This window comes from Alligator mississippiensis, chromosome 2 (assembly GCF_030867095.1).
Source record: "Alligator mississippiensis isolate rAllMis1 chromosome 2, rAllMis1, whole genome shotgun sequence".
In the NCBI taxonomy this organism is placed as follows: Eukaryota; Metazoa; Chordata; order Crocodylia; family Alligatoridae; genus Alligator; species Alligator mississippiensis.
Window position 1 is genome coordinate 6,659,572 of NC_081825.1, and position 267,227 is coordinate 6,926,798.

Here is a 267,227-nt window from a genome sequence, read left to right on the forward strand (position 1 = left end):
ACAGCACGCAGGGGGGCCGCAGCTGCTGTCCCCATGCGCAGCCCCGATGGGCGAGCCTGGAGCCGCGTGGGGCCAAGGCTGGCAGTGGGGCCGGGTTACAAGGTGGTGCTGAGTGCGGTGCGGGGGAAAGTGGCCCCTCACCCACCCTGTGATCACCGCCTTGCACTGCAGCCGCTTGCAGCCCGCCTGGGGCTGCCTGTGCCTGCTCCAGACAACCCCGCACAGGCTGAGAGTGGCTGCAGCAGGGAGTGCCGGACACAGGGCGGGGAAGGGCCGCTTTCCTCCATGCTGGGAAGGAGCCCAGGGAAAAGCTGAGCACCGGGGAAAAGCCCCTGCTGGGGCTTCCAGCTGGGGAGGCAGAGCTGGGCAGGCCCTGCTGTTGTGGGAGCCCACTGGGGCTTCCCCTGGGTCCTACTGCCCTTGGTTCCTGTAATTTTTGACAGGAAGCAAGGGCAGAGAAATATTAATTTTCTAAATTTTTTAGGAGCCCCACAGGCTGGATAGAAAGGCCTCGCAGGCTGGATCTGGCCCGTGGGCCGTATTTTGCCCACCCCTGCCTTAGACCAAGACGGCTACCTACACCCCAGAGAACCATTATGCACACAAATAAAAACAGCCCATGCCCAGAAGAACTTCACCCTTTAGGATTGCAATGAGGTGCACAGCTTTTGTCACTTGCATTCAGGAAAGATGAAGTCAAACTGGGATGTATGAAGAAGGCTGCTCGGATGATCAGGGAAGCAGAGGACCTGTCTTATGAAACAAGATGGAGGGAGATGGGCTTCTTTAGGTTAGCTGCTTTAGAAGCAGCGTAGCAAACCCTTGAGTCCTGCTGGCTGTGACCATGGATTACACAGGGTTGTTCCCCTTGTTACACACGCACATACAATCCCAATGCACACAATGCATTACATTGCACAACGCACGTGTTACAGCAGCATCCTTATATTACTGGGTCAGACCACAGGGCCATCGGCACTGAACCTGGCCTCCCAGTGCTTCCACCTCTTGGGGCTCTTCATCCCCCAGGCCACATAAGGCCACTCATCCCTCCTGGATGGACAGACAAGCCCCTTTCCCGCCCATGGATCCCCAATGGACCTGTGGTTAATTAGCACGTGTTGGAGCAGACTCAATCAATCAAGTCTGCTGGAGCTTGCTAATTAGCGCCCCAGCAGAATCCGCGTCACGTTTGTTCGGCGTCCCCATGTTTCATAATGGCGGCAGGGGTGTTTTAATTAAAGCTCATCGAACGAGCTTTAGTTAAAGCGCCCATGTGGCCATTTTGAAGCGTGGGGTGCTGAATACACGTGACACTGCAGGTGATTTAATTAAAGCAGCTCTCAAAGCCACTCTAATTAAAGCACCCCCCTCCTCCGGAGCATGTGTATAGACACCCTTTAGTTTCTTCTCATGTGGAAGCCCCTCCATGCAACTAATCATCCTTTTGTTGCCCGTCTCTGGACTTTCTTTAGTTCTTCTATATCCTTTTTGAGGTGTGAGGGCCAGAACTGGGCACGGTATTCAAGGTGTAGACGCACCACCGATTCATAAGGTGGAATAATGATACTTTCCATTTAATTTACAATCCCCTTCTTAATAATCCCTAACGGCTCAGGTCTCTACTCATTATCTGTTGTTAGCGCTTTGCAGGTATCAGAGTGAAGGCAAGTCTTTAAAGCACGATTTGAAGGAGAATAAAGTTGTACATTTTACCATGTATAGCCAGTTTTTCACACCCGAAACTAGGGACGAAGCAGGGTCACGAGCAGTGAAGCTGGGTGCAATGCAAATCTGACATGACGCTGAAGGTTAAAGCTGCTTGAGAAGTAGAGGACATAGGTTACTGATGATGCATCTTAAAGAAAAGAAACTTTTCTTCGATGCAGGGGTGAAGGAATACATCGCATTTCTCCTTTGTGCATCTGAACGGCACGTTCCCAGGCACCGGGCTGCACGTTTGTGGCACTTGCATGGTCTGGATCCTAGTCCCACTTTTGGCAGAATACCCGATTCACTCACCTACCTTCCTCACCTGCTTCCCTGCAACTGGCAATGCAGAACTGGGGCGGGTGTCTTAAGGCAGGAAATGGATTCAGAACAATTTGGTTGAAAGAAATCCCCCCCTTTTTTTTTTTTTTTACCAATAGCCTCAGGGTTAGGAGATTTGCTAAGGACAGCGGTTCACAACGGCTTTAAACTTGAGGTTCTCCTTGCTGGACGCGAGGCCCCGCTCTGCAAATGCCAGCTCTTTGCTTTCACTGCAGGAAAATATTAGAGCAATTTATTGCAAAGGCTTTGACAGTTTGCAGCCGTGTTCAAAAGGTTGGGTTTACCTTGCGCACCCCTGGGGCTGGGGGGGATGCACCATGGGGGGGAGGTGGGAAATACCATTGTGGGGATGGGGGGCAGTGTGGGCTGTACCATGGGGAGGTGGGGGGGAGTGGGGAGATGTACCATGGTGGGGGGTGACAGGGAGGTGGGGGGGGGGCAGTGTGGGAAGTACCATTGTGGGGATGGGGGGCAGTGTGGGCTGTACCATGGGGGGGGGGCAGAGTGGTGTAGGGGGGAGCAGCGTGGGCTGGACCACGGCAGGGAGACAATGGGGAGGACCAATGTGGGGTGCACCGCGGTGGGATGTGGGGGTGCGCAGCAGGACTGACTGTTCCACGGCGTATCGAGGAGGTGGGGGGGTCTGGGTGGGGTCGGGCTGTACCACGACGTGCTGCGAGGGGGTCCGATCCCTGTTGGCAGTGGTGTCGCCGAGGCGACCTGCTCAGCTGTTGCTGCCGGGCGGTACCACTGAGCGGGGGGGAGGACGCGGTTCCACCGCAGCGGCCCCAGTAGCGTGGCGGGCCGCCCCCCCCCTTGCAGCGTGCGGTGGTGCAGTCCGCGGCCCCGCCCCCTTCCCAGCCGGACGCTCCCGGTTGAGGCGGCGGCGACGGAGCAGCACCGCGCACCCCGCACCGCGCCATGGCCCTGCCGCCCCCCGCCCGCGGGCCCCGACACCGGCACGGACACCCCCGCAACGGGCCCGACCCTGTCGTGAGGTACCGCGCGTTACAGCCCCGGGGGAGGTGTGTGTGCGTGCGTGCGTGCGTGCAGTTGTGGCACCTGACGGGGGTGTCTTTGTGTGTGTGTGTGTGTTGTCTGTGAAGGGCGGGGGTGTGCGTGTGATTGTGCCCCTGGAGGGGGGTGTCCGTGTGTGTGCAACTGGCGGGGGGGAGGGGAGGGTGTGATCATTTGTGTGTGTGTGTGTGTGTGTGTATGATTTCAGTTGGGGCAGGAGCGTGTGCATGTGTGCGTGTGTGGCTTTTAAAGAGGGTTGTGTGTGTCTGTGTGTAACTGGCTGTTAGTTGTGTGTGTGTGTGTGTGATTGTGGCTTTTTGAGGAGGGTGCGCATGTGTGTGTGGTTGGGGTAGGGGGTGTGTGTGAATACACGTGTGTGATGGTGGTTTTTGGGGAGGGCGTGCGGGTGCGTGTGTGGCATTCTTAAGGACAGGGGATGTGTGTGACTTGTTCTTGATTAGTGTATGTGTGTGTGTGTGCACATGTGAGCAGTTGTGGCAGGGTGTGTGCGTGTGACTGGCTGTGTGGGGCAGGGGGTGGTGTGATGCAGCCTCTTAAGGACAGGGACGTGTGCGACTGCAAGTTGTGGAGGAGGAGGCCGTGCGTGTGCACATGTGCGGTTGTGTCCGGGGTGGGGGCGACGCGTGCGTGTGCAATTGCAGTTGTGGAAGAGGAGGCCGTGTGTGTGGACATGTGCGGTTGTGTCCGGGGTGGGGGCGACGCGTGCGTGTGCAATTGCAGTTGTGGAGGAGGCCGTGTGTGTGGACATGTGCGGTTGTGTCCGGGGTGGGGGCGACGCGTGCGTGTGCAATTGCAGTTGTGGAGGAGGCCGTGTGTGTGGACATGTGCGGTTGTGTCCGGGGTGGGGGCGACGCGTGCGTGTGCAATTGCAGTTGTGGAAGAGGAGGCCGTGTGTGTGCACATGTGCGGTTGTGTCCGGGGTGGGGGCGACGCGTGCGTGTGCAGTTGCAGTTGAGGAGGAGGCCGTGCGTGTGCACATGTGCGGTTGTGTCCAGGGTGGGGGCGACGCGTGCGTGTGCAATTGCAGTTGTGGAGGAGGCCGTGTGTGTGCACATGTGCGGTTGTGTCCGGGGTGGGGGCGACGCGTGCGTGTGCAATTGCAGTTGTGGAGGAGGAGGCCGTGCGTGTGCACATGTGCGGTTGTGTCCGGGGTGGGGGCGACGCGTGCGTGTGCAATTGCAGTTGTGGAGGAGGCCGTGTGTGTGCACATGTGCGGTTGTGTCCGGGGTGGGGGTGGCGTGTGTGCGTGTTGGTCCCTGGCAGGGGCGGGGGGGCGTGGACATTTCTGTGCCTTTGCGGGGTTTGAACGCTGGAGGGGAAGGTTCAGTTCCTGCTGCTGCCGTTTGAAATCGAACGGGTCACATGAGCAGGAGGAGGAGGAGGATGAGGAGGAGGAGGAGGAAGGGGAAGGGGATCCTCCCGCCGGCAAACGGCTGATCGGATCGTCTTGGACATTGCCCTGGTTTTCTCCCTGAAGCAGCCTTTCCCTGCATGGGTTCATAAGCATGTGTCATCTTAAAACAATGCCGTGCTGGGGTTTTTGGAGAGGGGAGGAGGGGTATTTCTTTCTTTCTTTCTTTTTTTGCTTTTCTTTTCTCTTTTTTTTTTGTGCCAGGCAGTTTTATTTTTTGCGCTTTGTTTGCGAAGGGAGAAAATGGTTTCCATTAAAGCCTCCCTGCTTGGGAAAGCCGGTGACCTTGGCAGCTCCGATCCTGTTACAGGGCTGCCTGGAGAATTTGGCATCTTTAGAAACATCTGCATGCCCGGCGCGCTCCGAGCAGATCCAGCTTGCATCTGTATTGCCTCCCACTAACGTACCAGATGTCAGCGGCTCATTTTTTTCTGTTCGGTCATCTCATTACACGCATCCTCTGCGCAGCTGGCGGGGGTGGTTTCTGTTTGCAGTTAATGTTTTTAGACTGCAAATATCTGCCACGGTGTTTAATGCATATCCCTCTCTTTTTTTCTGTTTAAAAGGACAGCAGCCCCCTTCCTTTCTTCCCTCCCACTCGCCCACAGCTGCCAAGACAGTTCTGTGGGTAAATGTGATCTCTTTTATTAGACCAACTAAATAGTTGGGGGAAAAAATGTTCTTTGCAAGCTTTCGGGCTTGCAATAAATAATATTTATAATAAAATAAGAGATCACATTTACCCAAACAACCTGGTCCATCTACACGGTTACAACCAGCACCCCCCAAAACAAAGAGAGACTGCTTAGACTGTATAAAATGGAGAAACATCCAGAGATAAATAACTATTCTGGGTCTCTTCCATGTACTGCAGGATTTGAGGGCTGCTCTTTGGGGATTTGACATCCGCAAAGTGGGGGAGAGAAGCAAACAAAACAACCCCCCCCCCCCCAAATACAAATGGGCACTTTTTTCAACAAAAGGGGGCACAGGGTCTTAGTTCCTTGAATTCAAAATTACTGAATCCTCAGCAGCTAAAAAGGTTTTTAAAAAAAACTCACTATATTGTTCTTTCCCTAATGTGACTGTTTCAAAGAAGACTTTAAGTAGTTTCAGTTAAAAAAAATAACAAAAAAACCCATGTATTTGCAAGCAAAAAAAATATCTTATATTAAAAAAATGATTGGTTTAAGAATCTGAACAATCCAAGTTAAATTTGTCTTGCGGGAAAAGATATAACTAGGTGCCCACTTTTTGCAGAACCCTAACAGATGTCTTATGAATGAGGTTATCTTTGGTGGTTTGTAATATAATACAGGTTCACTTTTTGGGGAGGGGTATGAAAGGAAATACGAAGTGACTGCTTAATATAGTATTTTCATTTTGATCTTTACTAAACTCTGTCACTTTGTTCCACTGGCCATAACATAAACATCTTCAAAAATGGAGTACAGGCAACTGCTGCTTAGCACTCTTAATCGTTTCCTGAAAATATCAAGCGTTAAGCAAAACTAGCATTAAGTGAAACCGGATATTTTTGACGACCCACGATGGTGACCTCAAGCATTTTTAATGACCCAAGATGGCGACCATGAGCATTATAATGAAACTCACTGAGCGCTAAGTGGAATCAGGTATCAATTTAAAATGAGCGTTATAGTGAAATAGCGCTCAGCGAAACAGCATTAAGTGGGGTTGCCTGTATTTGAACTAAGAGTTAGAGGCTCTATTAAAGCAGAAAACTTTTCAAGTAACACAGATAGGTCTCTTGTATGGGGACCTTGACCATGCATTAAATGAAAATCAGCGTTCACCATGCCATTTGTAATGCATACCCAGGCGTACCCTATACATTTTACATTTCCTCATGATGTGTTTAAATGTTTAGCTACACGTCAGTCATTCTGTTGATTTGCGTAGGATGGAGAGAGATCGTTCTGAGGGTGTTCTTTGGGGCCGGGGTTATAATGTCTTTCAGATGAGAGTATATTCTTATTGAAGAATTACACTGTGCAGTGATATATTTGGATTAGTGCACGCTCTGATCCCACTTTGACATGTACACGACTTTCTGTTATATAGGCCCCATTTTAACTACAGATGAAAAGGAAGGTGCGTTTCTTTGAAGAGTTTCATAATGCGGTTCTCTTGCCAGACTATCTGAAACCTCTATCCTATGAACAAGAGACTTGAATTCAATGATTAGATTAACTAAAACTAGTTAATTGTTTGTCCTTTCCTTTCTGGATTAGTTGAGATTGGTGGCCTAACTGCATTTTTTCTTCTCCTGAGAACTGAAGTCTGTTCTGCGTGTAGACTTATATTGGTCCAACTCTTCCAGGAATTTGATACAGGTGAAATAATTAATTCAGTAGAACCCAGAGTTGGGATGAAGTTTTGCTGGTGTGAATGTGTGTTATACTGGTGATTTCCATGCTGTTGGTGAATAACCTGCATTGGTGTAAACCCATAACTGTAAGTAGCTATGCTACTGTAACTATATCGATGTAGCTAAAGCAATACAACACTTGTGTGCACACCCAGCCAAGCATGAAGGAAAGCTTAAAGAAGGCAGGGCAGGGTAGAGATGCACTTTATAGACTAACTGAATTGGAAAATCAGCTCTTGCTCATGAAAGCTGGTGTCTCTCCACTTTCATTAGCCTATAAGATGCATCCCTACCCTGCCTTCAGACCACTGTGGCTGTCTCTGCTCTGCCCTGGCTCTGGACAGTGCTGTCGGCACTGCAGGATCCCAGCCCTGGAGCAGCTCCCTGCCCTGCCAGTACTTCTGGGACCAGTCTCCATGGAAACCTGGGTCCCATGCTGTCACAGTGCCACTGCTGCTGGGGTCTCCATGGAAATTGGCCTCAGCGATGTGGGCAGAGGCAGCTGGGAAATGGAGTCCACTGCAGGCTCATTCTGGTCCATAGTCCACACTTTTCTTACCTTGGTCCAACTCCATCCTCTTTGGAGCCACCCTGCAGGGAGTTGATAGCTGCTATTCAATCCCCCTGAGTCTTTTCTGCAGACTAAATCAGCCCAGTTCTCTCAGCCTCTCCTCACAAATCATGTCCCCCAATCCCCCAGCCATTTTTGTTGCCCTTTGCCGGACTCTCTCCAGTTTGTCCACATCCTTTCTGTAGTGAGGGAGGGGAGGGGCAAAACTGGACCACAGGACTCTAGATGAGAGGTAGGTTCAGTTTTCTGCCATGCTAACAACTGTGCATGTATGGCCTTGGGGTAAGTCATTTAGTGCATAGACCTGGATGCAATGGACATTAAAATCCTTGCACATGCAGCTTGTGAACTGAGAATAAATGTGTCAGAATATGAGGAACTCAATGTATTAATAGCTTCAGTTACAGCAGCAGTAAGCAAGTGACAGACCGTTCAAAGAAACATTGAGTTTTTGGAAGAGTAAATAAGTGTCACTATAAACCTAAAGAACAAAAAGATTACTTGTCCCTGATGCCTTCCTCATTTATCCCCATTTATAAGATTCTAGGAACAGTCTTAAACTGGCCCTTGAGGGTGATTTCGAATTTGTTCTAAACATAGTTTGAACTGTTTCTGGTGGTTTTCCCCACTCTGCATCTGTCAGAGCTAAATTATATTTAAGTGGGGTTACTTGGACCAGTTTTAAATTAGCCCTGCTCTTGTCTGTGACTTTAAATGTCAGCGGAAATGAATTGGACACTGTCTGTTAGGCTGACTTTTTATTAATTCCCCATTTATATTTGAGCTAAAGAAAACTAACCAAGCTCCCAGTTAGCTACATGTTTCCATTAAATTGAAGACTACACACAACAAACGTATTAGACTCTTGAGAGCAAGAGATGAATTGATGACTCTTTCTCAAGGGTTGCTCCCAGTTGGGTGTGGGCAGAATCACTGTGCCCCACATTCATTTTTCCCTTTTGTGAATTAGAAGTGTGACTTGTATACTGTGGTTTCTGTGGTTGGGCATGCATCGTCTTCTCCCTTTAGCTGGCAATCCTGTGATGAAGTGACCTAAACATTATTCAGCTTTGCATCTGCACTCCTGTAAAGTCTTTGTGTTGTACTTCCCATAGGCCAATACTGCTTGTATAAACAGGAAATAGCATGTGAGTAATTGTAGCCTGACATCTGCACAGAGCAGCCATGCTTGAGCTAACCTCTGCGAAGGGTCAGTCGTTCCCTTGAGCGGAGGCCAGTTTCAGGGCCTCTGCTTTGCAAGAGGTTGCAAACTCTGGTCAGGTTCTCATTAACGCTGATTAGTCCCAGAGAGAGAAACTTGCATCTAGAGAAATGCAGTGCTGGGAGAAGACCAAATACACCACAATAATTATAGCTCCAGGGCAGTAAAAATCATTTAGTTATAAATTATACCTAATTCTGGTGTGCACAACGTCTTGCTAGCCTTTCTCAGTACTCTGATTCCTAACCATCAGTCTATTGTGATAGCAAAGCCAGTAGGCACTCATCCGATTTCTTTTTGATATCAGAGATGGGGAATTGGGTTTCCCCACTAGGCTGACAAATAGAGGACCTGTGTTGAGGATCCTCTGACATGGAAGGTGGTGGAGTTTGGTTTATTAATCTCTGCAAAGATGATCTGTTGGCTGCTTCCATAATAACATCCCTGCCTCTTGTGGAAACTGAAAGGGTATCGCTGCTTCTGCCACTGGAGAGCACATTAAAAAAATCCCTGTTTGTTCATTTAGGACTTGTCTATAGAAAAACAAACTAAACCTTCCTAATAAACTGAACAAAAAGGCACTTTCATTCCAGAAAGATCTGCACCCAAGAAGTTACACTGGTACACTGATAAAACAGGAATATAATTATGCTAGTAAATGTCTCTGTGTAGATAAGTCCTTGTTTGAATGAGGTAGAACAAATAATTAACAGTTGAGCAGTTTATTCTGTTGAGCTGTATATAACCGTTCAGTGGTGCAGGCAAGAATAAACAGTGGTGCAGCGAACATTGAATTGGAAGAGTCTTTCGGAGCCATCAAGTTCAGTCCCCTGCTATGACAGAGGACATAATACAGTCCCCCTTTCACAAACCGATCAAGCGACAGTTCTTTCTTTCTTTAAACTCCCATGTCCCCACTATTCCTGTTGGAAAGCTGCTCAGAAAAAGCTGTCTCTCTGGACAAACAGAATTGATGCAGGATGATCTGCATGTCTTTGGTTTTGTCTTATTACAAATAATCAGGTATTTTTTGTGTAAATTCTTCTGCTTTTGGCCAAATGAAATATAATGTTTTAGTAATTAATATGTTTACTGTCTAGACAGCCTTGGGCTTGATGATAAATGCCAATCGCAATCCGCTGGGTAGCAGTTGATGGTGGGAGGAAGGTTCATGACAAGGGTCTGCCAGATCTTAGTAAGAGTTTATAATATGATTCTAAATATTAGGAGTCAGAAAACGTAGCATGCCGTGTTGAAAACTAGCTCCTAGAGTCTCATTTAGAATTGACAAGGCATCCCAATATGCATGTCATGCACATGAATACTACAAAACAGATTCTTTCAGAAGTGAAAATGTTTTCATTGTGCTTTTAAGAAGAATTGGAGACAAGTTTTTCTGCTTATATCTTGTCACATCTGAGCATCTTTGATATAATCCCTCAGGAGTACATAAAAGTTACCATCTTCTCTTTTGCATCCTCCGGTGACTTTTGAAGGGGGAACAGGAAGAGACCTGGAAACCTGCTCTCTGCACAAGATGAAGGAGGAAAAAGACAGCTCCCTGCCTCAGGCCCCAGAGGCTGGAGATACAGAATGAAAGGTTCCTTGAATACTTAATGTATAGGAAAACTAGACTGGAACTTGAAACCTAGGCTTTAATTGTCCAGTATATGCTAGGCAGACTTGTAGCTACATTAGGAAATAAGGACCTGCAACTGGGAATAATCTAATCAACCAGCAGTTGTTTGCCTGAGTGGTGAGTTTTCTGACATGCACATTGGTTTTTCAGTTCTTCTAATAGTTGTTGTCCTTCCACAGACACAGCTTTCTCCTCTTCTCCCCTTGCACATATGTTTCAGCGTCAGTATCTCTTCAGGTATAGCTTTTCGGTTTCAGACAAATTAAAAAAAAACCAAGTTTTGCTTTCTGTGGAAAAAGTGCACATTCAGGAAGCAATGTATGTAGTTGCCCTTATGTAGGTGATTGTTTGATATATATGTTTGGATGGTGGTTTTTGCTTTCAAATCTGTACATATGCATTCAAATTCTCCCCCCGGCTTCATCAAGTAGGACCCCCTTGTGCTCTGTCTTGGAATAACAAATGAAACAACACGGTCCAAGAGCTAAGACGGGTTGTCCACCATGTGTCAGTTCTGTGCTGAGTCTAGTGGCACGGTCCTGGTGTGGCCACTGCATGTGGCATGGTGCCAGAGTGGGACTGTGTCTCAGGCACTGTCCACTTCAGCCATTCCAGGGCATGCACTGGATCTGGCCTGTGGACCAGCCCCCTGCCAGGAGTTTGATACCTGTTTTAAGGAATTGTTTGGATTCTGGTTCTGTGCCTCCTCCTTTTCCATCCCTTCTCTCAACCAGATGGGACAGACCTTTGGTTTTGGGTGGGCTGAAGTCAACCCATACCAGGACTTCTAAAATGTATGTTAACCTGGAGAGAGACAGAGCACTCGCTTTGTGCTCGCAGCATCGCTGATTTACGCACAACAATAATGCTGGCTTGTTAAAGGATGCTATCGCTTGTGAACTTTGCCTGTTCATAGGTCTAGGTCAGAGCCCAAGCTGTAGTAGTAACTGTGACTTACTGTGTTTCAAGTAACATCTACGCTACCCTTTCAGCCTCCAGAAAGACAATTCTGCCATTTGACTTTTGTGGACTTGGCAGGTAGACACAGCCAGCTTGTCTCAGTAATCAGTGACTGATTTAATTGCCCAAGGAAACTAGAGAGGCCGGGGTCACGCCGTTGCTTCAGGAACAATCTACTGCTGTTGTTTTGTGTGCACTGTGTGTGAGAGAGAGAATAATACTGTATGCCTTTCAACTGTCCTGGTACAAGCTATTTTAAAAGACATATTTTGTCCAGCCAGCAGAAGCTAATGTTTATAAATTGGTTTCTGTAGTCTCTCAAGGCGAGTATCGAAGCAGAACAAACTTTCCGCTTGTGATGCTTGCCAGCATCACTCAGTATATGTCTGTCCATGATCTCTTCACCATCTGTCACTTCTTTGCACCCAAGAAAAGCTTCATTTGGGCTTCATACCTTTCAGTAGAAGTCTGACAGATTTTAATAGTAAGAGAGAGATCAGGTTTGGCACCTTAGGCTGCTTATACATATGCTTGGAGGTGGGGGTGGGGGCGGCTTTTAATTAGACCAGCTGCCTGGAAACCGTTCTAATTAAAACGCCACGATGTCACATGTATTGAGCCCCCGCGCGTCTAAAAATGGACACAGGATACTTTATCTAAACCTCATTCAATGAGGTTTAGTTAATGCACTCCATGGCCATTTAAAAATGCATGGGGATTTAATGCATGCAACATTGCAGCGGTCTAATTCAAACATGGAGCAGACTTGATTTATCGAGCCTGCTCCCACAAGTTCTGATTACAGCACCAGCGAGCACATGTATGGGCAGTCTGATAGGCTCTCTCCAGGGCTGCCCAACTTCTGCGGGAGGAGAGGGAATGCCTTGCCAGGGTAGGAGGAGGAAGCTGGAGTAGGGGGCAAGGAGCCTGCAGACCTGTGTAGCAGCTGGAGAGCATGGGAGCCACGCCAAGGATGCAAGTTCAGGAACCCTAAGTTAACCCCTCAGGGGCTGGATGTGACCTGCAGGATCCCAGTTGGACACCCCTGAACTAACTTCTTCAGAGAGGCATGAGCTTTTGTAGACTACAGCCTAGTATGTCCATAGCATCTGATGAGATAGACTGTAGCCTACAAAAGCTTATGCCTCTCTGAACAATTTATTCTGTGAGTTGCTCCCCTGCCCTGCCTTCTGCCTAATTTCAGACTGACACGGCTAGCTACCTCTGACTTCTCAATAGGATCCTGGTGGAACATGCCTATGTGAATCAAATTGCCTGTACCACAGACTTGCTGGACAGCTGGATTTGATAGGTGGCCTCCCTTTATGGAACTGTTTTCATAGATCCATAAATATTAGGGGCTGGAAGGGACCTCATGAAATTGAGTCCAGCCCCCTTGCCATAGGCAGGAAGTCTGCTGGGATCAAATGATCCCAGCAAGATAAGCATTCAAACACCTTTTGAATGAGTCCAGAGTAGGTGCCTGCACCACCTCTGGGGCGAGTCTGTTCCAGACCTTGGACACTCGGATGGTAAAGAAAGTTTTTCCTTATGTCCAGTCTAAATCGGCCTTCCAGAAACTCGTGGCCATTACATCTTGTTATCCCTTGGGGTGCCCTGGTGAACAGCTGTTTTACCAGATCGTGGTGTATCCCTCCCCCCCACCCATATACTTATAGGCTGCTACCAAGCGCCCCCTGAGCCTTCTCTTCTCCAGGCTGAAGAGTCTCATGTCCCTTGGCCTCTTCTTGTATGGCTTGTTCTCTTGGTCTTTGATCATGAGGGTGGCTCTCCTTTAGACTCTCTCAAGCTTATCCACATCCCTTCTGAAGTGGGGGGCCCAAAACTGGATGCAGTACTCCAGCTACAGCCTTGGTGGATTAATGTCAGCGTTTGGTTCGCTTTGCCAGTTACAGCATCACATTGGTGGCTCATGTTCATCTTGTGGTCAATCGAGACCCCCAAGTTGTCCTAGCCTTCTGCGGAGGGTTCGGGAATGAGAGTGTGGTCGGGAGTAAAAAGGTAAGAAAGGTTTATTGACTTAACAAAAACACAACTACATGTAGTAATAATAAGACAGACAATGACAGACAATAATAACTTGTGTCGGCAACTTATTGGCAGTCCCCTCTGATGCCTGATGTTCGGCAAGTTTTTCTTTCCACAAGGCTCAGCAAAGTCGGATGTCCCTGATCAGCGCTGTCCGAAGGGTACCAGGAAGGACCCTGGTATTCAGTCCTTGGGCTCCTTGAGATCCACGGGCCCACTGAATCCAGGCCAGCAGCTAATCTTAAATTAGGAGCTTCTTTTACAGAGCTGCATCTTCCTTTTAAATGATTTCTGGATGTGCCAGCCAATTTATAACTTCTGAGTTATACTGGTAACTTACAGCCATTCAGATTTTCTTTACTTCAGCTATGCTTACACTGACCAATAGCAGTACAAGCCTTGCATTCTTCTGATAAGGTTCATTTTAACTACGCTACAGGGCCTACCATTACTTCTAAAAGGCTTTGCTAAATTTACTAGGCCTTACTTTATACAAGGCCTTACTATATCTTAGACTTTAATTAGGCTCTTAGCAACAACATATAGTTTAATATCTGAACAAATGACAGAAAAACACTTGGTCTAATTTTCATGGAGCCTTCAGCAAGCACCTTTATCACACAGACATAATTTTCAGCTGTCACACAAGTCTCTTTCAGTTGTGGTGCAAGTAAGTGTAGCACCGCTGAGCCTGTAAATATGAATGATGCTGGTTTTTCCTCCCACAGTGGAGTCCACCCTGCACTTCTCTGCATTAAATGCCATTAAGTTTTGGTCTGCCCACCTTGCAGACGTGTTCAGGTCAGCCTGTCTCCCCAGCCTGTCCTCCAGTATGATAGCCTTCCCCCATAGTTTAGCGTTATCCATGAACTTTGCCAGTCCACATCTGGCACCCGACTCCAGATCATTAATGACGATGTTGAAGAGTACTGGCCTGAGTACTGAGCCCTAAGGGACTCCACTGATCACCTTGTGCCATGTGGGTGGGAACAAATCAACTGGCTTGCAGCAACTGCAGACTACAACTGTAATGTTGGAAAGTGAAAGGAGTAACTCTGGCACCTCTCATCACTCGGGTCTGCTGGTCAGCCACTGCCTAGGGATGTGCTGGATGGGTCTGGACCAAATGTTGCCTTTCACCTTGCATTAGGAGGAAGAGTGGCTGGGCCCTTTTCCTCTGCCTTTCAGTATTGGATGTTCTTTGATACCAGAGCTGGTAAACACATTTCTGTGGAGGCATTCATTTTGTCTTCAACTCTCGTTAGGGAATTGTGCGACTGCCAGACCGATTCTTTGAATCCTTTTTATGATAGGGTGGCACTGTTGGAAAACTTTGTGAAGTCTCTGCTCATGCTGTTGATGCTGTAGCTTTGTACATATACAACAGACTAATTCATCACTAACACAGCTTTATTGATGGTATTAAAGATGATAAAATGTTAGTGTAGACAGGCTCAAAAATACTTTTCCTCAGATTGTACTAGTTTGACTGTTGAAGATGCTCTGGTGTTGCATCTACAACTCAGACATGGTTAGAAACTTATAATACGTGTAATTCATGTCTTTATCCAAACAGTGCTGGTTAGGATGTCTTACTCTTTAAGAATGTGATTAACTTCAGGTTTTTTCCTGTGAATGAGAAGTAGAAAAATAGAGTAGGTCAGGATTATTTTTTTTTAAGGCGGGCAGGTTGTCTGGAGCCTGCGGCTATAACGCAAACAAAAGAAGACAATTGAGCAACTGAGAAGTGGCTTTTTCCTTTGAAAGTTCATGCAAGGTGAACGTTTTGGCCACAGCTTCTTAAAACAGTTATTTTGTAGTTTCTCCATAATCAAACACTTCACATTCCCAAACCAGTTTCCCAAACTGGCCGCAAAGGTTTATTTAAAATAAACCCTTGAAGGTGCACCATTCAGTAGCTTGAAGGCAAGTGAAATCGGACTGGAGGCTGCCATGGCTGTTGGGGCACCTCAGGTACTGTAACAACCCTCCTCCGCTCCGGCGAGGTTAGTTTTGTTGCTTTGCACCATTGGTGGTTCTTTGGGCAGAGCGACCTGGTGATGCCCATCTCCTCTCCAGGCATGAAGGGAGCTCATCCACCCCTTGTTTTTAGTCCTGCTGGGTGTCCACACACCCTCATCACCCAGGCTAGCCCAGGTGTGGGTGCCAATGTAGTCGCCAGCAACCCGACCGTGGAACAGCCTGTACTGGTTTACATGGTACCAGATAGCCTACCACGAGAGGCTTGGCCTGACATGGGAGTAGCTTGAAGTTTTTACATAATTCTTCAAGTGAGGATATAGCTGAGGTTGTCCACGGAATATGTGAACAGCTTGATGTATCTGGTAATACCTTTACTGAATCAACTCTATACAGGGGAGAGATTCAGCAACTTTTCAGATTTACAGTGCCCTTCATTATATATGTTTCTTCCTTAAGCCTAAGGAAAGGCATTTTGTGTGGGAGCTTGTCTAGCATCACTCCCAACTATAACAGTAGTGCGATGAAAGATCCCACCAAATGTGTCTTGTTCTGAGAGTATATTATCTTTCCTCTCCCTCCTCCCACGCCTTCACTTCAGCATAGGGAAGCCTTTGTGTGTGTGTGTGTGTGTGTGTGTGTGTGTATGTGTTTAAAACTGCCTAACATTTAATTAAGGAATACAGCATTTGCCAATCTAAAACCAAACCTATGCAAAGCAATCCTTCGTTTGGCGATAGAATTACGTTTGCAACATCTACTGGATGATGCAACTAAATCTCTCGCTGCAATTGTGTGTATAGCTTGGGCATATGGCAAACCAGGCTAGAAGGCTCAATAAGGATTCGGGTTTAAAAGTACTTTCTTTCTGCCCTTCTCATCAGCAGTGTTGGATGTGAAACAATGGGGGCAGCTTGCACATAGTGCATGTGAATAAATTGGATGCAGGAGTAGAGTGCAGCCAAGAATAACAAGCAGGGTGGCTTTTTCCATAATGTGGAAAAAAATGCCCATGAAGGAGTAATGGGATGAAATGATGCTATGACATTTATTTTGCAAGCAAATTTTTTCCTTATGTTGGAAAAGGCATACGTTCTCTTAAATGAGAAGCTTGCTTTTCTGTGAGGAACATATTAAACATATTAATCATTATTAGTTAATTGGACCTACAGTTCTTTTAATATTTGCCTTTATAAGCCAACCTACTAGATTTCCCCCCTCCCCCCCCCCCCCCCCCCCCAGCATCATGCCTGTTACTAAGTTGCGATTAGACTAAATCAATCAAACATGTAATCTGTGGCAAGTTGGGGCTGGACAGGTAATGAAATATTCCTAAAGGCTGATGATCCTAAATTCAGTTGCCCATCTCTCTTCTGTTGATTTAAGCCTAGGCCCAGTAAAGGACTTAAGTGCCTCAGTCCAAAGTTTGAATTAAAAATCTTTGGTTGGTTGTGGCCTAAACGCTGTAGGTTCCTTGCTTTTTGGACCTCAGAGTTTACCTGTCAACTGGAGTTGTACCTCTGAGCGTGTCTGTAACAGCCTCAGTCTGCTCTGACCTGTAGCTCCTACCCGCCTCCGGTTGGGATCCAAGACCCAGGTGTTCCTCTGTCTCGGTCCCCTGGGTGGTTTGATCAAGACGCTATTTTTGGAGCACACCTCCACATCCTCACCAGCTCCATCTAAATCCTTTCAGAATGCAGCCTTGGGGACTTTCTTCAGCAAAAGGAAGAGAAGGTGCTGCCCATTGCACTTAAGTAGCCTGCTGCTTATAGCAGTTTCTGGGGCAGTAGGAGTCCCTGGCATATTTTCCTTCTTAGCCTGAGTGGGCTCAAACCCATGTTTTCCATCTTCCAGGAGAGTGCCTGTTAGGTTGTCATACTATTCTGAATTTGGGCCACCTTCAGCCGTCCTAGGGTTGGTATGCCACTGTACAGAAAATAATTCAAAATGAAGTGACCCAGAGCGAGGGGCCTGACTCTAGACTGATGTTGAGGGCTGTTGTATAGGAGTGAAGAGTCCTAATTTGGGGTTGCTAATTCCAGGGCTGTGTACACATCTTCCTTTAGACAGTATTGGATCATGAAAAAAATGGAAATAATCCTTGGAGCAGAGACTGGAACTCAGACCTCCCCCTCCCCTTCCACTTCTCCTCTAACCATTAGATCTCTCCCTTCCCCTCCCCTAACCAAGAGTCATGATCCCTCTTGTGATGGCACTATCTCAGCCCAAGAATTTTACATTACTTTGGGCATAGTGACCCCGAGTAGATGGAAGAGGTGGCCTTGCTGGTAATCTCTTCGTTTGGATACTCTTCCTGGCAAGGTGGAGAGATCCTCAGAGTCTGAGCCTCTTCCACAATGCCATTCTTTAGCCTCTTAGGCTATTATATAATGAGAAGGGTGCCACCTCTCTTATTTCTCCCTTAATCTCAATTTTAATAAGAACTGAACAAGGCTGTTTCCTTTGAAGGGATAATTGTAGGCACAAAGCCCTCAGGGTCTTAATCCTAAGCAGAGGAAGTTAGCTCCACGCCTCTGTGAGTTGGCATCTGAGCTCTTGAGCAGGGCTGAAGATCGGGCATGCCTGTTTAACATTTTCTGGTGGTGAGCTCACAACAACTTACTGCTTGCATGGAGGTGTTTTGGATTGCCCGGCTGCGATACTTCACTGTCCACATGATAGGGAGTCTAGGTGTCTAATTTAGTAACATGAATTTTTGGTGGGAGGACAGGTCCCTAACAATTATGCATTACAGTATATAAATCCTTTATTGGATCTAGGCTAGTCCTAAAAGACCACATCAAAATATAGCCTGTGACTTTTATTTTCCTCCCACCATTCCTCCTTATAACCAATTATTTTGGAAACTTGAAACTGTTTCCTTATCCACAAAAATAACCTAGGAAGTGCCTGGGTACTAGGGTAGGCTTGTTGTTGTGTGAAACATGAGCTTTATAAGTACTTGAAAGACAAGAGGGGAGCTTCCTAGTATGACATGCCACTGGCTAATATATTTAAGAAAAAGGTAAACCAATCCTTGCATCTGTCACTCTTGAATCCTCTTGATTATTGTTTCTAAAGATTTTTTTGTTTGTTTTTTCCTGCAGTTGCAGTCGCCTTCGACAGATTCAGAGCATCCTGATGCAAAGCAGCAAATCTCAACCTGATGGAATCCTCTGCATTTTAGGTATTTATGTAATTATTTAATCAAGTAAGCAATAACACGTTAACAAAATACATGGACTAAACCAAGGGTGGCCTCTGTAGGTAGGAAGTAGTTGGAGCAGCAGGTTAAGGCAGAGGAAAAAGATAGCAGTGGCAGTTAAAGAGAGTGAAGAACTAATTTGTGGCACACCTGACAAGATAAGTTGTCCCCCACTGGACTAAACTGTATTTTTTATGTGTCAGAACAGTTGAGGTTAGTAAAGTAACAAGGAAGGATGTAGTCACATGAAGGCCTGAAAAATCATTAGCTGAAAAATCCAGAGTGAGATACAGCAGAGGTAAGAATAATAGTGTCTTCCATATCCCATATCTACTGATAAAATTTGGTAGGAAGATCTCTTTCTGACATTGTCCCCATTTCAGCAGTTTTTTTCTATTGTTTTCCCTTCATTTTGAGGGTGGGGAAATAATGCAAAGTGCACTTCAGTGAAAAAAAAACAAACAACCCATCTGGAGATGCTCCTGTCTGAAATATTATATTTCGCTCCAGGTACCTGATTTCTAGCAAGATGTTGATGAATTGCAAGGAAGTGATGAGTGACTAGGATAGCAGGGGCTTACTTTATGAAACAAGATTGAAAATGAAGCATAACTTGACTAAGCTTTGACAAAGGAGGGACATAATATACAAAGTTTTTAAGGAGCTGAAGTGCAAAGAAATTAGTGCAACGTAAGAGTAGCTAGGAGTAATGGGCTTGAATTAGAAAATGTTTGCTTAGGAAAAATCACTGACCATATGGCTTATTGGGTTTAAAATTATCTCCAAGGCCAACTATTGGAATCCCATTTCTTGGCTGGCACATTGCAAACTAGTATGGATAGACGTGTAATTCAGGGATCTTCTGAATTCTGTTGGAAGAAGTGGAAGCAACTTTCTTTTCCTAGAAGCTTTGTGCTTGTAGGTAGTTGCCAATAATTTTGTTTTTCAGTGATTCTGGGCGGGGGGTGGGGGGAGGAATGTCACTCACATTAGAGACAAAGGTTGCACTAGACGCAAAGATTAAAGAAAGCTGCTAGATGATAAAATGATAAAATACCTGGTAAGGTAATGAAGTATATCATCAAAGAATAGATTTATAAGCTCAGGAAAATAACGTAAGAATTGTCCTTTGCTGAGAATTGCTGTTTACTGGGTCAGAGCATAGCTGCGTCTTGCCCAGTATCCTGTCATATGGTCATAGTAAACAGCCAACTTGGATTTGTCGAGAGCAGCTTGCTCTTTACTAGTCTGACTTCTTTTTGTGACACTATGATGAGCTTTGGAGATGGGGTGGGGGTGGGGCAGATACAATACACTGACTTCAGTAAGGCTTTTCATAGATTTCATAGACCTTCGGGCTGGAAGGGACCCCACAGGATCATTGAGCCCAGCCCCCTGCCACATGGGCAGGAAGTCAGCAGGGATCATAGGATCCCAGCAAGATAAGCATCCAAATGTGTCTTGAAGGCATTCAAAGTGGATGCTTGAACCGCCTCTGGCAGCAGTCTATTCCAGACCTTGGGGGCTCGGACAGTAAAGAAGTTCTTCCTTATGTCCAGCCTGAATTGATCACAGCGGAGTTTGTGACTGTTTGATCTTGTCATCCCTTGGGGCGCTCTGGTGAACAGACATTCCCCCAGATCCTGATGAGTACCCCTAGTAAACTTACAGGTGGTTACCAGGTCCCTCCTGAGGCTGTGCTTTTCCAGGCTGAAGAGTCCCATGGCTCTCAGCCTCTCATCATAAGGTCTGTTTCCCTGACCTCTGATCATGCGCGTGGCTCTCCTCTGCACTCACTCAAGCTTCTCTATATCCTCTTTGAATTGTGGAGCCCAAAACTGGACGCAGTACTCCAGCTGTGGCCTCGCCAAGGCCGAGCACAATGGGAGAACGATGTCCCGGGATTTGCTTGAGAAGCATCTATGGGTGCAAGCCAGCGTTTTGCTCGCTTTACTAGCTGCAGCATCACATTGAAGGCTCATGTTCATCTTGTGGTCAATCATGACCCCCACGTCCCTTTCATCTGTGGTGCTAACCAGCGTAGCACTGCCGAGCTTATAAGCAGGCTGCAGGTTTTTCCTCCCATGGTGGAGAACCTTGCATTTTTCGGTGTTGAACACCATCAGGTTTTAGTCCGCCCATTTCATGAGCCTGTCAAGATCTGCCTGGATCGCCGTCCTGTCCTCAGGTGCGGATGCTTTACCCCCGAGTTTGGTGTTGTCGGCAAACTTGGCCAGCCGGCTTCTGACACCAATGTCCGCATCATTGATGAAGATGTTAAACAGTATAGGCCCTAGGACAGAGCCTTGAGGGACCTCACTGGTGACTGCACACTAAGATGATTGGCTTCTGTCAACCACCACCCTCTGGGTCCCACTGCAGAGCCAATTCCTCAGCCAGCGGATCGTGGTGAGTTCAAGGCCGCAGTTAGCCAGTTTTGCGAAGAGGTGATCATGGGATTTCAGATAGAAGGCTTTTTTGAAGTCCAGATATGACAGCAATCTCTTCCCCCTTGTCCAGGTGATAGGTCACCTGGTCGTAAAAGGAAATGAGATTGGTCAAGCAAGACCTACCCGCAATAAACCCATGCTGGGTACCCTTCAGGATATTGCCGTCAGCTAGTCTGTTAAGAATGGCCTCTTTGATAATCTTTTCCAAGACCTTCCCCAGGATAGAGGCCAGGCTGATGGGCCTGTAGTTTTCCAGATCTACTTTCCTCGCTTTCTTGAAGATAGGCACCACGTTGGCCTTCTTCCAATCTTTGGGCACTTCACCAGAGCACCAGGAGTTCTCAAAGATCTGTGCCAGGGGCTGAGCTATGATGCTTGCCAGGTCCTTGAGTACCCTGGGGTGTAAACCGTCAGGCCTGGCTCACTTAAAGGTATCCAGCCTCTCAAGGTGTTTCTTCATGAGGTCAGCTTGGATGCAGGGCAAGGAGTCTCCCTCACCTAAGCCTCCCTGACCCACAGTGGGTGTCCCATGGGACTGGTGAAAGACCGACACAAAGTACCCATTAAGCAAGTTTGCTTTTTCCTGGGCATCGGTTGTCAGTTGTCCCATCTAGTTTAGCAGGGGTCCAGTGTTGCCCTAGCTTTTCCTCCGGCTCCCCACATATCTAAAAAAGAACTTTTTATTGTCCTTGATATTTGTAGCTAACTGGAGTTCCATCGCAGCCTTGGCTTTCCTGGTTTGCTCTCTGCAGGTCCGGACCAGAGCAGAGTATTCCTCCTTGGTGGTGGATCCTGTCCTCCATCCTTTGTAGGTCTTCCTTCTTAAGACGCAGGATGTCCGCCAGTTCCCTGGAGAGCCAAGGGAGCTGCTCTGCCCTTTTTGCTGACTTTCCTCCGAGACGGGATGGACTTTGCTTGCGCATCCAGGACTGCACCCTTGAGGAGCGACCACTCGTCCTGAACTCCCCTCCCCTTTGGGTTGTGGCCCTTGAGGGCCTCACTGATGAGCCTCCTTAGTTTATCGAAGTCAGCTATCCTGAAGTCAAGGACTTCTGTATTACTGACTGACTTGCCAGCTTTACAGCGGATGGTGAAGGTGATCAGCTTGTGGTCGCTGTCACCCAGCTTCCCTTCAATCGTTAGGTCACTGATTAGGTCGACCCGCTTGCCAGTACAAGATTGAGCAGAGTCTTACCTCTCGTTGGCCCGTAGACTTCCTGCATCAGATAAAGGTCATCTGCACATGAGAGAGAGTTTTGCGACTGCTCGGATTTGGCTGAGCACTCCTCCCATGAGATGTCTGGGAAGTTAAAGTTTCCCATGACAATCACGCACCGGGGGCACGTGGCCTCAGCTAATTCCCTGGCAAACTCCTGGTCACGGTCTTGACCCTGGGTAGGGGGTCTATAGTAGACTCCCACCATAGTTCCCCACGGCTTTTAATCCAGAGGGTCTCAAGTCGCCCACTGTGGGTGCCAGTGTCAGCTTGTAGGAATGCGCAGCTTTCCTTGACAGAGAGAGCTATGCCCCCACCCCTTTTGTCCACTCAGTCCCTCCTGTACAGGGTATAGCCATCTATACCCATGGTCCAGTCATGGGTGGAGTCCCACCAGGTCTCCGTTATCCCTATGACATCATAGTTATTTGCATTGAGCAGGAGGACAAGTTCCTCCTGTTTATTCCCCAAGCTCCTGGCATTTGTGTATAGGCATGCAAGTGTCCCCTTGGGGGCCCTTGCCTTGCCCACAGATTGTTCCAGGGCTGGGGCAGGGGTGGGATCCCTTAAATGCCTTGACCTGCTGTATTTGCAAGGGTTGCTCAGTGGTAGTAGTCCCCCCATCCACCAGCAGGCTTAGTTTAAAGCCCGGTGGAGCGGGTCAGCCAGTCTGGCTGAGAAGAGCCTCCTCTCCACACTGTCTCTAATGATACTCTCACCAGCTAAAGCAGAGGCTCCCAACCCCTGGGCCATGGCCCAATGCCAGACCATGAAAGATTGGCTGCTGGTCCATAGGAGGGTTGGCTGCCAGACTGGAAGTCCAGAAGTGACGGGCATGCTGCGGAGCGGCAGCCAGCCCTTCTTTACACTGAGTATAAAAAAGGGTTGGCTGCTGCTTTGCAGTATGCTGATCACTTCCAGACTACAGTTTGGTGGTCCGTGGACTGGTTCGTAGTCACTTCCGGTCCGCGGTTTGCCAGGCCATGATCTAAAAGTGTTGGGAACCCCTGACCTAAAGAAATACAGTCCAAATGACAGTATTGTCAAGTGAGCATCTACCTAGTTGGGCAGTCCTGCTCAGAGTAGTCAAGAGTGTTTCAACGTGAAACAGAGAAGCAAGAAAAACAGGCTAGGCAGGAAAGCACCTGGGAGTTGTACTGGCTTGCAACCTGAGTCAACTATGTAACCCTTTTTTGCACCATTAATAGCACACTGGGACATGTTAATATAAGTCTAGCATGCAAATCGCAGGAAGTGAGTCTTCCACACACTATACAGCATGGCGAGACTTTACCTGGAGTATCATGTTTAGTATTAGGCATCCTACTTCAATGAAAGATGTGGACAGCTGAGAAAGAGACCAAAGCAACAAAAGATGGTTAGTGGTCTAGAAACTGTGACACGAGGAATGGTAGGACTGGTGGTTATTAGTTTAGAGAAGGGAGGCTGCACGGGTGGTGTTAAATGTTCAGTACAAAAAATGTTATTGTAAAGCAGATGCTGATCAGTTGATATCCTGTCCCTTTGGGACAAAGAAAAAACACTGGACTTAAATTTCAAGTCTTGAGGTTTAGCTTGTGTATTGGGACGAACTTTCTAATTACGAACAGATTACCTAGAAAGGTTATGGAATTGCAATCATTTGGAAATAGTTGTGTGTAAATATTTGGGATGGTTTTTAGAGAAAGATGAGCGGGGAGTTGGACAAGATGGTCTCATGAGGTCCCTTTCAGCCTTGTTTTTCTGTGCTTCCTGAACTGGCACAGCCACCTTCTGGTGGCATCATAGTGTTGTTCCTTGACATCTGTTGTTTTCACCTTTGACTGCTGCTGCTGCTCTTACTTCTGAAGTAGCAACAGGAGGCAAGAAAGAAGTAGCTTTAAGGAACTACTGCATCTGCTACTAAAAGCACATTGTTTTGTTCTGGCATAATAACAGTGGTTTCACTGACGAGAATCAGTCAGAATAGGGGAATCCTGATGATTATACCTTGGTCTTCTGCAAAGGGTTTGCAACCAACCAAAAATCATAGCCAATATAATGTATAATAAGGTCTTCTATATGGGATTTTTCTCATTTACCATTGGATACAAAACATCAACATCATGATTCCACTTTAATTGCTTGGTTTGACCTCCTACATAACACAGGTCAGAGAGAATTTCACTCAGGAATTTCTGAAATGTCTGATTTCTGGTTGAACAGGAATGTCTCCTAGAAAGGTGTAGAATTTCCACTTCAGGAAGAAGCCATCCTTACTGGTTAAAGAAAAAGCCTCTAAAGTTTGTCAAACTTCATCATCTAACCTCTAGATGTTTGTTACGATCTTGCCTTATTAAAATGAAGAGTCCTGTATTATCACCACTTTCTCTCTGTCTGGATACTTTGGTATAAAGTGTCCTGATGGAATTTGGCATCATCTCCTTTCTCAGGCAGAATTAAAGAATTGTACTAACATTAAAAATTATTTCATTAGATCTCAGTAAAAAGGTAGAAGATTGTGGCTGTTGAACTCCTAGAACTTTAGTTAAAAGATGGATTTTTGGGGGTTTTTTTGTAGATTTTGACATAGTTGAAAGGTAGAGTTTTGAGGGTTTTTTTGCCAGGGATATAATGGTAGAAGTGATTTTCATTTTAAGAGGTTTTTAAAGAATAACAGTGTTCTAAAATATTTTAATTACTTTTGTTTCTGCCTTTTATGATCTCTGGTAAAGTAGGTTGCCCTAACAGATTGGTTACCGTTGAATGATTTTAAAACCTTAGGACTTAGTAGGTTTGAGGCATTAAGATGATAGTTCCTGAAGAAGAAAGCTGTCTTTTTTCTCTTCTATAATCGTTTTGTAATATTTCCAGGCTTTGAACCATGACTTTTGGTAACCTTTCACATTTTAATTGTTATCACTTGTAACTACCTCTTCTGGGTTTTGGAACATCTGGTTGGTTTTACAAGCATTTTGTTAAAAATCACTGGTATTGTATGGTTCTGTATTTTTAGATAGGTTTTTTTTCAAGGTTTCTTAGAGTCTGGTGGTCTTTTTAGAATACTTGGATTTTGTTGAGATTAGGTTCAAGACCCCTCAGGCTGTTTTAGGATCATCAGTAAGTTATGCTGTCTAGGGATTACCCTTTTTGGCAGGCGTGCCACAAATTACACTCTCACCCTCCCAGAGTGCCACTCCAGTCGCCTTCTCCTGCCCCATCTGCTGTCCTACCTTCTGTGCCCTGCCTCATGCTGCTTTGCTTTCTGCTTCCTGCCCTATCCTCTGTTATGCTGTCTGTCTCCTCCCTCATCTGTCACGTGCCACAGAGGCTTCATGTGCCTCTTCTGGCATGTGCCACAGGTTGGCCACCCCTGCTTTAAGACGGTGGACTAGTCAAGCTAGGTAATCACGACTATATGGATGAAGACTTTGATAGCAATACAGTGGAAATGGTGAAGTTTGCTAGGACTGTCATGGCGACGTAGTAGACAGCTCTTAAATCTCTTCCTTTCATTCTCTCCTCTCTTCAGATGGGAGCAAGACTACCCCAAACACTGTATTATTTTCTTTCTGCTATCTTTTCTTAAATTTTTCTGCTGTTCAGCCATTCTTTAGAGCTGTTTATATTGAATCTGCATCCCTTTGCTGTGACGTCACCAAACAGAAGCTGGAAAACTGATGAGCGTGATACAAGCTTGATCAAGTTAACATTATTGTTGTGGGATACTGCTGTTGTGCACAGGTCGGGTCAGATAGTATCAAAGATACGGAATGCTAATTCTCGCACTCTGGATTTTGGTGTGGAGAGGTAGGAGGAAGAGTGAAAATACATGGTTTTTAGCATCAGGAATTCAGGCTGCTTAATGCTGCAGTGATCCTAGTGTGTTTCTGTAAGGGTGTTGGGGTTTAGTTTCCCTTATAGCAGATCCACTCCGGTTTTGCTTGCTGCAGAAGTTGCGTATCTCCAGTATTTTATAGCTAGCAAACTTATGAAGAGACACAGTGTAGTCTTTTGAAAACAAAGCATTATTTGTTCATCAACAGGAACCCATCCAGAGAAATATTTTTAAGTAACAAAGAAGGCTGAAGGGCATGGGATTTACAAGTTCCTTTGACTGGAACGTGTCCAAGACCTTGCACTTAGGCCCCCTCCTACACATTACAGGTATCGTGCTATTAACTGGTTACTTCCGCAGTTATCTTGAGACCAGCTACATGGGCAAAGTAGCTATCACACGATAAAAAGCTCCAACTAGATATAAAGTTAAACCTTAAAAATAGGTACTCACTTTTATAGCTGGTTGCTATCCGCTTTAATTTGCATGTGTAACTGGGTCTCTCCCGTGGCTGGGAGCTCTGCCGGCTCACAGGGGTGCAACCCTTGAGCTCTGGGTGGCACAGCTGCCATGGTCCCCAAGGCTCGGGGTGGTGTGAAACCCCTGGGCCCACATGGGCTTCTTGGTCCTGGGGTGCAGCTGGGACTGAGTGTCTCGCAGCTTACAGGGCTCTAGCTTCTGGCTGTGTATGAGACACAGTTGGGACCCAAAACCCTGTCAGCTGCGGGACTAAGTCCCAGCTGCTCATGGCCTCTGGCTGGGAATCCCCTCTGCAAAGGGGGCTTCCAGCCTTGGGTGCCTGCTTCTTGCCAGTGCAGGGGGAGCCCTGGATTGTGCTCCCTCTACACCAGCAGTAAGGTTTGGATCCAGTGTGTGATCCCAAAATTGTACTTCCTGCCATGCCTGTGTAGAAGAGGCCTAAGCCCACAGCCTCCTCCCCTGGACCGGTAGAGACAGCTTGCACCGGCTTTAGGTACGCTGCTTTCAAAGACTGGCCTCTGCCTATTGCTATCTATGCACTCCACTTCTGTTCTAGCCGACAGTGTTTAATGGGATAATGTCCTTTAATTAAAGCTTTGGTTTCTTATTGGGTGGGGGGCAGGGAAGCCTGCTAGCCTGGCTGGAGCCAAACTGGTGGGTATTTCCCACTTAATAATACACCAGTGTTTCACTGATGATGCTGGAAGTATCTTATCGCTGTCATTGTTTCATTTCCTGTTTGTTTTCTCCTAACAGTTTCCTTTGATATAACTCCATGTAGTCATTCCAGATCACATCAAGCAAACACATTTGTAATTCTGTTCTTAAATGTGCCTGGAGATCTCCTACAACAGCATTTCTGTAGCTTCAGCGACTATTGGTTACATGGAAATGCAATATTAGGAGGGCGTTCTTGTCGGTGTCTCATGGTAACTGTTCTAGTGCCTAGGTGCCTGTTTGTTCATTCTTGCTCTGCTGCTTCAGCACTTGGATGTACATGTTGATTCCAGCATAAAAACCTGGCTGGAATGGGAGAGACCTGGTTCTGTCCTCATCCTGCTCCCAAGCACTGTGGTTCATAGACTGCAGTTTAACAATGTGTCTTATTTGAGGGAGAGAGTTTATATCAGTCGACAAACTCCAGTTCACTTTTACAAATACTATTTAGTTTGTGTACCTTTGTTGCATTTTAAACTCCATACCCTCCTAGGATCCCAAATCAGCCTGGGAGACCTGTGTTTCTAATGGCAATCGAGAGTTAGCTGTTAAACAACACATTCAAATGGCGTACCCCTAGAGCAACGGGCTGGCCACCTCCCAGCTGCACTGTTTCTCCCAGGTGACCCAGCTAAGTGATGGATCATCCCATGAGCTGCTTGGGGAGGCTTTCCATTAGAGGGGTCTAGCAGGCTATGGGTGTGGGAAGAGAAGAGACCAGAACCAGAAGAAGGTAAGGCTGGACTACGGAAGTAGGAAAGAAGGGAGGGGGTCCTAGGATCTCTAAAAGAACTAGTCAAAATTTAACAGATTGTGTTCAAGGAAGCTTAGGGAGGCATTTCTTACATGTTTCTGTTCTTGCTTTTTCCTTTACGTGTGTATCTCTTGCACTGTGTGTTACATGCACATTTTACTGGCATTGACTGTCATGAAACCCCTAAAAGTGGGGCATGGGATTCCAGAGGATCCACCTTTAAGGAGCGCTTTAGGAACACGTGGTGGCCACTAGATTAGAAGACTGCAGTGGTGGGTACTGCTAGCAAAACTCCGGTTTCCCCCTCTGTCAAGGGAGATGCTAGGGACACGAGGTCTGTACCTGGGGTTGCTCCTCAGTGGCCTAAGCAGGGCTCAACCCTTTTCCCCCAGCAGGCCAGATGAGAAGTGCCTGGTCTGCTTGCTGACTAGAAGGTGGTTCTGATCCAGCACCCGGGGCCGGAGTGGTAGCCACCATCCAGCCATGCAGAGGGGGTTGGGGGGCAATCTGGCCTGAACCAGACCCCACAGTGGGGAAAGGGGGCTTCAGTCAGCCCTGTGGGGGGACATGGGGGGGGGGGGGGATGTGACCCGGCCCCATGGAGGGGTAAGGGGGTGTGACTTGACCCCAACACAGCCCAGGGGAAAAGGGGGATGTGCCCCAGCCTCATGGTGGGGAGGGTTATGTGGGCTGGCTCCAGCTGGGCACATGCAGCTTGGGGCTTGGGAATTGGGCAGGGAGCAGAATGGCCATATTACTTACCGGCCACCGCTCCTCCACTGCCAAATTTCCAGACCTGTGGGGAGCCCTGTGGGCCAGATGCAATGGCGCTATGGGCTGCATTTGGCCTGGAGGCTGGAGGCGGAGCACCCCAGGCCAAGAGCTAAACAGTGATGAATGATTCCCTAGATGCAAAGGGGTTTAACAGTGCATGGGATTTAGTCGTTGTATCCAAATACCATAGCTAGTGAGCAACTACTGGAGGCGTTCAGCCCAAGATTGTAATAGAGAGGCCTTTGTGCTGAGTTTAGGTCTCTTGTACCATTTCCCTGTTTTTCTGTTTCTAGTTCATTCTTATGTTGTTATTCATAACCGGTTTAGATTCTGAGGGAACTCCGAAGGCAGTCCTAGTTTTCTTGCATGTTGTTATACTTTTTTATTTTTTTTAATCTGTTAATTTCCGGCAAATCTGAACTTGTTGGCAGGCACTGAATTGTATTCTAACATAACCCTCTGGGAAAACTTCACAGTCGCATGCGATAACGTGTAGTTACATTGGGATCACATCTGGGGTGTATTGGCACATACAAATCTTAATGTGACCAGCTCCTATACATGTGAAGAAAACCATACTTATTGGACACCACTTAAATAAGCACGGTGTAGTCCTTGTTCTCCAGATGGGAACATTCGCACAGAAAAGAATCAGTGGGCTTTTCCCTTGATTTTTCAAGAAGGCTACCGGTCAGATTCCTGGCTAGTTTCAGTGTTACTAATACTGCCTATCTATATTAAAATCCTCCCTCCTCTTTTTCCTTTTCACTTAGGTTAAAATGATGGTTTGAGTATAAACTTGATTATAACCTAACCTGTTAACCTTTCTAAGAATTGAGAGGTATTTATTAGCTCTTGATGATAAAAAAACATTGCTGGCAGTGTGAACACTTTGAAACCAGCTGTAACTTATTACAGACACTTCTTATGGTAATTTTTTGATGCAAATCAAGCTTAAAAACACAAGACCAAGAGGGGTTTTTGCATGTATATTGTTTTCATTGTCTGTCCTGGTGCCCCCAATTTATAACAGGTCTTTGGTATTTTTTAAGGATTTTTAGTGCTGATCTCTTTACTGACCACTCCTTGGCTTGTCATTGGCTTCCATTTTTGTCTGTCTTGATATTTCTTGATAATTTGTTAAATATCTGCAAATACAGCTTTTTCATAACCCAGGAATGGTACTATAAAGTGTGTCAACTAACGTGTAATCATGTAATCTAAAACGGATGAACTAGGTCATAGGATTAGCTGGGTAGGAAACTTGAAGAACATACTAATTAGATGAAACGTGGTAGATTTTTATTCAGATGTGTAAGGTTGTATTGCTAGGTAAGATGGAAAGCCTTCTGCCATGCAGTTTTGTGGAGAGAGGAAGGGTTTGTATTATATCAGTTTTGTAGCGTCAAAAGGATCCTATAAAAATTCCATCTATTGCCTATGGTGAAACCAGTGCTTGCAGAGGGCATATAAAAATAAATACATATGTTTTATTTCTCCTTACAGTTATCTCTAAGGAAGGAAGTGACAAAATCTTTATATTAAGATACATTATGCTAGAAACATTTCAACTTCCTGAAAAACAAATGGAATATCAAAATGTTCCCTTGTAATCAGGAGGAAAGGTTTGGAATAAAGGCTTTGTAAGAGTGTTGTCCTTACTGGAAAGCTTTTTAATTCCTTGCTATCAGGAGTGAGCTCTCACTATCTAGAGAGCGGGTTAACTTCTCAGGCAGGGAAATCACCCTGAACTTTTAAAAGGGCAACAGATTTTCATTGATTGTTTTTAAACAGTAGGCTTGTGGGTATGTCTTAAAACATCCATGGTTCAGATTCATAGATGTTGGGGTCGGGACCTCAACAGATGATCGAGTCCGACCCCCTGCCTGAGCAGGAAAGGGCGCTGGGGTGAGATGACCCCAGTCAGATGCCTCTCCAGCCTTCTCCTTGAAGACCTCTTGGGTAGGAGAGAGCACCACCTCCCTTGGAAGGCCATTCCAAGATTTGGTTACCCTTGCTGCGAAGAAGTTTTTCCTGAGGTCTAGCCTAAATCTGCTCTCTGTCAGTTTGTGACCATTGCTCCTTGTTACCCCAAGAGGTGCCCTGCTGAACAGAGCATCTCCGATCCCTTGCTGCGTCCCTCTTTTTGTCAGGGACCACAAGATCACCTCTCGGCCTTCTCTTGCAGAGGCTGAAGAGGTCTAGGTCCCTCAGTCTCTCCTCATACAGCTTGTCTTGTAAACCCTTAACCTTACAAGTAGTCCTCCTCTGGACCCTCTTGAGGTTATCCACATCCCTCCTGAAGTGCAGCGCCCAGAACTGGATGCAGTACTCCAGCTGCGGTCTGACCAGTGCTGCACAGAGGGGGAGTATCACCTCCTTGGCTCTATTTGTCATGCATCTGCTGATGCGTGATAAAGTGCGGGTAGCTTTGCTGATGACTTCGTCACACTGACGACTCATGTTCATCTTGGAGTCTGCTATGACTCTGAGATCCCTTTCCACTTCTGTACTTCTGAGAGGCACTCCCCAGCCAGTAGATGTGCTGAATATTTTTACACCCTAGTGCAGCACTCAGCACTTGTCCTTGTTGTACTGCATCCAATTGTGTACTGCCCACTTATCCCACCTGCCCAGGTCTGCCAGATTAGTTTCATAGATCAGCTCTTGTTAACAATAACAATCCTAGTTTTTCTGACAGACTGAAATGAGGCTCATAGGGACCAATTGGAGCAAAAACACTAATAAACAAGTCATTATATGCATCAGTAGTGCCCAGAGGCATTATTCGGCATCAGGACCCCATTGTGTTAAATGATCTGGTCCCTGCTCCCCAAAATTTGAACTACTTGGCCCCAGTCTTGCTACGTATAAAACCGATGTTCTGTATGAATACATGCCCACAAACGCTGCAGAACTGGGGCTTAGGAGAGCAGTGACGTCTAAAGGGTGGGGATGAAGAGGTGTAAATGGATATGATTGACGTACAGATCACTTCCCTCCCTCCCCACCCCTCCTGCCAGTAGTGTGTGTGTGTGTGTGTGTGTGTGTGTGTGTGTATGTGTATATAAGTGCCAACTTTTAAGGGCCCCTCAAGCTATTATTAATTGGCTTGTTTCCTAATAACATAAGAGAATAGGAAGTCTCAGGAGGATAAAACTTGTGAGTCAGCTCTGAGTATGTTGCAGGAGTAGAGGTTGGTTTGGAAGACGGCATTGAGTTGTCTGATCACACTTCACATGCCAAATCTCTTCCTATTTAAAGGGTGTATAGCTCTTCTCTATGTAGTCTGTAACACGGTAGTTTTGAGATGAAGTTCACTGTAGGTTCTTTCAGCTTCCACTACATTTTTTTTTTAAATCATGGTTATATGTTCACTCCAGCCGTCTATGTTGATCTGTTCTCTTATCCCTCCCCCCCTCTTTAATGAAGAGGGTTAAATAATATGGAGACAAATGCCTTCATTAGCTCCAAGAAACCAGCATTTTTGTGGTAATCTAGCCCAGATAGGAGCCAGTTTGTCACCGGACACGGCATTTCCTGCCAGTTCCCTAGTAGCACTGGAGTAGCTTTGTTTGCTTGTAAAACTGTTTGCAGTTTCACTTAGGGCCAGGTTCAGATTTCCTCACTGGCGCTGAAGTAGGATGTAGGCAGGAGTTAGGTGCCAGTCTTAAGGAATGATTACAATTAGCTTGGGGCTAGCATGCTAAAAAACTCATTTTGTGCCTAAATCTGGCATGCATCTCCACTGGGGATTGCAAGGGTCCCTAGACTGTCGCACTGTTTGGTTTTGCTGCAAACACAATCTAGGGCACACGCTCCAGAGTAATTTAGACTGGCCTTGAAAGGTGCAGAAGTCTTGTGCAAGACCCCAGTGAGTGCTGTACCGTTCAACAGATAGAAGCTGTGACTAATACTCATGGGCAGCACGGGCTTCGGCTCGAGTCCACTGGTGGCGGCTATGTCTGCCTTTTTTGCTCATCTAGTCTTGTGGCTAGACCGTTAGACCAGGATGTGGATGACCTGGTTTCAAGGCTCCCGCTCTCCCCAAGGGGCCATACAAAAGGTTACACCAGGGCACTCTCCTGTCACTCCAGGTGAAGCTATAACAGTGGGCAGACAAGAATGCAAGAGCCATAGAGCCAGACAGAGACTAAGCAAAAAGAGCTTTCCTCTGTAGTCTGGTACTTGGAGTAGGAGGAGGTCAAACATGCCCCATAGCCTGGATGTGACCTGCAGAGTTGGGTTATCTGGACCGCAGCCTTGATGGGGGACCTCTCCCTGGCAAGAGCCAGGTGTCTGGGTGACCCACAGTGCTGGAGCCCCAGCATCACTTTGGCTTGTTCCTGGCAACAGCAGAGCAGCTGGGATGCTGGGCTCTTCCCTGTGGTGTTGCTGCATCTCCATGGCACTGCTCTCGCCATGGTGCTTGGCAGTCAAGCTGGTGTGAGCTGTGGTGCCGGAGCCCCAGCATCACCATGAGAAGAAGGCCAGCAGCCAAGTGCCAGGCATGCTGGGCCTCTTGCTGCCAGGTCCTGCCAGCGGTGCCATGTGTGCTTGATCTGGCATGGGTGGGGGGGGCAAGGGCATGATCTGTCCATGAGACCAGCCCCACGCCACTCATCAAGCCTGTGGACTGGGCTTGTACCAATTTTCCAGCCTGTGGTTCATAGTATCCCTGCGGAAGGGGAGTCTTGGGGTCTGGCTTCTGTTGCCAGGGTTATTTATACGTTTCACAGTAGACAGTCACTGGTTAATGAAACAGAAGCAGTGCTTGGCGAAGAAGGACAAAACACGTTCCATCTAACAATAAGTGCTTACTTTCACCAGCAACAATCTTGCACATTGTGCTGTTGAGTTTCATCATCGCTATCCAGCAGGACCAGTTTGTGTTAACTTGATCTTAACGACCCAGCAGCTACATAACAACTTGTAAACCATGTTAAAGTTAAACTTTAATATTCATAGGGAAGGCATACCACCTTGTGAGAGCTGTAGCTGAATTGCTAGAAAGCTATATTTTAGGTTGCTTTTATGTTTTCTATTCTAATCCTTTGAATTCACCTACTTTTAAACTAAAGGTTTGGGAAAGTTTTTGTAAAAAAACAAATGCACTGGTGAGAAAATGTCATTATGTTTAAGCCCAGATAGTTTTTAAATAGGAAAGTGTGGGGTGGAATACACTACATGCCATTGTTTCTTCTGTCTGTGCATGAGTGAAATAACAGTTGTATCTATTGATTTATTTAGTCATTCTTGTTCTGTAAATAGTATTCCTGGCACTTTAAAAAATGTCAAACCACAAGGTTATGCATTTTCTGTTTGCTATAAACCCATAATTCATTTGGGAAACCATTTCTACTCTACCCATCCTACACTGTAATTTGGTATGTATCATTAGCTTTACCGCTGATCGGGGCTCAGTTGTTCTAGTAGAAGATTAAGTGACTATTGAGCAGATCACTAGTCAAAATAATACATTTTGTGCAAGGTACATAGATTTTATATAATACTGGCCCCTTTACAGATTAATGAAGACATTTGAATCCAAAGCATGCTCAGATATTTAATTTTGTAACACAGTTCAGCTTGGTGTTTTGGACTTCATGTCTTGGATGATCTTCTAAGTCCCTTCCAGCCCTACTTCCCTACAATCTGAAGAGATAGTTAATTCAACAGTTTTTAATCCTAGGAAAGCACCAATAGAAAAATTTTCTCCGGGTGTTATGGATACTGTAGATTCTTTCTTGTCTCTCTTGATGCTGCTTTTAATTTTGACTATTTCCAGAGAAGCACAACTTTAAGAAATTAATTCTATTGTTTTGTTATGGCAAGAATATGCAGCAATGTAATCTTTGCTGTCGCAATCGGGGCTGTTCTCTTCCCTCTCATCTGTCTTGGTCTTTAATGGGAGAAAACTCATTTATCACTTGATAAATGTCTCTGCCGTCATCTTTTTATTTAGATAACGTGCAACAGTACAATGTTCTCTGTACTGTTATCATTTACAATATTATATGTCTGGTCTGGTCTGTTTCCAGGAATTGATAGCCGATACAATGAAGGCTGCAGGGAGCTGGCAAACTATCTTCTTTTTGGATTGTATAATCAGAGTAATAATGACTTTGAAAGAACTGGGTTTCCTGAAGAAGTTCTTGATGGTGAGTAAGGCTATTAAATTATGCTGTCTTTTCAGGGTCCTTTTTGGGTGGTGGTTGGAGGGAGAGATCTGATATGTCAAATAGCAGAACTATAAATATTAGAGATCTTGTGGAGTTAAACAGGTTTTAATAGAAAATCTAGTTTGATATCCTGTTAGGACCGAAGGACTCAACAAATGTGGAACCAAGTACTTGGAGAACTCTATTCTGTTGGCCAAGTCAGTGATGCTGCAGCACCCTGGGGTGCCTTGACATCCTTTCAAGAGTTCTGTAGGATGCTGTCCAATGTTAGTACTGTTAGGTGTGCAAACATGATGCACAAGATAAACCCAGAGATTTCATATAGGAATCCATAGCATTTACAAATGGTCTGCCCTGTTGTGGTCTTTCTGAGTTCTTTGCAACAGAGCTACTCTGTTATTTTTTCATAGTCAAAAAACAAGCTGACATTTTCTGAGGGGGATCCTAGGCCTGGCAAAAGGTGCCTTAGGTCTAGAAAGGTTGAAAACCACTGTGTTAATCCTTTACCAATATTTACTGAATTTTAATTCATTAAGTTCTACATGCAAAGTTTTAATCAACCTATTTTACATCCTATTTTCACTTCAATCGATAACTAACTATATATTTAGAATATTTTTAAGAGTTAACTATATCATTTATGTTAGCAATGTGCACTGTATCTGTTTTGTTGTTTTTTTTCTTTTGAGGGATTATTGTTTTCCTCCTCCTACCCTTGGTAGTGCAGAGCAACCCCTTAATGCCACAGAGGAGCAAATGCAATGGACAGTTGTATAATGTTGTGCAAGTACTCATCATTCTGACATTCCCTGGCTTCTCAAAGGCTGTATGATGCAAGCCTCCAGGAAGACATGAAATAAAACTGATTGTGTTGCTGAAAAGAGAAACACTAGTGCTTTTCTTTCTCTCTCTCTCATATTTTTTTAAGCAAAAACTGGTCACTTTGTGCAGTGCAGCTGAAATGGATTGCTATCCATGGTGTGTTTTTGCTTTGCTCTTTTTTTAACAGAATACTTTATAGTTAAAGCATTGTCTGCTTAATTCATTAACCTTCGTTGCAGATAAGATTAAGATTCCAAGGTAACTATTCAGAGATTTGATGCTGTTCTAGTAAAACCTTTTATTTGCCTTTTGTTTACTACAGATGTAATCATATTAGTAAAGCCTGACAGTGTCCATCTATATTGTAATCCTGTGAACTACAGCTATCTTTTGCCATATGTGGCGCACTGGAGAAATTTGCATTTTCACTGCTTGACTGAAAATGAGGTGAGTGAAAGCACAAAAAGTACAAGAATATCATTTCTGTAACACTTCAATAATAAAATGGATCTTGAGGCCTCTTACTATTTTTGTACAAACTTGTCTTGTTGATAAATCGCAGGCTTGCTTTTGATCCTAGTCAGAAGCCAGGCATTTCTTTTTGAAGGTAATGATTTCTCTTGCAAAGCTGAGAGGAAAAAAAAAATTATCCAGTGCTTTGTATTTTGGCAGTCAAATCAAAGATGAGAAATAACCTCCTCCGCCCCACGTCCCTTTCCTTCTCTCCCTTGATTATAGTTGTAGTGAATTTTGGTATTAATTTAATGAGGGGAATATTTGGGCACTAAGAAAAAAATAAAGAAGCTGAATTAAATACTGCAGTCAACCTTGAAATACGTAGTGGTAATTCTGTTCCTAACTTGAAGTTTGTTCTATGTCAAAATTTTGCAAGTACTTTCAGAAGAGTAGCGAAAACATAAAAAAAATGGCTTTTGGTAAGATTGGCTAGATTTAAAAAATACATTTTTCAGTTAATATCTTAAAAATTTTCTGTCTCCACTGAAGTGAGTGGGAGTGCGGCCATTCATTTCAATGGAAATGGACTGGGCCTTATCTTTTTATCATAGGCTTTATGTACTTTGTTTACTCTAATAAATCATTTCCCCTCGCAAAGTCTGGGAGATTTACAGTGACATAAATTTATCTTAAAGCTCTGTCTCCTCACTTTGATCCTTACTGGTTCCAGACAGGGTTGGATCACATGAAGTACTGGATAACCTGACAATTCATGAGACTAATACTGTGTACCTGACTGTGACCTGTCCACTTTTTTTTTCCTATGTGCGCCATTGTCTGGCTGCATACCATAACCTCCACATGGCCACTTGTCACATTTGAGCATGCTTTCTGCCCTGTTGATCCAGGGTCAAACAGATCCAGTGGAAAAGAACCTCCTTAATAAACCCATTAAAGTAAGCTTCACATCATTAAATGTCATCTGTCCTTCTCACTTCAAATTAGCATGGTGCTGAAATCCATGGGGGCGAGAGGGAGCGGGATCACTGATGCATGACGCTGGCTGCTGACGATGGAAGCATGTAGGAGGAGAAGAGTGAAAGGATCTCAAGACCTCGAATCTGTGTCCTTGCCCTTCCATGCATGCCGAGTGTATTGTGGGTGGGAGGTGCAGTGCGGGGGCTGCATCTCTAGAGATTGCAGGAAAAACCTACAAACAACAGGAACAAGAAATGAGGACTAGGAAACCAAAAGCTACCCTGACTGTGGAACAGCCAGGCTCGCCAGGCATTCACCTTGCTTTCTTTCCGTGCTTGTAACACGCAGGCAACTTTCAGAATTTGTCAGTTAAAAGCCCTAGTATTTTTGTGCAGCCTAGCTGATCTTCTCTAAGAATATCTCATGTGATTACTCACAGCTGTCAACTGTTTTCGTCTTCCAGCACTGTGGCTGGGGAGAGATGGAAAATTGCCTTTGTAATGAAGTTGCAAATTCCTGATCATTTAGGCTGCACTTGGCTCCTGCACGCTGCCATGACTCCCATGTAAAGTGATTGACTATGAGGTCCAGGAGAAGGAGACATGAAAATCTAGTTTGCCAGATGAAAGGCTGGAGTTCATCACAGGGAATTTGGTCTGCTTGTGTTGAGGAGATTTAGCAGCTGGATTTGAACTGTATGGTATGGATGGATAATATAGGGTTGGGAAGGGACTTGGGTACAGAAACAACGTTCATTTGTGCCTTCCTTGTTATGTCGAGCAATGAAGGAAGTTCTCAAAATTTACTCTCTAACTTTAAAATGATCGGGGGAAAGCAGAGCTACCATGTGGTTCTTTCTCTGTTTCCTTGAAGCTATAACCTGGAGTTCTTATTGCCTTTGACAAAAAAATTTGGAACATATAAGAAGCAAAATCTGTAAGCAACAGCTTCTGGAAATTAAATCTAAATGTTGATCCTTAGCAGCTAAAGCCCCAGTGTGTCCTGAAGGTCAGTAGACCAAGGATCTCTTGAAGCATGGGTGGAAGTAGTTTCCAAAAGCCTTTCACCTAATGAACTAACAGTACATGTAATTAGAAATCTTTCAATCTGCTTGCTTTTGTTAAAGTGGACTTAAAATTGGCATCCTTACTATTCAGCAATCGCATACCATGCCTGTGTGCACAGGCTCATCTTAATCATGACCGACATTTCGTAATGTTGATTCACATGGTTGATCTTTTTCAGAAAAATGAGCCCAAATGGAGAGACTGATTTTTTTTGGATAGTGCAGAGTGAGAGAAGCGGAAGTTTTGGTGGGTTTTTATTTTTTTAGTTTCTGCTTTTGCAAGTATGATGCAGATTCAGAGAGATTGCATATAGTGTGTCAGCAGCACAATGCTAAAAACGTGGTGTTTTTCTTTTGTGTACAAGCCTGGCAGTTTCCTTAAATAATTCTGGCATATTGTAGGAGCTTTGAAACCTGGCCCCGTCAGCCTTCAGATGCCATTTTAGATTCATTCTCTCTCAGGAGTAGTTGCTCACGACTGGGAGGTTTTTTGTACAGTATTTACTTGCTCTCCGTTTCAGTGGTGTATTGATGTATGGCCTTTTTTTTTAGCTCTGCTTTTATAGTACAGTAAAGCTTTGAAAATGAGCAAATCAATATGATACCTAGAATATGAGCAGCTGTTACAGATAAATTGCAGAAATAAATGTCCTCTTGCCTTTTACATGGACCATAATGTTTAAGTGAATGCATTGGACAGCGATGGAAAAGAAAAATGTCATTGAACAAGTCTTTTGAAGTACTTGTACGGTGTCATAAGCTGCGCATTTTCTAAATGCTTGCATAGCATGGTTCAGAGATAGTATAATAGCATGGGCTGAGCCATGTTTCAGCTTCCCCTTGGAAACCAGGAATGCAATTTTGGAGACCTTTTAAACTCTAATTTAAGTAACTGATGCAGTAGTTTGGAGACCAGCTTTGATCCATTTGCTCAGAGAAGGTGAAAGCAAATTGTTTGAGAAGACCTTGGTGCATGATAAATTTTGTGGAAGAAGAGAACTGAGGCATTAAAAAAACCCAACATTTCTAGTGGAGACATGTGACACCAGTGGGAACAACTAAGCTTGTACTCCTGAGACTTACTGATTGCATTAAAATAGTGTTGGCAGGGGGAACTGCACCAGCATACATTTTTGTGAACTTGCCAAATTCTTACAGAGCCTGGACATTTGTTTGGCCCTAGCTGGAAAAAGGGTGATCCTGGGGGGTGTCCAAAATGAAGGCATACGGCTCCAGATTTTATCAAATCCTGTTGAGCTTGTATTTTTAGATGCAGATCAACAAACATTGTTTTCCAGTATTGTATGCAAAATAGTTTTGTTTGGCTTGCCTCTTTATTTAAAAAAACATCCATTTTCCTTGTTTCTAGGTAACTCCGTGTCTTGTTCTGCATTAGTTTGCTGCACCTTTATAGCTCAGGAAGTGTTTTTTAAAATGGAGTGCAGGGATGCGAGTTTATAAGGGTGCAAGGACACAGAAGGAAAAAAGGGAAATATAAGTAGTGGAAAGGGAAGAAAAATGAAGAACTCCGTCTCTGGAGTTGTTGAAGAAGTTGCAGTGTGGTTGTAGTGACACAAAGTGGCTTCATCCAGACCACAAAAACGACATAGTGACATACAGCAGGGTAACATAACCCCTCCGGTCTAGCACCGTACCTGGACTTCCGGTGGCCCTGGGCGAACTTTTAGTATCAGGCCCCCCTTTGCCTGGGATGATGATGATGATGATAATAATAAGAATTACCGTTTTCAGGCCCCCTTTCTGTCTGGGGCCCCAGGCAGCCCCCAGTTTGTCCATGCCAGTGTCCGGCCCTGCTCGGATCTCCACGAGTTCCTGAGGACAGCTGGACGCACAGGAGAGACTGTCTGCCCCATTCCCCTCTTCCCCTGCCCCACAGAGTTGGGGAGCAGAGGACTGGGGGAAGAAAGCTGACCTATAAAGACATTTCAGGAAGTGCTTCAAAGATGTTTCTTATTCTTTGAGGTAATATTTTAAGCAGTTCAGCTGTGCACATTTGTGTCCTGGCTGTTTGGTGCAGCTCAAAGGCACTTGGAGCAATTCAAATATGTCTATCCAGGGCCTAAAACGTAGGTGTTACAGACAAACATCTTTGGAAATTGAAAGTATATATAGATGCTTCTGCATATTCTTGTTCAAGTATTCACTTCCATTTTGAGAATGGTGTCTTGTGACTTGAATATATTCCATTCCATGTTGGATAAACTCTCCAGACCATACTTTTTGGGGAGCTTTTCTTACTGTGGAATGTCAAAGGTAATGTATAACCAACTTTGATCATTGGCAGTTTTTCACCTTTATTTAAAAAAAAAAATACTTCACCTATAAATATTTTTAGTCTCTATATTAGGTTTAGTAAAACTCATTTTAAATGATTCCTTCCAGTACGAAGACGAAGAAGCTGCAGAAGAATTCAAAATTGCCAGTTTTGTAGATATGGTTCGCGATTGTAGTCGAATTGGTATTCCTTACAGCTCTCAAGGTGAGTTACTGTTTTGATTACTTTGTGTGCTTATTGGAAATCATTTGAATGCTTTTGTGTTTTGCAGGGTTAAATTGACACTGTAACTCGGGCATGGCTACCCCGTGGTACGTGCTACAAGTGGCATGGGCAACATGTTTGTGGCACGTGGCAGATGGGGAAGGGGGTAGCCAACATGTTGGCGGATAGGGCAGAGAGCAGAAAGCAGAGTAGCAGATTGGTCAGGAACACAGGGCAGGGATCAGACGCCAGAGCAGCAGCTCGTGCAGGGGAGGGGGTTTGGAGTGGCTCTTGAAGAAGACACATGTTTTAATTCGTGGCATGCTTGCCAAAAAGCTTGGCTCTCACTGATGTAACTAATACCATAAAACGGGAGTCTTCAGAGGTAAGAGAGCCTGATGGTATATTAGCAGTCTTATTTTAAGAAATTTCTGTACTATAAGAATAGGATTTCTGGTGTCCCAAAAAGTTTAACTGTTGGATTCATCTTAGCATTCATTCTAAATAGCAACAGTAATTTGCATGCAGGGTTTGGCTAAATACAGAAGCTCTCTGTTTTAATGGGAACTTTGGATAAGTACCCTTTTATGTAAGGAAAGAATTAACAATTTTGTTATGCAAGTTTCCTCTTTTAAAAGAGAAAAGACTGGGCTGCACAACTTCCCTTATGATCTGTAGCCAGGCTTGCAAACTGAACATTTTAACTCTGTACTTCTTAAAATGTGTTCACTCGTGGTGACTGTATACAGTAGGTGATGCAAGATTACTGCAATCCACTTGGTTGGTAAATGCTGATTTTTGTGAAAGAATTCAGTAGGTTTTGGCAGAGAAATCTGGATGAGGTGTATGCTTCATAGTCAAGGCAAGTTGTGTGGGGAATTCTAGCACTTGTGTACAGGTAGCTGGCCTAAATCAGAGGTTCCCAACCACTGGGCCACAGCCTGGTACCGGGCCACAAAGGGTTGGCTGCTGCGTTGTGGCATAAGTCCCCTGCTTGGACCCCTGGGAGGGAGACAGCTGGCTCTGTGCCTCCCTCCCTCTCCCCACCTGGTCCCACTCCCGTGCTGGTCTGCAGTATAAAAAGGTTGGGAACCACTGACCTAGATGATCAGTATTCCCTTCTTGCCCTTAGAGTCTATCATACGAACACAGAAAGACTTACTATGGGGGCATGGCTCGGCTGAACTGGTGTAACTGTTATTTGTCCACTCCTATCCGTCACCAGCTGAAGCTAAACCACAATAACTTACCCAGTTTCATTTAGTGGACAGACACAAGTTACTGTGGTGCAGTTGAATCCAGTTTACATTGTCCTGCCCCTACAAAATCCTGTAACTGTTTTATCTGTTCATGCCTAATGAACTTTTGTAAGTCTGACATTACGCTGGCTGGTAATCACCGGGGTCCTGTGTTCAAACACTGATCCACTGTTATTTAGTTACTTAATTTTTTTGTGTAAATGCTTGGACTCAGCGGCAGAGAAATTTGTTTGCAAAGTTGCACAAAGTAATTTCAGCCGATGTTATGCTACGTTTCTTATACCTTCTGGTAAGAATGCTTCCACTCGCATAATGTTTCCAGCTTTGCTATTTTAATTGTCTCAAATAATCCTTTCTTTGAAGGATTCACAGTTCTTTTCAAGGCGGTGATGCTTCTAGAGCCAAGTCTCTCATGGGGGCAGTGTTGTTGAAGATATGCCTCTTCTTTGAGGAGTTCCTGAACTCTACCGTCACTCCAGCTCAAACAGCTTCCCAGCATCTCTAAAACTTGTCAGCTCAGCACACTGAACAACTTCCAATCTTTCCTCCTTTATAAAAGTTCATGGAAGTTCATTTAGTGTTTAAAAGTTCATGGAAGTTCATTTAGTGTTTAAAACCAATATTTAGTTTGAGTCTAAATACTTAAGAGGAAACTAAAAAAAACCCCCAAAGCTCCTTTTCACTGGAATGTGGGGCCTTTTACATGTGTATAGTGTACTTATATTCATGTTAAATGCTTTGGCATATTACACTTGGTTGGTCCAAATTCTGACATTTCTACGTGAACAATCCTATGAAGCTGAAAGGGCTGGCTTCTGAATATAAAGTGTGTTCTTAAAAGTGGTTGCAGGATTATGATATTTAATATTTTTATTGTAAAATGTAAAACATGGGCAACTCAAACTGGTGTTGCTGGAGAATCCTTAAACATTGCCAAAATGTTGTGCTTCTGAATACTGTTCTCAATCTTACCACTCTATGAATGTTAAATTTTTGCATATAATCAATTTTTAGTCCTGAATTATTTCCAAATAAAAATAACTCTTCATTTATTTCCAGAAGCAAATGATATCATGTATAACTGGGTGGTTTTAAACTAATTGTATGGTATATATTGTAGATTTTACAGTTAGTCCTGCATTTTTTCTTGTTATTGAAAATCTGTGGTAATTGCTACCAAAAATAGGAGTCCAATGCAATAAAATTTATTTAATTGGAATATTTCAACTCGCTTCTTAAAGCTATTCTGAGACTTGAACGCTATGAAAAGAAGAGATCTATTAGTCATTTTAACTTTTGTAAAATATTTGTTTCCATAGGGCATCTCCAGATATTCGATATGTTCATTGTAGAAAAATGGCCAATAGTACAGGCTTTTGCACTGGAAGGAATTGGTGGTGATGGCTTCTTTACCATGAAATATGAGGTATGTATTTAGTAAGCTTTAATTTGGTTGATTACACTGAACTTGCTGGAAACAGAATTCTTCCCCCATTGTCCTCCCTGCTAAATGGAATCACTGTCACAGAGGAAGGAAAAGTCTATTATTCCTGTTTTGTGGACTGTGGTTCTGGATTCCAGCTCTCCAAGAGAATGAGGGTGGTTAACCGTTGGTACAGGCTACTCAGGTTATCAGATTTCCATCCTTGCACATTAAGAGCAGGTTAGATGGACGCTTCTGGCTGGGAGATGTTTTAGTTGGGATGACCCTGCCTTGTTAGGGGAGCTGGACTCACCTGAGGTCATCTCTCTACCATTCTAGGATGATAGCCTATTCCTCCATTTATTTCTAGTTCTGCTAGGAGGTGAAATACTAAATCTCAAAAATGATTAGCCATGCTAGATCACTTAAAGATCCAATGCTGATATGAGGCACAATGGAATGACTGTATCGTTTTATTTTGGGTAATTGTTGGTTCAGCAGTTGTGCTGTAGGAGTCTCCTGGCACGTGGGTTTTTGAGGCTTTGTGGCCTGCTGGATGGATAGCCAACTGGGAATACAAACCATATATCTCCTGCCTTGTCTGTACCACAAACGTACTGTGCAAGGCTTGGACATTAGGACTGTGTGAAACTTCTCCTGTACACTTGAATATTAGGGCTGGGCGAAGCTTCAGTCCCTGATCTGATTCGGCAGAGTTTTGGCCCGATTCGGTGACCGAATCTCTGAATTGAATCAGGAGCTCCTTTAATCTCTCTGAATCAAGTTGGAACCCTGCAAATTGATTCGGAGAGATTCGGCAAGATTTGACGATTTGGACATAGACACAGCTTTAAATGTTTTTCTGCATACCTCGAGGTACCAGGTGGTTTGTGAACGCTGCGATGCTGGGGTGGATGGAGTATCCCACAGGAGCGCGGGGGCTTCCCAGAGCACTCAGCAGCAGAACTGGAAGTGGACAAGAAGTGGGGGGGTGCACTCCTGTGGGACGCTCCATCCGCCCCAGCATCACAGCATTCACGAGCTGCACCTAGTACCTCGAGGTATGTAGAAAAACATTTAAAGCCATGTCTATGGCCGAATTGCTGATCTATTTATTTACTTATTTTTTCTGAATGAGCATCAAATCTTTGGATTTGGATTCAGCTGAATCAAATTGGGGACAGCGATCCGAATCAACAAATCGAATCACTGTCCCCGATTCGGACCAAATCTGAATTGAATATGGCTTGTTTCACACACCACTATTGGACATGCTGAGTGACTCCCAGGCCAGAAGCAGCATGGCGATATTTGCACAACAATGTGGGTGGACTCATTTGCACTACGGGATGAGAAAAAAAGGCTGAAGAGTTTATCCGTGGCCCTGTTCACATGAAGCTGCACTGCTTCCAGTTTGGGAGGTAGTGCGTGAAAGTAGCTAGACTGCTGCATGTTTGGTAGGTAGCATGCACAGAGCAGCATAGTGTGCATTAGTATATTGCTGCCTGGCATAATACCTTTTCAGTATAAAAACCTGTGCTGTTTGGCTTTGGGCAGATCTAGTAACCGCTCTGTTTTCCCTGTCTCTGGAATGGAGATAGTACAGCTTATACATGTAATACTTGCATAGACAGACGAGGTTCTTTGGGTAGATGTGATACCTTTTATTAGACCAACTGAATAGTTGGGAAAATTTGTTCTTCGCAAACTTGCGGGCACAAAACAAGGAAGAAGGGTGTTTGTGCTTGAAAGCTGGCAAAGACAAATCTTTTCCAATTATTTAGTTGGTCTAATAAAAGATATCACATCTGCCCAAAGAACCTTGTCCGTCTGTGTCCTTAGACCAACACAGCTACAACCAACAACCCTAAATACTTGCATAGAGTTTTCCTCTGTGATCTGTTTCTCATTTCATTTCTTCTTCCTGGACCACCTCCAGAGCTGTGCAGACCTCTCTAATTTTCTCTGGCCACCGTGCTGTTGTTTTGCTATTACAGTCTTCCTGATCTCCATGTGTGGACTCTCTTCTCTTTTTTTTGAGGTCCACTTGGCATTATTGTTGGCCTTCCCTCCCCCCCCCCCCCCCCCCCCCCCGGGCCTCTTCCCCTATATCCTGTTTTTTTTTGGCTATCATCACTTTTTACCAGCAGTAAGAAATGATTGGTCATCTGTCTCTGTTTTGACAACTTTTATAACCCCTCATTGTCTTGCTGAAGTAACATTTTTGTCCCTTCTGTGACTACTTATGTGTCTGCTTATCTTTCTGCTTAATTCATATACTCTCCTGCTTTCATTCCTCTGCTGAAATCCTCATACTTGCTTTTTCTCATTTCCTTTTACCATCTTTAGAGCGGTCATGTAATCTTGTTCTATGTATCTATCTGTTCCCATAAACTAAGCACGTTTTTTATAGGTCGGTGCACAACAGAGGTATAACTAAATAATGTTATCTTATGGACTTCAAGATCTTATCAGTAAATTTTTATTTTGTTGTAAGTATATAAGAAATGTTTTGGCACTGGCTTCTCTGGGGCGAGGATAACTATGACTATAGGAGGCTTCTAAGAAATATAAATGGCACTTGAAACTATATTGAATTATATAAAGGTAGAAAGCATTGTGGGGTTATAACTCTGGAAGATAAAAAGCAATGGTTCTGATCATTTCTGTTGCTCCTTTTAAAGAAAAATACTTAACAAGGCATTTCAGCTAAATTCCAATATGGGTTCTTACGTTCTTCCTCCTTAAAAAAAAACAAAAAAAACGTGATTTTATGGTGGAAGTAAGAATCTTAACTTCTGCTATAGTTGTTTGGCATTGTCAGCTGTTAAACAGCTGCTGTACATCATCAGTGGGAAAAACTATTGCTTTTGGGAAGTAATTTGGTAGATTTTTTTTTTTTTTTTGATAAAGATGTTACCAGCTTCCTGAGAGTTTATTGTTCTCCATTAGTTTTAGCTGTTCAAACTCTAGTAGTATCTTTCCTATATGTGCAAAAGTGGAGCCTCTTAACCTTATTTTATTCAATTTACAATGAACTTGCTTAATTTTTTTTAAGACTACTATTCTATTCTTAATATTTTATGATGGCATAACATTGAAATATGTGATGATACAAAAATGGCAGTATTCCTGGCATTATTATTTAGAGAATTTAGTATAGGTATGCTCAGTACATATGTTGAGTAGATGACAGTTGACAAGTCATAAGTCTGTCTATGCTGCTTGATCCAGGAAAAATAATTGAAATTATTAAGTAAAGCAGTCACTTAAACTTCCAGTTCAAGCTTCATTTTAATCCATCATTAAAATGTACGAAAATACAGAAAGCAGTTATGTATGTCAGCGTTCCTTGTTTTACTATTTCTATTTGAATGGTGACTGACATCACTGATTGCTAGGGTTCTGGGTTTTCTGTTTCCTGTGGAAAAACATGGATTTTCCCCTTTAAGGAAAAAAGCCCTGGCTTTTCCCCCTTGAAGTAGGAAAGCATGGGTTTCCACTTGCAGGCTGGCAAAGTTCCAGCTTGCAAGGTGCTGCTTGGGGCTGGGGGGAGTGGGGTGGAGGGTGATTGGAGGCAGGGAGTGCCACGCATGTGTGCGAGTGCACACGCACATGGCCAGCAATGCATCCAGGCAGGGTGGTGATAACAGCCCTGGCAGCTGGATAATGGTAACTCTGTGGGCTGAGGGGGTTGGAGGTCCAGGGTTTGGGAACCCTTCGGGCATGGTTTAGACTTGGCCATTGGCGATGCGTTTTGGGGGGGGGGCATGTGTCCCCTCAGATTTCTGTGTGGAAATCTCAGTGCTGCCATGCTAGTCGTGCCACCAAAGTGAGACTCCACCTGCCCGCCTGGCAGCAACAAAGGGTCACAACTCTGTGCTGCTGTGGTGTCCCCCCCCCCCCTCCCCTCCGCTGCTTGGGGGTGCCTTACCATGGCAGCGCAGGTGGCATGGGACTGCCAGTGGCAGCAGAAGTAAGTCTCCCCACTGAGCTCCACCCTCCCATGCCAGGTCCCACCCACTCGGCTGCAGAAGCACCCGAGGGAAGGGCAGCAGGGCAGGGAGCCTCAAGCCCCACAATGAGCAGCCTGCACCCTCCCCTGGCCCCCATGGGCTCTGCTTGGCTCCACTGTAGCCATTCTGCTGGGGTGGGAGTTGGGTGGGGTCCATGGTCTTCCCCCGGCTCCGGCTGCAGTGGCCGCCACCTCCTGTGTGCAGCAGGCGGGCCTCAGGTACTGCTGGATGGCTGCGGAGAGTGGATGGCCTGTGGGGCAGAGTGGGCAGGATACTGCTGCCAGGTCCTGTAGCCCTGGTAGGGGCACCAGCAGGGCTGCAGAGGGACAGGGAGCTGCAGGTTGGGCGTGAGGGGCACCAGTGGGTATCGGGGGGCCTGTGAGCCAGGAGTGAGGGGCACCAGTGGAGTTGGGGGGCTGTGGCTCAAGAGTGAGGGGTGCAGGGGACAACGGGTTGGGAGTGAGGGGCACTGGCATGGACAGGGCAGGGCACTGGCATATCAGGGCTACTTGGAGCCCCAAAGCGGGGGGGGGGTGGTGGAGGGCAGCTGCAGCTGGACCCCCTAACCCGTGTCCTGGAGAGCAAGCGGAGGAGGAAGGCCTCAGACTGCACGAAAATAAAAACACCCAAATATATAGGTATTTAGAATTGATTTTTATTATAATTATTGAGGCAGTGGTAGCAATTTTAATTGCTTTAAAATTCTAAATGTATCAATAAAAAAATTGTTCAACTGATCCCTCTTCCTCTCTCTGCATTTCATTTTAAAAACACAGATTTGGGGGTTTTAATTGGAGAATTTGGGATTTTTATCAGAGAATTTGGGCTTTGTTTTGTTTCTTTTTAACCAGAGTAAACCAGGATCCCTATACCTATAGAGGGAAATATATCAGTTACCTTTTCCTTTTAGTTGAGTATGTGTGCGCCTCCCTGCCCTTCCAGTTGTAGAAAGCGTTGCCTAATGTGCAGTTCCAGTTATTCTTATTTCACTTTGACTCTTCTCTGAAATCTTACCATTCTTGCCCTGTGGCTTTGCCTATTAATATCTCTTTTTCTCAGCAATTAATTCATTATGTTTGACTCTGGAAAGCTTTGGGGATATGGATTGTCCAGAAAGTTTCAAATAAAGCTGTGAATCTATTATATGTTATCACTCAGCATGAAGGAAATCAGTTTTACAGTGGGGATTATTTCAGAATGTGTAGATCGGTAACCCTTTCATACCACTTTTTGTAAACTCTAATACACTCAGGACTAGCTTTTCAAAACTTCACATCTCGGCACTGAATGTAGTATAAACCTGTATACGTAACACTTCTTTTGTGCTTTTTGTTGTAAAAAAAAAAGTCTTTTTTTTTTCAGTTAATGGATGTCAGTATTGATCTGTGGAAAACATACAGCAAAATGGATCTTGTTTCCCTGGAGGACTTGATTTTTGAGGTAATGCAGATGAAACCTTTTGACTTAGCTCATTTTTAGAGAAAATGTCACTTTTAAATAGTGCATCTAAGCAGCAAAATGGTTTGGTTATATAATGCAGCCTGCTGAAGTGTGCTTGCTCCCTTTACTCTGGCTTGTGGATTTCTGGGTTTTTGTTTCATTTGTCTGGGGTTTTTTTTCCCCTTTATGAAGTCGTTTGGAGCTATAATGATGCTTTACTTAATGCCTTGTGAAGCCTGTGGAGAAAATTCCTACAATTAAATGCATTTGCTAGATATTCTTTAGATCCCAGCACTGTGCGCACAGAATAGTTTTGATAACAGTTCTTCAGTTTGTTAAAAGAATGTCTTATGACAATTTTATCACAAAAAAAGTAATTTTCATACTGATTTATACCTGCTTTCTAGTTAAGTAGACCAAGAGTGACACACAGTGGTCACATTTTTAATTTTTTTAATAAGACTTTTCTAAGGAGGTAGCCTAAAGTGTCTCAAGGAGCTTAAGTTAGAAATATGCTTCTGGAATATTATCGTTATTGGCAATTATAGTTAGTGGACATGAACCCCAGTTTTGAGGCTTAGTATTGGCTTTCTAAATCTGGCATGAAAGGAATTTGAGAAATTTCAAATGTGTTTTCTGTATATTCTGCCTAATTTATTCCGGTGTGGTGCTTCAGTTGCCTACAAGTAGAATAAGCCCAAAGTAGTTTAAAAAATTTTTTTGACTGTATCACTAATTATTTTAGATAAGATAGTCATGATTAACAATAGCCAATTTAATTTGCATGTGCACTTCTGTATGTTTTCAGACAGTTCAGTTCACTAAGGATATTGTCATGCTTGAAAGGCCTGATCTCTTCTTAATAATAGAACAGGATGAAGAATAGAAATTAGTAACTTCCTTGCATTGCTTATGGAGTATTCATTTTGGAACAATTTGACACGAAACAATGACAGTAAAGCTGTAGATGGAGAGGAGCTGTATTGATACAGCTTGACTCTTTGTAAGGTTCAGATTTATAGGCAGACAAGGTTTTTAGGGTAAATCTGATATCTTTTATTAGACCAACTCAGTTGGAAAAATTCTTCTTTGCAAGCCTCCCAACTGTTTGAGATGGTCTAATAAAAGAGATCAGATTTACCCAAAAAATGTTGTCTACCTATGTTCTTAGATCAACATGCATACAACCTACACCCCGTCAGATTTATAGCGTCATTCTTATCTACTGGGTTCCTGGCCTCTCTAATTAATTATAAGTTGCCCAGCAGGCAAGTCTGTGGGGAGGGGAGGGGAAAGGGAAAGGGCCATGGGGGGCGGGGGGGGGGGGGGGGGGCGCAGATCAGGGCCCCAGCCATAGCCCTAGCCCGTAGTCACTCCCTCACTGTGGGGGGCCTCAATCTGCTGCCCGTCCCTGTGAGGGAGGGAGCACAGCAGGTGTGGGGTGGAGGACGGAGCTGCAAGTGGCTCGTCTGGGAGGTGCGGGGTTGGGGGGCATGTAGCCTGGGAAGCCATGGGGGGCATGTGCCCCTGGATCTGCTGGTGGGGTGGGCTGGAGGCTGGGCGGTTCTGTAATGTTCCCAGCCAGGCTGTTTTCAGGCCAAGCGGTGGCAGCAGTGCTGGGAGCAGGGCCGTGGAGGGGGGCTGTAGCCCCCTCAACCCCTGCTCCCATCATCGCAGCCTCCCGCCCTCCCAGTGGGAACTGCCTGGTACAGCTGCCAACCCCCAGGACCTGATGCCCGAGGGGAGGGGAGGGGGGAGGCTACACCTGGGCTGTTCCCACCAGGCCTGGCCCATGCTGCACTTGGGGTGGGTGGCTGCAGTGCTGGGAGAGAGGCGGGGGAGGGGGGGGCTACAGCCCCCCCCCCCCCCCCCCCCCCCCAATGGCCTTACTAACAGTGTTGCCACCACCTGGCCTGAGCACAGCCCAGCTGGGAGCAGCCTGGTGGGAACAACCCACAGCCCGTCCTGCCCCACTCCATGGGGAGATCCAGGGGTACGTGTCCCCCATGCCCTCCTGGGCTGCATGCTTCCCCTACCCGTACCCCCTGGATGAACTGCTCACAGCTCTGTCTCCCCACCCCATGCCAGCTCTGCAGGGCCTGCCCTTGCTCTAGCCCCACTACCTATGTCAGAGCTGCAGCCACCGGCGCTGCCCCACGTTTGGGTGGGGCATGTACCCCCCCCATCTGCATGGCAGAAGCAGCTCCCACTGGGCTTGTGCCCTGAGCCCTGCTGCGCGTGCCCCCTGGGCCTCCACTCCTTTCCTCCCCCACCGACTGACTTGCTGGGTTGGGGGGGATGCTCAGCCCCCTTAGCCCAGGATCGATCTCAAGAGACTCCAGGATCTACCGCTGATCTAGAATCTGGTGACCACCAATCTAGAATCTGTTGTACTGTACACATGTAACTGTTCCAAGCAGTTTAAATTTTAATAGGACTTCAACCTGACATAAATCACCAGCATTGTCCTGAAATGAGCCTGTGACCAAGAAGCGAATAGTTCAATGGACTAACCATTTCTCAAAATAGAGTTGCCAATTGGTACCTTCTCTTGTGGTTTGGGAGATGACAGATTTCCATCCTATGAAGGTGGTGCTGGTCTTTGATAAGAATCTGTCTTGAAACATCCGACCACATGCACATCCCATTGAAATAAAAAAAATTTGGCATTTGAAATTGGGTATCAAATCTTATTTGCATACCAGAAGATGTTTTTTGTACCCTTTTAGATTTCCCTTCTCTCCCCACCCCCTATTAAAGGTAAGGCTGCAGCTTCTTGTTACATTGATCCAGCTTCTATTCAATGTTTGAAGATTCAGGGTGAAATTCTTAGAAGTGCCCAGATTTGGTCTAGTTCTGCTTCTGTTGAGGTCTTCTTGTAAAAATCTAGTGGATGTCAATGGCTGTGTAGTTAATCTAGTGTGAAAAACTTTTTTAAACTTCTGTCTCACACGCACACAAAATACCAAGTGGATTTAAATCTGGAGTAGATAGCATAGCAACTTTTGTAGAATAAACTAGTAAAGTAACGTTTGGTTATTCTACCCTAGAAAGCCAATATCTTGTGTGGAAGACACTCTCTCTCTGTTGGTCTTAGTTGTTCTAACTAATTGGAAGTTTCTTTTATAAGATAAACTCATTTTCTTCAGAATAGATTCACCTTATTCTGTAATAATAGGGTTTTTGGGGTTTTTTTGAGACATTAAAATGCCACTTAAAAATGCAGTTAAGGTTAGCCAGCAGTAACACATTTAGCCTTATACATTTATATAGCTCATTGTTAGCACTGCATTAATAAAATAGCTGCAAGTATCGTCTTCTACATAACCTTACTACATTTTAATATGGGCCTATTATTTTTGCCATGTTTAAAAGAGCGCACTCAGTCTTCATTATAATGAGTCTTCATTATAATTATATTTTTAACGCTGATCTCCCAGATTAATGTATAAAAACGATGGAAAACCATCCACTGCCTTAATTTATATTATGAATAATTTTAGAGCACTTTAAAATTTGTATTGTAATTCTGTAATGCAGTACACGTGGTTTTCACATATCTGCTTCATCAGCTTGATGCAGATTTTTTCTTTCTTTTTTTCCTGTTTGCAGTTGATTTTTTTTAAATTCTCCTTCCTTAATTTATGGAATTCCTACTAATCTGTACAGATCATTTCATTTCCATTCTGTATATGCTGTTTAGTATACTCAGTGCATATACTTTGCTCCTCAAACCCATAGCTTTAGTGGTAGAGGTGAAGGCACGTAGGAAGATAATTTCCTGAACATAATATTAAGTCACAAGAAATTACTTTTTTTTTCTTTTTTTCTCTCCTCTCCATTTACAATTTTACTGTCTTTATTTCATGTTAAATTGTTTCAAAATGAATATTTAGGTATAGATCTTTCTCTCCTTTATTTTGAGTACATTGCACAATACTTGCTTGTTGGATCACTGTTTCTATTTACCATTTATCTCTCCTCTTGAGTGAAATTAAAACAAATAAGCTTCTAAAATTTCAGTTTATGTATATGCATTACACGTGTGTATGTGTGTATATAAAATAGATTTTAAAATAAAAAGAAAATAAAAAAATTAAAAAGCCTCATGTTTTTAGACTGGAATTAAGTATCCAGTCCTCAGAAGAATGCCTTCCTTAAATGAAAGGTAGATCTTCTAGTTCAGTGTGAGCCAACCTTTTTGGCAGGCATGCCACAAGTTAACACTACGCTCTCCCTAGGTGCCAATCTGATCCACTTCTGCTCGCTTTGCTGCTCTGCTTTCTGCTCCCTCCCCTGTTGGCCACTGTGCTGCCTGTCTTGGTTTGGTCTGCTGCGTGCCCATTGGGCCTGCCTGTGTCGCTTGTGGCACCATATCCATATGTTGGCCACCCCTGTTCTAGGTGATGTTAAGTTTTGATTGAAAAAACTTAAGAGTGCGTCTACACATTCATTAATGTACTTTAGGTAATGTGCATTAAACTTAGTACTTCCCATTGTGAGGTACTAGAAAAAGGCGCATTAGCCTACTTTAATGTGCATTAGATAAAGAGCAGTTTTTTTGTGAATTTTTTTTTCATGCAAATCAGAATAGATTAATGCTCATTAAAGTGCGCATGTAGACGTGCCCAGTGTTTTCGCCAGTCTCTGAAGCAGGCATGAAGTGGCAGTGTACGTAGTTGAAATGTGAATAAAACTGTTCCAGTTGTGTTAGTTGTTTATTAAAAGTGAACTTAACTGCCATGCTGACAAGATGGTAGCTAATGATTTCTCCTCCACTTTCCTTAGGATTTAACATCTTTTGAACACCAGTGGACCTGCTTTTTTGCTAGTTTTGATACTGAAATTCCTTTCATCTTGGAACTCTCCGAATCTCAGGCAGGAGAGGTATGCTTATTAGATGAACATTTTGAAATTCAAGATTACATTTGCTTATTCATTCAGAGAATGTTTGCAATAAACCATTTTACCTATTCCAGTGTGTAGGTTTAGGAAGCCCTTCTTTCCTAACCTGTATCTTTAGTGTATTGTTATCAGAATTCTATCTAGTTTGAAACTACTGCTACATTCAAAATTGAGTGCCTTTTTCCCGTTGATAATACATTTTTACTTGTGTCACCTGTCTTTCTAGCAGACCCAGATGCATATCTTTCTAATTTACTTTTGGTAGTAGGAATTATTGTATATAGCAGCTAATAGAAAAATTGGATTTTAAATTTATGACAGGTTTTACATAATTTCTGATGAGATGGGATGCATAGAGATGCTGCCATTGTATCTGCTCATAGTACTCATCAGGGGTTCCTGTTGGGTTTAATGCTTCTAATTGTATGATTATGTATGTAATTGGCAGGTGGGTTGGGGATTTTTGTGCTGTGTATTGAGTCCATTTCTTATTCATATCAACAGCATCTCATCTTCTGAAATCTTTTCTGTGTCCTTTTTCTTGTTTGGGTAAGCAAAATGTGTTTCTCTTTGCAGCCATTCAGGAGTTATTTCAGTCACGGAATGATTTCGAGCCATATAACAGACAATAGGTATGTTTTGTATTCCTGCAATTAGTATGTCCTAGCAGTGTCTTATTGTTTTTATTACTTGATGTCCAGTAATAACTATTATAGTGTCATTTGGGACACTTTCCTATATTGCATGTCATTTACAATTTGTATGGAGTTCTATTAATTTAGAATGTGTATTTTTATATAGAGCGGTGATACTGAGACCACAGCTCCTGCGTCGTAAGTGGAACTCACCACCTGTGGCTCATAGGAAATGTTATCTGCGTGAGGGGCAGAGGGGATGGGAAGGGGCTGTTAATTGCATGCATTGAGCGCATCTGCTTTGCAGCCATGAATAATGCAACATGTGTTATCTATCTCTATCACTATTAACTAATGTAGATACATTCCCTTGATGTGGAATGTGACAGTGGGTAGGGGGTATATTATATATATATATGCAATGAATGCTTCTGTATTGAGATGAAATATGCACAGGAAACAATCAGTGTTAACCAAATTTTATTTACACCCCCCCCCCCCCCCAAGAAATCATTGGGATCCTGTAGAAAAAAGCAGCCCTACATCAGTGACGGTCAACAGGAGCCAGACAGGACTGTCACTGATGCAGGGTTGCTTTTTTCTACAGGATTCCAACAATTATTTTTTTGGTACATTTTAGCCTTATATTTACACAGTATTCTAAAACATGGAAAAGCAAGACAATTCTAACCCAGATGTTCCAGTGCCACTGATTTATTCTGAGGAAGATTAAGTTTTGCATTGTTCATCTCAATTCAGAAGCATTCATTACATCTGAACTAATGCTCATCTTTCACCAGCCATCTCAAAATATAGTGCAAGCCATCTGAAAAAAAAAATGAATTGTAAGAAATGAAATTGCTCAGACACCCACTGATTTACTTTACAGATCTAAATTGATTGCCAGTACTTTGTGGTAATTTGCTATTGTCAGTTAGTGGAACACGCACACAAGCCACCCCTCTCCCCCAAAATCAGAATACGCCCACAATATGGTAGTATTACTGATGTAAGTGTAGAACGAGGGTGCTAGACCTCTGACCTGCAGGCCAGATGTGGTCTGCAGAACCATCACATGTGGCCCACGGGGTTTGCCACGGGTCCGAAAACTTGGCAGCGGGGGCAGTGCCATTAATACAGTCCCTCTTCCCCCTGCCAAATCCCCAAGCCCCATTCTCTGGGCGACCAATCAGAGCCAAGCTCTACCCCCTTCCCCTGTGGGGCTGAGGCATGCTGCTTGTGAATCTGGTCTGGGCCCATGCCCTCTTTCCCCTATGGGGCTGGGCCACGTCCCCTCTCCCTACAGGGCCAGGCCGTATCCCCTTCCTTCCCATTGTCATTGTGCCATGCCCCCTTCCCCCGTGGGGCCACATTGGGGCCTAGCCATGTCCCCTTCTCCCCACAAGGTTGGTTCACGTCCCATTTCCCCCTCCGCTTTGGGCCTGGGTCATGCCTACTTCCCCCCTCCCTCCCCCGTTCACCCTCTGGGTGAGGCTACACCCCCTTTCCTCTCCACAGGGCAGTGTCCAGCTCCTTTCCCTGCAGGGCTGCACTGCACTCAGCCTCTGTGCCTCTTTTTCCCCTCCGGACCCAATATGCCTGCCGTGCCCACCCAGGCACTGCATCAGGAACATCAGCTGGATTCAGCCTGCAGACGAACCGGGCACTGCCAGTCCAGCCCGCTGGGCAAAAAGGTTGGGCACCACTGGTGTAGAGGTGTGAGCTACCTAGCAGCAGAAATTCAGCAGTTACCTGGTTTTAAAAGAGAGACATTTTCCTCAAAATTGCAGCAAAAATGAACTCTACCTTCCAACAGGATGCTAGAGGCAGGATCTCTTTTCTGTCCGCTTTTCCAAAACAAGGTCAATCTAGTGGCTGAACTAAAGGAAGACCTGAGCTACCGTCTAAAACAACTTTTTATGGTCTTTAACTGTAACTAAGCAGTGGAGTTCAACCAGCATGCTCGTCTAATACCTCCTATTCCTAGTGAAGTAATTGGTAGGAGAATTTTCCTGAAATCACAAGGAGCTTGACTGGCTCCAGAGTTACCCACCGTTGAACGAACCTGCTTGTGAGTCTCTTCCAAACAGTTTCCTTTGCATACAGTAGGGAAAAGCTCAAGAGGCAGTCGAAAACCTGTTCTTGAACTAGAGATATCCTTAGAAGCATTAGACAGAAATCAAAATTGCAAATAGGAAAGTTTACACTCCAGTTCATTTCCGAACACCCTTGAGGTAGATACAGAAGGTTTGATAAATATTTAATGACCTAATCTTATCTTCAGTTAATTCAATACGCGCTTTTTTTTTTGGTTCTCTCTCTTTTTCTAACAGGTGTTTTTCCATTCGATTCTTCAGGTGCGCTGCTGTTAGACTTCTATTGTTACACTCTGTTTTAATGAGAAAGCCAAGAAATATTGTGAATGTTTTACAAATTGATATGTATATCAAGGTCTTGAAGAAGCAGTGGCAATTAGATTTTTTTTTTCTCTTTTCAGCCCTAGCAGACAACCTTTTGTGCTGTTTGGTAGCCACTCAACTAAAGAGAACCTAAACTCTGGGAACTTCAATTTTCCATCAGAGGGGCATCTAGTTCGAAACACAGGCCTGGGTGGAAGCACTGCCAAGCACATGGTGAGATTTTAATAACACTGATATTTTTCAAGCCATACACTTTTTACTTTGTTTCTCTGACATTACAAAGTGCTTAATAGTGACCAGTCAAATATTTAGCATATGTGTAATAAACTAAAAATGCAAGTAAAGCACTCTGGCGTTTGCCTCTCTTTTTGTTTAGTGACAAGTTCTTGTTCCCGGGAGGCAAATCCTGGATGCGGCCTTTCCAAAGCCTAACTCCTGTTGAATTAAATGGATGCTCTGAGCGTGGGGCTATTGCACAATTAGGACTTGATAGAAAATCATTTTATGGATTAAAAAATAGTCCTTTTTAAGGATCATGAGTACCTGAAAATGTTACACCCATGTACGTTCGTTGTTCATGATGTCTTTTTTTTTTATACTTGCAACCTGGAGAGTCTGAATACCCCTTGAAAGCTTGTATGTGGATTTAACTCTCTTCTGTTAGAATCGTAAGATTCACCAAGAGGTTTTATGAGACCAATTTCTAAAGCACCTTACACTCTCTGTAGTATTGAACTCCATTTTACTAAATAGATAGAAAATTAAGGTGTTCAAAATGTTTGCATGCATGCATGCGCATATATATATATATATATATATATATAAAAACAACCAAACAGACCGTAAAACCCCAAAATTCTTTCAGCAGTTAAAGAAGGTTACTAAGGTGAATTTTCAAAATGAACTCTTTCCACTTTCAAGTAAAACTTTTGGTTTTACAACGTATCATGAGTTGGATGGCTTGTGTTCCCTGCATGGTAGTGCAACAGCTGGGGAAGCGACCCCAGGGAATACTGATCCTCTGGCTGGCTGGGCTGGGTGCATCAAGAAGGTAATATGCCTTAACCCAGGAGAGGTAGTGTGCAGACTGCAGTGTTTAGTTATCCCTTATAGCTGATCTGACTAGGCTTTGGGAGTGTCTTGGTCCTAATTTATGCTGTTAGATGGTTGAATATAGCTTATTGCTCCAGGGAATTGGGAGCAATGACCTGATGGTGATTTTTATGACCCTGACTGAAGAGTATTTCATTAGTCACTACCTTACAGCTGGATGTGGGGACTCCTTGGTGCATTCCAATTGCATTAAACATGATTTTCTGTTTTACTTCCTTTGAGTCCCACATGGGCACCAGTTGTACTATTTTCTTTTTATTCCTGTAGGTGGGTAGGTTTCTAATTAGGACCATCTCTTATTTCCCACCACCAGGTGTGATTGCTTTCTGATACGGTGTCAGCCACATCATGTCAGTAAGTCTCAGAGGGCTGACAGTGGTACACTTAGAGGTATATATATGTGTGTGTGTGATATTTGCTCTTAGCTCGTAGGATGCAAGAAAATAGTGAGTCAAAGACCGAGTGCATGGATGGTTAATCAGGCGCTTTATTCATTAAAAGACATTTTCCATAAACAAACCTGGAACCTTTTTTTTTAATGTACATGGAATTCAGAGCTCATCTTTTTTTTTTTTCCCCAAAGCCTTTTTGAGCCACATAAGTGAAAACAAATATTAACATACTTTTTTTTTTTGAATACTGGTGGTCCTATTTCATGCACTTTTTTATAGTATTTGAGTTGGTAGAAAACAAAGGCAGATTTTAGTAATATATAGTCTGTTAGTAACGTAAAATTATGGTATATGCTATGACCCACTTACATCTTGTTACTGCTGATCCCTAGGTAGTGCAGTGTGTGTCACCAAGGGGACCTCTGGCTTGTTCAAGGACCTATTTTTTTGGAACCACTCATGTTCCATATCTGGGTAAGTGTTTTAATATTATCTTGAAGTAGTTAAGGGGCTTCTCTTTCTTGATTAGCTTTATGGGGCAAATATATGTTGTTATACCACATTCAACATTTTTATGGTGGCACAAGTTGGAAGGGAATTGATGTCCTTGCCTCCTTGGCACACTCCAATTGCCCCAAAATATTTGTGTGACCAAGCTTAGTCACTGTGAAGCTGAATCGAGGAGAATGTCTGTTCACTTTATTGTGCATCCCAGGAAGTTCTGCACCCTGATCCAGATTGTGTTTCCAAGCAGGGAAACCCTGGGGGTGTTCCTCCGCTTGCAGACCTGTCTGCTGGGTCAGGCCATAGTATCTGTGGCTGTTTTCCTGCACAATCAAATCTCTGAAGTCCCAGGAGTGGCAGGAGCCCAACCCTGCAGGACAACGGCCCTAATAACATCTATTTAGGGACTAAATCTAAATCTATTTAGTCAGCCTTCTGACTAAATAGATGTCCCAGAATAACAGCTATCCTGGGACACATCCTGGCACAGCTGATGCCTCAACAAAAATTGCATCTGTTTTTTTACCCTTAATGCTTTAACAACTGCTTTATTGCTTGTAGAGCGACTGAAAGCATATAGCATTTGATGCCCCTGTTCTTGATGCTTGGTAGATCAACAGCCTGTATAAGGAGGCCTATCTGAGCTTGTGCTTTTCATGCTCATCTGTTTAGTAAGATATTTTGGATGTTCTCATGCAGTGCTCCAGAAGTGTTGGGAAAATAGACATAAAAGTAGGCTCTTTGAAGGCAAACTCAACGTGGAACATTGGGAAAACTTTCAAAGAGGGTGTTTTTGGCCTACGATAGTGTGGTATAGAGATACCTGAATGTCTCTTAAAAAGGTTCTTCTGATACCTGAACCAATATAGGAGTGTTAGTACAGCTCTCTATATGAACTGACTTAGGCTAAACTCTAGTTAATTTTTGGCTCCAGAGAGAATGCAAATAATTATCAGGCAGTCTTGATTGCAGGGAAGGGTGTGGCATTGGAACAATGGGAAATCATGTTATAGCAGCACATTATCGCACAGGTGAGTTTACCCTGAGTTTGCTGTGCAAACACAGTCCTCCAAGTTAGAAACGAGTTTTAGTTATACTACAGAGCAGTCTGTAGGAAAACAAAAGGCAGTAATTCAAGGTGATGGTCGCATAGCAACATTGCAGTTTTCTCATACCAAAACTAGAAAAAGATTTCAGGGTCAAGAAGAGAAATCTTTAAACTGATTTCTTGCAGCCTGCATAATCTCAGTACCGCCTCCCCACCCAAACAAGGATTATGAGAACATTGTTGCTGTAACAAAGACAATCCTTTATGTTATTTCTAATGATGATATGAGACAGCCAAACAGGGTCTTGGAGATAACATGGTGGTGTAATTTTTCATAGCAGCTGCAGTCTTTTTACATACAGTCATAGCTCTTACTAGAGAAACGTTTGTCCACAGGAGTTCTAGAAGATGATTTAACCATGCTTGTACTGTTAAGAAGTGTGATGCATGCTGAACCAACTTGAATAATTTACTTCAGTGATGTTTAACCGCCAGCCCATAGGCCTGCAAGGCCATGTCACCTGGCCCGAGGGTCTCCACATAGGTCCAAAAGTTTGGCAACAGGGGGAGTGTTACTTCACAGCAGAGAAGCTGCAATTTTCTTGCCCGGTGGGATGAAGGTTGGATGACATAGCTCTGCATGTTGGATCACGCTGGTATGAGGTGTATTCCTTGGCCAGATCTGGTGCACGGGGTTGCACTACATGTGGTATTGGGCCCATGTGCACAACAGGCCAGCATGTTGAGTTGCACCTGTGTATCAACCCACGTACTGACCCTGAGCTCCAGATCCAGCCTGTAGTCTGGGCCCTCACCACTCATCCAGCCGGTGGGGCCAGAAGATTGAGCATCAGTGATCTACTTAAAATAGGCTCATGGTCCAAATGGCCAAATAGGATTAGGTTTGCCTAAGTGTATTTTCCAAAAATGTTCTGGCATCCGCAGTCTTGCTCGTGGAATCTCCATCTCTAGAAACTTTCCAGAGCAGGTTAAACAGATGCCTTACTGGGATGGTATAGTTGGGGGTGGTCTTGCTTTGAACAGGGGGCTGGACAAGATGATTTCCACGTAGCCCTTCTTTCCTATGTATCATCTACTAACCGCACCCACCTTTTTTTTTATTTTTTTTGACTCATTAAATAAGGATAATATTAGGGAAGCCATCTTTGCAACAGCAAATTTTAGTAAAGATGGAAAGCTACATCCTATCCTTCCATTTAAACTTCTATGAATAAAAATAGCATTAAGATACAGTGCTCTCTCTCCAGCATTAACCATGCCATAAAATCACTTCACTATATTAAAATGTAAATCATTCAGAATGTGTGTGGGTAGGTTTGTTTAAGAGATCCTTAGAGATGATTTAATGAGTCATTTCAAAGATTCATTAAACAGTCTTATGAATAACTGTGCCCTGAAATGTATTTCTTTTATAGCTGGGGACAGAGAGCCTATATTGCCATCACCATAAATGGTTGCCCTTATATGTGGAACCAATTTTATTATAATTGAGACTTGAGCATTAATTACACAAAGAGCCTATGGCCCCTTGCTGTATGAAGTGGGGATTAAGTATGTTTTCTGTTTTCTCTCTAAAGTTTCTCCTCTCTGGGAGTTTTAAAATTAGTGAACCTCTTTGGGGCAGGTATTTTGATATATGTTGCTTAATGATCTTCTGGGGGCGGGGGAGCGGGAGAGAGCTATGTATCTGAAAAAGACTAAAGAAGAGCAGCTTTTAAATTTCCCAAATTTAAAAAAAAACAACTTTTTTTTACTATTTTATCAACTTGCTAGATCTGCAGCTGTGTATTTTTACTGTATTTTTCTATTATCGTATAAAAAGAAAAGACAATCCTTTGCTTTTGATCAGTGGAGGGATTAAAGTGGTCATTAGTCAAAAAGATAAGGATCTCCATATCAATCCGGCTGTTAACTTTTTTACTGTGAGCCAAACTGAACACTTATAGTGGGGCCCCTCAACTTTTTATATGCTGGTAAAGGTTTGCGAGCTAATATGTGATCCACACAAAGGCAGGAGGCAAAATTGTGGGATCATGAATCTGATCTCATCAGGCCTTATTGCCAGTGCAGGGGGAACCGGATTCTGGGTTCCCCCTGCACCGGCAAGAAGCAAGCTCCCGTGGCTAGGAGCCCCAGCTAACGGAGCACCCCATGCATCCCCGCAGCTAGAAGACTGCAGCTGCTGGGCAATGGGGTGCCCCTGCAGCCAGGAGGCCTGTTAGCTAGGAGCCTCCGGGTTTGGGGATCCATTTGCCCCCCCACCCATCTGGGAGCACCAATCAGCCACGGGGGCCCCTGGCCACACATTCAATTAATGGTGTGATAGGAAGCCACTACAAAGTTCTCATGCACACTTTGTAGCTTACTCCTCTTTTTAGCACACCATGAATTGATTGTGTGTGTGGCCAGGTGACCACTGATTAACTGGTTATCATGCCTTAACTGTAATATGTAGATGGGGCCTAAAGACTTGGAATTTAGGCATGTGAAAAAACCCAGGGATGTTGGTTGGACTGCTCACTTGTGAAAAGTAAAGCACATGCACGTTCAGGATTGGCATCTCTGGCAAATGTTTTTCAGACCCATAAATTTCCAAGATCTTAAATTACTTTATTTGCACACCTAAATTTTGGTAGGGAAGATGAACATGACCCGAGTGCTTCAGCATTATCCCTGTTTCATTCAGAATAGCTTTTTAAAATATAGTTTATGGCAGTCTGTAGTGCTGCGCAGTCTTTTTACTCATTATTCACAGTGCTTTTAAGATGCTTAATGTATTATAAATGCTTGTCCATACCTTAAGTGGCCTAATTTCCCACCCCCACCAAGGTATTGACCCTCCTGCAGCTCTTAATTTAAAATGCCTATATTAATTTGGAAGCGTACTGATTACTGATGGTAATTTGGGAATTTAACTTTAGGCACCTAGGTGTAAGCACTTGCTTTAGTTCTCTGAGAGTTTAACAAACCCATTCATTTAAGCAGAACGTATGTTCCTAATATGTGTATTTTTTTTAATATAAAACTAGAATTAAAAACAATACTCTGCAAATTAATGATGTACGGTAGTTGTTTAAGTTTCTGATATCCTGGTTCTGTATCTTGAAAGTAGGTATTCTTTGTATGAGATTGCATAATGTAATATACTACTATTTAAAACTAACTTGAACTATTTCACCTTTTACTTTTGTACAGGGAATGACAACGAGATCCATAAGAAAGCTGAGCAAGTGTAAGCTAGCATTATTTTAATTTCTTTTTGTTCCCTAACTCATCTTATTGTTAATAAATCCAAATGTTCCCCTGAGGCAGAAATATGATTCCTGGTAGATAAAGCACAGGTATGGTGTTTTTCCTTTTGCAGAATATTATTTTTATTGGAGTAGATTTGTTAATCGGATGCTGACAAGTAAGAAATCCAAAATATCACTAAAGATCCAAAACAAAAATGTAAAGGAAATGTTAAAGGCTTTAAAAAAAAAAACAACCCCAAAACTTCAATTTATTAATACAGAGAGATGCAGCTCTGCCCAGCCTTTTGCCTAAATGTATTAAAATCGTGGATCTTTAAAAGAAGCATAGTAAAATTTAAGCCCAGGCATATATCCTGTAATCTGATAAGTACGCTGTATCTGATAGTTTGCATTGTGCTGTAGGAATGCAACAAAGGGTAGAAGGAAAAATTCTGCTTACGCTAATTTTAAAATGAATTGGGAAATAGTTTAAATGACCATTAAAACTTTCTTAAGCTTATATTAGTTTTCATTGACTCAGTACTCATCTGCCATCAAATAACACTTTGCCTCATTCCTTTTGGCTCTGATGTTTCAAACACTGCTGTGTTCTGGGCAGAGGGTTGTGGCAGCGTGGTTGAAACCCTGTTTGTGCCACATATAAGCTTTCAGTACAGGGTCTGGCTCCCGATTCTGCACAGCTTCAACCCAAGCAGTGAGTGTGGCTGCCGGCATGTGTTCCTTTCTTTCCTCTATTGCTGAATTTAGTGGGGAGAGAAAGGGGGAACAGCAACGGCATTCACCCCCTGGGCTCCAGAGCCATACAAAACTAGCAGCTCTGACTAGACCCTGCCCCAAAAAGCTGTGAGCTCTGGAGCTTACCATTTGAGAGAGAGCTGTGCCAGGAGCTCATGCTGACTAGGCAGTGAGCTCAGAGCTCTTTCTGCTGCAGATGCACAGCCAAAGTGTGGGGGAAGAACGTACCCCTCCTCCCCCTTCCCCCATTCCTGGACCTGCTACCAGCTCTGGGGCTAAGTGCAGACAGTCAAAAGGCCCCAGGCTGAATCAGTTCAGTCTGCAGGTTAGTTTAAACTACAGAGATTAAACTGAGAAACAACTGGATAGACATTCACTTTTGATTCAGGAAATGCAACCACATACCCGCAGTGGCTCAGGCCAGAAGCTAGGTGGCACTATAGCACAGTTCTCTGGCATATAGCCAGCATGGGCTGTGTGTTTGCTTCCTCTTCCTGCTGCCCCAGAGGTCTCTGGGATTTGCCGTCCACAATCACAGCAGGACTCTGCAGGGTTGTTCATCCCTTCCTCTCCTGCTTCCAGGTGCCTCTGGGATTTGTAGTACACAGTTGAAGCCAGCAGTAAATAAACCAGCAGGGCAGGGCAGCTCTGTACTTGGGGGAAGGCGGGGGGTTTAACCCCCTTCCCACCACCCCTGACCCCAGCTGGGGTTTGCCTGCCCCCCACAACTCTTCTCTACTGGAGCAGACAGCACAGCACACAGCTGCCAGGCATGCTGGGCGGGGCTGTGATTTAACTTGAACCAAGAAGGGGTCTGGGACGGAAGTTGCATAAACTGGTTTGACCCAAATCAGTTAAGTCTAATGCTACATTCAACCAGGTTTATCATAAACCAGTTTCTGCTCACTTAAACTGGTTTATGTGCAACTTCTGTCCCTAGTCTGGGTGTATTGTTGGTGTCCTTACCAGCAATGGCATGACCGTTTTGTGTGCCACTTTCAGCTTCTCGATGCCCACTTTTCTGCATTCCCTGAAACATTCTCAAACAGCCGTTATCTCCAGCTGTCTGTCTTTATTGTTGCCCCTCTGAGTTTTGAAGTCCTAGACCTTTCTTTATAGAGATGATCTTCCTCATTAGATATGGCAACTTTAGAAGCCTTTTTCGACTCCCTGTGGCGTGAAACATTTCCTGCCAGACACAAGCCTGGTTGACAGGTTGAGAAAATAGAGATTTGACAGCGAAAATAATAATGGCGACATTTATGCTGTATATTAATGACTAGGAAAACAAGTTCACCATTTACTGTGAACGCAACGAATGCAAAACTATTAACATAAAGCAGAACATTATTGTTTGCCAGATAAATGCTCCTGAGGGCCTAAGAGAACTTTCTCTGTTATCCTTTGTTCTTTGTAAAGAAAAGCCCCATTTAGTGTTTTATACATAACACATTTTTGGGATTAGTCCAGAATTTTGAATGTCTGTAATCAGGTTGTGTGTGTGTGGGGTAGCATCTTCTGACACTCCTTAGGAAAAATTCAAAGCAGGATGTTATTTGTGAAGCACAGTTTAATCCCAGATTTGGCCATTTTTAATTAATTGGGTATACAAGTTGTTTGTTTTTTTTGTTTTTTGGGGTTGTTTTTTTTACTCAATCCTCTAATCTGTGTGGTGCCAAGGATACGTAGGATTACATTTGTTCCTCCACACAGAACATTGCAGCCTGAGACTAACTTGTTTTGCATTTTGTTATTGCAGTAATCATGCTGCATATTAAACCGTGGGTCTTCCTTGTTTTTGAGGCGTATCTTGCCAAGGTATGCGAGGAACTTGGAGTGAAAATGGGACCAGATTTGTGAGCCAGAATGACAGTATCAGGAACTCATCAAGTTGCATTGTTTTTAGTGCACTCTACTTTTTCAGCTCAGCGAGTGAATTTGGTTTCTGTGAGATCATGCAGATAAAACAGACCAGGGGAAACCCCTGCAAATCATGGACAAAACACATCTATGTGAAATGTCATATTTCTAGTTCAAGCTCAGTACTGCCGTTTCCCCAGCATGGTTAGTTTGCTTTGTTTTACCTACAGGACAAGTAATTCCTTCCCTTGCATAGGTTAGCCCAGTATGTTTCTAGGATCTTTGGCATCTAGAACTGGGACCATCTGCAAAACTAATCCAGGATGCCGTCTGTAAAGGGGCTTTCACTGGTTGGTAGCAGAGTTTCCAGTTGACTGATTCCAGTCAATTTTTTAAAATTAATTTTAATTTTTTTATGTAGGAGCAATATTGGAGATTTGAAATGTCTACACAACTTGAAGTAAGGCCTTCTGTGTGTCTTTCTCCATGGGAAACTGGGTTTATAAGAAATAGGAAACAGTGACTATTTTTTTTCTACTCAGTTAACTGCAATAACCAATATCTGTTTAATACCATGTCTGTATTTATTTTTTTCAGTATGCTCTTGTCCCAAATATATGCTGCAGTGCTAAAAGCTGTACTTGCTAGCATTGAATGTTATGCTAAAACGTCCAGTGAAATCAAGGTAACTAATAGCAATTCAGTATATCACAGATCAGGGCTTTAGTGGCAAGGGACTGGACACTGCACTGGGCTACACTGTTTGGGGACACAGGTCCCCCCAGGTTGCCCCTTCCATACAGTTCTCCTCTCAGCTCCACCTCCCCCCAGTCCTTGTTGCAGCATGCACACAGCACCCTTTCTTAACCTTCAACTCCATGCAGGCTCCCCCGTGGCAGCGGGCCACACAGGTGGTCTAAGCCGCTGGCTCCCCCAGCACCACAAGCTGGCTGTGCCATGCTTCCTTGCCCCTTGGAGCGTGGGCATGTGGCAGAAGCCAGAATAGGGAGGAAGAGCCCTTGAGGCCTGGGCTGCTGCAGCAGCTGAGTGGGAACTCATGCTAACACCTCCACTGCCAGGTGGAAAGTGCCATCATAAATTGTTAATTTAAACAACTTAAAACTTCTGCCAGTCCCGTTTGCCATGTTGTCATGCATATAGACATTTAAAGTAAAGGCCTTTTGCTTCCTTTGCTTTAATTTGCTTTAATTTTGTTTTTAAATTTTGGAGGTTATCTGACATGGCTAGAACAAATTGCTGTTGATGCAAATTAAGTTGGTACATTGCCCTTAGTGAGTCTGAGATGTCTATTTTAATTAGCGTTCTTTCAAAGTATAAATGATTTTTATACGTGCTGTACCGAGGTGTCTCGACTTGCTAGCAAGAAGAATATATTACAGTTACATTGGTTAATAAGTCCAGGCAGCTAATAGTCTGGTGCATCTTTAATATTTTGCAGTAATGTTTGGGCTGTGGTCTTTGTTCAAAGTATGCATGGTCCTCTGAACGTTAAGAATTCTGTAATCCTGATACTTTTGCAGGGATGGAAAGAAACTTTTTTTTTTCCTTTGCAGGCAAGGGAAACAGCAGAAGAGAATCTTCTCTCCATGCTAGATTCGTTTAATTTAACACAATTTAAAACTGCATTATGGTAGGTATTTTCAGTTATGTAGTGATGCACTTATAATAAGTGAAACAGCATCAGATAATTTGCCCAACCCTGATCTCCATCCCCAGGCCGCCCTGAGAAATCACACTTAACTTACGCAATTTTATTTTTTTTAATTTGGCCCATATACTACTTAAATAGCTGGAAAACTCTGTGTTGTTGCATTAAAAAAATTAGTACAATAATTATTTTATTCTTCCCCTTCACGTTCTTCCTGTTTGGAAAGTCATTTTGGCTTTGAAACCGATCCGGATTGTTAGTAGATGATAATAGTAGATCTTCAGTACAAACATATTTTCATTAATTACTCTTTCTTTATATCCATAGTTCCAAGATAGCTTTTCAGATTCAAGCCGTGAATAATCATGGAAGGTCAGTCTCATTGTCATCTTTTTCATATGAAACAGTAGTTATCTTAATGTTAGTTAAACAAAAAAGAAACGTCATTTTTTCCTTTGTAAAACAAAGAACACACTTTTTTTCTTTGTGCAGATTTATATTTATGTAGAATCTCAGTGTCATTTGAAAAATGAAACAGTTTTGGCAGAGCATCTCTGGAGCAGCATGAACTCATTCAAAATTCTCATTTTTTTAAATAAATGTGTTTTGAACTAGCTTGTCTTCTCAAACTTGTCATCTTACCGTGCTGTCTAAAATCCAGTTGTTGCTTAACTAACTAAAATGCTCCGGAAAGTGTTTATTACAATTTGAAATGGTCACTCTGAGTGCATGTTGTGAACTCTCACTTAACACTGGCTAATTTTTTTTAAATATTCAAATATTATTTTGTTTTAGAATTATTCCATTGGACAATGAGGATAGCCTTTATCTGGTTAAAACTGTAAGTAGCGTTTCTCAGTTCTGCGACAAATGTCTGGGCTGTTTTATGTCCATGTCCAAGTATAGTAGTGTTTTCTCTTTATAGTTGGGAATTGCTGTAAGTAAAAATACATTGCCTTATTTAAAAATAATCACTTGAGATTGCAAGCTGCGGAGAGCCAGCAGACAGCTGGAATGTCTGCAGTTTATAGTGCTTGCCTTATGGATGCAAAAACGGGTAGTGAGATGTTTTAACGACATTTCCTTTTCTCCTAATGAAGTTTTGGAGCTTAGCCCAGTGGTTGAGACAAGGGGAACTGTGTGTTGGGAGTCCCGTATTTGATCTGAGCGAACCTTAACTTCCCTCATTATACTTGTCTGGTCGCAGGGAAGTCATGTCTCTATGGAGCAGACAAACCTTAAAGCAAAAACGTCTGTGCCAGGCATTATCATCACGTACACTTTGCTTTTCTGTGTACCTTTTGTCTTTTGATCTGGGAACAGTGTAGTTGTAAGGAGCAGTGCTAATTAGTTGGCATGCAGTGCCTTCCTGCTAGCCTACTATTCCTGATTCAAGTGGCAGCTTGTGAGCAGCAAAGCAGAATGTTTTGGCGCCCCATTGCCTGGCATGGTAAAAGCTTGAAGAATAGATGTGTTCCTAACATCTTCATCCATAAAGTATGACAGTACATTCTTACTTTGAAGCCCTTTTTAAGGGCTATATTTTATTAAGGCTAGGGTTATAAAGTGTTAAAAAGGCTTTCTCATCTCCTGGGAAAGAATGAAGGCCTGGAAGTTAAAGCCAGCTACTTTCTAAGTGAAAATAAAGCACAAATGTTTAACAATGATGGTAAACTCTCATTAGGTAATTTTCAAAGGGAAGTGTTGGATTTTCTATTCACTGATGCACTCAAAAACAAGAAATGCTGTGTCTTTTATTGAAAATGGCAACAGAGGGCTGGAAGGCATCACATGTTTTGAATCCCATTCCCTTGCAATTGTAGGCAGCCATGTGTCACAGGAATATCTGCTCTGAACCCTCCAGCACTCCTTACTCACAAAGGACACTATAACCCACGCCCTCCCTCTCTTAGTGTTACAGGAAGAGAGCAAGAGAAATAAGGGTGTCACCAGTGCCCTGAGCCAATGCGCTAGAAGAGGGTTGGTTAAAATCATATGGGCATATTTAACTTGGGGTATTAGAGCAGACCACACAATACAACAGAAGGCAGAAAACCTTCTATAGTCCTTGTCGTTTTGACCTAGGTGCAGATTGCTTCTTGGACCCTAATCTGAATACAGGAGCAAGATGCAATAGCCACATACCTGAGCAACTTTTTAGTACTTTCCTGCTGCAACAGCAGTATGGAGTTATGAATTTTAATACTTAAATTCAAAGGGTTTTGACTTGAAATTTTTACTGACTTATATCAGCATCATATAATATTGGGTAAACATAGATACCATAAATTGACTTATCATGCAATTGATATAGTCATTGCTTACTACTGGTCCTTAAGATTTGTGGGGTTTGTTTTTTTTTTCTTTTAGACCTCTTTATTCCATATAAGCACAAATGGGAGAGCCATGTGATGTTAGATATATTATATTGGGTACAGTCCTGGTTGCATTTAATAGAGAGAAAATTTTGATTTTTTTTTTTAAAGACGTATTTTAGTTTGATCTATTAACATTCACTTTATTAATTAGATTGCTTTATCAGTATTGAAAGAACTCTTTAGTTCTCAGTATAATATAAGATAGCTTTTATGTCATGGACTAGTTAGTCTGAAGTAGTACACGTGCATATAAATGTAGATATGCTGAGGGAATACAAAGATATTTGGAAAATGAAAATCATTTGAAACTTGATGGAGTTTTGAACTCTGGGTTTCATAAGATCAGAACCCTATTGCACTGGTAAAATCCTTGGCTCTTTTATTTCTGTGTGTAATGTGGAAGTATAATATTTAAAACAGCTAAAACTTTTGTGAAATCTGTTCTTGCTGTATTCGAAACATTTCACCTAAGAAATTGGAATCTAATAAAAGGCTCCTCTGCTTCGTCTCCCTCCCCCTTCCCACCAATTTGCTCTAGGCGGCTATGACCATATATGACATCCCAGATTTGCTAGGCGGAAGGGGATGCTTGGGATCTGTAGCCTTTTCAGAATCATTTCTAACAACCCAAATATGTGTGAAAGAGAAAGGTAACTATTTCCGCATTACTGTCAAGCTGTAATGTGCATATTGCTATTCTCTGAATTTGTTTCTGTATATTTGTAATGTAGCAAAATGCTCTCTTTCCATATTGTTCCTACCACTGATTATATGTTGAAGTTATTAATAATGATCTCATGTGAAATGTTAGTTGTCTAGCAGTCTAAATCATCCAATTAGTTAGTTATTTTATAGACAGAAGTTTTGTCTCTCTGCATCCAATCTAAAAGATTTGTTTCATTCTGGTAGGATTATTTGACAAAGTCTCTTAGTCCTACTGAATATTTACTTGTTGCTTCTATTTGTCGCTTTTCATAATGTAAAGAAAAATAATGTTTTTTTAATTTCCTAAACCACTACTTTGTCTTGAATAGAAATCAGTAAATAAACTAAAAAGGAAACGGATGCAACTTTGCTTTTGGAATAGAATTTTTCCCAAAATACACAATATAGAGGGTAACCCTCAAGCATCTTTAAACCCCCATTAGATGTTTTCTACAGTGCTGAAGTGAATAAAACCACTTAACTGCCAAGGTTTTGTGTGTTGTCTATGTATAGGAATTCTTAAAATACTTAGTCTCTTAACGATGTGCTCAAGGCAGAGCTTGTAGCCAAGAGTGGAACATAGCATCACAATCTTCAACGATGAAGCGGGAGAGGAAGGACTGAGAGGGGAGACAAGTTATCCAAAACACTTGGTGGTTTTTAAATAATTTTTAAAAACACCTAATACCGATTATATGTAAAAGGTGTCACTGAATCTGGGGTCAAACTTTGAGAAAGTGGATGAGCTGGGGAGACGAGGCAAGAAAGAGTTGAGGAATAAAGTAACATGTTGAGGTCAGGCTTTTTTTGGAGCAGTGGAGGAGATTCAGCAGCTGAAGAGCAGAGGTACACGGGCACGGAAGGAAGCTTAGAGAGAAACTGGGCTGCTCATTACTGTTGTGCTGAATTTATACAGGTTTCCCTCGCTTTATGCTGTATGTGCATTCCTGGAAAACAGCCCGTAACTTCAATTTGCATAAAAGGGACCTGCTTTCCAATGTAACAAATAGGGATACGTTCCAAGACCTTGACTGTACTGACCCCCGCACCACTCCTGGGGCAGCTGCAGCTCCAGAAGCACGGGCACCAGCTGCCCTGAGCAGCAGCCGCAGGGACTGCTGCCAGGTGGCTTTGTGGCTCACAGCTTTCGGGGCACTACGCTGATGGGACCGGGCCGGGGTACAGGGGCCAGTGCTGCGGAGGAGCCAGGACCAGGGCTGTCCCTGGGCTGGGGTCTTCACAGTGGTGCCGCCCACGTGCCTCCCCTCGCATGCAGCACTGGTACCGGGGTGGAGGAGCACCCTGGACAAGCCACTTGGGCTCTGATTGTCCTATCACCTGGCCCGGCTGGGGCCCCACTCACTGCAGTCCCTGCCTGTGCTCTGCCTCCTCCCTCACCGCAGGGGCCTCCATCTGCCCCTTCACCCTCCCCCACAGACTTGCCTGCTGGGGTGGTGTGCGTGCACCCACAATGCACCGCACAAAGCAGCTGATTGCAAGCTTCCACCACACCGATCCCATAAGAGTTAAATTACCTTGCATATAACAAATTTTTGGTATAAAAAGGGTCATCGCATAAGAGCGAATTCACACATACAGAGCCCGCATAAAGCAAGGGAAACCTGTAGTATTTATCATGGGGTTGTTACAGTACAAAAAAGATGGGATATTTCTGTTTTAAGAAATTAAGTGGAAGGAAACCCTTATTTTCGGGGATTGATTATTGTATAAGTAAAGTTAACAGCAACTTGTAAACCTCAACATCAGCAAAAGTATAGACCAAAAAAGCAATTAAACTTATTAAATAAAATACGTGCACAATATAGATGCATGGTTTTTATTCTGATTTACATTTGCTTTCCTGCAGATGGCAGTATTAATACAGAAACGAACTACATCATTTTGACTGCAGCTATCCCAAGATATGCTTCTTGGTTGGTTAGTATAATACATCCTAAGTATTCCAAGTGATTTTTTTATAGATGCAGACCACTGGGAAAAGAAATATGTTAAGATGTAGGAGTAAAAACCATTGATATTACTAAACTAAATATTAAAAAGGTATTCTGCAATCCTGTGTTTTAATTAAACTTATTGGTAAGCGATGCTAATATAAACTCTCAGAAAACAAGCTTATCAAAGTCTTGCAGAGAAGTAGGAGTTCCAGTTACTTTATGTCAGTTTTAAGTGTGGTTGCTGTCACTGTGTAAGTGTTATCTGACTATGTAAGCCTGATCATTTTTTTTTTTTTCTGGTTTCAAAGCCCTTTATAATTTTTAACAAAACTTGTACATTTTAACACCAGGTACTATAAGACCCTCAATAAAAATCAGATGCAGGGGGTTTTTCCCTATCCTTCCTATTTTTAAAGGCTGCTTTAACATACTTGTCAGGGTTATATTTGGGGCCATTTTGGTCCGAAGCAGCACAGAATTGCAAGGATGCAAAAGGGTCTTAAAGAACTGAATCTAGCTTCCATGGTTTTAAATACCCTTTGTCACCTAGTACTGTCATTTAAAGCTGCATAAAGAACAGATGTTTATCATGAGTGTCAAGCAATTTTTTTTTTTTTTTATTGAAGCGATTTTAAAAGCAAACAAGTTAATCTGAAGTGAGCATAAATGGAAAATGTTTTTAACTGCAGGTTGAAGATAGTGATGTGAAACTGTCTGAAAGAGCACAGCAAATTGTGAAGGTGCGTGATGATATGACTTCTAAATGCAAATTGAAGATAAACTTAAATATTTAGTTAAAACGTAAGGGCATTTATACACACACCTTTTTGCACTTTGACGTTTCGGAGATCCGACATGTCAGAGCAGATTCGATGCGTTTTAGTTCAGAAGTCTGCCGCTGCCATTTTCTCAGCGCCGATACACATTTCTCCGTTTATACAAATGCACGCGCCGGGCACTTTTAAAAGCACCCAGAGATGTGGCACAAATGTGCGTCCAAATGCCCTCTGGTTACACTTTCATTCCAAAATTATATGTTGTATTATGGACTTGTTTTGGATTCTCTCCTGCCTTTTTTTTCTATCTCCCATAAAAGAACAGTGTAGAAACTCAAGGTTGTGTCATTGAGTGAGATGGGTTCAGTGTTGGATTTTTTTTTAATTGAAAGCAGCTAAAACCCAATAGACACACACAAGAAGGCTTTATTATGCAAAGCACCTTGGGTGCCTGTAGACGTTCCTGGAGACTGCTCCGACGTGCTGTAATTACAGTGCATCAGAGCAGACTAGTTTAATTGAGTCTGGTGGAACGTGCTAATTATCACACTCCAGCCAGCCTCTGCATCTCGCACGTCAGCATCCCCGCGGTTCAAAATGGCAGTGGGGGTGCTTTAACTAAAGACCATCGAGCTTTTAGTTAGAGAGTCCCCACCCCACCATTTTGAAGTGTGGGGACACTGATACATGAGACACTGCAGGCACTTTAATTAAAGTAGCTCTTGGAGCCACTCTTAATTAGAAACATCACTGTGTCCCCCCTACACACACTCCCCACCTGACCCCCAGACCATGTGTAAAAACACCCTTGATTTTACATAACTGCACTCAAGCAGTGACACGATCAAAAACATGCACTGGAAAGACCAATACTAATATGCATTCACCTGTGTTTTTACTTCAGTTGTACAGATAAAATAAAATGGATTACTTTAAGACTTATTGAGAATGATCTGGGGTCTGGAAACTTCCCAAACGACAGGCTTCACACTTGTGAAGTAATTTGCATTTGAGAAGTCTTCAGTATAAGTAAATTCTTGACTCTTCTCCTTCCCCCCCCCCAACACCTTTTGTTAAGCTGTAAAAATCACTGTGTTCAGTAAACTAACAGTGTAAAAAGAAAGCAAAAACACGTCTCATCCACGTGAAAATAATTTTGGAATCAAATAGCTGTTTTAATTTGCAAAAACAAGCGTCAAGCAAACGAAGTAACCTTAAAAAGGACATTTCTGACAAGTTGTCAAGACTTACACGGCTTCTTTCTTTCGGTATGTGATTATCAGGTTCATTAATTACAGTTACCAGAAGCACCATTCCTCTGTTTCAGTCCCGACATCCTAACACTTCTTTCTTTAAGTGTTTGACAGATACTCTAAAACTCCTTTTACTGTGTTTGTCAAGTCATTTCCTGGCATGAAGACAGTTGCAGGCCAAACTGTTTCCTTCTAGCAGTAATTGCGAACCCACCTGTGAAGTTACTATAAAAAACTGTTTTCTTCTTCAGGAAGATGAATCCTTCTTGGGTACTCTTCTCACAGGAGGTGATGGAGGATATATTTATTCCAGCAATCCAGAGACCATGCCTGAGGAAGGTGAGTTCACTGGCAAGTGCTAAAGAAATGTTTATTTGCTTTGGTAGCTATAGCACTGTAAGACAGATAAATCGTGTAGTGAAAGGAGTCCTGCTTTAGATAAACACGTTAGCCGAGGCAACCTGTATCACCATTGATACACAGCTGCTGTGCTGCTTGACCTGACAACTTTTTTTCTGGTCAGAACTCCACATTTTTTCTCTGCCTGTTGGAAATTCGTGGTATTCCCAAACTCTGCTTAAATCTCTTAATCTTGTTTTTGTAGAAGGTTCCTTGGAGCAGTGGAGGAACCTGCTCGCTGCGGCAAAAAGCCCCTACTTTTAAGACAGTCTAAGAAAGTGGCTTTGTGATGGGGTGGCTTGCAATAACAGTAATACATAACAATAACAATAATGCATTTGATTCATAGGTGTTTGGGTCGGAAGGGACTTCAACAGATCATTGAGTCCGACCCCCTGCCCTGGGCAGGAAGGAGCGCTGGGGTCAGATGACCCCAGCCAGGTGTGTGTCCAGCCTTCTCTTAAAGACCCCCAAGGTAGGGGAGAGCACCACCTCCCTTGGAAGCCCATTTCAGATTCTGTCACCCTCACCATAAAGAAGTTGTTCCTGCTGTCTGACCTGAATCTGCTCTCCGTCAGTTTGTGGCCATTGTTCCTCGTTAGTTCAAGGGGTGTCCTGGTGAACAGCACATCTCCTATTCCTTGCTGTCTCCCCTGATGAATTTGTAGGTTGCCACAAGATCACCTCTCAGCCTTCTCTTGCAGAGGCTGAAGAGATCCAGGTCCCTCAGTCTCTCCTCGTAGGGCTTTGCCTGCAGGCTCCTAACCATATGAGTAGCCCTTCTTTGGACCCTCTCGAGTCTATCAACATCCTTCTTGAAGTGCAGTGCCCAAAACTGGACTCAGTACTCCAACTGTAGCCTGACCAGTGCCACATAGAGGGGTAGTATCACCTCCCTGCACCTCTTTGTCATGCATCTCCTAAAGTGTGATAAAGTGCGGTTAGTCTTGTTGATCACTTTGTCACATTGACAACTCATGTTCATCTTGGTGTCAACAATTACTCCAAGATCCCTTTCCGCTGCTGAGAAGGTCATCCCCCTGCCTGTAAGTGTGCTGCTGATTCCTTCCCCCTAGGTTCAACACCTTGCACTTGTCCTTGTTGAACTGTATTCTGTTCTGTTTTGCCCATTTTTCCAACCTGTCCAGATCCACCAGGATTTGTTGCCTACCCTCTGATGTGTTAACTTTACCCCATAATTTGGTATCATCTTCGAATTTGGACAGGGTGCTCTCCACGCCCTCATCTAAGTCACTGATGAAGTCGCTGAACAGCACCGATCCAAGGACTGAGCCTTGTGGGACTCCACTGCCCACATCTTTCCAGATCGATATCGACCCATCCACTACCACTCTTTGGGTGTGACCCCCCCTAAGCCAATTTGCCACCCACCTGACTGGATAATCCTGGAGGTCTTTTCAGCCCTTTTTTCTTTTGTTTCTTCTGAAGCCTTTTGCTACCTGGAGCTTTGGTCCCTTATTTCAACCCTTTCCACCATAATCTGCATTTTTTTTGCAGAAAATTTACCTTTCATATTTCCACCAGTGCTGCTGCTCTTTCCCTTGCTGCTCCCCTCCCCTTCCCTCTTTACCCTCCCCTGGCCCCTGCAAGAGTAATCCTTGATGTTCGTTTCCCATTTCAGCTCAGACTAAAACCATTCCTTCCTAGGGACTGATGCTTCTACCTCTTGTACCTGAGCAAATGCCAGGCTGTCTTCTGTTTCATTTTTCCTGCAAGCAGTCAACTGCTAAACATACTGACATTAGTTTAGTGTTCAGCCGAAACAAACTTGGAGTAGTCAGCGTAACGAGGCTTCGTTTGTGGTGGCTTTTTTCCTGGCTTTGTGGTACAGCTCACAGAACAGTGCGTTAAATCTCTTGATATAGAACACCACTATGTACCTCCATGCCTTCTCCTCCTTTTGTCTCTCTGACATGGTTTGGGAAACTTGGCATCCTTTGAGAGATCTCTGACTGTGTCATAAAGGCAGAGAACCTATTCCATGATGCGTAATTGTGATCCTATTCCATTCTATTCAAATCCCTGCACGTTCGTGACTGCATCTGCTTCTGTAACAGGCTGTAAGACTGTGATTGAAAAGAAAAGGAGGCAGTGAAGAAAGTGGGGATCAACCCACATTTTACATGGCCAGTTACATGACTCTAGGTGTGATCCTATTCCACCTCGCTCAAGTCTCTGTAAGTGCCTAATAGGTAGAATGCAAAACTCTAGGACTCTTGGTTCAGAGAGAAGATGCCTTTTATTAGACCAACTAAGAAATTGCAAAAAAAAATCTTGTTCTGCTGACAAGGTTCTTTGGGTGAATCTGATACCTTTTATTAGACCAACTTAAATAGTTGGAAAAAAATTTTTAGCAAGCTTTCCAGTTTAAAAACCATTCATCAGGCTGAGGAAGTTCTTGTTCTGCAAGCTTTTGGGCTCACCTGCCCTTCCTCAGGCTCAGGGAAAATTTAAAGATGGTAAAAAGTCCCCATAGGTAGAAAATAAACTTCATTTTTATATGTAAAATATAGGTAGAATGGGATTTGGCCCAGTGTGTTTTTCCTTCTTTCCTTAACCACCCATAAGAAGGCATATACACCTCTGCAATACTTTCATAATTATGTGCATCTGCCAGTTGACAGAATGATGAAATCTTTGTTCTGAGGCATGGATTAATAATAGTCTGAGGCCAGACTCTGCCACTGCTTTCATTGTGTTTGCCTTCTGGATCTGTTCTCTCTACTCCTTTACTTTAGCTCATTTCCTCTCTTCATTCTTCTGTGCTGTCTCACAAGTGCTTTCCTGTCTGGCCCGCTGCCCTATTCTTTTAGATAGAAAGTCTGTATCTGATGGCTTTGATCCTGTTGGCAGTTCCTAGTTTCTATTCCGACGGTGGCTTTCTCTTGTAGTAGCAGAAACTGCTTTTGCTGCTGTCGGCTTGCGGTGTATTTTTTGCAGCCGAACTCTTCCTCTGGAGATCTTTTTTGTGTTCGGAAAGTAAGTTATGGCAGCAAGGCTGTCTGCACCTGTTTTTCTAGCTGTTTCCATAGGCCAGCCTAGTCTTTTGAAGACCCTAGATGTTTGTAAAGCAGATAAAAAGGAGGTGGTGTAGCTAGTATTTCATTGCATCGCCAGCTAATGGGAAAATTGTGCATGTATGGGAGAAGAATAAAAACTTAGGGTAGAGCCAGACATAATCCCATGGATAGCAGTAAGTGTTGCATCTGCATAGTCCTGTTGCCATCCAAGTAGAGCAAAACCTTTGCAGTGTTGACTCTTAGCTGTGTTTAAAAGCAGAGAATGGACTCCTGCTTTGGAGCAGCTATTAGCCCTTTGTCCATTAGGAAATAATGGTTAAAAAATCCAAACCCTTTTACAGATTTTTTGCTGCATGTGTTGAAAGTTAGCAACAAAGTCAATTTTGAAAGTTTGTGAAATGAAAGAGAAGTGGGATTTATTTCCCCTGACTTCTTACCCCCCAACCTGCTTAAATACATCTGGACAGTCCCTTTTTTTTATGCATCTAAAGCCTGACTTGCTTCAACGGTAATACCATTGAAGCAAGTCAGGCTTTAGATGCATAAAAAAAAAGGGACTGTCCAGATGTATTTAAGCGGGGCGAGGGGGAAGAAGTCAGGGGACATAAACCCCACTTCCATTTTTGCTTTAGTATCAACAGTTGTGCATCTCTTATCTAAAGTGTTATGTTTGTATTCATTAAACAAGTCTTAATAAATTGTGAGTTGCTAACAACCAAACGATATTGTTGCTATTTTCTTCTTAGTAGACCGTCACTCTTCTTTTCCCCTTTTTGCTTTTGTTCAGTTATAACGTGGAATCATATTCTTAGCTTTATTTTTTTAAGCCCCCAAATAATTGGCTAACAAATCCATGCAAGGCATGTAGGGTCATGTTTTATCAAATAAGACCATTTTACTGGGTTTTCCACCCTGATGGGGAGATGTAGTGAAGATTATTGTGTTTTGGACATCAGTGCAGATGCACAGATTCATTCCATTTGTCTCTTAATGCACCATTTTCTATGCTGGTTATATTCCGCATGTGATCTAAATTTTGGACTGGAACCACAGCTAGGTATTGTACAAAACTGAATAGGATGTACTTGGGAAAAGGCGACACGCAGTTAGATATTTCCGTGTCGCATAATACTAATCTATTTTCTTTTCAATTGTAGGTAAATTATACTTCTTTTCAGACGGGATTCTGTTTTCTCATCCCCACCACGGCAGCATTACCATTTCAAAGAATGACATGAATTCCATTAATTTCTATGATGGGGTGAGTGGTTCATTTATCAGTTTATCAGTACCTATTTTTCTAAATTGTTTTTATCACCTTTACGTAAGTGTATATTATAAAGAAACGGGGGGAGGGAGGCAATTTTTCCTGGTGCAGTTTTGTGACAGCCTGCAGAAAACCATTGCCTTTCAGTAGAGTTGTCGTACAGATGCTATTTGGATTACACAGGGCAAATTTACTTTTTCTATACTTCATAGCAGTTTCACTGTCAAAGTAGGACAGCATATTAATGTGAAGTTAATAGTCAATAGCTCTGAAGCTTTGTTCCACAAGAGAAAGTTGTTTTTCTTTTTTTATTTTAATTAAACATGGTGAATAGTGTTGAAAGAGTACTGAGAATGAAAGCAAGAGTTGCTCTACATATTTCTGTTTTTGCAAACCCTCCTTTTAACTTGATTCTTCAGTCAACAACAGTTTCAAGGCATAGCTCCAAGAATATGATATTCAGTTGAAGTGCTTCGTTTTGCACAGACCACGTTTAACCTTGAGTCAGACGTTCCTTGTAGCGTACCACTTATCACTTAAAAGGTCAGGAGAAGTATCTTTATCTGCTGGTGTAAAACATTGTGTAAGTGACAGCATGAAGGGGGTGACCAATTCACCTTTTCCAGGCGGAGGAAAGTTATGCTGTATACATGTATTATACATATTCCTCTTAAATGCACTAAAACACCCACAACTTGATTATGGTAGAGGTTGTCTTTTGGCCACTCTTTAACCAAATTACTATAGACTGTGACGTGATAATAATTTGCCAAATTATTAATTAAGCTTTTGGTTCTGATGCGTTGTTTTGTGATTTCTGGGAATTAAGGGGTGGGTTAAGAGAGCAGTTTTTTTGAAAGGTAGGGCCAACTGTGGTAGACAATTAATTACTGGTAGATAGGTATAGTTAAGTAATAATTAGATTATTTTGGATGAGCAAAGTTTCATGTGTGCACTAAAAAAGCTCCTATTTTCTTAAGGGACAAGTATTTTATTAGGCAATTGTACAGCCATTTCCAAAGAGCATTGTGTAGATAAGAGTCCATAATGTAAAATAAAGGCATGTTCTTCATTTGAGCTGGAAAAACGCAACAGTAAAGAAAACCTTACCTTAGCAGCCATTTCTTTTAAACCATATTGACTGGCCCTTTGTAGTTTAAAAAGCTATTTTAACACTGACCTTCCGTCTATTGTTTAAATCAAGACACTCACTTTCTTAAAATTCAGGCTATTTATGGGAACTGGCTGTCTTATCTTGAACTGATGCCAGTTTTTTTGTGTAAAGCTAAACCTTGAAGGAAAACTTTATTGTTTAAGTGACTTGGCAAAAAGTAAGGCTGAGCATGCTAAAAATATTACTAAAAAGTGACAGGAGAATGAGAAGACTCCTATTGTACTTAAGTTGGAAGCTAGTGTAACAGTTAAGGAGGCACCGAGAAATAGGTATTGTTGTAATCTTCAAATGAACAAATATAAGTAAAAGCCAGACCTCAAAATAACATGTTTGTCTATAACCTGAAATACAGATTTTTCCCCCCCTCATTGTTCTCATGGTTCTTTTTAATTAACCATCCTAATGCTGCTGGTCCCCCAACAAATTCAGGGTTGACTCCTGCTTTTCTGAATTCTGGATTGAAGCCATTTAATTTCCAGTAACGAGCATGGTTTGGGCATTGTACGTTCTAAGCCAAAGTTTTCTCTGATAAAATGCTTATTGTCTCACTCTAGTTGGAGGAAGATTTATTATTAATAAAAAGTACAGGGAGATCGAATTGATAATCTACACACCAAGGTCTACTAGAATGGTAGACCGCAAAGGAAGCATGATGGCACCCTTTGTTTTGTTTCACTTACCACCTTTGTAGTCCAAAAATTGGGTGTGTCCAAGAAAATGCCCTCTCAGCCTCCGTATCCCTACCGCCAGGAGACAGGTGTAACTTTTCTTGCATGTTGAGAAACGTCAGCAAGTTCATCAAACTCCTGTGCAAATGTAGCTGTCTTGTAAATCACTTGAAACTATATTTCAGAGGCAATTTCATCACTCCAGTTTTCCATTCCTACTGTTGAGAGATGAGTGCTATTTAAACTGTTTCCAGTATCTTTGTGTCCAGCATGATTGTTGTAACAGTCAGTAATGAATAAGAAAGATTAACTCCTCATCAATTTTGAGAGTTCATCGTTTCATAGTAGCTAGGGTCAGGAGGGACCTGAACAGATCATCTAGCCTGACCCCCTGCCACAGGCAGGAATGAGTGCTGGGTTCACGAGACCCCAGACAGGTGATCATCCATGAATTTGCCCAAGGTAAGGGCAAGGATCACTTCCCTGGAAAGCTCGTTCTAGATTTTGGCCACCCTAACTGTAAAATATTGCCTTCTGATCTCCAACCTACACCTATTCTCCATCAGCTTATGACCATTGTTCCTCGTCACCCCAGGTGGTGCTGGGGAGAAAAGAGCTCTGTCTATTTGCTGTTGATCCCCCTGATGAGCTTGTAGGCAGCCACCAGGTCCCCCCTCAGCCTCCTCTTGCTGAGGCTGAACAGGTTCAGGTCCTTCAATCTCTCCTTGTAGGGCCTGTCCTGCTGCCCTCTCACCAAGCGGGTTGCCCTCCTGACCCCTCTCCAGGCTGGCCACATCCCTTTTGAAGTGCGGTGCCCAGTACTGGACGCAGTACTCCAACTGCGGCCTGACCAAAGTCGCATAGAGGGGGAGGATCATATCTCTGGACCGGCTTGAGATGCACCTTTGGATGCATGACAAGGTCTGGCTGGCCTTGCTGACTGCGGTCTGGCATTGGCGGCTCACGTTCATCTTGGAGTCAATAATGACTCCGAGATCTCTTTCCGCCTCTGTGCTTTCAAGAGGGGAACTCCCCAGCCTGTATGTGTGCTGTGGATCCCTTCTCCCCAGGTGCAGCACCCTGCATTTGTCTGCGTTGAACCCCATCCTATTCTCGTCTGCCCACTTTTGTAGTCTGTCTAAATCTAGTTGCAGCCTCTCTCTCCCTTCAAGTGTGTCCACCTTGCCCCACATCTTAGTGTCATCAGCAAACTTGGACAGCGTGCTTTCCACCCCCTTGTCCAAGTCTCTGATGAAGATGTTGAACAGTGCAGGCCTGAGGACCGAGCCCTGGGTGGGGTACCCCACTGCTCACATCTCGCCAGGTTGAGTACAACCCATCCACCACTACTCTCTGGGTGCGCCCCATCAGCCAATTTTTTACCCATCCAACTGTGCAGGCATCAATGCTGCAGTCACTTAATTCGTTGATGAGGATGGGGTGAGAGACAGCATCAAAGGCCTTCTTAAAGTCTAGAAAGACTACGTCCACAGTGACACCATCATCCAAGGATTTAGTTACTTGGTCGTAAAAGGCAATCAGGTTGGTCAGGCAGGACCTGCCTTTGGTGAAGCCATGCTGATTGCCCCCTGAGCATGATCTCCCCTGCCGGCCCCACAGATATGTTCCTTGATGATCCTCTCCAAGAGCTTCCCAAGCACTGAGGTGAGGCTTACAGGCCTATAATTACTTGGGTCCTCCTTACTCCCCTTCTTAAAAATAGGGACCACATAGTTGCACTTGCTTTTAAAACACAGTGCGGGGTAAATCTAAGGCTTTTTCCTGGCTGCTCTCTTTTTGGAATACGCTTCCCTGGCTTGCAAGATTGGGTATCTATATCTTCTATGGAGTAGTACAGAGTTTTTGATAATTGGTCATATGATGGAGTTTGGAGGTTTCTTGCAAGTTGGTATAGGTTTCTTGCATTATTAAGCAAATGTCATCTCAAACGTTGGTGAGACCCCAGCTGGAGTCCTGTGTCCAGTTCTGGGTGCTGCATTTCAAAAAAGACGTGGAGAGTCTTGAAAGAGTCCAGAGAAGGGCCACAAGAATGATTAAGGAGGACAAACCGGATGAGAAAAGACTAAAGGATCTGGGACTGCTCAGCCTGGGGAAGAGAAGACCGAGGGGGGTTGTTTGATTTTGTACTAACATGAAGGTTCAGAAATTGGTCACTTTAAAAGTTTAGTAGTTTTCGGCGTCATGGACAGATGTCTTTAAAATGCACTGATATATTCCCTCTTTCAGTAATCTGCCTGGCTTTCATAGAGGAGCACCGTGACTGGAGTCTGTTCACGGGGAAAAAAAAGAACAACGGGGCTGCTTCTGCATGGCTGTGCTGAAAGAATTCCCAAATGAACAAGTTCATATTTAAATGTTGACCGGTCTAAAATTAACCATGTTAGAGGGATGTATTTTTGGTGACCAACAACAATGCTAGTCTTTTGTCACCTAAACTAAGCAGTGGCAATTCTGGAAGGACTCCAGTTCTGATGCTTGAAAATGCAAGCACGCAACCTCGTAGTGTAGCTGTGGAGATATTTCGGGACCTGTTTGAGAAGGTGCTGGAAGTTAGTTTCTTAGGGCTCCTATACAAGATCAGCGAGGCTGCTCTGACATGCTGTAATTACATGCAGATTCAGTTAATCGAGTCTGCTGGAGCGTGGTAATCCAGAGTCTTGTCTATCAGCATCCCCACACTGAAAAATGGCAGTGGGGGCTTGTTAAAGTGACCCAGAGCCATTTTTCAGCATGGGGACACTGATATGCAAGATGCTGCAGGCACTTTAATTAGAGTGGCTCTCGGATCCACTCTAATCAAAGCGTTCCCCCCCTCCTGCACTCTGGGCCCACATGTATAAATGCCTTAGTGTACAATAACACCGACTTCTTGCGTAGCTTGTATAGTCCACTTGACTTTTCTCCTTCTATTTGTAAAAAAGGGATAAAAACAGTCTTCATTACGTGATGCCAAAGCCTAATTAAAGCTTTATAAAGTGTTTTGAGAATTTTTTGGGTGCAAGAACGATGCGATTTAGGGAAAAAAAATGACATTGGAATTGACCATAGTCCTGCATTACTGAGCTCCAGGGAACAGAGTTCCAGCAGCTGCATGTTCCTGTTGACACCCAGAAATAGAAATCTGGCAGGAGGAATGGTAGATCTATTTAAACTTCAGCTCACTAAGAGAAGTTATGAGAGAGACGTGCTCCTTGCATTACACTGAGATACCACTCATAAACTTCATACCTGCATTCATGATGCACAGTTTCTCTCATAGTAGATGAGCCCACCTGATTTCCTACCATGCCTTCCCTCTAATCTTTCAGTATTGCAGATTTTCATAGATTCATAGATGTTAGGGTTGGAAGGGACCTCAATAGATCATCGAGTCCGACCCCCTGCATAGGCAGGAAAGAGTGCTGGGTCTAGATGACCCCAGCTAGATGCCTATCTAACCTCCTCTTGAAGACCCCCAGGATAGGGGAGAGCACCACCTCCCTTGGGAGCCCGTTCCAGACCTTGGCCACTCGAACTGTGAAGAAGTTCTTCCTAATGTCTAGTCTAAATCTGCTCTCTGCTAGCTTGTGGCCATTGTTTCTTGTAACCCCCGGGGGCACCTTGGTGAATAAATCCTCACCAATTCCCTTCTGTGCCCCCGTGATGAACTTATAGGCAGCCACAAGGTCGCCTCTCAACCTTCTCTTGCGGAGGCTGAAAAGGTCCAGGTGCCCCAGTCTCTCCTCGTAGGGCTTGGTCTGCAGGCCCTTAACCATACGAGTGGCCCTTCTCTGGACCCTCTCCAGGTTATCCGCATCCCTCTTGAATTGTGGCGCCCAGAATTGCACGCAGTACTCCAACTGCGGTCTGACCAGCGCCCGATAGAGGGGAAGTATCACCTCCTTGGACCTATTCGTCATGCATCTGCTGATGCACGATTTTGCCATTTCTTCTACCGCAGGAATTGTGCCATTGGGGAAGTATGGGTAGAGAAGACATGAAATAGGCTGTGGAGGGTCATGCAAACCTCAGAGCCACTGTTGTACACTTCAGATTGAAGGGCCTTGGTTTAATTCATGGGGATGGAGTGGATTTTGAAATGTAACTCTTGAGTTTGTGGAAAAATTTCCAGGAGACTGATATTCAGGGCTTTTTTTTTTTTAAAGCTAATGATAAATTCTCCACAGTGGTGTTGAAGGGTTATGTCCTGTGATGGCATTTTTCAGATGTACTGTCAATGTCTAATACGGGTCCTTTGTTACATATTATACTGCAGAAATCAAGGGGTTTGTAGATCTTCTTATTGGTATAGCCTTTTTTTTTTAAAAAAAGGCATATGTAAATGTAACTAAATTCTCTGATTTGGAGAAGCAATGTTAGTTATTCAAGTAATAAACTATTTTTTTCTTTTCCTTCCAAATTATCAACTGTTAATTCTTAAAATTTCTTTCTCCCTTTCCTTTTAGGACTCTACCAGTGTTGTTGCTGCTCTTTTTATAGACTTCAAAAGTTCCTTGCTGGCCCATCTACCAGTTGAGTTCCATACTCCAAGCAACTTTCTAATGATAGCACTTTTCCCCAAAACAAAGATTTATAAAGCTTTTTACTCACAGGTAATATAGACATCATTTTTCTTTCACCAACATAAAAGTACGTTTAACAATGTTTTCTGAATGTCAAGAGCGAGTTTGGAGGAGGATGCAATAACAAACTAAATCAGTGGCTCTCAACCTTTTTAGAGTCGAGGCAATCCTCCAAAAATGAATAGTTGACATTTTCACTTATTTTTGACTATGGAAAAATAAAATAGCAAGTTTTCTGTTGCGAGCAACTCAGAAAGATCGCAACAAGTCGGCATGTTTTTACTACCGTAGATTCCTATTTGAAATACCTGAGCTTAATCTTGTGAATCACATTTGCACACCTAACAGTGTTAACTCTGCATGCGACTCTGAAGCACCTTGGAAAAGATTTTGAGGCACCCCGGAGTGCTGCAGCATGCTGATTGACAGTTACTGTGCTAGATAATCAGCTGACTAGAACAAAGGATTTGGGGGTTTAATATGGGCTGAGTCGTCGAGGAAGGCCTCATGATGATTACTGCACTGCAGCTCTCAGGCTATCCTAAAACAGAGTATGAGCAGTGCTGGGGTGGTTGCTCAGCACCTCTCTTAGCTATCTATTCTGCCCAGTTGCTAGGCTTGAGGGTTGGGAGCAACAGGGCAGGACTTGACTCTTGGGGGCAGCCTTGGGTTTAGTCGGGTGGCAGTATAGGCATGCCTATAATTTTGAACATTAGAAGAGCATCTTCTTTGGACATTCACTAAAATCAGCTACTTCGGTTCAGTAATATACATTTGATTAGGGCAGATCAAGGGAGGGTGCACATTTTTCCCCCCCCCCCCCGATGTAATTGTCCCTGGCTGACCTGGGTGCAGGGGGAGCCCCAGAGCTGCTCTAGCTGCTACTGTGTGGGGTGCCAGCCTTGGCAGGGCACAGCAGTGGCAGTGAGAGGGTTTCCTGCACCTGCTCCTTACCAGTCCCCCACCATGGTTCCCAGTGGCTGGGAGCAGATGCTGGAGGGAGGAACCTGTATGCCACTGCCACTGTCCCTGGCCAAGTCCACTACCCCCTGTACAGGTGCTCCCTGCAAACTGCTGCTGGAGGAGCAGCTCTCGTGTTTCCCTTGGCCTAGGTCCACCAGGGAGGGTGGCAGCAGTTGGGTCCCCCTTCCCCTTTGTGGGTCTGGTCCCTGCCCAGGGGCTGTACCCATGCCTTGCCCCCATGCCTTGCCCATGGTGCGAGGGGCAATGTGCCCCTTTAGTAAATCCAGAAACTTAGGGAAAAGGGGGAGGGAAGAGTCCTAGATAACATGCACAGGCAGATCCTATTCAAGTGTTTGGCTGAAGTGCATAGAGATTAGATGCACTGCATTTCTTTCAACTCTTTTTTAAGACCTCATTGAAAGATGTGTGGTTCATCTAGCATGATCTGTCTTATGGTAAATCTGTTAGGTTTTATCCCATTTCTTTCCATATACCGCTATATCTTAAATTTAGAAGTCTTACAGAATAATTAGATATCAGACTGATTTCTCTAGATCACTCTTTTACCCTTCTCAAGTAACCAGTTGTGCTGATTCCCATTTAAGTGGTACAGACCATCTGACTTAATGACTTGTTGCACATATGTCTCCTGGACATCACATTTTCATGTGCCAGTTCCTTCTGAGATGGAGATTTGTTTTTGGCTTTGCTAACTTCAGATGTAGTAATTCCCATTGACCATCTTGCCTGTACAACTGACTTCCTCACTATTCCTGATATCTAGGGATGTATTCAAATCGTGGAGCCCAGGGCCAAATTTTGCAGGCTCGCCATGGCCCTGGGCTCTAATTTTGTGGGTAGATTGCAGCTGTACCCCCCCAGTCCGGCTTGGCCCTGCTCCCCGCCTGGCCCTGGCCTGCTGCACAGGGGTGGGAGGCAGGAAATAAGCCCTCCCTTGGCCCCACGTGGGTGTGGAGATGGGTCACCACTGCCCCTTGGCTGGGCAATGCTGTGCCCCTGCTCCCCTGGCCCTGTGCGGGGATGGGCTGTTGCTGCCCCAGTGCCAGGCTACACCCCCGCCCCCGCTCCACATACACCTTCCCAGCCCTGCCTCCCCTACCAGCTCAGTTCTCCTCCCCTTGGCCCAGCCCTGCTCCTGTCCCCACCACCATGGCACAGCCACACTGACCTACCGGCTCTGCTCCCCCTGGCCCAGCCCCGCTCTCCCCATCCCCACCCTCTCAGCACCCGCTTAGTGCAGGATGTCCCAGCCAGGCCAAGTGGCTGTGGCTGTGGAGGAAAAAAACCAGGGCTGGGCCTGTCCCTGTCTGGGCTGCAAGGCTGAGAGGTGGCGCGGGAGCAGCTTCCATCTCGGCTGCTGCCTAGGGGGGGAAAAACCTTTCATTTTTACACAGAGCCCTGTTTTTCCCTGTTTTTTTCCCAGGCTCCTTTTTTTCATTGATTTCTCACAGAAAATGTCTGATTTCACATTTTCTGCAAAAATTGCAAAATCTTGATTTCAGTACATCCCTAAGGGTGACCGATGCAAACTATTTGTTTCGTTTTTGGCCTACCACATAGGTTCCCTTTGATCTTCACCCCAAGCTTTGGCTCTAAGATGTGGCTCCCTTGCTGATTCATCTCTTTTATTTTTTGTTCGGAGCAGGATTTTTGCCTAGTCCTAAAATTTCTTGAAGTTGTTTTTCATTCCATTTGATTGGGGCCTCTTTTCTACAGCCTTTTTCCTTAACTTATCTGAATAGCGTAGGATGTTGCCATTAATTCCTAAATTGTCAAAAATGTGTGTTATTGTGTGCCTTTGCGAAGAAAGAGTCGGTTGCTTTTGAGAGTTTCTTATGAATCGTTAGCAAGTTATAGCCATAACATCACTTGTCCACTCTCTTGAAAGCCACATTAACTGGTATAATTTAGCAGCGTTAAGAATGCAAAGGAGTTTGCAGGTAATGGCTAAAGCTGCCTTCCTCCCTTGGTGCCTGTGTGACTGGCTTTAAAATCGTATGTTTGGGAGCAGCAGCTTGCAGTGCTTTTTCATTTCACTCTGTTGCCTGGAAGATTGAACTCTCAGGTTCAGTTACAGGTAAACATTTGTCCACTTTATCTTTCGTACGTTCAGTTAGATGCAATTTAACGTCCAAAAGCAATGTTGAAACAGTCTCTGGCGTTCAGCGTACGGACTGCCCTTTCTTTTTTGCTTTGTCTCTGTCCCGGCCTGCCAGGAAGTCTCAGCTGGGCATTGGAAATGCCTCTTGCAAGCTGTCTATAGATGCATTTACAGTAAAATGTCTATGTGGGGATTGCCAAATAAACATCAGAGCTCCAAACCCGGTCTCTCATTTTGCCTACTCTGTTAAGCTAAGATGTTTTCTGCCAACAGTGTAGGAGTGCGTGACTCTAGTACTTGTGTTTCTAAAGTGAGAGGCAGATCCAGGTGGTGGTTTTGGGAGCTTTGAGGTGCCATCTTTCCTGATCTTTTTTTTTCTTCATTCTTTCCTCTGTCCTGAGTATGCAGAGCCCCACCGGATTTTGGAATGTGAACATGGAATTGCATACTATCTTTTTGTACTACAAATCATTGTACCACCAGGTACAATGACAAACTGATTTAAGGCTAATTCACACAACTTTGTTCTGGGAATACTTACCCAATTATAACTGAAACGAGAAAATATCCTTATTTTCTTAACTAGTGATTTTTTTTTTTTTTATGGTTGATCAGCAGAAGTGCTTTTTGGTCTCCAAGATCTTTGCTTCTCATTGTGAATATTTATAAATAGGGTGCTGGGGCCACTTTCCAAAAGGGCTAGTTGTTAATACATCTTTATTAGTCCACAAAAATGACTTAAAGACACTTATATTGTTAAATATGTAACATTTCATATTCAACTAATTAATTCCTTTTCTTCTGGTATTTGTACAGGTTTTCTCCTCCTGGCAACAAAGGACAAACTCAGGATTATCTTTAAGAGTTGTCCAGGAAGAATTCTTATCGGTGGAACAGAAGAGATTGTAAGTTGATACTATTCAACTTTATGTATAATTGCACACAAGTATGATTCTCTTGGTTTTCTGCTTAGCATCTTGGATACTGTAGAATATAAATATGGATATGGGATTTTAAGAACAAGAACGGTGAAACTTTAGATTAAAAAATTATAACAAATAATTGTTTTCTTTAACTTTACGCTATTTTTAAACCAGGACTTGCTACATAGATATACAGATTAAAAATAAAGGAAGAGACAAGGATTTACTTAGAGCTGAATTAAATGATTAAGTTAATGTATGTCCTTGTTTTAGATATTCCAAGATGCAGAAGCTGTTTAATGCATTGTCCTATCCTGCTGGGGAAAGAGGAAACCAGCTAAAAATATCTGCTAACCTCCCAGAGCTAGAGCGGTGAGTATTTGGTCTTTGTATTTGAATTCTCAAATGTTCATGCATTTCCAAAAAACCGACCAAACAAACAAACAAAAAGCACCCCAACAAAATAAGGTATTTTTGATATCTGAAGTATAATACAAGATTTCTTTTGAGTCTAAATCCTTTTTACTAGTACCTCTTGAAGTGAGAGAAATATTTCATATAAAATGTGTTCATTTATTTTCTGAGACATCTCTTCAGCCTTCAATAAGGTTTAATTGTAAGTCTTTATTTGAAACAAATGGATTCATGTTTTTGTTATTTATAAGGTAAAACTTTGCTTTTGAAAGGTTTCTGCAACATTTTGGAGTCAGCAGTGCAAGCTGTGAGCCAGTAATGAGAGCGCACCTTCCTATTTTATTGCAAGAGTCGGAAATCATTCCTGTAAGCAAAGCAGAAAATGATAAGGTAAGACAGCAAACAACAATTTTTTTGTAGACATGAGTGGTTTTACAAAATGCTTGCTGTGAACAAAAAAAAAAGGCTTTCGACTTGCTTTGTTAGCCATGTAATTCGGTCATTGTACTTCATTACCTTTTAAAATCTGGTTTATTGGATTTTCTTGTTGGTACACAGCATGTACTCCTTTCATGTGTGCTAAGTTTTGTGATTTTTTTTTTTTTAAATCTTCCTTTATTTCATACACATGGCACACTCATAACTGAGGATCAAAAGACAACAGTGGTAATATATTTTCAAGTAAACTGATTTATATTTTGGAAAGGGATGCATCAACAATATTAGTCTTTCTTATTTACTGGAACTTTGAAAAAAAATATTGCGTTCTGCACACTTCATTTTTTTTAAACTTACATAAATATTGGTTGCTTAACTCTCTCTGTAGAGGCATTTTATTTATACACCCCCCAGCAGCAAATTTAAGAGTAATAACAGATTTAAAACTCAAATGTTTTGAACACCGCTCACAAAAAGGATATGTTTCATGATTTTTTTTCCAAGTATTTTCAGCCTGTCATAATAAGGATATCAGAGGAAGCAGGAACATAGCCATCTTCTGAATTGTAACCTTCCAGTTTTTCATATTTTATGGATCCTGTGTTGTAGATGCCTAATACTGGCAAGTAACACTGCTTATACATTATTTTAAAGAGTACAGGTTTGGGGATTTTTTTTGTTGTACATGTCCATGTTTCTGTAACATGTTCATCAGATACATGTAAGTGATTGAAAACTTGTGGGCCAAGCCCTATGAGGAGAGACTGGGGCACCTGGACCTCTTCAGCCTCTGTAAGGGAAGGTTGAGAGGCGACCTTGTGGCTGCCTATAAGTTCATCACGGGGGCACAGAAGGGAATTGGTGAGGTTGTATTCACCGAGGCGCCCCTGGGGGTTTCAAGAAATAATGGCCACAAGATAGCAGAGAGCAGATTTCAACTAGACATTAGGAAGAACTTCTTCACAGTTCGAGTGACCAAGGTCTGGAACGGGCTCCCAAGGGAGGTGGTGCTCTCCCCTACCCTGGGGGTCTTCAAGAGGAGGTTAGATAGGCATCTGGCTGGGGTCATCTGAACCCAGCACTCTTTCCTGCCTATGCAGGGGGTCAGACTTGATGATCTATTGAGGTCCCTTCCGCCTCTAGCATCTATGAATCTATGAACTTGCTACCTTTTTAACTGTTCAGTTTTTCTGGGTGTTAATGCCTCTGACTTAACTCCTTTGAATCATGGTGAGCCCCTCCAGCTTCCTGTGTCCCAGTAATCCAGCCCATCACTATATTGAAAGCCATGTGATGCAGTCATCAATCAGCCTGCCAGCAAGGGGCAGGGAGCGCATTAGCTGATGGGCTCCCAGCACCAGACCTGAAGTTGCACAGGGCTGCTTAGCATGGCTGTCAGCCAGGCCTTGCCGTGTAGCTGGCAGCAGGTTGTATGGCACGGCAGCCCTGCCACACATTCAGTTTAAAGCACAGTGCACTCCAGCCACGATGTTCTGCATATTCTATGGAATGTTTTTCTGCCATCAACTTGGGCAGGATTACTACTTAGCACTCAATTTAACAGGATCATTGCGCCATGCGTGTAATGTCTTCCTGAGCCTTGTGGCAAAAACCTGCTGCGCAAGAGTACCAGACGGCTGATGCATTTCACTGCCACTTGAAACTTCTCCTTGTTCAGTCATTTTAGCATCATAGGAAATGAGATCCTCATGAGGTCATCTAGTCCAGCCCCCTGCTCAAGGCAGGATCATCCCTTGCTAAACTGTCCCAGTCAAGTGTCTTTCTAACCTGCTGTTAAACTTCTAAGGATAGAAATTGCCTGAGGTTAGCCTGTTTGAATGCTCAACCACCCTCATAGTCATGATCTTTAACCTAAGTTTCTCCTACTGAAGCTTGAGGCCACTGCTTCTAGTTCTGTCCCCTACAGCCACAGAGAAAAATCCATCTTCATCCTCTCTGTAATCACCCTTCAGGTATTTGAAGACTTTTGTTTTGTTTTGTTTTTTATCAAATACAAACTTCCTCCTTCTCTTCTCCAGACTAAATAACCTAGTTCTTTCAGCCTTTCCTCATAAGTCTTGCTTCCTAGGCCTCTAATCACTTGTTGTTTTGCACTGGACTCTTTCCAGTCAGTTCACATCCTTCTTGAAGTGTGGGGCCCCAAACTGGACAATAGTTCTCCAACTTGAGACCTCACCAGTGCTAAATAGAAGGGAAGAATTACTTCCCTTGATTTGCAGGTGACCCACTTGCTAACATAACCCAGTATACTCTTGGCTTTTTTGCAGTAAGAGCACATTGTTGGCTATTATTCAGTTTATGGTCTACTGTAACCCCCTAGCCAGCCATTCCCCAGTTTGTATTTGTGCAAGCAATTATTCCATCCCAAATGTAGGATTTTGCACTTATCCTTGTTGAATCTCATCTGGTTGATCTGTGGACCATTTTTCCAGACTGTCCAGATCATTCTGGATCCTAGCCCTGTCCCCTGGAATATCTGCAACTCCAGCCAACTTGGTGTTGTTTGCAGATTTGCTAAACATCGCTCAGTCCCATCAGCCAAATCATGTTGCATGATTACTGGGCTCAGGGCAGCCCCCTGGGGAATCCCACTTAATACCTCCTCCCCATTAAATGCCAAGTCATTAATGACTGCTCCTTGAGCACGATGATCCAACCAGTAAAGTACTTTTTGTCTAATCTGTATTTCCTTAGCTTTGTAATAAAAATGTCAAAGAGAGTGTCAAAAGCCTTGCTAAAGTCAAGGTGTATTGCTTCTATTGCTCTCCCCCCATCCACACAACCTGTCACCTTATAGAGGGAAATCAGCTTAGTCAGGCATGACTTGCTCTTGAAGAATTCGTGCTGGCCGTTCCCAATCACCTTGTTTTCCTCTAGTATTCACAATAGATTCCTCAAAGACCTGCTTCGTGATCTTTCCAGGTATCAAGGTCAAGCTGACTGGTCTCTTAATTCCCTGGGTGGGCACTGCATTTGCCCATTCCTAGTCATCTGGAACCTCACCTGATCTCCACCAGGCCTCAAAGAGGATAGCCAATGGCTCTGAAATGACCTCAGCCAATTCCTTCAGTTCCCTAGGGTGCATCCTGTCCAGGCCTGCCAACTTGAAAGCATCTAGCTTCTGTAAACCTTGGCTTTTGTACTTTTAACACACATTTTCCTGCCACATTTAGCAAAGCTTACCTATGTAGTATGTTCTGCTAGGGTATGTAGCTTACATCTTGTATTCAGATCCATTTCGGTGCATTTATTTCATTAGCCTTTCATTACATTATTCTGAATCGGTGATCAATCAAGCTACGCTCTATTTACAATGAATAATCATGTACATGATGTATCTAGATTGCATAATATATTCTATATATGTTACCATTATTCTCTCCTCCGTTGTTGTTGTTGTTGTTGTATTTTTTCTCCCTTTCTGCATTTGGTCGCTTGTTTTGTTCTCTATTATTTCATCTTCAAGGTTATAGGAACCAGGGATCTTGTCTTAACTAGACATGTCCCAAGCAGTTTGCTTTTTAGGCACAAAAGAAAAATAATAAATGTAATTTTTCCTTTAACTTCAGGTGATTGTGACCATCTTAACAGGCCTTCCAGGATGTCGTTGCAGTGATCTCTGTTCTTTTCTGGTTACTTTTAACAAGGAGTATGGAAGGTTGGTGTAGTTTTTAAATGATCTAGAGTAGTACTCGTTAAATGTAATGATCCATTTCTATTCATTGTGCTGAACTGTTACTACAGTATTCCCTGCTTATCTTCTCTGTGTTCCCAGTGTTGACTTTTCCTAGAAGGATCCTGTGACGAGAACTGGAATATTACAGATATCATAGTACTAAGTTATTTAAAACTGTCACTTGTAATTCCTGGTTTTTTCTAATAGTGTGACTGCCATATGCCCATTTAGATTAAACCATTTTAGAGCCCAAACCTATCTTTTGGAGCGGTAGTATTTCCAGAACGGCCAGATGGACCGTTGTGTTTTGGTAGGGTGAAAACGATTGGCGTTGTCAAAACATTAAGGGACAGGTGGAGATATTCCTTTTTTGGTTCCTCTCTAGGAATACAAGCAGGAAAAAAAATTGTAAAAGAAGAATTCCTACAAGTCTACCTAAGTCTTCATTTTAAAATGTAGAATATGTTTTTAAAAATAATTTCTTCTGCCTTTTAACAGACCAGAAACTGGCAATAGAACAGAATCGTTTAAAGATCTTTTGTTTTTTGAATGCTGACTTTTTTGGCTCTATACAAAGTACTCAAAACCCCACCCTATTCTTTTCCCCTGAAGTTCTTATTCTGAATAATTAGGATTTAATCTTAGTAGTAAAATCTGTGCATATGTTGCCAAGACAGCTTGAATGGAAGTCCTGATCCTGTTTTAGAAGTTGGCATCGCTAGGTTTTTAGGTAATTTTCTGTTCTGAATCGCACACAGGGCGCTTGGGGGGGGGGGGGGGGAGGGGGGATTCATGTGCCTTTTGGAAGCTGATAGTGAGGGGTTTGGGGTTTTTTCATATTGTAAACATTCAAAATGATTTCAAGGTCTTCTGCATAAACCCATCATGAAGTATGTTTTATAAATAACTGTACAGGTCGAAATTTCAGTTACATTGTAACAATGAAATAGTCATATCCAGGGTGGCCCAAATAAGGTCTGTGCCCTCAAACAATATGCCTAAGCCAAACTTTTTTATTACATATGGTTTTGATTAGCCCAAGTCCTATTGTTTCAAGTCAAAGAAGTCAAAGGTGGAAATTAAAAAAATAATTGACTAATGTTGAAAGAGCGTGAGACGCCTGAGAGCTCCCTTTGCCTGTAGCACAGTAGATGTAATTTCTTTGTACTGTCATAGATTTATTTTTGATTAGCCATTGATTCACAATGAAAAGAACAGAAATAATTTAGTATACAGAGAAAACGGAATTAATTTGATTTCTCACTTTGTTGTTTTAGGTGGATCATTTATCGGCAAACTTTGGACAGCCCTGAGTGCTTCAGTGCAGCCCACTTCCAGCGTTACCTCTCCAGTGTCCTTGAGTCCCAGCAGAACCGCAGTGCCCGTCAGGCTGCTTATGCTAGAAAGAAAATGAGGCTGCTGGTGGTCTTACAAGGGTAAGTACCATATTGAATTATTCCTGTTTTTTTGCTTATATGCACTTAAGACCGTGTTTGAAATGTTAAGATTCATACGCTTCAGAATATTTTGCAGCTGATTCTGTTCTTTGTATTTCTGAAGTTCAGTTATCTTGTACTGCATTTATTTGTTGTAATTTATGCTCTCCTCCATTTGCAAAATGAGTCTTTCATCATGTTCTGGAAAGTCAGGTTTGGTTTTAGTCTCACCCTTTTCAGTTAGTTGTTACAGATATGTGGGATCCTCCATTAGAAGAGTCCCTTATCTCTGATGCTTTTTTCATCCTGGGTGCTGTTAATGGTATTTTCTAACACAGCTCCGTTTTTAAGTGGTTATGAAAGAGGCCCTTGTCTTCGAAATGCTGGCAAAAACAAGTACTGGTATCTTGCACCTTCCACTGACTCCCACTTCACATGCAGCGGCCAACTAGCTTCATAGTTTTAAGGCCCTTTTTCGGGCAAAAAGGGTAGGGAGGAGGGGGAGGTGTATTGCAGGGGGTAATCTGTATCTAGAATGGTGGATATCCCTGTGCCAGCAGTACCGTTAGTTTTAGTCTCTGGAGACAGCTTCCTAATGTACTTGTGTAAGGCTAAAACTGCCATGAAATTACTTATTTTTCTGCTTTTTTTTCCCAATGGACATCATTTATCATGGAAAAGAGAACAATAAGGCGCAAAGCAAATGTACAACAACACGTTGCATCGTGCAGAAAAGCATGTTAGCTCAGCTCACGTCCTCCGTTTCCCATTTAATTTTATTTGAAAGGTTAATAAAATGCTTAAAATGTTTGGAAAAAATTGAGGGTGGGGCACCATCCCCTTCTATTGTATATTTGTATCTATTGTGTCAAAAATTACTGAAATTTCCTTATAGTCCAGCCTATGTTTTAGAGTGGCTTGAAAATACTTCAGGAAGTGAGATTTAGCATGTGGTATTTAGGTATGGTCTTTGAAAGAATTCAGCCTTTTTTTACCCCCACCCCCTGCAAAATTGAAAGAGCATTTAAATAAGTGCTGAAGGATTATTCCTACACAAGACCCATTCTTTATTCATCTCTCTCGTTCCTAATGTGAACAGTAATCTGATTTACTGTATCTTGCATTGAGGTTTTAAAATGAGAGAAATTTGTATTGTAACTAAAAAACCTGTAACTGTTCCTTGCAATTCTGCAGGACTTCGTGTTGCTATATATGGGTATAAACTTATTTCTGGAATTTTAAATGCAAGTCAGGCAAGTTGTTTTTGCACTTTGAATTGTAGCTTAATATTTCCTATAGCTTGCATTTTCAAAAGTTCAGTCTGCCAAAAAAAAAAGCCTCTCAAAAATGAAGGCAAGTCTATCATTATTTGATTTTTTCTTTTTTTTTCATTTCAGTTTTTTCTGATAAATACAAATTGAAGAGGGGATTTTAAGTAGCCACAAAGCAAGTGTCCTTAGGTATATGGTATGGGTTGGAGGGGATCTATTGGTTCTTGACCCTGAGGTATAGGATCTCTTTTTCACGTGCGTTTCTGAAAGTTGACAGCTTCGTCAGCACAGCTCATCCTGCTGACAGTCGCTCAGGCTAATCTTATTTTGACCCTACTTCTTTAAGTTTCTACTTGGAAAGTGAAAGGAGACTACTTTAACCATCTTTCTTTTAAACATTAAGTACATTTTCCAGTTTAGATTGTAAATGGATGAAACCTTATGAAGGGGGATGGGGAGAAAAATCCAAAAATGTAATTAATGTAATCTCAATATAGAAATTCCCTCTTGCGTGACCACCAGTTCAGCTACTGTTTGCCTCTGTGGGGAGCTTCCTTGTAAAGAAACCTATTGCAGCTTTGTTTTTACCACTAGAGCTCTTCAGTTATCTCATAGCAAACCTTGGAAAAAATCTGCACGAGTTTAGTTCTTCTAAGAGTCCAGGGTCACAAAATAAGTCAATGTTCTTTTTTTCATTTTTATCCCAATAAAGTATTTAGCGATGAAAGAATTTGCCACTTGAAACCAAAGCTCAGTTTGGTCTGTATTAGCTTTGATTCTCATACACTAGCACAGGGTCAGCAATATTTTCCAGCAGTGACCCAGCTCATGAGGTGGGAAGGTGCTAGGGCCCAGCCACCTCCAAAGAGGCAGCGGGGTGCCCAGCTGTGCTGCAGTGCAGGCAGAGCCCCCAGCCACCAAATGCCACCGAAGCCATGGATCCAAAGACTCCTTCGGCTTTGTTGCCAACTGCAGTAGCACAAAGTGGCAGTCTTTTTAGAGTTAAAAGCATAGTAGAGAAATATTATTACAGTTGAATGTTTACATTGAAATGCCACTTGCACAAAATGTCAGATATTCGTGTTGGTCTTTGATTTTTCTATTTTCCCCTTTTTGCTCTTGAAACGTAACAATTTGGGCATAGATCAAACCTAGCGCCTCTTTTAACTCTTCAGCTACCTTGTGGATGTAATGCTTGCAGCTGTTATCACGCTACTTTATTCCTACCATCCACATTTCTGTGCTTTTGGGAAGCAAAAATTTTAAGTTTATAGGAGGGCAATGTTCTTTGAGTCGATGTGATATTTTTTATTAGACCATTAAAAGATATCACGTCGACTCAAAGAACCTTACCTGCCTATGTCTTTAGACCAACACGGCTACAACCAACACTGCAGCAAGTTTAGAGTAGTGCATTTCACAATAGCAATGAGTAATCTGATTTTTAACGATGCTTATTTTCTGTGCATATGTATTTTAAAGTCTGATATTTTCCACGCGCTGACTTGTACGACAGACAGTTTCTTAGGACTCTGTCATTTACCTTGATGGGCCGTTGACTTGTGACCCAACTGAAATATGAAAAAACATCTCTTTGCTGCTTTCTCTTTGCAGATATACAGATGTGATTGATGTTGTACAGGCCCTGCAGACTCACCCTGATCCTGAGGTGAAGTCCTCTTTCATCATTGGGACAATTAATACTTGCGTGGAACCTCTTAGCTGCTATATGGAGCATAGGTACATTTTTTATCATTTGTATTACTTGGGATTTCAAGTGTGCAAATAGCTTGTGGTCCATTCTGTCGCAGGAGACCTTTGCCTGGGCTTTGTATTGCTTATGCACAGCTCATGAGCTGGCTTGTATGTGTTGTGGTAATCAGGGTAAATGTTTCTTTTCTTTTTTTTTTAATTTATATTTCACTATGCTAACGTATCTGCATGTAAAACACCTCTTTAACATTGAAACCATTCATTGGAAATGCAAAAATCACTTTAAAAAGTTTGCTCTTGGAAAGAAATTAAGGTTGGCCTCCATGGATTATTTTAAAAATTAAAGGTAAAATCAATCCTATTCTACTTAATTTTACAGTACATTTAAAACACTTCAGTGCTTCTCCAGCATTTTTTTATATTTCTTGTTGCCAAGTCATGCCTTTTTATTTCAGTTAGATTTATGCTTTAATTGCAGCTTATTTTTTAGAACTGTAAGTTTAACAAAGACATTACAGACTCAAGATGTGAAATGTTTTTTGGATCTTAGCCCTAAATTTTAAAGGTTAATGTGATGAAGGATGGGAAAGGAAATTCTAGAAATCTCAAGGTTGGATTTCTTAGATTATGAAAAGTGGCTATATCTAACGCTTAGAATAGAGCAATGCCGTTCTTCATGAAGTCTTCTGGCATGCCTCCTCTCAACTTCTGAACCTGAAAAAAAAAAAATCTTAGGTAGCTAAAAATGTTTTTGTAGGGGATGCTGTTTTAGGGAACAGAACTGATTTTTTTCAGACTTAATATGTGCACCGTATACTATTGTAACAGGTATCTTAGTATAGGTTGTCTTGCAACTAATCTAATATCTTTTCTTAAAAGTAGAGAGTGGGTAGAATTATGATCCTCAAAGAAAAAATGCGCAGGAGGTTGTCATTATTTAATATAGCTCGCTAGCGTCTTCAGCTTGCAACTAAAGATTTTGCCCGGTACAAGATTATCCTTTCAAGGCCCCAGAGCAAAATCTCATGCAGCCAACTTGCTCAGTGAGGGCAAGGGGTACGACTTGTATTAGAAAGATACCGCTTCATTTTGGTCTCAGTGGAGAAGCAAGTATGTAACACAAAGACAAAAGGCATTTCAGTTCTCAGGAAGCAGACTGAAGGACCCAAACACAATAAATGTAACTCTTCCAGAATTTTAGTAAATACCAGTTTGACTTTCCTATAATTTTTCAATTTGCTGTAGATAATGTTAGCCAGAAATAGATATAACTAAAAATACTCCATTAGGCCTATGATCAAAGGGATTGCAGGTTATCTTCTGAAGTGTGAAGTAGCTGTTGATGGGGAAAAGACACAGCCCCTGCCACAGCTATTTCTGTCTCGCTTTGAAGTTCCTTCTGGTAATAGCTTATAGAAGTACAAAATCAAGCAGACCTTAAATGGCCTCATGGTTTCAGTCTTTGAGTGTCAAAACTTCAGCCATTTCACTCGAAAGAGGCCCAAAGGGTGATGATGTGGGGTGGTGTTCAGTTCGAACCTTGTGTTAGGGAGCAGGAAGGTGTCTCTTAAGTACATCGCTGTAGCTGTTCAGCTACATCACACTCTGAGGTTGTCATATCAAGTGTCTTATGATGGGAGCTAATGGGGAGGGTAAAGGGGGAATATTTATTTTAGTTCCAGATCTGTTGTACTGGAGTTGCTATAGGTGTGATCATTGAGCAGTCACTTCAGCAGTGATGTATTTTTATGTCTCCATGCCAGAAGCTTGTGTGGGTATTGAGCTACAGGTAAAGAACACCAAAGGCGTGTATCATCTCATAAACAGCATAGGAGGTTTTAAAGGCATGATCATGCTGCTTAAGCTTTTCAAAATACATGCCAACGCTTTGCTAATTAATATAGTACAGTACAAGACAGGGGGTGCATCTACCCATGCACTTTACTGTGGAGGAGACTAATTAGCTCCATGGTAAAGCATCACCATCTACACATGCGCTGATATTGGGGCGCAGTAAACCAGTTAATTCTCCCATAAGATTGTACTTTTGGGGACAATGCTGTCTTAGGGAGGAGTAATTAACTGCACTGAAACGCACGTGAAGACGGTGACCAGGTGAGGGCCAGACTCCTGCCTGCCACCTGGCCACACAGCTCCACATGTTCAGCACCCTTGTGCCTCAGCCAGCCTTTCTGCTGCCATCTGGAGCCCAGGGCTGACCCCCGATGCCCCCTGCCAGCCCAGGCCTGCTCTGCCATGGCTCAAATTGCTGCTGTCCCAGGTGCAGTGTAGACACTGCTCCTGAGAGCAATTTACTCTAGCTCAAACAGCTCCAGAGTTTATTGCTTCGTCTTAATTTCATGTGTAGATGCCCCCAGGATGAACAATGGGAAGTAATCTGTGAAGCCAGGAAGCTTCATAGAAAAAAAAATTGTCCAAATGCTTCTAAAGGAAAGGAGAGGTGCTTGGGTAGACATTACCCAGAAGACTTTTGCTAGCATGAAAGAAAATAGGAAAATGAGTTTCAGTGGTGGTGGCTGCAGGTCAAGTATAATCATTGTCAGTGCCCAAATAGTTGGGAAGCCTTCAGCTCTCTAAAGCTAGGTAATATGGTTGCTTTCTTAAGGTTAACACGAATTCTTTTTGTTTTCTAGATTTCTTTTTCCTAAGTTCCTGGACCAGTGTTCACAAGGTACATACTTTCATTTTTCTTTCGCAAATAATGCAGAACAAAATACTTTGGCCTAAAAGCATTGTCTGGATCACTGGATTCCAGCGTTCTTTAGTCTGAAGACCAAACACGTGTGTTTTTCAAAAGTCTTTTGCAGTACTGGAGAAAATGGTCACACATGCCTGGAGTCCTATGCCTCTTCCCCCAGTGCCTAGCATGGGAGGTGTGTTGGGGAGAAGGGATGGCTAGACTGCAATGCATTTCAGATGCTCCCAGGCCATGGGTTTTTTGCTGTCTGACATGCAGTAGAGTAGACTCCTAGCTGCTATAATCTTGGGTGTGATGGGGAATCAAGAAGCTGCAAGTGGTTGGGTTTCCAGTTCCATTCTGCTGGACAGCAGTGTGGGAAAGTGGAGCCATCTGTCCAAGCCACCTTGGCTCAGATGGGCCCAGTCCTTTCCTCATAACCTGGTGAAGCAGGCAGTGGGACAATTAAGGGGGTTCCCCTTATTTTCTTTGTTCTGATGCAGTAGGGGGGCTCTTTCAATCCGTATCTGCATGACTCCTGTACTTGCAGGCAGGACAGAATACTATCTTCCCTGTTCCCCCATTTCCTCCTTTAGCAGTTGGTCCAGTTAAAACATTTCAGTGCAGGGCATAACTCTGGGGTTGCATTTATTTGTAATGAAATCCACTTTCTTTATAACACCCTTGAGAACCTCATGCTGAATAGCACAGCTTTAGGTTTCAGATAAGAAGTAACAATGCCTGAGTCCGTGTTTGATGAATGGGCTGTAATGTGGATAGAAAGCTGGCTGTGTCGTTGGGTTCAATGGGTAGTGATCATAATCAATGTCTCGCTGTCTAGTTGGCAGCCGGTATTAAGTGGAGTGCCCCCTGGGCTGGTCCTGGGATTGGTTTTGTTCAATATCTTCATTAACAATCTGGAAGATGGCATCGAGTGCACCTTCAGCAAGTTTTTGGGTGACTCCAAACTGGGGGAGTAGTAAATATGCTAGAGGGTCAAGCTAGGATTCAGAGTGACCTTGGCAAATTGAAGGGTTGGGACAAAAGAAATCTCATGTAGTTCAACAAGGACAAGTGCAAAGTCCTGCACTTAGGACAGAACAGTCCCATGCGCCAGGACAGGCTGGGGGCTGACTGACTGGGCAGCAGCTCTGCAGAAAAGGACCTGGGGGTGACGGTGGGCAGTAAGCTGGATGTAAGTCAACAGCGTGCCCTTGTTGCCAAGAAGGCTATCGGCATCCTGGGCTGCGCTGGTAGGAGCGCTGCCACCTGTTCGAGGGCAGTGATTTTTCCCCTCTATTCAGCACTGGGGAGGTCACATCTGGAGTCCTGTGTCCAGTTACGGGGCTCCCACTACAGAAAGGATGTGGACACATTAGAGAGAGTCCAGCGGAGGGCAATAAAAATGGTTAACGTGCTGCGGGACATGACTGGTGAGGAGAGGCAGCAGGACCTGGGCTGATTGAGTCTGCAGAAGAGAAGACCGAGGGGGATCGAATAGCAGCCTTCACCTCCCTGCAGGGGGGCTGCAAAGAAGATGGAGCTGGGCTGTTCTCAGTGGGGGCAGATGACAGGACAAGGAGCAATGGGCTCAAGCTGCAGCAAGGGAAGTTGAGGTTGGATATTAGAATAAACATTACAACGAGGAGGGTGGTGAAGCACTGGAACAGGCTCCCCAGGGAGGTGGTAGCATCTCCATCCTTGGAGGTTTTAAGACCTGGCTAGACAAAGCCTTGGCTGGGATGATGTAGTGGGGGCTGATCCTGCTTTGAGTTGGGGGTTGGACTAGATGTGACCTGAGGTCCCTTCAACCCTCATTTTCTATGATTTTGTGTTTGTGTGTCATGCTACATATTGCTCAGTGAGCTGAATGAAAGTGTTACCACATGAAAATTCGCTTCTGGGAGGCATCTCTATGTAGAGACAGGGATTGAAATTGTGTTATCTCCTGTAACAGTCACTTCCTGTTCTCTGAATTCTTGAAAAAGTTTATGGAAGTGTTTTGTTCCCTTGTAGCTATAATTTCAATGAAAACTGCTTTTTAGTATGACAAAACTCATTTTACTCTGAAGTGACAAAATAAGAATGGCACTGCTTTCGAGAGATCTATTTTTAGATATGTTCGGTCATATCTGCTGACTTGGAAACAAAGTGCTTAGTACCTTAGCCTGCTGTTCACAGGAGGAAGTCGGAACAGGTGAGAGTGTACCTTTACAACAGGAGTAGCCGTGTCTCCGCATGCATAATTGAGCAAATTGTCATTTAAGTTGCAAGTGGAAGAGTAAAATTGGAAACTGCCTCCTGTAGGATCCTGGTGAAGACTCTTGTGTTTGTTCAATGTGATCAAATCAGCTATGATGAAAAGTACTGTCCTTAAAAGCGAAAAGACAATTTCCCCTTCCCCGCATGGTCAACTGGAGATAAGAAAGCTGGTATTCTTGCCCCTCATCTATGATAGGAAAGAGTCCCTGGTCATGCCTCCCCTCAGTTAGTTTGGCATTGTTAGGGTTGTAGCTATAGTTGTAAGAACAAATTCTTTACCTCTTGTTTGACACTTTAATTTGATAGTCTTGTTACGCCATATCAGAAAAGAAGACATATACGTTAGCGTTGTCGTGCTGAAAGGAGTAGTTAAGAGAAAAAACCCTCCTCTGAATAACTGCAATTAAGAAGAGATGACTATAATCAGGAAACAAACCCTGAGAGAATGGAATAGTGAATAACATAAAATGCACTATGTATTTATGCCATTATAAGAAAGGATGTTTTACCCCATTTGTAACATTTAAAGGACGTTCACAAAGGAGCAACACAAGTGATTAGGGATGTGGAGGAAATTCTGTTATGAAGAGGAATTTTTAAATTGGGTCTGTTTGAAACAGTCCTCAAAATAGACTAAGTGGGTGGTATGGAGAAATTGTCTGTCATAAGAGCAAGGGTCACTAATTAAACTAAGAAGTGGTCAATGGAAAACTTCTCTGTGACTTGGGAACTCGTTGCCACAGGATATTAATGCCAAGAATTGGTCAGCATCCTAAGACTATCTGGGATCTTCCTGCGTACTTTTGCCCGTACGTTGTGATATCAATACAGAAGGGAGAGGAATTTCAGAGATAAGTCCCTGGAGATGAAAGCCTCTTTGGAGAGTGCCAGATTAGCTCAGGGCTGCCTGATGCTTGGCCTCTTGTCCCTTTCTTTGGAAATGAGTAATTGCTGTCGGAGACGAGATACTGAAGTAGATGGACCTGGGCTGTCCTCCAGAATGGCAAATCCAGTGTTCCTGAGAAGGTGCTGATTTTCTAATACTGTTTTTAAGAAGAAAAGTCCAGCTGAACAGCACTTGAAGTTCAAGTTCCCTTTATGATCCATCTTTGCCTGAGGCCCTCTATCCATGTTAGGCCATTGCATGTCTCTGTTCCACCTCCCTCTTCCTCATCTACACTTATAGGTGTGTTGCTTCAGTACATACAAACCCTAGTCATGGACGTAGGGACCCCACTGTGCCGAGGTCTATATAAATATGGAACAAAAAGCTTTCAACACAAGTCCCAAGCTGAGGCGACAGATGGATATGACGGGGGGGGGCGGGGGGGAATGAGAAACGATATTAATCAGTGTGATGAACAGTAACCTCAGTTCCTTTTTTTTAATTTGCTGTAAAAGCTCCCGTTTTGGGGGGTCAGTAGGCATAGGAAGATGACACATTAACCTTTAGCCCTAGACTTGCAGTTCTGCGGTACAGCCTCCAAATCTCGGCACTTAGTGAATATGCATCTGCATTACAGAAACAACATGCGATTTAACATGATGGGCAGTTCTTGCTTTGGAAAGCCACAAGACTTGAATAACAGGTCAGGCTAGAAACGGATTGGGAGAAGTCTAATGAGGAACTTTCACAGCACCTGTCAGTACTATATGTAGCCTTAGGCGGTCCTCTCTTGTTTCTTCCTTGCATGAGCATTTTAAAATTGCCCAAATAGACTCCCGTCTGTCTTTCTCCGATGTATTCCCCCAGTCTTCTCTTACTGTCAGACCATTAAATTGTGATCTGCTGCAGCTTTATTTTTGGGCAGAGGTGTGGGGAGACGGCAGTCTCTTCTCTATGGATGAGATGCACCAGAGGATCTCTTAATAGCAGATATCAATATGGCATAAAATTGTCTATCTATATCTGGGAGTGGGAAAGGATGGATGATTGTTGTACAATAAACATACGTGAGCTTCCCTTGCTATTTCTTTCCTAACAGTTATTCCCCGGGTTGAGCACATTCCTGCTAACTTCATTTAGACTGGTTTGCAAATAAGGAAACAAAATCAAGCCCTCTTGGAAATGCAGTGAAGTGAGGGCAGTTCAAGCAGTGAAAGGTCCGACTCATTAGGGAGCAACATTGGGTTTAAGGATTTCCAATCTTCACTTAACTACCTTCCTGTCTCAGTCTTCCTTCTCACTCCTTATGTCCAGTTGCCTGTTTTTGATAATAAGGCCCAATCTTGTGAATACTTGCAAACAGGGCTAAAGGTCTGGCACATTATTGTCTGCAGGACTCACAGAGTAGAAACAATTTCATGTAGCTCCGTAAAGTTGTGTGGGACTTCATAGACAGCCACTGTGGTAGAAATGGTTCTTACATACCCATCGGTGCCTGTGAACAAGGAGTGTGAGACAACACTTCTTCCCTCCCACTTTTCTTTTTACCCAATTTCTGATTTCCTTGATACTGTTTTTTCTGTTCCTCTCTTTTGTTTTCAATCCTTGACCTCTTGGTAGTTCTGTACATAAAATATTTATAGCACAATAGCGGCATATGCTATGTCAATTAAAACAACGCTGATGTAAACGTACAGTTTTTTTCCATCAAAATTGTAAGTTAATTTATAGCAAGCATTTTGCAGTTGATCCATCTGGTGGCGCCAGTCAAATGAAGGAAAATATTTTAAAGTAGATACCCAGTATTATGTGCAGCATGAAATTACGCTGTGCTTATTGGTGTGTCTAGTCTTACCTGGTATTTCAGTTCATTTGGGTTCACAGACATGAACTCGTGAATCTACCTGTTAAAGTTTGAATTTCTCTGTACGTGCTCATCTGTCTCCAGTCTCTCCGTCCAAGTTTTATCATCCACAACTGTCGATGTTTCTTAGGTTACCGTAAGAACTGTTGAAGGGTACAAATGATATGATGTTGAATTAAATTTTAACATTTTAGAATTTCTTTCCGCTACTTTTTCTCGAAGGGTTCAGTTGCGCAAGTCCCCTCTCTTCGGTCTCAGTTTAGTGCCCATAGCATAGGGAAAATACCTGAAGTAGGCTACAGATTGTGCTAGGGACACAACAATCCTATCTTAATGCTGAAGAAATAGTGTTGGATTTAGTAGGGGCCCTACATGGTCAGCTCCGTCCTCCCTTAGATAAGGAATTAGCATTTCCTTCTGGAAGAATTCCTGTGTCACATAATTGGAAATGATTGATCACAAAATGCCTTGAGAAATGAGTAGGGGGATCACATCCGAATGCCATTATACATTCTTCTCCTTCATAAAAACAATTCCAGTGCCCAAGGCTTGTTGGCTCTGCTGTCTCCGATTCCCTCTAGAAGGCATTTGCAGCAGCAACAGCTGGTTCCCATTAAACCTGCAATTTGTCTGCATGGTGTACCTGTTACTTTGCCAGGTACAAAATGGCGTCTTCTATATTTTAAATGCTGGAAGGCTCTTCTGGTTGAGAACAATAATTGTTCCGTAGCTCCCTGTGATGGGGTTAGACCTGAATGAAAGCATAACCTCACGGATGTGAAGGGGGCAAGGTTACTTTTACTGCAGCATCTGCTACTGCTGCTTCTCTCAAGTTGGTCTCAGGAAATTAGTCATCTTGCAAGGTTTCTTTTAATGTCTCTCTTCACCACAAAACCAAAAGATACATTTTGGAATCTTCTTTCCAGGAAGAAAATCTTTTTCTCTTGCTTTTACAAGTGGGTTTTTATCCGAGTCTAACATTTCAGCTATAGACAGTAAGGATTAACATTAAAGATAGCTGGGAACGCTCAAAGCCTTGTGGAAAGCTCAGTGCTTAGAAGTAGCTTTTTATTAAATTGGCCCTTTCATTCTTTCCTTTTCTTGTTTAAATTGGTTTTTGCATTTACTGATCAGCTTCCATTTTCATTTGGTCGTGATCAATTAAATGTCGTAGCTTGCTTTTTTTTAGAGCCACAAGGCATCCGGCTGTTGTTTGCTAAGGAAGAGACTCCTGTTTAGCAAAATCTCCACCTGACTCGGCAGAGATAGGTGCTATACCAGTGGTCAGCAAGCTCTTAAGCCACGGGCTGGAACAACCTGGCTTCAGTCCAGTGTGGGCTGGGTGGTTTCCATGACACATCAGTGGTGGGGGGCTTTGCTTGCACCCTTTCCAGGACCAGGCAACTAGGAGCTGCGCTTGTGCTGCTGCCACTTCTCCCAGCCCCCAACCCTCGGCTGGGGTGCAGGTGCAGCTTGCAAGCAGTGTGGTGTGCTGCCTTGGAGCTGGAAGCTGTTTCATTGCTGCTGTCACTTCTGCACACCAGCTCCAACGTGGGGCGGAGAGGGGGAAACGGGGAGGGAGAAGTGGCGGCAGCATAGACACAGCTTGCAGCTGCTGAGCCCTAACACAGCTCCGCACTATTTGAAACCTCGGGGGGTGTGGGATCTAGGGGCCAGGGAGGTCAGCAGCAGTGGCAAGGTGCAGCCTAGCCCCGCTCAGGTCCCTGGTTCAGGTGCAGGCATGGTTATGGGCAAAGCTTTGGAGCTCTGCAGGCCACATGTAACCCACAGGCCATATGTTGCTGACCTCTGCACCATATTCTTTTAAGGGCTTCTGAGTTACCGGAATCACGGTATTCAGACTCCTGCTCTTTCATGCCTCTGTGGGCACTCTTGTACATGCTCCGGGGTGATGGTGAGGGGGGCAGTGCTTTAATTAGAGCAGTTCAGAGAGCCACTCTAATTAAAGCGCCACAACATCTTGTGCATCAGTGTCCCTGCGCTTGAAAATTCAACGAGCTCTAGTTCAAGCATCCCTGCCACGGCTTTTAAGCATGGGGACTCTGATACACAAGATACAGGAGGCTGCTGGAGCACAGTAATTACCACACTCCAGCAGACTCAGTTAATCGAGTCTGCTCCAATGCTTTCTAATTACAGCACATTGGAGCTGCCTCCGCACTCATGTATAGGCACCCCATATGTCCAAGGTTGTTGGTCGTCTGTCTTAAAGACTTTTTAGTAGTTGAAATTGTGCTTATAGAATTATTTCTAGGAGCATTGCTGTAATGTGTTAGTGGAAAGGAGCCTGGATGTTAATGGAAAGGCTGAGCCTGGTCCTCAGCTTCCTTAATAGAGGAAGTTTGGTATGATCTCAGCAGTATTCCTGCCCAAAGCAAGGGGGTTGGACTCTCCGATCTTTCAGGGTCCCTTCCAACCCGTAATTTCTGTGATTCTATAATCTTATCACTCTGAAGCAATCTACCAGCTGCTTTTACAGGGAGTAAATGACATCATGCCCTAAGGCCTCTGAAAGGAGCAGGGGATAGCTCCTTGTTCATCCAGAATTCAGGCGAGGAGTTACTAATGCTATCTACAGTTAAACTATTGTTCATATTTGCAGTGGGTATCAGGGAGATAAAGATTAAGGGAGACAAAGGATCATTTTACTTCTCCTGTTTTAATGACCTTGTTTTGAAAGCTTTAAACTATCTATTGTGGACCTGAAGGTGCCGAGACAGCATTTGCTTCCAAATGTCTTTGGTGCCTTTCATGAAGGATGCAAATGTGACCCAAGGTGGTTGCTCCCTTTACTATGGAAAAATGCAAAGGAGAGGACCTTATCTCAGTCCTATTCTGCTATCCTTATCCAAATGCTGTGTAGAGTATGGTTGCTGGATTAGTTAGGCAGACATCATTTTAATTAGGATAGTAAGGTTTTTTCTTTACTTCAGTTAAGTGGTAGTAGCAGTAATTCCTTGCATCCTTTGATCTCTATTCAAGTCGAAGCCTTATTAATTCATTGTAAGGAAGGTAAATATCCCAGTTTTACTGATCGGAAAAATTTGAAGTATTGAGTGTCAGTACTTCTTTGCCTTTCCAAGTTGGATACAAAGCCGAGATTAGAAGTGAGTTGTAAACTCAAACCACTAGCAACTCGGTGCCTCTCGCGTTGGCTTTGAAATGCTCATTTTTGTATAGGAGTAATATATCTACAGAAGATAACAGGTAATTGTCACACTAAACATTTTAACACAATAGGAACAATTTTTGTAGCACAGGACATGAACAGGACCTCTGTACATTCATGCTGACTCCTTTGTTGGTCCTTTTCCTTATTGTCCCTTCAGGTCCTTTTCTACTAATCAGCACAACTACAACATTTTCAAGGATAAAATATTATTGTGAAGTTGTGGCTTTGTTTCCAGTACTTGTTGGACATGAGAAATTGTCATCGTCCATCACTTTTTGGCTGTATAAAAGTGCTGTCGTGCCACTCATACCCTGATAGCATTGGAAGCATTAATTGCTATATTTTAGATGGCTATGTCCACCTATGGTTACTCTCCAGTTAAAAACAAACGCTAAACTTCTCGTTTCAGATTATTTTAATAGCTGTATTCTACTTTGTCTGCATTTTCATGTTCAGAAATAAAGACCCTGGTACTGATAAGCTGAATATGAGCCAACACTGCTCTTTTTGCAAAAAAGGTCAACAATATGTGGGGCTGTATTAACAGGAGTGATGCTTGCAAACCAAGGGAAGTGATTCTTCCTCTCTGCACCACTGGTGAGGCCTCGCATGGAGTACTGTGCCTGGTTTTGGGCCCCCCACTTCAAAAAGGATGTGGAAAGATTTGAGAGAGCCCAGGGCAGAGCAGTAAAAATTTTTTAGGCCCAGGGAGGTAAGATTTTTGAGGAAAGGCTAATTACTAAGGTTATTTAGTCTGGAGAAGATAAAACTTAAATGGCATGGGGTGGTGGATTTGATAATTCTTCAGATGCCTGAAGAGCAATTAGAGAGGATGGAGATGGGCGTTTTCTGTGACCAGAGGGGACAAGATTAGAAACAATGGCCTCAAGCTGCAACAGAGGAAATGCAGGTCGGCGATTTAGGAAGACCTTGACCACTGCGATAGTCAGAAAAGCACTGGAACAGGTACCTAGAGAAGTTGGGGAATCGCCATCCCTGGAAATACTCAAGAGCAGGTTGGACAGGCACTTGGCTGGGATGGTTTAGTCGTGACTGATGCTTCTTTGAGCAGGGGCTGAACTAGAGGACCTGATGAGGTCCCACCCAGCTCTACTTCTCTATGATCCTGTAAATGCTTGCTCATATGCATACTTTTCTTGCTTAGTGCATTACAAAATGGTTTGTGCGGTGACGATCAACATTTTAGGCTCTTTTGTCCAAAATACACACTTTTGTTTTCTTTCCAACTTCTTATTGCATCCTTTGAGAGGTTTTTGAAATGCAGGGCCTATACCTTTTTACGGTTTTTATAGAGTTTGATACAATGGGCCCCTAACCTAGTTTGCCTTTTTCAGTTGTGTTTTGCAATATAAATGTAAATTCTATTTTTGTTGATTTTGTTCCGCATAATTTAATCGTGTGCTCTGCTGCTTGTTTTCAATAAGCTAAGCTGTCCTTAATGTGCTGAGATGCAAAATGTATTGATTGGTATATGGGGGGGAAAATGTTCTTGACACAGAACTCAATCATATGTAATAGCTTTCCATAGCAGTACAGATGACTTGACTAAATTGTTCCCCAATTTCCTCTTACAGGACTAGTGAGCAATGTAGTCTTCACAAGTCACACTGCTGAACAGAGACACCCACTCCTTGTACAACTGCAGAGCCTTATCCGAGCTGCAAACCCCATGGTTTCATTTATCCTGGCAGAAAATGGAGTTGTAACAAGGTAATGCTAAAGTGTATGCTACTTTTGATTCTTATGCAAATGGGAAATGAAAATGAGCTGATCCCTGTAGCTTTTCTTTTTGTTCAGGGGGAGGGGAGATTATGGACTAACACTAGCAAAAAGCTTTTTTTGAGCCCTTATTTCTCCAATAACAGGAATCCTTATCTGTTCTTTGCATGTTGACATTTTGACACAAGTCTGATGTACTTCATGCAGATGTTCTAAAGCAGGGGTATCCAGCTTTCCTGCCCCGTGAACTGGTTGAGTGGCATAGGGTCAGTCTGCTGGCCAAATCTCATGTGGGCTTGGTCTGCACTTGCAAGCCAGTATGCTGGCCTGGCTCCATGGATCTAGATCCGGTCACATGCCAGCCCCGTTTAACATGCAGATTTTATCATCCATCCCCTGGGGCTCCTTCAGGTCCAGTAATTTGGCAGGACAGGAGCTGGCATTAACCCTGCCACTGCTACCTCACTGCCAAATTTCCAGCCCCTTTGGGAGCCCCCAGAATAGTGACACTGCTCTGCAGGCCGCAGATTGAGCACCACTTTTCTAAAGCAGTGTGATTTACAAAGGATTTAAGTGTTAAAAAAAAGGGAACCTACACAATTCACTAGTTCCTAACTCAACAAGTAAGTCCTATTCAATGTGAACAAAAGTGTTTGTATTTGGGGTTCCCCTGAAGTCAGAATCATAGAAAATTAGGGTTGGAAGGGACCTTAGGGAGCTGTCCAGTCTTAACCCCCTGCTCAAAGCAGGAACACCCCCACCTATATCATCCCAGCCAAGGCTTTGTCTTGCCAGGTCTTAAAAACCTCCAAGGATGGAGATGCCACAACCTCCCTGGGTAGCTTGGTTCAGTGCTTTACTGCCTTCCTAGTGAGAGAGTTTTTCCAGTATCTAACCAAAACTTTCCTTGCTGCAACTGAGCCCATTGCTCCTTGTTCTGTCATGTGCCACCACTGAGAACAGTCCAGCTCCATCCTCTTTGGACCCCCTGCAGGTAGTTGTAGACTGCTGTTAAATCCCCCCTCAGTCTCGTCTTCTGCAGATTGTATAAGCTCAGTTCTCTCATCCTCTCTTCAGAAGTCATGTTCCCCAGACCTCTAATCATTGCCCTCCATTGGACACTCTCCAATCTGTCCATATCCTTTCTGTAGTGGGGGTCCATAACTGGACACAGGACTCCAGATGTGGCCACACCAGTGCTGAATAGAGAGGAAGAATCACTTCCCTCCATCTCTACTGGCAACATCCCTGCTAATGCAGCCCAGTATGCCATTAGCCTTCTTGGCAACGAGGGCAGAGAGTTGGCTCATATTCAGCTTATTGTTCATCATGGTCCCCAGGTCCTTCTCTGCAAAACTGCTGTTTAGCCAGTCAGTCCCCAGCCCGTGCTGGTGCATGGGATTGCTTCATCTTAAGTGCAAGATTGCGTACTTCTTATACAACTTTGTGAGATTTCTTCTGGCTCAGTCCTTCAATTTGTCCAGGTCTCTGAATCCTAGCCCTACTCTCCGTGGTATCTACTACTTCTCCCCCCCAGCTTGGTGTCATCCACAAACTTGCTGAGGGTGCACTCCATCCCATCTTCCAGATCATTGATGAAGATACTGAACGAAACCAGTCCCAGGACCATCCCCTCGGGCACTCCACTTGATATTGGCTGCCAACTAGACATCAGGCCATTAATTACTACCATTTGAGTCCAACAATGCAGCCAGTTTTCTAGCCACTTTACAGTCCATTCAGCCAGTCCGTACTTTTTCAGCTTGCCTGTGCAAATGTTGTGGGAGACTGTATCAAAAGCCTTATTGCAGTCAAGATATAATACATCCACTGGTCTCCCCGCATCCACAGAGCCAGTCACCTCATCATAGAAGGCAGTCAGGTTGGTCGTTCATGACTTGCCCTTGGTTGGACCCATGCTGACAGTTCCTAATCACCTTCTCTCTAAGTGCTTAGAAATGGGTTCCTGGAGGACCTGCTCCATGATCTTTCCAGGCACTTAAGTAAGGCTGACCGGTCTGTAGTTCCCCAGATTGTCCTCCTCCCCTTTCTTAGATGGGCACCGTATTTGCCCTTTTCCACTTGTCCAGGATCCCTCCCAGGTGCCGTGCGTTTTCAAAGATGATGGCCAGCAGCTCTGCAATCACATCGACCAACTTCCTCAGCACCCTTGGGTGTGTTGCATCCAGCCCCATGGACTTGTGCATATCCAGCTTTTCTAAATAGTCCCTAATCTGTTTTTTTGACCACTGAAGGCTATTCACCTCCTCCTCAAAATGTGCTGCCCAGTGCAGTAGTCTGGGAGCTGATGTTGCCTGTGTAGAATGAGGTGAAAAAGGCACTGAGTATGTCAGCCTTTTTGCATTATCTGTCCCTGGATTGCCTCCCCCATTCAGTAAGAAAAACCACACTTTCCTTGATCTTCCCCTTTTGCTAACATACTTGTAAAACTGTATATCTTTATGTATAAGGAAATTCTCACTGGATTTAATGTCGTATTTGATAGGTTTACCTGCTTCCTAGATGCAAAACAATGCTGAATTGAGAAAAAAGGACTTTGTTTAAAAGAAACTGAACTTTTAAAAATGTCTGAAGAACAGAGAATATTTTAGTATGCTGTAATTCAGTAAAAGTATAGCTTAAACTTAAATAACTTAAACATGAAACAGTAACAATAGTCACAGTACATTAAAATTTTTCTTTTTATAGGAATGAGGACATTAAGCTAATTCTCTCAGAAAGCAGTTTTTCTAATCCTCAGATGATGAGAGCTCGGTATCTAATGTATCCTGGCTGGCAAGTATCTATATTGAAGTATTAAAAATGTGTTGTCTTGCTTAATGTGAAGATTAAAAAGTCTCACTAGCTTAATTTATAGTTTTCAAGACCACTCATAGTCATAGACCACAGTTGCTTTGTTATCTCTTTTTTTTTCCTTCCGTCAGCATTTGAGTGGGTCTGTACTGCTCAGTTGTTAATGTCAGGCAGTACTGTGCTGAAACGTGATGCTGATCCATGTGCTTTTACCTCTTCACCTCAAAGCATTTGCATAGCGCTGTATCGACGTGGCTTACCGTCCTGCAAGCTCTTGAGGGGTGGTAGTGCTTATGAAGCAGTTCCTTGTGTCCATGATGAAGAGTGAGTGAGGGTATAGATATGCAGTGTGAATATATTTTATGGGTTTTGGCTATACTAGTGCTAAGTATCTTCTCCCCCTCTCCCTCCCTATTTAAATTGACTGCAAGGCTGATTGTTTTCAGTGAGACAAGGAATGAAGGCCTAGGAAGGATTTGGATGGTTCACAGGATGGGTTAGGTCAATAATAATCGAAATAACTGAAAGAGATTTCATTCTGACTGCTGCTCACCCTAAATGAAATTAAGTAATGGCATCAGTCCAGTTGTTGGCAAAAGTTATCCCCAGCAAAATCAGCATCTTTTCTTGGCAGTCTCGGAGGCCAAGGGCTGAAACTATGTGAACTTGGCGATGTTTCCTGAAATTCAAGATTACAGTACAGTGCTGGGCACAATCTGTTGTTGCTTTTCTTTTGTTTTCCTCTCTCCTATACTTGTTTAGCAGAAGACACCATTCCCCAGGGCTATCCTTCTGGCTTATTCAGTATTGTGGTTCAATTTAGAGCTAGGCTGTCCAACTCCTATGCAGTTAGGGGCGGCAGGCCACACCAGCAGGGGCTGTGGGCCACGCTAGTACACCACATGCCGCATGTTTGGCTCAACCTCACCCACAGCACCCCTGCTGCACCGTGCCCTGCAGGGGTACCACGCCTCGCTGCACTGCCCCCTCGGATGCGGGCAGGGACTAGAAGCCGGAGAGGGACCCCAGAGACCTCAGCTGCTGCTGCAGCTGGAGCTATGGTGGGGAGCAGGGGCTGAATGGAAGTCCAGGGGTCACAAATTAACTCATTGGGGGCTGTAAGAACAACATCTACTGCATTTGCCTTATGCTCATAACTAACACTTACCTCTAAACTGGGTTTGAATGAAGTTTCTGAAGTAAACCAGCATGAGGCATTTAATGATAGGGCTTGGAAACCCCACATCGCCAGAAGGGAAGAAGTTGGGGCAGAAGAAACCACTTCAAACCTCTCGACATGATTCAGTTTCTTAATGCGACACACGCAGGGAAGGAAAAGTAACGGCAGGAACAGCATTGAAGAGGTTCCCTTATCTTAGCCTTGAAACACAATTACATACATAGCCCTTAATCTCGCTAACACTGTTTATGTTGTCTCTACTTAGACATGATTTGTGTATTATTTCTGTCCATGAAAGCTTATCAGTTGTGAAAAAACACATTTTCTTTTCCTAGAAACATGCTAGATTAGCTGAAGCATAGTTGAGATGCATTTAAGTCTATAAGAATTTCTGTTACCCAAGTTCTGATGGGAGACCATCTAAAATATCTTATCCCAAACTTTCTTTTTCAAGGTATGAAGGGAAATTTGGATCTGGGTCTGTGTTCCCACCAATGGTTCAAATCTGTGTGTGGTTTAGCCGTCCTCTGGAAAAAACACGCTTTGTAACGAAATGTAAAGGTAAAACGAGGGGGGAAATGTGTAATAAAGCCCTGCACTAATCACTAACAAAGTGAACTTCTGCTTAGAAATGTTATTTCCCTGTCCTTAACAAATGTAGCATATGTAATATTTTCACATCCTGCTCTGAACTTGTTTAAATAAAAGTCTGAATTTAGGCTTATAATATTTAGATGTGTGTGTATATATAGTGTATTTAATACTATATTCTTGTGAATATGCTTCTAGAATATATATAATCATGCCTTTCCTTTTGTCATAGAAAGACATTTTAAAGAGCGTTGCCTCCCTCGACACGGTGTAACCTGGAAAAGGGGGATACAAAGATGCATTTTTGTATTCTAGCCCAGTTAAAAGCTCTTATCCTTTTTCTCCCCATTGGGGAAGTTGCATGATTTTTCTTAAAGTTTCAAATAGGATGGGCTGCGGAGAATCTAGTAATTTCACACTCTTTGCTGTCCTTATTTAGAGATTGCTAGGGTACACAGTCTTGAATAAGCCACACCAGAAAAGAGAAAAATAGATTCAATATTTTGTTTTCTTTCTTTCAAACAGCGATCAAGTCTTCACTTAAGCCAAGCCCTTTCTCTGGGAACATATACCACATTTTGGGCAAAGTTAAATTTTCAGGTAAGTGACAAAGTGCTACTCGCCCGTCTTGTGATTGGTTGTCTTGCTTGCGGTTTGCTTGCCTAATCCCTGAATAAAAGATAAGTGGTGTTTGCATTTAAAAGAACTTTTATGCACATATGTCCATCTGTTACCTGTTTAAAATGCCTCTGAGATAAGCAGTCCGCTCTCTCAGCCCGGCATTTAAAGCAAATATGTGTTCTTGCTTGTTAGATTCCGATAAACTGATTGAAGTCTGTCACAACACATCATCTAACTCACTAAGCCTTGTACCTGTTCAGGAGGGGCCAACCCCTCCTGATTCAAGAAATGATAACAGAGATTGCAGCGGCCAGCAGGAATGCTTCCTTGTGTTCGTCGGCTGCTCTCTCAAGGAAGAGGATATGAAAGACTGGCTCAGAGAAACTGCAAAGCAGGTTTGTGGGTATATTTTCAGCCTTTTGAGGTTTCCTGTATATTACATGGCGTAATGATCAGAGGAGAAATCTGGTTGCTCTTAAAATACCTTTTTTATTATTATTAAAGCAAATTGGAAACTGGTTAATCATCCTCCCTATAGGATAGCTATGATTCCAGTAATAGAAATGCTCTTTTCAGCAAAACCGTTGAAAAGGTTCACAAACACCAACTGTAATTCAAAACTTATTTTTAAAACATGCCACAGGATATTCATGCAACAAATTGCTTGCCTTTGAATGCTTCAGGAAATAGAGCACATCTAGATAAAAGTATTAGGAGGATTTGGTCTGAGATATGGTTGCCCTGGAAATGGGGTAGGATTTCAGACCAGTGGAAGCATCAGGCAGGCAGCGAGCATTTTGCAGTATTTTGGTGTGTGAAACTATTTTGGTGTAAAAGTAACAGGAGCAGCAGGGGCTGTCATAATTAGTGTGTAGTGTTGCTACTCTTCTCTATCTTTTTTTCCATGGCTCTTAATTTTCATCTCTCAAGCTCATAGTTTCCATGTTTTGTGTCTATTGAAAGGTAAAAGTTGTTTTGAAAGTTTAAGCAAAAGTGATTAGGCTAATTTTGGTCATTAAAATATTGACTGGAAGAGGAAGAAAATAGCCTTGCACCGTGTGTGTGTGTGTGTGTGTGTGTGTGTGTGTGTGCGCGTGCGTGCGCGCGCGTAATACAGGGTGTTTATAAAGTCCTTGTGCAACTTTAATCACTAATAACTTTGGATGTACACATGATAGAAGCAAACTGTAAATGGCGATTCAGAGCATAATTCATCACATTTTAACACAATACAGCTCAATTTTCTAGACTTCAATGTAACCACCACCTTTCGTGATACATCATTCAGTCTGATTTTCCAACTCGTAGAAAACATTGTCCAGTTGCTGCTGAGTGATTACATGAATTGCATGTGTGTTCCGTACCCGATTCATAGCTTACACTATGCTAAAAAACTTTAATTAATTAATGCTTTTAATTGCTGTTTCTGTTTTGCTTCTATCATGTGTATATCCAAAGTTATTCAAGTTTAAAGTTGCACACGAACTTCGTAAACACCCTGTGTGTATATGTATTACATGCACACATTGAATGGAAGAGGAAGAAAAACTTTTTTTCTTCCTTTTCCATTCAGTGTGTGTGTAATATGTTCCTTTTTGTTTTTTAAAATGCTCTGCAGCCCTCTAGGACTGAAATTGCTGGGGCAAAAATATAGTTGAGTGCTCAGGAGGAAACCTGTTTTTTGATTTTTATGAATTAGACTTCCAAGCAAACCAAGTATTGACATGGGCAGCACACTTGTTTTCGTCTACCTAAGTTTGTAAAGGGGAAAGCTTGGGGAGGACCTCTCTATGCCTGCTTTGCGTAGGTAATATAGCTTCACTAGGAAAAGTAAGGTATTCAAAATATACACCCTTTAAGATGGTCCAGGACAGGTTGGCCCATCTGCAGCATGTGCGCCCCAATTAGTGCAGTGAGCCTCTGTGTGTGGGTGGGTGGCATGTGACAGATCAGTAGTGCAGTAGCAGACAGGTGAGGAAGCAGAAAGCTGAGCAGCAGATCTGGTGGGGAGTGCAAGGTAGGAGGCATTAAGCTGAGCAGCCAGTCAGGCAGCGGAAGGAGAGTGAAGTGGCACTCGAGCAGTAGGCAGGGCTATAATTTGTGGCCTGTCTGCCAAAAATGTTGGCCCCGCTGGTCTAGAATGACTGGTCGAGCTATCCAGGTTGTGGATGAGCATGCATAATTGACTCTACTTCTTTTGACATGCATTCTGGTATCCTTTCTGATGTTCTGCTTTTAGTTTCTCCTATGTAATAGCAAACATTTTAGATTCACACAACATGCCGTACAACACGGCTTCTCTGCCTGTACCGTATGTTCTAAGTAGTTCTCCAAAGACCAGCAGGGAGTTTGCTGTTAGAGGCGCTACTAGGACTCAAGTGTTTCTTCTTGGTTCATCTCTGTTTCTCCAGGTCAATTGGAGTATTTTAAAGAAAGAGTAAGATATGTCACATCTTATACAGCATGTAAACAAAATTATTTCAAACGGATGCTGTTTCATACATGGCAAAGGCATTTGTCCTTTTCAGGTTCTATTTAATGGTAAAAATGGATCTATTTATTTCTGTACATATGAAAAATACTTTTATTTTTAGGCCAGTTTTAGCAATGTTTAAATTTTAACCAACTGTAAGCAAGATCATTTTCAGAAAGTTGTATTTCCCTGGAAAAAAGACTGCCAATAAGGTTTCCTTTAGCCTCTACACTAACAAGGGACTCAAGGGATATACATAATTACTATTTCAACAATTTATGCATATTGTATAAAAGAAATGAATTATAGGCTTTTTTTAGTAGAAGAGCTTGATCACTCTTTAAGCCTTGTACCTGTTCAGTACAGGGTATTGTGAGTCAGTATTTAAGAGTAGATTTATTTTTATTTAACAGTAAATCATCTTTTAAGGTACTCTCAATTTTTGATCTAGTCTCTGAAAGAGATTTATACAAGATCTGTAGTTTTTTAACTTGTTTTTTTGATAATTTAACCATGAATGCTTTAAACAGTGATATTCAATATGTGCATTTGCAAATTAACATTGAGAATTTTTTTAAAGCATCACTTCTTTAGGCATAAGCAGATAACATGTATGTATAGATTTGTTTTGCTTTTCCTACTTCTTCATGTTTATAAGAGTTTCCTTGTTGTGCTGCTTTTGTTACTTTAATTCTGCTATTATATCAGCTTTAGATGCATAACTAATGTCCAAATCTATGTACAGAAACCTCAGAGGAAAGCCCTGAAAACCAGAGGAATGCTGACTTTGCAGGAGATAAAAAACATTCATGTAAGTAGATGCCAGTGGTAGGAGAGCTTAATTTGACTCTCACTTCATTAAATACCTTTTTGTATAACAGAAATCTGCTGTAAGGGCTATAATTATGTGTTGACAGTGCTGTGTAACTTCAGTGAAGTTTCCAAATAGCCAGATAACCTAATTGAGTTTAGGGAGTGGGAAGATAGGAATAGCAGTAGTCACATTTTGACACGTGTTGTATCTGATTTGCCTCTACAACTGCCCAGAAATAGCTACCATATTTTTTCATTCATTGTCCGCGATGTGCTGTGCCCGAGGGGTGCAGAAACCTCATTTAAGGTCGCGTGCACATAAAGAAGCTTATTGGTCTGTCACTGCAGCTTCTGCTGTTAATCTGGGTTTGGCTTATCTTGCTCCTGTTGCAGTATGTTTTGAAACGTGCCCAGAGTATTACTGTGCTGCTCTGTGACCTCTTGTTAAAAGAGAAAATGATTAAGCTCTACAGCCTCCTCTTGTACACATGGCATTTCTAAAGCATCTAAGCAAGGGGTGGGCAAAATATGACCCGTGAGTCAGATCCAGCCCACCAAGGGATTTTTATCCGGCCTGTGACAGGTCCCTGGGCCCTACTCAGCCCAGGTGTGGGGGGGCAGCCCAGGCTGTGGTGCATGCAGGTGGTCCCACAACACCTGGGCATGCAGCAGGGCTGGGGAAGCACAGCAGCTGGAGTCTGCTTCCCAACAGCCCCAGCAGTGGCGGTGGGTCCTTCCAGCTGCCAATGCTAATGTTGCTGCCTCCACCAGACCCAGCCACGCTGCCCAGGCACTCCAGCCTATCAGCCCTGCACCCACTGCTGGGCAAAGTGGGCGGATTGGATCTACATGGAGACCAGCCCAGGACCCATGCAGGCAGGGTGCGCTCGGCCAGGCAGATGGGATGGGTCCGTGGTTGAGCAGGGAGCAGCATCCAGGAGCGGGATGGGCAGGAGGGCCTGGGGTTGGGATTGCAGGGTGTTGACAATGCAGGGCTGGGGGCCTGGGACAGAGCCACTATCTGCTGCCCACATATCCCTGTGACTGGTGCTGGCTCCATGGGCAGGGGCGTGCAGGGGGAACCCCTGGCCCCATGCTGTCACCACCCATCCCTCTCCTGGACGCCACTCCCCGCCCTCCTGCAGCCCTGTCCCATCTGCCCAGCCAAGCATGCCCCTGCCTGCACAGGTCCTGGGACAGTCTCCATGCAGACGCTGGGATTGCCAAGCAGCGCTGGTGTGGGGCCAGGCCCCAGGGCAGAGCCACTTAGGGAGTTTCGGTGACTTGTTGCAGGTTGGTGGGAGCAGAGGGTAAAGGGGGTGCTGACCCAGCCCAGGACAGCTCACCAAAGCTCCCTAAGTGGTCCTCCAGCCGAACTAATTGCCCACCCCTCATCTAACCAAATCTCACGTCTTAAAAAATCCTCATAACCATTAGCATGCCAGCTACTGTATGAACCTTGTTGGTAATTCCAAAAAAAACCCGGTGAGAATAGATATGACAGTCCAGATAAATTATCTTGCATCTGTCCCTGTAGTGATTGAAGTCTCAACGTGTAGGTACCTTCGCTGTCTGGAAAATGCGGGGATGTTCATAAAACAAGAAACAAACTTTAAGCCTTGTCCTCATTCTGTTTGAGAGAACGCTGTCCTGAGCAGCAGCTGCTCAGGAAACGAGCAGGGTGAGGGAACGTCGTTACCGAGTCGGAACAAGTAAATTGTACTCTGTCTTGCACTGTTGCTTTGCATGCATGCTCACCAGTGACCAGAGTGTGCCTTAAAATATAGGCAAATCCATTTCCCTAAAAAGGGACAGAAGAGCTCGGTTGCTTACTGGAAACCCATCTTATGATAAAGGTGGAATACAACTGCAGTTGTCTTCAGAATATCCCTAAGCTAGGACAAAGGGAACATGCTACCCTGCTGTTGTTATTTTTTTCCAAAACTGATTTTTCTATATATGCAGAGTTAATAAGGTCAAGCAACAATCTCTTTTCATCCAGTCTATTACTGACATGTTTTAAAATAACCTCTTGCACGTAGTGATTGAGAATTGCCTTTTCGCTCTGGCATTTCCCAGGCAAATTCTTCATAAAGATCCCTTGCAAACGCATGTCTGCTTGGTGCGAGAGCAGATTAACCAAAAAAAAGCAACAGCTAGGTAGCATGCTGCCTTTGTCCTAGCTTAGGGATGCTACGAAGACAACTGCAGTTGTATTTTTTCTGCTTAAAACTTGAGAAGAAAAAAGGCTCAGAAGTGCCACTAGTTTTCCATGCAAGTAGTAGTGGATATGCAAGAGAAGATAGTCTCCCAGTCCCTTCACAGATCAGATCTTTCAATCCATTTATTTTCCCTGGTTTGTATTGATCATAGGCCTTTAGAATATTCCAGTTTCATAATTATTCAAACGGTATCAGAGGGGAAATATTTACAATAGATGCAATAAATAGTGATAATAAGGGAGGAGACATCTCTGTTCTTGTGGATCTGAGAGTTTTTTGCAGAGCAGTGCCAAGACAAAGCTTATATTTAAGAGCGCTTTTCCTTTAAAAGGTTATTCTTCAATTTATATATAAATTGTAGCTCAGCTGAAAATTACCTTTCTTACTTGTGCCAGTACAAGACTTCTAACAGAAAGCTGAACTGACTTCTCCCATAAATTTTACGTTCTTTGCCATCCAAGTGTGATCTGGCTTTGCTTACAACTTATAGCAAATCACTCAGGCTGCATGGTCATGCTTTAGTTAGCAAGTGTGGCTCAGTATTTTCATATTCATAATTAGACTTCAGAGTTAACATTGTGTTGGGATGAGTGGGGTCCATTTGCATCTCTCTGCTGACTTTGATAGGCAGCGCCTTTCCCATTTATATTAAAGACTATCTTACACAAGTAAAAAGATGTGCAGGGTGCTACATGTTAGCTGAAGCATTATGAAACTCTAAGGTAAGCAGGGCAAGATTTTTTTACACCTCTTCTAGAAACGCCCGTGGGTTGCTTAGCTTATAACCAAAAGGAAAATAGGGGGGGTTTTTCTAACTTTTAGCCCATGTATGGAGGATACTTCGTACCTGGTTGGGAAGGCTCAGCAGAATAGCCATCATGCTTCTCCTTTGGTTTCACCCTTGTTGAACTTGGGTGTGTGGGTGTGCAAGTCTGATACCTTGAACTGTCTAATGCCTTTTAATGCAGGTGAAACGCCATCTGGATCCGCTTCCAGCTGGTTACTTTTACAACGGAACGCAGTTTGTGAATTTCTTTGGGGACAAGATGGATTACCATCCTCGTATCCTTCCCAGCGTTATTTCAAATATTTTTTTTGCAGGAAGTTACAGTGCAGACTTGAACTAAGTATAATCTGTTGTGGCAGAATATTGCCTCAAGTAGCAAGTGGTATTGCCAAGTGACTAGTCCAGATGTTCAAGTCAATGCGTGAACGTTTGCTGTATTGAGTTGTAATGTTTAAATAAATCATGGAAGCAGCATAGAGTAAGTTACTGAGTAGGCTAAGAGATCATGAAACAGCATCGGGTCCTGCCGAAAATAGCATGCGCTAAATAATCCTTTGTAGACTGCATTTGATGGAGAAGGTGAAAAACTTTCAATCGAAGCCCATAGCACTTTGAGCACGCTCACTTAAAATTAGCAACCCTTGATCATTCATCTATAATATTACTTTGTAAATTTAAAATATGGGTGCATTTGCTTAATTATTTAAAACTCTTAGGCGTCAGCTTCCCTCATGTGTGCTGTCTTTGCTTTCGTGCTCTGCAGGATTTGTTTGATAGGCCCCGGTAGCATGAGAAGTTTGAAGTAAACGGAACAAAAAGACGCTATTTAGTCTTCTCCTTGATTACCTTTTCTCCCCGAGTTGGTAGAACATATTTTGTCTCGTTCTTTGACGGTGACCACTGCCCTACTAGTCCCCCTGTTTGAGTAGTCTCCTGAAACTTTTTGTCCTAAGTAATGAAATGTTCTCACTAATAAAACATCGAGTCTGATTTCATGTGCTCGATTTTAGTTTTCAATATTCCTCAATCTTAAGTAACTGATTACAAAGTAAATGACAGATTCAGGTGGATTCTTCTATTCTATTTGGAGCAAGAACATCCACCTGTCCTTCACCAAACTGAAGAATTTGGTTTCAATTTTTAAACCATTAAACTTCCTTCATGAATAAATTCACCAGCCATAGTAATTTTGTATAAAAGCTGCAAGGAGACAAAGCAGCTTATACCCAAAGTCTTGAGTATTCATCAAGGCACTTTTGTTGGTGGAATTTTTAATTTGACTTTTCTCACGGAAATCCATTTAAACTCCCCCGTTTATGTTATGGAAGCCCAAGATGTAAAGCACTTTACTTCAAATAACACATCACAGTGGTGACTTTTTGCACAGCTGCTATTGTTAAAAATAATTGCACTCAAAAGTCTCTTCCCCTTCACTAATCAGCACTCATAAGTGAAGTCCCATCCCTTCAAAGGTCAGTGTGTATTTACCCAGCCTAACTACTGTGGAAATGGGAATAACCTAGATTTTTAGAATTCATCATAAACTAGATTGAAGCAGGAACTAGGGATTTGGAAACCTGGGCTGTTTAAAAACAAAAAAAAAACCAAAACCCCTCTACTCTGTGATGACAGGCTGAGCCAGCAAATGATGTTAAATAAAGAAGCAATCAACTGAAATGGAGACATCCTTATCACACACTGCAGTGAATTTTGACCAGCTCCAGAGAAAGCAGCCTGATTCAAGAAAGCCATGTAGTTGAAAAATGAGTTAATTTCCCTCCTTGAGAGCCAGGGAATTTTCCAAATATTCTCTTGTTTGCAGCTGCAAACACTTTTAGGTACAGTTTAATAGTCTCACTCCATGTTTCTCAAATGCGTGTACGTAGCAGATTTCCAGAGGGTATATGTGAAGAGGACATGGGAGAGCAGAAGTGAAAGGGAAATAGAAAACGAAGACGTTTAAAATATGCACTACCTTACAGTCCCTCTCAGGTTGTTGGGGAGTTAGTGTGGGTGTCATGAGTGTTTCCATTTCTGTGGGATCATACAGGGACACAGAAATATAACCAACCTACAAAGAGAATGTGACCTGAGAAAGCTTAAGGACTTGCTCCCTTTAGCTGAATGCATAGTTCCATCTTTTAGATGGGCATTCACATCCAAGCACAACTCTGATTTATTTGCCAAGAACTTCAGCTTTAGGCCAACATAAGGCCTTAAATGAGACTTAGTCTGGGATAGAAATATAATTACCTGCTATGCGAGACATAGCATGTCCTATCCCCAGTAAACAATGGGTGCACAGGTAGGCCCTGATTCTCCCCTTGGAGTATCAGATAACTTGAAACTCTTAGGTTTAGGTCTGCCTGAATTGCTGTAGATACCTGTAAACCTGATGTGCTGGTGTTTCCCGCAGCCCTTATTTTTAACTGTTGAGAGTAACAGCTTCATTTTGCAACTTCTGCAGCCTCCCCGGTGGCAATGCCTTGCATTTTCACCCCTCCCGTATCTAAGTGCATCCACAGCGGCGTATTTTATTATCTAAATATGCATGCCTTAGTAGTTCAGTTGCACAGTTAGTACAACTTGTTCTTATTCGAGTGCATGCTGTCTTTGGCTGGATACTTTTGTTCCCTTAATATTTGACATCAGTGATGGACCAGTTCATGAATGACTACTTGGAAGAAGCAAACCGAGAAATAGAGAAGTACAACAGAGAGCTGGAAGAGCAGGAATATGACGACCTCTTTGAGATGAAGATCTAAATATGCGAGTTTAAATTTCTGAACTACCAAGTGACTGTCAGTAACCAAAAAATGCTGTTGTCCTTCCTGGTTAACAAGAAAATCAAAAGTGAAGTGTCAGTTTTCAACCATCCTTCGAAATAGAACAGTTTGTTCCTGTAAGGTTGGCATTTTTAATCTGGTAACTGCTAAGTTGTTTGTACTGTCTGGTTCGTTTCCACTTCACCTGTGTGCCAGATCATAAAAAGTATCACCTGGAATCTCTCCAGCTAGTTGTGCAAAAATACTATGTACTTAAGAAAAAGTGAATTTCCCAAGAGTCTGAAGCCTGATCATGAAACTGGTCTGCTGCATTGATAATCAAACCCATAGCTTGGTTCTTTAAATGTCGTATACAGTGTTTAGCACAGATTTTGCAAACATGCTGACAAATGCAAAAAGGGCCGACATGGATGTGCACTTGAAGCATGTCAGCGTGTGGGATTGGGAGGTGTTCCTAAAGCGAGAAATGGGGGAACACTGGAAAGGCTCTGAAGAGAGCTCCCGATCCTACCGCTGTCTTTGGCTGTCCTGTGAAATCCCTGCAACACCTGAATGTGCAGATAGTGATTTGATCTTCTATAATGAGATGTCAGTACATTTCAGTGAAAAAAAGATCAGTGGAGATGCTTTGCTTTCTCCCCTGCCACTATCGTGAGGTGTTGTGTAAAATGCATTACAGGCAAGATGCTGTAATCTGTGACCTGCCATTGCTAAAGGGTTTTCTTGTACACTTTACTCTAGCAGCAACCGCCAAGCAGAACATGCCAGGGGATGAGCCAGGTATCTTTTAGCTGAAGAGAGGGAGGAATGACAGCAGAGGAATAATTATTTCCAAAGGTGAAACAGTAGCAAAAGATGGGAAATAATTCCATTTCAGGCTTGGAAGCACCTTTTATATGTGAAGCTTTTAAAAAAGCCTGGTGCTGTAGCCTTCCACAGAATTGAAACACACAGGGTATATATATATATTTTTTTTTCCTTTGCAAGAGTCCCTGCTGGTTTATTTTTCCCTCAAATTGATATTACAGTGGAGATGATTGGCACCTTGTCTTCTAAATTAAATCCTGTTTGGAGCATGACTATGTAGAATGCCAGCTAAAGGACTGTGAGATGGCATCCCCTAGAAGCTATTTAGGTAGGATTATTGAAGTTGATTTCCTTGGAAACCAGATTGCTGTAGCTCATTACGTATTTGGAAGCAAGCTAAGTAGAAACCAGCCAGCCAAGAAAATGTTGACTTGTGTATGCCTTTGCTCAGGAACAGATAACAATCTGCTTTTCATGCAGCTAGAACCTGTCTGTTGGCCAGATGTACACGATGAAATAAGAAGTCCTTATTGACATTTATCTGAAGACACTTATGGTGCCTTTGGTTAAAAGGGACCAGATTTCACTCCGTACCCTAGTCTAAGGCTACAGAAAAATTAAAGCCTTAGGAAATGAATTCTTTACATTTGGAGTATTAAATGTCAGTCGGGCCACAAAAATCAAAAGCTCTTTGTAGATGAAATTTTAGTATGCATCACTACCAAGTCACTTGGGCCTTTGGATTCCAGGTGATGCAGCTTAGCATTTAAATGTTGTGAGGCTGCTTCTTAGATAGCTTTCATTCCAGATCCGAAAAGGCTTTCCGAATTTAGGAGTTATTTTGCGTGACCCAAGACTTTGTAAAGAAAACCGTATGTGTCCCATTAAAGTGCAGTACAAGCCAGCAATTAGTTCCAAGTTCTTTAAGGCTTTCTAAGGCAACCCATAGTACAGGTAGAGCATCATAATAAGGCTCATTTAAGTAATCTATGCATGGCTACACTTCAGTCTTTTAATATACTGTAGTGCCTGGTAGGGTAAATGTAAGTAGCAGTTTATTTCAGGGGAGTTATCAGTGTTTAGAAACTAAGTAAAATTGGCTGCATAAAACTGGGTATTAAGCCAGAGGCGTGAAAATTCACAACTCTGGAGGTAACATTGCAATAAAAGGGGCATTAGGGGACTAGAAAAATGTGTACTCCTTTGCCAGTGTAACTTAGCAGAAACACTGTTGGCTCCTTCTAGACCTAAATTGTCTAATGATCTGTAAAAGCCATATATCTAGAATTAGTTGTATGACTATGTAATGTCAGGCAAAGTAACCGAAGTTGAGACAACAGGCACTTTGTCAACATTTTGTCTCAACTTGGAAGCCGATAACAGTGTAGATTTTTAAGTGCAATTGATTAAATAATAGACGAAGTTACTGTAGGGTATTTTGCTCCGCTGAACTCTTTTTAAGAACGCCAATTTGTGCAGCTCTTGAAAATTTGAATGTGGACGGGCTCCTTCATCTCGTGTTACTTTAAAACGTGCTATATACCAAGGGATGCCCTGCGAACAAAAAGGAGCTCATAAAAGTGCTCCAATTTAATTTCTTGCTGCACAGATCGAGCAGTTTTTAAAGCCTGTATCAGGAGAGATCACCACAAGAAAGGCATAGTATACATATTATATGCTGTACTGCATGCTGAGTGGTAACAATAACTGTGTAATATGATGAAGACCTTTCACCATACTGGTACTATTTCAATTAATATATTTTGGTATTGAAATAATTTGATTACCTCAGCTTTTTCATGTTTGACTGTGATTTTTGAAAAAAAAAAAAAAAAATACCGAAATAGAGAAACTGTGACAGTGGTATCCTTTAAACATAGCAGTGCCTTGCACGTGACGTCACTGATGCACTAAGCATGTTACAAAAGTCGACGTCACGGGTTGTATTGCTTGCACCCTTTTTTTTAAAGGAGAAACGGTTTTGGTGAAAGGACTTAAAGTTAACCTAGTGGAAAATATTAGCACACGTGGTTCAATTTTTTTAGGGGAGGGGGAAAAACTCTTTGAGGACTAAAATGTCTAAATATTCGATGCTGCTGATTATTTTAATAACAGTTGCTGAAGCATTTTGGAGTTGCTTCTGACAGTCAGCAGCACCTTTTTTAGGGGAAGAACATAACTTTTGTATTCATGTCAGAGATGTAAATACCATACTGAACCCCAGCTATAGGGTAATCTGGTTTTTATTGCTCTCGAAGTTGAGAGAGGAATTGGGTTACTTAAAGTATCTAGTTTTTTGAAATTTTTTACTACTGTAAAACTGAAAAAAAGCACCATCTCTATGTAGGCTGCAAACCTTCAGATACATTAAGAAGTGCCATTACACTGTTCCTTATTATTTGTACTGTATACTGAAAATTGAAAACAGTAAGGTTTTTGTCTGGGCATTTCTGGCATTGTGATGAAGTGCTAAGAGTCCTCAAGGAGTTTACATGCTTCGCTGACCTTTTAATGTTAGCAGCTTGTGGGGTTGTTTTTTTTTTTTCCTTACTGAGAATGAGTGTGATCAGAAGTTACTGAAGTTATAGGGGAGGAAATGTGAAAAACTTACAGAAGGAGCGCTTGCAACTTGAATTGAACTGCGACCTAGGAATATTTCTTTGTAAAACGGTGGAATTTGTTGCTATTCCCAGTTTTACACCTTGTCTTTAGCTACAGAGGTTGCGGGGAGAATTGAAGTTGCTATTAAAAGTTCCTTAATAAGTTTTTTTTTTTATGGAGAATTTTTTTTTTTCTGAATTTGCACAGATATAAGCTCTGGAATACCTTGTTGGTGTTCTTAAAAGGGAAAATTGTAACTAGTAGAGTAAATCATAAACTGTGATTTGTTAGAACTGCAATGTTTAATCTAATTTTAGATTGTTAAAAAACGTACCTCAAAAGGCTAGTGAGAAATTGCTTCGTTTTTACACAATTGTCAAATATAACACATCTCACTTTACAGTGTGCCAAAATTCACTTTTTATACTAGTTGTCAATGCTTTAATATTTGCAACTTAAGTTGAAAACGTTGTATTTACAAACACTACTGTAACTTCAGTTAAACTGAATTGTGTGATTGAAGCTTTTTTGCTTATTATTGTATTTATTACACAACTTGATTCAGTAAATATAAAATCTACCTTTCCATTTATTTTTGTATTGTTTTACATGTTTATACTTGCAGTCTGTGATTTTTTTTTTTGTTCTTATACCTGTAATTCAGATGTGATGCTGACAACCAATAAACAATATCCATCTGTTGCATTTAATTTCTAGTCCTTTGATAAATTTAATATTTAAGCATTTAGTGGGCTTTTAAAACTTAGATATAGTGATATTATTGTCATTAATAATAATATCCCCCCCCCCTTTGCAGGAATAGTCCAATTAAAATGTGAGACATGGCCACCAGACCGCTAATTAAATAAATTACCATGTGTACATCCTTAACTTCTAGTTTTGTGTGAAGATCACTCAAGGATCAGGCTGCTGTTCTCATGTTAGACTTCATGCAAAACTTTTTAATTATCTGGATAAGACTGAAATGATCATATATTTTAAATATACAAGTTTGTATCTGAACTAGATGCACACTTCTAAAAATAATGAAGGTCTCGTCAAAGCATGAGACGTATCGTGTGACTCGACAGCAGAATGATTTTATTCAGAAGAAGCAAATGCATTTAATGACCAATGTTTATCTCAAAATGCTTATAATGGACAAATGGAAGAAAGCATGTTAATTTTATGTCTAAATCCTACTCCTCTGATTTGTGTATGAGAGTCGGTCAAAATAATGTCTCCCTTCTTTTTTCTCAGCCAAGTATTGAAAAATATTAAACTTGCATAGCAAAGGTGTACATCCTCCATGAACACGCACACTGCTACTTTCCAACATGGCCTTCTCCATCGGTGGCTTCTTTTCCCTCCAGTGGTGAACGCGGACCTGTATCCCAACCTTGAACGATCCCTGTTCTAGTTGTGCAGCCAGTGTCGCAGCCTCCATCACTGTGCTGCCATCCCAAAAACGTTGCCCTCATAGTCTGTCCTTCGTCCTCTGGGCTGTGGAGACAGTGGGGCAACACAGTCCCTCCAACCACTGAGACTGCCTTGTGCCTTTGGGGTGCCCAACTTGGGGTGTCGACCAGCCTTGTCATGCAAAAGCAGTTCCCCAAACACATGTCTGTTGGGGTGATCCCTGCCTGTGATATTCCAGTTCTTCAGGACCTTGATATAAACTACTGAATATACTATGACCCCCGTACCCAAGAAGCTAAGAAGAACATCGTCCATGTGCAAGACTGACTTAAGAGATGATGAAAATTAGGATTCATAGCTTCCTGACTGACCCTCGTACAATGCTGAGTTACCTTGTCACCAGTGAGATGGTCATGTTGAAAAATGGCTCTGTGTTCAGTGCTTATCTACACGTTTTCCCTCTTAAGTTTAATATTTTTTCCATAATAACGTAAATGGGTTGCAAGATTTATTTGAGCAATGTATTCGAGGTGTTCGCCACCATAACGAAAAACGAGTCGATGGGGCATTGAATTTCAGTCTGTATTCCGTATAACCCGGTATGTATTCCATGTTCCTTATTTCACTGTTTGGTTATACATCGTTACATTTCTACAGTAATGAAAATCAGTGTTCATTTCTTACTTGTGATCTGAGGTGTTGATGAAGCTGGTGATAGGGAAGTTCAGCTAGCCACAACCCTGTCTCCACCAAAACCATAAATGCTTTTCCTGGTGTAGGGGCTTCTCAGACAACCGGTAAAGCTGAAGGGCAGTAAGGCTCAAGGCAGCAGTTCTGAACCGCACGGTGAAAATACTTTTAATCCAAACGGTTTGTATACACGTTGCTACATAAGAGAAGCTGTATCTTTGCTCAAAATATGTATTTGCAATTTGAGATTTGAAAATAACTACCTTGTCTGATCCAAGATCTACTCTGTCTGTAGCTGGTGTTAAAACTACCCTTAACTTCCCAAGCATGTTGGGGAGAACAGCTCGATAAAGCAGACTATAAAGCAAGAAGGATAGATTGGAGAAGGAAGAAGCATCTCAAACCAATTATGAAGCAGGAAAAAACTAGGGTTTTTTTTTTGTTTTCTATGGAGCAAGGTTTGCTTGGTGTGTGCATTGAGTTGCTGATCCATGGCATGATGATTTCTCGGTTTTTCCTGAAACGTCATTTGTCATATCCACCTTTTTTTAAAAAAGGTGATGATCCAAGCTGGCTGGATAGTATGGACATCCGTTCGAGTCAACTCCACTGATAGTTGTTCGCAGTCAGCCATGTCACAGAATTATTTTCACAAACCAATCGACTTCCTCTTTAAAACCTAGTTATTTTTCCTGTCTGCGCCTTTCCCCTGGGAAGGTTATTCCAAAACCTCACTACTCTGATACTTAGAAAAGCCAGTGTGTTTTGGCCTTATCTTTTCTTGGACCAACTGCATAGTTAAGAGAGATCTTAAATGAACATTTGGACGTTGTGGCTGCGTCCAGACAAGCGCGGCCGTATGGTACGTGGTGCCACAGACACGTTTGCGGTGCCACATACTGTACATTCAGCTGTTTCCCACTCTGGGGAGGGAGTTTGACCCCTGGGTATCCAGGTGTCAAAAAAGCCCACACAAAAAAACCCCAAACTGGAGGGGCACACACAGGCAGTGTGCACCACTCAAAACTGGAGCCTGGCCAGCCGGAGTCATGCTCCAACTGCCAGCCAGGCTCCAAGTGGCAGGATCGCCTCTGCTGCAGCCCCAGGACCCCAGGTAAGATGGCCCAGTGCTGGCCCCAGCCTCCTCTACCCCACATGGGGTAACCTGCCACGCGCCAGAGGGTGTGTGGCACAGGCGTTCCCTGGGGACAGCTAGCAGCAGCACAAGGTAGGTGTGTTTGTATTGCTAGGAGCATTGCCAGCAGGTCAAGGGCAGTGATTCTTCCCCTCTATTCAGCACTGGGGAGGCCACATCTGGAGTCCTGTGTCCAGCTGTGGGCCCCCCACTACAGAAAGGATGTGGACACATTGGAGAGAGTCCAGTCATGAACAACAAAAATGGTTTGGGGGCTGGGGGACATGACTTATGAGGAAAGACTGAGAGAACTGGGCTAATTTTAGTCTGGAGAAGAGAAGACCGAGGGGGATTGAATAGCAGCCTTCATCTCCCTGCAGGGGGGCTGCAAAGAGGATGGAGCTGGGCTGGTCTCAATGGGGGCAGATGACAGGACAAGGAGCAATGGGCTCAAGATGCAGCAAGAAAATTTGAGGTTGGATATTAGGATGAATTTTCTGACTAGGAAGGTAATAAAACACTGGAACAGGCTCCCCAGAGAGGTGGTGCAATCTCCATCCTTGGAGGTTTTGCAGACCCGGGTAGACAAAGCCTTGGCTGGGATGATGTAACTGGGGCTGGTCCTGCTTGGAGCAGGGGGTTGGGCTACATGTGACCTTCTGAGGTCCCTTCCACCCTCATTTTCTATGGTTCAGGGGCATCCCACTGCCAATTATCCTCAGGGAAGCAAACCCTTCCGCTCATGTAGATATGGTTAACATGAGGATTTCCTGGGCCACACTACACCCCTACTATCGATGCTTAGAAAGGGTCTAACTTCCAACCTGAATGTAATAGGCAACTCTTGGTCCTTCTGGATCACGGTGTAGGCATGGGAGGTCAACAGGACCTTCAATGGGTGCACCTAGGCAGGAGTATGGAGGAGTGGAGGCTGGGCTGCCCAGACCTACCATCCCTGCTTTGAACCATTGAGATAAAATCCAAAGGCCTGACAGAGTCTGGCTGTTGGGTGCCTCAATGGTTGTAATTACGTGTGTGTCCAAGAATTGATGCCAGGTCCCCCATGTAGTAGACAGGGAGTCTATTGCTGAACCACAATAGCGGGTCCAAGCCTAAATATATTCTTGGCCAAATGAGTCTTTTTTTTTTTTTTTTTTTATCAGAGGACAAGGCTGGCAGAATTAAACATGATTGAATTAGAACTGGGGGTTGGGAAGGACCGATCCAACAGCAAAAAGAAGCGTATTGTGCACGTTCCAAGTTTGTCACTTGCTGTCAAATGAAATTTGAAATTATTTTAAAAATCAATCTGTTCTTTGACTGGAGGGGAAGGGGGACGAGGCGCTGGGGGAAGGTGTTCCTTTGAGAGATGCAAGTCTGGCGTTGGATCTGTAAAATGCTTCCTCTGCACTGCTGACAAAGTGTGAAATGGATGGCGAGCAGGAATTTTCCCCAGCCCGGTTAAACAGCCGGTGTTTGCAAGCGCGGGAGTCATTTCTCTTTGTGCGTGAGCTCTTCCTGAGCCCTTTTCACCGTGCTGCCGGGAATGTGTTGTTTGCTTCAGCCTCGCGACGGTGCATTGAAATCAAGCAAGGAGGAAATAGTTTTCTTTTTTCTCATATGATGGATCCACAAATTGTTTTCTTGGCATCTTCCTGGGTGATAGCAAGTGCCTGGATCCGAATGCTAAATGCATCTCGTCACATGCTTAAAGTTGGGTTTTCGGGGCTATATCCAGCCTAAGCTGAGTCTGGGAATTTTCCATCGGGCTCGCAGTCCCTTAGGGTGGAGGATTCTGGAAAGTTACCTCTTGGCACGACTTCATCTTGCTCTACCGTCGCTTCTTAATTGGATTTCACCAACACATTCAATCATTAGGGTCCTGATAAAGTTTGCATTATCAACAAACTTTCCATTAGTTGCTGTTCCATTTATCCATTGTCACTTTTCAAACTTAAGAGTCCTCTTTGGAGTTGCAGTTGTAGGTCTGTATTCATGTCTGTGGATGTATGGATTTCTTTTTCTGCTTTGTTAAATACATTTTAGCCCTGAAGTGTTTAGGATCTGCCTGCCTCCTTCCCCCTTAGCTTCTGCTGCTTGGCTTTGCCCAACAGTTCACGTTAGAAAGCATTTTTCAGGCTAAACTGGAGGTAGCCACAGCTATAAAATAAAATTATTTCAAAGCGATTTATTTATGTATGTATTTATTTTTTGCAATACAGAAATCCTTCTTGCAAAAAAGACAACTGGTTTCATGCAAAATGTGCTGGTGTGTGGTATACAGAAGGCAGGAGAACTTTGTCCTGGAGTAGTGGCATCAAAGGGTTAACCGTTAAAACCACCACTTGTTCCAGCTGTGTTTTATAAAAGTCTGGAAAATTAAATGTATATAGAGAGAGAAACCCCTGGCAACTGTTGAGCCATCTGTGAATAGGGGTTTTCTAAACATGCGCAAACCTAGTATTAATCTCGTGTTCTCTTAAAGGGTTCGCCTTCCAAATTTTCTACAAGTTAGGTGGTCCAAGGTCAGGAGACTTGTCCACTACCAGAGTATTACCCAAAGGCCTGCTAACGGTTCCAGAATGCTATTTAGTCTTCCCCCAATAAACAGGTAATTTTACAAATCCCAATTTCTTTAGCGTTTTATCCCTATGTAAATGCCAAGCTGCTTCCAGGTACTTTTAATATACAGCTGCACCTGCCTCCCTTTTTATTTTATTTTTATGTATTTAGTTTGTAGCTTGCATGGTGATGCTTTGCATTGTTTCTAGTGGAAGGGTCTGGTATTTCAACCAATTCGGTATTCAAGTGCTAATACACTCAAAGGTCTTCTTTACCTTTTCATCATCATCATCATCATTATCAGTAACAATAGCAACACTTTAAATAGGTGGTGACAGGATTAATGGATGCAGCTGATGCCATGCAAGCGCAAATATTGTTGGGGCAGGGAGCGCTTGAGTTCTCAGTAGGATGCCATTAGGAAACAAGTTAACTGGATAGCTGAAAGTTGTTGCAAGGAAATATTGGGCTGGATGAGGCAGAGGATAATAGCTTTTTGCAGCCTTGGTAAGTCTCTTGCAGCCATGATGCTACGCAACGTGGTGTTTTCCACACTTGCAGGTCAAACGTGGAGGCCGTGCAGGGAAGAGCAACAGCAGTGCAGTGATTGCCACACGTCTTACAGTGCGAGCCTTGAGCAGCCCAGTCTATTGAGAAAAGGGGAGATGATGATGTAGTTTTACACTATAAAGGCACAAGGAGATGACCGAAAATAGGGAGTTATTTTTACATTGAACAGAAAGGCAAACTATCCTCAACGGCTGGAAGCTGGAGTCGGCAGAGTTTGCATTTAGATACAAGTTATCAGCCTGTGACTTTAATTAGCCATTGGAATAGATAGGGGGCCATTGACTTTTCTGCTGGTTTGGTACCTCTGAATTGAGCATCTCAGAGAGATGTCATTTGGTTGCAAGTGCTTGAACTAGACAGGTTTGGGTGGTTGAATTTTGTGGACACTTGCATGGGAGGTCACATACGGGACCTAAATGGTCTCTTCTCATTTTAAAGTCTGTGATTACACTCAGTTGGATGGATTTGGGTTTTTCCAGTCAGAACTGGTCCTGGTTTCCACCAGTGGTGGTGGATTGGGGTGGTTGATGTTATAACCTTCCCCAATCTCTGCGGGAGGACCTTTCTTTTTTAATGCAATGCATTGTTAACTTGTGGAACTGCTTGCCGCAGGACACGCTGGACGCAGATGGCATCACCAGGTTCAGAAAGGGGACTGGATAAATTCATGGGTGGCAGATTTATGAATGGCTACTGAACCGAATGGTTGGAGTCTTTTCCTCTGGCATCTCTAAACCTATAACGATTGATGGCAGGGAGGTTCTTGAGTAAGGCTAGGTCATTCTAGAGAGATCTGGCTCAATGCTCTCCCTAGTTAGCATCCATTTCTGCCACAGGATACTGGGCTAGACAGACCAGGGGGTGACTTGCTATGGCCCTTCTGTTCTGAATCATGTTGGAGGTCCTCAGGATGGGTGTAGAAAGGTAGCTCTCATAGCAAGGAAGGCTTTTGATAAGCCCATGCCTCATGGGCTCGTGACTGCTGGCTAGCAGTCGAGGCCAGGAAGAAATTGTTTTGCTTTCATGAACGTTACTGATCTGGGGGGTTTATCCACTGCCTCCGAGGCATTGGGATGCAGCCATAGCTAAGCCTGTTTTTCTGACTTGAATGGGCAGACACCACCAGTGCTAGGAAACCCAGAGCTTCCTGGCTAAATCATCGTGCTCTTCTAGGGTCACACCAATCCCTGGATTAGGAAGGCATTTTTCTCTCATTTTAGATAGGCACAGACTGGGTTTTTGTGTTTGGGGTTTTTTTTGGCTTGTTCTTGTTTTCAATGCCCCCCTATAGTCTTGGTCATACTCCCTTCTTTAAGCTTTTTTTTCCCCCCAGAGTTTATATGAATTGACTCTTCCCAGTCATTGCATTAGTGCTCTTGTCAAACCTGCTATTATTACCCATGGCATTTTAGGGTGTTTTTCATTTTGTTTAGGATTTTTTTCCTGGTAGGGGCAGAGGACGGTCTGAAGTGATGATTCTGGGGGAATCCATTTATTAACTATTCCCTTTCAACAAGGGGAGAGGAGACTTTTGCAGACCCATGTCAACAGAAAGCACCTCGACTTTCGTACAGGTCAACTGTGCCAAGCAACCCAGCTATCTCTGCTAAGATAACTCACGTTCGAAGCACAGGGAACACAGAAAGTCTATGAGGACTTCAGTAAAGCATTCAGACTAGCATAATACGGGTCAATACTAAACTAGAGGTGGGGATTAGCACGAGATATTTGCAACGGGCATGAGGAACTGGCTGAAGGAGAGATGACAGTGGACGATGTTGCAAAGGAAACTATCAGCACAGAGGGACGTTACTAGTGGCGTTCCTCGAAGATTGGTCTTGGATCAGATCTTAATATTTTCATTTATGATCTTGGAGCAGGGGGTAGGAGGGTGAAGCACCAGAGCTGGCTACCCAGAGTCATGGTGGCATCTCCATCCTTGGAGATTTTTAAGGCCTGGCTTGACAAAGCCTTGGCTGGGATGATGTAGTTGGGGCTGATCCTGCTTTGAGCAGGGGGTTGGACTAGATGTGACCTCCTGAGGTCCTTTCCAGCCCTACTTTGTTGAGGCAACAGAGTTGAGACTACTTTAGTAGGGAAGAGGGTTGGTATGTTGTACAGTAAGGCCTGAGGTGAACTTGACGACTGGATTAAGAGAAATGGGATTAAACTGAGTAGCCTAAATGCAAGGTCATGTCCTCTAGGGACTAGCAGCCCTGAGTTTCTGCTAAAAACAGAGCTCACCAGTGGGGAATGGATGAAAGAGTAAGACAGACATGGGTATAGGAGCCCATCATGAGTCTGTGGCTGAGCAGCCGATGTGCTGCAGTGGTGGAAAAAGGCAGGTGATGCTCTAGGTCCATGTATTATTAATAGTGTTGAGGATGTGTTAATGCAATTGTAAAAGACATTGGGGAAAACTCGGGAATCCTGAGCAGTTGTGTGCAATGTGATGACTTCCTAGAAGGGTGACCTAGGAGGACCAGGGCGAGAGGAGGGCTTTGCTCGCAGCGGGAGACTTAAGCCACTTGGCTTCTCTCCTCTGGGCTACAATTGCTGTCTGTAAACACGTGGGCAGGGAACAGGTGAGTCTAAACTGTCTCTGAGTAAATTGTAGGCTGGAAATAAGACTGAGAAGATGTTTGGTCCTTTGCTGCACAACCATAGCCAACTAGTTTAAGAGGAAGTTTGGTGAGTTGATGAGAGAGCGGTGTGGATTTCAGCAGGGGACCGGACCTGATGCTCGAAGTCAGGGGTGCTCAACCCTCCAGATCCAGCCCACAGAGCCATGTCACCCAGCCCACCAGGCTCCCCACAGCACCAAAACTTGGCAGGGTGCAGGACCGAATCCTGATGCATGGGCTGCATGCATGAGGCCCTATCCAGGTGTGTGGGGAGGAGGCAGCACAGGGCCCAACCATGGTGCATGGGACTTGATCCAGCCTGTAGACTGTTCCCATGCTATTCAATTGGTGCATGGGGCCAAAAGCCCGGAGCACCACTGCTCTCGGTTGTGCCTATTTAGGATCTTAATAAAAGCACACAAACCACTTGGAATGAAATTTCTGGGAGCACTTTTCTTCTGAATTTTTTTTTCTTGCCTTTCATATCTGTGACTTGGGTCACGTTTGCAAGGGGACCAATTCTGCTTGGCCTTGGGTGAACCATTAGCCTCCCAAAGACTGCCGATTTGGCGTTTCCGAGGCTGCGTGTCTATAGAGACCCGGTGCCTTGTTTGCTTTGTGAGTTAAGGTAATTGCAATAATAAATTCACAACAGGAATTGCATGGAAACAGAATGCTTGGAAAATGAATGGCCCCGGGTCTGGTTCCCATTGTAAACGCTCTTCGAGGTGCTCATAGATAGCCCCTATTGAATTGCTTAAAATAACCCTTCACGCTAGTTTGATGTCTCGGTAGGAAAGAAAACACCCAACAGCCAGGCCCAGAGGCTTTCAATAGCTTTATTTCTCCAGGACAGACAAAAAGGCAAGGAAAGTGAGTCTGAGTTCCCCATTCATAGCTAGGAAATCATTAGGCACACAATGCATTGTATGGATCACCGCCGACGCGCCCGACACAGCTAAAACAGGAAACTGGTAAGAGTTAAAACTAAGCCTCTAGCAAACCCCACCACAAATCTTCCATTTTTCTGTGTTATCAAAGTTAGTTCAATATTTATTTTATATACATCCTGTTCCGGACTTTGATTTGGTCCATATAGTGCACCTTCCTGCCTTCTAATATCTCATTCATTATGTGACTGGTTTTCTTTCTTGGCCCTCCCTTTGCCCATTTTAACTCTTTATCTTGTCAGCGTGGAAGCTGGGTCTTTGGATGGAGTTGGTCTGTGGTGCTTTCCCCCCACTTGGACTTCATGTCCTATATAATCTGTAAGCAGTGGACCTGCTTGGCTTCCTTCCGGGGAGGATGGTAGTGGATGGATGTCTCATGTATCATCAAGGTGATGATACACCTTGATGATACATGATGTTACACCTTGATGTCTCATGTATCATCAAGGTGTAACAAAACTTTTCAAATGCCTTTGAAATGTGTTGAAGGACCAGCAAGAACACATGTATGTGCCCATGAATCCTGTGTTGGGTTCTGGGGCACAGCCCCAATCCTCCCACTTAGGATCATAGGAGAGTAGGGCTGGAAGGGACCTCACGAGGCTATCTAGTCCAGCCCCCTGCTCTAGGAAGGATCATCCCTGCCTAAACCATCCCAGCCAAGGGTCTGCTCTCAAAATCCCAGAGATGGAGATTGCACAGCTTCTCTAGGCGCCTGTTCCAGTGCTTGACTACCCTCATTGTCAGAAAGTTTTTCCCAATCTCCAACCTAAATTTCCTTTGCTGCCTGTGATCCTAAGCTGCAATGAAGGTGGGAAGGGACCTCAGGAGGTGACATCTAGTCCAATCCTCTGCTCAAAGCAGGACCAACCACAACTACATCATCCCAACTGAGGCTTTGTCAAGCCAGGCCTTAATCTCCAAGGATGGAGACGCCACCACCTCTCTGGGTAAGATCTGATCCAAGACCAATCTGAGGAACGCCTCTAGTAACATCCCTCTATGCGAATAGTTTCCTTTGCAACAACCTCCACTGTCATCTCTCTTTCAGCCAGGTCCTTCACCACCCTCCTAGTGGAGGCTTTTCCTCATATCCAACCTAAGCTGGAGATTGTTGCTCCTTGTCCTGTCCTCTACACCCACAGAGAAAAGCCCATTTCCATCTTCTCTGTAATAACCCTTCAAGCATTGGAAGACTGTTATCAAATGCCCGCTCTGTCTTCTCTTCTCCGAACTAAATTACCTGAGTTTTTTCAGACTTTACTCATCTGTGTCATCTCCCAGGGCCCTGATCTTTTTTTGATGCCCTGCTCTGGACTCTTTCCAGGATGTCCACATCCACTTATCCTGCATCTACTTGGCTTTTGGCTCTGCCCTCCCATCTACCTGGTTTTGTGCCCTTGAGCTTGAAGTAGCTGATATGGGGGAGTCCTTGGGTCCATGGTTGCTTGCGAACGCAGTAACTCAAAGGCCCCTTGCAGTCTTCTCCCAAAGCCGGTTGTAGCCGAGACTCTCTGGGCATGTTGTGCTGCTCTGAGAGCGGGCATTGAAATGCTGCTGGTAGGGGTGACGTGATTTAACCAAGACCATTCAGGGAACCCGTGGCCGTGGTGTGAGTCTCTGCCCCTAGAGGCAATGGATTGAGGGCTGGGAGCATTTAAAGCTTTTGGCTTCCACTTTCCTGATGTCTTATTTTCATAGGATCATAGAAGAGAAGGGCTGGAAGGGACCTCAGGAGGTTGCATCTAGTCTAGGCACCTGGTGTGGATGTTGCATCTGGTCCAGCCCTGACTCAACCATCCCAGCCAAGGGTAAGTCTTCACACACAGTAAGTCATCATCCTAAACGGCTTCCAACCCAGACAGAGAACGGATGTTTTCCCCTCTCTCTCTCTTCCAGCCAGAGAACTAGAGCCCAATGAGGTGGAATGACTTGCCCAAGGCTGTACAGGAAAGGCTGTGGCAGAGGCAGGTATTGGGTCAGTTGGGCGAATCGTACACCAGCGTTGGGGCAGAGAGAAACCCCACCTTGCTCATCGCCACCTGCAGAAATGACATGCGACAGCCCCCAACCTCAACGTTTTAAAACATGGCTGAGTTCATGGAGACGTAAGGCTGGGGGGGACATCAAGAGATCTAGTCCAACCGGGGATCGAGCCTGCGACGTTAGTGTTATTAGCACCGCTCTTTCTCTCGGTGTCCTTGGATCACGTGCCCAAGCTCCTCCCTTCAGTGGCGTGCGTACTGAAAACGGCAGGTTTCGTATGATCCCGGGACTCCAGGAGCTGAAGCCCTAACTGAGCAACACGGGCCAGCTGGCAGTGGGCAGCCTCCCAACCTGATGAACCGGCCCGATCACAGAGCCGGCGCGTTTCCTCTGTCCTTGAGAAAGCAGCCTGACCCTTTCCCTCAGATGCTTGAGGACGAGTGAGCGTCCTGCGGCTTTGCTCATACGGGTGACGGGGTCGGGAGGGTGGTGGGAAGGGACCCCGGGGGGATCCTGTAGAAGGACATAAAGCCTCACTTGTCTCTCATTATGTGGGGCCAGAGAACCAAGAAGGAGGGGGAACAGCTCCAACCGGGTGGTGGTCTTTGACCTCCGCTCCCCATCGCAATAGCAGCACTGAACGGGAGCCGGCCGTGCCAGTAACTCCGTAATGGGGTCTCTCGGCATTTCTATTAACGAGCCCTTGTTTCCCGATGGTCCAGGAGATAGGTGAGAGGCAAGAATTTTTGAGGGTGATATCTTTTATTGGACCGGCTGCATGGTTGGGATGGACGTCATCATAGGCTAGCACTCCTCCAAAGGCCTCTGAGACCAAAGCAGACACGGCCGAGCTAAAAAGCAGCTGGAACAGAAGCTGGTTCGGTGGGGTCGCGATCTTCTGTGTGGTGCGGACATCTCTGGACCCAGGAAGGCTTTGAACAATACTTAAAACTTCCAGGATTGGGGGAAAAAAAAGGGAATAAAATGGCCTGGGTAGCAATAACTGATACTATGCAATAGGAATAGCAATACTGGGCTCTGAGGTGCGGAAGGTGCTTGGTGTAGAAGGCGCTTTCTCTGCACGAAGCATTTGAATCTTTCAGCCTCTGACCAGATAGTGTGATTTTTGTGTGGGTGTGAGATAACAACGGGGGGCGTGCGTGCATGCCAGAGCACAGGGGACGTGGGTAGGCATGAACTCTACGTCTCTGGAAGACGTCTGCCTCTATGGGATAGAGGGGGCAGATTTGGGGAATGGGACGACCTGGGCTCTATTCCCAGTTGTGCCGTGGCCTGCAAGTTGGGTCCTGCCCTAATTATTTTGTAGGCATCGCGGCGTGATCCTTTTTCCCCCCCACCCAGCTCCAGTCCCAGACAAAGCATGAAGGCTAAAAACAGAGAACTGGTTTAATCTGGGCTGACGGTCTCAGAGTGCACATTTTTGAGGTCTAACTTTATAGCTGGCTGCAGCTTTTTCTCATGGGATAAGTACTTTGCACGTGTAGCTGGTCTCGAGGCATCTGCACAATTAACCGATTAATAGCACGATACCTAGTAGGTGGAAGCAGGTGTCTTGGAAACCACTTTCTTTCTATGCTGCTGCTTCTCGCTGTCAAATTCAAATGCCTCCTATCATCACGAATGAGACTAGTATAGTTGAGGTCTCCAATGAAGCTCTTGAGTTCATCGAGACCCCTGCCCTTAACCCCCCAGTGTGTTTGTGTGCATGCACACACAAGATGGCATGTCTCTTTGCCAGGTCACAGCCCCCTTTGCAGGGGATGGGTGAGACTGCAAACCACCTGTGGGTGCACGAACAGCACAGCCTGCCTCTTTACCTGGTTCAGATCAAGCAGACGGAGGCGAGGCTGGGAGATGCCCTGCGAAGCATTCACGTTTCAAAAGGATTTAGGGCAGGGAAGGGGCAGTGACCACAACTGCCAAAGAGCCCAGCATTGGAAGCCAACGTAATTAAAATGAAAAGCCTTCCAAGCTTTCATCTAATAACCTCCAATTGCAGGAAGGTTATATTCCCCAGGAGAGCTGTGTTTATGGCAGATTGCACCTGATTTAATTATTTTTTCTTCTGAGGATTGTTGTGCTTGATTTCAGTATAGCAGGGGAGGGGAAAAAATGAGAACAAAGAGGGATAAAAAAAGGTGCAAAGAACAAAAAATTAAACAAACCAACCAACCCCACCCCAGCATATCTCCCCCCTTGCAGAGTGACTACTGGGAACAATCCATCTGGAATACTTTGTCCTTCAGTGCTGCTTACCATTGAGGGACTCTTTCCTTATTCAAAGAGGTGGGCTGGGGACATGCATGCCCTGTGCAAATCCCATGGGCATAACTGCTATTACAGGCTCAGCCCTGGGTGGCAGGGAACAGCTCCAGGATGAACCTGTGACTCAGAGAATTTTATCAGAGAAAACCAGGACCCTGCTTATCGCAGCGGTCTTTCCTGCCCAGGTGCAGGGGTGGGGGCTGGACCCAATGATCTGTGAGGTCCCTTCCAGCCCCTAAAAAGTGATGAAACTATGATTTCTCGTGGGGTGACTTCACCCTGGAGTAGCAGGACTTGCAGCGGTGCACGGCTGTGGTTGTGTGTCTGCTCCATCTTTATCGCAGACAGGGAGCAGCTGACCTGGGGTTGAAACGTTGCCTCTGCGAGGCGAATGGAGGTCTTGTCCCTGGGAGCAGGAGCGTTCGATTCCTGAGGCCTTCCCCTATTCTGCTTCCTTGATTTGCCCATTCCCTGTGGTATCAGAGCCCCCATAACTGGCCGTGCTCCCTCCAGATTGCCTTGCTAGCAGGGAGGAATGGCTGCGCCGTTCCCCTAGGACCGGAAGAACATGGGATCACAGGGCTGGAAGGGGCCTCGCAAGATCATCTAGTCCAGCCCTCTGCTCAAAGCAGGACCAAACCGTCCCAGCCAAGCATCTGTCCAACCTGCTCTTGGAAACTTCCAAGTGCCCATTTGCCGGCTGTCCCAGCTAGGGTAGCCCATTAGCTCCTGCCAGCACTGGCTGTTCTTATGGGACTGTATTGGGTTGTACAGAAATGCCCCATGCAAGGCTGCCGGCTAACCTGTTGCTGCTGCCATGACCCTCCATGCCACGTAGATGCATGCGGCATGTCTCCTGAACCACCTGTCAACATGCTTCATGCAGCTGCTGCAAAACAACGGACCATAACTGCTCCCAGCGTCACATCCCCAGCGTTTGGTGGTTGACGGGGACAGGCTTCACCCAGCGATGGGGCTGGAGAGGTGTCTGTCTCCAGGATCTTTCCAGGTGCCCCAAGCTGGGGTGCATGCGTGGAGAACAGCAGGTAGGATTCCCTGCATCAAGCATACAAGTGCACGATAACAGCAGCAGCCTCCATCCTTCGTTGCGGTTCCCGTGATAGTAATGAAATGGGAAACCAACCACCAAATAAAATGAAACCAACACTGCAGATCTCTACTGAACGCTTCAGCATCTGGGCAGTGCCGGGAGCTTTTGGCACTGGAAAGACCCACTGTGGTTTCCCCTCTCCTTCAAGTGGACAGAATAATGAGGGATATTTTTCTCCTCCCTCTCATTGCTCATTTCCACCTTTGCAGATCCAGACACCAGCTATATTCTGACCCAAATCTCCACCCCTCTTTAGCAGTGCGAGAGAGATGTGCATGCTTGAGGATGCCTGTCTAAGCTCAAACCTCACAGAGCACCTCTGGGAGCTTCTGCTGCCGTGTGCCTGTAGGGAAGGTGTCCACCTGCCATTTCTACTGCAGCCGTGCAGGCGAGGAGCAGAAATCTTCTGTCAAAGGAAAGTCTCAATGGTACTGGGAGAGGTAGATTCACTGGCAAACCATGCAGCCCCCCGTGCCCCTGGTGAGCTAGGAAGCTACTGCCCCACTGTGTCAGCTGGAACAGTTCAATTATCCGCAGTTCATCTGCTACGGTTGAGTCTCCCGCCTTCCCCACACAGATGCTCGTGTCTTTTATCTTGCTTTGGTAAATCGGCATGAACTGTGTTCTGCCATCAGATCACAATCCCAGCACTGTCAGGGGATGGGGCTTTCAAAGAGTCGCCTGGGGACGGTGTCACGGGGCTGGTGACCCTCCCATGCACTGCTTGGGAAGCTCTTCTGGTTCTGCTTCCACCAGAGACATTGCATTGTTTTCCAAGTCATCATCTACGTTAGTGCCTCACAGGCAAAACACTGAGGAGTAGTCTTCCTTTTCTTCCCAAACCAGGATTTTACCCCAGCTATATTCAAAAGCCCCCTCTCTGCCTCCTTCTAGAGAGTCCAATGGGTATTGGCTTCATACCAACATCAGAAGGTCACTTTGGGTTTCCAGTGCTCTGCAGGAGCTTCCTCGCTGCTTTGAATTGTATTTCTAGACTAAGGCTGTATCTATTAGTGATGGACCCCCCTCGTATAAGCTGCGGCTGTTTATTGGTTTTACAGTGCAAATTCCTAAATAATTTGTTAAGGATTTTCAACCAAAAGGCCAGAAGCTTGGGATCTGCTTAGCTAATGCATCTCTGTGCTGAGGCTTGCCTTGCTGGCCTGAGATGGACTCCGAGGCCACATCCCCACGAGCACATCTGTGCAGTTTGTGGCACCGCAAACCGCACATGCAGGCATTTGCTGGGCTGTTAATTAGCAGGGCAGTGGGTTTTTTTGATACTGAGAGATCCCACAGCAAGAAACCAGCTGGCGGTGCATGTGGCTGTAGCGTGCTGCCCGAAACTGGAGTCTGGCCATCCAAAGCCATGCTCCGACTGCCAGCCAGGCTCCACGTGCCCAGATTTCCACTGCTGCAGCCCTGGGAGGCCTCCAGGATCCCAGGGAAGGCTGCTGGGACTAGCCCAGGTGCTGGGCCCAGCCTCCCCTACCCCACCCAGGGCAACTTGCCATGCACCAAAGCATGCATGCAGGGGTGTTCCTCAGGAACAAGCCACAGTGCACAAATATACGCTGCTGCTATTTATCTCTGGGAAAATGCATGTTCCTGCTCATGGGAATACAGCCTGGGAGTCCATCTGAAGCTCCCAGAAGATGCTTTCTCTAATGAAGTGTACAGGCCCTGTTCTGTGTGGTACTTGGACCACTTGTCCCAGCCTGGGGAAGTGCCCAGTGTGGACCCTGGGGAGAAAGTAAGTGCCACGTTTTGGAGAGGGCAGGAGCAGAGTGGAGGAGGTGGCTGCAGTGGCAGACAGACCGGGAAGGTTTATGGAGTGTCTGAGTGGAGACGTCTCCATATTTCTATTCTTGACAAGGAGTTTTGGGTGTCATCCCAGAGAAGACTCTTCTCTTCCTAAGAACTCCTCTAAATCCAGTGCCTGCCAGTGGGGTTATTTTCTACGCTGCTCCATACAGGTTTTGAATGCCTTGAACAATCATTTGTCCTCCTGAAAGGTTGCCCACTGGTGTGGTTCCATGTGGCTCATCCTTGAATCCACAGGGAAAGCTGCACGCGGCTTTGTCTTAGCACGGTTCGGTTTCTCATGCGTCCGCAACTCCGCATTACACAGGGCAGGACAAGGAATGTCTCTTGCCCGCAGGAATCGGAGCTCTTGGTAGAAATGATATTGTCTATTAGACGAACTAGATATTTGCAACAAAAACCCCACCTTATTTACAAAGTTTCAGGCAAATAAAGATTTTTTGCAACTATCTAGTTGGTCTAATAAAAGATATCATCTCTACTGAGAGCTCCAATTCCTTTCCCTGTAGACCAACATGGCTACAACCTGTATCCCTCTCACCCCCAAAGCAGACGATGGGAGCACTTTGCAATGGCTCTTAGTTGCCGTGGTCGTTCACAGCCCAGCCCCGACAAACCCTAGCTTTCATACCTGGGACTGGGTGTTGGAATATTAGTTGACTTTGGCTCCATTGTCCTCTTTTGGCCAGCTACCTGGTACTATGTAAACCAGTCCAGCCTATTTCATGGTTGTGTTGTTGGGAACTAAACCGGCACCCGCACCTGGGCTAGCCTGGGTGTGGAGGGTGTGTGGAGTAAAAACGAGACCTGTCAAAGGGCGGATGAGCTCCCTGCAAGCCGAAAGCCACCCATGCCTGGAGGGGAGATGTGCGCCACCAGGTCGCTCTGCCCAAAGAACCACCAACGATGCAAAGCAACTCAACTAACTTCACCAGAGCAGAGAAGGGTTGTTACAGTATACACGGTCATAGTGTCCTTGAGATTGACTTGACTTGACCTTGGCTCTGGAAGTGGCCAGTAGCTGGATGGCAAGAAAATACAACCCAAGGAGGACTGAGGGAAGGCCTGGAGAGGACTCTTCATGCTCAAGCAGAGGCCATGGTGTGGAGAGTCGTGGCACTTGGGCTTTAGCCTGCATGGCACAGGTCGGGTCCTGAGCTTGGCATTTCAGTCCTACCAGGCTCAGATGAGAAGTCTCTATGTGAGGACAGGAGTCGGGTTTAGGCCCCAGTGAACTCTATGGTTAATGTAGTGACTCCTGGGTTCAATAAACCCAGACATACATAAATGAGAAGAACTAAGCCCCAAAGGGCAGTAGGCAACCTCCGCAGACCCTTGATCTGTCTCTAGCTACCTGCTACTAACTAACTGAGCTACCATCTCCCAATTCCCAGCTCCCTCCGTCTCCTGTAAGGGAGCATCTGCAAACCATCACTTGGATTGCTACAAGTGTTCAAGGCTGGTATCCATGTGGTACACATGCCACCCCTGAAGCTCATAGTTACCGCTGGCCCCGTGCCTTGATCAACGGAGATCCCCATGACCCGAGGCATCTTGCATCCAGATTCTGTTATAGCTCAGCTTTTGCAATCCTCGGTGCTGATGAGGTTTTGGCCAGGAGTGCTGGTTTTGCCGGGAAAAGGCCAGATTGACTCTGAAGGTGAAGGCGAAGTTTTCTGCATGCATAACAACCCTTTATCTCTGTCATGTGTCTGCTCCTCTTGAACTCTGCAATGCAATTTCAGGGATGCCCTGAAGGTTAAATCTTAAGGGATGGGGAGCTTTCACCAGGCCCAGCGACTTTAGCAGCGACAACTAGCCGCAGCCTTCAGCTTGCAAAACCGGGGGTGGGAAGGGGGGGCCATGCATATTGACACTGAAATCCAGCCTGATTCTCTGCTGTGAGCGAAGTGCATCCGTCTTGCTTTTCTTTTAAATCTTAATTGATTCATTTTTTTTTTTTTTGGCTGTTGTTGCTTTTTGCTTTTGGGTCTTATTAAGTCGGAGCCTTCAATTAATTAAACATTGTGATTAATCCAAGTTGCCTTTGGCTTCCTCTTTGTTTGTGTGAGTGAGAAGAAAGCTTATGCTGCTTTCTTGTAACACGTGGGACAGAAGGGAAAAAGCGTGTAGCTTACTCTGGGCGCAGCGGGCATCCGACTATTATCTTAGGCAGGCAGCAGCATGGGATCTGTCTAACTATGTGCTTATAGGACACCTGCCCTGGCAGCATCTGAGCATCAGCGCTGCGTGGAGAGGGTTTCTGCCATTGCACATGAATCACTTGCTGGTCATGTGTTTTGCTCTCAGCTGCTTTTAATTGGCGCAGTTTAGCAATGCTGTGAAAGTCCCTTTGATGCCGTTCCTTCTCTGTGCCCACTGAGTTTGTGTCTCTAAATGATCCAAGAGAAAGAAAATCCCAATGGCACTGCGGAGTCCAGATTTCTCTGCGTAGTCTGCAGCCCAGCTGGAAGCGCCATGGGCTCCTACGTCCCTGTTGTGCATCTCTCTCGCATGCACCAGTGATGCTTTCCAAAACCTCAGGGCATTGCGAACTGCTCCTTCTCGAGGCCTCTTGGTCACGTCACAACCAGGGACCAGAATGGAGGCAGAGCTGCCCTCTGAGCCCAGCGGCCTTTCCTCCGCATCAGCATGCGGGCAGATTGGCTGGCCAGTGTGGACCTGCTCTCTGGAAGCAGGGAGACCTCGAGTCTCCAGGGCTGTACGTTGCCCAGTCTGTATTTTTGCATGCAATTATTTTGTCCCTTGTGCAGGACTTTGCATGTGTCCTTGCTGAATCTCGTCTGATTGTCTGTGGGTCATTTATGCGGTCTCTCCAGGTCGTTCTGGAGCCTGGTCCTACCCCCCAGAGTGTCTGCAATGTCATCCAACTCAGTGCAGCTTCATCCAACTCGGTGCCGTCTGCAAACTTGCTAAGCGTGCATGCAAGCCCACCATCTAAATCATTAATGAAGATATTAAACAATACCGGAGCAGACCCCATTTCCTACCTCTTCCCAACTAGACTTTGAGCTGTCGCTGACTACCTGTTGAGCCTGAGGATCCAACCAGGTATGTATCCACCTTACAGAACTTTTCTCTAGTCTGTATTTCCTTAGCTTGTTAATGAAAATGTTGTAAGAGATGATGTGAAAAGCCTTGCTACAGTCAAGGTCCATCTCATCCACTGTTCTCCCCGCTCTCTTCCTTGGGTGTTAAAGAAACCATGTCTACATCAGGCTCCAAGCCTGTCCCTTCTCCAGAGACGTTGCAGCGGGACACACAAAAGGGCTTCTGGGGTGGAAGTCGGTACCCCAGAACGGCTCCTGAGCACATCAGCTCAGCAAGATGATGTTCCCAGGGGAGTTTTTAATTTGGGGAAAGTTATTCGAAGAGGATGGGGAGCAGAATCCATCTGCTCGATTCATTTAGCCGTATGTAGAAAGGTGCTCAGAGCAGGAAAGGGAAGATGATTTCCCTTAATTTCAGACCATAAGTCGGGCCAGAAATAGGCTGCTTGTCAGCTGTCCTTACGAATTGCTCCTGGAGAAGGGCAGCCTCAGTCACAGCCCTACGTGAGCTGTCTGAGAGGGGCCACCGAAGGCAGGTGAGTGCCATGTAGGGTGGTTAAACTACAGACAGGACTAGCTGTGCTCCAGGCTTGGCACATGTCCCTTCCTCCATTTTACTGCCGCTTTCCAGGGTCGGAGAGGAGAGGTTGAGTGTGTCAGAGCAGTAGCAGGTGTAGGGTTTGGGGCAGGCAGGAAGGAGGACCAGGACGCGGGGCTTGGTGCAAGGCTAAGTCTTGGTGGGTTCAGTCTGGAGGAGATGAATAAAGCAGACATTGGACAAGCTGCTATGGTTGAGTTGGCAAAGATGCACAGTTATAAGGAGGTGGGCATGGCTTAATGCGGCTATGCAAGTCTATGCGCTCCCCAGCACCTGCTTCTCACACGGAGAGGAAGGGCACTGCCGCCAGGTGAAGCTGGGTGTCAAAAAGGGATGGGGTGGAGCAGGACTTGGCTGCACGGGGGCTATGTTCAGTCTCCCCCTTGATTTCCCCAGCTTGGTAGCAGGACGATGCCTCAAGGTCTCCGGAAAGAAGATTGGGATTCAGCTCCAGGCTTGCTGGCACGTCCGGGTGACCCAAGGAGACTAAAAGGAAAGATGTGAGAGCCTCGCCAGAGAAAAGGAGGAGAGCCGGGAGCTGGAGCTCACGCTACCTCGGGGGCCGGCGCGGGAGCAGCAAAGCAGGCTTTCTCTTGCAAAGGACACCGCCAGTCTCCCTGGAAGGGTTTATATTCTGGCAGGCAGCCCTGGAGGTCCGTACCTCCATGCTTTCCCTATGCTTGCTGCAGTCGCATCTTCACTTTGCTGTGTAGATGCTCCCTGTTGGGTTGGGCAAGGCCTTGCTGGGTGTACGGGTCGCTCCCCAGCTTTCTGCTTAACCCGGTGACTTGTACAAAGCCGGAGCAGATGCGCACCTGGGGGCACATGCACTAAGGAGCTGACCAAAAGCGTATGCGAGGAGAGGGACCGAGGAAGCCTTCCTTGTGTCCTGACTGGCATCCGGTGCTGTGCAATGGGTTCAATTCACTACGGCAAGGCCCTGAAGCGGACCCCTTCTCTCCAGGCTGGTGCAAGTTGGCCATCTCGCAGAGGTCTCGACTTTGGGTCCTGGCCCGCCCCACCTAGCTCACCCTTTGGCCCCATATATAAAGCGGGGAATGACATTCCTGCCTTTGTCTTTAACATTTAGCCCTGATCCTCTTGGGGCAGGGGGCGATCCTGGATGTTCAGCCCGGAGCCTGCTGAGCTCTGCGCAGCCTGATAAAGCTGGTACACGGTGGGGAGGTCCCCAATATGGCTAATTCAGTGGGGCTTTATACTTGTTTCCTCCCTAAACTCCCTCGCCCCCAGTAGGGAGAATGACTTTTGGCTTCAAAGGCTTGTTCTCCGTAGTGTCCCTATGGGCTTTGAGGGCAGCAGCTTGCTGGAAGGGCACCTGAGCAGCTACATTATGAATGATTCACTCCAAAAAGTAAAACCAGATGCATTATGCAATCTATGGGGTTTCGTTTGCTCTGCGAGCTGTTGCCTGGAGGATCCGTCCTTGCCCGTAACACGGTAGCTGGCCCGAGAAGGGGGTTCGAGGCTGAGCACTGGCACGAGGCAGTCCGAAACCAGAACCTGAGCTGGGCGGTAGTGGCCAAGCCAGCCCAGTAGCAGCGGGCAGAGCTGAGCATCCTGCCAGCACACGAGGAGGAGGCCAGGCTCAGGATGGGGAGCTGAGGGCCTTTTCTCTGCTTTGGGCATTGCATCCTTTCTACTGCCCACGAGTCGCTCGTATAGCGGGCGCACCTCTCCTGGGCGTCTCTGACCGTCTCTGCTTTGCTTTGACTTTCCTATCGGCTCCAACGGAGCCCGGGCATTGGAGTGACGACGACTGCTTCTGCCTCTAGCGTCAAAGGGAAGGCGAATGCTCTGGGGAAAGCCCGGCGGGGCTCGCAACAGCCCACAACGATGAGGCTTGTCAAAAACAGGATGCTACTGTGCTCCCGTCCCTGGCCACCTGTCCCATCCAACCAGGATGCATCTGGGACCGTCCTCCTATTCATCCCCCGGGGAAGGATGGAGCGCCTGCGAGACCGTGACACCTCTCTGACATTGCGCGGTGGTCCAGGTGGCACCCCCAGAAACAAGGGAAGGCCGCAGGGACCAGACCCCTGGTGACTCCGGCTGGTTCTCCCGGAGGGAAGATGAATTACAGCAGGAGAGGGAAAACAAAGCAAATTAGCACAGCTGTTTCCTTCCTCCTGTTTCTCTTGTTCTTTGAAACCGGTTATTTCTGGTGTCCTGAGTCAGGCTTTGTTTTCCCTTTTTGCGGGGTATTTGCTACGTCCCCTCCAAAATGCATCTGCAGGGCATATGGAAAGATGAGCCCATCCAGCACGTGCCCCCAGCCATTAGGTGCCTAAGTACACATGGCCACCACAGGGACCTGGAGATCCAGCAACATTTAGGATAAGATTTAGGATAAGACTCAGCTGAAAATTTAGGATATGGCTCCAAAGGACCAGAGGGAAGATGGACCACCGGCACAACCTCCACCTTGACTTCTTCTACTCTCTAGCTCTCCTCTCGATCCCTCTCCTGGCTCCAGGAGAGCAGAAATGTTATCCTCTCTGGGTCTGAGAGGGACCATCACGTGCCCTTTTAACACTGGCATCGCAGCTCCTACCTCCCTCGGCCACCTCGCGTGTGAAAAGCCGGCTGGCTGGAAGGGCAGCTAGGCCACGATGGGCTTTGTGTAGCTGAAAAGGATCCCAAGACCTGACTGCTTCTGCCTTAAAAATGCACCTGGCTTGCAAGGTTCATTTTGCAGAACAAGGTGCGATCCTGCAGCAAAGATGCTCTCTGCCAGGGGAGAAAGTGCACTTTGGAGGTGCTTGAAAACAGCCTGAAAATGCTCCTGTGTTTCGTCTGCCGTAGGAGTACACGTGTGACCTGAGCGGGGAAACCAGGTGTGCCCTTGGGGGTCTCTAAGCAGCTCTTAGAAGGCAAGAAATGGAATCATAGTCCACGGTTGTTTGCTTGTCATGTCGTTTCTGGGAGCGAGGCTTTTAGCCAGAACCCTTAATACAGTGAATTGAACTGAATCCTAGCCCTACGCTCAGAGAGTTCAAGGCCAGCAGAGACCCACCCTCCTGGGCAGAGCCAGCATTGGACCTGTGGGGAACTGCTGGCAGAAGCTAACATCTGGGACCATCTCTCTCTCCCATCCTCCCACTCGGCGATTTGCATTGGCTTACTATAACAGGCGTTTGTACACGCAACGTTTTGTGCCCTTTCTTGCACCGCAATGGCGTGACTGCAACGGCTCTTCCACGGCCAGGCCCCTGGGTCCTGCCCATGGTTTCTCACCCCTAAAGCCAACTCTGACTATACACAGGGGTCCACAGGGGTCCAGTTCACTCAGCGTGATCCCCTCTTCTCCCCAACAGCTCCCCTTCTGCCCATCTCATTGGATCATCCACAGGATTGCTCCTCCCGGACTTTTTTCTGTCGACAAAAAATGCCAGGTCTGGGCCTCCTCGACCTTACAGCCGCCCTCTGCAACCCCCCTGTTTCACGCTGCCGCCCCCTTGACAACTGCGAATGCTTTAGGGCTCTGTCAGCCAGGTCTTAATCTACTTCACATGTGATTTATTGATGTGATGTGATTACGTTGTTGACATGATCTGATTATATTTAATCAGGTTGCTGCGTGGATATTAAGTCGAGTGTCTCACAAAAGTCTTTCCACCTCCAGATTTCTTTTCCCAACCAAGCGTATAATCTCATGGCAGAATGAAATCAAGCTTTTTGGTTTCTTTAGAAAAGCACATCGACGAATTAATCGAAGCTCATTGGTTGAGCATCGATCAGACTGACTCGTCTCCTACATTTCGGTGTAATAGAAAAGTCCTCGCGGGTATTAGAAAGGAGTGTACCTTGGCTTGTAAGATCTGCCAAAGCACAGCAGGATGCGATGCTTTCATTTCTTGTCAGCCAAGCAAGTTTGGGCCAAGTCACTGGTGTGTGGAGTGGTTGTAAGAAAACCTTCACGGTATAGGCAGCATTATCCAACAGCACAATACTGGCTGCTGTGATTGGCTACTGGAAGTGCTGCTATAATTGAAACCATGTGTCCAGTTCGGTAACGTAATTTTTGCAGTGGGGTTCAGAGAACGGTGTAATAGGTTTAGGACAGCAGAGAGCAAGTATGGTAAAGTTAAATCCAGCATTCGAAACAGGACAACGTGCTTGTCTACAGATGTTGTACACTGTGTGTGCGTGCATGTGGGAGACGAACCCTCTTGTGATGACTTTGTGCTCCCCCCGTTAATGGCACCCACTTCGTGCCCAGCTGCTGCAGCCACTGCCAAGGCCCAGGCTGTGCGTGGCATCCCTGGAAAGCTGCTGGTGGTGGGGTGGGGGGGCACTGCTCCCAGCTGGGTCCAGTCTCTGGACCCTGCCATCAGGGCTACTGGGAGCCATGGGGTCAGGATCGGTGTGTGTGTGTGTATGCATGTGCACACAGAGTCAGGTGTTGGTGATGGGCATGCGTGCGCAAGCGTGCATGGGGCCAGAGGGCAGGGGTGTGCACACACGCACTCTGGGGCCACCCATCAGGGATTCTCTTAACAGTAATATGGCTGCCCGAGGCAGAGATCATCTGCTTTATGTACAAGGCTTAGTACGATGTGGCCTGGATGCCTAGTAGTAGTAGCTGTCCTTGCAATAGTATACTGTGATTTCATGTAGGCTTGGACAGGAGAACACATACCCTCCTAGGCAACAATTTCTCAAAAGCAAACTCTAGGTAGTCCCTGTTACTAAGCTGTTATCAAAGATCAACAGAATAATTGATAATGCTACTTACTTTTTTATGTCAATTTGCAGAGGCTGAAAGATATACGCAATAAAGGCATGCAGGAGAGCTCAGACGGCACTTACTACGTTACCGTGAGTCAATGCGTTCCAGTTAACAAAAATCTTGACATCGTTTGAGATTGCTGCACTCGGGAAGTGTTTTCATGTCTTTCTTCACCTTCTCAGTCACGTTTTGGAAGCCATTTGGTTTTGTAGGCCTTAGTGATGGGCCCTTTTATAGGCTGTGGTGATGAGATTGCTCAACGCGTGTCTGTCGTTGGTTCATTTTGCAAATTGGATTATTCACTTGTGCCACAGAAATAATAGCTGTGAAAGACGCTTTTGAACGGGGATTAGTTTAACAGGGGCCTGATCTCAGATGGGGTTTCTAGACTCTACAGCTACATCCACACAAGCAGAGATATGTTTTGCAGCAGCACAAATAGTCGTGGCGCAAATCTGTGCCCCTAATATGTGCCACGGTGTAGGCCTGTGGCCGTGTGCTTTGCAGCGGTATGCGTCCTCCTGCTGCTTCATGTGCTGCAGAGGGGGGCTGGCTGGGGCGCACGGTGCCTCAGTAGGGGCTAGCCATCCCCGGTGCTAAGGCACCCTGTGCCCCAGCCAGCCAGGGAGTGGCACGTGGGACAGGGGAAGCAGGCAGCCCATAGCTGTCTGCTTCCCAGTCTTGAGCCACACTGGCCCAGCCGGCTGCTCCGCGGGCAGCTGGGGCGCAGGGCACCTCAGTGTGGGGGCTCCACAGCACACGGAGATGGGAGAACAGGCAGGCCTGGGCTGCCTTGTCCCCCATCTCCACGTTTGTCCCAGTGCCCGCCACTGTTACGTGGTTTGCACCACTTTTTTTTCCCCAGTTTTTTGCTACTGGGAAATCCTGGCAGCAAATTTTGCCCCAGCGCTGCAAACAAGCAATGCCGCACACTAATTAAGGTGCAACTTGTGCGGCTTGTGGCACTGCAAAGAGGTGTGTAGTGCCACAAACCACACTTCCTGCACATCTGGATCCAGCTTGCTGGAAAAGAGAGCAAGGGAGAGTCCGCTATGCCATGGCATTTCTGCAACTGTTCAGCAGTGAATTGTTTCTCATTTTGGAAAGCTTACATAGATCCCTGATTGTCATTTTCCCTAAGTTTTCTGTCCAAGAAGGAAAGGCTTCTATTGTTTCTAGTAGCTAGTCCTTCCTGATTTCTTCCAAGGTTTTCCAGTTCATCTTTCCATCTTACCCTCACATTGCCAATACTATCCTGCAGTTCCATGGGGGATTGCTGTACTCCTCCCCCTACTTTTTAATCATTTTTTTATTCCTTTCTTATTTCATTATATTGTTTCCTAGAAGATCAGTCTAGTTTGAATTTCTTTTTAAGAAACATTTTTTGTACCCTATTTGCCCATCAAAAGCTCCCAATAGGGGCATGCCAAGCTACATTCCTGCCTTTCTCTCTCATATTCTTCTCACAGTTGTCTGCATAAATATGGGTCTGTTTTGACAAGCACATTTCTTATGCCTTTTAACCCTCACTGTGTCCTTTTCCTTCTTTGCTTCTCACGCCAGATTAAGTATGACATCTGGGATCTTATAAAGGAGGGTGTTTTGAAATATCTCTTGAGAAACAAGATGTTTTCACATTTTTCTCCTTCCATGTTTTCAAAATATTTTTGGCAAGTCACAGAAACTTTTCCAGGAATTTTCATGAGCGGGCTGACCAATCGTTCTTTATCTTCATGAAGTGGTGTCAAAAGAATAGGAGAATTTTGGGAAGTGACATCTCCTATAGGACCAACTCTTGACCAACTGTTCTTCTTGCCCTGAGGAAGGGGTACCTGATTGCCCCACAAAGCTTGTATAAGATCTCTCCCAGTTATACAGTTGGCCCAATAAAATATTTCACCCCAAAAATCCTTGCCCCTTGCTTATTTCCTGGACCAGCACAGCTATAACAATACTCCAACATTTAGAATGACTCATTCTTTAAATGTGGAGCGTGGCAGGGCACTGTGGGTGCCTGCCACTTTAAGGGCCTGAAGCTAGCAGCCAGCAGGTGCCTGATGAGGGCAGCCATTTTGGATCCAGGGCTGCTCGTATAAACAGGGCATTTTGCTGCTGGAAGGCCAGGTAACAACATTGCCTGGCTGCAAGGCCGCTGGTATCATCTTTGGAGCTAAGGGAGGAGCTGTAGGGGATGGCTAGGAGGCTCCTGGTCCTGGTCATGACCTAAAACTGCACCTTGCCAGGAGTGGGTGGCCTGGTGGGGCTCTCAGTGGTGCAGGAGCCCCCAGGAAATGCCAGGCCAGTGACCACCCTGGTGAAAGGTGGGTTGGGGCGCCTTAACCCCAGCTCTCACCTTCGTGTGGGTTAGGATATTGGAGGTAGTGGGGGCCAGGCACAGCTACAGCCACCTGAGCCCACCCGGGGAGGATCTCAGAGTAGCACTATGACCCTCTGCTCCAGGGGGGGAGTGAGAGTCCCCTGTGAGGCCCTGGAGCACCAGTCGTGGTGTGAGTCACCCCATCTCCCCACACCCAGGAAGGGGGACCCAGAGAGAGTGCGGGACTAGTGAGGCTGGGGATAGAGTGCCCCCTCAACTGGTCCATGTTGGGGCCAGGACCAAGAAGGTCAAAAGGGCCAGGTGCCCACCGCAAGGGGCACCCAGAGTTGTGGGCCTGGGACCCTGCCTGGCCTTGGAGGTGAGGTCAGGGCCTGTGTATGGCCAAAGGCCCCAAGTGGGGACCATGCCTGAGAGGGGAGCCAGCTACAAGGAGCTCGGCAGCCCAAATGAAGGTGGTGGGATCAAAGGAGGGTCCTGCCAGGAGGATTCTGGAGCCTAGTGGGGGGCTGGTGTGACTGATAACATCTGGATGCCATCTGCGAGGTTTGGGCCGCAGTGTAGGGGCGGTATGGAGCCGCAGATGCCCCCCCTAATATCAGGGTGCAAAGAAAAATGGGCAGCCTCCCGCATTATTTAACAACTCATTAATTTTCCAACAAGGTGCGGCAGGAGAGACAGGCAGGTGGCATACCCAGAGGCAGGTGAGAGGCCAGCGACGGCTAGCCTGAGTGAAACCCACTTCACCACATGGATGTTTCTAAATAATGGATGCCTTTAACTTCCTCAGACATGTAGGCCACGAGGAAGAAAAATGGTCTTGAGCTTAGGTACTGAGTTGGGACTCGGGAGATTGAAGACATGTTCTTTGTGTGACATGGGGAAAACTAGATAATCTGTCCCTGGATGTGGACACGTGCTTGTCTTCATTATGGCCAAAGAGAAAATGGGTCTGGCCAATAATGTATACAAGGGCTCATTTCCTAGAACAGAGGAGAATGACGAGCTGATTGGAAGGAGACATTTAGATAGGAAACAAATATACACAAGACAATGGAAAGTTTTTAAATAAGAGTTTTTTACAGGGCCAAAAAGCCAGGCTGCCCCAATCAAAAAAGAACACAACTGGTTCAGTAGGGAAGTGAAGGCAGCAACTGAAATAAAAAGAAACATGTAACAAATACATGGAAACCGGTTGGAATAGATAGGAAGTAATGATGAGGGAAGCTAAAGAAATCAAGGGACAACCCAACGCTGGCCTGACAAAGGGCAGTAAGAAGTATTCTTGTATTAGAAATCCTAGCAATGACTTTACCTGATGGACACGATAAAATATATCCAGGGAGTTATAGTAGAGCAGCTCCTGATCCACCTAAACTATAATTCTTTAAAAACCAACTGCCTGGGAGAGGCAGCAGCATGTCTATTCAAGCAATGCTGGGAGAGTCAGTTGACTTCTTGACTCATTATCATCTCCCTAATTCCTGCTAATCTTTTTCCACTCCACAGGTGTTAATGACTCCTCTCCTTTTTGTTGATCCTGCTGTTGCACAATTCAAACTATCCTTTCTTCTGCAAGTTTGCTGTCTATTAAACATCCCTATAATGCCTTCTATTCCACAGCCCTGCAGATTGTTTGTAGCTCTAGCTAAAAACATTAACACAAATGTAGGCATATTAACTCAGGGTATGGAAGATTCTCAGAAACAGGCGTAGAAATGTGAAGGTGTAGAAATGACTGATACTGGAATATTGGAGGCACTGTCAAGATACTCAATAAGGCTACATTTTGTTTTATAAATTTGAATAAGAGATGTACATTTAACTACAGAGACTACAGGACAAATGACATCTTTTGACCAGGCAAAAAATAGTAAAAATAACTTCTTGTGATCTTTTTTCCCCTAAAACTTCATATATTATCTAGCACATTCGTGCACATTCCAGATGTTATATTTGTTTTTGCTTTGATCTTAAACTGAATAATATAGCACTAGGCCCCTAGGATATTTTTAATGCTTCTAGTTTCTCTTTAACTGGGAAAAAAAGGGTTGTGTTGCATGTGATGATGTGTCACATCATCTGCGCTCCCCTTTTCAAAACTCTAGATCTTCCCAAAACTATATCATTAATGATGTAGATAGGGCATAAGTATTCAATAAATATTTATCAGACGTTTGGGGAAAAAATCAGGATGTTGTGATTATATCAGGGTTTTTTAACTCACGTCGCACTTTATAGTTTTTTCTTGTTTTTAAGGGGCGGGGGAGGGGGAGGAGGAAATCAAGGCTTCCACGGTGAGGCAGAGAGTGAGGCTGGGGCTGGGGTGGGCACTGCACAACCAGGGTGAAGTGTGGGACGGAGCCACGGGCAGCTCATCCAGCAGGTGCGAGGAGGGCTGGGGTGGCTTCTGCTGCGGCACGCACCCCAGGAAGGCATGTGCCCCTAGATCTACATGCAGGGCGAGGTGGGGTGGCCTGCCATGTGGGCTGGGGCGGGGGTAGTGCCCAGCTCTTCTTGGCTGGTGCTGGGCCAGGCTGTGCTTGGGTGGGCAGCAGCAGTGCTGGGAGCGGGGGCTACAATAGAGGCTGCAGCCACTCCAGACTTCACCATAGCCCCCCCCAACCTCCTCCTAGTGCTGCCACTGCCCTCCCTAAGCACAGCCTGGCCCAACACCCCCACCAGGAATAACCCAGAGCTGCCCTGGTTCTAGCCTGCAGCGGCAGCCTGTCCTCACCATGCATGCAGATCCAGGGGTACATGCACCCCATGCCCTCCCGGGGGTGTGTGTAGTGGTGGGAGCCACCCCCGCTCCATGCACAGCTCATTCCTGCACCCCGCTCTGGCTGGGCAGCCCCTGCCCTTACCTCTGCCCCGGCCTCACTCCTTCCCCCACCTCTGGGGCCTCGATCTTCCTCTTCCCCCATATCCCTTCCCTCACAACAGACTTACCAGCTGGACCTGGCTACTCTCCACGCTGCTGGACCATGCTCCTGGCCACCTGCCTGCTGCAATGTGGCTGTGCACGCACACACAGCATTTACCAGCCATATTATCATCAGCCCCATCAGTTCTGCATACCCCCTATGACCTTTTTAAGTACCTACGGGCACGTGTACAACCCACTGACAACCACTGGATTATATCATATGAAGATGATGAGCTACTTTACTGTGCTGGAAGGAATTGATAAACCTCATCTAATAGAGATCAATGTTCTCTAATCAGTCTCTTGGCAAAGGAGATCACTCACCTGCTGATATAAATAAAGACCAGAAGACCAGAAGAGTGCTAATGCTGGGCAAATATTTCAAAAGAGCATGTGCAATATCCCAGGTAACAATTGGCTAGTTAGTCAGATCCCAGTCCTGGGCAAAATAATGGATAAAGCTGATTGCAATACAATTGGTGAAGTATGAAACGACAGAGATATAATTATTTCCACTCGACATGGTTTTATGGAAAAATAGACCACGTCAAACAGACCTGATTTCATTCCTTGATGAGATTATCATTTTGGTAGAAAAGCATAATTGTGTGGGTGTAAGACTCCAGAGAGGCATTTGATGTAGTGCCGCACAGCATGAAGAGATTACCACCATGCAATATTAATAAAGCACACAATTAGGACTTGGTGAAATGACAGATATCAAATGCCCAACCTCAGCGTGGGCGAGTGTCTTGAACGGTTCTGTCAGAATTGGTACTAGACCTGACGTGGTTCAGTATTTTTATCAATGGTCTGGAAGTGAATATTATTATTAATATTATTTAGATTTATACCTGCCCTAGGCAGAAAGGCTTCAGAGAGGCTTAGAATAAGTGGTGGACAGGCCACCCGGAAGAAACAACAAGTGGGATCCCCGAATAACCCTTCAAAACTGGGAAACATGACATCACAGGTGATGCCCGCAGGCTGGCAGAGCAAAAAACAACGCTGTGCACAGGGCAGTGGTGTGGAGCAGTGTGGGAAAGCCAGGCCCATTCGCATACAATGGGGTTTTAATAGTGCTTCCTACCGTGCTGTGCCCATAGGGACCAGGAATGAAGATGGCCGGGGTTAGGGGAGGTTGCTTTTGCTTGTCAGCCTCATTTAAGGTTTTGACATGTTTTTCTTCATGCAGTAGCTGACTCGAGAGTGCAGTGACCCAGGGCTTGTCCATGCCGGGTGCTTCTACACATGCAATTAATTCAAGGCAATCAACCCCGGTGCAGTTTGCACACCCAGAAGCTCGCTGGTGTTTCTTTGTGCCCGCTCTTAGGCACCTGGTCCTCATCCTGCTTGAGCATGACGACCGGACTGGACTTGTTGCTGACTTTGGAGCCTGCTGGTGGGGGCGGGTGGGGGCAAACCAGGTGCTGGGACTTATTACTGCTGTGATGTAGACAAGCTCATAGTGGACAGGACCTTCTTTGCCTTGTGTGACTGAAAACAGATCAGTCAGAGTCGGGAGCCCTGCAGTGCCCTAACCATGCAGCTATAGCATCCGAGAGTCTCTCTCTCTTTCTCTCTTTCATTTGTTGGCAGTCATCAGTTCTGGGGCCCCTAAAAAACCCCCCATTTTGAGTACATCTTCATTGACCCTGCTCTCCAGGGAGTCTCCTGGTTGCAGTGGAGCAGGCCATGTATCTCGGGGCAGGTACATCATCAGTTGGTGTGAGCACAGACGTGCCTCTTTTTCCTAGGGTTGCAACATGGTGGCAATGCATGCATTTTACAAGTAGGATGCATCTTGGTGCAGAACTATCCAGCAGTATAATGTGTGGCAGGCGAGCAGGGCACCAGCTCTGCAAGCTCACGGAGGGGGGAGCATGAAGAGCGGCTGCCACTGCAGCTGCTATAAGCCACCCACCCACCCTCTGCCACCCAAGGCTCAGCCCCTGGAACGGTCCACGTCTCCTCGTCCTTAGTGACATTTCCTCCCAGTCATTCCAGTATGCCGGGGCTTTTCCACTGAGTGCCTTGCTTTACCTCAAATGCCCTTGCTTTCCGTGCCCAGCAAGAGCCATTTTTATCTGAGTGTCTTCAGCACGTCACGCTGGAAAGGCTGTGGCTGAAAAGCAGTGGAGGGTATCCCCCGGTCTGCTGCTTGTAAAGCATCCCAAAATAACCCTGGATCTCATTCAGAGAGCTGCGCAGTCACGATGGAAGATGAAACCAGCCGTGCAGCGTGGGCTTAGGGGTGCACAAATATTCACTGCCTAATCTTCTCCCTTCTCCCCGTACGAAGACAGGGCTAAGCGAGGGTCAGTCTCTGTTCAGCGCAAGGTGAAGGCCCTGCTCCAAATCAGTTCAACCATTCCAGGCGCGGTTCACGGTGTCATCTTCACTTCCTGTCCTAAACGGTCATGTGATATCGTTGTGCTTAAACGACATGCTGCAACGACAGTGCCCAGCTCCCCTTCGTAGGCAACCGCATTTCAGTGCCTGGTGATGGAGTTGCTCTTGGTGCCCATGCATGCGTTTGGTAAGGATGCATTGCCAACCTACACGCAAGTTGCCCGGGCAGGAGTCCTATCTCTGTTACGACACTGCCTTTTAGCTTGTGCCAGATCATAACTACACTTGTGACTATGCTTTTGGTTATTGTACTGCGGCGTCTTGGCCAAAGAACCGCTTTCCTGAGTGTTCCCATCTCCAATTTGAATCCCTCAATGCCCATAGGTAGCATGCAATGCAGTTACATGTCAGCCTCGCTAATGAAGACCTGGTTGAATGTCCCAGGAGAAATTTTAAAGCAGCAGTTAAAAATAAAATACAACCTCTGCCCCTCCTCTGCCCCAAAGCACAAATTCCTCTGGAAACCATTAACTTCCTTCCTGCATATTTACATTGGTAAAATATTGCTACCACCTGATGCTTTTTGTTTTTGGCTCCAGGTCCTATTTTTCCCCCCGCTCTCAGGAGGAAGAAACCACATGCATTTCCAAGATCTGGAAGAGATGTCAAATAAAACAAGCTGCAGTTAGTCGCACGGGTAAAAAGTGGTAAAATAACCGTCCTCTAGAGGAACCGGATAACAGATTCCTCTTATATTAATAAACTCTTATATGCATACGCTATTAAGAGACCTCGGTGTGCTGGTTCTGATCAGCTTGACACACCATCTCCAAGTGAGAGGAGTGCTGTAATATCCTGCAAGACGGAGGCTGCACCCTGTATAATTTTGAGAGTCCACCTGACACGGTATTTGGGGTTGTCCTTTTTTCTTCCAGTCTGATAGGGCTTCTTTCCTTCCTGGGCTCTTGGGATCTTTCCTCGTCTCCCCTGGATCATTTACCCTGCAGACCCCACATCAAACGAGAGGACGACCTCCATGCTGGTGGATTGCTGGCTGAATTTAGCCACCAGTTTGAGCAGAGTCCCAGCTGGCCCTGTATGCACTTCCCCCTCCCAGATCTTGCTCTGAGTTGGCTTCAGCTCAGTCTTGGCATGCCCAATGACGAGAGCTTTGTGGGCTTTGGGCATCTTGACCCTAAATGTGACCCAGCTTTGTTCCTGGAGCACGCCAGTTCTGGGCTGTAGCAGTATGCACCCTCTCCTCCACAGGCTGTACACCCTGGGGAAAGGGGGCCACCGGGGGTTGGAGAAACAGCGGATGATGTAGTCGCAGACATGGGCGAAGTCCTTATGGTCCTTGTTCTTGCCAAAGAGCCCCACTTTGTAGATGCCTGGCTCAGGAAGCAGGATGCACACGCTGACCTTGTTTCTCAGGTGAGTGAGGAGGACGTATCTCTCCATGGGGTACTTGGTGTTGGTGACGTTGTCCTTGCTCAGGACGGCTGCCACTTCGACGTCGGGCCGCGCGTGGAAGGTGATGTTACACTTGCCCTGCATGGTAGTGATGATGGGGGCGGGGTGGCTGGGGTTGGAAAGGCCCCTTCCACGGGTGTAAGTCCCGCTCCCACAGTGCATGCTGAGGCCGGATGGGAAGAGCTCGTTCCGATTGACGGGGCCGGAGCAACGGATGAGGAAGTTGGCTGCATTTTTGAACGCGGTGTCTCCTAGCTCTTTCACAAACACCGAGAGCCGGTAGTAGCCCCGAAAAGGGCACAGCACGTGGCAACTCAGCTTGTCTTCCTCTGCTTGAGATGCCAGGCACTTCTTGCTCAGAGAAGCGTCTAACTCTTGATGAACCAGCTCGTATGTGGCCAGCAAGGGCCGCGTTGTCTGTAGAGTCAAGAGCAAAGCTCCCCTTGCAGCGACCACCAGGTCCCCTCTCCAGCTGCAGTCCTCGATACCAAAGTCCTTCACCTTTTGGTGAAGGCCCCAAAAATGAAAGGGATTTTCAGGCAGGTTTTCTCTACTGATGGGCTCCAGGCACTGGATCTGATAGGAGCACACCCAGTGATAGGGGCCTGGAGAGTCTGATGGCCGCGCGAAGACCATCAAGTCAAACAAGCCCTCTGTTGGGGGGGTCACTTTGAGAGTCATGCTCTGCTTGGACACGGTCATCATCCCATGAGTCGTGCCCATGTCATCTTTGCTAACTTCACCAGAGAGCTTGGAGAGGTGGTAGCTAAACTCTGTTGGATGTGCACTCTTCAGGGCCACCGTGGCTTCCCCATGAGCTGTAGGAAAAGGGTTGGAAATACCTTTTAAGTGCATGGCTCGGCATAAGCATCATGGCTTATTAATTTTGTCTGTTTTTGTTAGCAACTGTGATACATGCGGTGGAAAACTTTGCATATGCAGCATGGGACTGGGAGCCTCCAAGGGTTTGAGTTGATAGAAACTAAGGGCTGGAAGGGACCTCGAAAGATCGAGTCCTGCCCCTGTGCCTGGCTCTTCTAAGTTGGACCCTGAGCTATCCCCTCCTTCCCCGTGTGCTTCAGTTTCCTTATCTATAGAACAGGACAGATGGTATTTGGGCTCCTGGGGCAAGCACTTGGGGTAGGACTGCCAGTCACAATGCAGAGATCCCCTGAGATATTCTCCTGTTCATGTCATGAACTCTATAGAGCTCAAGGCAGCGCCGCACAGAGGTATTGCAAACCAAATAGCTGTGTTAGCATGGTGCTGTCCCTAGGCAAATTAGCTCTCCTGAGGATGCCACATGCTCTATAGACCTCAGAGACCTCCAGATAAAGGCTGTCGTCAAGCAAAAGATGGTGGCAGTTAGGTCAATCTCATGAGTCCTCAATATTAAGTTATTCCACCAGTCATTTCCACTTACGTGACAAACCCGGTGTCCCATCCTGAGCTAATTTTACAGTAGCTCTCCCACTCGAGGCAGACATCAGAGGTGCAGGTCTGATGTGCTGTCGTCATAGCAGAAACACAGCTGGGAGGATCAGAAGACTCCAGCCCAGCTGGTAGGAAATCCCACTGCTCTCCGCCAGGCTGTACGAACAAGTTCAGTTTTTCCAAGTTTTTTTTTCTTTCTTTCTGGCTCCCCTACCGCTGAGAACATCCATGTGCTGTTGTCTGGGAGCCAAATCTAACCCAGCAGGAGGGAAATACAGGAGTTGCACTGAGGGCTGTATTCTTGCCTGCACCTGACGCTACTCAGAGCTCAGCTATACAGCTCAGATAGCGGTGCTGCAAATCTTTGAGTTTGCCAGAAGAAATGTGCATCTCCGAGTCGCTTTTTTTTCTTGTCTTGATTCTTTTTAACGTCAATAAAATATAGCACGTACATGGCCTATATGATGCATCCATACATGGGTTATATGCAGGGATGGTGCCATACATATGTATATATTTTGATTGAATTTACCAACATATGTGCACTCACATAGACATGCCTACATATGTGCACGCATGCAAAATGCACAACATCCTTTAAAAATAAAGGTGATTAGATGGGGGTATAATTATATCTGCAGAGACGTGGATAATGTCCATGTCTCTAGATCAGGTAGCACAATGGGTCTGTGGGATCGGGGCACTGGCCTCAAACGAATATAGTAATGATGGTAAGAGATGTTATGGAGGCTGCTGGGATAGCGGCGTCGGTTCTGAAATATTTCTGTTACTTGACCTTCATGCTCCTGTTCAGGAAAGCAGCGGGGTGGATCTTCCATTATCCATTGGGTTGCTGGGGAGGTTATAAAATGATTGCTAGCCAGTATTTTAACCTGTGCATGGACCCAGATAAGCTCCAGTTTTATGCTTTTTGCAGACACCAGGTTTGCTTAGCATATTTTGGATATCAAGTGTCTCCACAGCGGCAAACCCTCCATGAAGAGGCCATGGGCCTTGCGTGCTGAGCCTTGCATGGTTCCAATGAATGAGACCTCACTAGAGGTTTCCAGAGAAGAAAATACCTCCCTCCGTCTTCCACAACCAGGCTGCTTTGCTGTTTGTGAACCCTTCCTTTTTCAGGCATTGAAAGCTTCTCATTCTAGTAGCTACCTTTTAGGGATCTCCTTCTGCTTTTAGAAAGATGTGGTTGATACATCCTTGGCTTTGCGGCAGCACAAGCAAAAGCCTCTTAAACTCTTCATCTTCTCCAGCCTCTGCAGAGGAAGAAAGCTTTCCCCCGTGGTTTAGAGAGCATGAGAAAATGGGGCCTGGATGTCTCTGATGCCTAGAGAGAGATGTTCAAGAGGCTTCATCAGGGCTCATTAATAGTTCTGCATCTCTGCTTTGGTCCTCGGTACATTTTTCAGGCATAACGCCTCCGAGTGCTTCCACCAAGTCACAAGCATGCTTACTTATCTGCATTTGTGCAACTGAATTGCAAACTCTGACGCTCTGGCTCAAAGGCATTTTGCATCTACTCTATCCATGTAGAAAAAGAGAAACACAAGAGGCCACAGAGAATCAGGCCCACAATCCCCTTTTCTTCTAAGGGACACCAAAGCACTCGACAGACTATGACATCAATTACATAAGGTACTTATATGTGCTTTAGTCCCACTGACTTCAAAAGTCCCCAAAGTGAAGTGTATGTTGAAGTGCTTTGCTGAATGGGGTTCCAGGAGTACAGGGTTCAATCAACCCCCATTGGAAATACAGCTGACTTGGAGCAGTAGAGAGGACACCGTAACAGAGAGGGAAATTTAACAATGATATTGTTGGGGCTCCGGGCATGGTCACAATACAAATGTAGTGTGCTAGGGTAGGGTTGTTGGTGGTAGCCGTGTTGGTCTAAGGGCGTAGGCAGACAAGGTTCTTTGGGTCGATGGGATATCTTTTATTAGACCAACTAAGTAGTTGGAAAACAAGTTCTTTGCAAGCTTTCAGGCACAAACATCCATCAAAGACAAAAATATCCAATTACCTGTGGATGCCCACTTCTGCCAAGACCATCACTCCCTCTGACCTCCCAGTTCTAATCCTCAAAGGGAACTTACAAAACACCTTTCGTAGACAAGCCTACGAACTTCACTCCATCAGTCCACTGGATACAAAAAATCATGGACTCAATATAGACATTGGATTTATGACACATTACAACCTGCCTGACATCTGATTCCCCAGGTACCTACCTGAAGCTTACCCTTTGCATTCCTTCACACATTTCTCCCCCTCCACCACCACACACTCCCCTCCTATCTCTACCCAGTATCTTCCAAACTTCCACCTGCTGACATTTTCACAGACTTCTTGTCACACTTTTAGCTCTTGGAAAACTCAGAACAACAGCAGAGTTTCCCACTGCCTGAAGAAGGGTGTTTGTGCCTGAAAGCTTGCAAAGAACTTTTTTCCAGCTACGTAGTTGGTCTCATAAAAGATATCACATCTACCCAAAGAACCTTCCCTGCCTGTGTGCTAGAGCAGTTAAGTCTTGCACACTGACACAAAAGGAAGCTTTTAATTACTAAGAGGAAATTTTCCGTATGGATCCTGATTTTCATTATTTGTCACCATGTCTGCGGTAGGCTGAGAAGAACATTTGCAAAGAATGGAGTGGTAGGGTTTTATTATTGCCTTGACTGCCCAAGTTGTGACTTGGCTCATGTAGTAAGTGCAAACAATAGTCTCCTGGCAGCTCTTCAGTAGAGACATCACTGATGACAGAATTTATTAACTGCAGGTTTGCTCGCTATTAAATTCAGCCAAAGTTCGTTTCCGAAGCTGCTGCCCTGTTTGGCTGCATCATATGAGGATCTTTGGAAAGAAAGAAAAGAAAAGAACATTGTACCCAACCTAGCCAAAGATGGTGAGATATGGAACATAGTAACGAGCTCAGCTTTGGGAAGAAAGCCCTCAAAGATAATTAGCGGATATGTTTCAAACAAACATTTGTGGGGCGTTGAATTTATTCCACCAGTGAGCTAAAGATTCCTTTCTTTAGAAGAAATTAGGTGAAACCCGTGGATGTGTTCCAATGCAGTTTCCACATCAAGGCATTTAATAGTTTCCTACAGATGGTTGATGTGCGTTGGGCTAATTGCTTAGCAAAACACTGCAGTAACATGTAGACACATTTTTACTTTTCCAAAATATTTTAAAAAGCTTCCTTCCCCTTCTGCTATTGTATCTAAGGCATATGCCACTGATGACTGGTTTACTGGAGACGATGATGGAAAAGGTTCTGGTAAACCAATTGGATGAAATTTTGCTGTTTTCTTTCTGCTGTAGTCCTCATTGACCCAGATGTGATAAGCAATTAAAAAGGCTTGATTTTTTTTTTTTTCCTTTTTTTTCCCCAAGGATGACGCTCGATATTATCTGAAAATCAGGTTCCTTTGAGAAATCTCAGTTGAGTGCCAGAAATGGAAGCAATCAAGAAAGCGTTGTATGTGGAAATCTTATCCATGGGCTTTTAAGCTAATGGGAGTTGCACAAATTTAAATCCGAACAATATTAGGGAAAAATAGGCAGATCTTGTAATACAGACCTCACGCATATAATTTGCACTAAAGTTATACTAGATTGTGAGCACTTTTTCCAGATATTAAGCTCCATTGTTGTAGGTGTACGTTCACACCCAGACTCTTCATACACACAAACAGAGATCTTTATAAGGGCTGAGAGGGTTCACAATTTAGCTTTTTAAGCAGACTCATGAGATTGGGCTGGCTTTTGAGAATAATTTTTGTGGTCAAATCAATAGCATTGGTCAAAAGAAAGAAAGGGAAAAAAAATGGATTCTTCTAGGGGAAAAAAAATGTTGACTTCTCTTCCAAGGAAAAACTTTGCAAACAAAAATCAAAATGAAAATATCAATTGAAATCACAATTTCCATTTCAAATTGGACAGTCCAGTATTTGAAAGCTGAAAAAGACCGACATGTGAAAGGTAGATATCCCTCCCTGTCTTCCCATATGCTTCCCAGGGGAGCCGATAGCTCATACGGCACATAGGGTCCACTCGCAGTTCTCTTCTACTGGGGGACAGGAAATGTCTGGGGGCCACCTGATAGAAATACCACACCTGAAAGGCTTGTGGAGCTGTGTAACATGTCCAGACAGTCATGCTTTCATGATCATTTATCAAAAACTTGCAAAAGTACTCAAAGTGCTAGGCTTTAACAAACCTGTGACGAATTGAAGCAGCTGAAAAAGCAAAATAGTCAATGAAAAGGGCATGTATCAGGGCCTTCATGTCCTGGCTGGTGAGAAATGCAATCAATGAGCAATGTGGAGAAAGAAAAGGAGAGTGGCCCAGCCTCAAGCCAGAGGGACTATCAAAAAAAAAAAAATGGAAGTGATACTTTTAGATCTTATACTCCACTAAAGATGAGTAGGGAGAAAATCAAAGACTCGAAGAAATGAAGGGCTGGAAGGGACCTCGAAAGATCATCGAGTCCAACCCTCCTGCTCTGGGCTTGAGAAGGTTTCTCTACACGAACCCTCTTCCTATGATCACAGTCCACTTGGTGTCGATGAACTCCCACCAGTGCCTAGACAGCTGAAAAAGTGGAAAGGCGTCTGCCGGTACTGGAAGTATTGAAGCGTGGTGCTTCGAAACGAATACAGCTCTTGTTAGCAGTAGTTGCATGCTATGAAACCAGACCTCATGGAGCAGTTCGCAAAGAGTGTCCCAAGGGTGCTGGTCCCTAAGAAAGGATAACACTAAAATGAACAATTATAGTGGTCTCTCTCCCTCCTATCACTGCCATAGAGGATCTATAGCAGGATGCTGCTGAACGGGATTGAACCCTTCGGTGCCCTTGTGCTAAGTGGGTTTTTAAAGCACAAGATCAATAAGGAACACGTCCGCTGAGTGAAGCCACTCCTCAGGAGGCCTTAGGACAAAATGCTGCCTTGAGTTGTGATATTTTTTTGTTGGTTTTTCAGAAGCGTTGATCTCTGCTGTCTGCTGCTGGCTTTTGGTAATCCTCTGGTACTCTGCGATTCCAAAACTCGTAGCCAAGGCAACCGGAAAGTCCCAGGAGAATTGCAGCTGTGCTGTTGGATTGGTGACTCAAGCACTAATTAGTTCCCGGTGACCCTGGATGCACAGCAGAGCGATGTCCTGGCTCCCTGTCTGTTTGCTCTCGTTGCGGATTATGTATTCAGTCGAACGGATCATTCATTTGGTTTCCCGGCAGACGCCTTTCCCACGTCTTACCAAATCACTGTCCTTTTGTTCATCCGTGATGCAGTTCTCTTGGACGCTGATCTCGACTCAGGCAGAGCCACCTCGATGATCGGAGGCAAGCAGCATGCCGCACGGGCCTGGAAGTGGATACGGCCAAAATAAAAATTCACTGCACTTGGAGAATCCAAAGCAGTCTGGGGCGAAAAAAGGCGAATCTGATGCTTTTCAAATATCCTGAAATAGCCACCACTGAAAGCAACATTCAGTGTCAAAAAAATCCTTACTTTAGCTGCATTGCAAAAAAAAAAAGGGCCAAGCAGAAGAGTATTGTATTCATCCGTATGAAGGCTGCCCAACGCTGCCAGATGCTATTGCACGTGGATCCCAAACTTGGTTTGTGTCAGTGAAGATGTTGGCTGCTCTCGGTGCTGTTGGATGTGAGTTTGTGCATGTGTGTGCTCATCACACTCGAGTGCAAATGAAATGAACTCCTGCAGGAGACCACAGCACAGCCTCCGGTGCCTTCACCGAGCAATGCAAAGAGGAGAGGTGGGTGGGCACCACCTCCAGCCACCAGCCAGGCTCTACTTTTCCCTGCTTTGCTCTGGATGTTGCAGTGGCCAGGCAGCAGCAAAGACAGCCCTGTGAAGGGCAGTTCTGGGTGATGGTCTGTAAGGTCCCTTCTGGCCCCTTCTGGCCCCTACCAGCTATGAAACTATTCCCACCAGGGCTGTGGTCTTGCTGTGTGACCTTGGTCACACCACTCGGGGAGGTAGTAACCTGTACCTCCCTCAGAAGATGCTACAAGTCAGTGTAATCATAGAAAATGAGGGTTGAAGGGAGCTCAGGAGGTCACATCTAGTCCAACCCCCTGCTCCAAGCAGGACCAGCCCCAGCTACATCGTCCCAGCCAAGGCTTTGTCTACCCGGGCCTTAAAAACCTCCAAGGATGGAGATTGCACCACTTCTCTAGAAAACCCTTTTCAGTGCTTCACCACCCTCCTAGTGAGAGAGTTTTTTCCTAATATCCAAGCTAAACTTCCCTTGCCGCAACTTATAATCCTTGACTGAAAGGAGGTATTGATCAACAAGCCATTATACCTCAGTTGAGTGCATATCCTTTGTTTTCAAGGCACATGGCCATCAATATCAGGAAAGCCCAGATCTGCTGAAATATGGTGTGCCTTTGATTTTTGGGTAAGTAATTCTGCTCATTCCAAAGCTTCATGCTGTGCTTTGTTTGCGGTCTATTAATTCTTCATAGCAAGCATGTCAAGCCCCCTTGCTCCAAGCTTGCTTTTTTTCTACAAGATGAAATAAATGGCAAGAAAAAAGAATAAAAACCTCTATGTTGGGACATTTGGTAGCAAAGGAACACAAAAGATTCAAGAAAGATTCTCAGATGGGAAAAGGTCATGCTGTATTTGACCCAAAAAGCCCACATCAAACGCCGCTGAGACAAAATCTCCCTCTTTCTCAAGAAAGGACAGGGATTTTTTCAGATCATGCTTTGTATTCTCGTCTCACTGTATAAACAGTGTGAGAAGAAAGAGAAGTCACGTCCCGCCATCTCATGAGGCTGCTGACCAGAGCCAAGCGCTTTGGGAACGCTGCAAGGAGGAGTTTCGGGGGTCTTAGAGCTGTTGACAAACATTAATGAATGAAAACACGTTTTCCCCTGCAAGGTAGAGACATCTTGTTCCTGTTCTACAGACAGGGCAACTTTGGCACAGGAGGCTTTCAGTGACTTATCTGAATTTACTGTGATTCACGAATTGTGACTCCCGGTTCTCCTATTCTACCGTGCAATGGCCGTGATTCAGGGGAATACGTGCATCGTTACGTCCTATTGACTTCCATTGGATCTAAACATGCACTTGAATGGGAATGCCAGATAACGCCGTACTTTTGAACAAGGAGGCTCTCGGGAATTGGGACCCATTAGGTACAAAAAGATGTCGCCTTACCATGAGGACGGAGGAGCTGGGCCCTTGCTTTGTGTTTACCTGTTTTGAGAAGGGAGACGTCTGGAGAGAGAAGGGAGAGCTGAAGCTTGAAAAACTGGGATGTTTTAAAGACTCTCTGTTCAAAGTCTTCCAGCGAGACGTGTTGTTCAACCAGCTGCCATGCTGGGTCTTCGGGCCAATGGGTTTCAATGAAGTATTTCGGGTCAGTGAGAAAGAAGAAGTCGTCGTGTCTGCCAGAGTGGGAAAAGGATACCAAAAGTGAGGTTGCTACACAGATTGCCAATTGCTTAACTCATGAGCGAGACCTTATGAGGGGGATAAGGCAAAGTGCCGCGTTTATTGATTAAGCACTTACTACACACACACACCACATTCATACCCCGATTTCTGTTCTGCGCTGATATACGTTACCAGTCTTATTGGTGCTTGGATCAACTTAGTGGATCAGCCAAATTGATCATGAGTAGGAGCCGGGCTCCTGCCAGTCCATCTTATCAGATGAACCAATGCTCGAGGATGACATGCAGAACGAGACCCAAAATTGATACATCTTGCCCCATCTGTTATAGCCTTGCCACTTCCCCCAGTCCCCTGGGCTTTTGCTGGGTTATCACTGTGTTCTTCCTTGAAGGTCGATTGCCGTTGTTCTCTCGCTGTTCTGGGGCAGATTCTTCTTGTTTTGGTCTTTCATCCGTCTGCATTCTTCAGCCAGTCGCCAGCTGATGTTTTCCTTTTCCACAAACACACTCTCACCCATATAGCATGCAAAAGAGTAAAAGGTCGAGCACTAATGTCAAGCTACAGAACAATACAAAATGGAGTTTCTTAAGGCAATGCAAAACTCAAGAAAACACATAAAATTAAAAGCAATAAGCAAAAAGTCTATTTGTATAACAAAGTCACCACGCAATAGGAGAGCCTGAAGCCCTAATTCAGCACTGATGGGAAAGGGAGCTTCTCCGTGGCATAAATGAACGGCCTCAGAGGTAGCACAGTGATGTCTATTATCATTTGACTTGTGTGCACAATCAGGCCAAACCTATTTTTTCTCTCCAGACCCGCTAGACCCACAACTTCATGGACATGTTGATAGGGTAACAAATTTGTAACATTTCAGTCAAATCTCTCTCTTAGGCACGTCAGCTAATCATAATCCCACAGAATCATACAGGGTGGAGTTACCAAAGACTCAACCAGCCATCACTGAAGTTGGCTCAGCCCCTTGGTGTAGATCAAGAGGGGCAGCAGGGCAATTGTATTGCTAATGGAGACTGCTATTTCCCCTTCCTAGCCTGCTTTGAGCTCCTCTAATATAGATGCTGAATGCATGGATTTCCTCTTGCTGAGGATCTAAATACCGAGGGACCGAACGGAAAGCCCCTGCACTCGAAAGAAGCCTGTCCAACTGATCTGGGATGTCTTCCTAGGGCACAACAAATGAAATAATCCTGATTCCTTCAGCTTTTCCTCATCAGTCATGTTTCCAGGCCTTAACTTTTGTTACTTTCTACTAGCCTCTATCTAATCTGTCCACATCTTTCTTCAAGTGTGGGGCCCAAAATTAGGCACAGTACTCCTGATGAGGCCTCACAAGTGCCAAAAGAGTGGAAGAACCACTTCCCTTGATCTTCAGGTGACTCCTGTTAATACAACCCAGTAGCCTCTTGCCTTCTTTTTGTTTTGCACCAAGAGCACGCTGATGGCTCATATTCAGCTTCTGGGCCACTGTAACCCCCAGGTCCTTTTCTGCAGTACTGCCGCCAAGCTAATCATTCCTCAATCAATATTTGTCTTGAAAGAGCGACTCAGAGTTTCCTTCCTAATTGCCATCTCTCAACCACGATGGATGTATTTTCTTTTATCTTTCCTTACGAATCAGTCCTTAATAGCTACTTCACCAGTCAGGGTTCATGCTTTTTCAGCCCTCTCTGTTTCCTTCATACTGAGATGCCTGGAAGAGAGAACGGTGTTCGTAGACACTTAAGACCAGAGCCACCTTGCTTGACCTCCGGCGTTACGTGGAGCAGAATATTTCCTAGTGATTCCTGCCTCAACTCTGTGCCTGTGGTTTAGTACGGCATCCAGTCACGGTTGAAAGTTGTTTCGAAGATTTAACTACCCTCTTGGTTAAAAACGTTCACCTGATTTCTAGTATGAACTTGTCGAACTTTTTAGTCTTTAGCCACTGGGATTGCTTTGGCCTTTGTTTGTTGTGCGAAGGAACCGGTGTGACCCAGACCCACAAAAAGCAGCAATCCTTTGCCTGTTCTGAATGCCCCGCGGGTGGATGCATCCCCACAAGATGTGCTGCTGCTACTTGTCCCCGGGGAACACCGGTGCACGCATGTTGTGGGACGTGGCACGTTGACTCAGGTGGGGTATAGGAGGCTTACCTGGGTGCTGGGGGCTGCAGCCACAGCGATCCAGCAGCAGGGAGGGAGCCTGGAGCGTGGCTCTGGCTGGTCGGGTTCTTGTTTCAGGTTGTGTGCACTGCTGCCACGTGTGCCGCCCCGCTTTTAGGTGTGGGGTTTTTTTGACTCCATGATCTCCCAGTATCAAAGCCTCATCCCCCACACTGCAAATTAGCAGCGCGGGGAACACCTGCATGTGTGGCACATGCACTGTGCACGCTCGTCTGGGTGTGCCCAATGAGCCTACTCTTTTCCCCCGCACACTCTCAAAAAACAACCCCTAGCCCCTAACGTTTTAAGTAGTTCCAAGTAAGATAATTGCCCATTAGTAATTCCACGATGACTTCATTATGCAGCATTAGAGTAAAAAGAAAGTGACAACTTCATAATATAGCTAATGGAGAATTATTAAATTACACAAATAATTTTTGCTAGAGTCATTATTTACTTAGTCAGAATGTGCTGAGAATTCGCAAGTAATTATATCTAGCCCCGCATAATGATAAAGTTGCTGTGGCAATGGAGATTAATTGTGTGAGGAGTGACACGTATTTTTAATTAAAACAAGTGGCAGGGAAAAGGTATCATTTGATTATTCCTTAAAAGCCTCTATTTACAACGCGGGTGACTTCTGAATTTGCATTTTCAATTAAAAAACACAACGGTGCCATTCTCTGTTCTGATCTTAACGCTTCAGATTTTCATTCCTCAGGTGCCTCTCAGCTCGCAAAGGGACTTTTTAAGACTCCCACTTCTGGGTTGAAGTCAATCTTATTGAAATCAATGTGCAGGCTTCTTTCGAGTGCGAGGGCTTTCAGTTTAGTCCCTCGGCATTTAGATCCTCAGCAAGAGGAAATCCATGCATTCAGCATCTATATTAGAGGAGCTCAAAGCAGACTGGGAAGAGGAAATAGCAGTCGCCATTGGCAATACAATTGCCCTGCTGCCCCTCTTGATCTACACCGAGGGGCTCCAATGCAAGTCGATAGAAACATTGCCGCTGACTTGAACTCTGAAGCAGAGGCATAACGGGGCAATTGGGCCCCTGGGGCAGCAGCAACCCGTGGAAGCAGCACTGACTTCCAGCTGCTGCCTTGCTGCTGGAGCAACTGTTATTGTTCTGCCCTCCTCTTCCCCAAGTGACTGGATCTCCTGTCCTGATCGCTCCACCTTACTTAACCTGCTAGACTGAAGGACTCTACTATAGTCCTCTTTGCATAGTTAGAGGAAAAAGGGGTACATGCATCAGATAGGCAGCTGCATGGCCAGGGTGAGGCAGGAATAGCTCCTATGGGTCCGATGGCACAGGCTACAATAGCATGCGCCAAGGTGTTGGCTGTGCAGGAAGGTATTTAATCCATAGAGGTCCCTCTGCAGCGCTCTAAACTGGAGCTGGCAACCTATGGCCTGCAAAGTGATTTTATCTGGCACGTAAAGCAGGCCGTGTTTATTAAGCTTTGTGCAAGAATGCACCGCTTAGGGGTCGATTATCTAAAAAATGCCACCTCTGCCTTGCCTTAGGACCGAACCGGCATCCCTGGCCTGCTCTGAGTGGAAGGGTGTTGCCGACCCCTGCTCTGGGCCATAAGATCTCAACTTGGAGAGCCTAACAACCTCCATGGGCATGAAGTCATGTTTTAGGGACTCGGTGGTGACAGATGACAGAGCAAGGAGCAATGGCCTCAAGTTGCAGGAAGGGAAGTTGAGGTTGGATATCAGGAAAAAATTTCTCACAAGAAGGGTAGTAAAGCAGTGAAACAGGTTACCCAGAGAGGTGGTGGAGTCTCCATCCTTGGAGGTGTTGAAGACCCAGGTAGACAAAGCCTTGGCTGGGATGATGTAGGTGGGGCTGGTCCTGCTTGGAGCAGGGGGTTGGACTAGGTGTGACCTCCTGAGCTCCCTCCCACCCTCGTTTTCTAAGATTCAATGATTCATAGGGCCAGTTTTTATTGCACCTATTAGTTGTCCAGGTGGAGTTAAGCCCCTTCTGTAATCCTGTTCCACCCTGCTGAACTCCCCTCCCCCCCAAAAATAAAAAAATAATGCTCCTGCTTTTTTGCAACATGTCATCTTCTTCGCCTTAAGGCTAAGTCATAAGAGGCAGTAAGGAAGAGGAGGAAGACCTATCCACCTCTTGTGTTAACTGGCTTTCAAGGACTTCCAAGGGGCCTAGTAGAGGAGGGTCTGATACCTGTCATAACTTCTTGATGGCTGGAGGGGAAGATGGTCTTGAATGTTTTTTTTTCTCCATGCTGTAAGGTGGGGGTGGTTGCACACAGTAGCTGAGAGCTGCTGGTGCGAGCACGTCAGTGCTTCGTGTGTTCCCGTAGGACTTGAGCTGGGGTCTCACCTGGGAATGAACCGTCTCTTCTCCACGTCCACGATGCCCGCGCCCCAGCAGGCGTCCAGCAGGTGCCACTGCCCTTCCAGCTGCACGGCGTTCCACATGTGGCTGGATTTCTTCTGCAAGCAGCTCAGGCCTTGTCGGTATCCGGTGCCTCTCCCATAACCTGGCACTCCAACGCAGCTCAAACCTACTTCCCTGGAAGAATACGGTTGGTATCACATGGAACCACAGGTTAGGTTGGCCACTGGTCAAATGCGAGCATCATACACCACTGGCCACTCAAATGAATTGATAGACCGTGGTTGCCTAAACTCTTCTCCTGGCTATTTTGCAGTCCAACAAAGGGAATTTACACTCAGATGGTTGTTGTTAAGCTCATTGTTCCTGCATTACTATTTGTTTAAGAGGTTTGTGGTGATCGTAAAGGTTAGTACTGTCCTTAAATTGTTATTCATTCAGACCAAATGATTCATTTTGGATTAAAAGGGTGACAAATACATGGAAGAGCCAAAGAAAAGGCTGCAAAAGTGAGAGAGAGAGAGCATGCATCTTACATATATCCTTTTGGACAGCCTGCATGGAAACAATCATGGGCTGCATTGTTTCTAGCTGGGAGAGTCATTCGTAGAGATTCAGCATGAGGTAGTTCAAGGGGGTTGTACCTGCACATTTCCTGGCATAAATAGGCATAACCAGAGCAGACACCTCTTCTGGTTTTCAGGACTTGTTCAGGTGTGTGGATCTTCTGAGACAGCCCCAGGAAGCCATCCACATCATACTCTATGGGGAGGAAATGTAATCAGCACCATTAGCCAGAGGTCTTGTCTAGTCCTCTCATGAAAGGAAGCTGGTGATCCCTTTGAAAGAGTCCCTCCATGGGGGGAAGTGGCTGTTGCTTTGGTTATTCCAGCAACGGATGGCCACAGGTGCATTATACTGCACATGTGGACTCACTACGTGTTGATGCATTAGGAAGGTAATGCATTAGACTGCCCTGGATTCAAACCCTTACATTAATAATGATCACCATGGGGTAACACCTGGGATAACATCTTTTGTACGTTAGCACAGAATTAGCACTAGTACAGTGGTGCTCAATCGCTCTGGCTCTGCAGACCAGACATGGTCAGCACATGAGGTCAGTCCACTGCTCTGATCCACAGCTCCATGCACCATCTGTCTGGGGAGTGACCCCAGATGCTGGATCCAGCCTTGGAAGGACCTGGCGCACTAGATACAGCCATAGCCTGACCCCATGCATTGCACCAACCCCACGCACCCATGTGATCCACACTGCGGGGTCGCATCATCCAGCCCATGGGGTTTCTTATGGGTCCAGAAATTTGGCAGTAGGGGAGCATGGCAGCCTTAATTCCTGCATCTCTCAACCGTGGCAAGTAGCACTGCTAACTCTACCCCGCCACCAATATTTCTGCACTTGTGGAGAGCCCCGTCAGCTGGATGATAAAGCTCCATGGGTCAAATCCAACCCAGGGATTGCACGTTGAGCACCGCTGGCCTAGCACACCCCAAGCACCAGCTCATGGCCACAGGGAATCCAAAGGATAAACTGAGGTTGGCAAGAAGAACAAGGTCTGATGGATGGAGCTCGCCGCGAGTTACTTGCTCACTCCTGTGGCTCATGGGGTAGTGAGCATTGGGGTGTTTTGGCCTTATGTGAGTTCAGGCAAATAATGAAAAGTGACTGTCATTCCAAGGATGTCCCGACCCACATGTTTCCAAACCCATGTGTGTCTGTTCCTAATTTTGGCCAGATTGGAAGTATTGATTGTCGTGAGTGATGGTCTCAGGAGCTGCAAGAACCAGTGTGAAGAGTGGCTCTGGCTCTGAGGAGGCTGGAGAAGGTGTTTCAGTAGCACAGGGGTGGATGGTCCAGTCTCTGTACGGACCGCTGGTTCCCAAATGTTGCAACCCACTGAACTACTCCAGCTTCTCAATGCTTTCTACATTGCCAGTGGTTTTTGACTCCACTCCTTGTATTAAGAGTGAGAGAGAGAGTCAGAAGCTACAACAGGCCCAGAGAAAGGGGTTCTCTGTAGCTGCTCTGGCCCCAGAGCAAACCAGACGATGAATTATTACTCAGCCCCAGTCCCTCCAGTCCTAACCTGTGGGAGCAGACATGGGCTTCTGTCTTTTCTGGGAGCAGCTCAGACCTCTCCATGCAGCCAGCATATCTTACGATGGGAGGGGGCCGAGAAGCATAGCTGTGGTTCCCCTACTTACTTGCCCTACTCCTGCCACCTTGTCCACAGCATCGTGGAAGTAGCCCTATCGCTGTCTTGCCATGGCTAGAATTGCAATCTTCTCCGAGTGGAGGTATAAAGGCTGCCGTAGCACAGTCCTACACTATGTATTGTCTATCCCCTCCTCTCTTATGTACCCACGAACACCCCCAAGGTGTTTGCAGCACAGAGAAAGCCAAGAAGGCTGCCTATTGCAGCAAAGGGGGATTCGGACATTTATCTGAACCACTAGTGCAACTCGGATGGGCCTGGCTACTCCTCATCCTTCTTAGGTTCCTGTTTCCTTGGGTGGTGTGGCCTATGGAGGCCAAGGACACCATTTCAGGGTCAGCGAATAGAAAGCCATTGTGAACATGACTTTTTCCAAAGAAGGTCCTCATGGAAGACCAAACCATGGTGCTCATCCCTCTCCTTGATCCAGACATGAATTGTTCAGCCTCATTTCCCCTTTCACAATGAGGACTGGCTTATGGAGAAACCAATTAACACCTGCAGTACACTCCCTCCCTTTCACGGTCAGTTATTCAGTATAAACCTCCCTCTACTTCTCGACAGCCAAGTAAGAAAACATCATACACGAGGACTGCTGTTGAGCATGGACCCAAGCCCAGGTCTCTCATGTCATCCATGAGTGTTTTAATCCCAAAATCTCCCCCTTCTTCCTCAGTTGAACCTCAAATCAAAGCACAGGCCAAACTGAAATGGAAAATGTACTTACCAATGGTGTGACACAACCACATCCAGATCGCTCTCACCATCTCCAGTTCGCTCTGGGCCCCCTCCGTAATGAGCCGAACGATGGTCTGGACCGATGACAAACCCTGCCTTGACTTTATCTGGGGCAGACCAGATTTTATGTGGTTACCTCAAGCATGTGTGTCACAAAACCCATGATGCATTAAGGGCTGTGGAATGACTGATTTTTCCCAGTTCGGTGGCCTACTTGAAAAACTTAATGGAAAATTCATTTTGGGTTGAATCAAAACTGAAATTTTTCAGTATATATTTCAAACGATAACAACAACAATAATAATATCTATAACTATAATAAAAATGCTGCAATAATAATAACAGTAACAACAACCATGATAATAGGAAGTGTTTTTCTGGTTGAATAAAATGTTTTTTATTGCTTTTTTATGCTTTCAGCATTTCTTATAAAACAAAGGACTAGACTCACAAATCAGAAAAAGATGCTGGGATGGTATTCCCTCCCTCCCCCCACCTCTCTCTTTATAGCCAGGTACTTAACCCTGACACTGAAATGGGTTCAAGTCCCCTCTTCGTGGTTCAGTCCTGAGGGGGGTTACATCCAAGGGCAATCACTTGGCGAGAGGGTATTTTAGGCTGGGTCAAGCACTTCTCTTGAGTTTTTTCACTTTGTAGAGCTACTAACATATTCACTGGGTCAGAGAGTGGGAGAGCCACTCTTCAGGCTGTGTGTCAGGACATTTGCCTCAGGGGTGGGACATCTCAAATCTAGCCACCTCCTCTATTAATGCTTAGGTATTATAATAAAAATAGAGCAGATATAGCCTGGGGTTGGAGACTGTAGGCCAGAACCCAGGTCCAAATTGGGCAAAAAGTGTGGTGGTACCTGGGCTTCCAACTGAGTTTCCTGAACATCGGGCTACAGGGTGACAGCTCAGAAGTGCCATCACCTCTTTAGTTTTGTGACTAGCATCCAAGTCCAAGCATGTTTTGGGTTTGTTTTTTAATTTGCCTGAAGCTATGTGATGACCTGATTCAGATCAATGGCACTGCAGTTGTCCGTATAATGACTGTTTAAAGAAATGTCTATCCATAATTCATTTATTTTTCTGTCTGTGGGTCATTTTTATGGTGCTTAGCATCGAGCCAGATTCTCTTACTTGCTCAAGCCCATTGGCCTCTTCCATTGGGGTAAAAAGGTCAGGACACTCTCATATCTTTCCAGGGAGGGATTCCCCCCTTAGCCACAAGGGTGCTTTAAACTAAATTCAAGCCATGGCTGTCTTAGAACTGGCCCTAGGATCAGACACTACCACTGGTTGTTATGTAGTTTCTATCCCTAGTTGTATCTATAGATCCTGGGCACACCAGAGATTTTAGTCCATAGGCTCTTAGTGCAATGTAAATGTGGTTGGTGTCTCCACTTGACTACCCTGGATTAAGTGACTGGGTTTCCTCCATCAGACCGATCCCTTCAATCCTTGGGTAATCCCTACCCAGGTTGACTGGTCGTGTCTACATGTGCATTTACACCAGCTTAAATTTACTGCGCAGTAAACAGGAATAGCCTGGCATCTACACATGCAGGCATTAACGCTGTGTGTGTACTGACTTGGGATTAAAATTAGTCCCAAGCCAGTCCACACACACAGTGTTACTGTGCAGTAAGGTGTCTACACGTGCAGTACTGTGCAGAAGCTAATTGGGCATAACTTTGATGCCTGCATGGTGCAGGTATCAAATTTATGCTCAACTCAGTGTCAGTCACCATATTTACTGCACAGTATGGGCATGCACATGTAGATGCGTGCCCTTCCTGCATAGTAATTTCAGTTACTGCGCAGTAAATGTGCACACGTAGACGCACCCACTGCTTCCCAAGTGTCTTAAGACCTGTTAAGTTCTTGATCCCATGAAGGACCTGTGGCACTGTGGCTGAGATCGTGACCAGTGGGGATTCCTGCCGACAGAGCGCGCTCGCTGGCCCCATGCATGGCCATGGTGGGAGTCCTTTGCCTTCCTGTTGCTGGTATCTGCGAGCCGTAGGGAAAGTGAGGAGGTAGACGCCAGCTTTCACTGATGTCAGTACTTTGCAAATGCAGTGATTTTGTTTTCACAGATCCCAGCTCCCAGGAATGAATTTTATGTTGGGTTTGGGTTGGGTTTTTTTTGCTACTCTTCACCTTCTCATCCTCTCCAATCCCTTCTTGAACATATTAAATAGTCTCCACAGTCCTAAAGTGAAGCTTGCAGGGCAATAAAATTAATTGCATCCAAATCCCAAGAGATGTTAGCCGCAGGCTAGGTGTGAATTACAGATTTCTTCAAAACAGGAGGAGCAATTATTTCAGTGCTGAATAAATAATTAAGCTTTTGCCCTCTTTCTATATAATGTTTGGTGTAGAGTTAATGAAAGCTCATTAATTAAAATGTTGGACCTTTGGCAGGTTACACTTCTCCTGGGGGCAACCTGATGCTGGTTGATGTTGGCAACATGAAGAAATAATAACTTGTTTTGTGCCCGTTCCTGGGTCACTTGAACAGTCGGAGTTTATATAATCACAGCCAACTTTTAGCTACTGTAAAGCCTCCTTTCTGGGCCCATGGGATGAATCATAGACAAGCAGGCTGGCAAGGCCCTCAGGAGCTCATCTAGTCTAGGCCCCTGCTCGACGCAGGAGCATCCCTGCGTTCGCCATCCCAGTTAAGTGTTTGTCTAACCTGCACTTAGAAACTTCCCATCATGGAGACTCCACAACCGTTCTAGTTAATCTGTTCAGTGTTTTAGCCATGCTCAGGGTTAGAAAGTTCTCCTTAAAGTCCAACCTACGTTCCCCTTGTTGCAACTGAAGACAGTTACACCTTGTCCTGTCCCTTGCAGGCCGAGAGAACAAGCTGTCGCCAGCCTCTGGGCAACCACCTTTCAAATATTTGAAGACTCATCAAATCCCCTCCCAATCTTCTCTTCCCCAGACCTAATAATCCAATTTTTCCCAATCTTCCCTCATAAGTCACGTTTCCCAGATCTCAAATCATTTTTGTGTCTTTGTGTTGGACTCCTTTCCAGTTTGATGACAGCTTCCTTGAAATGTGGTGCCCAAAAACCAGAATACAATTTAAATTGTGTTGGTCATTTGGTTGTTTGCTGGCTGGCCTGGAAGGAAGATGTCGTGGAGTATCTCACGGCTGAGAAGAGGCAAGATTCAGCTATGGGAGTATAAAGGAAATCATTTATTGAGGCCACTGAACCCATAGGCACTCTGTGGGGTCTCTGCCTCTGTTTTTTTAATTTTTCTGAATCGGAAAAACACTGGCTCTCCACTTCCCCAAACGACTAAATATAGCCATCACATAAAATCTCTGGGGCTAGGAACAGATGCTATATTTATCCTCGGATAAGTTGTTCCTGTTTTTGACCTGGAACAAACCTATCCCGGGATTGGTGTGTGCATGCATAGCCCTTCTGATTGGGGCTGAGTGAGCAGCTGAATGCACGACTGCTTTTGTGCCATTGATTCAAGGATGCAGTCCTGTCATAACTGTTCAGATGTACTTTGCAATGTCCTTGGATAAATGATTAGCACTTCTTACCCAGTCATTTTTTTTTAGGATTTATCCCAGGACAATGGACATGGGCATCTGTACGATTGCACGTTGTCCCAGGAGAAACTGGTTGATCTTGGGATAAGCATGACTGCTGTTTGCAGCTCTTGTTTCCTAGCTTGCTTTGAGCAGTTATGGGCGAGCTGGGAAACGCAGGAAGTCTGAATACAAGCATTTTAGCTCTCTTTGGCTCAGGGCCAAGGTGTTCAGCTGTGACTAATATTTATCAGTGCCCACCTCGAGACCTTTTTAAAAGGGCCTTTTTTTCAAAGGAGAGGTGCTCATTGCTTTCTGGAAAATAAGTAAGCCCTTTAAGATGTCTCAGGTGGGACATCCAAAACCACAAACCATCTTGGAAAAGCTTGATTCTGCAGCTGTCTCTCATTTATCCAGGGGTGAAAACTCTATTCACACCAAACCAGTTTCTTTCTACTGCAATTTTTTTTGTGTATAGGTACAAGGTGAAAAGGATGCTTATTTTTCATCAAAGCACGAGAAACCTGAGATGTGTGTGCCTCACTGAAAGTATCGAGGAAGGCTGTACCTTCAGTACCTACCTGCTCGCTCGCACGTAAAACATGGGCATCTATGTGGCTGAAAACCTTTGGGTCTGGATAAAGGTCTTTCCTTGTCTTTTTCTGGGCTGTTTCTGCTGCATCAGACCAAGGCTTCTCTCCTTTTACGCCATCCAGCCCTGCTTTGGAAACCGATAGCTGAGAGCGACTCTTAATCTGCCCATGAGTTTTCTCGGGTGCTTTTTGGACTATCGGTGTCCTTGGGGTTGCCTTACTGCTGCCATCAGCTTTGTTTGCCCAAAAGAGAAAGATGTTCTTGGTGGGGGACCCCTTTGGGGCATCTTTTATGCTCTGTGTAGCTACAGGGTCCTTCAGCATGGCCTTCCCATTCCTTCTGCTGTCCTTGGCAACCCTTTGGTGGGGCTTCTCCAACAGCTTGCAGTTAACCTCTTCATACGTGCATCCCGGAGGTGTGTTGCTATTGTGGAAATCTGACGGTTGACTCTCCCTCCTGGTTGGTGAGCTGCTGTTTTCATGGGATAGTGTCAGCTTTTCACTGTGGTTCCTGCACTCAGCCCATCTTGCTGCGCCTTTGGTAGGGTGGTTTCCAGGCTGGTTGGTGCCTCTTGAAGAAGAGCAAGTGGTGGATAGTTGCCTGTTCCTATTGGCACCCAGGGGTCCAGGTGACTTGTTGCTGTCAGGATCTGCCTTCATTGGTACGAATGGAAGTTGGAGGAAACCAGAGAGACCTGTGATGGAAACCAAATGGTTCTTCAAATGAAGTATGTACTCTGCACTAGTTACCTCCCTGGACACATCTACATGTGCTATTAATTTGAAGTAGGCTTACTTCACAGTAAGCCTGCTGGGGCAGCACGTCTACATGTGCTCCCTCTTGGGAGCAAATTTGCTCCCAATGAGCGCATCTAGACATGCATTTACTGCACAGAAACTTACTCTGCAGGAAGCAGGTTTTAGGCTGGTGTCTACACATGCAGCCATTAAAGCACAGTAACGCGTTGTGTACGCTGACTTGGGAATAAAGTTAGTCTCAAATTAGTCCACACATAGTGTTACTGGGCAGTAAGGCGTCTACATGTGCATTACTGCGCAGTAACTAATCAGGCATAAATTTGATACCTGCATGAATACCAGGTATCAAATTTCCATCCAAGTCAGCATCAGTCACCATTGTTACTGCGCAGTATAGGTGTGCAGGTGTAGACGTGTGCCCGTACTGCACAGTAATTTTTGGTTCCTGCACAATAAACGTGCACATGTAGATGAGCCCAATGGGAGCATCAAGAGAGGAGTGTTCCCACCCTGCTCTGCCCCCATGCAGGAGCCATCGGGACGGGTCCTGATGTGCACAGGGTGGGAGAGCTGCTGCTGCAGAGCTCTCCCACCCCGTGCACATGGGGACAAGCCCTGTGCCCAGTGGAGCTTCCCTGCACAGCCCGGGGCTGGTTGTCATCAGTCCTGTTCTCCGGCAGGTCCCAGCCAGCCCTGGGCTGGTGCAGGGAGCTCCTGGCCCCGACGGCCTTATTGGAGTGGGGGCTGGGATCCTGCTCCATGCACCTGGCAGCTGCCTGTTGTGCAGAAAGGCTCTGAGCATGAAGTCCAGCCGGGGCAATGTCCCCCTGCCCCAGCTGCAGGCAGCTTCTGGCCCAAGCTCTGTAATTGGGGTGGGGGCTGGGTGGTTGCTCCCTTCCCCCAGGAGCTGCCTGCTGCTGAGGCAGGCTCTGAGCTCAGATCCTGGGCCAGGACAATGTGCCCCAGCTCCCGGCCCCAGCTCCGATTGCAGAGCCGGGGCTGGGAGCTGCTTGCTGCTGGGGTGGGAGGACATTGTCCCAGCCTGGGTTCCTCGTTAGAAGGCCACCCTGGCAGCAGACAGGTCCCAGGGGAGGGGATTATCCTCCTCCCCGCCCCACTTGGGCTGACCAGGAGCAAATTTGCTCCTGCTCAGCCATCTACACATGGGATACTGTGCAGTCACTACCTACATTTGCAGGTAGCAAATTAACCCCGCAGGGGACTAATTGACCGCACGGTAAGCATCTGCACGTGTAGACAGTGATGCTTTCCTGTGCAATCAATTAGTCAACTGCACAGTAAAGCATCTCGTGTAGATGCACCCACTGTGATGTAACTAGGGTGAATCAGGACTTGATGGAAGGGAGCTTCAACTCATGACGCTGGAGGTTCCCATTGCCACCATAAAGGAGACAAAAGGAGGGTGAAGATGGTCTGAGATTACCCCATGAGGTCATCCATGCAATATTACATGTAATATAGTGTCTTTCTTTCTTCAGGTGGAAGATATTTTTTAAAGTCAAGGCGACAAAAACCAAGGGAGATTTGGCTGGGAAGGAGGTGCTGAAAGAAGATTGATTGAGGTATTGGACATATCGGAGATTATTGGATCTTGTGATTCAAATAAAGGGCTTGGATCAGTGTCTGCAGAAGGGCATGGCATCTTGCTTGGCCCTGCTCTGCCTGCATGGGGTTGATTGGTTTCCTGTCACTGCCAAAGCCTGTTTGGAAGGAAGAGGTGGGGAAGGGATGGTGGAATGACAGGCCTGGGCTGGGACCAATGTGGTCGATGGCGTTTCCCATAGGAGCACTCCCAAAACCAGCTCTGGATCATGTTAATGCCAAGTCTACATCATCAAAGGGACTGTGCCGGGGAGAGATGCAGGGAAATAGGCAACGTGTGCTCTGTGCACTACACACCAGAGTGGAGATACGGTCTATTTGATCAGCTCTAGGCACGTGCCATTAAGCCCACTCCCTCAGGCTTGCTTCTTGGTACGTGGCCAATGCTTCCCTAAGTCTATGCTACATTGATTTGGATGTTGCATGTACAGCAAGGACCCATCATGCTTACCTCCCACTGCGGTCCTTTGATGGTATAGATGTGGCCTATGCCTCCCCAGCATGACCTGAGGAAATGGCAAAGCATTTGCCTTCATTGCTTTGGTTTTTGTTGCTATTCCTTTTAATAATGAAATGACTATTTGTGCAATGCAAATAGCCTGTCCTGCTGTGAACCACTCGCAGTGCAGCCCAGAAATGTCACTCACGGTATTCATCTAGCTTCTCCCATGCAGAGACAGGTTGGATTTTCAGCATCTAGCCTGTAATTCTTGCCTGATTCTCCCAGTAAAGCAAAGCACCCACTATGTCTGTGTTACCCAGCCACCCCCTTTCAGCTGGAGACTCGCTTTTCCTGCCTTCCCAGTTGGCTCCACTCTTGGGCGATGGAGAGGAATGACCATCGCAGCGATCTACAGAAAGGAGGTTTTCCATAGGAGATCCATTTATGTAAGCAACTGCTGGGCTGGCCAAGGAAAGGTTTCCTGTTGGCTCAGCTGGATGGCTCTCTGCTGCTTGAATGTATATAGGTCACTCACAGGATGTATTCCACTACTGTACTGAAGATGCCATTAATGCATTAAACTTGTACTATAATAACAGCAGCCCTGTGGTATAACTCTGGAGAAAGCTGTGGCATCAAAGCTCGGCAAGCCAGGAGACCCTTCCTAGAAGCTGAGTTTTCCATCCAGCCAACAGAGCTGAACGCAAGACCATCTGAATCCAGAGGGCATCTGAGCTGCATCTTGGACCCTTTTTATTTTTTTTTTTTAGACCTCTGAGTTTACTTTCAAACCACTTCTGAAGCTGGCTGCAGACCAGCTCCCAAACATGAATGGGAGGGTTTTTCACGCCTGGCTGTTCGCACGTGCAAGTGCAATTGGTGTGTGAATGCAGGTAGCTCCATGTGTGCAATCCATAGGCCTAGACACCCTTTGGCATGTGCCATCGTGGGTTTAATTTGCAGGGCTATGAGCAGGCACTGAAAGGCCACTTCTGAAACCTTTGTGCCATCGACCTCTCTCCTGTGCCATAGAAAACATCTTACCAAGAAGGAAGAAAAAAATCAACAGCCCGCTTGTCATCAGACACCTTGGAGGCAAACCGATTGCTTGAACTTTTATTTGAGCCTAATTTATATAAAATGAACTTTTCCACCCAGGGGAACCTATTACATCTTTTTATTCTCCTGTGCAATATGAAGCTTCATTTCCACCTGGGAGAAATGTTGCCACCTGTGCATCCTCCTTTGCCTGAGGAAGGGCGAGTGAGCCCGAAAGCTTGCAAATAAAGAACAGTTTTGTGCAACTATTTAGTTGGTCTAATAAAAGATATCACCTCTGCCAAGAATTGTGCATAGGGTTGGACTCGATGTCTAATAGGTCCCTCCAACCCTAAAATCTATGAAATCTATGTTTTTACTTCTGAAACCTTGGCATTTTCCAGCTGACTTATGCAGTGCCCAATAGCCAGGCGCCAGCTCAGAACTGAACTCCCAGCAGGATGATCAAAATAAGCCTTACTGTAGGGTTTTGTATCCCTGGGAGGTACAGGAGAGGGTGCATCTAGTGCATGCGAGAGGGGACTAGATAGCAGGACGCTGGATGCTAAAACCAGCGCTAAGCCCAAGCGGCTGTGCAATCCTCAGCAAATTGCTTCGCTTTTCTGGGACTCTGTTTCCCCACCTGCCTATGTCTTGTCTCCTTAGACTGTCAGCTCCTCAGGAGAGCTGCAGGAATGCTAAATTTCCAGTATGGTGATAAGAAAAGGAGGAAAAAAGGAGGGGAAAAAACTTATGGTTGGGATGTAAAATTAAAATAACATGAAACATTTTCTTTTGGGTCAGACTGAAACGTTTCAATTGATCCACCCTCCCCACCCCCTGCAGGAAACATCCCTTTTCAGGCTCTGCACCCTTTGTATAGCACCTTGTAAGCAATCCTTTATTTTTGATGGGAAGCTAAAACGTCAGCGTGCACCATTCCAGCATTTTCAAACTCCTCCGCCTGCCCCTTTCCGGTATTTTTTTTATTTTTTTATTTTTTGGCTAACCCAAATTAACCAACTGTCTCAGTCCTACCTAAACTGCAGTTTCCAGTAAATTTACTATTCATCAGGATATGTTCACCTGGCTCTGGTTTTGAGGACATGTGTGGACTATGCATTTGCACGGCATCTAGGCCAGTAGGGTAGTGATCTTAGTCGGGCTCTCCCGATTGTTATAAAAAGTTGGAATGGTGCATTCTGACTTTTTTTAAAAGGGGAATTAAATGAGAGTTAAAGATGCTCAGCATGTTTGAAAGGGGGAAAAAAAGTGGCAGAAAAGTGGGGAAACTCTCATTGGAATCATCAGGACCTAAGTATTTCGAAGTATTAAAGCTTTTGGGGGAGGAATTAAGATAAGAGGATCGCACTCATCCTCCTCAGTCCATTAAACCAACCTGGGAGATGCTGGCCGTTTCAATGTGACCCATGCATCGCTTCCCCACCTCTCCGCCTGGGGCTAGAATAGCACTGGGATGAATAAGGGCTCTCTCTCAAGCACCACCTTGCCTTGAGTGTTGCTAATGGGAGGCCGTTGTTACTGGGAAATGTATTTCCAAGGGGTGGAGCTGCTCTGTTGCTGTTTGAATTTGAACAGCAACCCAGGCAAGCCTCTGGCCCCTTATGAGGGATGGAAAGCCAGCGGCATTATCTTTTGGTTCAGCTCCAAAACTCACACCGGCAGGTCTTTCCCATCTCATGCTGCCAAGGGCAGCGATCCCTGCTTTCAGGTTTAGGCATCAGACAGCTGAAACGACTTTGTGATTCATCCCGGGACTTTTAGCATGGTTTGTAGAGGAGGAAACATCTACCAAAGACTGCCATCCTCATCCACAGGGGATCATAGCAAAGTTGGGCTGGAAGGGGCCTCATGAGATCATCTTGTCCAGGCCCCAGCCCAAGGCACAAACATCCTTGGCTAGATCATCCCAGTCAAGTGTCTATTTAACCTGCTTTGGACAAGTCTTAGGGATGTCTCTAGGCAGCTTATCCCAATGCCGAACCACCCCTATGGTCAAAGCCAGCGTCCTTGCTGGCAGCTTTAGCAGGAGGAAAGGAACTGCTACATCCCTGTCACTCCAGAGATCGAGACTGGTGCTTCTAGATCAGTGCCAGGGAATCTTGCACTGATGCTGGACAGTTTGTGCCTGGGTGTGGGCTAATAGGGGAACACCTATATGGCGAGGATATGGAGAAATGACCTGGAGAATTTTTTCCCTTTTTAATGTCTGCAGTGAGATAGCATGCCCTTGTTGCAAAAAAGGCTAACGGCGTACTGGGCTGCACTGGTAGGAGCGTTGCCAGTAGATTGAAGGAAGTGATTTTTCCCCTCTATTCGGCACCGGTGAGGCCACATCTGGAGTCCTGTGTCCAGTTTTGAGCCCCCACACGACAGAAAGGATGTGCACAAATTGGAGAGAGTCCAGTGGAGGGTAATGAAAATGGTTCAAGGGCTGGGGGACAGGACTGGTGAGGAGAGGCTGAGGGATGTTGGCTTATTTAGTCTGCAGAAAGAAGACTGGCTGGGGTTTAATAGCAGCCTCCACCTCCCTGCAGGGGGGCTGCAAAGAGGATGGAGCCGGGCTGGTCTCAGTGGGGGCAGATGACAGAAGGAGCAATGGGCTCAAGCTGCAGCAAGGGAAGTTGAGGTTGGCTATTAGGAAAAACTTTCTCACTAGGAGGGTAGTAAAGCACTGGAACAGGCTACCCAGAGAGGTTGTTGAATCTCCATCCTTGGAGGTTTTGAAGACCAGGCTTGACAAAGCCTTGACTGGGATGATGGAGTTGGGGCTGGTCCTGCTTTGAGCCGGTTGATGGACTAGATGTGACCTCCTGAGGTCCCTTCCAGCCCTCGTTTTCTATGATTACGTTTCCAATAACCTATAACCAGTCCAGCCCAGTAAGATGGTAACTCCATGCATCACCTAGGAATGCAGCGAGGATGGGGCAGTCCAGTTTCACGCAGCAGGCTGTAGTTGAAACAGCTTTAACTACCTAGGGTTCAATAAAAATCCTGCAGGGACTCTCCTACATCAGGCAAGGAGGGTGTTGGTGTGATCTCTCAAAGGGGTGCCCGTGCTGTCTGGCTATAGGGCAGTGGCAAACTCTGAAAGATACACCAGTCAAGCCTCAGAGAGAGAGAAGGACCCTGGGAGGCAGAGGGGAGGAGGGCTTAGGATGGAGGTCAGCAGAAGTAGTTGATCACCAAAGGACCCCCCCCAGAAATGGCAGCAATTCGCCCTGGCAGTGGGAATTAACTGGTGCTGCTATTCTGGCAAGTTTGAATATGGCTGAGTAAGCAAAGCCAAAACCCGACCCATCCTCTCCTTATACTCAGTAAATAACAGTGACCCAGTCTTGCCAGGGCTCACGTTTCTCCCACACAGATGCACGCAACGGGAAGAGGCAGCGATCTGAGCACAATTTCACAGCTGGAGGTGGAAACGGGGATTAAGAAATGGCAGGTTTTACTTACCATCAAAGTCCTACTCCTGATATATCCGTCTCGCCCTGCAGTCTGCCAAGGTCAGGCACATCCCGGCGGTTCACAGGTCCCTTTTATATGCTTATCATGCCTGGGCCGTCCTCATCTGCACCTCGCTAGTGCCAGTTGAGCTAAAAATACTACAAAGCATGGAAGAATGTGGCAGGCACTTGCTGGCAGGACCTGACAGCTGTGTAGGAGGCACTGGCCAGAGCGCGGCTTCTGTATCTCTACGATACAGCTGCTGGCGGAGAAGATACGCTACTCTTTCATGTCAGCAGCTGGCATTTGCAAGGGCAGCGTGTGTGTTTTTGCCCGGCCAGCTGTTTGTAATCCAACCAACTACCATATTTTATCACATACAACGCACCCCCAAATAAGACACGCCTTGTTTTGGAAAGGTCGAATGAGGATAAAAAGATCTTTCCTTGAAAATATTGGCAGTAGCGGTAAGTAACTGCGCGCTTCCCGTACTGAGCCATGTGGACCCCATGGCAGCCGAACTCTTCCACTTTTTCCCCCTGGCAGAGGCTTATGCTACAAAAACCACTCTTACTGTATTTCCTCGCGTATAATGTGCTCCCCAGTTTTCATCAGCTGATTTGTTGGGAGGAAAGCTGTTTGTGGTCACTAATGAGAGGAGAAAATGAACTGTGGAAGGGAGGATTATGGGTAAGGAAAATGAAAAAGGCATCAGTTGGCCTCTGTGGCACCCCCTCACTTTGCAAACCCTCTGGGTGCATCTGCATGCTTGAGGAGCACTTCGGAGAGCCTGACATGGTTTGGACATAGCCATCTGAAGAGTGGGGTGGAGTGCCACCAATAATACAATAATATGCCCAAGATAGAAAGCTAATTGGAGCATGTCCAGTGCCACCAATGGTGGCTGCATTACAAATCTATATGGGTTTTTGCTCTTTCTTGAGCAAAAAACCAGAGGCAGACTCAAGGCACCCTGTCTCTGCCTTGAGTCCTCCCTTCACAGTAGCAGGGGCCCAGGTGCATCCCTTCCCCTCCCACTCTTTTCAGGGTAGGGGCATTCAGCCCAAGTTGCCCTCTATAGTAGCCAGGGAAATAGGGTGGCAACTGCAGCAGTGGGGTACAGGTCCCCTGCAGGGAACAATCCTGTTGCAACAACAGCACCGCGATGGCACAATGGCCCATGGCTGGGGCTAGGAGGTTCTCCCAAAAACCAAATGGATAAAACTATTACTGCATGGGTGTTTCTCCAGGCCTGGACATTAAAGCCTTGCACTGTAGTGTTATCATCTGCTCATGTTCTGCTAAGTGATACAATCTCCCTGTGTTTTATTCGGGCTGCTTAATGCCATCCCGATAATAGTGCACCTTCTTGATCAGAACTGGTCAAGCAGCGGGAAAATAGCTGTTGCCAACTGAATGTCATTGGATTTCAGTATTTTCCAGCTGTCTCTTAGGAGAATATCGCTAAAGGTCAAATGAAGATAAAAAGATCTTTCCTTGAAAATGTTGGCAAGTAGCAATACTCCCTGTACTGATCCATGTGGACCCCATTGCAGCCTAACTTCCACTTTTTTCCACCCCCCCTGGGCAGTGGCTTACGCTACAGAAACCATTATTACTGTATTTCCTCACATATAATGTGCCCCCCAATTTTCAGCAGCTGATTTGTTGGGGGAAAAGCTGTGTGTTGTATGCAAGAAAATATGGTAGTTTGCTGTTGTACCACAGCAATCTTGCATTCAGCTGGTGTGTACATCAGTGAACTCTGTGCACTTACTGGGTGGCACCTAGCACTCTGCTCCAGCGGCTGTGTTTTATCCAATTTGGGAGGTAGTACGAGCACAGTAGACGGGCTGCGTTCACCTGCAGCGTTCCCAAAGTCCATGCAGAGGCAATGAAGTGAAGGGCCTCAGCCATAGGATTCAATAGTGCTATATACGGTGCAAACGCTGAATAAAAGGTGTCCCCAAGACCTTGCACTCTTGGGGCGGTCTGTCCCCAAGACCTTACACTCAAATATGAATCAAGAAGCAACAGGCAAGCAAGGGGACAGACAGGGAGAAAATGCTGGTTAGCATGACATGCAAAAATCTAGAATTTTTGGTTCAGAGATGATACCTTTTATTAGACCAACTGAGAAACTGCAAAAAAAAAAAAAAGTATTGCAAAAAAAAAAGGATTATAATTTTTTTGCAAATAATTGCAAAAAAAAAAAAAATTGCAAATATATATATCTTTTTCTGCAAGCTTCCAGGGCTATTTTTTGTTGTTGTTGCAATTTCTCAGTTAGACTAATAACAGGTATCACCTCTGAACCAAGAGCTCTAGATTTTTGCATTTCTTTTTGTCTCAGACCAACACAAACCCAAATAATCCCTGGTTAGCATGACGGGCAGCTGCCATAGCACACTCATACTTTAACTATTTCCTGTGTCTTGAAGGCATTGCAGCAAAGCAGAGTGAAAAAAAGGGCTGCGTATACAGGAGTGATAGGGTCAATGTGCCAGGCTAGGAAAAAGCTCCTTGCAGCAGCCTTCAGGCTGAACACAAGGGCCAGGCTGCATTCATCAGGTGCAGAAAAGGAAAAGCGTTCCTCCGCTTTGCAGGAACGTTGTTTTAGTCGCGACGTGAGCTGATGAGAGTTGGGTCTGCGTAGATGAGTCGGAAAAGCTGCATCGTCAATACAATGTGCAGAAAGAGTCTCCCGGGCTCCAGCTACTGCAGACAGCGCACCACGCCACTATCGTTACTGGGGGCTCGATGCTACCGTACTGATAAAACGGGCCTGATGGACGGAGAATGCTAATTGACTTCAAGTGTCTGCTCCTCTAAATATTCCCTGAACCTGGATAGGTCAAGTGCTGTGGATGTCACCTCTGCACAATCCTTAGGCAGGGAGGAATGGCCAGGCTGGGATGCAGCTAGTCCAGCCCCTGGCTCCAGCGGTAACCCGTGGCAGGTGGTTTGGAGAAAGCTGCAGGGAACCCTGCAGCAGGCAATGCCTCCTATCCTGGGGAAAACCATCTCCATGTCACCTTTTTTGTGACACTTTCCAGACCCGAGTGTCTCTTGGCTCCTGAAACACTGAGCTGCCTTTTCTTTTTTTTTTTTACAAAGCAGGAAGCCAAGAGTTAAGAGACGAGAGAGAATTGCTCACTCTTAGATGTTGGCTGCCAGCCGCCTTTCCAGCCTGTTTCCCTGGAAAGCAAGGTCGAACGCATAGGACAAAAGCAAAGGGGAAGGTTTTTTAAATAGTCCACAGAAATGCCTTAAGTTGGGCTAGACGTGCAGTAGCTTAACCAACTGGTCATTTCCATAGATTGAGAGCGCGGTGCTACGAGGGACCAGATCAGGACTTTCCAGGCCTCTGAATGCTGAAAACTGGAAGAGAAGATTTGGTGGCAGATCAGTCTGGACGCGTCCTGCTTGGTGTCCTCCAAAAGGGGACACCAAGCAAAGTACACTGTCCAGCACCCATTGCCCCTGAACAAGTCAAGGGAGCCTGTGGATGCTGACCAGTGAATCTGCCCAGAGACGTGAGCAGAAGAATGACAGCAGCACCGTGATGGCACAATGGCCCGTGGCCGGGGCTAGGAGGTTCTCCCAAAACACAAATGGATAAAACTATTACTTCATGGGTGTTTCTCTAGGCCTGGACATCAAAGTCTTGCACTGCAGTGTTGGCATCTACTCATGTTCTGCTAAGGGATGCTTCCCCAGGTTCCTAGTCTGGTAGATGGCCAGCTTGGCCAGAGCCAGGAGGAGGATGACCAGGAGCTCCCAGGACTAGGGCCATGTGAAATTTCACTGGACGTTTCATTTTGAAGCTGTTTCGATGTGTTTCGAGCTCGAAACAGCAAAATCAAAACAAAACAAAAGCCGTCGAAACAGCTTAGAAATGAAACAAGGGAACTCGAAATGTTTTGAAAGTTTCAAAACATTTTGAGTTTCGAAGCCAGGCTTACTTGGCTTCAGTGCCAGTCCCAGCTGGCAGCACCAGCCTCCTGTCATCCAGCAAACAGATCGGGGCTCACCCGCACCCCCGGAGGGCTGTGGGGGGCTGTGCCGGACTGCTCCCAGGGGTGCGGACCCCCGATCTGCCTCTCGGATCCCAGGAGGCTGGTGCTGCCAGCTGGGGCCAGCAGCAGGACTGATCTTCCTGGTGCTGGCTGTGGAATAGCCTATGGGTGAAACGTCGAAACAGCATCGAAACAGCGAAACCATTTCAACGAAACGAAATGGAACCGTGCTTTCTAAACAAAACGAAACTCAAAAGGAAATACTGCTCCATCGAAACGTTGAAATGGAAGTCAAAGCAGAACGGTGCTGTTGCACACAGCCCTCCCCAGGACTTGGTGCAGCTATGGTGAAAGAAGAGGTGCAGAGAGAAGTGCACCCAGAACCTCACGGAGAGACTCCTGAGGTTGTGGAAAAGGGGCTGCAACTTGGCACGCTCAGGTGGGCGTGAGCTAGGGGCTCTGTCTATTGGCAGAAAGGGCAGGGGTCGGACATTGAGCTAGACAGATCTGTGGGCTGACCCAGTTTGGCTTTTCATTTGGTTTGATTTTGCCAGTGAACACAAAAAAAGGTTAAGTGTAACATGCTCAGCCAGTTGTGGCTGCACGACCCTGTATTTTTTAACGAGGCCATTGGGCTCAAATTGAGAGATTTCAGAGGGGAGAGAATTTGCCACAACCTTCCAGAATTGGTAGCAATGGTGTGTGTTACACACTACTAGTAGTTCATGTCTTATTTACAGTATGAATGTTTGTGTTGCCCATATTTAGCCATCGGACCTTGCTACATTTTACATATTTGTCTGCTAAAATTAGAAATGCATGCACCGAAGACTGTAGGTTCTTTGGGAAGGAGACTCTCCTATGCTCTAGGTGTGTACAGCACCTAGATTGGGAGGAAGTCATAGAAGCGTGCAACAGCCCTCCCATGTGAGAAGTGAACAGGATGGATTTGAACCTAGGACACCCTCTCTCCCTCTCTCCAGTAGCTCTGATGGGAAGGAAGAGGTGGGCATGAGGTGAAGGTGAGGAAAGAAAAGAGGAGACAAGCTCTCAGGAAGGAAGGAAGGAAGGGATGGGATCAGCGAGACTGAAGCAGAAGGCTTTGGTGTTCATGTGTGGACTTTGGACTGGTCAGGATGGACTCTTCTGTGGCCTAAGGGCTAAGTCAGCTCAGCAACCAAACTGTGAGAAGGTTAGAAAAAATCATAGAGTCACAAAAAATGAGGGCTGGAAGGGCCCTCAGGAGGTCACATCTAGTCCAACCCCCTGCTCCAAGCAGGACCAGCCCCAGCTACATCATCCCAGCCAAGGTCTAGCCAGATTTTGAAAACCTCCAAGGATGGAGACTCCACCACCTCCCTGGGCAACCTGTTCCAGTGTTTTACTACTTTCCTACTAAGAAAATGCTTCCTAATATCTAACCTAAACTTCCCTTTTTAAAACTTGAGACCATTGCTCTCTGGGAGGGGAAACTGAATCAGTGGCTGATAGCAGTGGTGTAACTAGGGCTGGGTGAAGGGCAATTGTCCCAGGCTCTGACTCGGCATGGGGGAGGGCCAAAAAAAGTGGCTGCTGCCATTAGCCACACGATCACTGGAAGTTGCCCTGGGCAGCTGGCTGCATCCCTGCATTACCGCCTGGGAGTATTAATATTGTGCTCACAGGAACTTGGTTCAAGACCCATTCATGTTGCTTCTAAACACTCGCAAGGAGCTGAGCAAGGACCCCAGATGTAAGTGTCCTGTTTTTGGGCGTCTCTTCACCCCAAGAAGAAAAACACCATTATACCGTGCAGTAAATAAAATAAAGCGACCTGAAAATCTGGAGAAAAGCCATCCAGGTGGGTGACGGTGTCTCTCTATCCTTCTCCTTCCCAAACCAAGCATGTTGGAAGAAAATACCGCATCTTAGCAGAGGAAGGAGGGTTCCCTGGAAATACAAATGTGCCGGGATGCTGGGGGACTCGTTTTAGTGCCAGCTTTGTCACTGGTTTCTCAGATGATACTGGGCACATGACCTCCCTTCATGGGCATAAGTTCCTCAGGTGGAAAATGGAGCTCATGCTTCTTCCTTTCCCCCAGGCTCAGCATAGCAAACTGCAAACCTAAGTCAGGCCCCTTGCAAAAACCAGGAGATTATTCTTGAGACCATGAGATTAAATTAAAAATATAATAATTCTTGGTGCTTTTTCACAGCCTTCTGGTTTTTTGGAGCCTTTGAGTGCTCTCAGGTTATAATTTCAGGATTTCCTTTGCAGCCCTGAAAACCGAGGGTGCCTATAGACATGCTCCAATGCAATCTAATTAGAATGCATGAGAGCAGACTCAATTAGTCTAATCTAATTAGAACACCTCAGCGTGCCTCACCGTCATGTGTATTCACTCTCCCACTTTTCAAAATGGTGGTGCTTGAATTAAAACTCGTTGAATGAGCTGTAGTTAAAGTGCCCCTGTGGCCATTTTGAAATGTGGGACACTTAATACACATGACGGTGAGATGTTTTAATTGGAGGGGCTCTCCAGGGCCTGCTCTAATTAAAACAACCCCCCACCCCCACGCACATCTCTAGGCAGCTTGAGATTGCAGCTTAATCACACGGGGCCGGGACTTTTAGCAAAGCACCAAATATTATGCGTCTCCCAATTAAATTGCAAAAGTTGGTAATGCCGCCGCTTTTCTCCCTGGTCTGTCTTGGCTGCCTGCTCTCTCAAAAAAGGGTCTCTTGCTATGCATTTATACAGCACCGAGGACAATGGGGCCTTGATCTCTGTTGGGCTCGCTCCTTGTTGCTGTAATATAAATACCACATTCAGTGCTTTGTGGAAAGGTTTCTTGATGAAGATACGTCACCATACGACAGATCTAGCCCATCTGCTGCACTCTGCTGCAGTTGCTACGGTGGAAAAGTAGGTGTTATTGAAAACCAGAGGAAATAACACATCAAATGTGTCAGTCACTCGGTGGCTTTGTTTTGGGCTTCGAAAAGAATGATGCATATTTCAAATGCGTTCTTTTAATGCACAGGTTTTTCTCTCAGAGAGAGGAAGAACACAGGGCTTTTGACAATTCCTCTGTCACGGCACTTTTTAAGTGCCTACTTGAACCAGAAAGAAGCCTCTGACTTGTTTTTTTTTTTATATATATATATATATATATTTATCAAATGAATGAAAATCCCACTGGGATGATGCGTTCTCTTGATGAGCTGGCACGGGAACTGCATAATGAGTGACGATGGGCTACGGGTGCCTTAGTCACACGTAAAAGAAAAACCACCCCTGCCTCCCCTACCTTGGGGGTCTTCAAGAGGAGGTTGGATAGATATGTAGCTGGGGTATTATGATCCCAGCACTCGTTCCTGCCCAGGGCAGGGGGTCGGACTTGATGATCTGTTCAGTTCCCTTCCGACCCTAGAAACTATGAAACGATGCCTGTACCCATCTGGACAACATAAAGCAACCAAAATCTTTAAGATTTAGGTGGGGGGGAAACACCTTAGTTGGCGCTAGGGTTTTGTGCTGGGTGATGGGCAGTAGCGCCATCTCACCGAAGTAGTTGGGTGGGACATTCCCATTCATACTAAATGAAGGAACAGTTAAACGCCCTTTGTCTAACTCTGGCTGAAACAATGGGAAAATACCTCCCGCAGATTAGCCTGGGCACTGATTATGCTGTGTAGTCTGGGTTTTTTCAAGGGTATGATAATAAATGCCGACAAAAGAGAGGAAATTAGTGGTGCTTGGGAGGATGTGCCAGGGAGGGAAATTGAATGCAACTGATCTAGCAAAAGGGTGCTCTACAAACCTGGCACTTAGCCTGAATGGATGCCAATGGCACAAAGGAAGGATCGGTGTCTGATGGGCACGTCCTAAGAACAGAACAGCCTAGGAAAGGCTATAATAGAAAGGCTGCATGGCAGGGAAGAGAAAGAGGAGTGGGCCAAAGTAGAGCTGGCAGGAGGACATAGAAGAATGGACGGGATAACAAATAAACACCACGGCGAAGCTGCCAACAGAAAGGGTCAAATGGGAAGCACTATCCATTGTGCCACCAACCCACCAAACCTCTTGATGAGAGTGGCACTTGATGATCGGGTTGATTTGCTCACAGCTGTGTGTCTGGGGGAGGAAGGCAGCAGCAAAACAAAAGACAGAGGCAAGAAAGGCACTGGGAGCATGGCAGGACAGAAAGTGATGAGCAGGAGAGAGTGCTTTTTGGGCAGAGTGCTGGCCGGAAAGCAGATAGGGATTTCTGAGCTGAAAAAAAAGATCCTCCTAGTGTTTGCTCTATGCTATGTTCAGGGAAACAGAGCCTCGTGTGCATTTAAATCCCTTCTGTATCCACCTACTCTCTGCAGCTTCTCCATGTCCTCCTTAAAATGTGGAGCTCAGGACTCCAGCTGAGGCCTAACCAGCACCTAACCTCAGCTTTGTCGAGAAGTAGGATTGCATCAAACAAATGCCAGGTCCCATCATGGATTTCTTTTCCTAAGGGGAATAACTTGAATACTGACCCCCTGCTCGGGCTTAAAGAGGTCACCATGACATTTCAGGCATATTTCTAGGTGTCAGCCCATAGCGGAAGCAGTCAATAACAAGGGAGAGAAGCTTATTGCACGAGATACAGAAGCACAAAGTTTGGGAAAGCTAATGAGGCGTTCTGTGCTCAAAAGATTGCCAAAAAAGCAGATGAAAGGAAACTTCTGAAAAGCAGTGAATGACACTTCTGAGCCCTTGAGTTTCATCCTCTCAGGAAAGACACAGTCTTCATGCTCAAGTGGCAATACACCAATCTCTCATTGTTAGCTGGTGATGGGCCTCCAGATTGACCGTATGTAGCAACAAAATGAAATGTCTGGAGTCGCGGCCGGAAGAGCCGTCGCCACAACAAGCAGCAGGTTGACAACTGAGAAGGTCTTATTGCTCCCAGAGCTGTTACAGTGCATATCCATTGCAGTCGGCTTTGTTACCAGCTAATGTGTCTGTCTCTCCTGCTTCAGCCCTGGCTCCTTTGGTCTTGTTCATCTACCAAAGTTCATACCAGTTGCATGACTAGGGCAGGGTGAGCGGGGCAGGCGGGCAGCGTAGGGCTGCAGCTGCACCTACATGATCGTGCCAGGAGGATAGCAGCAACTGGCAGTCACCACTGCCCCTGTATGTAGCAGCTGCCTCGGGTACCTGCTGCCTGCTCCAACCCCAGAAGTGCACTGATGAGGCTGATTTGGATCGTCACTCTCAAGACTTTGGTCTAGGATTGGAGTTTGTGTACCAATGCAGGGGACAGGGAGCATCCAGGAACAGGACATCCCAGTGCTACAGTAGAGACATGCCCTCTGTGTTACTTCTTTCCACTTTTTGCTGCTCCAATGCACGAAGGGAGCAAAACCCATGGTGCTCTTCTTCGTCCTGACATAGACTTGGGGGTACTTGAAATGCACTGTCCTTGCTTTCAAGTTTTTGGTTGAGCTGTGGGATGTGGGGGTGATGATCAATCCTGTGACAAGCAATCGCCACCCCTGTTACCCCTTTTTAGGAGACTCTTGGGGAGAATTCAGCTTTCCTATCAGGTTAGTGGGTTGATGGTGGTAAGTCAGTAGTGCTCATTTTTCTGGCCCTGTGGGCTCAATCAGTGGCATGGGCTTGGTCTGCAGGCTTGATACAACGCAGAATGACCCCATGTACCGGCACAATTGTATGCCAGCATGATCTAGCATGGGGTCATGTCATCCACCCCTGGGGCTCTCTGCAGGTCCAGAAACTTGGCATCAGGGGAGCAGCAATTAACACTGCTGGTGCTCCCCCACTGCCAAATATCTAGACCCACTGTCAGTCATCATCTGCATGGGCAATACCTACTGTGCACACTCGACTATCTCTATCTTTCTGGTTAAAATTTTCCTAAGACCCTAATGAAATGTTGTTATCCTTTGTGCAGGACGACAGGAAAACAGAGCTGGAGTTAATGTAGCTGGTGGGATGGAGGTCCCTATAACTATAACTTTGCAGCTCTCCCTCTGAGCTGTAGATCATGGAGGTAAGGGGAGGGGGTTTTGAATGCCTGGGGTAGCGAAGAGGGGTGTAGGTTGTAACTTTGTTCGTCTAAGGACACAGGCAGACAAGACTCTTTGTGTAAATCTGATATCTTTTATTAAACCAATTCAATCTGGGGTAGCTAAGACTACTATAGCTAAGACTACTATAGGATCTGGCAGGGGAGCTCCTCTGAGCAGGGGTTATGGGGGTATCTGCAAAGATGCTGCTATGTTAAACCAATAAGAAATGGATACTGCAGACTAGAGGTACTGAGTTTCATGTTTTTGCATTGGGTTTTCATTGTCCACAGGAGTCTAATCGACAAATACATTTGGAGGGTTATAGAGCTTAAAAGAAATAAGCTGGATCGTGACATACTCATGCTATTTGCTTGCAAAGCTACAGTTAACATAAGAGCTGGAAAGACCTGCTTTGGCTATTGCAACCCGAGGTAACAGCACAACAGCTGAATTGTGACTAGCAGCAGTGAGCAAGTGATTTCTTTGTAAAAGCATTTTCTCCTAAGAGTGGAAGTTGCCTGAGTGTGTTTCCAGGGTCTAGGACTTCACTAACCACTGTTGAAAAATGATCAGTGGGGTGAACCAGAGGAGGAAAGAGGCAAATAATAGGTAAAAGGGACTTTTGTCCATTTGTGACTCAGGTTGGTGGGTAGGGAAACTGAGGCAAAGAACTGCTGGCCAAGAGTCTGCAGAAGTTGTAACACATCATAACACCCTAAGTCTTGTTCTGCTTTCTCCCCCTAGTCCTGCATATGGCTTTCCTCATTCAAACTGATGATTTGATCTGAGTAGACAGCTTTTTCCCTCTTTTGATCATCTGGCTTTTGCTGCTGTAACAAGCGGGGAAAAGCAACTGAGTGATGCCCAGCCTGTCTCTGCTTTATGAGATGCACTGACTTGGCAGATGCATCCTCCTAGCATGTAGTTGAGTCATCAGCATTTGCTGATAGTGGCAAAAAAAGAGAATCTCCCTTGCTCGGATCCTCTGCCAATCATTCTGGGCTGGGAGATTTCTTTCCTCCAAAATTAAATGAATGATGCATATTTTATGTGGGCACTGCGACGAAGGCCCATCTGAAAACAGCTGAGTTTAGCGATATTAAACTTCTGTTACTGGTGTCTGGCCAAGTTCTTCCCTGCTAGAGACTGCAGAAACACGTGGGCCTGTTCTGCATTTCAGATTCGGAGACAGAGCTGTTGGTTGGGAGTGGGGAAACAGGTCAAATGACTTGTCCCAGGACGCACTGATCACTAGGAAACCTCCTGATGCCACGTCTAGTGCCCTCACTACTGAACCAGAGGGCCTAGGGGTTATATGGACATAAGACTGGAAGGGAATCAAGGCTAGATATATTTATATATTAGTAGTGTTTCATTTTAATCATGGACAAATGTGGATTTTGGGTTACTTTTTATAAACTGAAAACTGGGATTTTTTTTTTAATCCAAGAAAACCAGTATCACCAGCAGCCATCACCTTTTATTTTTGCTAGGCTGCACAAGCCATTTCGTTTAGTCTCCTCCCATAAGACAGGTTTTCCATTCATCCTAGTAGCACCTATTCCAGTTGGATCTAGTCTTTCTTGAACATTAGTGACCAGATCTGTAGAAAATGCTCCAAGTCTTGCTCTTGCCCTGTATGATGACAATAATGCTTAGCTTCCCCTACTGCCTTTTGCATCCTACTGCTACATTCACCCTTCTCATGGATGCATCATGCGGTTGCCTCTTTGTCATCGCATGCTTTTCTTCTTCCATAATTTCCAACTCATAAGCTCCCACCTCATAGAAGAAATTCATATTACACTTTAGCGCCGTGTCCATAGTCTGTTTCTATTAAATTCCATCCCTTTTCTATTATTCCAGATCCCAAGCTCACACACTTTCCACATATATTATTGGGATCCTCTCCAGTATTGATCATGTCTCCCAACTTGTGTCACCAGTAGATTGCACACTCGACTTGTTGCGTTAAAGGTCATGTGATGTGCGGACTTGGCAGATCCATCCTCCTAGCATGTAGTTGAGTCATCGGCATTTGCTGATAATGGCAAAGAAGAAAATGATTATTGAAAATATGAAATGAGGTGGTTTCCAAGACATATGGAGAAGTCCACCAGCAACTTCCCTCCTATCCATTGCCATCTCCTATCCATTGCCATCTCCCCCTTAACTCGTATCTATCCCACTGACACTTCCTGTGCCAAATCAGTGCTCAGTGTGCCTGATTATTTTCCATGTGGCCCAGCACCAAATATTTGACAGAAGTCAAGATAAATGCAATCCACACCAATTAAGTTTTCTAAAAAATCGATTGTATCTTATTGAAGAAAGCTATTTCTGTTTGGAGGGGGGTGGGGAAGCTTTGGATGGGACATAGCTAAAATACTTTTAAGTGTGTGAAGATGGTGGCATTTTGGATCTGGAAATACTAGGGACCTAGTATTCATTTCTTCCTGTTCCTTAAGGCTACCTGGAATACCATGCCTCGTTAGTACCTTCCTGTTGCTTGGCACACCTATAGCAGGAGGTCCAGGATAACTGGAGATGAAGCCTTTGAGTTTGAAGGTCCAGTTGTCTGGGTGCTGGGCACTTTCATTCCCACTCCGTTCATTGGCGCTACACTTGAGATGAATCCATTCAAACAGCTAGAGACGAGACTGCTGGAAAGAAATTGCTCTGGGCTAACTCTTGGCAAGCATCACAGGGTATGACTGCTTCAGAGCTGGATGCATTAAAATCGCATTAAAATCAAACGCACCGGTCTGCTGGTCATTTGTATTTGACAAGGCATGGGACTGGCTCAGGACACAGCACTCGTTGCCTGCAAGCTATATGCAACACCACGGGGCACTTGTACACGCTATCGGCTTTTTCTAGCTAAAGAAATTCTCTGGGTTTATTTCACTCTCGCTGGCTCTGGTGCGGTCTCCGTGGCATGCTGTCTTGCCTAGGGCAAAGTCGCTGGTTATGGATAGCAGAACATGGACAAAAACATACAAGCCAAAGAGCATGGTGGCGGGAGGCTGGCAGCAAGAAACTCCCTGCTCTTCATAGTTGCACTGCGTCATACAAAGATGAATGGAGGTTAATTAGCCGTTGTGTGTTGCCCCAGAGTTTTCTAGAAAGGAGGTTAAAGCAGTGATGTCTGCTCAGAGGAGGATGAGGCACTTCTCTCTCTGCCTTGTTCAGCCAGATCCTACGAGGACCCGTCCATCGCTCTATCCAGTGGGCTGCTCTAGCTCTCAAGGGATGCGTAGACACAGAGTAAGAGAGATGGTTTTTATAATCTCTATGGTTCACCATGGGAACCCAGTGAGCTGAAAGCAGGGCTAGGTTGATTTTTTTTTTTAATCTAGGCTCTGGGTTGTGCTGCATCCTGCCAAAGACAGCCTTCTCCATAGGGCACATCATCCCCTTGCCGCTCACCTGATTGCACCAAGTGCCTAAGACTAAACCCAGCTCAATACACCTGGGTTCCTAATCCCCATGTCCCCAGGCTTGCTGCAAGCTGCAGCTACATAGTCCTGGCTGGCAAGGTTAAGACAAATCATTAAATCTCCTAAAATAAATATTAGCAATGGTTTATGGCAAATGAAATCACTAAGTGTACTAAAATAAATATTAGCAATGGTTTATGGCAAGTGCTCGGTGGAGTGAGAAACCTGGCTAATAATGGCATCGAAAAATGAAGAATCGTTCAACAAATGTTGGCTTTGCTTTTGTGCAAAATCAGGGTGCCGTGCTTGTGTTGTGTAAGGGTTATGAAGTACTCAGCAGGCCAGCAGTGAAGGAGGATGTGAAAGGATATCAACTCTTGATGAATGTTCTTGAATTAGGAGGTGAAGATAAATTGCACCCAAGGTCTTCTGACAGGGGATGAATCAGTCTACACATGCTATCTCCCACTCTTTGCAGCATCTACTACTCTTTCCTAGGGGTACTGAGCTAGCTGGACCATTGGTCTGATCTGATATGGCAGTTTTTACGTCCTTAACACGTTAAAGTAAGCAGCAGCAAGATGGACAACGTGGATTCCTTTGTCCTTCTGGGACACCTCATGGTGATGACAAGGAGGATGCAGCAGCTCTCGTGGTGGGCCTTTCACCTGGGTCTTTTCCTCAATCTGTTGCCGTCTGCCTGGAGGCAAGACTTTTATGCTGCTACTCACAGATAAAATGTATTTTTACTAGTGTTTGTAGACATGTCCAAAGGGCAAGAAGGATGCACGCAAGGAAAATATGGAGCAGCGAAGAACTACTAAACAAGACGCTGCTGTAACTCTAGTTGCCGAATTCAGGAAACAGAAATTTCCAGCTCCTAGAGAGGGAGGCTGGTGTCTTCATTGAGTGGTTAACTCAATGAGAATGCAAAAAAGGGTCTTCTCCAGGGCTGCCCTCACCCCAGGGGGCTCTTGTAAAGGCATAAGATCAATTATCCTCTAGGGTTTCTTCTTTACAACTTGGCCCATGAGCTGAAAACAAAGCTAGAGCTTCTCTGGTTCAAGGCAGTTCCCAAGTCCTTCTTAAGCTGCCCCTTCTAAAAATGCACTGTTATCCTGGCAGTAAGATTAGCCTGGTGGCTCCTGCTCCCTTTGGGCCACAGAGCTGAGACTTGCCATGCCCAAGGTCTAGTCTAGCATGTTCTGTTTAGATGTAGGGGTGCAGGTTGTACCCGGGTTGGTGTACGGACACAGGCAGACGAGGTACTTGGGGTCAACCTGATATCTTTTATTAGACCAACTCGAATTGTTGGAAAATGTCTTCTGAGCAAGCTTTCAGGCATGAACACCCTTCGTCAAGGTGAGGAAGCATCTGCAGATGGTCTGTGCTCTGGTAAAGCAGCCAGGGGCCAGGACGTCTGCAAGAAAACCAGTCAATGCAAATGTAAATTGAGGTGGGCAGTAGGCAGAGAGTCTTGCATTTAAAGTCAACTCAGTGGAAGGCAGTTGTGGACCTGAGCCCTTCACTTCACTTGGCTGTTTTGCAATACCTCATATTTAAGAAAGAGAATTGCCTTGGCGTTCTGGAGAGAAGCGTGCAGGGGTGGGGGCAGTGGTGCCATTGCACCCCTCTTTGATTCCTGGTCTACCCAGAGTTTAAAACCAAGTGCCTGGCAATGAGCAACAGCATTTCTATTCAGGCAGTGCTGAGGGACACGGTTGACTTCATGGCTCATTGTCATCTACCTGATTCCACTGGTGTTAGTGGCCCACCCTCCTTTTTAATGGTCTTGATGTTCCACTATTCAAACTATCCTTTCTTTTGCAAGTTTAGTTGTTCCTGGGACTGTCTTTCTTCCGTTTCACAGCCCTGCAGGCTTTTTAGCTCTAGCTCAAAACCTTAACTCAGGTGTGGTAATAGTAATGCAGGGGTAGAAATGATTAACAGTGAAGTATCAGAGGTGCCGTCGAGACACTCAAGAAGGCTAGAGTTTGTTTTACGGATCGGAGACAGAGCTCTGCCTGAATAAAAGAAGTACATTTAACTATAATGACTCCAGGACTGATAATACAATATCTTTTGACTATTTTTGCCTAGTTTGTTGTGAGTTTTTTTTAACTTTTTATATGCTGTAGCAAAGTAGTACCCAGGCCAATAGCTGAATTTGTTTTTGCTTTGATCTTAAACTGAATAATGTAGTGCTAGCCTATTAGTGATGCTTCTAGTTTCTCTTGCACTGGAGAGAAATATCTGTTGTGTTGCTCTTGATTGGGCACCACACCATGTGCACCCCCTTTCCAAAATCCTAGATCCGCCCATGGGTTGGTACAGTTTGCAGACCTGTCACTGATGTTCTTAGGAAAGGCATTTCCCTGCTTTCGCCTCATTTTCCTATAAGGGCATCATAATCCCAAAGGGCATAACAGTCTTTTGTCTTTTAGATGACAATCCTCTTCGGGGCTAACTTTGCTCATCCACCATAATTGTTGCTGAAATGGCTGCATATTCGATGTCCATACAGTGCTTTGATTTCCAAGTGCAACTTGAACATAAAAGTTTCAGGCCCTGCATCTCCTAACCTGAGGAGAGCTGTCAGCATTGGAGCTTTATTTTATCTGGGCTATCTCGTTACGTCCTGTTCTACAAATGGGCTCTCCAGAGCGCAGCTTGGGTTTCATTTTAATGAAGGCATCTTCTCTGGGGCCTGAATTTGCAGACCAGAGAGGACCTCCCAGCGAGACAGCGGCATGGAAATGGGAGAGACGACCTGTGAAGGAGCAGAGACAGCCTGCGAGACACAGTAAGGAGATCCAAATGAGCCAGGCGCATTGAATGTCTTGTGGAGCGGTCTGGCAAGCAAAATAAACACAGGCTGCCGTCTTCTGAACTAGAAATGCATGACGTTTGGGTTTGGGTTTGGGTTTGGATTCGGGGAGCAATGCTGACTGTTTGCCAAATGATCTCTCGTTTTGCTGTTCTCGCGCTGGCTGGGCTATCTAGTTTGGGGCTCACTGTGTTGATTAGCAGTCATGCTTTCAAGCCCAATCATCACTGGGTCCACTCCTGCCCTGGACTCAGCCAGCTGCCTTGTAAGGTTGGCAAACTTTTTGTGGCTGCGGGCTGAACCGATCTGACTTGGGTCCGAGGTGGGCCGGAGCTAGATTTGGTCACTTCTACTTCTCCCTGGTGCCCAGCTGTAGCACAAGTAGCCCTCCTGGCCTCACCATCCAGATGTGGCCTACCTCCACTCCTTCCCCACCCATACACCAGACTGTGCCAAAGCCCGTGGCTGTGCCATAGCCTCATCCGTTGGCTCTGTGGCACATAGATGGCCCACCCCTCTCATAGGGAACAAGCAATGCAAACTGTTCCTGTTTTCACATGACCCCAGTAACAAGAGGAGATCATGAAGTTGCTGGGCCTCTGTGAGGTCTGTGCTGGGCTGTTGTCCCAGTATCCATCCCAAAACAGCCCCTGTAAGTGGGTATGGTGCAGCGAAGGGAAGTGCTGCCAAACGTTGTAGGCACTGATGGTTCCCAAATATCACTCCGATGTCCTGCAGCCACCATGCGCCATCCAGAATAACCCTGCCAACACCATCCATTCACTCCACAACCTTCCTCACTGAGAGAGTCCCTTCTTTCTGGCACGGGGAAAGCAGCAGTTGTGGATGCAACTTTGGTAGAGGCATTAGGCTGCTTGGTCCAGACGTCTTGCCACTTCTACGTCTTCTTAAGGAAAAGAAGAGCAGACTCCATAACACACAACTTCATCACATGGGTGTATCTCTTTATAGCCCCTTCAATTCAAGTGAGTCTGCATGAAGGCAGGAATTGCTGTTCCTAAGCTATCCCAGACAGACACTGGTACCTATCCAGCCTCATCTTGTAAGCCCCCAAGGGAACAGATTCAACAACTTGCCTATGCAGTTGGTCCCATTGTCCTACTGCTCTTGTAGATATATTTATTTTTTAGATTAAACTAATTTTCTCTTCTGCGATGTAAGCCCACGCTTCTTGGCACGTTGTTCTCCCACTTCTTTATGGCGACCAAGTATTTGCTATCATGTTGACCCTTCATCTTTTTTTTTTCCAAACTAAACATCTCTATTTCTCTTGGCCCTTCCTCACACAGCTGCGTTTCAGCCCTTTTAGCTCTGTTGCTTACGGCCGCATCCTCTCCTGTCTCTCTGCAGCCTTTTTAAAACACGGAGTCCAGACCTGCGCACAGTCTTCTTCGGCAATCCCTCGCAGTCCAGGATGATTGCCTTCCATGATTGTCCTCTCTGTGGGTTTGAATATGGCTGATCCAGGATCGGCTGCACACAGGAGTCCACCTGAGACCCAACCACCACTGCACAGAGGCATTATCACCTCCTTTGTTTTACATATATTTGTGACACTAGCATTTTGGACCACAGCAGCTGGCATCACATTGCTAACTCATGCTGTGTCTGTGATCTAAAACCCCTAGGTCAGTGGTTCTCAACTTGGAGGCCCCACTTGGAAAATGCCAGCTCTTACTTTTCACTCGTTTCTTGACTACAGAAAAATACTGGAGCAGTTCTCCTGTTGCAAACAACTCAGAAAGACCACGACCGGGAAGAGTGGTTTTAACACTATGGTCTGGGACAGAAGTTTCATAAACCAGCTTGACCTAAACCAGTTAAGTCTGACGCTACATTCAACCAGGTTTATCCTAAACCAGTTTCGGCCATTTCGAAACCAATTTGTGTGCCCTGAACTTCTGTTCTGTTATAGGTTTAAACCAGTTTCTGATCACTTAAACTGGTGTCTGTGTAACTGTCCCTAGCCTATAAATTCCTATTTGAAATCACTGGGTTTATCTTGTGAATCATATTTGCACACCTAAAATAGCATGGCACGCCCATGGCATCCTTGAAAGGATCTCGAGGCATCCCAGGGTGTCACAGCCCCCTGGGTAAGAGTCACGGCCCTGAATATTTCTCAGCAGTGCTACTGCCTAGTTGATTATTTCCCATTCAGTATTTATACATTTGTTTTTCTTCCCTAGGTGTGTTTTGTATTTTATTCCATTGTCTCCTGCCCAGTTCTCCCATTTATCAAGAACCTTTTGATTGCTCATTGTAGCCACCTACATGCAAGTCATTAATAAAACCATTAAGCAGCACGGAGCCTAGACCAAGCCTCTTTGGAAGGCCTCTTGATCCCTCCTGCCAGTCTGACATTGATCCATTAATAGTTCCTCTTTGCTTAAAGTTATTCAGCCAGTTTTGTACCCAATTCAGCCAAGGATGCATCCAATTATTTGTAGGGTGTGGTGAGCATCATCAAAGCGTTTGCAAGCTGTTTAAAGGGGGAGCACGCACGTGTCATACTCCACGCTGCAAAACTGGTATCGAACTGGAACAAAGGGCTTGAGTCTGACACCATGGACACTGGGGGTGATTTGATTGCTGCTCCTTGTCTCGTTTGCATTTCCATAGTAGCCTCGCCATGAACCACCCGCTCCGTGTTCTTGAGTCTGTACAAACACAGATAATAAAAGACAGTCCTTGCTTCAGAAATGTTATACAAGACCCAACCGCTGGACACAGAAGCTGACAAGGGAGCAGAAGGACAGTCACAATACTGATAGGCAGTGGCCTCAACTTTGTCAAAACTTTGGGTTTTGTAGGCATCACAGCGATGAGACTTTCAAGGACGGGTTGGACGGCAGATAATGAGGTGGTCTGAGGACTGTTTATGAAGATCTCATAAGAGTACAAGGCAGCTGGGTAGAAATGCAAAGGCGCTTGCTTGAATATCTAGCAAGTAGGTAATGGAGCCTGGTGTCATGGGCTGCATGTCCTGGTACCAAATGAGAAATGCTAGGTCTGGTGGAAATAGGATGTTAGGAGCCTTGAAAGGAGAGAAAAGGCACTTTTGTCAGACCTGATAGAGAAGGTGCTGCCAAGGAAGAGCTGCACGGAGAGGGAGGATGTGGTTAAAACAGAGCATTACGAAAGCTATCTCTAGCAGAGTTCAGTCTGGATGCAAGCGGCACGAGACTGCAGACAGCTAGGCCACGGAAAGGAGGTGTTAGTAACGGAGAGGAGCGATGAGGCACATTTTAGCTGGGCAAATGCATAGGAAGGGCTGCACCTAGCAGAAATAATCCACACATCTTAGACGTAGCCTGGATGTGAAGCCCTGGAGAGAGGACGTTGTCAAGGATGGACCCCAAGCAATGGGCCGGACTTAAATTTGGACAGGAGGAAAGAGGTGGCTCCTTGCATTGTCAACAGGAAGGTGGCAGCTAAATTTGTGTTTGTGGCTGAGATTAGCCAGAGGTAAGATTTAGGTAGAGAAAAAAAGGGGGCCAAGGATGGAGCCCTGCCTCAAAGATCATATCCGTGCTGATAAAAGCCCCTTGATCTCCTAGCATTGCTTATATCTCATACAGAAGTGACCACAGCTTTAGGGCTTTGTTGGAGGTATCTCGTCCAGGGCATGGATGTGGGAGGGTGCCACAGCTTTGCTTTCTAATCTGAGCTCCTGCCTAGCAAAGCCCTCAGCTTTCCAAACCAGGTCAGATTTGTGCAAGCACCAATTATGGACTCTCTCCAACCAGCAAACATCCAATTAAAATGTGCCGTTTCCATGGTTTCTTCATCGCCAACCCAGAGAGTTTCTTTTTTGAAGTTTGGTTTGGTGAAATACTATTTTCTCGTTAGGAAATGGCCTCATTAGGCGGTTGCACTTCGAAATGTTCCACCCAACCCAGTTGAACTTGCCTGGCTATTTCTTGAGCGCTCAAATCCAGCGTGTGCATGGCTATGCCCAAACTAAAGGGCCTAGGAGGAGCTGAACATGACGACTATCCTTGGTGACCTAAATTAAGTGAACGGGGATGGGAGCTGAAGCTGAGGAATATTTGCTGCAGGGTTTAGACATGCTTCAAAGGAAGCATGTGTCTTTGTCCACAACACAAGAGGAAGTGTAATCTGTTCCCAGGGGAAAGGAGGGGGTTATTATCATTTCTTACTATCTTCCCCCACACGCATATGTGAAATGTTTCCGAATATTTTACTACACAACATGGATTTTTTTTTAAATTTTTTTTTTCATCATCCTGTTCATTTTAGATCCTCTCATGAGTTTCTCAGTCCTGCTTTCTCAACGTTGTCCTTTCAGAGCTGCTAGTAGATGAGACCAGTGAGTACAACCGAGAGACTCGCTCCCTCGGGGGAGAGCTGAACTTGATATTTGAATCTACCGTGCAGAGAATTGACTCCAAAGGGATTTCCCGCAGGGTCGACACAATTCAGGGCAGCGTGTAGAAATGAGGCTCCCTTGCTTTCCATTCCTGCCTCGTTTCATCTTTCCTTCCTCCCTAGCTAGTCAGACCATGTCCCTATTCGTGATAGTCTCATTATTCTCATGAGCTCCCCCGTGCTCTTTTTATTTCCAATTTTCACTCCTCCCCGACTTGCAGCATTTTCCAGCTTTTCTCCTTCCCATTTCCAGCCACCTTCTACTATTCTTTTTTTTTTTACCCTCGGCCTTTTCTCATCCCCTGATTTTTATATTTTTTTTGTTCTGCTCTTCATCTTACCAGACAGCTGAGGCAGGCAAGGGGAGTGTGTGGTGAGACCTGACAGCACCTGGGGCCAGGAAGAGAGACTAAAATGTTGAATAAATGGTAGAGCCCTCACCCCAGCCAGTATGAACCCCCGATTCCACAGTTGCAAACTTCATCCCTTGCCAGAGATGCTGAACTTTAAAAATTCAGTGTTTATTTTTTTAAAGTGTCTTTCTAGCCTCTACAGTTGTGGAAAAAATACTGAGAATGTGTCTCAAGAGCAAATGTATAAAGTGAACCCTGCCTGAGTGTGCAAAAAGCCTGAAACTATTGTTCTGGGAGGTACAAATGACCTCCTTCAACTCAGCTAGGGCTTTCATTTTAGGAATTTAACTTGTTCCCAAGATGCCACAGGATTCTGCCATGAGATCTGCCATTTGCTTTAGCCAAAGACCATGTTTTATTGTATACAATGTACCTTTCCCCAAAAACTAGTCGCTAGCAATTGTCGTGCACATTATATGGGAGAAATATGGTAAGAGCAGATGTTAGTCACTAGGCAGAGTGAAGGTAAAACCTGCACTTAGCTCACAGGGAGCAGTGCAAAGACCCCTTGCTGCTACTGCTCAGTTGCTTGCTACAAGGAAAGGTTTTTGGTTTTCAGTCTGCCTCTTAGAAGCCAAGTACGTCTTTTATTCTGGGGCGTGTTGTATGCCAGAAAATAGGGCATTTTGTTTTCTATCTTCCTTTCTCACCAGGATCTTGCTCTCCAGGTTTCTCTGCAAGGTAGACTTAGTTGCCTTATCCTGCCTGTCCTGTGCAAGAGCTCGAATCCAAATTCCTGCTCTGGAGCTATGAGCTCTACTGCCTAGAAACAATGCAGCATTCGGCATCTTAAACTCCTTTCTTTCCTGATAAATATGAGACTGACTATGGAAGAAGAGGGTCTGAGCAGGGTCTCCTAGACAACACCATTGGGGCTGCGGCAAAGAAACAGGCTGCTTGGGGCTGCTAGTAAGGGAGAAAAAAATCTATCCTTAGAAATAGGAATAATTGCTGTCAAACCTAAGATGTCTTAGGCAAGGTATTTCCAGCAGAGTGTGGGGGGAGTATTGTGAGCCTTCATCTGATATACTGTATACAACATTGTCTCCCTGAGTCCAAGAAAGATGCATTTGAATGGAAATACAGTCAGACACGGGCCGTGAGGATCAGGCCACTAATCAATGAAAAGCAGGTTCATAACCAGGTTCTGCAACAGCCTTCCAGGAGGAGCGACGGGGGGCAAACAACCAAATCACATGCAAGATAAAGGCGGATGAGGCCTTGTGGTCCCCTATGATAACAAGATTTGATCACCCAGTAGGCCCTTTTCAGCTCTTTCTCCCATCTTTCTATGAATTTATGTCAATGAATATCTTGATTCTTCTTCAGTTTTAGGTTTTGTTGCGGGGGGACGGGAACAGGATGGAAAGGCGTCACGATGGATACCATGGCACCAGTATCAATGAACCTGTGCAACTTGGAGGGTCGTTACTGAAGGGATGGGTATCTTGCTGGAGGCTTCCCTGCCTCCTTCCAAGCACACGTGCATCTGAGATGGAGCAAGCTCTGCAACGGAGTTCCTAAATGTCACAATAACCCCTCTGCAAGTGTCATCATCAGGGCTTGAGCATGAAAAACTAAGGGTCATCATCAGGGTTTAAGCATGAAAACCAAAGTCTGGAAGGTGGTTGTAGAAGAAGGCTGGACCAGCACAGTGGACCAGCCCCTGTAGAGATAATGGTAACATACCTTATAAGCATGTGACCATGGCACCCTGGTTCGATGGCACCATGCTTTGTACAAAGCACATGTTGATAGTTCCCGTGTAAAGAAGTGAAGTGGGTCCTGTTGCAAATCTCCCAGCTTCCTACAACTGGCAGAATATAAACCTCATGTAAGCAAGCAAAAAGAAGATGGGGTCTGTGGTGTTTCCTTCAGACGCTGCCGTTGAGGCGCTGAGCGTACTTGCTTTTCCCCACAAGTGCATGCCAGCGAAGCCTACTCGAAGCAGACTGCAACCATTGAGAGGCATTGTCTGGCTCATGCTCTGTGAGCTCATGAGATTTGTCTGGTCCCCTAAAGTGAAGATGGAGCAGCATTTCACCACTGTGGAAACCTCAAAGCAAAGCAAACCCATAATTATGCCTGCGGTGCATGCAGGGCTCAGCTCTGGGAGGCTGGCTATGTGCCCTTCAGATGCAGAGAGGTTGATGTTACCCAGCATTGCACATTGTGGCTGGGATTTGGTAGCTCGGTTGTAATTCTACAAGGGGCACCTCCAGTCAGATCACTCATTTGGCAGAGGATGTATGGGATGTAGATGTATGTCTCATTTGGCACGCATTTGGCAGAGCTTGAAGGGCTGTATATGTATGTGTGCATCCCAGGAGAAGGGTCTGTGCTGTGTTTTTCTCAAGCAAGTCCCTTCTAGCCAGCAACAGAATAAAATCAAGGGGTCTTGTGCAGCCCGTCAGCAAGGAAGCTACACCAGATTGGAAAGGGCAGTGAGGGCAGTGCAGCTGAAAAGGCAGCTAGCAGCATGGAGGAGGCTGTGTATAAGGACAGATTGCAAAGGCTAGGGGTATGTCTGCATAGCACCATACAGTCCTATGTCGAAGGTCCTCAGCTAGCTCCAGGTGAACTTGCTCGGCACCGGACACAGGCCTCCCTAGGCCAAGTGGTAGTGTAGGGCCTGGAGAAAGGGCACTTTTTATAGATTTCATAGATTTTTAGGGTTGGAAGGGACCTTAGTAGATCATCGAGTCCAACCCCCAAATAACCATATACTTTTCACCCATATACTTTCCATCAAGAGGTGCAGAGAAGAGCAACAAGGATGATGAGTGCTATGGAGGGGCTTCCATATGAGGAGACACTAAAGAGGCCAGGCCTATTTGGTTTAGAAAAGAGATGCTTGAGAGGGGACGTGATGAGTGTTTACAAAATACCAAATGGCAAAGAGAAAGTCAATAGAGATATCAGTTTTGCACGCTGATGTAAATAGTCCCATGGGTGGGAGTGCACTGCTCACAACAGGTGTTGTTATAGCGTCTTGCCATCAGCTGAAAGGGAGCAGCAAATAGCCTGTGTGCCTTCAGCAAATGGCTGCTCCATGATAGCTGTGGCTTCACACCACTTACACCGGTAGTATTTTACTTCTGATTTCCCCCAGGGTCGTATTCTCCACTGGATTCACCTATATCACATCAGTGTAAAGGCTGCTATAGGTCTGATCCCTGTTTATAATGTGTTGTGGGTCCAAGCCTGGACAAGCCACTGCTCCGGGGTAGGGTGAGGTAGGGGTAGGTTGGCGGTTGATACTTCTTCTTAACCTTGTGTCCTGTCACCATGTTCAAATCGGAGTCCAAAAACAGGCACGTACAACTGCTCAATCTGCGGCCTTAATGAGGTCCTCGTTGGTGCGTGGCTCTCCCAGACGTGGGCAGGCCAGTAGGTGTGCTTTAGTCTGAAAGTTTCCTCCATTCTCATGGGGTGTTTGCGCCGTTAGAGTATCCCCACATTGCATGCTGACTTAAGTCTCACCAACCCCCAGAGGAGGTTCAAGCTTCTCCATGTTGGCCAATCAAGCTCTGTGCCTTCGGGGAGACGTTTGGCAGTTTTGATAGTCATCCCAACTCTCTCCTGGGTCATCTCTAGTCATGGTTGCCATGTTTTTATTCATGTGACAGTCAGTGTTTCATCCAGTGGCTGTGTTGGACAGAAGAAATTTTTCCTTAGTTCTGGTCTGTTGGGAGCTACCAGGTGGCCACTCTCCTCGTGTCTGGTGGGGTGATTCCAGCAAATAGATGGAAACGTTAACATCCATTGGTTTAAAGCCCCCAAAATGCACCTGCAACTTTCGTTCAGCCCCGCGCCTAGCATCTTTACACTTGCTGATTTTTCCCACAGTGGGCATGCATATTCAGCTACCAAATAGCAAAGTGCAAGTGTTGGCGAGTGATGCTTAAAGAAGACAAGGCATGGTCATGTAGGGGGCACTCAGCAACAGAGAAAGCAGCATTTGGTGAAGCTCACAGCATGGGAATGGCCATTTTGTCGAGTTGGAAAGGTGAACCAGGGCTACCAGTGGAATAAAGAGGAGGGGGGTAATGGGTAATCAAAGGGGCACATGAGCTCTCAACAAGGGAAGTGTGGGAGAGGGCAAGAGGAGGGAGAAAGCTAGGTGCCAAAATCTGTGAGGACCTTGATGTCCATGACAGCAGTGGGAGGGGAGGGAAGAGCCAGCTGGAGGGCTTCTCCAAGGAAGAGACCTTGTGCGAAGTAGAAAGAGGGAGATCTCAGAAACTGCAGAACAGGAGAAGAAAAGCCCCAAATCCTCTCTGTGGCCTGATCTAGGACAAGAGATGGGAAAGGAACAACCTCCATAGGACAGGAGCATGCACCACGGGTGTGAGATGAAGGGTCTTTCTGAGAGCCGGGAGTGGAGAGGAGTGAAATACAGAAGTGGCGGATGGCTAGGATCTTTTGGAGATGGCGGGGGGAATTTGAGAGTCAGCGAGAGAAGGATGTGGGGAGTGGGCTTGGGTTTCGGAGTCACGGCACCAGCGACGTGGTAACGCAGATCGGTGCAGGTGGTGGAGGCACCAGGATGTCACGTGGGAGGAGGAAATGGTGGAAGAAGACGGTGAGGGTGTGGGATCTGGGCTGGTGGCATGTAAAGAGGAGCAGCCAAAGGTAGTGTAGCTGCAGTGGGGTGAGGGCAAGGAAGAAGGGAGGATGGAGCCACTGTGGGGGGAGGGAAGGCGAAGGAAAAAGATGGTTGCTCTGGAGCAGGGGAGGCCTTTGCGTGAGCTCAGGGGAACAGCAGATGACCAAAGGTATGAAAAAGAGGGCAGAGTGCTGAAAAAGTGCCACCTTTGGTAAAAGCAGGGCAAGAGTGTGGCCCTGATCTGGGTGTGGAAAGAGCTGGGTTTGGAGGACCTAGATGTGGGAGCAGTCTCATGCTTACCATGCAGTCCCCTATCCTTTTGCATCTGGAAAATAGCTCTTGTCCTAACCAGTTTATAACGTCTCTGGGGCAGGAACCAGGCTTTGTTCTTGGGTCGTACAGTGCCTAGCAGAATGGGGCTCCAGTTCAAGGCTGGGAGCTTTGACTGGGAAGGGCCAACGCTGCTGCTGGGACCAAAGCCAGAGGTTTCGGGCTAGAGGGTCTTGCCCTTCCACTCATGGACAGACCAATCACCACATTTGAGATCAGGAAGGAATTTGACTCAGTGGTCATATTTGTATGAACTGGGCATGCTTTTGCCTTCCCCGCAGCAGAGGATGTGGCCCTCTACCTGGGACCTTTTGAGCGTATATTGGCCATCTTTTATTAGAAGCAGGATGTTGGCTGCCGTCGTCCCCCTGCTTTGCCTGTGTCAGGTTCAGGTGTTAGGTCTGTGCTGTGTCAGGGTTGACGGTCATCTTATATAGAGTTTAAATTATGGTTGTACCGGATGGTTTGGACGGGGCTGACCCTGTCCCAGGCAGGGATTGGACTAGATGTGACCTCTGGATGTCCCTTCCAGTCCAATTTCTCCACAACTCCCTATGATCCTAGGAAGCACACAAAGAAGAGCACCACCCCAAGCGTTTCCTCTCTTGCTATTTCCACCCCATGCCCTTTAGCAGAGCTCTGGGGCTCCTGCAATTTTGCTCTCATCCTCCATGCAGCTGAAGGTTACAGTGAAACCTAACCCAGGGCTCCTTCTCCTTCCGCAAGCTCAAAATCATCCCCCCAAAAATAGGACGCAGAGGAAGGTCTGGCATGAACGGGAATCATTTTGTGAAACTTGGAGCTGGCTGGTGGGATCGGAGCTCATGTTTACACCTCGGGCCAGACTTGTGGAGGAGGGAGGTGTTGGGGTGGTGAGCACGCAGGGAGAGTCAGCCTGATCCTCCGACACGAGCCACTGCAGGGGCTGGGGACAGTGGGCTCAAGGAGGCCTCATACTGCTGCTCGGCCAATACCACTGCTGTGAGGGGCAGATGTCAGTGCAGCCAGCAGCTAGGGGGTTAACGGGGCAGCTGCGGATGTAGAGACTGGCTGTACCAATACAGCTAAATCTGCCCTAGCAGCAGTCGAGTGCACCCTATAAGTCCACACCTGGGGCCATTCACCCACCCCAGGGTTACACGACTTGGTAGGAGTCACTTAAACCTTGCAGCTTGATTGCTAATGGGCCTGGCTCATTGTACAGACACTGAGAGCATTTATAGATATGCCCTTGAGGATTGTGCCAATCAAAGCTCCTCTAGTTGAGGCATGAATTGAGCTTCTGGGGAGCCAGGAAGGAATTCATTCATCCTCCTGTGTGTGACGTCGCATGCCTGGCCAGGTATGCGATCGCGGAAGTCACCCTTCTTTGGCAGCAGCGGGAGCAGGCCACTGCCGAGGGGAAGGTCCTAGGTGCCATGGATCCATGGGCTGATCTAGCTCCACCATTGCTGCTTGGGCTGGAGGCTGGCCCTTTACCAAAACGGTGCTCTTAGGCTATGGATCAGGTGCCCATAGAAAAATGTGGGTTGAAAGGGTCATAGAAAGGGTCATAAAAAGGGTCATAAAAAATGTGGGTTGGAAGGGACCTCAGGAGGTCACATCTAGTCCAACCTCCTCCTCAAACCAGGACCAGCCCCAACTACATCATCCCAGCCAAGGCTATGTCTACCTGGGTTTTAAAAACCTCTGAGGATGGAGATTGCACTGCCTCTCTAGGTAACCTCTTCCAGTGTTTCACCACCCTCCTAGTGAGTGGTTTTCCTAATATCCAACCTCAACTTCCCTTGCTGCAGCTTGTGCCCATTGCTCCTTCTGTCATCTGCCCCCACTGAGACCAGCCCAGCTCCATCCTCTTTGCAAACCCCTGCAGGGAGGCGAAGGCTGCTATTCAATCCCCCTCGGTCTTCTCTTCTGCAGACTAAATCAGCCCCGTTGTGATGCAGAAGGAGTCCAGGGAATGGAGCCCACAGAGGAAGTGGACTAGAGTAACGGCGGAGGTTACTGTTCCACCCTGCCTGGGTTGCAGCATGCGCCAACTGATCAAACAGCGTAATCCCCAAATAAATATTGAATCAGCCAGGAGAGGAGCTGCCCTTCATCAGGAAGGGCCGACGCTATGGCAGCAGCAGACCCATTCAAAAATGCAAAAGGCAGGGGAGAGCGGGCATCAGGCGGGGAGGCGGAAAAGGGGAGAACGGGACCGTGCTTGAAAGCGTGCATGCCGGCGGGCCTGCGCCTCGCATGGAGAGCATCAAAGAAAGAGAGGGGCTGCAGCAGGATCAGAAAGACCCCGCTGATGAGGGGCGGAAAAGACTGGAGCTGCTACGTTTCAAGAGGCGAGAAATAAAAAGGGATGTGAGAGATGGATGCAAAATCAGGGTGTTTTCTACCTAAGAATGGGCTTGTGCTTATCATACCAGATAGGGGCCCAGGAGATCTGGTCCCACTGTTGCGTGCTCCCCATATTCCCTGCACCACCTTGGGTAAGTCACGGCACCTCTTTCCAATGTAGGTCCCCACTGAGAAACAGGGGTCTTCCCGCTCCGGGTGTCTACCTTGCCCGCTTGGATTGGAAGCTCTTCGAGGATGGAGACATTTCCAGAAAGGCATGTGTGCAGCACCTTGCACATGGATGGTTCTGGGTGCTGCTGTTATAGAACCAGAATAATAAAGATCCAGGGGACATTTAATGCAAGCACGAGGTGGAAAAGCTACGTATGACCAAAGGAAATATCTTCTTACATCCCACGGGATGCAACTGGGGAACTCGCTGCCCAAGACCCCGCTAGGGCCAGGAGCTGAGCAGGACTCCCGAAGAAAAGGATCCTTGTCTGGGAACATCTATGGTTATTTAGGGCGAGGGCAGAAACACGGAGAGGAATGTATAAAATGTCATGCTTCGGGGCCAAAGCCTGCCACTAATCAAGGAGGGCAGCAAGAGATTTCCCCTGTGAACGCATTATTTCACAGCTGTCCTGAGGGGGATATTTCCAGCTTGCTCCGAAGCATTTGTTACCGGCTCATGCTTGAGAAAGGATATCGTGCTATATGGACCCTTTGACTGTATATGGATAATTGGACTGATGGGACTATATACGGATAACCAGGTCTAGCAGTTCAATGCTTTGCTAATTAAAGGGCAAGCGCTTGTGCTGTCTTCAACACACAGACGTAGAGAAACACGGCTGTTTTTCCTTGCATGGCAAATGCTTTATATAACATGAGCAAACTTGTCGCATTAACAGCAAAATCTCTTCAAAGACTTACTTTTTTTGCCTTGTGTCCCGGCGCCTCTATGTTCAGGGACAGGATTGATTTGCATCGTGGCCGCGTTGCCATGGCAAATAATACATACGCCCCCCCTGTTCAATACCAATCATCAAATACTTCACTATTGGATGACTGTAATTTTGCTTTGGAGCCCAGAAAACAGATTCTGAGAACCACTGAGCTGTAGCTGATGAAAATAATTTTGTAACCGTCTCGTGGTCTCTCTCAGCCCTGGCACCAAATCTCCACAAACCAGAAAAAATAAGAAACCTGTGAGTTGGGTTTTTAAAGCATCTTATAACTGAAATGGGATTCTGGATATGCTCGTGATGCATTTGTGAGGGATGTGGGCTTGCTAACGCTGGAAGGAGGGAATGCATTCAATGCTTGTCTCCCTGGGGTTTTTTTTGAAGTGTTGACAGTGTTCAGGTCTTCACATCACATGGGAGACAGCCCAGCCTTTAATGCTGATGATCTAAAATAGTTCTTACTAGACATACTGTACCAGGGAAAGTGTTTAATGAGGCCAATTGCCTTTGAAAAACGTATCTCTATGATACTTTTGTCCTGTTATGCACCCTCCCTGAGAGTTTCAGCTGAAAAGACAGTGCTTGCATAGCTGCTGAACTGGGCTGCACCAGCCATCTCTGTAAGGAGAGGCCACACGGGCAAGTGGACAGGACACTGGATTGGGAATAGGGAGATGCAGCCTCTATTCCCAACTCTGCCACCGACTCTAGTGTTGGGCACGTCTGTTGAGTTTGTATCACCGTTGCCCCTCTTGCATTTAGATTACCATCTCTCTTTGCAAGGACGCTCACCCCCATAAGCAAGCGGGAGAAATGTGAGCTAAGCAGAATTACACGGAGGTTCACGCACCACTGGTCGAAGAGACGCAAGCAAAGAGTGACGATTGATGGACTGATGTTGGACTGGCAGAAGATTTCGAGTGTGGCTCCACGGGGGGGGCTGGGCTTGGTCCAACGCAGTTTGGCATTTTTATGAATGACTTGTGTGCTGCAATAGAGAGCCTCCTGATCAAGTCTGCAGATGACACGCATTGAGGAGGGGTTGGATGGCAAAACTAGGATCTAGAAGGATCGTGATCGATTAAAGATCTGGGATTATACACGGTAGTCTGTAATCCCACCAAGGCAGACATCAGGTGCTACACCTAAAGAGGACAAAAATAAATGCACAAATACAGTGTGGGGGAACAACGGGCTGGGAACAGTGCTGCTAAGAAGGATTTGGGTAAATCACAAATTCAACAGGAATCAACAACGTGATGCTGTCAAAAGAAAAGCAAATGGGATTTGGGGTTGCGTTCAGAGAAGCGGGGCTTTGAGAGTGATGGTGCTAGCCTGCTTGGTGCTGGTTAGGCCTTGGCTCGTGTATTTTGTCCTGTTCTGGGCACCGGCTCTTGAGGACGTAGTAGAGAAACTGGAGAGAGTCCAGGGAGCAGGGATGAAGAAGGCAAGCTATTGGAGGAACGGCTGAGAAAACGAGGTGTGTTTAATTGGGAGAAGAGGAGATGAAGGAGGAAATAATAACTGCTTCCATATATTTGAAAGGCTGCTATAAAAGAAGGAACAGCAGCTCTCCCTTGTCACAAAGGGTAGGACATGAAGCATTAGGATTAAACAGCCGCAATGCAGATTTAGCTCAAATCTCAGGAAAAGCTCCACCACCGCCCACGCAGTAGGACAGTGAAATGAGCTGCCCAGGAAAGCCAGGGGCTCTCCTCCTCTGGAGGTTTGCATCGAGAGGCTGAGCAGACATCTGTGTGGCATGGGTTAGCGCAGGGAGCTGGGCAGGATGAGGTCCTTTCCAACCCAGCGATGCTATGATTCAGTGTGTTCAACATCTCGCATGATGGGGCCCTTCTAGCATGTGCTTCTTGTCATGCAATCAGTAATAGCAAGCATCAGCGGAAAAGCTCGTCCTTATTGCACCTCTTCATTCTCCAGGGCTGCCACGTCGGCGCCTCTTATCCGCATTGCATTCGCTTCGAAAATGAAAGGCATGCTAGAGCCCACCCTGCTTGGACTCAGTTCTGCTGATGCGAGCATCTCCTGTCTGGTGCAATCCCGAGCAAGGAGAAATAATGAGCTGCAAGAGATATGGGGAGGTCCCTAGGAAGAGTTAGCATGAAAAAGAAATTACCTAGGTTATCTCCAGCAGGTTGTGTTGGTAACGCCTGAGCTGGGGGAGCAGTGATGAGCTCTCATTTAGGAGGCTGTAATTGCTCCGCTGCCTGCAGCCAGCTCTGTGTGTGTGTGCATGTGTGTGCGTGTGTGTGTGTGAGAGCAAGCAAGAGTAAGCTTCAACTTCCACCCATTTCTTGCCCCAAAGTATCACTCCAAACCTGTGCTTGCACTCCGGATGTGGTGCCTGCACCACTGCAAGCATAGTAGGGCAGGCGTGGGGATGAACTGTCTACATATAAAGACCACTCGCAACCTGCCCCACAAGCTCTCTTCTGGACAGGATGCACCGAGGGTGACAGTAACACGGGGGCAGCATCCAGGTGCCAGGAGAGAGTTAGCAAAGGGATGCGGAGGACTTTGTATGAAACCTTGCCATTTTCAGTGGTGTCCCCCTTGGCTGTGCATTCAGGTAGATCCTCGGTTTGGGTGTCTGGTCACAAGGACCCATGGCCCAGAGCATGTGCTCAGCATGTCGTGATGGGATTACTTGTGTAGTTTCAGGAATAGGTCAGACAAGGATTGGTTTGGGATGGTTTATATAGGGATATTCCTGCCTTGAGGAGGGGGTTGGACTCGAAGTGGCCTCCTAAGACCCTTTCCAGGCCTATTTTCCTATGATTCGAATGATTTTTTGCTGGGCAACCCATGAGAGGTGCAAAGGGAAGGGAATTTTTCACTTTTTATCTCGGCCTTTGGAGGCAGTCATTTGTGGTTGCGACTCAAAGCATCAGGAAGCATCCCTCTATTTCTCTTGGCTAAAACTTCCTGAGCCCAGGAAAACCCTAAGAAGCTGGGGTGACAACGAATGCATAGCAATCCTCTCTGTCTGGGCATTTGAAGGGAGGCAGTATTTCCCCTTCCAGCAGCAGCTAAGTGACTCTTTTTAGAAAAGGCTGCGTGCAAAATCCAAAGATAGGTGCCCTCCAGAAACGGGATTGTTCCCCTCCTCTTTCCTCGGGGCCGACACATTCTCCACATCGACAAAAAAAAACAGTGGCGGGTCCCAGAAAATATGTAGATACGGCAGTTCCTTCCAGACACAAACTGCAGGCAGGATTGCATGGGAAAACCGTGGGACTGGCCCACGCTGTCTGCTTTTTGTTCCTTCCTCTGCATCTAATGGCTGAGAAAATCATAGCTGGAGGTTACTGGGTTCTTCTCTCCCCTCCTGCAAGGGTTACCCGGGGCTTCATTCTGCCTCTTTCTTCCATTAAAAGGCCTGTTCCCTTTTAATCAAACCAGTGGACTTCACCTTCTCTTTATCTTGCTCTCGGGAGGTAAAATGCCTCCTCCCTTAAGGCTCAGAAATGCACTTTTGTAGCTATAACAACATGAATGGTCTTTGCCTTCATATGTCACCGGGACCTCACAGTGCTTTCACCCTATAAGGAGGACAGAAACCAATGATACTCATCGTTTCGCCGGATTGGGTAGAATTAATTCAGTTCGTTAACTTTTGCCGCGTCTCTCTGAGGTATAGAAACACTGTTGGTCTGCATTTCCCACTTTGCTAGGACCCCCTTTTCATTGTGCAAGCGGCCTTCGAGCAGCAGAGAAGCTCAGTGGCAAGTACTGTAATGGCAAGGGGTCACCACCTATCTCCCTAAAGCCTGGCGCATGGGGAGGAAAGGAGCAACCCCTCCCATGCTGGGCATGGGAAAGAAAAAGGCTCCACTTTGTCCCTTCCTCCCCATGCGTGGGACTTGACACCCGTGACGTGGGTTATACAGCTCTAGCTGGAGCTGGGAGGCAGAGTATTGGGAAGCAAGAGCAGGTTTCCTGCCGTGACGCTCAGACAAGGGCCCATTGAGCTTACAGGGCTTAGAAGGGGTTTGGTTTTCTGGAAACAGGGGCACAGAGTCAATGTCCCCCTCTCCTGACTCCGGGACCTCCACCCTTCCTTCAAGAGCCACGCTGCCGAGGAAGCCCAGCTGGCTGTGGCTCCTAGATGGCCTCTCAAGGGAGTTCATGAAGCAGAGAGGAAGCTGGGTTGATTAATCAGGATCAGAGCCATCTCAAAGTCAGATTTTCTGTCCCCTGGGAAAAGAGCCGGCCCTTCCCACCGTCCGCTCCTCCAGGCCCAAGCCAGCTCTTTCTTCTTCCTCTTCGGTAATGACGTGTCTTCCAAGAACTGCAGCTCTACCATTTCCTGTCTTCCCTAGTCCCTGTCATCACTTGCAATTGATGGCCCTAGCAATACATTTCATTCCCGACCCAGAGGATATTGGGTTTTTTTCTCCTGAGAGCATCTCTGGTTTAAGGCCTGTAATCAGAACATCTTGTAGATGCCTGGAGCTGGCAAGACCTTTGCCCGCAGTCATGTAGGATCCCCTACGTCATGTCCTCTAATTGCTTTGAAGTTATCCAGGCAAGATTAAGTATGTCTGCAGTGGAAGCTGCCAGGGCTGCAGATGGTGGAAGCGGGGGATTCCCAGCAAACAGGCATTTGCTCTAAAGATGGTATTTCAGGCGGCTTTGCATGATGTGATGCGTCTCCGAGCTGCACTGCAGGGTGGCACGCTGCCTATATTTCCAGGGCTGGCAGCTTTCAGTAGCAATCTATTTTTAACGAAGCCAAGCTGAAATGTGGCTCCCAAGCCCTTGATCGAAGGCAGATTCCTGAAGGCAAGACGTCCTCAAGTTGCTCGACTGGAAATTAATTATCGAAACCGTCGAGTTCAGCTCAGGCAATCACACAGAGACAGCTGCAGGAGCTGGGTCGTTCTTGTCTGAGAGGGGGACATCAATTTACTTGCTCTACATTTCCATTTGGATGGATTCATAGTTTTGGCAGGAGAAACGGGATTCCTGAAATAAACAGAAGGCTTTCCTACAGTCAGATCTTACGGGAACAAGATTGATGTTTGACTCGCTCCGTCTCTCTTTCTAAGCCCATATGAGCTGGTACCTGATCTATTCACGGAAACTTTGATCATGAATGGGACTATGCATCGGGCCAGCTATAGTCTATGTGGGGAAGACTTCAGGTCTGCTCAGGGTGGTCCTTCTGCCACTGGTCAGGTTCAATGGTGTTCGGGTTGCTCTGCAAATTCAAGCTCACTACTTTGAGCTTTCAACTTCTGAAACCCATGCAACTATGGGTATGGCAACACCTGCTCCTTGGAGCTCCTAGAGGCACCCATCTCAACCTACCTGCCTGTGCTCCACGTGTGTTAAACCCAGAAACAGGGCAGTGAAAACCAAACCCGACCACACTGAAGACAAGATCTTGAGAGCTGCAGTGGGTAGAGGCTGCCCTTAGCTACAGAGGCAATGGGTTTTAGCAATAGGCACTTCTCTCCTCTGGGGTATCTTGGTTGTAGGTTGTTGTCCAGGGGTGGCAGAGTCTATCAATGGGGCATGCCATGCCTAAGGAATGTATTGGTCTCCTGGCTTTCCCAGCTGGAGTAATTACAGCACTGGTGTTGAGTAGGGAAGCTCCTTCAATGAGGCTCTGTAGCTCCTGCCCATCTCTGCATGACTCGTATAGCTCTGAGCCAGGGCTTGCTCTGCCACGTGCAGCCCATGCAGCAGCTGTGCACGGATGGGACATGCTCGGTCCTGTCAGGTGCACACAGAAGCGCATGCCATCTTCAAAACGTGCAAGAAAAAAACATATTATTTGAATCATTTCTGGATTGGAGATCATGAAGCAGCAGCACAAAGAGGGGGAGAGTATAACCCTAGGCTGGGGCATGACAGCGGAGAAGGTCAAGCCTCTGGCTGCAGTTCTTGCACCTTGCTTTGGACTCAAGCTGGAGGCTCCCCCACCGGGTGACACAGGCGTAGGTTGGTATCTGGTTATTCGGGCTGAAGAGGCAGAGGTAGCCAGATGTGATGCTGGGCACTGATGTCCCGTAGCATCAGAGGAAAGTAGAGCCAGGCAGGACCTCACAAAGCCATCTAGGCCAGCACCCTGCTCAGGGCAGACTCATCCCTGACTAAACCGTCCCAGTCAAGTGTCGGTCTAACCTGTTCTTGCAAATTCCCAGGGATGGTGCCTGCTCCAACGCTTGACCACCCTCATAGTCAGAAAGATCCTCCTAATCTCCAGCCTAAATTTCCTTTGCTCTAGCTTGAGACCATGGTCCTAGTCCTGTCCCCTACGGCCCCAGAGAAAAGCCCATCTCCGTCCTCCTTTTAGATTGCCCTGCAGGTATTTGAAGACTGTAATCAAATTCCCTTCCATCTTCTCTTCCCTATACTAAATAATCCTTGCCCTTTCCTCATCAATCCTACCGCCCAGGGCTCTAATCATTTTTGTTGCTCTCTGCTGGACTCTTTCCAATCTGTCCACATCCTTCTTGAAGTTTGCATCCCAAAACTGGACGTGGGAGTCCAGGTGAGGCCTCACCAGCGCTGAATAGAGTGGAAACATCACTTGCCTTGATTTGAAAGGACACATCTGTTAATACAACTCAATATGCTATTGGGTTTTTTTTGCGTGAGGACCTTGTCTGCCATTGGCTATGGTACTGGGCTACTAAGTATAGACAGATTTTGACTTTTTACATACCCTTAAACTTTTAATAGCCAACTGTCACCATTAACCCTAACCCTAAACTCCAATCATGATCCTAAACACAGTCCCCAAGTCCTAACCCAACCCTAACCTCAGCTTCACTCTTCTGAAAAAGACATCGGGTAGACCCTATCATAACAAGCCACACGAAGGGTGCGAGCAGTGGAAACCCATGGGCGCTGGGTGTGTGGACAGGACAGCAGTGTGCAGCAGGGCTTGCATCTGCATCTTGGCAAGCAACAGCTGTCCCAACCTCACCCTCTCCCCAATGCCAGTGTGGTATTTTGGATTCAGCTGCTGCAGCAAATAATGAAAATGAATTGATGAATAAAGTAACTGAAAGAGGCTGCATTCATTTCAGTTCTACCAGGAAAAAGAAAAGGAGAAGATCAGTGTTTGCCGAGCAAAGCCTGATGAGATTGGATCAGGTTTGTGAGGGTGTAACGCCTGCCGTAATGAACCCTCGGGCCCTGCTCCCAGACTCCACGTGCCATAGGATTACTGGGCTACCTTTTTGTGCCTCTGGCTGGCTTGCAGCTCCTAAACCTGACTCTCAACCTTTGGCTTGAGCCCTCCTGCTCGCTCCTGTTCATGATTCCTCCACTTCCTGTCTTGGCCCTCCTGGCTTGGATCAACTGCTTGCCTTGACCATAACCTTGTCTTAACCTTCATCTTGCTATCTTGGATGAGCAGGGATACCGTCCTTCTTAGTATTACTAGGAATACTAAGAAGGAAGCAATAAAGACCACAAAAAAAAGCATCACAGCTATTATTAGAAACCGTCTGTCAACATCCTTTTAAGCTAATTAAAAGTAATTCTATGTGGCTTTTTTCTCATTTGAAATTAGCCAGGGTAATTTTAAAGATATTCAGGTCACTTACAGAAGCGCAGGCTGGATTTAGCAACTCGGGTTTCTTACTAATGTTAGTGTCCTTGGATGAATCCATGTGTTACAGAGACATTCATTTATTTGATTTATATGCTGCCCTCCCCCCCCAAAAAAAGATGATACAGGGAAGCTAACAAAGCAAGATAAATGATCAAAGCAAGTAAAATAGCAAAATAAAACAGAAACTGTTAAAATAACTCCCCCAAAATACTCTAAAACACAACTTTTCCTGCTAAAAGCCTGCCCAAATAAGGCCTTACAATGCTTTCAAAAGATGTCCGGACTTGGGCATTGATAGGCCTCACTGGAAGCCGTTTCAAAGGTGAAGAGTCACTACCAGGAACAACTTCCCACGTAATGATTGGTGATGGAAACCTGTAGCCATGAAACCACTACTGGTTTGTTCACAGCCTCACTGGGGATGTAGGATCATGGATGGCTCAACTGGAACAGGTTACCCAGAGAGGTGGCGGCATCTCTATCCTTGGAGGTTTTGAAGACCCGGGTAGACAAAGCCTTGGCTGGGATGATGGAATTGGGGTTGGTCCTGCTTGAAGCAGGGGGATGGACTAGATGTGACACCCTGAGGTCCCTTCAACCCTCGTTTTCTATGAGTCCAACTGGATTGGGTAGTCGTTCTGGTGTCAACACCACCCCAACCAGTGTAGCACCGCTACTTAATGGGAACTAATGTCCTGCCTAGCTGGAACTAGCTAATATTATTAGGGACATTAGCTACCTTAGAAGCTGTCGAGCATGAGATGTTGTTGGTAAATCTCTGGGCTCAGGCAGGAGAACGTGAGGCTTCCTTGAAGTGGCAGCAGTCTTTTCTGCATGAGAAGTCCTCAAGGCTTGTTCTGGGCAAAACTCACTCATCACCTCCAAGGGCATCCTAACGTAGGACACCACACAGCTCCATATAGCACCCATCCTCTTGATGGGGAGAAGTCAGTGAGGGAAACTGGGCTGCAGTATTTTCATGAGGCTTATGAAATAGTGCTTTCTAACAGCCTCTCAAAGGGCCCAGCCTGAGCAGCAGAGAGAAACTCGCTGGGCACATCTACACATGCTATTCAGGTGAAGCAATAAACTCTGGTGCTTATCACACCTAAGTTTATTGCTCCTGGGTGCTGCTTTTACATGTGTGCCTGGGACTGCAGCATGTTGAGCCAGGTCAGAGCAGCCCTGGCTGGCAGGGAGCCTGTGGGGTCGGCCTGCCAGCTCAGGGCTGCTTTAGCCTGGCTCAATGTGCCGCAGAAGGGCATGCCGGGGCATTAGTGTGCTCCAGTGCAGGGCCAGCCCGCTGCATCAGTGTCTGCATGTGCAGTGCTGTGAAGTAAAAAACTCCGCAGCAGGATGGTACTTGTATTTACAAGTATTACCTGCCGTGGAGTTAATTCGTTTCCTGCAGCCTAATAGGGCTGCATGTGTAGATGTGACAAATTTACGGTGGAGCTAATTAGTGTACTCCGCAGTAAACATCTCATGTAGACGCACCCATTGAGACCAACAACTGGAACCTGCCCGAAAGGAAACAGGATGAGGGTCCATAAGAAAAAACCCAAGGTGATGATGTACCAGTAAGCTGGGAGAAACAAGCAGACTGAGAGGTTCAGCAGCCATTGGTAAGTCAAGCCCGTAGGACAGTATTGTAGATAGGGCAAAGTGGATTTTAGAAGGTCAGAGAGCAGCAATGATCAAGAAAGCACGTTATCTACTATACCTGGCCAGAAGAACGTAGCCTTATCTTCCGGTTGTGCAGGCCGTTGTGATTTCAAGGTAATGCCACTGTCACATGCTATGCATGAGGCTACATCTTAACTTGATCCAGAAGCTGGAAGGGGCACAGAAGATGGGCATGCAGTTCTCTGGAGCGAACAAAATCTTTGCTCAGGAAGAGCACTGGTCACCTTAAGTTCAATCCACTGGTTTTGACCCATACACCCTAAATGTCCTGAGACATACCTATGTGAAGGACTAGTTTCTTTGGGGGATGCACTGCCTTGGTTATGGTCAGTGAAGGTACTGATCCTCTTGCTCTAATACAGCAAAACCTACTGAAGAGCTTGCATTATGAAGACCGTGGGCTCTGGAATGGTCTCCTGTTCTTGTCTGAAATCACAGAATCACAGACAACGAGGGCTGGAAGGAACCTCAGGAGGTCACATCTAGTCCAACCCCTGCTCCAAGCAGGACCAGCCCCAACTCCATCATCCCAGCCAAGGCTTTGTCCAGCCTGATCTTAAAAATCTCCAAGGATGGAGACTCCACCACCTCTCTGGGTAACCTGTTCCAGGGCTTTACCACCCTCCTTGTGAGAAAGTTCTTCCCAATATCCAACCTCAACTTCCCTTGCTGCAACTGGAGCCCATTGCTCCTTGTCCTGTCATCCGTCCCCACTGAGAACAGCCCAGCTCCATCCTCTTTGCAGCCCCCCTGCAGGGAGGTGAAGGCTGCTATTCAATCCTCCTCCGTCTTCTCTTCTGCAGACTCAATCAGCCCAGTTCCCTCAGCCTCTCCTCACCAATCCTGCCCCACAGCCCCCAAACCATTTTTGTTGCCCACTGCTGTACTCTCTCCAATGTGTCCACATCATTTCTGCAGTGGGGAGCCCACAACTGGACCCAGGACTCCAGATGTGGCCTCCCCAGTGCAAAATAGAGTGGAAGAATCACTGCCCTCCATCTGCTGGCAATGCTCCTACTGATGCAGCCCAGGATGCCGTTCAGCTTCTTGGCAACATGGGCACACTGTCGGCTCCTTTCAGCTTATTGCCCACTGCAAAATAGCTTGGTTTGGTCAGCTTTCAGGTTACACTGCAAGCTCCTTGGTTTCATCTGCTTTGTGAGGAGAGGTGGTCCAGTGCCTGTGGGCTTGGGTCAGCATCTGATTGCAAGCTGCAGCTTGGTAGGCAGAACCACACACTTTGTTGTGCTATTTTCAATCATCCTCAGGGTGTCCAGAGCTCCCCGGGTGGAGCAGGGATTGGCAGACAGGACCACTTAGGGGCAGACATGACCCCCAATTTCAGAGAATCCCTCTAAGAAGAGAAACACCTCCATCATCTAGCTACTAATTGGCAAGGAGGTCGTCCTTCTGAATTGTCGCAGGCATTGATTACCATGTCCTGCTGATTCCCAAATGAATGCCTCAGACCTGACTCAGTAAAAGGGGAGTTAGTTAAAAGGGGAGTCTTGAGGTAGAGATTTTCAGAGGAGGGCTAATATAATTAAGTGCCCAATTGCCACAGGAAATCAAATGAGAACAGCTAGCTTCCTTAGACTATCTTGGCCATTCCAGTCTAAGGGTCCATTTAAACTGCAGTCCTTGCTAGACCTAGAAATTATGCAGACACACCCTAGTGAGATTTAATTTAGCTTGCTAGGGTACAGCGAGTGGTGTAGCTACAGCAGTCTGGAGCTCATAATAGGTTACAAACATGCCCAAAAAGCTGGGTGAATATTTCAGTGGTCAGCTTCTGCTGCACTATCGTTTGCAGCAGCATAGGGTTGACCATGACGTAGGCATTCAGTCCAAGGGGATTGCCCTAGGTGAGGGAAAAGTGCAAGTCAGAGTCAAGCCATGTATCCCTGCTAACCCAAGATAGCAAGCTGAAGGTCAAGACAAACTTATGGTCAAAGCAAGTAGTTGATCCAAGCCAGGAGGTCCAAGACAGGAACTGGAGCAATCACGAAAGGAGCAAGCAGGAGGGTTCAAGCCCAAGGTTGAGCATCGGATTTCGGAGTTGCAAGCCAGCCAGAGGCACAGCAAAGCAGTTGTAACAGGCTGATGCCTGCAGGATGGACCAGCTGGTTAGAATAAATGAGACATTATAAGCAGGCAAAAAGAGGACGTGGGAGAGAGAGGCTGAAAGCAGCAACACCAGCCAAGGCTCTCTTCAGGTCTAAGACCAAAGGGGCGGGTTAGCCCTTTATGGACTATGGTAAGGCTTACTAATAAGGACTAATTGGTGTTTAAGAGGTCTCCAGAGTGGCCAGTGGGACCAGGAGGTAAAGACTGTGTATAGTTTAAAGACTGAGAGAAGCGGGGTGAAGCCCAAACCCACTACAGCAGCCTATTGCCCAGACAGCTAGCTGCCATCTCATACAGACCAGCGTAGGTGGGCTATCTCCCTGAGGAGGGACTCAGCTTGATTATCTGATTCCCTCCAGCTGGGGTCTGGGACTGGATCAGCCCCAGCTGGTCCTCAGCTCATTACAAGCACCAAAACTGCTAGTAGTATCACAGCAAGATCATTCAAAGCCAGCCTGCATACGTCTGTTTGAGATATAATGACAGCAGCCGTAGTCACCAGGAATTGTACTATTGAATTCAGCTACAGTAGGGTCAAAAGCCAAAGTGTCCTCATCACTTCCTCCATCCCTACAGCAGCTGTCTGTTACCCCTGCGTGTCTTCTGCTCGTGGAATAACCTCTTCCAAAATCCTGAGCTGAAACAGTGAGGAAGCTTATTGCAGGACCCTGGACAGATCGGTCCTACCTGAACATCAAGTTGAGCACGCAGCTGGAGGACCTTTGAGCCATTGCATTTCTGAATCCTAACACCAGACTAGTTCATCCAGGGAGGGAGGGATCTGTCTATTTTTTCTCAGGTTAAGAATATCCATTCTTCTGTCAACTCTGAATGACTTGAGCACCAGCTAGATAAAGGCCTACAGCATCTGTAAAGGGGAGCAGAACCCCCATGTTCCCCATAAGGGGTTAATTAGATCCTGAGGTTGTATTAACCTTGTCTGTCCTGCTGGAGGAGGTGCTATAATGGTCTGGTTGGGGGACAATTTAACAGAGAGTGGGTGCATCTACACAAGCCGCTATGGTCCCATAGCATCCATTGGCAAAAAATATGGCGCTGCCGCTATGTCACTATAGCAATGTGCTCACATTGCTATGGTGATGTAGTGACCAAAAGTAATCGTGCACAGCTGGCATGGTGCAGTATCCGCTGTTACTGCGCCATCTTTTAATACTTCCAAAATGAAATACTAAATGATGACACAGTAACAAAGACACCATACAGCCACGTCTAGGCGGGCACAGTGAAGAGCAGTAGGAAGGAGGAGAGATGTTTTCTCCTATGGAAGGGTTTTAAGACAAGACAAGGCAAAGGGCTAGATGGAGAGTCCATTGACTGAGTGCTGTGCAGAAGAGTGGGGAAACTGGGGAAGAGAAGGGACTAGACAGCTTGCATCTAGGACAGGCAAAAGTTGAGGCTGTATTTTAATTTTCCTGAGTTTCTGCTAGGAAACCCCATAAACTGCTGCTCTGAGGAAGGAGGAGTGAGGCTACAGAGCAATATCAAAGGGGCAGAAAGTGTGGTGTTAATTATCACTATTCTGTCCATTGTTATTCCTTAGGGACGGTGTTAATCACTAGGTGAGGAGTAGGACTTGTCCATTCTCTGCCAAATTCTGAGCAAGGTTTGGAAGAGTTGTGGGTCACCTGATCTGAATTGGGTCCTAACCCCTAGATTGTGAGGGGAGATACCCCACCTCCCCCATTGGAGCTGTTCCATGGGGTATAAAATATTTCCATAGTTATCAAGGCAGAAAGCCTCTCCAGCCCCATGGTGAAGCCAGTCATGGAGGAGCTCAGGTATCTGTTTATCTATACGAAGTGGAAGGGGAAAGCACGGCACAACGAGAGATAATGGATCAGCGGGCACTAACCCAAGTGATGGCAGAAGCCAAATCTCTGATGTGGATGTCAGCTCTGCTTTGGCTGGAGATGAGACCCTTGAACTTAAGTTAGATCAGGGTCTGGTCTTCTGAGTGGAAAAAATGCTGGGTGGAGCTTGCTGCTTCTGAAAGGCCGGGCAGAAGATCCAGGAAGAAGAGAAGGACTTAGCTAAAAAAAAGGGAGAAAAAATATAAACTTAACAACTTCCACCTGTCCTAGGCTCTAGCTTCTTAGTACTTCTATAGAGCATCAACCCTTTCATCACGGCCCATCCATGGGAGACAATTCTCACTCACTTATACATCCATTTCCATTCTCCCTCTGCCCAACTAATCTTCACTTTCTCTTGAAGGAAAGGTTATTATAGTTCTCAGGGTCAATTTAAATTCTTTGTTGTCAATGCAGGGGCATGCATACTCCATCCCAGGGTCACTTTTTTCTTACGACCTAAAGAGCGATGACCCTTAACTGATTATGAATGCAGGGAAGCTGCATGAATGTGGTGTTGTTGATAAAGTTCCCCCAGATCAACCGCAGGGAAAGGAAAGCATCAGCATCACCATAAAAGTTTGACAAATATTCTACCCTCAGAACACAATTAACCCCAAATGGGTCATGGCTGGGGAACACCACCCACGCAAATCCACTGTATAAATCACATTAGAAAGTATCATGTAAAATGATAATGCAGGGTGTCAGAATTGCAGTTAGGTTGATGAATTGGGACAATTCTCCAGCTGCCTGGAACAGCTGCCAAGTGCTAAAAAAAGATTTTGCATTACAACTTCTCACTTCTGAGATAACTACTTGGAAAACTGCAGTCTAGAGACTGCCCCTTCAGAGTTCCTGAATTCATTTAGATTGGGCCCTACTCCTTTTGTCATGAACTTACAAACCAGAGGGGGAAGCTACTCATTGCACTGTCTGCTGTCTGTAAAATGGGTTGAATCTAAAAAGCTCCCAAGGTGGTTCACATGCTTTCAATGGCAAGAAACTAGTGCTTAACATTTTATTTTTCTTCCTGTGAATATTTCCCCAGAACTGAGTGAATCTCCATGCAAACTTCCTCACCATTTGGGTAGCACTTGGCATGATTACATCGCCTCTCCAGATTTGGCACCTGGCTCTTGGCCTTCCCACTTGGTGTGATCCTGGCAAGGCAACTAGCAGCTTAAGCAGAGCAACTTTTGATTGCAAACTGCTTATGAGCGCCGCTACCAGGTACTCACCTCTTGGGGCCTACTAGCACCTACACCCTCTGGGCTCTCCCTATTCAGTAGTCTTTCCTGCCACGTCTTGATAGTGACATTAGTAGGAGAGGCTGCACGGAGGGCAAGGCATGCTTCTGAAGAGGTAGACCCCATCTGGTCTAAGGCCCCTCCTGAGCCTTGTCCCAATTTTAGTCTCGCTGAGTCTTATAACTCAAGGCCCATTGTTCAGGGCTGCAAGCTCCTGGCTCTGCTCCAGTCACACCCTGTGCAGGTTCCAGCACCTGCAATATCCACTATCCAGGCAGCTGGGGGCCTTAAGTCCTGGTTTTCCCCTGCCACGTCCTGCCTTACAGCCCAGGCAAGCTCTGCCTCATGTGGCCACAGAACCTACTTAAATCCTCTGGCTTTACAGGCCAGGCAAGCTCAGCCTCATTCGGCCACTGAACATACTCTAGTCCCAGGGCCAGACACAGGTGTGGGAACTGGGTGGCTGCCTGAGGCCCAGACAGAAGGGGAGGCCAAAAATAGTAATTTAAAAATTATTATCATTATCTCTGGTGAAGCGAGGACTAATACTAAAAGTTCCCCAGGGCCTCTAGGAGTCTAGGTATGGTGCTGTTTAGTCCTTATCCTCTGTCCACTCCGCACAATTTCAAGTTCAGGGTATCCCCAGTCCCTGGTACTAGCTTTATTTATGGATTCTTCTGGCTCTTTTAATGCAACGTATGGGGATGCTATGGCCCTGAGAACATATAGCTGTTCATAGGTCTGCATTGCTATGACTCAGCGCACCCTCTGTTTTCCCAGCAGTTTGCTCCCTTGAGTTCAAATCCTCTTGAGTTGTAATCTCTGTATCTTTTTGTTGCCAAGGCAACAGCAGCATCCACTTAAGGAGTCTAAACATACCTAGCTTGAGCTTTATCCTTTGGCTCCTGGAACACTTCGTAAGATGTCATTAATCTACTTCCATTTCCTAGGATGTTCCCAATATTTTTTCGTTTAATTGTCTGTTGCTCTAAGGCTAGGGAAAGAGGAATGAGATTGTCCTAGCTACTAGATCCATGTAGAAAAATATTAATGCATCAGAAAAAGTGTAACCCTTTCCTGGCCTACTCAGATCTCCAAAACCTTAATTACTCAAATGGCAACAATAGGCTTGTCAAGCGTGCTAGAGAATTCATGGTCCGTCTTGTGGCCAGTGTCATAGGCAAAATTTTGGGCTACCAGCTATTTTGAGGGAAGTGAAAAGAGAGGTAGTTAGCTGTGTTAATCTGGTCAGGCAGAAGGTAGTGTAGAGCTGCACATTATAGACTAACTAAATCAGAGATGCATTGCTGATTCAGTTATGCCGTAAGGGAAATGCAAAAGACAGTATATTGGATAATTATGGGAAAAACCCATAGAAGAAACTTCATCTTAACCATGAGCAGTTGATGGCATGTTTATGTCCTGCATTATGAGATTTTATGGTTGTTAATCCTTAATAATAGCTAGCGGCAATGAGTTCCACAACTTAATTATGACCTGTATGAATACATTAACATTTGACAGAATATTTTTCACCTTTTAATGTTACTGGTTGTCATTTTTTAATGATTGAAACAAAGTCTGATATGGGAGGATACAGCTAAGTAGGAATTCCCAGCTTGCTTTCTCTAAACCATTTGTTATTTTATATACCTCCATCATGTCACTTCTAATTTATCTCCTCTCTAAGCTCTGTAAATCCCCTTGGGGTTGGGAATGCCTTTCTTGATTTACTGATCTGAAATCCTTTCATCCCTTGTCAGTAAATTCACCTTCCTCATTAAGGGCTTTGTTACATGGTAATTTTAGGTGACTTCTGGAGCTCTTAACCCCTGGACTAGGTGCACATTAACACCTTTTAATTGGTTTAAAGCACTCGTTATTCAGCTTAATGCTACCTCACTCTAGGGCAGGGTTAACTCTAATCCACCCAATTTTGCTCTTGTTCCACTAACTTGTGACCATTCTCCACAGCTTTCCTGCCCAAGTTGAAGTCCTCCAGCATCCCAGGAAGCAGTGAGCAATCAGGGATGCTGAGGCACAGAGGAGCTGGGCACAACACTTCGCCCCTTGGGACATTTGGCAGAGTGAACGTCACAGCCCTGGAGCATCTGGAAGCCACAGTGCCTCCAGCCACTGCTCCCAGTGACTCCCAGCTGGTCCATACAGGGAAGCAGCAAGCCAGTCTGGGAGCAGAGAGTCTGTCCTTCCCCTAGCTCCTAGTCCTGTCCGTGCTCACCAAGCCTCTAGTGCAGGGGTGGGCAAAATATGGCCTGCAGGCTACATCCAGACTGCGGAGGGACTTTGTCTAGCCCATGGCAGGTCTCTTGGTCCCACCAGGCCCAGGCAGCACTTGGCCCATGGCACATCCTGCTGCCCTCTAGGCACACTGGGGCTGGGTGGCTCCACAGCTGGACTGCCTTCCACTGCTGCTGCCACTGTCCCAGCCACATGGTACTGGCAGGGACCCACGCACACAGCCCCAACACTGGCCCACCCTGTACCTGCTACAGACTTGTCTGCACACTAAGCAGTGGCAGCAGTGGCAGTAGCCGGGCACAAGCTGCTCAGTATGGGGGAAAAGTAGCTCTTCCCCTTCACTGCTACCAGGCCCTTCTTGCTGCAGCTGCCTGGAGCCCAGGCCTGGGCTGCCCTGCAGCTCCTCTACACTGACACCGCTGCCCCTCTGGGCAGCCTGGAGGCAGCACTGATGGCAGTGGAGAGGAGCCACAAGGCAGGCTGGCTGGGTGGTCCACAGCAGGCATGGGGTAGGCTGAGTCGGGGCTGTGTACATGTGTTCCAGCTGGCTTGGAGCAGGTCCACTCCACCAGGCCAAGTCCAGAGCGGGCATGGGATGGGCTGGGGTTAGGGCTATGCGCATGAGTCCCCACCAGTACCATGGGGCTTGGGCCAGTGGTGGTGGCAGATAAAAGGAGCCACAGCCACCTTGGCTGCCTAGAAAGGTGGGGCAAGCCAGGGTTGGGGCTGGAGCTGTGTGCTGTTGTCAGTTGTAGGGAGGAGCCACAGGGCATGTGGGCTCCAGGCTGTTGCAGCAGGGAGGTGCTAACTGGCCCATGGCAGCTCCTCCGAACTTCCTGTGTGGCCCGTGAGCCCAAATAATTGCCTGCCTCTGCTCTAGGGGCAAGCCACAGCTGTGCCAGTAAGCGGCAGTCAGAGCAGGTGTCTTGCCTTGCTGCGTGACTGCTCCACTAAGCCGAACAACACTAAGCTGATTAACTTTTGTTCAGCTTACAGCATGAGATCTGACAAGGCCCAAAGAAGATGAAACCTCTCAAATACTAGAGGAAATATTTGATAGATGCTTCCTCCTTTGTTTCCTTTGGATTTTTAATGTTGTGAACTTTTGTTCCTCGCTTTTCATCGATGTTCTACAATAGTGAGGTGGTGAACGGCGTCTCTTAGAGGAAGAAATGGCTTAAGTTATTATTTCTATTTTGTCACACTTAGAACAAGCTGAACTGTTTTCAGCAAAATAGTTTTGTGTCAAAAATGCACTTTAGTCAAAGCTGAAAGATGAACGTGTCAATTTTGACAAAACTTTTACCACGTAAAAGGCTAAACACATTTCTTCAACTCTCATCTCATTTCAATAAGGGAAAAATGTTTCGTTTAGACTTCATCTTTGTGATTCATTTTGTTTTGACTTGTATATAAAAATATGTCAAAACAAAATGAATCAAAATGATACAGTTGAAAAGTCTTATTTTGTTAACGTCCTCAAAAAGAAACGATTTAATCGAGTTGCAAATTAAAATTCTTCTGAATGTTCATTTCTCAGGCAGCTTCGGATTTTTGGCTTTTAATTCTTGTTTGGAAATTTCCAATTTTAGCCCAATTTAGAAAAGGGAGTGGGAAGAGGGAGAAAGAAAGAAAGATTGACTTTTCCATAGCACAATGGGGTGATATCTTCTATTGGACTAACTTGAAAGCTGGGAAAGATGCTGGACAAATTTTCAGGCACTAAAAGCTATTATAGATTATTTCCTTTGTGGCATAGGTACACGGTGTAGCTACAACTAGACTCTTTTTGTAGATGTAAACTGCATTTACACAACAGGTGTTTGCTGTTAGAGCTACTATGAGCAAACAGTGCCTAATACAGATGATCCCTAATGCTGCCTTCTACTTTATGCTCATGAGTAACCAGGTGCACTGAGTCAATACTTCCCCTTCCTGCAAGGGGAAATCAAATATGCAGGCAAAGCCACTGTTCTTGTCTCCTCTAAGGTGTTTGTTTCCAAGGCACTTTTAACCTTCAGTCATGAAAGGGACCTTGAGGGTTATGTTACAAAGGCTGACAATGACTTTGTTGCCTAGAGCAAAATGCAAATCTGAGCAACATGACAAAAGTTCTGCTTTCGGCCCGAACAGCAAACAATGCACGCAAGGAAAGCGTAGCCTCAGAAGAAGTTGATGTGCCCTGCCTTCTGTGTTTGCTATGGCTGTGCAACCTCTGTGTTGTTCAGCACTCCTACAAATGCAAACGTAGAACTGAAAGGCATTTGTAAGGAAATAAGTTGCCCTCATTTGATGCATGCTTCTACCATCCAGTCTCAAGATCTCACAATGGGCTGAATTCTGAAACCCAAATCCATGCTAAGTAGCTCTTCCATGCTGGCGTATGGCCTACAAGATCCTAACCGGTCTGAGAACTACCTCCCTAAGAGACCACCTCCCACTATGCCACAGCTGTGATCCGGAGAGGTGACAAAGTTGGGTCACCTCAGTGTAGGGTGATCCTGGCTTGGTGGATCCCAGGACTGTGAATGCTGCTTTCCCTCCACCTCTGGCCTGGATCTGGAATACCAGGCATTTATTAATAGGCTGAGGAAGGTGCAAGAGACTCTTGGTCAATATGGCTGTCTATAGACGAGTTGGTTGGCACTCTAATTAGAACATGTCGGAGTGACTCGATTGATCGAGTCTGCTCTGCGTTCTAATTAGAACACTCCAGCATCGCCTCACTGTCATGTGTATTAAGCCCCCCTTGCATTTTAAAATGGCTGCAGGGGTGTTTTAACTAAAGCTTGTTGAATGAGCTTTAGTTTGTGTGCCCCCAAGGCCATTTTAAAATGCAAGGGGCTTAATACACATAACAGTGAGCCACTTTAGTTAGAGCAGCTGCCAGGGAATTGCTCTAATTAAAACAGCCCCTTTCCACCCCCAAGCATGTGTATTGGCAGCCTAGGAAAACAGAAAGGCTGCTTCCTGTACTGATGGAAAGGAATTTTTATCACAGGATGGCTGGGAGAGATCTTGTGTAGCTAACTGTTTTACTGCTGCTGGCTTTTTTATGTACTACTAATTATATATAAAAAGGAAGTAGAACTCGTGATAGAGGTGATTATCTTTTGTTAGACCAACTAGATTTTTGCAACAAAAAAAAAAATCTTTAATTGCAAGCTTTCAGGCTCAATTTTTGTGCCTGAAAGCTTGCAATTAAAGATGTTTTGAAAAAAAATCTAGTTGATTTAATAAAAGGTATCACCTCTACCATGAGTTCTGATTCCTTTTGCCTCTAGACAAATATGGCTACAATCTGGATACCTAATTATATATCAAGGCACACTGAGCCTGTGATAGGCATCTTTGTATTATTATTTACACTTGAAAAGCATTAATAATGTTTGGGCTGAATAAAAAATACAGTATCGGGCCAAAGGGGCTGGATGGGAGACTTCTAGAAGAAGCAAAAGTTGGAGGTCAATCATCCACCAGGAGACACTCTTCCTGCTTGAGTTTTGAGGCTGTTGGTATGGACGTGTCAGGTTTGCGCTGAAATAATTTACTGCTGTAGTGTGCAAGTGGAGTGGATACATGATATACAGGGTTACACTGGTGGATGGTGTTCCAGTCCAGGGTAAAATACTCTAGAAACTGAGAAGTAATATTTTACACTAGTGTAAGTTACACCATTATAGGGGTTGTGTGTCTCCTCCCCCAATCCGTTTCTTCTGGGGGTCACTATTGTCTCAATGCAAATTGGCTCCCTTCTCGCTTAATGGTCAGATGCTGGAATGACATCTACGGCAGGCAGCTATAATTGGTCATTTCTGTTCCTAGATGCAGAATAAAATTCAGAGTAAAGTACTCTGCAAAAGTCAGGTTGTGTGTCCACAGCTTATGTTCCAGCTAGCTGTCAAGGTCCTCTATACTGAAGCTGTTACTTTCTCTCTGTTTGTCTGTATATTGCCCTAACCCATGAGGCCTTGATTCTTGAGCGAACTTTCTAAGTGGGTGATACTGTAACACGGATAAATAGTGCTATTTCACTGATCACACTCGCCTGGTTGTTCTGGCCCACTTCCATCTTATGTACTGATTGTCTGTTGACCTAGTTTCAACAGAATATTACTATTGTCACTATGCATCCTTTGGCTATCTTATGAATGGGATACCACGTTGTTTGCAACGTACTGTGGACCACACCGCTACCACCAAATTGGTATTATCCCCACTTTATAGAGGGCAGGGGAGAGCATGAGGCACAAAGGAAGGAGCAACTTGTCCCAGGTTGCAGAGCTGGAAATATCAAGGCATCTCGTCTCATTAGCTAAATTCGTACTCTTCCATCAACCAAAAACTAGAGAAGTAACAAACAACTGGTTTCCAAAAGCCAGCGAAAGCCACAGCAGCTGCTTTAGATCTGCATGCCAGCTCCTCTTGCATAAGGCTTGTTGGTGCTCCCACCCCATTCTTGAGCAACATTTATTTAGTTCTATTTGCATTTATGAAAATCAGCCTGCGACCCATGCCCTGGGCACATTGGCATCAGTGGAACCGTAGTCACATTGACAGCACCCTGCCAGCCAGTGGCAGCATCAAAGGCGATCTGGATTCAGTTCCCTCTGACACAATACCACAAGAAAGAGCAAAGACTCAAAACAGCATCTTCAGCCAATTGCCTGATGCAGCCAAGATCCCCGTCATGTCCCAGACAGCCAGAGCTTCATAAACAGATGGGCTTTACCCATGTCCTGAAGATCTGTGGCTCCAAGCTCCCAGAGAACAGAAAGGGGAGCACATGTCCAGCTGAATAACCCTTTGCCAAGAGTGTCTTGCTCCTGACCTGCTTTCAGCTGTTTGCGTCATCCATAGGAAGATCTAATGTACCCTGGACTGAGAAAATGCAGAGCATTAAATGTTCCCTGTCAGTTTTGGCCTTGAAAAATCTTTGGGCAAAGTCGTTGCTCTGCTGCAAAGGCTCATTTTTCTCCTTCTACCCCCATGGCAACAGGCTGCAGGTCTAGACCCCCTCAAGTTGGGGTGGTAACCCATAGCTCGGAGACAACCTTCTTGCTCCTGACCAGCACCCATCTCTTGGGGGCAGGCAGGAAGCAATCCCATGAAACTTTTATAAGAATTTACTCATGAATATTCTCCAGCAGTAATATGATGTTCCCAGTTCCCATATATGCAAAGTACTTATTAACGAATCTAATGACTTGCTCCACTAGCCCCTACCCAACCTCTCTGTCCCTGCAGGGTAAGAGTCAACCTTTCACTGCAGTCATAGATGTTAATATGTATTGCAAACTCATTGAGGGCTGGGTTCTGGTTCTCATAGCATGAATCGACCATCTTGGGTTGGTCTGGATGTCCTGGCTCAATCCAGCCATTCTCTGAATCAAACCCTTCATAGCTGCAGGTGGCTGATCCCCTCTAAGCACACAAACCAGACTTTCCCCACAGGAGCAGCGGCTTCTTCAGCCACTTTCCCTGGCCAGGCCCAGACGATCAACCCAAAATCATCCAGGCAACATGCATCCAACTTTTCTTCTTGGTTTTGGAATGACAACCATCCTGTCCAATAAAACAAGTCACATGCAATCCACCCCTCTTCTTTGTTTGGGAGCGAAGCTCCTTTCCCCAGTGAAAGTTCATTAATTGGTTAGCCATTCTTCTAAGGCTTTCCTGTCCTCCAGAAAAAAGAGTTGATCCCCCTGGGAATGCCAAAGGATGGTACCCCTGATCTGCAGCCAGTCACAGCTTGCTGACATGGACTTGGGACACCTCACAATTATGTTGATGCTAAATTGCCAAAGCCAATAAAGAAATGGCTTCTTTTTAACATTAGGAAAGAATATTGAGTGTTTGTATTGCTTTTATGAAGGAGTCTTTTTCTGCTTATTGTTTAACCTTGGAACTGCCAAAAAATTACAGCATTCTTTTATGCATTGTGGCTTCAGCTACCTAGTGTCCAGATGTAATACGAACTGTGAGCTTTCCCTAATTTAACCAAAAAATTATATTTCTCCCAGGCGTTTCTCAGACTTTGAAGTCAAAAGAGGAACTAACAAGAACAAAGAGTTGTAGTTAGGGACCTACCAATATTAAGGAGTCAGGCAGCTGATTTCATGGGCCCGGCTGCCATTTTTGCAGGCTTATCATGGCGGGGCCCCCATGCCTCTGATTGGCCAAAGGGCCCCGACAGTCCTGCCCCTTGCTGCAGATTGGCAGATGGCCTGAAACCACAGCTTAGTTACTCTGATTAAGTCCACGGAAGCTATTAAGTGACATGTTATCAAGCAATCTCAGCATTCAATTAAGGTCTAAACTAAAATGTCTTATGAAATTAAAGCTATACACACCATGAATTGTAACTAATACCATCACTATGCTTTATTAAATAATGTTGTAAAAAAGTGTTTCCTCAATGGTACCCTGGAGAGAGGTAATTCATGCTAGCACTTAAATGCTAGCATGCAGCATCCATCAGCAGTTGCCGCTGACATCCTCTGTTTCCACGGGGCGAACACTTGTCTGTACCTTGAGATGGCGTGTGAAAAGTCCACTGAACTCATTGGAACGGTGGGGCAGCATTTTGCCAAGGATGTGGAGGCTGGTTACAGACAGAGTCCCCAAACACCGGCACAGGCATGTGGTTGGGGTCCAAAGTGCGAACAGAACTAAAAAAAGGCAGCCGGTTGTCTGAACCACGATGGCAGGGATGGGTTGTATCTGGACCAGGTCCCTTCTCTACTGGTTTTCACGTTGACAGCTTGACAGCTGTTGTGATGCCGTGTCTTTGACCCAACTTATGAAATCCATCAACTTGTTGTGTGCATGGTGGATCACAGCCTGCTGGCCTTCAAACCATGTTAGAAACTCCATCAACTGGGTGGCATTCTCTGCCATAAACTTCACTTGGTCTTGAACGTCTCCCTGTTCCAGGATATTGCATAGCTTAAGCGTGCCCTGTGTGCTGGGTGTGATTTCCAGTTCCTCTCTCGCGAACCACTGGTAGCACTGCATATACTTGCCTTGGTAACGGGCCATGCATGGTGAGCCACAATTTCCACCTTGTGAGCACAAACTTTGGTGGCAGGGACAGTCTTATGTGGGTGCCCACTTTGACTGGCAAGGGACTCCCTGTACCAGAGCTTACAGCCTGCTCAGTGCTTGAAGGCTTTCTTGAAGGACAACGCTAGGCTATCCACATCAGGGAACTGCATACACCAGATGTCACTTATTAAAGACAGGATATGCACATTGCTGGTGACACGAACTGCGCTGAGCAGCATTCCTTGGAGCACGTCAGAGAAAGCCTCGCACATATACCTGGCATTGCTGAACAGAAATGCTGAGATCTTGTTAAATTCAAAGCCGTAGTTGACACCTGCCTTCGCTACAGCCTGAGCCACGGTAGAAAAATGGACAGACGTCAGGGGCACCGGCTCTGTTTGAAAAACAGGCAGGTCCTGCTCTGTCCAGTTCCCAGGTACAAGAAAAACGTGCAGCCCATAGTTATCTTGTGGGCTGGTGGCTTTTTCAGCCACAACGGAGAAGGATTCCTACTCTGCCAATGCAGACTTTGTGGACTGTACATGCGAAGCTAGCATTGCAGGGTGATCGTCTTGGTGAAGCTTGTTTGCACGTGGAAAACTGCCGGCATTTTGCATGTATTGGTTCAGGTCATACCTTAGCTTTGGGTGATCAAGTCTCTCCAGCTGGATGTTCACTGCTGCAAAAGCCTCCGCAAGGGAAAATGCCACCACTCGCCTTACCAAACAGGGAGGACACGGTTGATTGTTTTCTGCTCTGATCTTCAGCCTCTGCAGCAGCCTTTCGCCTCACACTTTAAATGTCAATCTATATTGGTTTTCCTCGACACATCAAGAGACGCAGCAGGCGGCGCAGAACAGCCTGCCTCCATCCATGTGCAAGGTCCCCGCAAGCTGCTGCCTTGCATGGTGCAGAGCTGAAATGTAGCTGGATCTCTTGGAGGATTTCTTCTCACTATTCATCCCTGCTCAATCCTCCTCAGGCTGTAGCAGCATGCCCCTGCCTGCTTAAAAGAGGGCCCCAAAACCCTGTTGCTTCCCTGACTGGCCCCAGGCCTACATCACAGGCTCAGTCTCTCATTTGCTCCCTCTCCCCCGCCTCTTCCCCACCCCCATGATCCAAGACCGCACGGTTTCCCACCCTTTTCTCTGTTGCTGATAAGTTGTTTTATTTTTTATGCATGTATTTAGTTTTTTGTAGCAAGCCCTCCAAAGTTACTGAACCTGCCCTTTTTCCCAGAAAATGCCTGGTTTTGCATTTTCCATGGGGGAAAAAAATGCAAAATCATGATTTTGGTAGGTCCCTAGTTACAGTCTGTATAAAGTCCCCTTCCATATCACTTGCTCTTTCAATTCCACAGTGGATCCAGTTCCATCAGCTCCGCAGCAATGTGTCGGGATTTCTGAGAAAACAGGACAGGTAAGATGTGAGTTTTTAAAATAAAAATGAGAAAGAAGTAAGAACGATTGCAACTACCTAAACCACTTACATACATGTCCCTATTAGCTAGAAAACCAGTCAGTAGGAAGATAGTTGCTAGTGTCACCTTCAGTTTATTGGCCAAGGGACAGCTTGAGAGTTGCCAGTGAGTAGGGTGATTTCCTACTGGGCGGCTCTTCTGGTTCTCGCCCTCTTTTGAATCTCTTCTCTTTGTTAGAAACTTAGCATCTGATAAAGGAAATTCAAAGAGAGGCACAACAAAGAAATACAAGACCAACCTAATTGTACAGAAGGCTGTTCAGCATTCACCTTGACATCAAATTCCTTAGAGAAACCACAAAACTAACATGGGGTTTGAAGCAAAGTCCTGCCATGCATGATTTCTTTGGGGTGCTGGACGTTTCATAAAACTCAAAGGCAGATGGGAAGTTGGAGTTTCCATCTACTAGTAGAAATATTTTTTATTAAGAAAGCAAATGCAGAACAAGACAACAGGTACTTTGTGCACGCAAAGAAGGCCTTATTTGTGAGCATTTTGGACGTATGGAAGCAATACCCTTGAAATGGCGCCAAGGTCCGTTGCAGCTTCATTTGTTTTCTGGGTTGATTCAAGTATCACTTGAACTAATAACAGCTTCCTCTTAACACCTGCGGTCTGATTCTGTTTACTCGCAATGCTTTTGTTTAAATGTAAAGGACAGTGAATGAATAGATTTAATTTTTCTTTGCAAGCACGTTAAAACTGTTCCCGTGTTTCTTTGGGTTTCAGCAGGCTTCCATCTTGGTTTTAAAAAAAATAACATTTTCTCTCTGATGCAAATTCTATCAAAATATTTTTGCAAGATAATTACTTCATCGTCTTCACTCTGCATGTGGTGGTGTCAACAACTGTTCACCAGAGCACCCTTGGGAAAAACAGGAGTAATGGCCACAAGATCCTGGAAGACCGTTTCAGGCTTAACATTAGGAAATACTTCTTCACAGCTAGAGTGTCCAGATTGTGAAATAAGCTCCCTCCAGAGGTGGGTGCAATCACCTACCCTGGAAATCTTCAAGAGATTGGATGGTCACCTTGCTGGGGTCACTTGACCCCAGTTGTCTTTCCTGCTTGGTGCAGGGGGCTGGATCTGATGACCTACCAAGGTCCCTTCTGGCCTCTATGAATCTATGAATCAATCTATACATGCTGTCATGGTTACAGACTTAGACCAATGCTGAGCAATCTTGAAAATCCTACATTGGATTGAGCTCCAGGAGATCTGGGTTACCTTCCCAGTTTACTTATTGACCCAAAATGAGAATAGTAAATCTCATCTGTCTTCTTGACAGGACTCTGAGACTCATGTTTGAAAGGCACCTCGAAATGGTTGGACGCAAAGCTGGGCACTGCAACCAAGGGGATAATCTGTGACCTGGATAGTTAAAGACAATAAGGAATTTTTCAAATACTTCATAAAACAAAACTGATGTTTTAGCCATGATGGTCCATGTACTATGCAAGAGGCAAGGATATCCACTGTAAGCAGCAGATTTCAATATCTTCCATTTTATGATAATGTTAGAGTGATGTTGAAGCTGTGATGGTCCAGGACCTGAAGAAGAATGTCTTGTATTCAAAGCCTTGTCTAACTCTACCCCAGCTATGCAGCTGGCCAAATAAAAGATATCATCAAAGATATCTTTGCCACTTTTAGAAAGTGAAGGGATCTTAGCAATGATATTGGCACATTACTAGGTAGAAAGAGTACAATTGTTCATGAGAATGAAAAAAAAATCAGAAGCGTTCAATACATGCTTCTCTTCTATGTTTGGGACAAAGCCAGGTGGTGCAGTCTCATCTAGCAACAGTAATGAAACACTTCCCGTTCCAACAGTAATGAAGTGGGATGTTGAAAAGCAGCTACTAAAGCTAGACCTTTTAAAATCATCAGTTCTTGATCATTTGCATCCAGGAGTATAAAAAGAGCTGACTAAGGAGCCACATAGTAAATTTCTGTGGACCATTAATATTGATTTTTTAATAAGTCTTGGGATAGGGAAGAAATTCTAGAAGACTGGAATAAAACCAGTTTTGCACAAGTATTTAAAAAGGTTACATGAAATGACCTGTGTAATTTTAGGCTTGTCAGCGCAACATTGATTCGGGATAATGGAGCAGGACCCATGGGACCCGATAAACAGAATTCCTCTTCTACATCAGCCTAAACTTTATGCAAAGTCAGCTATTGGTTTAAATTCACTTGCACCACACTGTTTGATCATTAATAAATACCGCTCCGATATTTGTTACCTTTATATCCTTTAAGGGTGTGTACATATGTACTAACTTTCTGACAGCTAAGCTGGTTTAACTTCTTAAGTCGACTTAACCATCAGAGTGTAGCAGAGTTGACTTAAACGCAGTGCAAGATAATATACCCCCAAGGTGTATTATATTGAGCCATATTAGTTAAGTCAACTTAGCTCACAAGATGGCTGCCATCATGTTAAGTTGCTGTACGTGAGTATGTTCTGACATGGCTTAATTTAAGTTGACTTAGTTAGGTCACCTTATTTTAAGTCGATTTAGTATGTGTATACACCCCCTATATGTCCTACCCAACTTCTCCTTGGTCCTTCTCTTGATTTAACAACTGGCACTTCCATACTGAAACAGTTTTTTAGTAAAATGATCTTCCTCTGCCCTTCTCAGTATATTCACACCATCTCAAATGCCTTGCTTGTAAATATTCACTGACAGCCATTACTTGAGAAATTATATTTTCTTCCCTGTTCTTTTTTTTGTCATGCCTGGTCCAACCATTTAATCATCTTAGAGTGCATCTATATATGCAAATGCTGCAGGGTAGGTTTACTCTAGAGGAAATTACTCTAGAGTAAATCCACCCCTGGCAGGCTTCTATACATACAGGGATTTTGGAGCAGATTTGCTACTCATTAGGGGTGTGCCAAGTGGGCCTTATTCAATTTGGATTCAGATTTGGCCTGAATCAGGGACAGTGATTTGATTCGTTGATTCGGACCACTGTTCCTGATTCAATTTGGCTGAATCTGAATCTGAAGATTCAGTGCTGATTTGAAGAATCAGCAATTCGGACATAAACACAGCTTTAAATGTTTTTTCTACATACCTCAAGGTACAAGGTGCGACTCCTGAACGCTGCAATGCTGGGGTGGATGGTGCATCCCACAGGAGTGCGGGGGGCCCTCCATGTGCTCGGCGGTCTGCGGAGGAGAGCGCACAGGGCTCCCCCAAGCCCCCGGCTCAGAGATCGGCTGCGGGAGCTCCCCAGATGCCCCTCTAGACCCAGGAGGTACCAGTCGCCGAGCCAGGGGGCATGGAGGGGGGGCCCTAGCATGTTCCTCGGTGGACCCAGAAGTGGACCAGAAGTGCTTCTAGTCCACTTCTGGTTCCACTGCTGAGCATGTTGGGGAGCCCCCACGCTTCTGTGGGACGCTCCATGTGCCCCAGCACCGCAGTGTTCATGAGACCCTGCTACCTCGAGGTATGTGGAAAAAACATTTAAAGCTGTGTCTATGTCCGAATCGCCGAATCCTTCCGAATCTCTCCAAATCAATTCGGAGGGTTCCAATTCGATTCGGAGAGATTAAAGGGTCCTCCGATTCAATTTGGATCCAGAGATTCGGCCACCAAATCGGGCCAAATCTCTGCCAAATCGAATCAGGGACCAAATCTTCGCACTGCCCTACTGCTCATGGCAGCAGTCTGTACCCATCCCCTCTGGCCCTGCACTGGCCCCCTGCAACAACCAGAAGGAGCTCTAGGCTCCCCCCAGGTGCTAGCCCAGGGCTGTAAGGGAGCACGGGGCCACGAGACAGTTATCTTCTGGCAGAGGCTGGGAGATTGCTCCCTGCCCCCTGGAGCTGCCTGCCTGCTGCCAGGTGGGCTCCAGGGGCAGAGTCCACGTGGGGACAATGTCCCCCTGCCTTGGCTGCAGGGAGCTCCCAGCTCCCCGATCAGGGGCAGGGGGCTTGGAAAGAGCTTCAGGGCAGGGACAGGTCCCAGCCCCCTGCCCTGATCCGCCACTAGGGCAGCTAGCAGTGAGCCCTCGGCTGGGCAGGAATTCCCCACCGAGCCAGGGGTTTACTGCTAGCTGCCCCACCAGGAACTGTCCCAGTCAGGGGCAGGCCCCAGCCAGCTCCAGGCTGGACAGGGAACGCTCCCCATGAAGGGAGCTCCCCGACCCTGCTCTGCAATCGTGGAGTGAGGGCTGGGGAGATCATTCCCAGCCCCAGCTCCACAATCACGGACCAGGGGCTGGGAGCGACCTTCTGCTGACTGTGCGTGTCTGTACACACAGGCACCCTTTTATACTGTGTATGCATATTAATAATACGTATTAATACATATTAATAATTTTAGCATGTAGAATACCATTCAGTGGTTGGATCTGAAGCTAGACAATTAGACCATTTAGGATCAAAAATACGGCACAGCTTACCCAGGGCAGTAACAGGCCCCACATTGCTGGATGGGTTTGAATCAAGCCTGGATGTTTTAAAAAAGGACAAGCTGTAATTCACACAGGCATTCATTCAGGTAAGTCATATACTTTGGGATAAAGAAGAGGTCAGATCAGATCATCACAAGGGACCCTTTTGGCTTTATAATCTATGGGCCAGCTCCAAAAGCAATCAATGTCCATGTTCATCTCTCCTTAGCCAGCCAGAATTGCTACAGTGGAAAGTGTCGGAGAGCAAGGGTGAAGGGAACAGGGGAAATGAAGCATTCCTGAAGCTCCATCAAAAAGCTAATGAAGTGATGCAGCTGGACAAGGGAGTGAAGACGAGGATTAACTAGGTCTTATTCCTCAAACGGTGCAGGCCGTAGCTCCCTTTGACATTGCAGTGCATTCAGACTCATGTGGCTGACTTCACAGGAGTTAGACAGATGAAAGCACATAACCTGGTGCCGTCTGTTGTGCAGGGTCGAATGCTGCTGTTTGCTTGCCGTGACTAACAAAGATGCGATTTCTTGCCATCAGGGTGAATGTCTCCTAAACACAATCTAATGACATTTGATCCTCCCTTCAAGCCTAGGAAAACTGCTTTTGTTTCGTGGCAGATTGCCCAAGCAGGTGGCTATCCGCAGAAGCAAGTTAGCCATTTACAGTATCACCCCACACGACTCCATTTCTCCATCGGCTAAGCAACATCATCCCACTAGTGAATGAATGAGAAAATGCTGAATAAAAAGAATGTGTGTCCGGGGCAACGCTGGCTGTTCAGTGTCTCCTAATGTCACAGCTAATGTATTAGTAAATCGAAGGTAAATATACGTGTTAGATGGTAAATGCAGCTAATTAAGAAGTGGGTCTTGTAAGCCTCGTTATTAGGCATCTACTCGCTGCAGGTTTTCAGGCTGTCAAGAACTCTGCTCAACTGGCATATGTTGAACTGAGATTAGGGTTGTATCAGCAGCACTTTTATCATAGTATTGTGACAGCTCTGTGAGTTGTAGACTTCCCCCTCCTTGTGACTGTCTGAACTCTCATATTTGACCCATATTAAGAAAAAAAAATCTTTCTTTTCAAAAGGGGCAAAGGGTTGTCAAGTCCTGCAGTTTGTCTTGCTAGGTCCCTCTTACCATGAAGTTGCGATGCTTTCAAGAAGGAAAATTTGCACGGTAGGGTTGGGGTATATCCATCTGTCCATCTATCTCTGGCCTTCCTAGTCAGCTATCTTCTCTCCTTTGGTCTCCTCCACATACACATACCTCTCTTCTAGCGCCTCCATTCAGTCAGCTATGTTGCTTTCTCCATCACCCCTTTCTGGAGAGGCGGAAATGGAAGGTGCATGCCAACTCCTGGAGGGTCTTCCCTCTCTGAGGACATCTGCATCACCTCCATGCCATGCCTAGAAGCACTCCTATGAAGCATTCCCCAAACACCTGCTAAACCTCCTGTCAACTCCTAAAAACAAGGCAAGACTGTATGGCCAGTGACACTCAATGTGTGCCAAGACCAATCTTAGGCCCTCTGCCTTGGGTGTGCTTACTGGCATGTGCTCAGCCTCTCTCTAAGGCAGCTACTTTGCTGCATTTCCAGGATTCGATGTGTACCAAGGAGCAGCAAGGAGCGGGTTGGATGTTTGTTACAACATGGAGATTTCTCCTCGACGTTTCCAATGCATTGATGCAATGCAGGTAGAAAAGATCTCCTTTCCACTTTTGCCATCAACCCATGAAACAGGCAGTGTGGCATCAATGAGACCACTGGTCCACTGCCTAGGCTGTTCTCCCTTTCCTTGTGGCAGTCCTCCATGTGACCCCCCAGGGCCAGTCAGGATGGGATCATGGAGGAAATTTGCTCGCAATCCTGTATGTGCAAGACTTGAGAGCAAAACCTGCCTTTTGCAGACATTGGGTATGTGGTCTGACTTTTGGCTTGAAGGAGGTCTTCCTGTTTTTTTCCACCCATCAATATTTAGAGATGTCCTCTTTGAAAATAGCAGGGTTGGACTGTTGTAGCTGGGTTGGTCCAGGAAATATGAAAAAAAAGAAAGGTTTTATGGTGATATCTTTTACAGGGCCCACTGCATAGCTGGGAGGGATGTTTGATATGCTTTTAGGCACAAAATGCCCTTCTTCAGGTCAATTTTCCTGTTATTTGAAAATGCCATTTTTCATGAATGCGGATTAGCCTTTGGATGTTGGTATGTTTGTGAGACAGTTGAGAAATTATCAGCTTTGCATGCTTGTTATGAATTACTTCTTTTTTTTTTAGATCCATAGGCTCTAGGAGGCCAGAAGGGATTATTAGATGAACTACTTGGACCTCCTGTATATCACAGGCCACTACATTTCACCCAGTAACCTCTGCATCAAGTTTAATAGCTTGTGCTGGGTAATGGTGTTTCTTCCAGGAAAGCATCCAGTCTTGATCTGAAGATGTCAAAAGAAGCAGAAATGACCACTACCCTTGGTAGCTTGTTGTTAATCACACGTGCTGTCAAAAGTTTCTACTTTATTCCCAATTTCAGTCTGTCTGGCTTCAGCTTCCAGCCACTGACTCTTCTCATGCCTTTCTCTTCTAGATTAGAGAACCCCATTAGCAGAGGTGCATTGATACACTGGTCTGATATTGGATCAGCACCGATATAAACAAAAATGGCTGTATCGGAGATCAGCCCGATGTGGCTGATAATGTGGCCGATAACTGGCCTGTGCACGTGCACAGCCACAGTGCAACACTTAGGTGGCAAGGGGCACAGCCCGGCAGCATGGAGAACTGTGTGCAGCTGGTAAGTCTGCTGTGGTCGGAGGGGAGAGGGGAGGGAAGGGGAATGAGGGCGGGGGCAGATCCAGGCGCCTGCAGTGAGGGAGGGAGTGGGGCTGGGGCTGCCCATCTGGGGTGGGACAGGGCACAGGACAGAGCCATGTGGGGGGGGGGGGCTCCTAATACTGTGCAAGCCCTGGGAGGGCATGGGAGGCATGTGCACCTAGACTGGCATGGGACGGGGTGGGCTGGGGCTAGGGCTGCACCAGGCTCTTCCTGGTGAGGGCTGGGCCGGTCTGCACTTGGGGCAGGGTGGGCGTCAGCGCTGGGAGGGAGGCTGGGGGGGCTACAGCAAATTTGGTGGGGGCTGCAGCCCTCCCATACGCCCCCTCCCAGTGCCACCACTGCCCACCCGAGTGCAGCCCAGCCCAGCCCCTGCTGGGAAATGCTCAGCACAGCCCTGGCCCCAGCCCGCAGCTGCAGCCCGCCCTGCCCCGTGCACAGATACAGGGGCACATGCCCCCCATGTCCATGCCGCCCCCCCTTCCCCGCACCCCCCAGATGAGCCGCAGCTCCATCCTGTGCCCCAGCTTGCCCCAGCTGTGCAGTGCCTGCCCCAGCCCCTGCCTCACTTCCTCCCTCACTGCAGGAGCCTCAATCTTCCCCCCCACATGCCCCTTCTCTTCGCCCTCCCCTTCCACCACAGCAGCCTTGCCAACCAGACACTGCTCTTCAAGCTGCTGAGCTGCATATTGAAAAATCGGCTATCGGTATCAGCCCCCAAAATCTCTGTCGGTGCACCCCTACCCATTAGTACCCAGTACCCTTTTCACAGAATCATAGAAAACTAGGTTTGGAAGGGACCTCACGAGGTCACATCTAGTCCAACCCCCTGCTCTAAGCAGGACCAGTCCCAGCTAGATCATCCCAGCCAAGCTTTGTCTAGTCAAGTCTAAAAAATATCTAAGGATGGAGACTCCACAACCTCCCTGGGTAGCCTGTTCCAGTGCTTTACTACTCTCCTAGTGAGAGAATTTTTCCTAATATCCAACCTCAACTTCCCTTGCTGCAACTGGAGCCCATTGCTCCTTCTGGCATCTGCCCCCACCGAGAACAGCCCAGCTCCATCCTCTTTGCAGCCCCCCTGCAGGGAGGTAAAGGCTGCTATTCAATCCCCCTTGGTCTTCTCTTCTCCAGACTAAATAAGCCCAGTTCCCACAGCCTCTCTGCAGAAGCCATGTGTCCCAGCCCCCTAACCATTTCCATTGCCCTCCACTGGACTCTCAATTTGTCTACATCTTTTCTGTAGTGGGGGGTCCAAAATGTGGAGGCCAATCTTTTGTGCAGGTGCTTGCATACTGTCATAGGATCACCCCTCCGCCTCCTTTTGGAGAAGCTAAACAGATCGAGCTTTTAAGCTTCCCATTGTAAAATATTTTCTCTAGCTGCTGAGTCATTTTTGTGCCTCCTTTCAATCCCCTTTTCCAACCTGTTAACATCCTTTTAACACGGTGATCACGAGAAGGCTACATGGTATTCCAGCGCTGGCTGCAGCAGTTTTGTATAGAGAGGTAAAGACATCCCTCATGACCTCCATGGGTATACCCCAAGGGTTGCATCCCTGCCCTTCCCCACAGCAGCACACTGAGCGCTCACATTCACCTGCCTGTCCATTAGGACCTCTTTGTCCTTTTCAGGGTTGATACAGTCTGCCCATTCCCTAGGCATGGCCTGTGTTCCCTGTTCTGCATAACTGTGTACGTAGCTGTATTCAAACACATGTGACTGAATGGACCCCAGCTTGTCATGTGCTCCAGATCACTTTGCATGACCATGCTGTCCTCATTATCTCCCACTCCACCAATCTGCATCATTCACAGATTTTATCAGCAGTGATTTTGTGCTTACTTCTGTGCTTACTTCTGTGGAAGAGCACCGGTCCCAGGACTTGCAGAAACCTCCTAGAACCCCCCCCAGTCAGTGATGAATCCCTATTGATGCCTTCCATGTGCAACTGCTCAGTTCCCAAATTTCTCATCCTGCTGCTCTGGACTTTGCGGATGAATGCCATTGCTGAAAGCTCCTTTCTTGCTGGGGTTATAGGCAAAGACTGGTTTGTGAAGTGAATGGGATGCAGCAGAATCCAGCGAGGGGCCACTTTAACAGAGCTTAGCTTTGAGCACACAACTTCCAACCTGCCCCATGACACCAGTCTCAGCTGCAGCCACCACCTCCCCTAGCAGTGCCAATGCCCCGCTTCTCCCTGCCACCAAGCCACTGCGTGCTGGAATGCCGCAGAAGCCCTCTCAGCTCCGTGTGCTGGCTAAAGCGGCTCTTCAGGCTGGATCCAGCTTACAGCCTACTGAGTGCTGAACCCTGGCTCATTTGCTCTTGCTACTTAACAATTTGGCTTTATTTAGTTTGGCGCCCTTGGATGCCAAAGCTGGAAGGACCGTGGCTCTGTGGCTCAGTGAACCAGGCACCGCTCTAGTAGGGAGAGTGTCTTAGATGCTAGCCCTTGCTTTCTGCCTCCAACAGTGTTCCTGATGTTTGTATGTAACCAGCATTGGATAAAATGCTAGGTAGAAGTAGGGGAAGGTAAAACGGTGGATCGGGCTTGGGGCCAGACTCCAATTTCCAGCAGCCCCTGCCTGCATGGCTCCCAGCTGGTCTCCAGGATCACGGGGCCGTGATAGCACAAGGCCCGGGTAGAGCCACGATGGACCCCCCCACATGTCCTTTCCCACAGAACCAGGGCTCTGCCCCAGCCCCACGCTGTCACAGCACCATGATCCAAGGGTCTCCATGTAGATCGGCCAGGTTGGGACCAGGATTTGGGGGCAGTAACAGCATGGGGCCAGGCCCAGGGCAGAGCCTTGGCGAGGTCTGCCATCAACCCAAGGAGGAGGAAGCACCTGTCATGACAGTGCTACATGGGAAAACTTTTTTAAGGGGATCTATTGAAAACCGTCTCCCAATGAGGCTCTTTGTTAAAGACCACAACGGTCGGTGAGCACCAGTCGGTATCAGTGCCATTTCTGCCTCAATTTATTATACTTCCTGGCATAAGAAACCTCTTACGTTGGGCTCTTTTTCTGCAAGGACATCTCCTCATATTGCAATTAAACAAATATATAGATGCAAGGGAACGAAATACCAGAAACTCCATGAGATTTAGCCTAAACGGTTCGAGACTACTGAGCAATCCCATGCAGTTATGAGCGCTTTGTTTTAGCCTCATGGTTATTCACAAAAACACGTGAAATCCTCTGTCTTGGAGGGAGGGGTGCAAAACAGTGGGAGATCCCAAGCTGCTGAGGTGTAGCTGAAGACTGCGGTGGGAGGACTGTGTGGGAACTGCCTGCCTCCCGGGCCTCAGACGATAGTGAGAGTCATACAGGGAGCACGTGCTTCTTCTTCTCCAGAATTAATGTTTCCCCTGCTCAAAGGAAGTTCAAGTGCACAAGTGCTGTTGAGTAGGTGTACAAAGAAGCCTGGAGCAGAGGCTGCAGCCTGCTTTTAAGCTTTGGTCACTGGAACTGAATAACAGCCTGTCCCCGGTTATGCGTGTGTCGGGGGAACGGGTCCAGTGGGAGGTAAATACAGCTGTCCTGCTGACCCGAACAGGGAACATCAGCCTTGGGCTAAATACACGTGGTAACACACAGGGTGGAGTGGGATGGCTTCCTTTACACTTGGTCCAAAAGCTGGAGACCATCTATCATAACCCTGTACTCTCTGGGAGTCATCTCATTTTTCCTCTGCATCTCTCACCCCTCCACCAGAACCAGCCAGGGACCAAAGACTGGGCACAGAAAGGGGAATTCAGCACAACTCTCCCCCGCCTAATTGAATAATGGAGTCCTTGTTACAAAAGCCAGGGAAAAGGTTGAAGAAGTAGCTAGTATCTAAGGACCTTGTACACGCCACAAAATTGGCCTTTAAAGATGCCCTTTTGCACTGCTTTAATGGCGTTGCTGTTTGCATTCTCGGCAGCATATTCCGCTTTAATGCCATTGTTGTTTGCACGCTCGGCAGTGTATTCCACCTTAAATGGCTTTGTTACGTAGCAAGAGAAAACACCTCCAAGGGGTTTTTGTTTGCTACCTAACGAAGTGCAGCAGTGCACAGGATGCTGGAAGCCGACGTGCTTGGGGCTTGGCAGGCCCCACGCACCCCAGGGGCTGTGGGACCCGGTGGCCGCCCGTGCAGGCAGCTCCACTGAAGAAAGGAAAAAAAAAGCGGAGAGCCTGATCTTTTTTTTTTCTCTCCCTGGAGCCTGCCTGCTTGAGCTGTGCGGGGGCCCCGGTGCTTCCCTCTGCAGCTGCAGCGGCCCCCCCCCAGGACCGCCCAGGTCGGGTGCCAATGGGCAGGTGCCATCTGGGAGGCCCCCACACAGCTCAGGGACCAGTTGGTATACCGGCAGCTTGTCTCCCCACCACCCCCCCACCCCTGCACCATCCTCGCATAGGAACTCTTAATAAAGACAAAGGGATGACAAGGAAATCAGTGAATCTGGAGAATTTCAGGCTATATCCAAGGGGAAATGCTATCTTGAAACTACGAAGTGTTCTTTACATCTTGATTGCAGCAAATCTCAGTCATTTGGGTCATTTTAGGGACCAGCTCTTCACAGAGATGTTACTGTCTGACCCGGCTTATACTGGTGTAAACCCAGGGTTACTCCTGCAGAGTGGCCTGGCTCCAGATTTACCCTGCTTTAAACCAAACAAAAAGGGAGGAGGGAGGGCCGGGGCAACTATAGGCTCATCAGTCTTACCTCAATCCTGGGGAAACTCTTTGAGAAGATCATCAAGGAGCACATCTGTGATGGGCAGGCATCGGGGATGATGCTCAAGGGCAACCAGCACGGTTTCATTAGGGGCAGGTCATGTCAGACCAACCTGATTGCCTTTTACGATCAGGTCACAAAAGCATTGGATGCAGGTGTCGCCGTGGATGTAGTCTTTCTGGACTTCAGCAAGGCCTTTGACACTGTCTCCCACCCCATCCTCATTAAAAAACTAGGCGACTGTGGCATCGATGCCTACACAGTCAGATGGATTGCAAACTGGCTGAAGGGTCATACTCAGAGGGGGGTGGTGGATGGGTCATATTCGACCTGGGGGAAGTGGGCAGCGGAGTCCCCCGGGGCTCGGTCCTTGGGCCCGCGCTGTTCAATTTCTTTATCAGTGATTTGGACGACAGGGTGAAAAGCAACCTGTTCAAATTTGCTGATGATACCAAAATATGGGGAGAGGTGGGCACATTAGCAAGGTGGGAGAGACTGCAGAAAGACCTGGATAGGTTGCAGGGGTGGGCTAACAAAAACAGGATGCATTTCAATACGGACAAGTGCAGGGTGCTGCACTTGGGCATTAGTAACCGGCAGCACGCTTATAAGATGGGAAACTCCCTTCTTGAGAGCACGGAGGCGGAAAGGGATCTTGGAGTCATCACTGACTCCAAGATGAACATGGGCTGGCAGTGCGAGGTCACGGTCGGCAGGGCTAACCGGACCTTTCCGTGTATCCACAGGTGCATCTCAAGTAGGTCCAAGGAGGTGATCCTTCCCCTCTACGCGACACTGGTCAGGCCACAGCTGGAGTACTGTGTCCAGCTCTGGGTACCCCACTTCAAGAGGGATGTGGACAACATTGAGAGGGTCCAGAGGAGGCCACTCGCATGATCCGGGGACAGCAGGGCAGACCCTACAATGAGAGGCTGCGGGACCTGAACCTGTTCAGCCTTCACAAGAGAAGGCTGAGGGGGGACCTTGTGACTGTCTATAAACTCACTAGGGGGGACCAGAAGGGTTTGGGGGAGACCTTGTTTCCCCCAGCGCCCCCTGGGACAACAAGGAATAACGGCCACAAGTTGTTGGAGAGTAGGTTTAGATTAGACATCGGTAGGAACTAAGTCACAGTCAGGGCAGCTAGGATCTGGAACCAACTTCCAAGGGAAGTGGTGCTGGCTCCTACCCTGGGGGTCTTTAAGAAGCGGCTCGATGCCTACCTGGCTGGGGTCATTGGAGCCCAGTTTTCTTCCTGGCCAGGCAGGGGGTCAGACCTGAAGATCTGCAAGGTCCCTTCCGACCCGACTTCTATGATTCTATGAAAATCAGCAGTGAGTCCACAGGTCAGGCTGATCTATCTTGGCAGTCACAGAAAGGTGTTACCATCAGATACCAGCAAATGTAAAATGACTCAGTCCCATCACTAATAGAGAGGCAAACACATGGGAAGAAGAAGAGACTAAAAAAACCACTAAAGTGCCACTAATAGCCAGTTCTACCAGCAGCATCAGCCGAAAGGCCAAGGATTAAACAACTGAAAAGATCACACCATGTTCTTCTGCACAGAGGATTTCATTCTTTCAAGCTGTCATTCACCAGTGCTAAATTCACTCTCCAATTTTACAGGAAAGATAACGCCTAATGATGTCCATTTAGTTAACTCAATCTGTGTTCTGTTATGAAAGGCTGGAGGCAGAGAGGGGGGAAAAAAAAAGAAAGAAAAACCCTCCAAACCCCAAGCTCATTTAAACACCAAAAGGTCACACGGTAGTTAATGCAAAATTGGGAACAGTGCGTGCAACTGCTTGTCGTTTTGCTTCATTATGTAACGCACAAAACCACTCCAATTATGTGACTTGAGAAAATGCTTTGGCTCTCCTAAGCCTGCCGTACCTGCGTGTTGCTCAGATTACTGCGCTGAAATGTCTCTTGTTTTCCTGAAGTTGGAGCCTCATCCAAAGCTGATTGAAGCCAATGGAAGCAACTCCCTTTGACTTCACCACACTTCGGCTCAGGCTATTAAGTAGCATGTTAGGAGGTTATTAGCAACTAGGGATTTTTTTTCCTCCCCCACTAAGCTATTGGAGCACAAATTGGCAATGTTTGTTGCTTCCTTTTATCCCCACTGGGGATGTACTTACTTTTGTTTGACCTGGCAGGTCATTGGGTTGTTGATGTGATTTCACAAATAAATAATGAGGATCAGAAGAGCATGAAAGTCCATTGTAAGAGGGTTTTGTTTCTTTTCCTGCGCTATATAATGTTACACAGTAAGGCACTGGAGAGAAATTCGATGGAGAACTGTTGTGCAGAAGGGGGATAACACAACACCAGAGAAAACTGATGCAGGGGTTTTAAGCCTTGTGTAAAGCTGTTCTGTGCCCATCACTGGCTATAAGATGCAATAAAAGAGGTATTAACCTTGACACCTAAAACGCTGCTTGACCCATGGAGTTTCTCTCAAGCAGGGATGTGACAGCACTCGGAAGACTTGGTTTTTATATATATTCTTCTTTGCTTCCTGTTTTAAAAGAAGATGGCATTGCTTCTTTTAAACAGCAGGCAGTCATGATTGTGTTAATAACAATGATAATAATGTTGATAATAATATCTACCTATGGCAGGCCCCTGCCTGACTTACCTAGATGCCACAGGCTAAGTGGCTGGAGAATGCCACCTTGGTTGGCATGGAGCCCAGAGACCACCTGCTTAAAATGGGGCTGGGACAGAGGCATTATGGGTCTGGACATTGGAGACAGAACCAGATGCTCTCCCTGCTTCTGGAAGAGGCCCCGCACTTCCCCTGATGGCTGGTGTGCCCGGGGAACAGCACGTGCATGCTCTGCTGCAAAGGTGACCAGGGAAATCCTGGATGCACTACTAATGGCTGGATGGAGGCCGGCTACACTTGATCCCAGGAGAAATCAGGAAGGTTCATCTGTCCACAAACCAGAGAAGCCCTAGCCTGCCCAACCCGATTGATGAGCGGGTCAGCGCAGATGCAAGCCCACTCACCACTGCAGAGTGAGGACCACCCAAAAACTCACAGGTCAGGTGGGGCTGAGAGAGGGCATCCCAGTGGGCCTTGCAGGCACCAAATGAGGGAGAACCCTGGAGGGAAGCCCCACAGACAACACATGCCCCACCAGTGTAGCCATGAGCCCAGGAGTGCACCAATGGGGGACCAGCAGAGCAGCACGCCCCAAACCAGCATGGCATGGAGTGCCCTGAGGCTATGGCATACCTGGTTCAGTGGGCAAACAGGAAGGACCTGTAGTGGGAAACTGGCTCATTGGGAAGACAACTGAGTCCCAAAGGGAGTGAAGGTACACAGAGCACTCAATCCCCCATGCTCCATTGCCCTGCCTACCACTCAGGACAGGCTATTTAAATTAGGTTCTTTGTTGTGTTGAGACTTTTGGGGAGCACAGGGTTGTGGCAAGACCCCTGAAGTGCCCTTTCTTGCCAAGCCACTGTGTGGGAGAAGAAGCCCATGATCATGTCATGGCACTGCTTAGATCCAGCATGATACCCAAGTGGAAAGAAAGGGGGGGTGTAGGGGAGGAGGAGCCCCGAAGAAGACACACACCAAAGAAGTTAACCTGAGTCCTTAAAGGAACCACTGAGCACCACCTCCAGAGGTAGATCAGGGAACAAGTCATGGAGGGTGAATAGACTCAGGTGCGATGTGGCCCCAAGTGACAGGGCACACCCATTGGTCTGTACGGTGGGTATGGGCCTGTCACACTACCTCAAGAAAATGGATGCCAACTTCAAGAGCTGCAAGGAACTGGCTGCTCATTGACTCCAATGGTGCCACAACCTCAAGCACGTGGCAGCCTGTTTCTAGGTAAAGTGTCTTTCCCTTGAAGCAGAGAAGAAAGAGAAGAGGAAGGAAAAGGAGGGGGATCCCAGCCTGCAGAAAAGGAGGGGAATCCACAGTCTCTCCCCTGTGGAAAGACCTGCAACTTCTGTGCACAGATTTGTGGCTCAAGGATTGGGCTCTTAAGTCATCTCAAGACCCATTAATGGGCTATGGTACAGATCATCCTCTAATTGAGGGATTGCTGCTACTGCCAATAATGATAATAATGTTAATCACAATAATGTTAAGTGGTGATAATGTTAATGCAGCACTCAGACCAAGGGACCAAGTACTCACAAGTTAGGAGCTCTGTGCTCTTTAGGGCTGTACCTCAACATGGGATGCAGAAGGGCATGAAGCTAAGGTGCAATGCAGGCACTGCTGTGTGACCTCTTGGGCTCTTCAAAGACCTGCCTCACCCTCCAGGTAAAATAGAGCATTCTCAGGGATGCTCTAAATTATGGATTGCTCATAACATTCACCTGAGGAGCCATCTTTGAGATGAGCATCGCACCTGCCCTTTAAGTATTGCTGATTCCTCACATCCTGATTCCTGTTGCTACCTGACTGCACGCATAGGCTCTGTGCCTTCAGTGGGATTACTCATATGAAAAAGTTGTCACGTACTAAGTGTTTGCTGGATAAAGGCCAGGTCTGAGTGGAGGCCCCTGGGAGCCATGGGCACCTAAGTATTAAACATAAATAATTAAATAATAATTTGGCAGAATGGAAACACATCAAACATAACTCGACTTTGAACATATTTCAGAGAGGGAAGGAGAAAGGGGTGAGCCGCTGTGGTTGAGCTTTCATTCACTGCAGGGCAAGGGCGTGCAGACAGACACGTACCATGGAGATACTGTTGTGCAACCAGTGCCTCCCCCTTTTTAACTTGCTGGAAGTTGTTTGTCCCTACAATTATTGAGCACAGTCCACCTGGTGACAAGTTGGGTGTGGAGATTATGTTAATGCCACTGTCTCTTCTACAAGATCCATTTAACAACTTGACTGTGTGGGAAAAGATCTACGTGGGTTAGGTTGAACGCACCAAATTAATTTAATTTCTGGACAAAGATCCCCAGAAGTGCATGCACGCACTCACCGTCCCACCCGGAGTGCTATTAAAAGCAGTCCACAGCATTGAGTATATATTGACGCACACGAGGGAAGGGGGTGAACAGAGCAATTCATGTAGCTATAAATATTTTGTCAACCGTAGCATTATTTAGACTGTGTCCCAGCTGGAGTGTCTGCAGTCGCAGAAAGGAGAGGAGAGACTTGTTAGTCTCTGAGAAGTCAAGGAATTCACCAATATGCCTCCCACACTGCCTGCCAACTACTTAGCGGCTCTGTTTGCACTCACTTCATTGCTACTTGTTTTGCCCTCTTTCTGATCTTCAGGTACAGATGCTCAGCTGCCTAAATATATCTGAAGTTACTAACAACCTCACCTCCATGGTCCTATTCTCCTAATCATAAGTGTTGACTTGAGGATGAGTGTGTTGCAGGTACAGTCAAGCGGGGCTTCGACTTTGACCCTGCTGGCCTCTAGGGAGGTATGGATTCATACTCAACTTACTGATGAGAAGAGGATACAGCAACTCAAGTTACAACACATTAGCTGCTAATCCAGCGACTGCTAATCCAATCGCCCTGTATTGTTGTGATGGTTCTCAGCTGCTCTGGGCTGATCAAGTGTAGTAACTCACTTGAGCGTACCGTGTAGGAGAAACCACCCCGTCGCGGTTCTTTTGACACGTTTCCTTGCATGCCTGTTTGAAAAAATAAACGTGAAATACTATAAGAAACACAACTATCGCAATATAAAGGAACAGATTTTCATGGGCAGAAAGATTTTTCAAAGGTCTCCAACTTTTGCTGAAAGCCAGTAGGTTTGAGGAGCATGCCGAAATCCTCCCTTAAGAGATAGGAAGAGAAAAGTTAGCAAATCGGTATTCCTGGTTCTTCCATTTTGGGGGCACACAGAGGTTTCCATTACCCTCTATCTCTTGTAAGCGTTTATAATAATGCAAGAAGGGTGGGCATTCGTAGAATCACAGAATCAAAGAAAATGAGGGTTGAAGGGAGCTCAGGAGGTCACATCTAGTCCAACCCCCTGCTCCAAGCAGGACCAGCCCCAGCTACATCATCCCAGACGAGGCTTTGTCTAGCTGGGGCTTCAAAACCTCCAAGAATGGACAGTCCACAACCTCTCTGAGTAGCTGGTTCCAGTGCTTCACCACCCTCCTAGTGAGAAAGTTTGTCCCAATATCCATCCTCAACTTCCCTTGCTGCAACTTGAGCCCATTGCTCCTTGTCCTGCCATCTGCCCCCACGGAGAACCGTCCAGCTCCAATGAGAACAGTTTAGCTCCATTCGTACCATTCTCTAACAGCAGCCTTGACACTAGAGCTGTTTGCAAATGTTCTAATACTGGGGGACAAGGGCAAGGAGTTGGACAAAAAATTGTTCTTCACAGAACTTAAATTTTCTGCAGGGAAACGTTGAAGATGCCATTAAAAAAAAAAAAAAAAGGCATCAGGAGAATTAGCTTAAAACAACTTTTGCTGCCCGGTCACTACAGTTTCCCCTCTACATCAACTGGGAATTGGGCAATCACAGTACAGCATGGGAAAATGGGAACGTCGGCCACCCAAGCTACAATGCCCTGGAGGCTCTGTAGCAAAGCAGAAGAGCCTAGACTATAGGTCCTAGAGTAACATCCAGCCAAGTTGAAATCAAATTCTTGTTGTAAGCACAGCTGTATCTGTCACCCACGTTGCCTGCCCTTTGCAGCGCTCTAAAGGACTATACAAGGTATTGTGCAAGGGGGTGTTCGGTTGCAAATATTCCCTTTTGTTTCCTTCCCCCTCCATCCTTAACCCCATGTGTACACAGATTCCTGTAGTAATTGTTTCCTGTAGCATGCACGGAGTAATAATGGAAGGGGGGTGATGGGGAATGGGACTCCATGCTTCTCAAATTAAACTGTCTCTTTATTAAGAAAACTCTTTGCAGAGAGGCTGCAATTCCAGCTCGTTTTCAAGGCCCCTGAGAGAAGACTGAGTTTCTAGTAGAGTCTCCAAGCCCATCCCTATGGAGGCTGTATACCCTGCCTCCAAATCCCATAGTGGCTTTACCCTAAGACAAGAGGAAATTGCTCTACATGCTTCCGTGGCATGGCAAGCTCCGGTGAGCACAGGTCATCATCAAGTGCTGGGTGTTACAGTGACTCAGATGAAACGAGTGGGTGGCCCCAGCCCATATGCGGGAAGCTAGAAAGCTAGCTAGAAGCTAGTCCCAGAAATGAATGCAGCCTGGAGACTTCTATGTCTTTTAGGCCTGCTTCCTCCTATGGGCAGCACTTCAAATGCAGGTACTAGTCCATGGAGATGCGACACACAGATTTTGGCCATTTGCAATTGGACTACAGCTCTCAGACCAATCCAGTGGGCAACTCTCAGGAACATGAAATCCACTAAGAAGCTTTTCTTTTGGAGTGACATTATTGCTGTCCTTCACTGTTTGCTGGTTGCAGGGTCTCTCCCCCCTGTTGGCAATCACTCTGTGAAGTTAGACTCCAGCGCTGGATTCAAAGTTTGACGAAGTTCAGGTCTACTATTCCAGGTCAAGGCTCTTTCCAGCCATGTTCACGTCCACTATTCCAGGTCAAGGCTATTTCCAGCCATTTTCAGGTCCACTATTCCAGGTCAAGGCTCTTTCCAGCCATTCTCAGGTCCACTATTCCAGGTCAAGGCTATTTCCAGGCATGCTCATGTCTACTCTTCCAGGTCAAGGATATTTCCAGCCATTTTCAGGTCCACTATTCCAATGTCAAGGCTATTTCCAGCCATGTTCACATCTACTATTCCAGGTCAAAGCTATTTCCAGCCATGTTCAGGTCTACTATTCCAGTTCAAGGCTATTTCCAGCCACTTCATCCATCCCACACCAACTCCTCTGGTGATCAGGAGTGGAATAATTTAAGTTTGAGGACAGTCCAAAGCAAGTATTGGCTCCTTTATAAAAAAAAAAAACAGCCTTGGAAAAGCACAATGTATAGCACAAAATCCTGGAGTTCAGGAACACATGAAGAAAGAGATGTTATTCTTGGTAAATAAATAATATAATCAGAAACATCACTGCATCTCGGGAGGAATATTCCTGTCTATTCAACTTGATAATGCAAGTGGCTATTTTTAACTTGCTGGCTGTTTCTACCCTGTGAGATTATGACCTGGTGGATGAGTGTAGGAGTCATACAATGCATTAGTTGTAACCACACAATTGTCATTCACAATCAGTTACCTGCCACGATTCTCTGGTTCCAGGACAGCAGGGTATCCAATAAGAGGAAGAAATTAACTTCTCTCCATCCTTGACAATAGAGACAAGAACATTGCTTTTCTGCTCACACGCCACCACACAGGCAGCAAAGCGGATTTTAATCAAAATATCAGTAAACAAACGTAACAGAAATATCGCCCACCATTGATTTAATATCAACCGGGACTATATCAACCCCAACAGAAGTTATATCATTATGGTGGAAGAAGAGCTTGAATGGAAAATGGAGTTCACTTGTTGGCAACGGTTGCCATTAAAGCATGTCATGTTCCCCATCCACTGGTATCTGTGATACTGCAGTATTTCTCCTATGCCTCACTTTTAATAGCAAGCAAGTATTGTGTCCTAGATATGACAGCGGGTAAATGTTGACATTCTGGTGTCAACTAAGATACAGTGGAAAACAGTGAGATTAAAGGGACTCAGAGATGCCCGATTCACTTATCTTGGGAAAGCCACCGCTTGCTGCCTGATCCACTGAAAACAATGGCTATAACAATACTTCCTAGGCTGATTGAAGTATTGCATGTCTCAATTCTGGAGGTGCATGGATGAACGATACTCTAGAGATACCACCTATTATTCATAGCGGAAAGGTAAAAAAAACCAACAAAAATTAATATTGAATGCCTATAAATGATGGAAGCATGAGGAAACCTATTTTTAAGGGTTGCCAGGTCTCTGATTGAGTCCAATCACACTGCCAAATAGTTTTGGCAAGAGGGGTGGTGCCTGGTCTAATGCCGTTGTAAATACAGGATGTTTGAGTGATAAGGCCATTTCCACCGAGTATGGAAACTATTTTCTCCGTGGAAT

General features: G+C 45.7%; 2 protein-coding genes across 2 annotated transcripts; one reads left to right on the top strand and one right to left on the bottom strand.

The window, feature by feature from the left end:
* The first annotated feature begins 2,919 nt into the window (after positions 1-2,919).
* DNAAF9 (dynein axonemal assembly factor 9) lies at positions 2,920-129,646 on the top strand. The gene is made up of 37 exons (XM_014597122.3): positions 2,920-3,050; positions 18,419-18,498; positions 34,766-34,885; positions 36,051-36,175; positions 40,632-40,728; positions 43,307-43,413; positions 48,789-48,866; positions 53,655-53,753; positions 54,348-54,403; positions 56,904-57,039; positions 58,724-58,805; positions 63,100-63,136; positions 66,351-66,438; positions 67,328-67,404; positions 67,750-67,794; positions 68,218-68,263; positions 70,339-70,450; positions 72,373-72,443; positions 73,150-73,200; positions 74,741-74,828; positions 79,087-79,190; positions 85,505-85,651; positions 89,523-89,611; positions 89,903-90,001; positions 90,316-90,433; positions 94,072-94,160; positions 95,456-95,614; positions 98,500-98,625; positions 101,253-101,290; positions 111,097-111,232; positions 113,951-114,037; positions 115,690-115,796; positions 116,352-116,426; positions 116,640-116,842; positions 119,666-119,731; positions 122,924-123,017; positions 125,395-129,646. The coding sequence occupies exons 1-37, from the start codon at positions 2,974-2,976 to the stop codon at positions 125,505-125,507; spliced, it is 3,522 nt and encodes a 1,173-aa protein (XP_014452608.1). The 5' UTR covers positions 2,920-2,973; the 3' UTR covers positions 125,508-129,646.
* A 32,075-nt stretch (positions 129,647-161,721) lies between these two features.
* LOC109285146 (kyphoscoliosis peptidase) lies at positions 161,722-172,472 on the bottom strand. The gene is made up of 2 exons (XM_019495618.2): positions 172,292-172,472; positions 161,722-164,419 (listed from the first exon to the last, which is right to left on the bottom strand). The coding sequence occupies exon 2, from the start codon at positions 164,322-164,324 to the stop codon at positions 163,125-163,127; it is 1,200 nt and encodes a 399-aa protein (XP_019351163.2). The 5' UTR covers positions 164,325-164,419; positions 172,292-172,472; the 3' UTR covers positions 161,722-163,124.
* Between the last annotated feature and the right edge of the window lie 94,755 nt (positions 172,473-267,227).

Coding starts and splice junctions, on each gene's coding strand:
- DNAAF9 (XM_014597122.3), top strand. CDS start 2,974: ATGGCCCTGCCGCCCCCCGCCCGCGGGCCCCGACACCGGCACGGACAC. Junction 36,176..40,631: donor ACTGCTTGACTGAAAATGAG/GTGAGTGAAAGC, acceptor GATTCCTTCCAG/TACGAAGACGAAGAAGCTGC. Junction 66,439..67,327: donor AAACGTCCAGTGAAATCAAG/GTAACTAATAGC, acceptor TTTCCTTTGCAG/GCAAGGGAAACAGCAGAAGA.
- LOC109285146 (XM_019495618.2), bottom strand. CDS start 164,324: ATGGGCACGACTCATGGGATGATGACCGTGTCCAAGCAGAGCATGACT.